At 39.1% G+C, this 242,326-nt stretch overlaps 40 protein-coding genes and 1 pseudogene across 50 annotated transcripts; all 41 read left to right on the forward strand.

Annotated features, from left to right (window-relative positions):
- The first annotated feature begins 2,981 nt into the window (after positions 1–2,981).
- On the forward strand, positions 2,982–5,591 carry si:ch73-233f7.1 (uncharacterized protein LOC100537710 homolog). The gene has a single exon (XM_067404642.1). The coding sequence runs from the start codon at positions 2,982–2,984 to the stop codon at positions 5,589–5,591; it is 2,610 nt and encodes an 869-aa protein (XP_067260743.1).
- A 14,627-nt stretch (positions 5,592–20,218) lies between these two features.
- On the forward strand, positions 20,219–22,606 carry pcdhb (protocadherin b). Its single transcript, XM_067404759.1, has one exon. It carries the CDS (start codon positions 20,219–20,221, stop codon positions 22,604–22,606), a length of 2,388 nt encoding a protein of 795 aa, XP_067260860.1.
- A 1,082-nt stretch (positions 22,607–23,688) lies between these two features.
- Positions 23,689–26,130, forward strand: si:ch73-233f7.3 (protocadherin alpha-C2). The gene has a single exon (XM_067404876.1). The coding sequence runs from the start codon at positions 23,689–23,691 to the stop codon at positions 26,128–26,130; it is 2,442 nt and encodes an 813-aa protein (XP_067260977.1).
- A 562-nt stretch (positions 26,131–26,692) lies between these two features.
- Positions 26,693–29,131, forward strand: LOC137032929 (protocadherin alpha-C2-like). Its single transcript, XM_067404996.1, has one exon. It carries the CDS (start codon positions 26,693–26,695, stop codon positions 29,129–29,131), a length of 2,439 nt encoding a protein of 812 aa, XP_067261097.1.
- A 548-nt stretch (positions 29,132–29,679) lies between these two features.
- On the forward strand, positions 29,680–32,569 carry LOC137033001 (protocadherin alpha-C2-like). Its single transcript, XM_067405090.1, has 2 exons — positions 29,680–32,076; positions 32,486–32,569. Exons 1-2 carry the CDS (start codon positions 29,680–29,682, stop codon positions 32,567–32,569), a joined length of 2,481 nt encoding a protein of 826 aa, XP_067261191.1.
- A 7-nt stretch (positions 32,570–32,576) lies between these two features.
- On the forward strand, positions 32,577–34,982 carry LOC137033075 (protocadherin alpha-C2-like). The gene has a single exon (XM_067405199.1). The coding sequence runs from the start codon at positions 32,577–32,579 to the stop codon at positions 34,980–34,982; it is 2,406 nt and encodes an 801-aa protein (XP_067261300.1).
- Positions 34,983–35,650: 668 nt separating this feature from the next.
- LOC137033132 (protocadherin alpha-C2-like) lies at positions 35,651–38,089 on the forward strand. The gene has a single exon (XM_067405311.1). The coding sequence runs from the start codon at positions 35,651–35,653 to the stop codon at positions 38,087–38,089; it is 2,439 nt and encodes an 812-aa protein (XP_067261412.1).
- A 517-nt stretch (positions 38,090–38,606) lies between these two features.
- Positions 38,607–41,015, forward strand: LOC137033194 (protocadherin alpha-C2-like). Its single transcript, XM_067405427.1, has one exon. It carries the CDS (start codon positions 38,607–38,609, stop codon positions 41,013–41,015), a length of 2,409 nt encoding a protein of 802 aa, XP_067261528.1.
- Positions 41,016–41,576: 561 nt separating this feature from the next.
- LOC137022821 (protocadherin alpha-C2-like) lies at positions 41,577–44,154 on the forward strand. The gene has a single exon (XM_067389327.1). The coding sequence runs from the start codon at positions 41,748–41,750 to the stop codon at positions 44,148–44,150; it is 2,403 nt and encodes an 800-aa protein (XP_067245428.1). The 5' UTR covers positions 41,577–41,747; the 3' UTR covers positions 44,151–44,154.
- Positions 44,155–44,612: 458 nt separating this feature from the next.
- LOC137022895 (protocadherin alpha-C2-like) lies at positions 44,613–53,626 on the forward strand. 2 transcript variants are annotated; one of them, XM_067389469.1, is made up of 3 exons: positions 44,613–46,973; positions 48,300–48,335; positions 50,496–53,626. In XM_067389469.1, the coding sequence occupies exons 1-2, from the start codon at positions 44,613–44,615 to the stop codon at positions 48,309–48,311; spliced, it is 2,373 nt and encodes a 790-aa protein (XP_067245570.1). In that variant the 3' UTR covers positions 48,312–48,335; positions 50,496–53,626. The 2 variants fall into 2 exon arrangements, with proteins under 2 accessions (XP_067245570.1, XP_067245495.1); XM_067389394.1 differs by lacking the exon at positions 48,300–48,335.
- A 2,986-nt stretch (positions 53,627–56,612) lies between these two features.
- pcdh2aa1 (protocadherin 2 alpha a 1) lies at positions 56,613–59,776 on the forward strand. Its single transcript, XM_067405441.1, has 2 exons — positions 56,613–58,964; positions 59,672–59,776. The coding sequence occupies exons 1-2, from the start codon at positions 56,613–56,615 to the stop codon at positions 59,774–59,776; spliced, it is 2,457 nt and encodes an 818-aa protein (XP_067261542.1).
- Positions 59,777–60,870: 1,094 nt separating this feature from the next.
- On the forward strand, positions 60,871–64,150 carry LOC137033482 (protocadherin alpha-7-like). The gene is made up of 2 exons (XM_067405455.1): positions 60,871–63,228; positions 64,064–64,150. Exons 1-2 carry the CDS (start codon positions 60,871–60,873, stop codon positions 64,148–64,150), a joined length of 2,445 nt encoding a protein of 814 aa, XP_067261556.1.
- Positions 64,151–64,310: 160 nt separating this feature from the next.
- On the forward strand, positions 64,311–66,770 carry LOC137033572 (protocadherin alpha-8-like). Its single transcript, XM_067405586.1, has one exon. The coding sequence runs from the start codon at positions 64,311–64,313 to the stop codon at positions 66,768–66,770; it is 2,460 nt and encodes an 819-aa protein (XP_067261687.1).
- A 2,241-nt stretch (positions 66,771–69,011) lies between these two features.
- Positions 69,012–71,384, forward strand: LOC137033613 (protocadherin gamma-A4-like). The gene has a single exon (XM_067405726.1). The coding sequence runs from the start codon at positions 69,012–69,014 to the stop codon at positions 71,382–71,384; it is 2,373 nt and encodes a 790-aa protein (XP_067261827.1).
- An 829-nt stretch (positions 71,385–72,213) lies between these two features.
- Positions 72,214–74,652, forward strand: LOC137033669 (protocadherin alpha-2-like). Its single transcript, XM_067405863.1, has one exon. It carries the CDS (start codon positions 72,214–72,216, stop codon positions 74,650–74,652), a length of 2,439 nt encoding a protein of 812 aa, XP_067261964.1.
- A 447-nt stretch (positions 74,653–75,099) lies between these two features.
- Positions 75,100–81,367, forward strand: LOC137033723 (uncharacterized). Its single transcript, XM_067405997.1, has 3 exons — positions 75,100–77,469; positions 78,196–80,568; positions 81,359–81,367. Exons 1-3 carry the CDS (start codon positions 75,100–75,102, stop codon positions 81,365–81,367), a joined length of 4,752 nt encoding a protein of 1,583 aa, XP_067262098.1.
- Positions 81,368–81,946: 579 nt separating this feature from the next.
- Positions 81,947–84,328, forward strand: LOC137033792 (protocadherin gamma-A11-like). Its single transcript, XM_067406127.1, has one exon. It carries the CDS (start codon positions 81,947–81,949, stop codon positions 84,326–84,328), a length of 2,382 nt encoding a protein of 793 aa, XP_067262228.1.
- A 718-nt stretch (positions 84,329–85,046) lies between these two features.
- Positions 85,047–87,428, forward strand: LOC137033839 (protocadherin alpha-3-like). The gene has a single exon (XM_067406266.1). It carries the CDS (start codon positions 85,047–85,049, stop codon positions 87,426–87,428), a length of 2,382 nt encoding a protein of 793 aa, XP_067262367.1.
- Positions 87,429–88,144: 716 nt separating this feature from the next.
- LOC137033898 (protocadherin alpha-3-like) lies at positions 88,145–91,206 on the forward strand. Its single transcript, XM_067406399.1, has 2 exons — positions 88,145–90,502; positions 91,168–91,206. Exons 1-2 carry the CDS (start codon positions 88,145–88,147, stop codon positions 91,204–91,206), a joined length of 2,397 nt encoding a protein of 798 aa, XP_067262500.1.
- A 51-nt stretch (positions 91,207–91,257) lies between these two features.
- LOC137033966 (protocadherin alpha-3-like) lies at positions 91,258–93,905 on the forward strand. Its single transcript, XM_067406526.1, has 2 exons — positions 91,258–93,618; positions 93,858–93,905. Exons 1-2 carry the CDS (start codon positions 91,258–91,260, stop codon positions 93,903–93,905), a joined length of 2,409 nt encoding a protein of 802 aa, XP_067262627.1.
- A 191-nt stretch (positions 93,906–94,096) lies between these two features.
- LOC137034035 (protocadherin alpha-7-like) lies at positions 94,097–96,475 on the forward strand. Its single transcript, XM_067406654.1, has one exon. The coding sequence runs from the start codon at positions 94,097–94,099 to the stop codon at positions 96,473–96,475; it is 2,379 nt and encodes a 792-aa protein (XP_067262755.1).
- Positions 96,476–97,136: 661 nt separating this feature from the next.
- LOC137034108 (protocadherin alpha-10-like) lies at positions 97,137–99,784 on the forward strand. Its single transcript, XM_067406771.1, has 2 exons — positions 97,137–99,497; positions 99,737–99,784. Exons 1-2 carry the CDS (start codon positions 97,137–97,139, stop codon positions 99,782–99,784), a joined length of 2,409 nt encoding a protein of 802 aa, XP_067262872.1.
- A 191-nt stretch (positions 99,785–99,975) lies between these two features.
- LOC137034180 (protocadherin gamma-A5-like) lies at positions 99,976–102,354 on the forward strand. The gene has a single exon (XM_067406899.1). The coding sequence runs from the start codon at positions 99,976–99,978 to the stop codon at positions 102,352–102,354; it is 2,379 nt and encodes a 792-aa protein (XP_067263000.1).
- Positions 102,355–103,015: 661 nt separating this feature from the next.
- On the forward strand, positions 103,016–105,712 carry LOC137034247 (protocadherin gamma-A11-like). Its single transcript, XM_067407023.1, has 2 exons — positions 103,016–105,376; positions 105,665–105,712. Exons 1-2 carry the CDS (start codon positions 103,016–103,018, stop codon positions 105,710–105,712), a joined length of 2,409 nt encoding a protein of 802 aa, XP_067263124.1.
- Positions 105,713–105,903: 191 nt separating this feature from the next.
- LOC137034309 (protocadherin gamma-A5-like) lies at positions 105,904–108,284 on the forward strand (annotated as a pseudogene).
- Positions 108,285–108,949: 665 nt separating this feature from the next.
- Positions 108,950–111,337, forward strand: LOC137034373 (protocadherin gamma-A11-like). Its single transcript, XM_067407274.1, has one exon. The coding sequence runs from the start codon at positions 108,950–108,952 to the stop codon at positions 111,335–111,337; it is 2,388 nt and encodes a 795-aa protein (XP_067263375.1).
- A 519-nt stretch (positions 111,338–111,856) lies between these two features.
- Positions 111,857–114,223, forward strand: LOC137034445 (protocadherin alpha-8-like). Its single transcript, XM_067407398.1, has one exon. It carries the CDS (start codon positions 111,857–111,859, stop codon positions 114,221–114,223), a length of 2,367 nt encoding a protein of 788 aa, XP_067263499.1.
- An 844-nt stretch (positions 114,224–115,067) lies between these two features.
- Positions 115,068–117,389, forward strand: LOC137034504 (protocadherin alpha-3-like). Its single transcript, XM_067407530.1, has one exon. The coding sequence runs from the start codon at positions 115,068–115,070 to the stop codon at positions 117,387–117,389; it is 2,322 nt and encodes a 773-aa protein (XP_067263631.1).
- Positions 117,390–119,057: 1,668 nt separating this feature from the next.
- On the forward strand, positions 119,058–121,430 carry LOC137034573 (protocadherin alpha-8-like). Its single transcript, XM_067407656.1, has one exon. It carries the CDS (start codon positions 119,058–119,060, stop codon positions 121,428–121,430), a length of 2,373 nt encoding a protein of 790 aa, XP_067263757.1.
- Positions 121,431–123,107: 1,677 nt separating this feature from the next.
- Positions 123,108–125,843, forward strand: LOC137034642 (protocadherin beta-15-like). The gene is made up of 2 exons (XM_067407779.1): positions 123,108–125,471; positions 125,763–125,843. The coding sequence occupies exons 1-2, from the start codon at positions 123,108–123,110 to the stop codon at positions 125,841–125,843; spliced, it is 2,445 nt and encodes an 814-aa protein (XP_067263880.1).
- Positions 125,844–126,065: 222 nt separating this feature from the next.
- LOC137034717 (protocadherin Fat 4-like) lies at positions 126,066–158,250 on the forward strand. Its single transcript, XM_067407902.1, has 5 exons — positions 126,066–128,426; positions 130,510–130,583; positions 130,794–133,137; positions 155,836–158,148; positions 158,215–158,250. Exons 1-5 carry the CDS (start codon positions 126,066–126,068, stop codon positions 158,248–158,250), a joined length of 7,128 nt encoding a protein of 2,375 aa, XP_067264003.1.
- Positions 158,251–159,221: 971 nt separating this feature from the next.
- On the forward strand, positions 159,222–161,669 carry LOC137034797 (protocadherin alpha-3-like). The gene has a single exon (XM_067408016.1). It carries the CDS (start codon positions 159,222–159,224, stop codon positions 161,667–161,669), a length of 2,448 nt encoding a protein of 815 aa, XP_067264117.1.
- Positions 161,670–162,860: 1,191 nt separating this feature from the next.
- LOC137034871 (protocadherin alpha-3-like) lies at positions 162,861–165,433 on the forward strand. Its single transcript, XM_067408127.1, has one exon. The coding sequence runs from the start codon at positions 162,983–162,985 to the stop codon at positions 165,431–165,433; it is 2,451 nt and encodes an 816-aa protein (XP_067264228.1). The 5' UTR covers positions 162,861–162,982.
- Positions 165,434–166,628: 1,195 nt separating this feature from the next.
- On the forward strand, positions 166,629–169,073 carry LOC137034949 (protocadherin alpha-3-like). The gene has a single exon (XM_067408222.1). The coding sequence runs from the start codon at positions 166,629–166,631 to the stop codon at positions 169,071–169,073; it is 2,445 nt and encodes an 814-aa protein (XP_067264323.1).
- Positions 169,074–170,247: 1,174 nt separating this feature from the next.
- Positions 170,248–172,856, forward strand: LOC137035043 (protocadherin alpha-3-like). The gene is made up of 2 exons (XM_067408325.1): positions 170,248–172,706; positions 172,842–172,856. The coding sequence occupies exons 1-2, from the start codon at positions 170,322–170,324 to the stop codon at positions 172,854–172,856; spliced, it is 2,400 nt and encodes a 799-aa protein (XP_067264426.1). The 5' UTR covers positions 170,248–170,321.
- Positions 172,857–173,620: 764 nt separating this feature from the next.
- Positions 173,621–180,513, forward strand: LOC137035110 (uncharacterized). The gene is made up of 3 exons (XM_067408452.1): positions 173,621–176,132; positions 177,907–180,177; positions 180,499–180,513. Exons 1-3 carry the CDS (start codon positions 173,751–173,753, stop codon positions 180,511–180,513), a joined length of 4,668 nt encoding a protein of 1,555 aa, XP_067264553.1. The 5' UTR covers positions 173,621–173,750.
- A 375-nt stretch (positions 180,514–180,888) lies between these two features.
- On the forward strand, positions 180,889–183,448 carry LOC137035222 (protocadherin alpha-3-like). Its single transcript, XM_067408473.1, has 2 exons — positions 180,889–183,258; positions 183,443–183,448. Exons 1-2 carry the CDS (start codon positions 180,889–180,891, stop codon positions 183,446–183,448), a joined length of 2,376 nt encoding a protein of 791 aa, XP_067264574.1.
- Positions 183,449–184,622: 1,174 nt separating this feature from the next.
- LOC137023027 (protocadherin alpha-3-like) lies at positions 184,623–238,733 on the forward strand. Of its 10 annotated transcripts, none has more exons than XM_067390018.1 (6): positions 193,733–196,111; positions 198,699–198,767; positions 215,768–215,826; positions 221,916–222,001; positions 234,684–234,718; positions 235,556–235,653. In XM_067390018.1, exons 1-5 carry the CDS (start codon positions 193,733–193,735, stop codon positions 234,710–234,712), a joined length of 2,622 nt encoding a protein of 873 aa, XP_067246119.1. In that variant the 3' UTR covers positions 234,713–234,718; positions 235,556–235,653. The 10 variants fall into 10 exon arrangements, with proteins under 10 accessions (XP_067245786.1, XP_067246119.1, XP_067246209.1 ...); XM_067390108.1 differs by lacking the exons at positions 234,684–234,718; positions 235,556–235,653 and adding exons at positions 224,196–224,230; positions 224,392–224,439; XM_067389685.1 differs by lacking the exons at positions 193,733–196,111; positions 234,684–234,718 and adding an exon at positions 184,623–187,062 and having other exon boundaries at positions 235,556–238,733.
- Positions 187,788–190,242, forward strand: LOC137022830 (protocadherin alpha-8-like). The gene has a single exon (XM_067389304.1). The coding sequence runs from the start codon at positions 187,846–187,848 to the stop codon at positions 190,240–190,242; it is 2,397 nt and encodes a 798-aa protein (XP_067245405.1). The 5' UTR covers positions 187,788–187,845.
- Positions 190,868–193,349, forward strand: LOC137022838 (protocadherin alpha-8-like). The gene has a single exon (XM_067389315.1). It carries the CDS (start codon positions 190,953–190,955, stop codon positions 193,347–193,349), a length of 2,397 nt encoding a protein of 798 aa, XP_067245416.1. The 5' UTR covers positions 190,868–190,952.
- LOC137023793 (protocadherin alpha-C2-like) lies at positions 209,101–214,324 on the forward strand. Its single transcript, XM_067390901.1, has one exon. The coding sequence runs from the start codon at positions 209,307–209,309 to the stop codon at positions 211,932–211,934; it is 2,628 nt and encodes an 875-aa protein (XP_067247002.1). The 5' UTR covers positions 209,101–209,306; the 3' UTR covers positions 211,935–214,324.
- Positions 238,734–242,326: the final 3,593 nt, after the last annotated feature.

Below are 242,326 nucleotides of genomic sequence, written 5' to 3' on the forward strand. Positions count from 1 at the left end.
AAACCTATGGGCCTATTCTTAGTTTTACCCGTCTTGCATATGAATACTTGTTATTTAGACAAACCAGTGTAGAAAATGCAAAAAACGATTTTAACAGCAGCAAAAAAAATGTAAAACGTTGGACAGAGCCCGTGGTTCGTTCTCCGGTCACCGGTTGCCCAGCAGCCGTGAGAGGGTAGATTGTCACATCTGAAGTAACCACTGAGCTAAACCAACGCGAAAGCGACACCTATCAAAACGGACTTTAACACAAGATCAACACAACACACAAACGCGCATGACTGTTTCACAGTCGAAAACGAAAGTAAACAGCGTTCATTCCGAACAGTGAAACTTATTAGGCTACTTCAAGACAGACAACAACAATTAAGACATCTTCTGCCATTCTTAAAAAGAAAACATTCATTAATCATCATTTTGCTGCCTGTTTTTGAATATTAATTTTGTGTGAAATATTAATAATTGTTTTTTCAGATCAACTGCTATAAAAGACCAACTAAAATCAGAGTACATGGACAAGCCAAGAAGAGAGTATCTTTTAATCTCATATCACCCATGTTGGACAGTGATTCAGTCAGTCTTGAAAGGAAAATGTTAGCAACATGTCCATGTTGCGACACCCCAATATGAACAGCTGAGGGCGCTCAAAGACCATTTTTGAATGAGACTCTCCAAAGATCCAAACAGCACACAGGTTTAATCATAGCTTTTCTTTCATTTCCCCAGTTTATTGGTAGCTTATGTATACCACCTCATTTGTAAATTATTTCTTCATTATTTATTTTGAATGTATTATTTGTGAACTGAGATTGGTGAAATCTCCCAATAGCATATCTTTGTATTCTCGCATGTGAGTCTAGACTTTACATTCTGGTGTCTTTTGTTAATGTGATCTCATCCTTTTCAGTCTCTGTGTTTTTTTATTCTCTTGAAATATATGAAAGGCCAATGTCACTTTCTCTCTCACCCTTTCTTTTCGTCTCTCTCTTTTCTTACTAAAGTATTCAACAGAGACAGACAGGGTTTTGCAAGGTTACCGTGAGTGAGTTTAAATGGAGCTTGTGGTGAAAGTAATGGCACTCTCGCGCCCTGTGGACAATAAGCCGGCGGATGAAACGGGGCTTAAGGGCTCGTGTAATGCATGTTAATGTGACGGGCACCGTGAAATGCGCCGGGGATTATTTATCCAAAAACATTTGTATTCTTCTGTTGAAGAACGGCTGATCCCGGATAGCCGAGCACTAATCCGTCTCTCCGTTAATTAAAAAGAAGTCGAGAGCGGAGGAACTCCTGTTTTTTCAAATGTAATCATTTCTGCTGGAGCTTTACCATCTGCTGGAGGTTAAGTCTGACAGCAGATTGTATTCTGCGGTTATTTAAACCTGGGTGGAGGATTTCACCTCCCTGCAGAGACAAGAGGGGTCAGAGGAGGCGGAAACATAAGAATATGCTTGATATAAAAACAGGTTGTTTGCTGGTCTCAACTAGTTTAAGATGGTAATTTGGCGTTCACCTAGTTGGTGGTTGACCCTGGTCAGCCAATCTGACTGTCTGACAAGGGTCCCAAACCCACTTGAACTTCAAATCAGAGTTGACCAGCTTGGTAAGAAAAGCACACCCACTTTTAATGTTTTTTCTTCTTCTCTGTTTTCCCCAGCAGGGTTCTTCCCTCACCCCTCAAGATGTGCCTACAATGATGAACTATAAACTCCAACAATGTGTGTGTGTGTGTGTGTGTGTGGGCCTACTGTGAGGAAGAGATTGTGTGTCTGACAGAGAGTCGTGCGCGTTCTTAATTAGAACATTCCTCTGAGGATGCTCGTGGGGAGCGCGCATCATCGACTGGTGCATAAAATGGTTTTAGAGTCATGAGGATTATCCATGAAAATTAAAGATTAGATTTGGGGGAACATGTGTCACTCCTTCAGAAGACACGATTTGGATTTGTCCCATCAAAACAATAACTTCTACAATCCATAATCTTATAAATCACGCGATCTGTTTTGTTGCGCAGGATCATATGCGCAAATATGTCAGTAATATTATAGCTTGTGCTTACAAGAACTTACAAGACCAGCGGGTCACGTAGGCTATACATCCATTCGCGTTCTTAAAGGAACGGAAAAGGGAGGGGAGTCATTTTTTGATAGGACTCCGGCGGCAGTCTAGACAATGAACAATCTGGTAATTTAATAAACATTTGTTTATTGATTGATTGATTGAGGTTGCTTGAAATCCACATGGCTCAAAATGAATGAATATCTATCTATCTATCTATCTATCTATCTATCTATCTATCTATCTATCTATCTATCTATCTATCTATCTATCTATCTATCTATCTATCTATCTATCTATCTATCTATCTATCTATCTATCTATCTATCTATCTATCTATCTATCACCCCACTAAACAAGGTCACTAGAGTATTAGAATTACAAACTACGGACTGATGCTTTTCAGAAACGGAAAGTTGCACTGCCCTATAAAACGAAGTATTAATTCATAGATTACTGTCTCACTTATTTCATGGTGATTATGCGCGCTCGGTAACTCTCGAGTTAAACGTGTCTGTACAGTGATTATGCTCCGTGCTCTCATGTCGCCGTCCGCCAATACGATCCCTCCCCACACACACACACACACACACGGACGCACGCACACACACACACCACCTCCCTCTCTCGTCTCACACACTCCTCAAAGCGTCTAACACACTGGAAAATCAAAGCGCTCGCCTCTCCTGCTCACACACTGCCTGCGCTGCGCGCAAAGCGCACAACCCAAGAGAGACTCCAAGTTTCCATTCTCTTTTAAAACGACTTGTGCACTTTTTAAAAGGATTTTTATCCCACTTTAGAAAATAATGTGAGTGCGTGTTGTGTACAGAAAATGTTTTTTCGTTTGTTTGTTTGAGTCTTTCACAGCTGAACATGAATCTTCTCTGTGAACGCAGCTGAGAATATCTGATTTTAGGAAGATGGACCGGAGGCTTCCGAGGAGGCGATGGACGTTGGCAGGGCAGGTTGTTTGTCTGCTCTTGTGTGCGTGCGCTCTGGACCGGGTTTTGGCGCAGATTCGCTATTCAATTCCAGAAGAGTTGGAGCACGGGGCTTTCGTTGGAAATATCGCAGAGGACTTGGGCTTGGACGTGGCCAAACTGTCTTCGCGGAGATTCCGGATTGTATCTGGCGCAAGAAAACAATATTTAGAGGTGAATTTGGAGAACGGGATTTTGTTTGTGAATGAGAAGATTGACCGCGAGGAGCTCTGTGAACAAAGTCCCGTTTGTTTCTTGCACTTGCAGGTGGTTATTGAGAACCCTTTGGAACTGTACAGGGTCGAGGTGGAGATCTTGGACGTGAACGATAACGCTCCCAGTTTCCCGTGGAGCGAGTTTAATCTGGAGATCACGGAATCTGCTGCGCCTGGCTCCCGGTTCCCGCTGGAGAGCGCGCAGGATCTTGACGTGGGCTCAAACTCTCTCCGCTCGTACTTGCTGAGCGCCAATCAACACTTCCTGCTAGACATTCAGACCCGTAACGATGGCAGCAAGTTCGCCGAACTCGTTCTTCAGTCGCCGTTGGACCGAGAGCAGCAGAAGACGCACGAGATGGTGCTCACGGCCGTGGACGGGGGTTCCCCGTTGCGCTCGGGCACGGCTCAGATCACGGTAACTGTGCTGGACGCGAATGACAACGTACCCGTGTTCGACCGCTCCGTATACCGGGTCAGCTTGGTGGAGAACGCGCCGAGAGGCACGCTCGTGCTCAAACTGAACGCCACGGACCTGGACGAAGGCGCGAACGGCGAGATCACCTATTCGTTCAGCGGGCACGCGCCCCTGAAGGTGCGGGAGCTGTTTAGCGTGGACTCTCACTCAGGTGAGATTCGGGTGAAGGGAATCGTTGACTATGAGAGGGCCAGCGTGTACGAGCTCTACGTGCAGGCGAAAGACAAGGGTCCCTCCGCCGTGGCCGTGCACTGTAAAGTGCTGGTTGATATTCTGGACGTGAACGACAATGCTCCCGAGGTCATATTAACCTCTGTCTCAACACCTGTTCAGGAGGACGCGCCGCCGGGCACAGTGATAGCCGTGATCAGTGTAATGGACCGCGACTCCGGAGAGAACGGAGCTGTGGATTGCCAGATCCCCGGAAACGTGCCGTTCCAGCTGCACTCCTCTTTTAAAAACTATTACACACTTGTGACCAGCGAGTTTCTCGACAGAGAGTCTGTCTCGGAGTACAACATCACCCTCACGGCGCGCGATCTGGGCTCGCCGCCGCTGTCCACCAGAAAGACGATTCTGGTTCAAGTGTCTGACATTAACGACAACCCGCCGCGCTTCATTCAGCCCTCGTACACTGTATATGTGACCGAGAATAACGCCCCGGGCGCTTCCATTTGCTCGGTGACCGCATTCGATCCTGACTCTAATCAGAACGCGTATTTGTCCTACTCCATCCTGGAGGGTCAGATTCAGGGCATGCCCGTGTCCACTTATGTCTCCATCAATTCCGACAACGGCAACATCTACGCGCTGCGCTCTTTCGATTACGAGCAGCTCCGGAACTTTCAGATCCGTGTGCAGGCGCAGGACGCCGGTTTCCCACCGCTCAGCAGCAACGTGACCGTCAATGTTTTTGTTTTGGATCAGAACGACAACGCGCCGGTCATCCTGTCACCACTGCCGAGAAACGGCACCGTGGCCACTGAGATGGTGCCCAGATCGGTGGACGCTGGATACCTTGTGGCTAAAATCACGGCACTCGACGCGGACGCGGGGCAAAACTCTCGCCTGTCATATCAGATGCTGCAGGCGACAGATCCCGGGCTGTTCAGCGTGGCTCTGTACACCGGGGAGATCAGGACGATCCGCCGCTTCGTGGACAAAGATGCTATTAGGCAAAGACTCGTCATACTGGTCAAGGACAACGGGCAGCCGCCGCTCTCGGCCACCGTGTCCATCATTCTCTCGGTGGTGGACAGCGTGCCGGAGTCGCTGTCCGATTTCGGTGACCTCTCGCTCAGCCCCCAGCCCCCGTCTAACCTCGCGCTCTATTTAATCGTGTCACTGAGCACCGTCTCTCTCATCTTCCTCGTGGCCATCATCGTTTTGGCGGCCGTGAAATGCTACAAGGACCACGACTCCCTCGGCGGCTACGCGCTCTCCTCGCTCGGTGCCGCGTGCTGCAGCTTCGAACCGGAGCCGCCCGCCGAGGTGTTCAAAAAGTCGAATCTCAACCTGCAGATCTCCACCGGCGCGAAAGTGCCCACGAACTGCGTGGAGGTAAACAGCAATCCTGGAAATCTCTCTCAAGCGTACTGTTACAAAGTGTGTTTGACGCCCGAATCTGCAAAGAGCGACTTTATGTTTCTCAAGCCTTGCAGTCCCGGCACACCGAGAAATAACGCGGCGAGAGGAGCGGATAACCTGGCGCTGAGCTCACAGAGCCGCTGCTCATCCGTGAACAACGGAGCGACTACACCGAACGAGGTAAAACTACATTCACCCTCTCTCTCTCTCCCCCTCTCTTTATTTAACATCCACATGTTCATCGAGTTGTCAGTTTCGTCACTTTCGTGAAGGGCATCATTTGTGCACAGAACAAAAGAAGTGTGAATTATGTATTTGTGAACGAGATTAATTGGCTATCGATTATCTATAAATACACAGAAGAAGAACTGGAGGGCGCTAATTATTTGATAAGAAATAGACCTCTAAAGTCGATCAATGACCTTGATTGACAGTGAACGAGCGTCTGTAGACAGCAGCATCTTCCAGAGAAACCTAGGACAACGCGCGTCTTTTAGCACTCTCTCCAGTTCTTTCTTTGTTTTCTGAGCTCTCTCTCTCTCTCTCTCTCTCTCTCTCTCTCTCTCTCTCTCTATATATATATATATATGTGTGTGTGTGTATATGTGTGTGTGTGTAAAAATCTTTTTAAAATGTTGTGTAACGGAATTGCTTTTAAAAATGTACAAAAAAGAACAATAAACGTTGTTTATTCTTTTTATGTTTTATTTGAATGCGGTCAGCTACTTGTTCTAAAATATAAATTTGGTCACCTAAATGTCAAGGGCGGGCGGGCACACACACACACACACACACTACAAGCTAATTATCCAGTACACAATGGCACACGGACGCGGACTGGTTTCTTCCATAATGGGGCTGGGAAATGAAAGCATTAGGGAGCGAGCAGGAGCCGATGGAGACGTGTGGCGCCTGTAGATTCTGCCACTTTGCCCTCATAGAATGAGAACCAGAGAGCGAGGAAGAAACTGTGTGCGTGTTCTGTTAATATCCACTAGGTGGAAACATCAGGCTGTAAAATACAAACGTGCTCACTTTAGTTGTTATTCAATTGTCAGGGTGACCTGTTGGAGAGATAGGTGTCACCTTGCCGTAGGTCAGTGAAGTTCATAAGTAACTCGTCCATTGAGAGAGTTACAATTTATGGCGTCCATTAAATCTGTGGACTTTATGTATCATATAGAATATAGAAGCATCTATTATACCCGAATTACTGGGCAGGTCACTGGACAACACATTTAGGACAATTCTGCCCTTGAGGGTATAAAAAAAGCTCAAACAGATTGTGTTCAGTCAGAGCTTTTGAGCAGATCTTAAACAGAATTTCATCTGGGAATATATTAAAGCTAGAAAATTCGTTATAAATTCACCAGAGCTCCAGCAGAAAATGCAAACGCACAAGAGTTTCTAAAATAAAGCAAGAAATTAAATTAAATTGAATTCGTCGGACAGTTAAATGCGTTTTCGAAATTAATTTCCTGCCCGCTGCGGTTTCCTTTGAAGATTAAAATCGTATGTCGGTGTTCTAATTATCTACGGAAGGTATTTTGAAGAACCGTTCTAATAATAAGCTTACATGGAGCTCTCCTTATGAAAGTCTCTAAGCGAATTAATAGAGCGTGGAATCCATACTTTCTCTCTCTCTCTCTTTGACATGGAATAAATAACACCCCCATTCTCCTCCTCCTCCTCCTCCTCCTCCTCTTCCACCCCCGCCGCGTCTCTGAGGATGAAAGAGAAGACCGTGACTCTACAGTCATTGCTCAAGGCACCACAGTTCTGAAAGAAATGACGCGCAATTCACACTTTTGGCCACAAGGAGGCATTCAATATCCCTTTAAAGCTTTAGGAATATCTTTAAAAGTGCCTACCTGAACATCTGTAGCAATTTTATACACTAAAAAAACTCCAATAATCTTTGCGTTATTTACAACTTCCACCTGTGTGTGTGGGTTATGAAAAGATGGTGGTTTATCTTACAAATTTGTTATACTGTATGCAATCATTCATTATTCTCAGTTATGATTGTTCTCTGTGTTGCAGCTGAAACAAGCAAACACTGACTGGGCCCTCACCAAAAATCAAACCTCCTCTCTGAAAAGGTAAGACACACATTTACTTGTCTATAAATGGGGATACACTAGAGACTTCTATTGTTATAAAGTTAATAATAGCACAATATAATACAAACAGATATACTAAGTGTTACTATAGCTCAAACAATAAAGCATGAGGATAGCAATGCCGAGGTCATGCATGAATGGATGAAATGTATACTTTAGATACAGTGTTTGTCAAAATGCATATTATGTAAACCCAAGCAGCCAAACAGTTGAAAATCTTTTTTTTTTTTTTTTTTTTTTTTGCATTTTAAAACATGTACATAAACATGTAATTGTTTTTGTCCTGTTAAAGACATACTCAGATGTTCCCAAAATGAGTTTTTGTCATTCAGAGAGTGGTAGCAAGCAGACAATGATCCTTTATGTGTGAATTTGTTCACATGTTCTGGAGTATCAAAATATCTCATTACCTCTCAGGTTGGCCTAATTTCTGATCATCTGTTTGCAGTTGTAACTCTGTGAACATGGATGGTACTCTGATGCGTAAAGCCATGCAGGCCGAACCAGAGAATTATGTGGGTCAAATGGCTGCCGGACAGTACTGGACCTGGGGAACCCGCTCGAAAGGTACAGCTTTCTACATCACATTATTTGATCCTGTTAATGAGTCAAATTGCAGACGTTAAAAAACACAGGTGACATTACAGAAAATTAGCTATTTTAGGTGATCCATGTTCAGATTCATGGTCCAAACTTTGAATCTTTTGTATTTCTGTGTAATAGTGAGGAATATATTACTCAGGGCTTTCTGCCTTTGTGGTTAAAAGGTCTGTGGTTAATATTACTTGAAGAGACTTGCCTTTTTTTTTAAAAAATTTATACAATAACTGTCATGCCACAGACCTTGATCCAGAGTCATTTATGCATTTAGCAGTTAAAATAAGACAGCAATTGAATGATCTGACATGAAACTGATTTTTCAAAGAGGAAAAAGTGTTGGTGCAGGAGCTACTAAAGGTATTGCTTTCATTAAAGCCAGTGAATTAGGTATAAACCAGTACTTTGCATTATGTCATTGGGCTCTGGTGTAGATGTTCAGAAATCTCTTGCATTCACACTACCGTTTTTTGTTTTTTTTGTTTTTTAATGTTTCTGAAAGTCTTTTCTGCTCACCAAGCCTGCATGTATTTTATCAGTATTATTACAATTACATTTTTTTTTTTTTACTTTAATCTATTTTAAAAGTAATTTATTCCTGTGATCAAAGCTGAATTTTCAGCATCATTACTCCAGTCTTCAGTGTCACATGATCCTTCAGAAATCATTCTAATATGCTGATTTGCTGCTTAATTATCGATTACTATTATTATGATCTCCACTTTTTAGGTCTAAGGGTTAAGGGAAAATGTAACAAAAATGAGAGAGACCATGGGGAACTGCCAACCAAAGATCAAACTAAAGCATAATTTATTAAGAAAAGAAAATAAAATAAATAGGAAACAAAAGCTTCAAGAGGGAGCAAGGCCAAAATAATAAACAAAAGATCCTAAATGCATTTTAATCTTCTAGATTACCCATAACGAAAAGAAAATGAAAAGAAAAACAGCAATACTTCCCTGTCTCACTCAGAAAAAACAGAAGAAAACAATGAATTACAAAGAAAATGACACCCACCTCCCTACAGGTTTCCAAATAACAGAAAAGTAGTAACATAATTGGCAGAAACAAACCAACATGTTCAATTAACACTTAAGATTACTCACTTAACACCAAAGGAAAACTAAAGAAAAACAACAATTGGCAACATGTCTGGGGTAGAAAAGAAGAAGTCCACATGGGGAGGAAAACCTCCAGATCTATCTGCTTGCTGTGTGTCTTTAGGCTGCTTTTATTGCTGGCCCTCTTCTTGCTTGAGCCAGTGAATGGAATAACGAGGTACAGGTGTTTCCAACCAGCACCTGAAGAGCATCAGATCAGCATAGAAAGAAAACAGAGAGGGAAATGTTTGAACTAAATTGTCTTATACAATATGCTAGTGCAAGTATATAACAATTACTTCAAACTTTGACCTGTGGAGGGCAGTAATACACTTAGTAGTATCTACACTGCCGGAATTCTAATAGAGAAGAAGAAGAAGAAGAGAGCTAGTTCAAGATGAGCATTTATGGTTAAAATTTATAAAATTTAATTTTTATTTTTTTAATTTATTTTTTTTTAGAAAATGAGCGATAGTTTCTCTTGATAAGACCCTTATTTCTCGTCTGGGATCGTGTAGAACGCTTTGAAGCTGCACTGAAACTGTAATTTTGACCTTCAACCATTTGGAGGCCATTGAAGTCCACTATATGGAGAATAATCCTGGAATGTTTTCATCAAAAACTTTAATTTCTTTTCGACTGAAGAAAGAAAGACATGGACTTCTTGGATGATATGGGGATGAGTAAATTATCAGAATTTTAATTTGAAAGTGAACTAATCCTTTAACTTCTTACCTCAAACATTTGAACGGTATTGTATCACGTTTTCCACAAAAATATTAAGCAGCAACATTGATAATATTAAGAAATGTTTCTTGAGAAGTAAATCAGCACATTAGAATGATTTCTGAAGGATCATGTGACACTGAAGACTGGAGTGCTGAAAATACAGCTTTGATCACTGGATATAAATTACATTTTATAATATTTTACAACAGAAAACAGTTATTTTAAATTGCAATAACAATTCACAATATTCACGTTTTTACTGTATTTTTTGATCAAATAAATGTAGCCTTGGTGAGCAGAAGAAACTTCTTTCAAAAACAGTAGCAAATACTCCAAACTTTTGACTGGTAATGTAAGTACTTCTCTTTTTCTTTTTAAACCATCCAGAGTACCGGATGCATTCTCCAGCAGGGGTTTCTCAGAGGGCGTGGACGCCTCACTACACACCCCAACACAACCCCACCCACCATCTGCAGCAGCAACAGCAGCCCACAGCGCAGACCCACCCACACCCTCCACCAGACTACCAGCACAACGTGTACATCCCCGGCACGCCCTCCGGCTTCTGCACCCTGCGGCCCAGCTACCGCAGCGAGCTTGACGTCCACAACTCTTTCTCCACCTTTGGCAAGAAACGTAGGTTCATCTCTCCCAGCAGCTATGACCCCCATGATGACACGGGGGCGGATGTCATCAACAATGACTTATATAATGAATAAAACAAGACAAAAGGACCTAATCAGTGATGATGAACAAAACGAGTGACTTGTTATTGTTGCCAAAGCATAGCACTCATCATGTAGTCTCAGCATCAGGTGGTTCGCTCAAAGACCGCCACAGTCTGATGCATATTGCACATGCAATGCAACTTCCATGATTTGGGGTGTACAGATTTGTATTAACCAAACTGGGGGGAAAAAAAATGATGCCAGTGTAAAATTATGATCACTGGATTTGCCATTTGACATCTTTGAAAGCTGTTAAGAGTTGTTCAGAAGTGGAACCGTATAGTCCACTTTGTTTTCTGTCTGTGAAAGTATTATTTTTACCAGAAAAGAAATCCTTGCCACAAAGTTTCAAAAACATCTCCCCTAGTTTCTTCTGTTTTCCATACAACCATTTGCAGAGATTTATAGAGTGCAACAGTGCTGCCCACTTTTTCAGTGGAGTTTGTTCCAGAAGTATTTTTCCCATAGGGATCTGAGAGAAAAGTCTTTGTTAAAAAGTTAGAAGCCATGAATAAAAACAACCAGCTACAGGGTGAATCACAACATTACAAACTTTGATTTGGAGCCAAAATGTATTTAAAAATTGGACAAAAAGACAAATGTACAAGACTGTGTACTTAACGTCTTTAAGGAGCGAAAGAACTACAATCCCATGAAGCATTGCGGATGACATAATTGAATTAAATCATTGAATTATATATTAAATTATATATATATATATATATATATATATATATATATATATATATATATATATATATATATATATATATATATATATATATATATATATTAGTGCTGTTAAATTGATTAATCACAATTAATCGCATGTAACAAAATTTTGTGTTTGTGTGTGTGTGTGTGTGTGTGTATATATACACACACACTATATACTACTATATATATATATATATATATATATATATATATATATATATATATATATATATATATATATATATATATACACATATATTATGTAAACAAGCTTATTAATGTTATTTTGCAATAAATGTGAAATATGAAATATATATATATTTCACATTTATTGCAAAATAACTTTTTATAGTTTGAGAGCATAGGGAGATTAACTTTATTATGCTATTTGCTATGCTTCATGGGAGTATGCAGTTGTGATTTTCTTGTTGCGATTCTCTGATTGGAGGAGTAATTGGAGAATCATGGGTAATGTAGTTTTTCACCAGGACTTCAGCTGTTGAACACAATTATTTCAAAAATAAGTTGAAATAATGTGTTATGATGGCTTTAACAATAACATATACCATTGATTAACAACCTAGTAGCTCACAGTCGGCCTGTCTTTAAAGGTTTATAAGTAATGTTTAAAAATGAGTTCCCCTATAGAGAACATGAATGGGATTTTTACTCCCAGAACCCGACTGTTACATTCTATTTCAGATGAACCCATCCTTAAATGGCACATAAAAACAAAACAGTTGTTAGTTGCTTTAGAGGTTGGCCAGTTCTTCCTGTCCATGCCAGACTACTTGTCATGTGACAGGCAGGGAATACTAAATCTCTATGATGTCACAGTGACGCTATGATGGTTCTGTGAGTCACCGCTGTGCTCACACTCACTTTTCACTCACATTGTGAACATTTTGTAAACATTACGGGAACTTTACCTTTAAATGTTCTCTGGACATTCTGAAACAAGTAGTAACATTTAAAAACATTAATGTCCAACTAAAAAAAAAAAAAAGTTCCATGAACAATGTATAAATAACTTTTTTGTGCTAACATTTTGAGAACATTGTTAAAGACCGGATAACTCTGAACAAACCTTCTATTAATGTTAGTGGAAGAACGTTTGTTCGTAACATGCCAGAACATTAGCCAAAGTACTGAGAACGTTCTCTATTAGCTGTTTAGGGCATATGTCCTGTCATATGGGCCCATTTTACTTTACTACAGAGGCTCTGTTCCTCAGGATAGGATTGTGACAATAATCAGATATTGAAAGGAACTTGAATATGACTGTACATGCTCACAGAGAGACGAGCAGCTGACTCTTATGATCCCACTGAAGCTAAGAAACTTGCTTGTCCTGTTATATGAGGGACAGAATAAAACTGTTTTTAAATATGTTATTATTATTATTATTACTTGTAATTGCATCTGCTTGGTTAGCTCAGTCACACTAGGCCTGAAGGTCAAAGGTCATTACCATTGAGAGGCCTAGCCTGAGATTTAATACAAGACTGAATATCATTATTATTTTTATATTTTCCTACTGTTATTACTTTGACAATCATTTCAGCCAAAATGTGATTATTACACGCCTTTTGCACACAGTGTGAGCGTATAAATCAACACAGTGGTCATGATGTGGCTGAATTATGGGCCGGGAGAAAGTGGATGCTCACCAAAATGAAAATGATCAATTCAACATGATTACTCATGTAGGAATGACTGGATCTGCATTTAGACACACATTACTGCCTCATACAAGAGAACAGGATGTGAAAGTCCATTCATTCCAAATATGTACATACAAATATGAGAATTAAATATTTTTTTCTGAAATAAAACTGCTGTGTTGTGATTCATATTTTATAACAAATATATACGACTACAGTATGTTAGAAATGGAATACTACCTAATGTTCACTAATACTGCGCAATATACATTGTGTACTACTGCATGTAAAATAGTAAGACAGTATGGAATATATATTAATAAATGTTTAAAATAAAAGGTAAGTTACAGTAGTATTCTACATTGTTGTCACATGGGAGTGGCATCCAGTTATCATATTTGAAATGTTATTTTACATTTTTAATCCAATTTAGTTTTACAGCCTGTTCACATTATAGATGTTAAAAATCACAAGTGACATCAGAAATTGTCCATGTTCAGATTCTTATTCTAAACTTTGGCTCTGTTTTAATTTTGTGCAATAATGAGGAATATATTTCTTTGTTTTTCGGCCTTTTTCAAAAGTTGTGGGTAAAAAAGGTCTGTGGTTAACATTAATACTTTCATGTATTGCAATCAATTTTTTTTTTCTCAGTTTAACGCGTTAAAAATATTTACCGCAATTAACACAGCATCTGTTTTTTCCGTCATATTTTGGCTAGCGTTACATTATATGAGCTTGCTCTTATTCACGCAAATAAACCATTCAAACACCAGAAGACAAACGAGAACGTGCTCTCTGTGAATGTCGTGTCATGAGACATACAAGACTTGTGCGCACAGAAAGACGCGCGCCAGTATTGAGTTCTCTTTCGCGCTTGAACAAACAATAACACACAGAATCGTGCCAAAATGCCGAGTATCCTCATAAGAGCAGTCTTAAATGAGTTAAACAACGCCTTAAAAGACACAGCAGCGGCCTAATAATCCAGCTGCTGTGATGTCTGTCATTAATCAACAAAGGTAACAAAGAAAATTGTAGCTTTAATAAGGATTAATCTATATTTCATTTATTATTTATGCAGTGAAGACTGTAAAGTGTTTGATAACTTTATTCAATTTCTGTATTTCCTACCTGTTAGACATGTATAGGAAGGCCACAGGTAAATATGATATTTATTATAATGGGTTTATGTGAAAATGATTTTAAGTTAAAAGTTTTTTTTAAAAGCCTAATAAATGTTGAAATTGATAGCTTTTTGATATTTAAAATATAATTGATATTTAAAATATACTGTCTTTAAGTTGTTTCTACATTATTTTGGAGAGTAACTGTGAAATTATTACAATATAATCAATTAATTACAGAAAACATGTGCAATTAATTAGTTCTTTTTTTTTTTTTTATCGATTAACAGCGCTACTTTCAAGTTTTGTTCTACAACATAAACTGATCAGGCATAACATTGTGACACTGACAGGTAAAGTGAATAACACTGATTATCTCTTCATCACGGCATCTGTTAGTGGGTGGATATATTAGGCAGCAAGTGAACATTTTGTCCTCAAAGTTGATGTGTTAGAAGCAGGAAAAATGGGCAAGCGTAAGGATATGAGCGAGTTTGACAAGGGCCAAATTGTGACGACTGGGTCAGAGCATCTCCAAAACTGCAGCTCTTGTGGGGTGTTCCCGGTCTGCAGTGGTCAGGATCTATCAAAAGTGCTCCAAGGAAGGAACAGTGGTGAACTGGCGACAGGGTCATGGGCGGCCAAGCCTCATTGATGCATGTGGGGAGCAAAGGCTGGCCTGTGTGGTCCAATCCAACAGACGAGCTCCTGTAGCTCAAATTGCTCCAGAAGTTAATGCTGGTTCTGATAGAAAGGTGTCAGAATACACAGTGCATCACAGTTTGTTGCGTATGGAGCAGCATAGCTGCAGACCAGTCAGGTCCATGCTGATCCCTGTCCACCGCCGAAAGAGACAACAGTGACACGTGAGCATCAGAACTGGACCACGGAGCAATGGAAGAAGGTGGCCTGGTCTGATGAATCACGTTTTCTTTTACATCACATCACTTACCTGGGAAACACATGGCACCAGGATGCACTATGGGAAGAAGGCAAGCCCACGGAGGCAGTGTGATGCTTTGAGCAATGTTCTGCTGGGAAATCTTGGGTCCTGCCATCCATGTGGATGTTACTTTGACACGTACCTTTCATGGAAATGGTATTCCCTGGTGGCTGTGGCCTCTTTCAGCAGGATAATGCTCCTGACACAAAGCAAAAATGGTTCAGGAATGGTTTGAGGAGCACAACAACGAGTTTGAGGAATTTGGCCTCCAAATTCCCCAGATCTCAATCCAATGGAGCATCTGTGGGATGTGCTGAACAAACAAGTCAGATCCATGGAGACTCCACCTCACAACTTACAGGACCTAAAGGATCTGCTGCTAACATCTTGGTGCCAGATACCACAGCACACCTTCAGGGGTCTAGAGGAGTCCATGCCTCAACGGGTCAGGGCTGTTTTGGCAGCAAAAGGGGGACCAACACAATATTAGGAAGGTGGTCATAATGTTATGCCTGATCGGTGTAAATTATGCATAGTCATTCCTTAGATCTGAATTTTGAAACTATTGTGTGTTTTTAAAAAGTGCTAACATAGTTGCATAGTTTTCTTCAGCAACTTATGTTTTTAAAGAAACAAGGTGCTTTAAAATTCACATTTGATGTATAGATCTTGTTTTTATTTTGCAGAACAAAACATGAAAGTAATGTTTACCACAGTCCTACAGGAAATTCCATAGGGAACCCAGTTAGTTCAAAAATGCCAATTCTCGTCCAGGTTTGAATAGCTTTATTGTCTTCATTAATTCTCAACACTTATCTTTACATAGTTGCATGAAAAGACATTTCTCAGCACAAAGAAAAGAAAAAAAAAATGACCCAGGCCGCTCTCTCATGCACCGAGTAAACAGCGCAAATGCTAACATATTCTAATGAGCTTTCTTATATTCCCTCTTTCCTCCCACAGAGAATAGACTTGGTTCATTAACTGAACAAACACAAAACTCCATCGTCTAAATATCATTTTAATTAAAGACGGGGAAACAGACGGGCCCACGGGGGGAATCAGGCTCCCCCTGAAAATGCCACACCTGGACGCAATCTCTCACGCGCCCTTTCCATTTTAATTTCCCGGGGAAATGAGTTCAGAATGTCAATAGATGAGTATCGCCCAGTTGAGAGGGGTAATTAGGTTTGCTGTGTGTCCTTTCAGATTACAAACGTTAATGAAGAAACGGTCTCCATGGCGCTAACACACTTCTCTAAATCGAAGTTCATCTCTCTGAGGGCCCGTGAACCGGAGGTGAGGAGATGAGCAATTTAGACATGTCCCTCTCTAGACTACAGATCAGGAATTAGAGGAGCACAGAGTCACATTCAAACACTGACATCCTTTTGAGAAGTAGGAGCAATCTAGGGAAAAAAAAAAAAACTTAAAAACTTTGCTCATGAATATTAATCAGGTGATTTGACAGTCACCCAGTAGTCCTAGCTGATTGGCTGAAAGGTGCTAAGAATATAATGTAGTTATGTTATTATTATTATAACTTGAAGGTGAGGTATATAATTTTGGAGCTGAAGCTGGGCATGTGACTAAATTTAGAATGTATACGGATCTATTTGAATGAGTCAACATTAATTTCACATTATGCTTTTTTAAATTTCAGGACCCAGAGTCTTGTGTATGCTTTATTCAAATGTACAAACTGAATTATGCAGATGAAGAGATAATAATTATAATATGTTCACCTTTCACCTTTGACTTCCAGCATAGTGCATCTACAGTTTGACCTTGTCCTTGTCCTAGACAGAATATTTGAGCTCTAGCTGTTACTATGACAACACCAGTCCAAACTCTCTCTCTTTGTTCCATCCAGTGGCAGAGCTGCTCTGTCAGATATTATGACATCATAGCCAGTCATTACACATGCTGCTGTGTTGGAGTTTTGGTGTTGCATTCTGTAGTTTAAAATTTTTTTTCCCTTCTATATATTATTTTTTTCCAGATTAGTATTTATGCTTACTTGCCATAAATTCCAGAGAATCTGTTATTTCACGTTCTGCTTTGTCTGCAACAACTGTCCAGAGAAAAGATTATTTTCTTCAAATATGCATATGAATAGTGTGTTGTATGCACACACATGTGTGTGTGTGTGTGTGTGTGTGAGAGAGAGAAAGAGAGACAGAGAGAGAGAGGTCAGAATAGCCTCATTTTCACCAGTCTCAGACTTTTAGACTTTGTTTTTTAATTATTGTTATTTGAAACATTCCATTTTCAAGTTATCTAAGAAACAGAGTAAAAATAATTATGACCTGATATTATCTGTATGAATGTGCAGCTGAGTAGTGCAAAATCAATCTCATAAAGCACCACTAGAGGTCGCCTGCATTACATTTCAACAAGCACATGGAGCAAAAGTGTCATTCCTAAACTCTCAGAAAATGTACAAAAGATAATGGGACAGTACCCTTTATATAAAAAAAGGTTCTAATATATACACTTTTGGTAACAGTATGTACCTTTGAGGATTTAATATGCACTCTTTAGGTACAAAGGTGTACCTTTTGAAAGGGTACTGCTCCGGTGACATCTTTTGTACCTTTTTTTTGCTGAGAGGCTATAGTTTGTTGTATTTTATGTCCCCATGAAACAATACAGCATATTTTATATGAAGTGTTAATCAACTTGTCACATTATTTTCTATGCATAGATGTACCCCATTAACAAAGAATCATGATGATTCAAGAATGATTAAAATATAATATTTTTTAAGCATTTGACATACAAAATTCCTATATCCCCAGTCATGTTTCCTCAACTCTTTGAAATAAAAGTTACATATATATTGCCAAATGAGCAATTTTGAGTAGGTTATTAGCATATACATTCACTTATTCTCTTTGACAAAAAAATGCTATTTATTTTGAGACATTATATATATATATATATATATATATATATATATATATATATATATATATATATATATATATATATATATATATATATATATATATATATATATATATATATATATATATTTTTTTTTTTTTAATAACCATTAAATCAGTTTATGTCTCTCTAATTCCAGTCCACCCTGTTACACTGGTGCTACTTACTATTTAAAATCTTCAGCATGTGCCCTAAATCACATGACTTCCTAGAGGTGACATCATTTTCTTGGAGGGAAAGAACAAAGTCATAAACTTTTCTCTCTTTTCCTCCTTTTAGAAGACTTATCTAATAGTGTAAAACATAACATGTTCACATGTTGAGCCAGTTTATACTGGACATGAAAATGTTAGGCTTTTCTTGAGTTTGAGGCCTGAGTTTGACCATGTGTTTTCTGATAGACAATTTTCACACCCTGATAAGACTAAATAATAATTAAATTTTTACATTTCTCAACAAGCCTGGTCAGTCCAAAATCCACCAAATTGTAGGAATGACCAACTTTAAAAAAAAAAAAAAAAAAAAAAAAAAAAGCTGGACCAAAACGTTTATTTGAGTATTACTAAGAGCTAACTTTGATTATTATTATTATTATCATTATTATCATTATCATTATTGTCATTATCATCATTATCATTGATATTATTATTATTTACTGCATTAAGATAAAATGAAAATGTATGCAGACAAAAACTAAAATGTCAACAAACTGAGTATTATATGTTATTAAATGTTTTATAAGGATTAAAATCCTTCTGCAGATCTCTTTTCAATATGTGAAAATATTCAAATCCTCAGGGACCCTCCATCTGACTGACATCCATTCCTGAGAGAGAGAGAGAGAGAGAGAGAGAGAGAGAGAGAGAGAGAGAGAGAGAGAGAGAGAGAAAAGAGAAAGTGTTATTTTTTAAACAACCAAAGTTCACAGAAAGTGAGGTGTCAAAAAGTGCTGTAAAGAGCTGTCTTTTGCCAAAGTGCATTTTATTACAGTATAAATTGGTTTGGTTACTGTAAGCATGACTATCTTAGTTTTGTCTTTTTTTTTTTTGACAGGAATGATGCAAAATAACATTATTACATCAGATTTCATGCAGCAGAGGCTCTGTATAGGCTTCTACCTAATTTTACAGTGATGCTATTTTATTAATTTTTGATCCAACAATGTAATTTAATATACAAATGTAATGAATTTGATCATTGATTGGAAAGCCTGGCTTCAGACAAAAACTAAGATAGTCATGCTTGCAGTAACAAATTAATCTAATTTAGACTGTAATAAAATGCACTTTGGCAAAAGAGAGCAGCTGGATGGTAGAAACCTATACACTATGCATTGTATATAATAATTTTATACAGTTAAAAAAGGGAGACTGATGAGAAGCTCTCTCTCTCTCTCTCTCTCTCTCTCTCTCTCTCTCTCTCTCTCTCTCAAGCAAAATTATCTATTTATCTAAGTAGAAAAAAGAAAGTGGATGAAAATGTGGAACAGAATATTGTTGTGCTGTTTTCAAACATGGTAAAGGCTAGAATATTGATTGATTTTAATTATTATATATTTATGGATGATCTTGTTACCTTTGAAGGTATTTGGTGTTGCAATGAAGCTTTGTGCTGTGTTTTTGAAGGAGATTTGTCTTTTATTCACTTTTTATAATATTGTAAATTAATTGGTTTGTGTTTCATTTTTGTAATAAAGGATTGTTAAAATTCAAAAAAATTCTCTCTTTCTCTCTCTCTCTCTCTCACACACACACACACACACACACACACACACACACACACACACACACACACACACACACACACACACACACACACACACACACACACACACACACACACACAGTGGGAGAGACAGGGAAAGTCGTGGTATATCTAATGTAGATCATTTTCGCTCATGAACAATATGAAAGCATCAAAAGATCATCAATAGCGTATTTGTTACTTTCATCCAGTAAATATGCAGTTCTTATCTCTGTCTCAGCGCGTCGCTGTTGGCCAGTAAATCACACATGGGCTTAATTTAAAGGGACTTTGTCATATGCCAGAATCCTGGGACTGAGAACACCATCCTTTTCAGCGGGACCGTTTTTAAATGATTATAGGAATATTTTTACAAAGCAGACTGAACACGAGGGGTATTTCAAGGAGAAACACGACTAGAAACTCCATCTGACTGATCTTTTCTGAGTTATTTTGTGTCTTCTGCAGGAATTGATAATGAAGCCTGTTAGACGGTGGGTTCAGTTTTTCTTTGTACTTTGGGCGACATGGGAAACGGCTTTGTCTGTGACGCGGTACTCTATACCGGAGGAGATGGAGCGCGGGTCTGTTGTGGCAAATCTAGCTGCTGATTTGGGGCTGGATGTTAGTGGACTGGCACAGCGAGAGGTAAAACTTGATATTTTCCAGAACAAAAAATATCTTGATGTTAATAAAAGGACTGGCGAGCTATTTATTGTTGAGAAAATGGACCGAGAATTTCTATGCAATACGAAAACCACTTGCTTCTTAAAATTAGACTTAATAATTGAAAGCCCTTTGCGTATTTTCAATATTGAATTGGGCATCACAGACATTAATGATAACGCTCCTCATTTCCGACGAGACAGGATTGAACTAGATGTCTCAGAGTCCGCATCACCAGGAGAAAAATTCTCTTTGCCCAATGCGTTTGACCCAGACGTTGGTGCCAATACAGTCAAAACCTATAAATTAAGTGAAAGTGAACATTTCACTGTTGATATACATTCTGGTAGCGATGGTACAAAATATGTCGATTTGGTCCTCACAAAGGCTCTAGACAGGGAAGAGAAGGCTGTTCATAATCTGATACTCACTGCAGTTGATGGCGGAGTCCCTGCGCGCTCTGGCACAGCTAATATTATTGTGCGCGTGCAAGATACAAATGACAACGCCCCTCAGTTTGACCAGGCAATTTACTCTCTGAATATGAGCGAAAATTCTCCAGCTGGTACTGTTGTTATTAAATTAAATGCTACTGATGAGGATGAAGGCCCAAACGCTGACCTTACATACTCATTTACGCTTTATACTTCTGAGAAAACGCAGGAGATGTTCTCGTTGAATTCAAATACTGGCGAAATAGCAGTTAAGGGCACAGTTGATTATGAAGATATGAAAATATTTGAGATGTTCGTTGAGGCTAAAGACAATGGCCCCGTTCCACTCTCCGGTCAATGCAGAGTGACTGTGTATGTTAAAGATATGAACGATAACTATCCCGAGATAACCATAAAATCCCTTAAGAACACCGTGGACGAAAACATCTCAGTCGGTACTGTTATAGCTCTGGTGGGTGTTAGTGACAGAGACACGGGGGATAACGGTAAGGTAAATCTTATAATGAACAAGTCCCTACCGTTTATTTTAAACAAGTCCTCTGATTACCTCTATGAGTTATTGGTGTCAGAACCGTTAGATCGTGAAAAGGTCCCTGAATATGAGATCATGCTGGTTGTGACCGATGAAGGGAATCCTTCCTTATCTGACAATGAAACTATAACAGTGCATTTACTAGATGTCAATGATAACGCACCGCAGTTCCCACAGACATTCTACACGATACCTGTTAAGGAGAATAACGCACCTGGAGCTTTATTGAGCTCATTAACTGCTATAGATCCAGATCTCAATGAAAATCAGTATCTAGTTTATTTCATAATAGAGAAGGAAATAGCGAACACCTCCATGTCCATGCTGTTCTCCATTAACCCGGAGAACGGCAATCTTTACGCGCTAAAGACGTTTGACTATGAGATAGAGAAGGAGTTTCTTTTCCACATCGAGGCCAGAGACTCTGGTGTTCCTCCGCTCAGCAGTAACGTGACCGTTCACATTATTATCATGGATCAGAACGACAACACACCGCTTATAGTGTCTCCGTGGCGCGCGCACGGCTCGGAGGTGAAGGAAAAGATCCCGAGATCCACCGATAAAGGAACTCTGATAGCCAAAGTCATCGCCATAGACTCTGATTCAGTGCACAACTCTCGAATCACGTACCAGTTCCTCCAGAACACGGACGCCACATTATTCAGCTTGGATCAATACAACGGAGAGATCCGGACCATGAGAATGTTCAGTTACAGAGACTCGCGAGACCAGCGGCTGGTGGTGATCGCCAAGGACAACGGAGAGCCCGCGCTCTCTGCTACAGTCACCATCAAACTGTCCACGGTGGAGACCGCCCTTAAAACCTACACTGAGGTGCCTCTGGAATATGACATCTTCTCCGATTTGAACCTGTATCTGGTGATCGGACTGGGCTCTGTGTCGTTTCTTTTACTCATCACTATCCTGGTCACCATCGTGCTGAAGTGTCAGAAAGCGAAGCCCAGCAAAGCGGCTCCTCCGTGCAGGAACAGTGTGATCAGCGAGAGGAACTCGACCATCGCGGATTCCACTCTGGTCTCCAACGATGCCTACTGGTACAGTTTATTTCTAGCAGAGACGAGGAAAGGGAAGCTGGTGGTCAGGCAGCCTGTGCCAAAGGGAGCGAGATACATCGTGTCCAGTATACCGAGGAGCACAGGACTGACCGAGACCAGCGACTCTGCTGCATCTACTCTACAGGTGAGAAAATAAACCATATTATAAAAATATAAATGAAAATATAATCATACATGGGTTATTATATAATTGCAGGTACATTTGATGTCCAAAAGTCATTTTTTTCTGCTTTTTAAAATTGTTATATTTTTTAATGATTTTACTAATTTGGTACTCATTGTTATGGATTACTTTTACAGGCCATACCAATGTAATATTTTTGTCTTTTATTTCTGTAAAAAGTGTCTTATATAGCTGAACACTCGCGTGCATATTATATATATATATATATATATATATATATATATATATATATATATATATATATATATATATATATATATATATATATATATATATATATATATATATATATATATATATATATATAAATACACCACTACCCCACACCACTAATCCTACCCATTGCACGTCGCAAAAAGTAATTTCAGCATATAATTAGCACATACAAACATAAACTCGTGCTATAGATATGTAATGCTAGGGGACCGTGTTGACCTTGGTAATTGAGTTTGACAGTAACAAAACTGACACTAATTCGGACAACAGGAAGTCAAGATTTCCAGCTATATAAGACACTTTTTTTTAAAAACAGAAAATATCATATTGTTATGGGCTGTAACATCTTGTGATCCATGACAATGAGTACCAAATTATTAAAATAATCAAAAAAACAACATTTGTACAATGTACCTGCAGTTATATAATATCCCACATGATATAGATGTATATGCTATTTAATTCAAGGTGACAAATGATGGCTCAAAAAAAAAAAAAAAAAAAAAAAAAAAGGTATGATTGAGACATTGTTTCCCACCAACAATATGTTCAATATTCGCTTTTTATTGTCTAATAATTCAACTGAGTTGGCTCTATATTGAACGTGATGTTTTTACATCGTGCACAAAGTGTCGCTGTTGTCTAGCAATACACAAGATGGAAATGACTTATTGGTCGCCATAACGTCACAGTCTACTGCTAGCAGTGGGTGATCATCTCTCCTTCCTCTCTTTGTATGTCTCTTTGTTCCTCTGCATCTTTCATTGACAATTTCGTTTGCGTGTTTGGATTATACTGGACTTGTATCTTAAATAAAAATGGCACCGTGTATGGACACACAAAAATTGAGAAGGTACGTTTTGTTACTCCTGATCATCTTTTCCGTATCAAACTCAGCATTTGCTGTTACTCATTACTCTATTCCTGAGGAAATGGAGGTAGGATCTGTTGTTGCAAATTTAGCCGCTGATCTTGGTTTGGATGTACAGAGTCTGACAAAACGCAAGATGCGCTTAGATGTGATAGCAAATAAAAAATATCTGGATATAAATAGAGAAACAGGAGAGCTGTTTATCGTCGAAAGAATAGACAGAGAATATCTCTGCCCATCCAAAACTACAAATTCTTGTTTTCTGAAGCTCGATGCAACAATCGAAAATCCAATTCGAATGTTTAATATTGAATTAGAAATATTGGATATCAATGACAATGCACCGCACTTTCGACGAGATGTCATGCATTTAGACATTTCAGAATCGACACCAGCCGGAGAGCGTTTCTCTCTCAACAATGCAGTGGACTCCGACATTGGGTCTAATTCAATTAAGACTTACTATCTTAGCGAAAGTGAGCATTTTACTATCGAAATACAGTCTGGCCGAGATGGATCTAAACTAGCTGATTTAGTACTGAAAAAGGCATTAGATCGCGAAGAGCAAGCAGTTCACAATCTGATCCTCACTGCTGTAGATGGCGGAGTACCTTCGCGCTCTGGTACAGCTAATATTATTGTCCAAGTGTTAGACACAAACGACAACGCCCCTCAGTTCGATAAAGAAAGCTATACTGTACATTTAAGTGAAAATTCTCCAATAGGAAGTCTTGTTGTTAAACTAAATGCGACAGATTTAGATGAAGGGCAAAATTCTGAAATAATATACACATTCAGTTTATATACATCTGAGAAAACGCAAGAGACGTTTAATTTGAATTCAGAAACTGGTGAAATTCGAGTTAAAGAGAGAATTAATTATGAAGATTTCAAAATCTATGATATGGAGATAATAGCCAGCGACAAAGGATCTAATAGTCTCTCTGGAAAATGTAAATTAACAGTTTTGATCACAGATATGAACGATAATCATCCTGAAATTTCAATCAAATCATTTTCTGGCCCAGTTAAAGAAGATGTAGCTGTAAATACAGTAATTGCAGTTGTTAGTGTGAGTGATAAAGACTCAGGAGAAAATGGACAGGTAGATATACATATTTCTAATGATTTACCTTTTGCGCTCAAAGAATCATCTGATAATTATTATGAATTATTAGTTTCAGAACCGTTAGACCGTGAAAGGGTTCCAGAATATGACATCACTATTACCGTGACTGACAGGGGCAACCCGCCGTTATCTGATAATGAAACTATAACTTTAGAGCTTCTGGACGTTAATGACAATGTTCCTCAGTTCCCACAGACATTCTACACGATACCTGTTATGGAGAATAACGCGCCTGGAGCTTCACTGAGCTCTTTAACTGCTATAGACCCAGATCTCCACGAAAATCAGTATCTAGTTTATTTCATAATAGAGAAGGAAATAGCGAACACCTCCATGTCCATGCTGTTCTCCATTAACCCGGAGAACGGCAATCTTTACGCGCTAAAGACGTTTGACTATGAGATAGAGAAGGAGTTTCTTTTCCACATCGAGGCCAGAGACTCTGGTGTTCCTCCGCTCAGCAGTAACGTGACCGTTCACATTATTATCATGGATCAGAACGACAACACACCGCTTATAGTGTCTCCGTGGCGCGCGCACGGCTCGGAGGTGAAGGAAAAGATCCCGAGATCCACCGATAAAGGAACTCTGATAGCCAAAGTCATCGCCATAGACTCTGATTCAGTGCACAACTCTCGAATCACGTACCAGTTCCTCCAGAACACGGACGCCACATTATTCAGCTTGGATCAATACAACGGAGAGATCCGGACCATGAGAATGTTCAGTTACAGAGACTCGCGAGACCAGCGGCTGGTGGTGATCGCCAAGGACAACGGAGAGCCCGCGCTCTCTGCTACAGTCACCATCAAACTGTCCACGGTGGAGACCGCCCTTAAAACCTACACTGAGGTGCCTCTGGAATATGACATCTTCTCCGATTTGAACCTGTATCTGGTGATCGGACTGGGCTCTGTGTCGTTTCTTTTACTCATCACTATACTGGTCACCATCGTGCTGAAGTGTCAGAAAGCGAAGCCCAGCAAAGCGGCTCCTCCGTGCCGGAACAGTGTGATCAGCGAGAGGAACTCGACCATCGCGGATTCCACTCTGGTCTCCAACGATGCCTACTGGTACAGTTTATTTCTAGCAGAGACGAGGAAAGGAAAACTGGTGGTCAGACAGCCTGTGCCAAAGGGAGCGAGATACATCGTGTCCAGTATACCGAGGAGCACAGGACTGACCGAGACCAGCGACTCTGCTGCATCTACTCTACAGGTGAGAAAATCCACATCAATAATCAAAAAGGCATTTACATGACGTTTCAGGCACAATTTCATTTTTAGATTTTTAGAGAAGAGGTGGAGCATGTGCCCTGCTAGACCATAATCCTTGTTTTTCAGGTTGAGAAAATATAAGAGGATTTTTTTTTTTTTTTTTTGCTCTCATATTTTAATCTTTTTAATTTCTTCTGTTATTAATTTTTTTTTACAAAGTCAATTTTTGTCCTTTGCGTTTGTTATTTTGAGGGTTATTATCACACATTTTTCTCGGGCATCTAATAAAACAGCAAATCAAACAAAAAAAACAAACAAACAAACAAAAAAACTACATAAAATATAATTAACGCGGAAAAAAGAAGAATACTTACTGAATGTAAGGCTGTTCTCTTTTTATTGTGTATGTTCAGTCCAAACTCACTGAGCGTCGCTGTTCTCTAAGAAAACGGTTTTGGTCATAATAATCACAGTCGTCATGACAGGTTTCTATAGGTGGAAAGCGCACAAAGGAGCGCGCCATGACAAGAGCTTCGTTGTGTGTCCCATTCCTTTCCCGATCATTTCACTATCGCGAGGAATACAAATATCTCAAACGTTGCAGAATGGAGGGATGGGTAAAGTCACAGTTTTGGAGGTATGTGATGGTCTTTCTGTTTTTCTCCATTATTTTGGACACCGCGTCTTGTGTTACGCACTATTCTATCCCAGAAGAAATGGAGGAAGGCTCTGTTGTCGCTAATTTAGCGTCAGATTTGGGACTGGATGTGAAAACACTGAGCAAACGAAAAATGCGTCTCGATATTAGATCTAACAAAAAATATTTGGATGTCAATAAAGAAACAGGAGAGCTCTATATATTAGAAAAGACGGATAGAGAACAACTCTGCAGTGTTAAAACAGCAACAACATGTTTTATCAAAATGGAAGTCACACTCGAGAATCCTGTGCGAATGTTTAACATTGAAATTGAAATTGTGGATATAAATGATAATGCTCCTCACTTTTGGAGAGATACGATCCGTCTGGATATATCAGAATCTACAGCAGCCGGAGAGAGATTCTCGCTCAGTAATGCAGTGGATCCTGATATTGGCTCGAATTCGATAAAAACTTATTATTTGAGTGAGAGTGAAAATTTCGACATTGAAATCCAAACAGGGAGGGATGGTTCAAAATTTGCTGATTTGATTCTGAAAAAGCCTTTAGACAGAGAAGAACAAGCTTCACATAATCTGATCCTCACTGCTGTGGATGGAGGAGTCCCCGCGCGCTCTGGCACGGCTAGCATTATTGTGCGCGTTCTGGACACGAATGACAACGCCCCTCAATTCGATAAAGACAGTTATACTATAAATCTAACAGAAAACTCGCCTATTGGAAGCCTTGTAGTAAAATTAAACGCCACAGATAAAGACGAGGGCTCAAATTCAGATTTACTTTACTCTTATAGTTTGTACACATCAGAGAAAACGCAGCAGACATTCAGTCTGAATCCTAACAATGGTGAAATCAGAGTGAAAGAAATGATTAATTATGAGGATTTCAGGATCTATGATATGGAAATTATAGCAACAGATAAAGGTGCTAATAGTCTTTCTGGAAAGTGCAAAGTAAAGATATTAATCACAGATATGAATGACAATCATCCTGAAATTTCCATCAAATCTTTCTCAAGTCCAGTTAAAGAAGATGTAGCTGTAAATACAGTAATTGCAGTTGTTAGTGTGAGTGATAAAGACTCAGGAGAAAATGGACAGGTAGATATTCATATTTCTGATGATTTACCTTTTGCGCTCAAAGAATCATCTGATAATTATTATGAATTATTAGTTTCAGAACCGTTAGACCGTGAAAGGGTTCCCGAATATGACATCACTATTACCGTGACTGACAGGGGCAACCCGCCGTTATCTGATAATGAAACTATAACTTTAGAGCTTCTGGACGTTAATGACAATGTTCCTCAGTTCCCACAGACATTCTACACGATACCTGTTATGGAGAATAACGCGCCTGGAGCTTCACTGAGCTCTTTAACTGCTATAGACCCAGATCTCCACGAAAATCAGTATCTAGTTTATTTCATAATAGAGAAGGAAATAGCGAACACCTCCATGTCCATGCTGTTCTCCATTAACCCGGAGAACGGCAATCTTTACGCGCTAAAGACGTTTGACTATGAGATAGAGAAGGAGTTTCTTTTCCACATCGAGGCCAGAGACTCTGGTGTTCCTCCGCTCAGCAGTAACGTGACCGTTCACATTATTATCATGGATCAGAACGACAACACACCGCTTATAGTGTCTCCGTGGCGCGCGCACGGCTCGGAGGTGAAGGAAAAGATCCCGAGATCCACCGATAAAGGAACTCTGATAGCCAAAGTCATCGCCATAGACTCTGATTCAGTGCACAACTCTCGAATCACGTACCAGTTCCTCCAGAACACGGACGCCACATTATTCAGCTTGGATCAATACAACGGAGAGATCCGGACCATGAGAATGTTCAGTTACAGAGACTCGCGAGACCAGCGGCTGGTGGTGATCGCCAAGGACAACGGAGAGCCCGCGCTCTCTGCTACAGTCACCATCAAACTGTCCACGGTGGAGACCGCCCTTAAAACCTACACTGAGGTGCCTCTGGAATATGACATCTTCTCCGATTTGAACCTGTATCTGGTGATCGGACTGGGCTCTGTGTCGTTTCTTTTACTCATCACTATCCTGGTCACCATCGTGCTGAAGTGTCAGAAAGCGAAGCCCAGCAAAGCGGCTCCTCCGTGCAGGAACAGTGTGATCAGCGAGAGGAACTCGACCATCGCGGATTCCACTCTGGTCTCCAACGATGCCTACTGGTACAGTTTATTTCTAGCAGAGACGAGGAAAGGGAAGCTGGTGGTCAGGCAGCCTGTGCCAAAGGGAGCGAGATACATCGTGTCCAGTATACCGAGGAGCACAGGACTGACCGAGACCAGCGACTCTGCTGCATCTACTCTACAGGTGAGAAAATCCACATCAATAATCAAAAAGGCATTTACATGACGTTTCAGGCACAATTTCATTTTTAGATTTTTAGAGAAGATGTGGCGCATGCGCACTGCTAGACCATAATCCTTGTTTGTCAGGTTGAGAAAATATAAGAGGATTTTTTTTTTTTTTTTTTTGCTCTCATATTTTAATCTTTTTAATTTCTTCTGTTATTAATTTTTTTACAAAGTCAATTTTTGTCCTTTGCATTTGTTATTTTGAGGGTTATTATCACACATTTTTCTCGGGCATCTAATAAAACAGCAAATCAAACAAACAAACAAACAAACTACATAAAATATAAATAACGCGGAAAAAAGAAGAATACTTATTGAATGCAAGGCTGTTCTCTTTTTATTGTGTATGTTCAGGCCAAACTCACTGAGCGTCGCTGTTCTCTAAGAAAACGGTTTTGGTCATATTAATCACAGTCGTCATGACAGGTTTCTATAGGTGGAAAGCGCACAAAGGAGCGCGCCATGACAAGAGCTTCGTTGTGTGTCCCATTCGTTTCCCGATCATTTCATTATCGCGAGGAATACAAATATCTCGAACGTTGCAGAATGGAGGGATGGGTAAAGTCACAGTTTTGGAGGTATGTGATGGTCCTTCTGTTTTTCTCCGTTATTTTGGACACCGCGTCCTGTGTTACGCACTATTCCATCCCAGAAGAAATGGAGGAAGGCTCTGTTGTGGCAAATTTAGCGTCAGATTTGGGACTGGATGTGAAAACACTGAGCAAACGAAAAATGCGTCTCGATATTAGATCTAACAAAAAATATCTTGATGTCAATAAAGAAACAGGAGAGCTCTATATATTAGAAAAGATGGATAGAGAATATCTCTGTACAACAAAAACAGCAACAACATGTTTTATCAAAATGGAAGTCACACTCGAAAATCCTGTGCGAATGTTTAACATTGAAATAGAAATTGTGGATATAAATGATAATGCTCCGCAGTTTTGGAGGGATACAATCCGTCTGGATATATCAGAATCTACAGCAGCCGGAGAGAGATTCTCGCTCAGTAATGCAGTGGATCCTGATATTGGCTCGAATTCGATAAAAACTTATTATTTGAGTGAGAGTGAAAATTTCGACATTGAAATCCAAACAGGGAGGGATGGTTCAAAATTTGCTGATTTGATTCTGAAAAAGCCTTTAGACAGAGAAGAACAAGCTTCACATAATCTGATCCTCACTGCTGTGGATGGAGGAGTCCCCGCGCGCTCTGGCACGGCTAGCATTATTGTGCGCGTTCTGGACACGAATGACAACGCCCCTCAATTCGATAAAGACAGTTATACTATAAATCTAACAGAAAACTCGCCTATTGGAAGCCTTGTAGTAAAATTAAACGCCACAGATAAAGACGAGGGCTCAAATTCAGATTTACTTTACTCTTATAGTTTGTACACATCAGAGAAAACGCAGCAGACATTCAGTCTGAATCCTAACAATGGTGAAATCAGAGTGAAAGAAATGATTAATTATGAGGATTTCAGGATCTATGATATGGAAATTATAGCAACAGATAAAGGTGCTAATAGTCTTTCTGGAAAGTGCAAAGTAAAGATATTAATCACAGATATGAATGACAATCATCCTGAAATTTCCATCAAATCTTTCTCAAGTCCAGTTAAAGAAGATGTAGCTGTAAATACAGTAATTGCAGTTGTTAGTGTGAGTGATAAAGACTCAGGAGAAAATGGACAGGTAGATATTCATATTTCTGATGATTTACCTTTTGCGCTCAAAGAATCATCTGATAATTATTATGAATTATTAGTTTCAGAACCGTTAGACCGTGAAAGGGTTCCCGAATATGACATCACTATTACCGTGACTGACAGGGGCAACCCGCCGTTATCTGATAATGAAACTATAACTTTAGAGCTTCTGGACGTTAATGACAATGTTCCTCAGTTCCCACAGACATTCTACACGATACCTGTTATGGAGAATAACGCGCCTGGAGCTTCACTGAGCTCTTTAACTGCTATAGACCCAGATCTCCACGAAAATCAGTATCTAGTTTATTTCATAATTGAGAAGGAAATAGCGAACACCTCCATGTCCATGCTGTTCTCCATTAACCCGGAGAACGGCAATCTTTACGCGCTAAAGACGTTTGACTATGAGATAGAGAAGGAGTTTCTTTTCCACATCGAGGCCAGAGACTCTGGTGTTCCTCCGCTCAGCAGTAACGTGACCGTTCACATTATTATCATGGATCAGAACGACAACACACCGCTTATAGTGTCTCCGTGGCGCGCGCACGGCTCGGAGGTGAAGGAAAAGATCCCGAGATCCACCGATAAAGGAACTCTGATAGCCAAAGTCATCGCCATAGACTCTGATTCAGTGCACAACTCTCGAATCACGTACCAGTTCCTCCAGAACACGGACGCCACATTATTCAGCTTGGATCAATACAACGGAGAGATCCGGACCATGAGAATGTTCAGTTACAGAGACTCGCGAGACCAGCGGCTGGTGGTGATCGCCAAGGACAACGGAGAGCCCGCGCTCTCTGCTACAGTCACCATCAAACTGTCCACGGTGGAGACCGCCCTTAAAACCTACACTGAGGTGCCTCTGGAATATGACATCTTCTCCGATTTGAACCTGTATCTGGTGATCGGACTGGGCTCTGTGTCGTTTCTTTTACTCATCACTATACTGGTCACCATCGTGCTGAAGTGTCAGAAAGCGAAGCCCAGCAAAGCGGCTCCTCCGTGCAGGAACAGTGTGATCAGCGAGAGGAACTCGACCATCGCGGATTCCACTCTGGTCTCCAACGATGCCTACTGGTACAGTTTATTTCTAGCAGAGACGAGGAAAGGAAAGCTGGTGGTCAGACAGCCTGTGCCAAAGGGAGCGAGATACATCGTGTCCAGTATACCGAGGAGCACAGGACTGACCGAGACCAGCGACTCTGCTGCATCTACTCTACAGGTGAGATCACATTTTAAAGCTTACGTTTTGAATAATTTTTGCACATGCATTATTTCTCATGAAACACACATTCTGTGGTAAGAATATTTAAATAATTTAACTTTTATTTTTAAACTATGCAAAAAAAAAATGTATTATAAAAAATATAGATAAATTAATAGGTTGTCAGTGTGTTTTAACATAACTTGTGCACAATTTTTGAGGCACCTCACTGTGTGTGCGCGAAGTGGCGCTGTAGTCTCACGAATTGTATCTCACAGTATAGGCTATCATTGCAAGCGTAATTTCAACGTCACAATCACAGTTGGACGTTTCGCGATGAACCCTTGTTTTGTGCGTCTCTGGTTTTAGACAAAATATTGCGGTGTACATCGAGGAAACTTTTCGTCTTTCATCCCTTCTTTAACAGTTCTCTCTGCATCTCATTTTTGGAGTCAGATCCAATGCTTTGTTGCTGTATGAACTGCTTCGTCCTTGCATCATAATCACTTGATCAGACAATGGATTCTGATTTGAACGCCTGGTCATGGAGGAGGTATGTCTCGCTGTTTTTTCTTTTATCAGCGGGTTTTCAGCTGGCTCTGGCTGTTACTCATTATTCTGTTCCAGAGGAGATGGAAGTAGGATCTGTGGTGGCAAATTTAGCCACTGATTTGGGGCTTGACGTGCAGACTTTGATTAAACGAAACGTCCGATTAGATGTGATTGCTAGTAAGAAATACCTCGCCATAAACAAAAACAGAGGTGAGCTGTACATACTAGAGAAGATTGATCGTGAATATCTGTGTCCTGCCAAAACGACTTGTTTTTTAAAAATGGAAGTTATTGTCGAGAACCCTGAGCGAATATTTTACATAGAGCTAGAAATCACTGACATAAATGATAATAATCCTCATTTTAGACGAGACACAATCAATTTAGATATCACTGAATCTACGCCAGCAGGTGAGAGATTTTCTGTCAGTAATGCGGTGGATTCTGATGTCGGTTCCAACTCGGTTAAAACGTATTATCTAAGCAAAAACGAGCACTTTGATATTGAAATTCAGTCTGGGAGGGACGGTTCTAAATTTGCAGACTTAATTTTAAAAAAGGCTCTAGATCGTGAAACCCAAGCTGTTCATAATCTGATACTGACCGCAGTGGATGGAGGAGTCCCTCCACGTTCAGGCACTGCCAGTATCATCGTTCGTGTGCTGGATGCAAATGACAACGCCCCTAAATTTGATCAAGAGAGCTACACCATCAATTTAACTGAAAACTCACCCATAGGCAGCCTGGTCGTTAAATTAAATGCAACAGATCTAGATGAGGGTTCTAATGCCGACCTTGTGTATTCATTTAGTCTCTATACATCAGAAAAGACACAGAAAGCCTTCGGTTTAAATCCTGAGAGTGGTGAAATTAGAGTGAAAGAGATGGTTAATTATGAAGACTTTCGAATTTATGATATGGAGGTTATAGCATCAGATAAAGGAACACATCCATTATCCGGCCAATGTAAATTATCCATTATAATTACCGACATGAATGACAATCACCCAGAAATTTCGATTAAGTCATTTCAGAGTCAGGTTAAAGAAGATGTAGCTGTAAATACAGTAATTGCAGTTGTTAGTGTGAGTGATAAAGACTCAGGAGAAAATGGACAGGTAGATATTCATATTTCTGATGATTTACCTTTTGCGCTCAAAGAATCCTCTGAAAATTATTATGAATTATTAGTTTCAGAACCGTTAGACCGTGAAAAAGTTCCAGAATATGACATCACTATTACCGTGACTGACAGGGGCAACCCGCCGTTATCTGATAATGAAACTATAACTTTAGAGCTTCTGGACGTTAATGACAATGTTCCTCAGTTCCCACAGACATTCTACACGATACCTGTTATGGAGAATAACGCGCCTGGAGCTTCACTGAGCTCTTTAACTGCTATAGACCCAGATCTCCACGAAAATCAGTATCTAGTTTATTTCATAATAGAGAAGGAAATAGCGAACACCTCCATGTCCATGCTGTTCTCCATTAACCCAGAGAACGGCAATCTTTACGCGCTAAAGACGTTTGACTATGAGATAGAGAAGGAGTTTCTTTTCCACATCGAGGCCAGAGACTCTGGTGTTCCTCCGCTCAGCAGTAACGTGACCGTTCACATTATTATCATGGATCAGAACGACAACACACCGCTTATAGTGTCTCCGTGGCGCGCGCACGGCTCGGAGGTGAAGGAGAAGATCCCGAGATCCACCGATAAAGGAACTCTGATAGCCAAAGTCATCGCCATAGACTCTGATTCAGTGCACAACTCTCGAATCACGTACCAGTTCCTCCAGAACACGGACGCCACATTATTCAGCTTGGATCAATACAACGGAGAGATCCGGACCATGAGAATGTTCAGTTACAGAGACTCGCGAGACCAGCGGCTGGTGGTGATCGCCAAGGACAACGGAGAGCCCGCGCTCTCTGCTACAGTCACCATCAAACTGTCCACGGTGGAGACCGCCCTTAAAACCTACACTGAGGTGCCTCTGGAATATGACATCTTCTCCGATTTGAACCTGTATCTGGTGATCGGACTGGGCTCTGTGTCGTTTCTTTTACTCATCACTATACTGGTCACCATCGTGCTGAAGTGTCAGAAAGCGAAGCCCAGCAAAGCGGCTCCTCCGTGCAGGAACAGTGTGATCAGCGAGAGGAACTCGACCATCGCGGATTCCACTCTGGTCTCCAACGATGCCTACTGGTACAGTTTATTTCTAGCAGAGACGAGGAAAGGGAAGCTGGTGGTCAGGCAGCCTGTGCCAAAGGGAGCGAGATACATCGTGTCCAGTATACCGAGGAGCACAGGACTGACCGAGACCAGCGACTCTGCTGCATCTACTCTACAGGTGAGAAAATAAAACCTTACTTTTTAAAGGTTACTGTAACAGGCCCTATCAAAATCACTTTGTACAGTACAGTTTTGAAACTTAGAAACTAACTAAACGTCCGATTGCTTCTGTGTGCGCTTTTGAGTAGACAAAGTGTTTATGTTGCCAAATGGATGTGTTTACACACACACACACACACACACACACACACACACACACACACACACACACACACATATATATATATATATATATATATATATATATACTTATTTATTTTCTCTTCAGTTTATTTTATTTCAGTTGAATGCCAATGAATATTGTACTTTGACAATGTTGTGACTTGATATAAAATCTATAGTCGTTTACCATCTCATGAAAACGGTTTTATTTTATATATTGCGTTTTTCAGAGTATTTAGTGGTTGTATTTTAATACTAAAATTCCTGTTCATATGTGCCACGCAAACCAATGCGCACAGCGTCGCTGTTCTCCATCAAAACGACTCCTCTGCGTTTATCTTTCATTACAGCCACTGCTGGTGACGTATCTGCTTTGTTGGCAGAAAGCTTTATGCTCTCTTCTTTCATGAACACCGAGAAACAGCTTGTTCTCCATCCTGATCATCAACATGTTACATTTGTAACCACATGCTATTTGTTTTACATTTCACGATCACTGGAATATAACTCGAAAAAATGGAATCTCGAAAGAAAAGCAAGGCACTGAAAAGGTACGTGTTCGTCATTATTGTAATCTCTCTGCTGAATGCAGCCTCTTCTGTTACCCATTATTCTATACCTGAAGAATTGGATGAGGGATCTATAGTGGCTAATTTGGCAACGGATCTGGGATTAGATGTTGGAACATTGAGCAGACGTAAGATTCGTCTCGATACTCTAGCAAATAAAAAATATCTGGATATTAACAAAGAAACGGGAGAGCTGTTCATTGTGGAGAGAATCGACCGCGAGTACATCTGCAACACTAAGGCAGCAGCAACGTGTGTTCTTAAACTGGATGCCACGATCGAAAACCCTGTGAGAATGTTTAATATTGAGTTAGAAATTGTTGATATTAACGACAATGCTCCACATTTTAGAAGAGACACAATGCATTTAGACATTTCAGAGTCAACGCATGTGGGAGAACGGTTCTCTTTGAACAATGCGGTGGATCCTGATATCGGCGTTAATTCCATTAAAACATACTATCTCAGTGAAAGCGATCATTTTTCGATCGAGATTCAGACCGGACGGGATGGATCGAAATTCACTGATTTGATTCTTAAAAAAGCGTTGGATAGAGAAGAACAAGCTTCACATAATCTGATCCTCACTGCTGTGGATGGAGGAGTCCCCGCGCGCTCTGGCACGGCTAGCATTATTGTGCGCGTTCTGGACACGAATGACAACGCCCCTCAATTCGATAAAGACAGTTATACTATAAATCTAACAGAAAACTCTCCTATTGGAAGCCTTGTAGTGAAATTAAACGCCACAGATAAAGACGAGGGCTCAAATTCAGATTTACTTTACTCTTATAGTTTGTACACATCAGAGAAAACGCAGCAGACATTCAGTCTGAATCCTAACAATGGTGAAATCAGAGTGAAAGAAATGATTAATTATGAGGATTTCAGGATCTATGATATGGAAATTATAGCAACAGATAAAGGAACTAATAGTCTTTCTGGAAAGTGTAAAGTAAAGATATTAATCACAGATATGAATGACAATCATCCTGAAATTTCCATCAAATCTTTCTCAAGTCCAGTTAAAGAAGATGTAGCTGTAAATACAGTAATTGCAGTTGTTAGTGTGAGTGATAAAGACTCAGGAGAAAATGGACAGGTAGATATTCATATTTCTGATGATTTACCTTTTGCGCTCAAAGAATCATCTGATAATTATTATGAATTATTAGTTTCAGAACCGTTAGACCGTGAAAGGGTTCCAGAATATGACATCACTATTACCGTGACTGACAGGGGCAACCCGCCATTATCTGATAATGAAACTATAACTTTAGAGCTTCTGGACGTTAATGACAATGTTCCTCAGTTCCCACAGACATTCTACACGATACCTGTTATGGAGAATAACGCGCCTGGAGCTTCACTGAGCTCTTTAACTGCTATAGACCCAGATCTCCACGAAAATCAGTATCTAGTTTATTTCATAATAGAGAAGGAAATAGCGAACACCTCCATGTCCATGCTGTTCTCCATTAACCCGGAGAACGGCAATCTTTACGCGCTAAAGACGTTTGACTATGAGATAGAGAAGGAGTTTCTTTTCCACATCGAGGCCAGAGACTCTGGTGTTCCTCCACTCAGCAGTAACGTGACCGTTCACATTATTATCATGGATCAGAACGACAACACACCGCTTATAGTGTCTCCGTGGCGCGCGCACGGCTCGGAGGTGAAGGAAAAGATCCCGAGATCCACCGATAAAGGAACTCTGATAGCCAAAGTCATCGCCATAGACTCTGATTCAGTGCACAACTCTCGAATCACGTACCAGTTCCTCCAGAACACGGACGCCACATTATTCAGCTTGGATCAATACAACGGAGAGATCCGGACCATGAGAATGTTCAGTTACAGAGACTCGCGAGACCAGCGGCTGGTGGTGATCGCCAAGGACAACGGAGAGCCCGCGCTCTCTGCTACAGTCACCATCAAACTGTCCACGGTGGAGACCGCCCTTAAAACCTACACTGAGGTGCCTCTGGAATATGACATCTTCTCCGATTTGAACCTGTATCTGGTGATCGGACTGGGCTCTGTGTCGTTTCTTTTACTCATCACTATACTGGTCACCATCGTGCTGAAGTGTCAGAAAGCGAAGCCCAGCAAAGCGGCTCCTCCGTGCAGGAACAGTGTGATCAGCGAGAGGAACTCGACCATCGCGGATTCCACTCTGGTCTCCAACGATGCCTACTGGTACAGTTTATTTCTAGCAGAGACGAGGAAAGGAAAGCTGGTGGTCAGACAGCCTGTGCCAAAGGGAGCGAGATACATCGTGTCCAGTATACCGAGGAGCACAGGACTGACCGAGACCAGCGACTCTGCTGCATCTACTCTACAGGTGAGAAAATCCACATCAATAATCAAAGAGAGATTTTCATGATGTTTCAGGCACAATTTCCTTTAAGATTTTTAGAGAAGAGGTGGAGCATGCGCACTGGTAGACCATAATCCTTGTTTGTCATATTGAAGAAATGTAAGAGCATTTTTCCTCCTTTCATGTTTTAATTATTTTAATTTATTCTCATTTTCCATATTTTACAGAGACTGTTTTTGTCTTTTGCATTCGTTATTTTGAGGCTTCATATCAGACATTTTCTCGGGCATCTACTAAAACAGAAAAAAGCATCATTAAACATAAATTACGCGTAAAATCGAAGAATACTTGTTGTACACAAAGCTGTGATCTTTTTATTGTGTATGTTCAGGCCAAACTCACTGAGCGTCGCTGTTCTCTAAGAAAACGGTTTTGGTCATATTAATCACAGTCGTCATGACAGATTTCTATAGGTGGAAAGCGCACAAAGGAGCGCGCCATGACAAGAGCTTCGTTGTGTGTCCCATTCCTTTCCCGATCATTTCACTATCGCGAGGAATACAAATATCTCGAACGTTGCAGAATGGAGGGATGGGTAAAGTCACAGTTTTGGAGGTATGTGATGGTCTTTCTGTTTTTCTCCGTTATTTTGGACACCGCGTCCTCTGTTACGCACTATTCTATCCCAGAAGAAATGGAGGAAGGCTCTGTTGTGGCAAATTTAGCGTCAGATTTGGGACTGGATGTGAAAACTCTGAGCAAACGAAAAATGCGGCTCGATATTATATCAAACAAAAAATATCTCGATGTCAATAAAGAAACAGGAGAGCTCTATATATTAGAAAAGATGGATCGAGAATATCTCTGTATATCAAAAACAGCAACAACATGTTTTATCAAAATGGAAGTTATACTCGAGAATCCTGTGCGCATATTTAACATTGAAATAGAAATTGTGGATATAAATGATAATGCTCCCCAGTTCCGGAGAGATACAATCCATCTGGATATATCAGAATCTACAGCAGCCGGAGAGAGATTCTCGCTCAGTAATGCAGTGGATCCTGATATTGGCTCGAATTCGATAAAAACTTATTATTTGAGTGAGAGTGAAAATTTCGACATTGAAATCCAAACAGGTAGGGACGGGTCAAAATTTGCTGATTTGATTCTGAAAAAGCCTTTAGACAGAGAAGAACAAGCTTCACATAATCTGATCCTCACTGCTGTGGATGGAGGAGTCCCCGCGCGCTCTGGCACGGCTAGCATTATTGTGCGCGTTCTGGACACGAATGACAACGCCCCTCAATTCGATAAAGACAGTTATACTATAAATCTAACAGAAAACTCTCCTATTGGAAGCCTTGTAGTGAAATTAAACGCAACAGATAAAGACGAGGGCTCAAATTCAGATTTACTTTACTCTTATAGTTTGTACACATCAGAGAAAACGCAGCAGACATTCAGTCTGAATCCTAACAATGGTGAAATCAGAGTGAAAGAAATGATTAATTATGAGGATTTCAGGATCTATGACATGGAAATTATAGCAACAGATAAAGGAACCAATAGTCTTTCTGGAAAGTGCAAAGTAAAGATATTAATCACAGATATGAATGACAATCATCCTGAAATTTCCATCAAATCTTTCTCAAGTCCAGTTAAAGAAGATGTAGCTGTAAATACAGTAATTGCAGTTGTTAGTGTGAGTGATAAAGACTCAGGAGAAAATGGACAGGTAGATATTCATATTTCTGATGATTTACCTTTTGCGCTCAAAGAATCATCTGATAATTATTATGAATTATTAGTTTCAGAACCGTTAGACCGTGAAAGGGTTCCCGAATATGACATCACTATTACCGTGACTGACAGGGGCAACCCGCCATTATCTGATAATGAAACTATAACTTTAGAGCTTCTGGACGTTAATGACAATGTTCCTCAGTTCCCACAGACATTCTACACGATACCTGTTATGGAGAATAACGCGCCTGGAGCTTCACTGAGCTCTTTAACTGCTATAGACCCAGATCTCCACGAAAATCAGTATCTAGTTTATTTCATAATAGAGAAGGAAATAGCGAACACCTCCATGTCCATGCTGTTCTCCATTAACCCGGAGAACGGTAACCTTTACGCGCTAAAGACGTTTGACTATGAGATAGAGAAGGAGTTTCTTTTCCACATCGAGGCCAGAGACTCTGGTGTTCCTCCGCTCAGCAGTAACGTGACCGTTCACATTATTATCATGGATCAGAACGACAACACACCGCTTATAGTGTCTCCGTGGCGCGCGCACGGCTCGGAGGTGAAGGAAAAGATCCCGAGATCCACCGATAAAGGAACTCTGATAGCCAAAGTCATCGCCATAGACTCTGATTCAGTGCACAACTCTCGAATCACGTACCAGTTCCTCCAGAACACGGACGCCACATTATTCAGCTTGGATCAATACAACGGAGAGATCCGGACCATGAGAATGTTCAGTTACAGAGACTCGCGAGACCAGCGGCTGGTGGTGATCGCCAAGGACAACGGAGAGCCCGCGCTCTCTGCTACAGTCACCATCAAACTGTCCACGGTGGAGACCGCCCTTAAAACCTACACTGAGGTGCCTCTGGAATATGACATCTTCTCCGATTTGAACCTGTATCTGGTGATCGGACTGGGCTCTGTGTCGTTTCTTTTACTCATCACTATACTGGTCACCATCGTGCTGAAGTGTCAGAAAGCGAAGCCCAGCAAAGCGGCTCCTCCGTGCAGGAACAGTGTGATCAGCGAGAGGAACTCGACCATCGCGGATTCCACTCTGGTCTCCAACGATGCCTACTGGTACAGTTTATTTCTAGCAGAGACGAGGAAAGGAAAGCTGGTGGTCAGGCAGCCTGTGCCAAAGGGAGCGAGATACATCGTGTCCAGTATACCGAGGAGCACAGGACTGACCGAGACCAGCGACTCTGCTGCATCTACTCTACAGGTAAGCACATAGTGGCACATAGTGAATTAAAAAGGTCAAATTAAAATGATGCAGTTTTCCCCAGTGAAGTAAGTTCAACTTTGCGCATGCGCGTTTGCTTCTATTTGCTTGTACTTGCCAGTAAATTTTTACTCAGCAGGTAGATAAGAAATATTTATCATCACTTTTACGTAGTGTGATGCAGTTATGTATTGTTCAACAATAATATAGCTGCATTAAACCTCTGAAAGTGTCGCGCATTCAATTAGAAAATTGTTACTTGCGTTAAACGTACTCTATTTTTATTGGCACACTCTTTCAAAAGTACCCTGACTGGCATTTACCATTTGCTTTTGTTTTCATATAGTATATGAAAAGCTTTATTATACAGGTATTCTGATTTTTTTTTTTTTTTTTTTTTGAACCTTTTTAAAATGTATATCCTTAATCAACGTAACATGATTTTAATACGCGTTTCTAATTGTACTCTTTGTGTTGCACTCCTCACTCCTGTGCGCATAGAGTCGCTGTCCACCAAGAAAATACATTTCTAGTCACACTGCCTTCATCACCATTGCTGGTTCCGTATTTCAGGACATCCTTACAGTCTTTCTTTCGGGCAGGACTATTCGCCCTCTGATATATTATACCAGTTGTGTTTTTCTTTTTATATGTTTTTGTCTGCATCATTTTCTCTAAACATATCCAGGATTTGGAACACTTTGGAACTACTTCCTGTGTGCATTTTCACGATAATTAAAAACAATGGAACCGAAAGCACGGCTTTGGTTAAGGTACGTCTCGATCTTCGTATTCCTTGCGGCTGTTTTTCAGACAGCATCTGCTGTTACGCACTACACAATTCCCGAGGAAATGGACGAGGGGTCTGTGGTTGCAAATCTCGCGTCTGATTTGGGATTGGATTTGAAAAGTCTTAGTAAACGTAAGATGCGGTTGGATGTTGTCGCTAGTAAAAAATATCTTGACGTTAACAAAGACACTGGGGAGCTGTACATTTTAGAAAGGATTGACAGAGAGAATCTGTGCACATCGAAATCAGCCACAACATGCGTCCTTAAAGTGGATGCCACATTAGAGAATCCTATTCGAATGTTTAATATTGAACTTGAAATAATGGACATAAATGATAATGCACCGCGTTTCCGACGAGATACGATGCATCTAGACATATCAGAGGCAACAGCAATAGGGGAGAGGTTTTCCCTCACTAATGCAGTAGACCCTGATACAGGTTCAAATTCTGTAAAGACATACTATCTCAGTGAAAGCGACCATTTTAGTATTGAGATTCAGACTGGACGAGACGGGTCAAAATTTGCTGATTTGATTCTGAAAAAGCCTTTAGACAGAGAAGAACAAGCTTCACATAATCTGATCCTCACTGCTGTGGATGGAGGAGTCCCCGCGCGCTCTGGCACGGCTAGCATTATTGTGCGCGTTCTGGACACGAATGACAACGCCCCTCAATTCGATAAAGACAGTTATACTATAAATCTAACAGAAAACTCGCCTATTGGAAGCCTTGTAGTGAAATTAAACGCCACAGATAAAGATGAAGGAACAAATTCGGATATATTTTACTCTTTTAGTCTATATACTTCAGAGAAAACGCAGCAGACATTCAGTCTGAATCCTAACAATGGTGAAATCAGAGTGAAAGAAATGATTAATTATGAGGATTTCAGGATCTATGATATGGAAATTATAGCAACAGATAAAGGAACTAATAGTCTTTCTGGAAAGTGCAAAGTAAAGATATTAATCACAGATATGAATGACAATCATCCTGAAATTTCCATCAAATCTTTCTCAAGTCCAGTTAAAGAAGATGTAGCTGTAAATACAGTAATTGCAGTTGTTAGTGTGAGTGATAAAGACTCAGGAGAAAATGGACAGGTAGATATTCATATTTCTGATGATTTACCTTTTGCGCTCAAAGAATCATCTGATAATTATTATGAATTATTAGTTTCAGAACCGTTAGACCGTGAAAGGGTTCCAGAATATGACATCACTATTACCGTGACTGACAGGGGCAACCCGCCGTTATCTGATAATGAAACTATAACTTTAGAGCTTCTGGACGTTAATGACAATGTTCCTCAGTTCCCACAGACATTCTACACGATACCTGTTATGGAGAATAACGCGCCTGGAGCTTCACTGAGCTCTCTAACTGCTATAGACCCAGATCTCCACGAAAATCAGTATCTAGTTTATTTCATAATAGAGAAGGAAATAGCGAACACCTCCATGTCCATGCTGTTCTCCATTAACCCAGAGAACGGCAATCTTTACGCGCTAAAGACTTTTGACTATGAGATGGAGAAGGAGTTTCTTTTCCACATCGAGGCCAGAGACTCTGGTGTTCCTCCACTCAGCAGTAACGTGACCGTTCACATTATTATCATGGATCAGAACGACAACACACCGCTTATAGTGTCTCCGTGGCGCGCGCACGGCTCGGAGGTGAAGGAAAAGATCCCGAGATCCACCGATAAAGGAACTCTGATAGCCAAAGTCATCGCCATAGACTCTGATTCAGTGCACAACTCTCGAATCACGTACCAGTTCCTCCAGAACACGGACGCCACATTATTCAGCTTGGATCAATACAACGGAGAGATCCGGACCATGAGAATGTTCAGTTACAGAGACTCGCGAGACCAGCGGCTGGTGGTGATCGCCAAGGACAACGGAGAGCCCGCGCTCTCTGCTACAGTCACCATCAAACTGTCCACGGTGGAGACCGCCCTTAAAACCTACACTGAGGTGCCTCTGGAATATGACATCTTCTCCGATTTGAACCTGTATCTGGTGATCGGACTGGGCTCTGTGTCGTTTCTTTTACTCATCACTATACTGGTCACCATCGTGCTGAAGTGTCAGAAAGCGAAGCCCAGCAAAGCGGCTCCTCCGTGCAGGAACAGTGTGATCAGCGAGAGGAACTCGACCATCGCGGATTCCACTCTGGTCTCCAACGATGCCTACTGGTACAGTTTATTTCTAGCAGAGACGAGGAAAGGAAAGCTGGTGGTCAGACAGCCTGTGCCAAAGGGAGCGAGATACATCGTGTCCAGTATACCGAGGAGCACAGGACTGACCGAGACCAGCGACTCTGCTGCATCTACTCTACAGGTAACTTGAGCTGCATTAAAAATACATTTGAATTTTAAGTTCAATATTTCTTTCAAATGACGCATGACTTTCATTCACATTTTTAATTCACACATTTCTGCTCTTGATCATGAAAATTAGTTTATTTATATGTAATCTTGAATTTTTTTATTTTGGTCGTAATTCTTCAAAACATACTCAACGTGTCGCTGTGCCCCAACAAAACCGACGTTTTTTCATTAATTTATTTATTTATTTTGTAGACGCCATGACAGTTCTTGCTCACCGGCGACGCGGCGAGTGTATATAAAAAGCGTGCGGGGATGCAAGTGCTTCTGACTTTCTCCATCGAATAACACTGATACTTCTGTAGAACGCACGTGAAAACTTAGTCAATATAGGAATACACCGAATGTCTTCCATTTGTGATCATCATTGTTAAGGACTGCTGTGTGTTTTGGGCTCGCAAAGACAACACGCTTCACTGACAGAATGGAGTACGGAACATTTATTCTGCTTTCCGCACTCGTTTACGCGGCGTCTTCTGTCACCCATTATTCTGTTCCGGAGGAGATGGAGGTAGGCTCTGTGGTTGCTAATTTGGCTGCAGATTTAGGAATCGATGTGCAAACGCTGGGAAGACGAAAAATCAGGTTAGATATCCTTGCAAATAAGAAATATCTGGACGTGAACAAAGACACCGGAGACCTGTTTATTTTGGAGCGCATTGACAGAGAGTATCTTTGCATATCAAAAACAGTATGTTACTTAAAAATGGAAGTCATACTGGAAAACCCAGTTCGTATATTTAACATTGAATTGGAAATAATGGATATTAATGACAATGCGCCTTACTTTCGTAGAGATACAATTAATTTGGACATCTCTGAATCTACAGCTGCTGGCGAGAGGTTTTCTCTTAGTAATGCGGTTGACCCTGATATTGGTTCAAATTCCATTAAAAGTTATCATTTGAGTGAGAGTGCAAATTTTGACATCGAAATACAGACAGGGAGGGATGGTTCAAAATTTGCTGATTTAATACTGAAAAAAGCCTTAGATCGCGAGGAGCAGGCCATACATAATCTGATCCTCACTGCTGTGGATGGAGGAGTCCCCGCGCGCTCTGGCACGGCTAGCATTATTGTGCGCGTTCTGGACACGAATGACAACGCCCCTCAATTCGATAAAGACAGTTATACTATAAATCTAACTGAAAACTCGCCTATTGGAAGCCTTGTAGTGAAATTAAACGCCACAGATAAAGACGAGGGCTCAAATTCAGATTTACTTTACTCTTATAGTTTGTACACATCAGAGAAAACGCAGCAGACATTCAGTCTGAATCCTAACAATGGTGAAATCAGAGTGAAAGAAATGATTAATTATGAGGATTTCAGGATCTATGATATGGAAATTATAGCAACAGATAAAGGAACTAATAGTCTTTCTGGAAAGTGTAAAGTAAAGATATTAATCACAGATATGAATGACAATCATCCTGAAATTTCCATCAAATCTTTCTCAAGTCCAGTTAAAGAAGATGTAGCTGTAAATACAGTAATTGCAGTTGTTAGTGTGAGTGATAAAGACTCAGGAGAAAATGGACAGGTAGATATTCATATTTCTGATGATTTACCTTTTGCGCTCAAAGAATCATCTGATAATTATTATGAATTATTAGTTTCAGAACCGTTAGACCGTGAAAGGGTTCCAGAATATGACATCACTATTACCGTGACTGACAGGGGCAACCCGCCGTTATCTGATAATGAAACTATAACTTTAGAGCTTCTGGACGTTAATGACAATGTTCCTCAGTTCCCACAGACATTCTACACGATACCTGTTATGGAGAATAACGCGCCTGGAGCTTCACTGAGCTCTTTAACTGCTATAGACCCAGATCTCCACGAAAATCAGTATCTAGTTTATTTCATAATAGAGAAGGAAATAGCGAACACCTCCATGTCCATGCTGTTCTCCATTAACCCAGAGAACGGCAATCTTTACGCGCTAAAGACGTTTGACTATGAGATAGAGAAGGAGTTTCTTTTCCACATCGAGGCCAGAGACTCTGGTGTTCCTCCGCTCAGCAGTAACGTGACCGTTCACATTATTATCATGGATCAGAACGACAACACACCGCTTATAGTGTCTCCGTGGCGCGCGCACGGCTCGGAGGTGAAGGAGAAGATCCCGAGATCCACCGATAAAGGAACTCTGATAGCCAAAGTCATCGCCATAGACTCTGATTCAGTGCACAACTCTCGAATCACGTACCAGTTCCTCCAGAACACGGACGCCACATTATTCAGCTTGGATCAATACAACGGAGAGATCCGGACCATGAGAATGTTCAGTTACAGAGACTCGCGAGACCAGCGGCTGGTGGTGATCGCCAAGGACAACGGAGAGCCCGCGCTCTCTGCTACAGTCACCATCAAACTGTCCACGGTGGAGACCGCCCTTAAAACCTACACTGAGGTGCCTCTGGAATATGACATCTTCTCCGATTTGAACCTGTATCTGGTGATCGGACTGGGCTCTGTGTCGTTTCTTTTACTCATCACTATACTGGTCACCATCGTGCTGAAGTGTCAGAAAGCGAAGCCCAGCAAAGCGGCTCCTCCGTGCAGGAACAGTGTGATCAGCGAGAGGAACTCGACCATCGCGGATTCCACTCTGGTCTCCAACGATGCCTACTGGTACAGTTTATTTCTAGCAGAGACGAGGAAAGGGAAGCTGGTGGTCAGACAGCCTGTGCCAAAGGGAGCGAGATACATCGTGTCCAGTATACCGAGGAGCACAGGACTGACCGAGACCAGCGACTCTGCTGCATCTACTCTACAGGTAGGCCCATGTAATGTTAACACGTTAACTAGCTCTTCAATGAAGCCAGACAACAGAGAATACAGTTTGACCTTTCAACCGTTGGCCAAACACTTTTTCATGCCTCCACTTTTTTCAGCTTCTGCCTTTCATGTGCACGTTCACAACTTCCCATCTTGTATGGGGTCAGTGAGGCTATGCTTGAGTTCATAAATTAGCTTTTCTTTGCATCACTTTCGAAGCGAGATGTTTCAATCGTTCTCTTTACACTACGGTTTGTGTATGTATGTAATGTTTTTTTTCTTTGTCTCTTTGGTACATTTCTGATACTGTTCTTTTCATTTTAAGTCAGTTACACTTCTTTTTTTTTTTTAGTAATCAAAGTTAATTTTCACTTTTAAAGTTAAAAATGTATGCTTATATCTGTTCAGAATAAATGAAAGTGATATGTGATGTGCATTTATGCTGTTTGTTCTGATTCTTAATTCCACAGTCCCATAATTTTTCTTTTACCTGTTGTACATATAGTCTCATCTTCCCTCTGGCTGAGCCAGCTGTCAAAGTCAAAGAGATTTTGAGTGTGTGAGTGCGTGTAAAATGTACATTTGTGCAAGCATGTTGCGTGACGTGTTGCTTCTCTCTCAGAGCAGGTTGACCTACTTTCCTGACCTGCTGCTGCTGTTTCACCTGCAGTTCTGATGTTCACAAACCTATGCTTTGATAAATGTCTGCTTAAATCTCTTTATATTCCAATGTCATGTTGGACTCCACATAGATTTATGAGCTTATTTAGACAAAAACAGTGGCCCCAAGAAGTATTTGGATAGTTAAGTATGCATCAAGCTTTGCTTATTTGCATGATTGTAGCATTTCATTAACTTGTTGTCATTTGTTAGAGAGTCACCTGAAGGACAGGTAAGTGATTGAAAAGCAGAATGAGAAAGTCTTTAACTTTAACTTTTCTATTCCTTTTTTATAAACAATGTCATCTTGTCTTATTCCTCTGCTTCTTTGTGAATTGCATAATGTAGATTGTTTTCTCGATTTGTCATGCTCTTTCATTATTCACATTGTGTCACAGGTTACCTGGAGTCCCTGAGAATTCAAACAATGACTGAGGAGAGGACAATATAACTTTTTATCTGTCTTTTGCTGATTTGATTTGTTAATGCACTGTAGAGCTTTTGAAACAATCTTAGACTACAGGACTGATGTAGATTCATTTTTTACAGAGTTTTTTGTTGTTGTTGTTGACAGACTACTCTGTTCAGTGAAATTCATCAAAAATGTTTGTGCCATAAGCTATATATTGAAATGTGTGTCTCTGTTTTTGTTTCCGTTTTAAAGTACTCAAAATGAACGAGGTCCCTTCTCCCGCTGGAGGTATGCAGCCCTGACTTCACCATTTCTCGATTTCTGGAGCACCTGATCCCAGGGCCCATTGATCTTTACTGAAATATGTGTTTCTCTCTGTTTCTCTTTGTGGTTGGTGTTTTTGTCAGTAGAGTTTGCCTTGTCCTGTTGTAGGAGGAGCCAATGAACAGATTTATACAACTGAATTCAAATCAGTTTTGTTTCCCGAGGCCTGTTCATAATCACAGTTTAGATGCAGATAAATGCTTCAACAGGTCAACATCAACACTCAGTTTGACACCTCACTTGGTCTTCTGAGCCTTTTAGATGTACAGGCTGCTAGGTTTAAACTTTGCAGTCTTTATTAACACAATGTGCGGATTTAATTGTTAGACTGGTGTTTTCTTCACTACAAATGATGTTATGCAGCCTCACAAACCCCACATTTATTGACACTTTTGACCAGCAGAAGCGCTCATAATAACAGTGGCTCTCTGTGGTTTGATTGACAGTGGCTGGGGGTGCAAAAGTTGCTCATATAAAAATGCAGTGCCAATATGTATTACTGAATCGGTTAAAGAAAGTTCACCTAGAAGTTAAAACTGATCATTTACACACCCCAAGTCAAATTATTTACTTTCTTTTGTGGAAGAATCTTTATGCTGCTCTTTCCTCTACAATGAAAGTGACAGGGAATGGAGGCTGTCAAGTCAAGTCGCCTTTATTTATATAGCTCTTTATACAATACAGATTGATTCAAAGCAGCTTCACTGTAATATACAGGAAAATAACAGAATCAATGCTGTAAAATTTATTAAATATGAGACAAATCCTGCTGTAATGAGGTTCCAAAAAGACAAAAGTGCCATTATTTAGCACAATTCGCTTAAAGTTTTTTCATCTGATAGTGTCAATGTAGTCAAATCGATACTTAATGTTAAATATCTTTTAACCCCCCTCCAAATGCTGCAAAGCTGTGTTTTCAGCATCATTACTCCAGTCTTCAGTGTCACATGATCCTTCAGAAATCATTGTGCTATGCTGATTTGCTGCTCAAGAAACATTTATTATTATTACCAATGTTGAAAACAGTTGTGTACTTTTTTCAGGATTCTTTAAAGAATAGTAAACAAACAAAAAAACAAAACAGCATTTATCTGAAATAGAAAGGTTTTGTAACTATAACTATACTACTGTTCAAATGTTTGGGGTTAGTAAGATTTGTTTTTCAAGTATGCATCTAAAATTGATCAAAAGTGACAGTAAAGACATTTATAATGTTCCAAAAGATTCTTTTTCCAATAAATGCTGTTCTTTTGAAGTTTCTATTCATCAAAGAATCCTGAAAAAAAAAACTATACACAACTGTTTTCAACATTGATAATAATAATTAGTGTTTCTTGAGCAGCAAATCAGCATATCAGAATGATTTCTGAAGGATCATGTGACACTGGAGAGTGGAGTAATGATGCAGAAAATTCAGCTTTGATCACAGAAATAAATTACATTTTTAAATATATTCAAATAGAAAATAGTTATTTTAAATTGTAATAATATTTCACAATATTACTGTTTTTTTATTTTTTTTTTCAAACTTTTGAATGGCAGTGTACAGTATATATAGGATTTTGTGTTAAAAAAATAAATAAATAAATAAATAAATAAATAAATAAAGTTGGTAAATGGCAGAATTACATTCATTTCAACAACGATTAGCAAGAGTGTTTTTAGCAAATATGGCTCTAGTGCATGATGTGGGTTTTAACAATATATGTACTGATTGTTCATCTATACTAAACATCATTATGAACTCCTCAGCCTGTGTGTTGGATGGTTTGTCTACTTGTGTGTTGGAATGGTTGGTGAATTGACTGGTAGATTTCAAGTTCACATACTGGTTCTGTTGAATTTCTCTTCACAAATGAATCAGAGTGATGGGAAACGTATTACAACAACCACCCACTTTTCAGCTCGCTGCCCTTCCATCATCCCAACCACCCTCACTTGATATCTGAGCATGGTTCTCATTGATCAACCCACCCCCCGTCACCTGTCAATCAAACCAAGGTTCCACCTTCTGTTTTGCCTGAAGCCTTTTATTTGAGTGACAGGCCTTGGTTGCATGAGACGTGTCACAATATGAATCTGAAGTCCAGCCTCTCATGTCCAGTTTTTCTTTCTCCTTTACAGGCATCCACCACCACCAGCAGCAGTTCCACCTGAGGACCATCCCTGGCGTTATTGCTGGAGAACAACATTCCATCAACCTGCATGTTTGTCCACCTGCATCAATTACATCCACCTGCACCATTCTACAGAGATGAAACGAACCCTGAATGATGCCTTCATCTTCACGTCAATGTTCGGAGACTTTTGCCCTCGCTTTTCCCAACAAGCCCATGGACGATCTGACCAGAGGAATTACAAAGATGAGATACTCTTACACCTGACCGGACTTGGACTGAGTCTGTGAGCGTACACACACACACATGCACACACACATGCATACCTTTGTCAAAGAAACTGCAAAACCAGTGTGCTTTTGTTTGCATGGTTAAAGCTCCATGTTAGACCTTCATTATGTATATAGCGACTATAGTGACAATGGAGAGAGAAATTATTACCAGAATATTCTCACATGGCCTGATGTGGACACTGAATTGCAGGAAATCCCATATTTAATCTGTAGATTTGTCTTTTTTTCTAGTAGAAATATCTAAACATCCTTGAAAAAAGATTAAGTTGCCTAATAAGCAAATCTTTTAAAGTGTATACTTCACTAAATTTACAAAACACAAGGGAAAACAAGACTGAAAATGACATATTTATATTGGACATACATGCTCTGAAGTGCAGTTACTCTCATGCATTTTGCTTCTCATGTAAATATATCTGGTTTCATGCATGTTTAGATATTTTTACTGAAAAAAAAACAAACAAACAAAAAAGATTTATGGGATGTTATTTTTGCAATGTGAGAGATATTGTACAAGCACAAAGAGGATTCAAATGATGCAGACCTGTGGAGAGATGGTGCTAGACTGAGTTTGGACATTGAAAGCTTCTCTTTCCCTACAACAGATGTATAAAGTATTTCTTATGTGTTTTCTTGGATCTCATAAAGACTTCAATCAGAATTATACAAGTGTATTCAGAACAGGTCACAGCAAAATTGATTTGTTGTGCCTTATAGTCTTTGCTCTTCTCTGTAGTGTTGTATTATGCCAGTGTTGCTGTTTGTGTCAGTATTTTGAGTTTCAGTTTGTACAGAATCAAGTTGAATCTAAGCACTGATCTGACACAGAAAGTGTAGAGAACGGAGTACCATTGTTATTATGATCTCTCCTGAATCTGATATTATTTTCTATGAGTGTAGTGAAGGCTGTAAAATAACCATGACTGCTTCCTCTGTGGTGAAGGATCTGTATGTGTGTAGCTTTAAGAGAGCAACCATACGTTTGTGTTGTTTTATTTGCTTCTTTTTGTTTTATTATCATGTATAACCATTAACCAAATTTATCATTTGATTATTTATGCCATTTATCATTTAATCATTTGTCAATTTTATTATATTTTTATATCATTATTTTCCTTGCTCTTGCAATGCTTGCTACTATTTTTAATCCTTTTGATTGTGGCATTTCACAAATAAGAGATAATTGCAATTTCAAGGTTTTATGGGATGATGTTGTGAAGCAGTTTGGTATAAAAAAAACCTGTTTTATTTGTGCTGGTCAGATAAAGATTATTCAATAAACCCTCCTCATTTCTGCTAATTCATGGCTTCCTCTGTCAACCCCTCAGACTTGGGTACCAGACAAAATACCGATTTTGTGAATCAGTCAAGACTCTGACTGGTTTTGGATACCAGACAAAAGAGACTTGATCCAGTATTCCTGGCATGGGGATCCGATGGTGTTTGGTGACATTCATAAATGCACAAACGCAGACACAGCACAGTGATGTCATAGTGCAGAGGCATTTGAAGGTCACAGTCGTTTCTTTAGTGATGAGACTCATTATAGCCATTCTCTGATGCCCAGGATCTCACTGAGATGTTAATTAGTCGGTTACTCCTTTTTGTCAAGTATAAAAACACCACACTATTTAAGAGATGGAGACATACAGTAAAGAGTTCAATCAGCCTTCACTAAATCTTTAAAATAAGGCTAAATGTAAAGAGCACTCAAGGTGGTGGATGACTTGCTTTAAAACAAGAAAAATGACAACTGTTATTGTTTACATTGCATATTCATAGGCTATATAATTATTATGATCTAATATTATGGAATGTGTTTAATACTCATGAAAATGCTTTGAAAAAAGGTAATTTAGCATTTTATTTTCTTTTTTTTCATTTTGTTCATTTTTATTTTCAATGTGAAGGTTATGTATTAATATTTATGTATTAATATAAACTTTCATTTTGCTGTTTTTTTGTTGTTGATGTTTTCTATTTGCTGTCTATATTGCAGAATATATGGACATCAGTATTTTATTTCAGTGAACAATATGGTGTTGTTTTTCTGATATTTTGCTGCCTTTCTGAAATGTCATTTATGATAAAATCATGGTATAATCATAACTTTCTGAGGGTATGGCAGCTTCAAGGCGGGTCAAGAGGTCAGCATGTCATGGGGTGAATTTAGTGACCAACTTGTCAAAGCAATGCAACATTACAAAATATATTCTCCTTTTTTTTTCTGTTCTAGAGGAACAAATGCTGGGTGTTTACATGTGATATTTTAATAAACAGGAAGTAATTCTAGCTGTCTCAGAAAATGTGGCTAATTCTCAGACATGAACATAGCATTATCTGAGATGATCAGAGAGATGCATTTTTGTGATGAAATATCATGTCTGTCAGTGTGAGCAGCTATTAGTAGGTCACCCATCTCTCACTGCCCAGAAAAGAGGCTAGAATTAATTTACCCAAAAGCCTCATTTTGTGATATAAAAATGGGCTGTCTATATAAAGCGATCATCTCTTATGCCTTCTACTCCCATACTATTCTTCATCATTCTCCCTCTGAGCCTTTATCCAGTTTTTAAACATGCATTTTCTACCAGCATTTGTGCTCTAAAGCAGACAAACGGCCTTCCTAAAGCTGAATGCATCCATGATCTGCCTTGGACAAACTCACCAGACCCTCATTGCTCATAAATATCTGCTGATATATTTGTACTGCATATTTACGATAGATAAAAACAGTATAGTATGTGATTTCTGTCATTCTCCATGTAATTCAGAACTACATAAAACATGATGGGACTTTGTTATGTTTTAGCTTTTAAATGACTTATCCTGTAGCTGAATTCAGATGCACTGGAGAATAAAAATAAAAACACATTGTTTGTATACAGTATATGATTATCTTTTAAATGGGGAAGAGAAAGATAGACCATGTCTTATCTTCTGATCACCAATGATAGAATCAAAGTGACTTTTGCGAATTGTTAATCTTTCTTTGCATGATTTTCGGTTGTTTTGGGGTTGTGCTTTTGTTTGATTGGGTGACAGGATAAAGATGAGGTCATCTATGATGTAATGCATGAATATAATCAGACAGACTGCCTCCGTTCATATCAGCTTTTTCATTTAGATGTAAAACACAATAAAAACACACTTGGATTACCATCATCATCACCCACTCTGATAGATAAATATGTTTCCTTTTTTTCTGTTAATTTCGACAGAAATAGTATAGCATTAAATACTGTCCTTTCTGGCTTACTGCCTGGTTCTGGTTCTGTGATGTGGGTCAGAACAAAGTAGGGAATAAATGTAACCGCTTTTTGCTTCTCTTTTCCTCATGACCCAGATTTCTCTGCGCCTGCCTTACAGCACAGAGTGAAACTGCAGCACCATTAAAAGCTGCTGCAGCAGACACACACACACACACACACACACACGCATTTGCCAATCACACTCTCCTCAGCATTTTACACAAAGATCCCTTTTGCCTGGTCAGCTATCAAAACCATGCTTTCCCAAAACACTGCCGAACAAAGGCCTCACTCAGAGAAATCAGGCTGACTGCTGGTTTCTAGGCAACGGGAGCCCGTCTCTTAGCGACGGAAAAAAGAGAGAATGGAACGTCTGTTAAAAGAAGAGAGAATCATTTTATGAGGAATGTATCATGAAATGTAAAATATGTTAAAACAATCAATAAAAAACTAGTGTTGTTACTTAAATTTCTTTTGTGAGCGGCGGATTTATTTGGTCTTCCCAAACCCCTCCCTGCATTCACGCTTTCCTCTGGAGACCGCAATGTTCAGCACCACAGACAGCGACTCGCCTATCCAAAGGTCCGTTGCCATGGTAACGGGCGGGGAGGGGGCGCATGATGCTGCATCCTGTAATTTGATGCACAGATCAGAGGCTCAACACGCCAAATCCGGGGAGCTCGTATATCTGTGCAGTCTATGTGAAATAAACATCATTATACACTGTATAACACAGATAATTCTAATAATCTATGATATGAAATATCATACTGGTGCACATATGTGTGATTGATATGTATATTTGATTTCCATACAGAGAGTATGTGTCACCTTGAGATGTGAATCACTTCGCTCTGCCCTCTGGTGTCTGATATAAATGGTTTGGATTTCACAGACCAGTGCAAGTCTGCTGCTCACACAAGATCAACTGTGGTGGGAGGGGGAACAGAACAAAAGGGGCGGGTGGGGCCGAGTTTGTCACGTGATCTGTGTAACTGAACCACAAGATGTCACTGCTCACCATGCAGTCAGAAACTGGAACACATATAAACATGGTACACATATAAATACTGGCTCCTTTATTCTCTTAAAACTCATAACACGTGCTTTAAATGCTGATTCCAATAAAGGAAAAATAACAAAATGTTAAACTAAATTAAATTTAAACTAAATTTCCGCTAAATTAATTAGATATATGTTTTTAGATTTTTAGTGTAGTACATTTGATATTGTGATGCGACAATGTTATAATTGTTAGCAATAATAATAATAATAATAATAATAATAATAATATGAACCTGGACCTACTAGTATAGCGGTTCATGTTTGGTTCTCATTAGCATCACCACACTCAAAAAAAAAAAAAAAAAAAAAAAAAAAAAAGAAAATAAAAAAAAAGCTGGGTTAAAAACAACTCAAGTTCGGTTGAAAATGGATAAACCCAGCATTTGGATTAAATGTTTGTCCAACCTGCTGGGTAAACTGTAAAAAGTAATAAGTTATATCTACTCCATAAAATTTTGGCAACAGATTACAAGCAATATTATTAATTAAATAAAAAAAAAATGGAATTGAGTTAGAATTAATAAAATTAATTCCTTAAATGTCAACCATTTAAAACGAGTAACATTTAAGTAAAACTTAAACAAAAATATCTGAATTAAGAACTCTTTATTTTTTATTGCCAACATTGAAGACACCTGATGATGACAAGTAGAATCACTGAAGGAAAGAGAAACACATTAATTAACAAAGGTTTGATGTTGATTTTATTAAAAAGGTTTCATTTAGTTGGTCAGTTTGACTCTTTGCTTTTTATGTCACTTTGTGGTTTTTGTAATGGTGTTTGTTAATGTATTTCAATTGGTTGATTTTTAAGGAATTAATTTGATTAATTCTAACTAAAATCTTATATGTTGAATTTAATAATATTGCTTGTTATCTGTTGCCACAATTTTATTGAGTAGATAGAGCGTATTACTTTTTACAATGTAACTGCAACTATTGTTTAAAAATTACTGTATTGCTTGCTTATAATGGACCCAAAGTATGTTGGAAATTAACATTTATTGATGTTTTTAATGAATAATATTTAAACAATAAACATTTATTAAATAGCTTATTAATAAATGTTCACCTTTTGATTATTATTGTTGCCTAATTATGTGTCTGATTTTTCTAACCTATTTTGGGTTCACATTAAGCCAGCCATATAGTTATTTTAAACAATAGCTGAGGTAAATAAAACTGCCCAGCATGTTGGGGTAACATTTAAACCCAGCCGCTGGGTTTGTCCATTTTCAACCCAAGTTGGGTTGTTTTTAACCCAGTATTTTTTAGAGTGTAGATAGATGTGTTGTGAAGGATGCAGTAATGCAAAATCACTGTGAGCGGCGCTGCAATACCATTCATTGCTAACAGTTGCTTTAACAGATTTCCTGGTTTGGTGTGTCAGACATCACTTTGGCTTTGAACAATGAACAACCACGACGATTCTAAATATGTCAGATAATTTGTGATTTTGAATAGCATAAATGAGTTGACCGCATCTGATATTTTCAGCGGTGTTCAGAGGAAACAATGGCGAGTGAAAATACAAGAACATGGATGAGCAAGATTTTTTATCTAACGTTTTTGCTGTTAAATCCCGGAGGAAATGCTGCACAGATAAACTACTCCCTCCAAGAAGAATCGAAAACTGGAATCACAGTGGGAAACATTGCAAAAGACTTAGGGATTGATCCGACTTTACTGGAGAACAGGAATTTACGCATCGTTGCGGGGACAAAGCAAGAGCTCTTTCGGGTAAATCATGAAGACGGCGCTTTGTTTGTGAACCAGAGAATAGACAGAGAAGAGCTGTGTGCTAAAAACAACCCGTGTCTAATTCATCTCAAAGCAGTGATAGAAAATCCACTCGAAATGCACCAGATATCAGTTGACATTCTCGATGTCAATGATAATCCACCTAGTTTTTTGGATGAAAACTATAAATTGGAAATACTTGAATCTGCAATGACAGGAGCACGATTTCAGTTAGAAACAGCTCATGATCCAGATATAGGCTCAAACGACTTGCAGGCATATAAACTGAGTCAAAATCATTACTTTCGTTTAGAAACGGAAGACATGGGAGATGAAGGTAAGATTCCTGTCCTCATTCTACAAAAACCTCTTGATAGAGAAAAAAGCGCGAGGCATAAGCTAATGTTAACTGCGACAGATGGCGGCAAGCCGCAGAAATCAACTACTGTAAATATTACTATTGTTGTGTCGGATATTAATGATAATACTCCCATTTGTGATAAACAAAAATACACAGTGACTGTGAAAGAAAACGCGTCTGAAGGAACATTTCTGCTCCGCGTAAATGCCTCAGATTCAGATGACGGAATAAATGGAGAAATTGAATACTCTTTAAGGAACAAGTTCAGGAACGGAGCATCGGAGGTGTTTGATTTAGATAGTTTAACGGGGGAATTAAGGATAAAAGGTGGGCTGAATTTTGAGGAAAGGCAAGTTTATGAGCTAAAGATAGTGGCTGCGGATAAGGGGGCCGTCTCCTTGTCTACACAGTGTAATGTGCTTGTTAATGTTGAGGATGTCAACGACAACCGGCCTGAGATTGACGTCACCTCAGTATCTAGTCACATTCCTGAGGATGCTCCTCCTGGGACCGTCGTGGCTCTGATGGGAGTTACTGACCTGGACTCAGGTATGAACGGAAAGATCGTTTGCTCTCTGCCCAAAAATATTCCTTTTGATCTCAAGCCATCGCCAGATGGGAACTTTTATTCTCTGATAACTAAAGAATACATTGACAAAGAATCTAAATCGTCTTATGATATCACAATAACAGCCAAAGATTTAGGAACACCATCGTTATCATCAACAAGGTCGATTCGCGTCGAGGTAACGGATGTTAACGACAACAGCCCTACATTTACCCAAAGCCCATATGCATTCTACGTGGTTGAAAACAACAAACCAGGAATTGCCGTTTTCTCATTAAGTGCAGCTGATATAGACGAAGGTGAAAACGCGCGTGTCTCCTATTCAATTGATCGAGTGAATTCAGACCAAAGCATGACATCTTTCCTGAGTATTAATGAGGCGAATGGCACCGTATACTCATTGAAGAGCTTTGACTTTGAGTCTTTAAAAACTTTTCAATTCTTTGTTGTGGCCAAAGACTCTGGAAGTCCGTCTCTGAGCAGTAACGTGACAGTGAACGTGTTTATTCTGGATCAGAACGACAACGTTCCAGTGATCTTATATCCAGTCAGCGCTAACGGTTCTGCTGAGGGTGTGGAAGAGATTCCCCGTAATGTGAACGCAGGTCATTTGGTGACTAAAGTCAGAGCCTATGACGCAGATATAGGATACAACGGCTGGTTATTGTTTTCACTGCAGGAAGTTAGTGAGCACAGTCTCTTTGGTTTGGACCGCTATACAGGACAGATAAGGACCCTTCGCTCATTCACAGAAACAGACGAGGCCCAGAATAAACTGCTCATACTGGTCAAAGACAATGGGAACGTTTCACTCTCAGCAACAGCGACTGTGATTGTCAAAGTTGTGGAGCCCAAAGAGGCTTTTGCAGCTTCTGATGTGAAAAACGCAGTAAAAGACGAGGAGGAAAACGACGTGACGTTTTATTTGATCATCACTTTGGGCTCGGTTTCAGTGCTTTTTGTCATCAGCATCATCGTGTTGATTGTAATGCAGTGCTCCAAATCTACAGACTATTCGTCCAAGTATTTGCAGGACACAAATTACGACGGGACTCTGTGTCACAGCATCCAGTACAGATCTGGAGACAAACGGTACATGTTAGTTGGACCCAGAATGAGCATCGGTTCTACAATTGCACCAGGCAGTAATATGAATACTCTAGTGATACCAGATCGCAGAAGAAGAGATTCTGGAGAGGTAAGATGCATCTTCTATAATAATAATAATAGTGATTATTATTAATTTTTTAAGTTTGCACGTGTGTGTAGTCTTTTTTGAAGAGCTGTCCATGGTGCTGAAATTCGAAACCATACATTCTCATAACATTTCTTCTCACATTAAAACGTTCTCAATGTTAATGTGCGGATGCCACACAATTATATTACTAAATTAAAAGTCGTCCACTAAAACATTAAAGTAAAAATACCTTATCAAAAGTATAAATGAATACTGCAAAGTGAAATGCACCTTAAATACGACCCACACGGTCACTTTAAAAACCACGTAAAGGATCCTCGGAGGAAATACAATAAACTACCACTTTATTTTTTCAATATATACTATATTAACATTATACCATTCACCTGGTTAAATAAAGGTTAATAATTCACTACAAAACTCTAAAAAAATATTTATAGTAAAATTACATTAATCCACTGGCGTAGGAACCGGGGGGGACGGGGGGGACGTGTCCCCCTCAATATTGGAAAATGCTGCATGTGTCCCACCCAAAAATTAGCCTATACACCGCAGGAACAAAAACTGTACATTTTGAACTTTTATTTTGAATACGCGACGAAGAAGATATTCGTTTTTGTCAGTCAAACCCAGAGTGATTTCATTCATGTTTGAATAATCACCATTCGCCAATCACCAGCTTCATATTCTTCACTTTTCACCTATAGTCGGACTCGGAGCATCTGATTGGTAGAGAGAAGTCAACATTACACTACGAACATTCAAATACGTTATTGGTGCGCACCAGCTTTGAACGACTCGACTTTGTATGAGGTAAATTAGTCTCAGTCAAGCGGTTTAAATTAACAAGCTTTTTAAAACTGAATTATGGATACGAGGCATGACATTATAAACTTTTTAATAGAAAAGTAAAATGTTATTGATATAGATAATAATGATAGTTCTAGTTCCAAGTGCCTATATCCAAAGCCGTATGTGACTGTTGTGTTTTTGTATTTTTTTGGGGTTACAAATCAAATATTTGCCTTGTAAAGTGCCCCTTTCCTTTCTGCCCGCAATTGCAGGGGGGCTTGTACACTTTTATGTTTCCCAACTTCAATATTTGTGTAATAATAAATAGATAAATTAAACAGATGAACAGATGATAAACAGATGATTTTGTTTATTTATTTTGCTGTTATTTCATATATGTCGTACCACGTGACGTCACCATACTGTATGTTACTATTATGGTGGCGAGATGGACGTTGATTCATAATGGCCAAAATGTCCCCCCCAATGTCAAAGTGGTTCCTACGCCCCTGCATTAATCTGAGTACAGATTCTTTTATCCATTGTTGTAAATATACCCATCTGAAGAAGACCTAAATAGACTGGATATAAAGCCAAAAAATGTCTATAATGCAAACCAAGAGTGGCAACAGATTAACACACACACACACACACACACACACACACACATATATATATCACCGTGTCTCTATATCAGTGGATTATTTTGAGTGAAATTTGTGCTATGGGTTGTCTGAATGAATAAAATCTTTATTATCTGGTTTGTAGGTCTGCTTTAAAGCGAGTGGAAGCCTGTTATCTGCATTGGCACTAATATATACAATGAAATTATTTATCATCCGCTATATTCTCAGTTAGCCTCATGGTGTCAGTATTACACAAGGAAACCTTTTGAAACACAGTCCCTCCTCTTCAAGACATTAGCGTCACACAGTTGTTCCTCTCCACCAAAATGCGCGATTCTGTGTTGTTGAAACATAGGCTACCTAGGCGGAGTGGATTATGGTGATTTGTTTGAAGATATTGCACATTTTATGACATCTCGGAGAATTCGCTCATTAAGAAATCAAGGGCAATATTAATTTGTTTTGTGATCTTAAGCGTTTGATTCATGATGGAACCTGAAGGACAAAAGCGCAGATGGGAGTGCTGGTGGATCTCTTTGTGTTTCTCTTTTCTGCTGTGTTTCGGACAGCAGGTTTCAGCGCAGATAAGATACTCTATTCCAGAGGAAGTAAAAGAGGGAACCGTCGTTGGAAATATTGCGAAGGATTTGGGGCTTGATGTCAGTGCTTTAGCGGACAGGCGGTTCCGTATTGTATCTGGATCCAATGACGATTTTTTTCAGGTAAATCAGAACGGCGTTTTACATGTTCATAAGAAAATCGACCGAGAATCGCTGTGTGATAGTCATCGCGCATGCATGATAAATCTGAAGATAGTTGTCGAAAATCCCCTTGAAATACATTATATTGGGGTGGAGGTGACCGATGTAAATGACAATTCGCCCACTTTTAGTGAACATGAGAAACGGTTGGAGATTTTAGAATCAACTGCTCGAGGGACGCGTTTTCAGCTTAAGGCGGCGCGTGATCCGGATGCAGGGGGAAATTCTGTGCGTACATACAAATTATCCCAAAATGAACACTTTGATCTAGAAGTCAGAGATCAGGGAGAAGATAAACTGCCATTTTTAGTCTTACAAAAAACTCTTGACCGTGAGATTAATGATGAATATAATTTAGTTTTAACAGCAATTGATGGAGGAAATCCACAAAGATCAGGAACTCTAAATATTACAATTAACGTCCTTGACATAAATGACAATAGACCGTTTTTTAGCCAAGATATGTATTCTACAACTCTAAAAGAAAATATACAAATCGGCACACTTGTCATTCAGGTTCAAGCAAGTGATGCAGATGATGGTTCAAATGGAGAAGTCACCTACGCATTTGGCAGCGATCAGAACCCAAAGGTGTATGAAATATTTAGTTTGGATAAACTGACAGGTGACATTCGTGTGAAAGGGGATATAGATTTTGAGGACAAATCTATTTACAAACTTGATGTTCAAGCATCTGATAATGGCCAGCCCCCTATGAAGACAGACTGTAGAGTTGTCATAAAAATATTAGACACAAACGATAATACACCTGAGATCGATGTAACGTCACTGTCAAAGATGGTGTCTGAAGATTCGAAGCCTGGCACTGTAATCTCACTCATTAGTGTTACTGACAGAGACACTGGTGTTAATGGAAAAGTTGTGTGCTCTCTCTCAGAAAATGTTCCGTTTGAATTAAAACCATCAGTTCAGGAAAACATGTTTTCGTTAGTCACTAAAAGAAACCTGGACCGTGAAATCATATCAAATTATGACATTACAATAACAGCGACTGACTTGGGTCAGCCTCCACTGTCCTCATATAAAACTCTGAGCGTGCAGGTGTCAGATGTTAATGATAACCCACCTGAATTTAGCCTGAATCCCATAGAATTATATATGATTGAAAACAATGCTGCAGGCGCGCCCATTCTCACGCTGAGTGCTTTTGACAAAGACCTAAATGAAAACTCTGTGATTTCATATCAGATTATTAAAGGGAATGGGACACAAAGTGACATGACATCGTTTCTGAATATTAATTCTGAGACAGGCGCAATTTATGCGCTTAAAAGTTTTGATTTTGAAACCACCAAAACGTTCCAGTTTCATGTACTCGCTTCAGACTCTGGAAGTCCGTCTCTGAGCAGTAACGTGACAGTGAACGTGTTTATTCTGGATCAGAACGACAACGTTCCAGTGATCTTATATCCAGTCAGCGCTAACGGTTCTGCTGAGGGTGTGGAAGAGATTCCCCGTAATGTGAACGCAGGTCATTTGGTGACTAAAGTCAGAGCCTATGACGCAGATATAGGATACAACGGCTGGTTATTGTTTTCACTGCAGGAAGTTAGTGAGCACAGTCTCTTTGGTTTGGACCGCTATACAGGACAGATAAGGACCCTTCGCTCATTCACAGAAACAGACGAGGCCCAGCATAAACTGCTCATACTGGTCAAAGACAATGGGAACGTTTCACTCTCAGCAACAGCGACTGTGATTGTCAAAGTTGTGGAGCCCAAAGAGGCTTTTGCAGCTTCTGATGTGAAAAACGCAGTAAAAGACGAGGAGGAAAACGACGTGACGTTTTATTTGATCATCACTTTGGGCTCGGTTTCAGTGCTTTTTGTCATCAGCATCATCGTGTTGATTGTAATGCAGTGCTCCAAATCTACAGACTATTCGTCCAAGTATTTGCAGGACACAAATTACGACGGGACTCTGTGTCACAGCATCCAGTACAGATCTGGAGACAAACGGTACATGTTAGTTGGACCCAGAATGAGTATCGGTTCTACAATTGCGCCAGGCAGTAATAGGAATACTCTAGTGATACCAGATCGCAGGAGGAGAGATTCTGGAGAGGTAAGACTGGCGGATTTATTATTTATGCACTCTTTGATTTAAATATATTTTTGCATCTGAAGCTCTTTTGCGTGTTCATTCACCCCTGACTCATGTTGACTTCTCAGGGTTTGTTTTGGCATGGCTGTTTTGATTGTTTATAAAATATTGAGATTTTTTATGTCAAGGTAGACTCGTAAAATATTTTGTATGTTGATGTATGAATCTCTGTAGTGGAACAGAACTATTTCCTCTTCTAATCATTGTTGGAATAAAACAATGCTATATTAAGAATATTACAATTATTTTATTGGACTCACATAAACTCTGTCACAGCAAACGGTATCTTCGGCTATATATCTTTGTACTGAATATCTATGCTCGGTAAGATCTGCCCTTTATTTATCGTCTATCTGCAGCATTTGTTTGTAATCTCTGAGGAATGGAATGCCATTTAATTCGGTTTTATGAAAAAAATGTTGCATTGCAGTTACATTATCATAATTTGTCTATTTTGTTTGACACTATTCCACTCTGTACTTAGTGAAGTGACACAAAATGAATAAAATGAGTTTATGGCAGTTGTATTAAAAAAAACAAACAAACAAACAAACAAACAAAAAAAAAAAAACAATTATTAATAATAACAGCTTGTCACAGCTATTGATTCGTGCGGAACTGTCCGTGGTACTGAAATTTTCTGTCCTTTTGATATTATATTTATATTTATATATCATATATGTAGTTTTTAGAAGTCAGGTATATGTATATATTAATATTAATTTAATAAAATCATATCTTCCAAATTTAGCAAACATTTGCTCTCTGCTGTGTTTAAAATATTGACATGTTGCAGTGGACCTCATGGTGTCAGTATAACACAAGGAAACGTTGTTTGGGTCAGGATCTGGTTTGCGTCACACTGGTTTTTACCCCAGTCTAGAGCGCACTGAAGCTCTTTTAGTCTGGACGTTTACATACAAGGGATTCCGCGATATTCGAGCAAAAGATGCTCTCAAATTCTTCCTCGAAGCATTTAAGACTTATGCGGTAATTGTAAGGAAAACAATTTTACACTTGTTCCTCAGACGACGGTTTTCAGCATGGATGTTGGAGAACAAAGGCGCAGATGGGAGTACTGGCGGATTTCTCTGTGTTTCTGTTTTCTACTATGCCTCGGACAGCAGGTTTCAGCGCAGATAAGATACAGTATTCCAGAAGAGGTAAAAGAAGGATCTGTTGTGGGAAATATTGCAAAGGATTTGGGTTTTGATGTCAGTCATTTGGTGGACAGGAGGCTCCGTATTGTCTCTGGATTAAATGACGCCCTTTTCCAGGTAAACCCGAATAATGGCATCCTGTATGTGGAAAAGCAAATCGACAGAGAGGCGCTGTGTGATGGAACTGATGCTTGCTTAATAAGTCTGAAAACAGTTGTTGAAAATCCTCTTGAAATCCATTATGTAGAAGTAGAAATTACCGATGTAAATGACCATGCACCCGCTTTTGCTGATAAAGACGTCCTTTTAGAAATAGCAGAATCAACCCTACCGGGTGAAGACATTCAGTTGCAGGAAGCACAGGACCCTGATTCAGGCGTGAATTCTGTTCGATTTTATAAACTAAGCCAAAATGAATATTTTGAACTTGAGCTTCGGGAAAATGGGGGAGAGAAAAAAATGCCAATCTTGAAATTACGTAAATTACTCGACAGGGAGCGTCAGGTCACTCACAGTCTTATACTAACTGCTGTTGACGGCGGGAATCCACCACGATCAGGGAGTATCGTTATTAATGTCACGGTGCTGGATGATAATGATAACAGGCCAAAATTCAGCCAAGAGCTTTATTCTGTCACATTGCAAGAAAACGCTCCTGTTGGTACTCTTGTCATTAAATTAAATGCCACTGATTTAGATGAAGGTCAGAATGCCGAAATAATCTATTCATTTATTAAAAATATTGAAAGACTAGTTTACAACACTTTTGATTTGAACAGCAATACAGGAGAAATTCGGGTGAAAAGCAATGTGGATTTTGAGAAAAACGATGTTTATAGAGTTGGTGTTATAGCTTCAGATAAAGGCCAGCCACCGAAGACAAGCAACTGTAGAATTATTATTAAAATGATTGACGAAAATGATAATGCACCAGAGATAGACGTAACCTCGCTGTCTGATGTAGTTCCCGAAGATTCCAAACCAGGAACGGTCATTTCACTTGTTAGTATTACTGATAAAGATTCAGGCGTCAATGGTAAAGTTGTTTGTAGAATATCTGACAATGTTCCTTTTGAACTGAAGCCATCATTCAAAGAAAACATGTACTCTCTTGTGACGAATGCAAAGTTAGATAGAGAGCTCGTTTCTCGATATGATGTCACAATAACAGCCACAGATCTTGGTCAGCCCCCTCTGTCCTCAATCAAAACACTGAAAGTGCAGATATCAGATGTGAACGACAACGTTCCAGAATTTCCTCATAATCCTTTAGAGCTGTATTTAATGGAAAATAACCCCCCAGGAGCATCCATATACTCTGTTAGCGCCTTCGATAGAGATATGAATGAAAATGCTGCAATAACCTATCAAATAATTAGAGAAGATGGAGCAAAAGGTCACATGTCGTCCTTCCTCAATGTGAATTCAGACAATGGACATATACATGCGCTTAAAAGTTTCGACTTTGAAACGACCAAAACGTTCCAGTTCCACATACTCGCTTCAGACTCTGGAAGTCCGTCTCTGAGCAGTAACGTGACTGTGAACGTGTTTATTCTGGATCAGAACGACAACGTTCCAGTGATCTTCTATCCAGTCAGCGCTAACGGTTCTGCTGAGGGTGTGGAAGAGATTCCCCGTAATGTGAACGCAGGTCATTTGGTGACTAAAGTCAGAGCCTATGACGCAGATATAGGATACAACGGCTGGTTATTGTTTTCACTGCAGGAAGTTAGTGAGCACAGTCTCTTTGGTTTGGACCGCTATACAGGACAGATAAGGACCCTTCGCTCATTCACAGAAACAGACGAGGCCCAGCATAAACTGCTCATACTGGTCAAAGACAATGGGAACGTTTCACTCTCAGCAACAGCGACTGTGATTGTCAAAGTTGTGGAGCCCAAAGAGGCTTTTGCAGCTTCTGATGTGAAAAACGCAGTAAAAGACGAGGAGGAAAACGACGTGACGTTTTATTTGATCATCACTTTGGGCTCGGTTTCAGTGCTTTTTGTCATCAGCATCATCGTGTTGATTGTAATGCAGTGCTCCAAATCTACAGACTATTCGTCCAAGTATTTGCAGGACACAAATTACGACGGGACTCTGTGTCACAGCATCCAGTACAGATCTGGAGACAAACGGTACATGTTAGTTGGACCCAGAATGAGTATCGGTTCTACAATTGCACCAGGCAGTAATAGGAATACTCTAGTGATACCAGATCGCAGGAGGAGAGATTCTGGAGAGGTAAGACTAGCGGTTTTTTACCCTTTAAAATTTTCAAGAAAAACACAGGAGCGCACTTATTGCTCTTTCAACATGACCACATATAAGTACATATAAATAAGGGATTAGTTCCATGATATTCAAGCAAATGTTCTCAATTTTTTTTCCACGAATTTTTTTTTTTTTTTTTTTTTTAGATCGATGCATTGTGTAATGGAATTGTTGCTTGTTTGATACTTCTAAAGTTAAGTTGCAAGAAGGAGATGACGACTGCTTGAATTCTGTTTGATTTCATAAATTGAGCCAAACTGATTATTTTGAAAATGAAGAAGAGACAAAATTGCCATCTTTAAATTAAGTAAATTGCTTGATAGAGAGCTTCAGAACACTCACAGTCTACTTTTTAGTTTCTTTTCTTTTTTTTTTCAAAGATACATATGCACATTCCAACTGTTGTCTCTTGTCATATCTTGGAATTAACCTAGCAGATTGAATGAATTCACTTTACGCGTTCTGAGCATCAAAACTTCTATAGTCTCGTTATATCATGTCATGTTATTTTAGTAGCCTAAGGACAGACCTGTTCATAAATATTTATTTTCTTGGCGAGAGGCGCTGTGCAACTTATTGGTTCTGAAATAATGAGTTATTGCATCTACTCCGTAATTCAGCAGCGTTATGAAGAAATTAGTGATCTGGGCTGGGTTTCCCGAAACCTTCTTAACTCTACGTCCCTCTTAAATTATACCTTAAGCTGTACCTTAACGTTAATACGTGTTTCCCGAAACGTTCTTAGTTAAGTATACCTTCTGTAAGTCATACTTTCGTAAGGTTGGTCTGGACCACTCTTAGCTATACCTTATCACTGTTTATAGTCAATACGAATATAAATCTGAAGCTGTAATACACCCAGTGTTCGATTAGGATTATGGCAAAGAATAAAATGCAAAAAAAATCACTGCTAAATTCAAATGTGCTTTAGCGCTGATCCAGAGACAGACGCGCGCTCTGCGCTTGTCACGTAACTTTATCACAACTATTCGGTGTTTTTAACCTCATCGCGCTTTATTTTAGGTTTCAGACATTTAAATACACATTTGAATTAAGTAGGCTACTGCCTAAAAAAGACATTTATAGTTTGTTAAATTCAAATTACACCGATGTCTACGGAAGCTGCAACAATAACCCTTTTTTATATTTGATATGTTTTATTCATATCAGATACACATTGTTTATGAAACAATAAAGTTTACTCCATTCTTCTCCCAGTTCACCGGCCACATACTTTTATGTATTTCGGGGAAGATTTCGTATAGGCTATCCGACAGCACTAACTGCCGTGCAAACTCATAGCGTGACAAAACACATTCACTTCCACATATTTTCCAATCGTAAATTCATGATATAGTTAACAAGTTTGTGAATATTAAAAAAAACAAAAACCAAAAAAAAACCCGATATAAACGAGATACCTACATGTCTGTCAGCTGCATGACGCGTCTCCAAGGAATTAAAACTTTATTCTAAATAAAGGTCGCCTTAAACTCACGCTGATGGGAGCTCCGCGCCCCCAGAATATAGATAAATTACAATATAGATTTAGTTTGCAATTTAGATTACTTTTATAACATATCATGAGTCCTGATAAATGCAATTTCTACTTCTGAAGTGCTTATTTTTATAAAGAACACTGATTTCTCACATAACGCACTGAAGCAGCGACTGTATAGAGTGAATTATCGATTCTCGAGCCATCGATATCAACCAATTCAGCACCGCCACCATGGACAGCACCTGGTAAAGTGGCACTTAAGAAGATATACCTTAAGCAACCTCCTAAGGGATAGTTCGGGGAACACGCCTAGAAACGGTACATCTTCAGTTAAGGTCTACCTTTAGAGTCTTCGTAGCGCGCTAAGAGACAACGTTATCGGGAAACCCAGCCCAGATAATTATGATGGTCGGTGTTGCTGTTGATTGTTTATAAAATACATCAACTCTACAGACAAAATACACAGATATAACCAAAATCGCTATAATCTATTTTAATAAGAGAGGGTAATACGTCTTTATTTGTTATTTCTGAGCGGTTTTGCTTATATGTGACATTCTTCACAAACCTCATGGTGTCATTGTTGTACAGGGAAAGCGTCTCTTCGCCCTGCCCCCATATTCTAGTTTGTATTATGCAGGATGTTTAACGCAAAGGGAGGATGATTTTTTGTTTGAAGACGGCCAAAGGCAGAACTGCGTAACGCCTTTTCGTGCTTCGCTTTTGTTTGTTCGGTTAAGATGAATATATATGTATAAATCTAACCAGGTAGTGGCATTTACATCTGGATTTCCCTATCGTTCGCAATGGAAGCTGGAAGACAAAGGCGCAAAAGGGAGCACTGGTGGATGATTATCTGTTTTCTTCTGTGCTTCGGGCAGCAGCTTTCAGCTCAAATAAGATACTCTATTCCAGAGGAGGTAAAAGAGGGATCTATTGTAGGAAATATCGCCAAGGATTTGGGACTTGATGCCAGTACTTTGGCGGACAGACGGTTCCGTATAGTGTCTGGATCAGACGAAGCGCTTTTCGTGGTAAATCAGAACAATGGTGTATTGTATGTTCAAAGAAAAATAGACAGAGAGGAGCTGTGTGATAGCACTGGAGCATGCTTGATTAACCTAAAAATAGTAGTGGAAAATCCACTCGAGATCCATTATATTGTCATTGAGATAACTGATGTAAATGATCACGCTCCTACATTCACAGAAAAAGAGAAGCGATTAGAAATTTCTGAAAACACCCTTCAAGGAACGCGTTTTCAGCTGCAAGCTGCGCGTGACCCTGATAGTGGAGTGAATTCTGTGCGCTTGTATAAATTAAGTCAAAATGAGCATTTTGATTTAGAAATAAGAGACAGGGCAGAGGACAAACTGCCTTTTCTGGTTTTGCAAAAGCCTCTTGACCGTGAACACAAAGCTGAACACAATTTAATATTAACAGCAATAGACGGTGGCAGTCCGCAAAGATCAGGTACATTAAACATAACAGTATTTGTTCTTGACGTCAATGACAACCGTCCTTTGTTTAGTCAAGATGTTTATTCTTCAACACTACATGAAAACGTGCAAATTGGAACTTTAGTATTAAAAGTTATGGCAAGTGATTCTGATTATGGTCCAAATGGTGAAGTGTCTTACTCCTTTGGAGAGGATAACAACGAAAACATATTTCAAATCTTTAGCCTGGATAGATTAACTGGGGAAATACGCGTTATAGGAGAGGTTGACTTTGAAAAGAACAGTGTTTACAAGCTGGATATACAAGCAATTGACAATGGACAGCCACCTTTGAACACTGACTGTAGAGTGATTATAAAAATACTTGACTTAAATGATAATAAGCCGACCATTGATGTGACGTCACTATCAAACGTTGTACCTGAAGATTCGAAGCCTGGCACTGTAATCTCACTCATTAGTGTTACTGACAGAGACACTGGTGTTAATGGAAAAGTTGTGTGCTCTCTCTCAGAAAATGTTCCGTTTGAATTAAAACCATCAGTTCAGGAAAACATGTTTTCGTTAGTCACTAAAAGAAACCTGGACCGTGAAATCATATCAAATTATGACATTACAATAACAGCGACTGACTTGGGTCAGCCTCCACTGTCCTCATATAAAACTCTGAGCGTGCAGGTGTCAGATGTTAATGATAACCCACCTGAATTTAGCCTAAATCCCATAGAATTATATATGATTGAAAACAATGCTGCAGGCGCGCCCATTCTCACGCTGAGTGCTTTTGACAAAGACCTAAATGAAAACTCTGTGATTGCATATCAGATTATTAAAGGGAATGGGACACAAAGTGACATGACATCGTTTCTGAATATTAATTCTGAGACAGGCGCAATTTATGCGCTTAAAAGTTTCGACTTTGAAACCACCAAAACGTTCCAGTTTCATGTACTCGCTTCAGACTCTGGAAGTCCGTCTCTGAGCAGTAACGTGACTGTGAACGTGTTTATTCTGGATCAGAACGACAACGTTCCAGTGATCTTATATCCAGTCAGCGCTAACGGTTCTGCTGAGGGTGTGGAAGAGATTCCCCGTAATGTGAACGCAGGTCATTTGGTGACTAAAGTCAGAGCCTATGACGCAGATATAGGATACAACGGCTGGTTATTGTTTTCACTGCAGGAAGTTAGTGAGCACAGTCTCTTTGGTTTGGACCGCTATACAGGACAGATAAGGACCCTTCGCTCATTCACAGAAACAGACGAGGCCCAGCATAAACTGCTCATACTGGTCAAAGACAATGGGAACGTTTCACTCTCAGCAACAGCGACTGTGATTGTCAAAGTTGTGGAGCCCAAAGAGGCTTTTGCAGCTTCTGATGTGAAAAACGCAGTGAAAGACGAGGAGGAAAACGACGTGACGTTTTATTTGATCATCACTTTGGGCTCGGTTTCAGTGCTTTTTGTCATCAGCATCATCGTGTTGATTGTGATGCAGTGCTCCAAATCTACAGACTATTCGTCCAAGTATTTGCAGGACACAAATTACGACGGGACTCTGTGTCACAGCATCCAGTACAGATCTGGAGACAAACGGTACATGTTAGTTGGACCCAGAATGAGTATCGGTTCTACAATTGCACCAGGCAGTAATAGGAATACTCTAGTGATACCAGATCACAGGAGGAGAGATTCTGGAGAGGTAAGACTGGCGGATTAATTTTCTATTTCTTGTGATTTATGTCTATTCTCTTTTTTGTATACAATTAATTATGATGAGCTAATTCTAAGTTAATAGTTTATTTTCATTGTTTTGAAAAAAAAGTATGTGCATAGTACTTATCCAAATGTCTAAACATTTACTGATATTCGAAGTAGTGACAGCGTAAAGGAAGCTGTCCGCTACCCTGGTGCTGAAATTAGTTGCGGTTCCCTTGGCATGACCTGGGTTTCAAATGCATTAAAAGTAGCTTTATAGTGCTCAAACATACATCTAAACAAGTTATTTTGTGTTATGCATGCAATTTATGAAACGACACAACATTTAGGTTTAATGTGCCACTAAATATAATTTTTAAGTTATATATAAATGTATGTATATAAATGTGCTTAAATGTTTTTGAGGACTATTCTTTCTGTAGAGCGCTCGATGTCACTGTTGCTCTAGCATTTGAGTAACACATTGAATTAAACTTGTATACATTTCTGAGTGAAAATTCTTTCTACACCAATTTTTACATTTTTTTTTTTCAAGTGTACACATCTGATTTTTTTTTTATTTTGTGCAAAAACAAATCCACTCCACATGGTGTCAGTGTTACTCTAAGTTACTGTATTATAGCAAACCCAACCCCATCAGGCGTCAGCTAATGAGAAACAGAACAGTGTTTTGTGCAGAGAGACGGGCAGTATAACTGTGCGTTTAAAGCAGTGGTAACTAGTAATTTCATCGCATGTCGTTTATCGATAATGCACACGATATCAGAGATTGGAATAGGAAAATATAGTGTTTCATGGGCAGAGCATTTGTAATTCGAAAATATTTTGCAATGGATGTCGGAGGACAATGGATCAGACGGCCGGGCTGGTGGATTACTCTGTCTTTGCTGTTGTGCTTCGGGAATCTGGGTACTGCACAGATAAAATACAATGTCCCGGAAGAAGTGAAAGAAGGATCTGTTGTGGGAAATATTGCTAAGGATTTAAACCTTGATGTCAGTAATTTGGCGCACCGACGGTTTCGTATTGTTTCTGGACCTGATGATGCGCTTTTCCAGGTAAATCAGAACAATGGGGAACTGTATGTCAATCAGAGAATCGACAGAGAGAAGCTGTGTGATGGAAACGCTGTTTGTTCGATAAGTTTGAAATGCGTTGTTGAAGACCCCTTAGAGGTGCATTACATAGAAGTTGAAATAACTGATGTAAACGATAATCCACCCATTTTCCCGAGATCTGAGCAGCAATTTGAAATAGCTGAGCATACGCTTTTGGGAACGCGTTTTCAAGTCCAGACGGCCAGAGATCCTGATCTGGGAATGAATACGGTTCGATATTATAAATTAAGTCAGAATGAGCTGTTTGATATCGACGTTCGGGAAAGGCATGAAACAAAAATACCATTTTTAGTTTTAAAGAAAGCGCTGGACAGAGAAAGGCAAGGCAAGCATAGACTCACACTGACAGCCACAGATGGTGGAAATCCACCGAAATCAGGGACTCTGAACATCACTGTTATTGTTCTAGATACAAATGATAATCGACCAGTCTTCAGCCGCGACTCATATTCTGCAACAATCCTGGAAAACGCACCTCTGGGCACTGTCGTGATTAAAATCAACGCAACTGATTTAGATGAAGGGATGAATGGCGAAATCGAGTACTCATTAGGCAAAAATTTGGATGGAAAAATCCACGACTTGTTTACGCTTGACAAGAACACGGGCGAATTACAAGTTAAAGGGAACATAGACTTTGAGGAAACTGGTGTATTTAAATTAGATGTGCAGGCATCTGATAAAGGCCAGCCTCCCCTGATAGCTGAAGCAGAACTCAGCATTAAAGTCACAGATGTTAATGATAACTCTCCTGAAATTGAGATAACATCACTTTCTAGTGTTATATCTGAAAATGCGAATCCTGGAACGGCCATAGCCTTAATAAGCGTTTCAGACAAGGACTCTGGTGTCAATGGCAGAGTCATTTGTACATTACCCGAAAACATGCCCTTTGAGCTGAAATCATCATTTAAAGAGAATATGTATTCATTAGTGACAAAGGGACGTTTAGATAGAGAAGTCACTTCAAGCTATGAAATCACTGTAACAGCCACTGACTTAGGACAGCCACCGCTGTCTTCTTTTAAAATATTAAATATACAGGTCTCTGATGTGAATGACAACTCCCCACAGTTTACCCAGAACACTTTTGAGCTTTATTTATATGAAAACAATGTCCCTGGTGCTTCTATATTCTCTGTTACTGCTTTTGATAAAGACTTAAACGAAAATGCCGCGATAGCATATAACCTAAATCAAGGTGATTTGACATCTTTTCTAAACATTAATTCAGAAACGGGAATTATTTATGCTCTAAAAAGTTTTGATTTTGAAACTACTAAAACGTTCCAGTTCCATGTGCTCGCTTCAGACTCTGGAAGTCCGTCTCTGAGCAGTAACGTGACAGTGAACGTGTTTATTCTGGATCAGAACGACAACGTTCCAGTGATCTTATATCCAGTCAGCGCTAACGGTTCTGCTGAGGGTGTGGAAGAGATTCCCCGTAATGTGAACGCAGGTCATTTGGTGACTAAAGTCAGAGCCTATGACGCAGATATAGGATACAACGGCTGGTTATTGTTTTCACTGCAGGAAGTTAGTGAGCACAGTCTCTTTGGTTTGGACCGCTATACAGGACAGATAAGGACCCTTCGCTCATTCACAGAAACAGACGAGGCCCAGCATAAACTGCTCATACTGGTCAAAGACAATGGGAACGTTTCACTCTCAGCAACAGCGACTGTGATTGTCAAAGTTGTGGAGCCCAAAGAGGCTTTTGCAGCTTCTGATGTGAAAAACGCAGTAAAAGACGAGGAGGAAAACGACGTGACGTTTTATTTGATCATCACTTTGGGCTCGGTTTCGGTGCTTTTTGTCATCAGCATCATCGTGTTGATTGTAATGCAGTGCTCCAAATCTACAGACTATTCGTCCAAGTATTTGCAGGACACAAATTACGACGGGACTCTGTGTCACAGCATCCAGTACAGATCTGGAGACAAACGGTACATGTTAGTTGGACCCAGAATGAGTATCGGCTCTACAATTGCACCAGGCAGTAATAGGAATACTCTAGTGATACCAGATCGCAGGAGGAGAGATTCTGGAGAGGTAAGGATATTTTTTATAGTATTTTTGAAGGTTTTAATTGGGATTTATGTAAATGTGAAAAAGGTGTTTTTCTGCACTCCACGAAACTCAATGTGTTGAGCATTATTAATGTATTTTTAAGTTTATTTTTATTTATTTTTTTTGAGAGAGAGGAGCTGTTTGTCGTGCAACGTGAAGCATATATATATATATATATATATATATATATATATATATATATATATATATATATATATATATATATATATATTCTGCAAATTGAAACTGGTAACGAGGTAACTTCTAATGCTCCACTCGGTGTCAGTGTTGCTCTAATTTTTGTTTTCCAGTTTTAAGTCCGGCCCTTAATGATGACACGCCGTCTTGTATTGTCCTTATCCGTAGGGATGGTACGATCTGAAAAGGCGTTCAAGTATGCGATCTGTCCTCCGTGTTTGTTAAGGTTTTCGCTTAAATATTTTGCATTACGCAGATCAATTATATGACATAGCGTTGTTTGTAATCGCCGAGGATATATTTCTGGCAGTGTCTCGGTAATCGTTCGCCATGGAAGCCAGAGAACAAAGGCGCAAATGGGAGTATTGGTGGATTGCTTTGTGTTTCTCCTTGCTTCTGTGTTTTGGACAGCAGGTTTCAGCGCAGATAAGATACTCTATTCCAGAAGAATTGAAAGAAGGATCCGTTGTAGGACATATTGCTAAGGATCTTGGCATTGATGTCAGCACTTTAGTTAACAGGAGATTTCGTATCGTGTCTGGATCAAAGGATGCTCTTTTTCAGGTAAATCAAAACAATGGCGTCTTATATGTGCATAAGAACATTGACAGAGAGGAACTGTGTGATGGAAATGGCGCATGCTTGATTAATCTAAAAATGGTAGTCGAAGATCCATTGGAAATACATTACGTTGGAGTACAGATAACCGATGTTAATGATAATTCACCCACATTTACAGAAGAGGAGCAGCATTTTGAGATTGCGGAACACACACCCACAGGGACACGTTTCCAAATACAGGCAGCACGAGATGCTGATACGACAGTAAATAATGTCCGATCGTATAAACTGAGTCAGAATGAGCATTTCGAAGTTGAGACAAAGGATAGAGATGAAGAAAAAATACCGCTTTTAGTTTTAAAGAAAGCTCTTGATCGGGAAAACGCAGCAGAGCATAGATTAATTCTAACTGCAATCGATGGTGGAAATCCACCACGGTCAGGTAATCTTAACATAATTGTTACTGTCCTTGATGTTAATGATAACCGTCCTGTGTTCAGTCAAGACTCATATTCTGTAACAGTAAAAGAAAATGCTGCAATCGGAACATTATTGATAAAACTGAACGCAACTGACTTAGATGAGGGTTCAAATGGTGTTGTAGAATACGCATTTGGAAGGAACTTGAAGCGCAAAGTATACGATCTATTTACACTGGATAGTGCAACAGGAGAAATTCAGATTAAAGGTGAACTGGACTTTGAGGAAACGGAGGTGTACAAATTAGACGTACAGGCATCAGATAAAGGCCAGCCTCCGTGGATAGTTGAATCTGTCGTTACTATAAAGATAATAGACATAAATGATAACGCTCCTGAAATAGATGTAACCTCACTTTCCAGTGTTGTTTCTGAGGATTCTAAACCTGGTACTGTAATTTCATTGATTAGCATCAGTGATAAAGACTCGGGTATAAATGGGAAGATTGTACCAAGTATTTCTGATAGTGTTCCTTTTGAGCTGAAACCATCATTTCAGGAGAATATTTATTCCCTTGTAACGAAGGGAAAACTAGATCGAGAACTGGTGTCACATTATGACATAACAATAACCGTCACTGATTTAGGACAGCCGCCTTTATCCTCCTTTAAATCTCTGAGCGTGCAGGTATCAGATGTTAATGATAACAGTCCTGAATTTTCTCAAAATCCGCTTGAATTGTATTTAGTAGAAAATAACGCAGCTGGTGCCTCCATACTGTCTGTGAGCGCATCCGATAAAGATTTAAATGAAAACGCAATGATTACTTACTATATAATTAGAGGGGATGCTGCACAAAATGATATGGCCTCATTCTTGAACATTAACTCTGAAACGGGGGTTATTTACGCCTTAAACCGTTTTGACTTTGAAGTAATTAGAACGTTTCAGTTCCAAGTTGTTGCAAAGGATTCAGGAACTCCTCAACTTAGCAGTAACGTGACAGTGAACGTGTTTATTCTGGATCAGAACGACAACGTTCCAGTGATCTTATATCCAGTCAGCGCTAACGGTTCTGCTGAGGGTGTGGAAGAGATTCCCCGTAATGTGAACGCAGGTCATTTGGTGATTAAAGTCAGAGCCTATGACGCAGATATAGGATACAACGGCTGGTTATTGTTTTCACTGCAGGAAGTTAGTGAGCACAGTCTCTTTGGTTTGGACCGCTATACAGGACAGATAAGGACCCTTCGCTCATTCACAGAAACAGACGAGGCCCAGCATAAACTGCTCATACTGGTCAAAGACAATGGGAACGTTTCACTCTCAGCAACAGCGACTGTGATTGTCAAAGTTGTGGAGCCCAAAGAGGCTTTTGCAGCTTCTGATGTGAAAAACGCAGTAAAAGACGAGGAGGAAAACGACGTGACGTTTTATTTGATCATCACTTTGGGCTCGGTTTCAGTGCTTTTTGTCATCAGCATCATCGTGTTGATTGTAATGCAGTGCTCCAAATCTACAGACTATTCGTCCAAGTATTTGCAGGACACAAATTACGACGGGACTCTGTGTCACAGCATCCAGTACAGATCTGGAGACAAACGGTACATGTTAGTTGGACCCAGAATGAGTATTGGTTCTACAATTGCACCAGGCAGTAATAGGAATACTCTAGTGATACCAGATCGCAGGAGGAGAGATTCTGGAGAGGTAAGACTGGCGATTAATTTTCTATTTCTTAAGACTTATACCTATTATTTTTGTTATATAATTGTTTAACTCGTATATGTTCACCTACAGGCTACAAAATATGTTATCATATAACTGATGAGCTAATTGCAAGTTAATAAGTTCTTTTGATTGTTTTGCTTTGCAAAAAAAAAGTACGTGCATAGTACTTATCCAAATGTCTAAACATTTATTGATATTCGAAGAAGTGACAGCGTAGAGGGAGCTGTCCGCTACCCTGGTGCTGAAATTAGTTGCAGTTCCCTTGGCATGGCCTGGGTTTCCAATGCATTAAAAGTGCCTTTATTGTGCTCACACATGCGTCTAGACTAGTTGTTTTTGGGTGTTATTTATGCATTTTATGAAACAATGCAACATGTAGATTTAGTGTGCCACTGAATGCAATTTTTTTAAGTTGTTTTGTACAACTGATGTTCTATGCATATTTTTGAGGGCTTTTCGTTCTGCAGACCGCTCGATGTCACTATTGCTCTAGTATTTGTGGAGCAGATTAAGACCTGCCCTTGATGATGACGTGAAACGGACTGTATTGTTCCTCACATTCGTGAGGAAACATTCACGAGCTGATGAATAGTATAAGGCTAATAGGCTGTGCTGACTGTATTCACAATGGATTTATTTTGTTTTGCGCGTTCTTTCTAACATTATATTGTGGCGTCTAATTATATATTGATCATTGGAATAACGGTGCAGTAAACACTCGCCATGAAAGCCGGAGGACAAAGGCGCGGATGGCAGTACTGCTGGATTTCTCTGTGCTTCTCTTTGCTTGTGTGCCTCGGACAGCAGGTTTCAGCGCAGATAAGATACTCTGTTCCAGAAGAGGTGAAAGAGGGATCTGTTGTCGGAAATTGTGCTAAGGATTTGGGTCTTGATGTCAGTACATTGGTGGACAGACGGTTCCGTATTGTGTCTGGATCAAATGACGGTCTTTTCCAGGTAAATCAGAACAATGGCATCTTGTATGTGGATAAACACATCGACAGAGAGGAGGTGTGTGATGGAAATAGCGCCTGCTTGATTAATCTAAAAATTGTTGTCGAAAAGCCTCTCGAGGTCCATTATGTGGAAGTTGAAATAACAGATGTGAATGATCACTCTCCTTCCTTCCACGATAAAGACTTCTATCTAGAGGTTGCGGAAAACACTGTGACTGGAACACGATTTGAACTTCAAACTGCTCGAGATCTGGATGTGGGAGTTAATTCAGTTCGGTTTTACCAGCTGAGTAAAAATGGGCATTTTGATCTGGAAATCAAAGATAGTGTATACGGAGATAAAATCCCGTTCTTAGTATTACAGAAACCATTAGACAGAGAAACCACTCAAATACACAGGTTATTACTAACTGCAGTAGATGGAGGAAGTCCACCAAAATCTGGCACTCTTAATATTACCGTCTTTGTTTTGGATGTAAACGATAACCGCCCCATATGCAGTAGTGATACATTAACGATAACATTAAGGGAAAATGCAATTATTGACACTGTAGTGACAATTATAAATGCAAGTGATGCAGATAGTGGTAAGAATGGTGAAGTAGAATATACATACGGTAGAAACATGAAGCCAAAAATACGTGAGATATTTCAATTAGACCAGGCGACTGGTGAAATACGAGTTAAAGGCTTGATTGACTTCGAAGAAAATGAAATCTACAGTTTGATAATAAGGGCATCAGACAAGGGTCTTCCTCCTTTGAACACTGATTGTCAGCTTATCATTAAAGTTGAAGATGTAAACGACAATAAACCAGAAATACAAGTAACATCTCTTTCAAATGTAATTTCGGAGGACGCAAAAATCGGAACAGTTATTTCTCTTATAAGTGTAAGTGATAAAGATTCTGGCATTAATGGAAAAGTCGTGTGTAGCTTGTCTGACAATGTGCCGTTTGAGTTAAAACCATCTGTTCAGGATAACATGTATTCCCTTGTAACGAAAGAACGCTTAGATCGAGAGCTGGTGTCCGAATATGATATAAAAATAACAGCAACAGATTTAGGTAACCCTTCTCTGTCAGCTTATAAAACTATGTTTGTACAGGTGTCAGATGTAAATGATAACATTCCAGAATTTTCTTCGAATCCTCTTGAGCTTTACTTAACTGAAAACAATCCTCCAGGCGCTTCTATATATTCTGTCAGTGCCTCAGACAAAGATATTAATGAAAATGCTGCTATAACTTATCATATCATTAGAGGTGGAGGGACACAGAACGACATGGCATCTGTCATGAATATTAATTCTGAGACTGGTGTTATTCACGCGCTAAAGAGCTTCGACTTTGAAACTACCAAAACGTTCCAGTTCCATGTACTCGCTTCAGACTCTGGAAGTCCGTCTCTGAGCAGTAACGTGACAGTGAACGTGTTTATTCTGGATCAGAACGACAACGTTCCAGTGATCTTATATCCAGTCAGCGCTAACGGTTCTGCTGAGGGTGTGGAAGAGATTCCCCGTAATGTGAACGCAGGTCATTTGGTGACTAAAGTCAGAGCCTATGACGCAGATATAGGATACAACGGCTGGTTATTGTTTTCACTGCAGGAAGTTAGTGAGCACAGTCTCTTTGGTTTGGACCGCTATACAGGACAGATAAGGACCCTTCGCTCATTCACAGAAACAGACGAGGCCCAGCATAAACTGCTCATACTGGTCAAAGACAATGGGAACGTTTCACTCTCAGCAACAGCGACTGTGATTGTCAAAGTTGTGGAGCCCAAAGAGGCTTTTGCAGCTTCTGATGTGAAAAACGCAGTAAAAGACGAGGAGGAAAACGACGTGACGTTTTATTTGATCATCACTTTGGGCTCGGTTTCAGTGCTTTTTGTCATCAGCATCATCGTGTTGATTGTAATGCAGTGCTCCAAATCTACAGACTATTCGTCCAAGTATTTGCAGGACACAAATTACGACGGGACTCTGTGTCACAGCATCCAGTACAGATCTGGAGACAAACGGTACATGTTAGTTGGACCCAGAATGAGTATCGGCTCTACTATAGTCCCGGGCAGTAATGGAAATACTCTAGTGATACCAGATCGCAGGAGGAGAGATTCTGGAGAGGTAAGTACAAACGATTAATTCTAATAACAGTCATCCTGTTTGTTTGATATTTTTGTACGCTTTAATTGCAAAATGGTATACTTTTACATATTCCCATAGCTCAGTCTCGTTAGTTGTCCTCTTTTGATTGGCAGCTTTTCTTTTCTGATTGTAATGCGAGTAACCTCAGCTCGCGGGGAGCTGTTCACTACGTTGGTGCTGAAATTAGATACAGTTCCTCCAGAATAAGTTTTACTGTCGAAGGCGTAAATTCTGACACATAAAAAAAAATCCTTGGTAACACGTTAGTTTAATGTCAAATTCTAACTATTAACCAGTTGCTTATTAGCATGCATATTACTAGGATATTGGTTGTTTATTAGTACTTATAAAGCACATATTAATGCTTTATTCTGCATGACCATATTCTACATGCCTTAATCCTACCCAATACCTAAACTTAACATCTACCTAACTTTTAATAAGTAAGTAATTAGGGGTTTATTGAGGCAAAAGTCGTAGTTAATAGTTAATAGTGAGATTTGGACCCTAATCTAAAGTATGACCAGATCCTTTTTTATTATTATTATTTGAATGCCTAAAAATGTCCAGTGTCAGTCGTCAAAAAATACTGAAAAGATGTGAACTTAAATTCATTATTTTTTAATGTTTGCTTTTTACACTTGTATTTCAAACTGTTGATTTTAGATCATTTTTGTTTGTCAAGTACTGGCATTATTAGACATAAATACTAACTTTTTTCCTCGCTATATAAAGTTTAATTTACATTTACATGTATTTGTGTCCATAGTGCGTTTAATCTCCTATATTTTAGCTATACACTGTAATAAATTCTCGAAGTTGTAAGTAAAACAAAGATTATTGGATTATGTTTTACAAGAAAGTACTATTCCAGTTTTTCTACTTCAAAAATTTCAAGTTTACTTCATTGTGTTGACCGTGCACTTTCTGAGTGAAAATGTATTCAAAGTAAATCCATTTTCTTTAGTTTAGTAACATTCAATTTTATAATGGCATTTTCACATTAAGTGACTTTTGTAATGGGCTCGACAGGGAATGTAACACTTTTAGCATTCATAAACTTCAAGAGATGTGTTTGAAATGAACAGTTGACCGCTCGGTGTCAGTATTACTCTATGATATGCTGTCGGGATTATGCCCTGCCCTAGATGGTGACATGCGCAGTGCTGTATCTGTACATTTTAGCAGCCAGTGTGAGGCGAAGAGAATTTTAATGGTTACGGTGGATTGACGGTACGACGCAGGACCTCATTTGAACTATTTACCTGAATTGTGACACTACACCGTTTATTCTGTTGTGAGTAATCACGGACAATACATGTCTGGTCCTGGAATATTTTTGCTGTAATCGCTCGCGATGGATACGGATGGACAAAGGCGCAGAAGTGGGTACTGGTGGATTGCTTTGTGTTTGATGCTACATTGTAAGCAGCCTGTTTCAGCACAGATCAGATATTCTATTCCAGAGGAGGCGAAAGAGGGAACACAAGTGGGAAATATTGCTAAGGATCTCGGCCTTGATGTCAGTTCGTTAGAGCACAGACGATTCCGTATTGTTTCTGGATCTAAGGACAGCTTTTTCCAGGTAAATCAGAACAATGGCATCTTGTATGTTGATAAGAAAATCGACCGAGAGGAGATTTGTGATGGCAATAGCGCATGTTTGCTAAACTTAAAGATTGCAGTTGAAAATCCACTCGAAGTTCATTATGTTGAGGTTGAAATAACAGATGTAAACGATCACTTCCCTTCTTTCCACGAAAAAGACGTACACGTAGAAATTGCAGAAAACACAGTAAAAGGCACTCGTTTCGATCTTCCAATGGCGAGAGATTTGGATGTTGGCATTAATTCCATTCGTTCATATCGGCTCGGACAGAATGATCATTTTGATATAGAGATAAGAGACAGTGAATATGGGGATAAAAATCCTTTTCTGCTCTTACAGAAACCATTAGATAGGGAAAGTCAAGAGAAGCACGTCTTAACTTTGACTGCTGTAGATGGTGGGAATCCACCAAAATCAGGCACTTTAAATATAACTGTCACGGTCCTCGATGTTAACGACAACCGACCAATATGCAACCGAGAGACTTACACTATTGCGTTAAATGAGAACGCCTCTCCCGGTTTTACGGTAACGTTTGTTAATGCAACTGACCCAGATGAGGGTGTTAATGGAGAAGTTGAATACACTTATGGTAGGAATGTGCAGCGAAAGGTACACGATGTTTTTGATTTGGACAAGGTGACAGGTGAAATACGTGTCAAAGGCACAATTGATTTTGAAGAGAACGAAATTTATAGTGTAAATATAAAAGCATCTGATAAGGGTCGCCCTCCACTGCATACTGACTGCAGAGTTATCATTAAGATTATAGATGTCAATGATAATGAACCTGAGCTTGAAGTCACGTCACTTTCTAATATTGTTTCTGAAGATGCAAAACCCGGCACAGTCATTTCTCTTATAAGCATAACGGACAGAGATTCTGGGATTAATGGTAAAGTAGTTTGTAGCTTGTCAAAGAATGTGCCGTTTGAGTTGAAACCATATGTTCAGCAGAACATGTATTCTCTAGTAACCAAAGAGAGTTTGGACCGGGAGGTTGCGTCCCATTATGACATTACAGTAACAGCTACTGATTTGGGCAGCCCAGCTCTTTCAGCCTCAAAATCTCTAAGCGTAGAGGTGTCCGATGTTAATGATAATGCACCGCAATTTCCCCACAGCCCTCTTGAGATTTACCTGTTTGAAAATAATCCACCTGGAGAGTCGATATTCTCTGTGAGCGCCACTGACAAAGACACAAATGAAAATGCCCATATTACGTATCATATTATAAGAGGCGATCAGACACAAAGCGATATGACTTCATTCCTCAATATCAATTCTGAAACGGGCGTAATTAGCGCTCTCAAATGTTTTGACTTTGAAACAGTAAAAAAGTTTCAGTTCCACATACTCGCTTCAGACTCTGGAAGTCCGTCTCTGAGTAGTAACGTGACTGTGAACGTGTTTATTCTGGATCAGAACGACAACGTTCCAGTGATCTTATATCCAGTCAGCGCTAACGGTTCTGCTGAGGGTGTGGAAGAGATTCCCCGTAATGTGAACGCAGGTCATTTGGTGACTAAAGTCAGAGCCTATGACGCAGATATAGGATACAACGGCTGGTTATTGTTTTCACTGCAGGAAGTTAGTGAGCACAGTCTCTTTGGTTTGGACCGCTATACAGGACAGATAAGGACCCTTCGCTCATTCACAGAAACAGACGAGGCCCAGCATAAACTGCTCATACTGGTCAAAGACAATGGGAACGTTTCACTCTCAGCAACAGCGACTGTGATTGTCAAAGTTGTGGAGCCCAAAGAGGCTTTTGCAGCTTCTGATGTGAAAAACGCAGTAAAAGACGAGGAGGAAAACGACGTGACGTTTTATTTGATCATCACTTTGGGCTCGGTTTCAGTGCTTTTTGTCATCAGCATCATCGTGTTGATTGTAATGCAGTGCTCCAAATCTACAGACTATTCGTCCAAGTATTTGCAGGACACAAATTACGACGGGACTCTGTGTCACAGCATCCAGTACAGATCTGGAGACAAACGGTACATGTTAGTTGGACCCAGAATGAGTATCGGTTCTACAATTGCGCCAGGCAGTAATAGGAATACTCTAGTGATACCAGATCGCAGGAGGAGAGATTCTGGAGAGGTAAGAATAACAGATTCATTATAATTACAGTCATCCGTTGATTTTTTTTTTTCTTTCTTATATTATTGCTTATATTTGTATTTTCTACAAAATGCGATGCTTTTACAGAGCTGTGATTTCATAGCGCAAAAACTTGTTCAGTACTTTTTTGACATCTTTATCTGATCGTATTGTAAGTAAAAGCTCGCAGGGAGCTGTTCGCTGCTCTGGTGCTGAAATAAGATGCAGTTCCTTGAAAATCTGTCAAATGCGTAATCTCTGTGACACTAAAAAATGTTTCATCTACTTGTTTTGGATGTCATGAAAACATTTTAAAAAAGCATCACTGTTAGTCGTCAAATATGACAAAGTTTGTAAACCGAAATCTACTTCATGTTGATTTTAATCTTCTTCTTATAGATTTAGCTTTACATCGTTTCAGTGTTATTTACGAATAAGAGTAATGGTTTTTAAAATGTTTTTAAGTATTTTGAACCACTTGGTGTCGGTGTTGCACTAGCATTTGTCCAGGATCTTGAGTCCTGCCCCTGATGATGACGCGAATAGGGCTGTATTGTTTCTTTCACACACTGAGAAGGCTCGGGATGCATGGACAGTAACAGCTATGTGCCATACTGACGCTACTTATAAAGACTGATTTCATATACATCATGATGCTCTTAGCATGAACTTTCTACTACGACCTCTATTCATTGAGATATATGCATTCGCTGTGATAGAAACCGTTTGCTAATCGCTCGTGATGGAAGCCGGAGGACAAAGGCGCAGATGGGAGTACTGCTGGATCGCTCTGTGTATTTCTTTTCTTCTTGACTCCGGACAGCAGGTTTCTGCTCAGATAAGATATTCCATTCCAGAAGAAGTGAAAGAAGGAACCACTGTGGGAAATATTGCTAAGGATTTGGGTCTTGAAGTAAGTAGCTTGGTGGATAGGCAGTTTCGAATCGTTTCTGGATCTAAAGAGGAGCTTTTTCAGATAAATCAGGAAAATGGCGTTTTGTACGTTCATAAGAAAATCGACAGAGAGTCTCTGTGTGCTGGTGGAGGCGTTTGTATGGTCAATTTAAAAACTGTTATTGAAAATCCTTTGGAAATGCATTATGTAGAAGTAGAAATATTAGATATAAACGATCATTCTCCTAGTTTTCCTGAAAAGGAGCAGCGTCTGAGAATTTATGAAAATACACTTCCTGGTGCTGATTATCAGTTACAAGCTGCCAGAGATCCCGATTCTGGGACTAATTCGATCCGGTTCTATAAATTAAGTCCTAATGATCATTTTGAAATTCGAGTTAGAGAAAGTGATGAGGATAAAATGCCATTTTTAGTACTGAAGAAGGCTGTTGATAGAGAAACTACAACCTCATACAAGCTGCTTTTAACAGCAGTTGATGGAGGGAATCCTCCGAAATCTGGGACCCTTAACATTAATATTACTGTTCTAGATATAAATGATAATCGCCCTGTATTTAGTCGTGAGACATATTCTGCGACTTTAGAAGAGAACTCTGTTATTGGCACTGTAGTTCTTCGAGTAAATGCAACTGATATGGATGAGGGCTCGAACAGTGACATTGAATACAGTTTTGCGGCGTTAAACAGTAAAGTGCATGAGGTTTTTGAGCTCGATCAGGTCACAGGTGAAATACGTGTAAAGGGAGAAGTTGATTTTGAAGACACAGAAGTTTATAAACTGGATATTCAAGCATCAGATAAGGGGCATCCACCAATGTCTGCAAAGTCTAGAATTGTCATTAAGATTATCGACGTGAATGACAACCGACCAGAGATTGAGATTACGTCACATTCTAAGAACATCCCTGAAGATTCCAAGCCTGGAACGGTGATTTCTCTCATCAGTGTGACTGATAGAGACGCCGGAATCAACGGTAAAGTGATTTGTCAGTTAAACAAAAATATCCCCTTTGAGCTAAAGCCTTCCTTCAAAGACAACATGTACTCTTTAGTGACAAAAGATCGCTTAGATAGAGAAACTGATTCACTCTATGAAATTACAATTACAGCCTCTGATTTAGGACAGCCGTCTTTGACTGCATCAACTACACTAAGCGTTCAGATTTCTGATGTGAATGATAATGCTCCAGAATTTTTAATAAATCCTCTTTATCTTTACTTAATGGAAAATAATGCTGCAGGTTCGTCTATAATATCAGTTAGTGCCTCTGATAGAGACACTGCTGAAAATGCCGTGATATCGTATCACATAATTAGAGGTGACGGAACACAGAATGATTTGTCATCTTTCTTGAATATAAATTCCGAGACAGGTGTTGTTTATTCGCTGAAGAGCTTTGATTTTGAAACGATGAAAACTGGACAGTTCCATGTGCTCGCTACAGACTCTGGAAGTCCGTCTCTGAGCAGTAACGTGACAGTGAACGTGTTTATTCTGGATCAGAACGACAACGTTCCAGTGATCTTATATCCAGTCAGCGCTAACGGTTCTGCTGAGGGTGTGGAAGAGATTCCCCGTAATGTGAACGCAGGTCATTTGGTGACTAAAGTCAGAGCCTATGACGCAGATATAGGATACAACGGCTGGTTATTGTTTTCACTGCAGGAAGTTAGTGAGCACAGTCTCTTTGGTTTGGACCGCTATACAGGACAGATAAGGACCCTTCGCTCATTCACAGAAACAGACGAGGCCCAGCATAAACTGCTCATACTGGTCAAAGACAATGGGAACGTTTCACTCTCAGCAACAGCGACTGTGATTGTCAAAGTTGTGGAGCCCAAAGAGGCTTTTGCAGCTTCTGATGTGAAAAACGCAGTAAAAGACGAGGAGGAAAACGACGTGACGTTTTATTTGATCATCACTTTGGGCTCGGTTTCAGTGCTTTTTGTCATCAGCATCATCGTGTTGATTGTAATGCAGTGCTCCAAATCTACAGACTATTCGTCCAAGTATTTGCAGGACACAAATTACGACGGGACTCTGTGTCACAGCATCCAGTACAGATCTGGAGACAAACGGTACATGTTAGTTGGACCCAGAATGAGTATCGGTTCTACAATTGCACCAGGCAGTAATAGGAATACTCTAGTGATACCAGATCGCAGGAGGAGAGATTCTGGAGAGGTAAGAATAACAGATTCATTATAATTACAGTCATCCGTTGATTTTTTTTTCTTTCTTATATTATTGCTTATATTTGTATTTTCTACAAAATGCGATGCTTTTACAGAGCTGTGATTTCATAGCGCAAAAACTTGTTCAGTACTTTTTTGACATCTTTATCTGATCGTATTGTAAGTAAAAGCTCGCAGGGAGCTGTTCGCTGCTCTGGTGCTGAAATAAGATGCAGTTCCTTGAAAATCTGTCAAATGCGTAATCTCTGTGACACTAAAAAATGTTTCATCTACTTGTTTTGGATGTCATGAAAACATTTTAAAAAAGCATCACTGTTAGTCGTCAAATATGACAAAGTTTGTAAACCGAAATCTACTTCATGTTGATTTTAATCTTCTTCTTATAGATTTAGGTTTACATCGTTTCAGTGTTATTTACGAATAAGAGTAATGGTTTTTAAAATGTTTTTAAGTATTTTGAACCACTTGGTGTCGGTGTTGCACTAGCATTTGTCCAGGATCTTGAGTCCTGCCCCTGATGATGACGCGAATAGGGCTGTATTGTTTCTTTCACACACTGAGAAGGCTCGGGATGCATGGACAGTAACAGCTATGTGCCATACTGACGCTACTTATAAAGACTGATTTCATATACATCATGATGCTCTTAGCATGAACTTTCTACTACGACCTCTATTCATTGAGATATATGCATTCGCTGTGATAGAAACCGTTTGCTAATCGCTCGTGATGGAAGCCGGAGGACAAAGGCGCAGATGGGAGTACTGCTGGATCGCTCTGTGTATTTCTTTTCTTCTTGACTCCGGACAGCAGGTTTCTGCTCAGATAAGATATTCCATTCCAGAAGAAGTGAAAGAAGGAACCACTGTGGGAAATATTGCTAAGGATTTGGGTCTTGAAGTAAGTAGCTTGGTGGATAGGCAGTTTCGAATCGTTTCTGGATCTAAAGAGGAGCTTTTTCAGATAAATCAGGAAAATGGCGTTTTGTACGTTCATAAGAAAATCGACAGAGAGTCTCTGTGTGCTGGTGGAGGCGTTTGTATGGTCAATTTAAAAACTGTTATTGAAAATCCTCTCGAGATTCATTATGTGGAGGTAGAAATAACAGATATAAACGATCATTCTCCTAGTTTTCCTGAAAAGGAGCAGCGTCTCCGAATATCTGAAAATACGCTTCCTGGTGCTGATTATCAGTTACAAGCTGCCAGAGATCCCGATTCTGGGACTAATTCGATCCGGTTCTATAAATTAAGTCCTAATGATCATTTTGAAATTCGAGTTAGAGAAAGTGATGAGGATAAAATGCCATTTTTAGTACTGAAGAAGGCTGTTGATAGAGAAACTACAACCTCATACAAGCTGCTTTTAACAGCAGTTGATGGAGGGAATCCTCCGAAATCTGGGACCCTTAACATTAATATTACTGTTCTAGATATAAATGATAATCGCCCTGTATTTAGTCGTGAGACATATTCTGCGACTTTAGAAGAGAACTCTGTTATTGGCACTGTAGTTCTTCGAGTAAATGCAACTGATATGGATGAGGGCTCGAACAGTGACATTGAATACAGTTTTGCGGCGTTAAACAGTAAAGTGCATGAGGTTTTTGAGCTCGATCAGGTCACAGGTGAAATACGTGTAAAGGGAGAAGTTGATTTTGAAGATACAGAAGTTTATAAACTGGATATTCAAGCATCAGATAAGGGGCATCCACCAACGTCTGCAAACTGTAGAGTTGTCATTAAAATTATTGATGTGAATGACAACCAACCAGAGATTGAGATTACGTCACTTTCTAAGAACATCCCTGAAGATTCCAAGCCTGGAACGGTGATTTCTCTCATCAGTGTGACTGATAGAGACGCCGGAATCAACGGTAAAGTGATTTGTCAGTTAAACAAAAATATTCCCTTTGAGCTAAAGCCTTCCTTCAAAGACAATATGTACTCTTTAGTAACAAAAGATCGCTTAGATAGAGAAACTGATTCACTCTATGAAATTACAATTACAGCCTCTGATTTAGGACAGCCGTCTTTGACTGCATCAACTACTCTAAGCGTTCAGATTTCTGATGTGAATGATAATGCTCCAGAATTTTTAATAAATCCTCTTTATCTTTACTTAATGGAAAATAATGCTGCAGGTTCGTCTATAATATCAGTTAGTGCCTCTGATAGAGACACTGCTGAAAATGCCGTGATATCGTATCACATAATTAGAGGTGACGGAACACAGAATGATTTGTCATCTTTCTTGAATATAAATTCCGAGACAGGTGTTGTTTATTCGCTGAAGAGCTTTGATTTTGAAACGATGAAAACTGGACAGTTCCACATACTCGCTTCAGACTCTGGAAGTCCGTCTCTGAGCAGTAACGTGACAGTGAACGTGTTTATTCTGGATCAGAACGACAACGTTCCAGTGATCTTATATCCAGTCAGCGCTAACGGTTCTGCTGAGGGTGTGGAAGAGATTCCCCGTAATGTGAACGCAGGTCATTTGGTGACTAAAGTCAGAGCCTATGACGCAGATATAGGATACAACGGCTGGTTATTGTTTTCACTGCAGGAAGTTAGTGAGCACAGTCTCTTTGGTTTGGACCGCTATACAGGACAGATAAGGACCCTTCGCTCATTCACAGAAACAGACGAGGCCCAGCATAAACTGCTCATACTGGTCAAAGACAATGGGAACGTTTCACTCTCAGCAACAGCGACTGTGATTGTCAAAGTTGTGGAGCCCAAAGAGGCTTTTGCAGCTTCTGATGTGAAAAACGCAGTAAAAGACGAGGAGGAAAACGACGTGACGTTTTATTTGATCATCACTTTGGGCTCGGTTTCAGTGCTTTTTGTCATCAGCATCATCGTGTTGATTGTAATGCAGTGCTCCAAATCTACAGACTATTCGTCCAAGTATTTGCAGGACACAAATTACGACGGGACTCTGTGTCACAGCATCCAGTACAGATCTGGAGACAAACGGTACATGTTAGTTGGACCCAGAATGAGTATCGGCTCTACAATTGCACCAGGCAGTAATAGGAATACTCTAGTGATACCAGATCGCAGGAGGAGAGATTCTGGAGAGGTAAGCGCCCTTTCACTTATATTAAGAAATTTTAATTTCAAGTCTGTTACAAGTGTTTTGTCGTTTTCGCTAGATATTATTTGGTTTCCAGTGGAATTAAATAAGACTGGTTATTATATATATATATATATATATATATATATATATATATATATATATATATATATATATATTTTTTTTTTTTTTTTTTTTTTTTTTTAGTATTTTAATAATTTTGTATTCCAGGCCAATAATCTATTGGCCTGGAGCGCGTGCGTGGTGCTGAAATCTCTCTTCCGTTTTCACGGTTACTGACTATTTATTTCTCATTTTTCAATATTTAGCATTTAAATATGTATCAGTAGAAGTTATGTTTAATATTTATTTCTCAAATTCGACATTGCTTACGTATACTTTGCATTATTCTAAATTGATGTAAGCCATTTGTTGTGGTTTGAAAGTATTTTGACATTGGTGAGTGAATCTAAAAAAATATAACAACTAGCCTATATCTGTGTTCACCAGACGGTGTCAGTGTAATATAGGTTGAGGGATGTTTCGTCCTTCCCATTGGTACACTATGCGCAGGTCTGTTTTTCTCTGGGCAGAGGATCACGAAACGGCTACCACGACGGTCTTCCGTCATAAAATAACCATAGCATCATTGTGTTTGTGTCGTTTATAAGAAATATTACAAGAAATGGACGTTTACGCTCGTACGCTGAAGTGATACTTGATATTCAGCAAGCAAGACTGCTTTAGTGAAATCGTTTAACATGGGATCCGGAGGACAAAGGCGCAGATTGGAGTACTGGTGGATTGCTCTGTGTTTCTCTTTACTGCTGTGTTTCAAGCAGCAGATTTCAGCTCAAGTAAGATATTCTATTTCAGAGGAGGTAAAAGTGGGATCTCTTGTGGGAAACATTGCTAAGGATTTGGGTCTTGAAATCAACGCTTTAGAGGACAGACGGTTTCGTATTGTTTCTGGGTCTGAGGAAGCGCTTTTCCAGGTAAATCAGAACAATGGCATTTTGTATGTGCATAAACGGATCGACAGAGAAGAGCTGTGTGACGGAAATACGGCCTGCATTTTGAACATCAAGACAGTAGTGGAAGATCCTTTAGAGGTCCATTATGTAGCAGTTGAGATCACGGACGTGAATGATCATTCGCCTAGTTTTCCAGAGAAAAAGCAGAGAATCGAAATTGCAGAAAGCACCCAGCCAGGAGCGCGCTTCCAGTTACAAGCTGCGCGTGATCCAGATGTTAGTGTAAATTCTGTGCGATCATACAAACTGAGCCAAAACGAACATTTTGACTTAGAGATACGGGACAGGGGCGATGAAAAAAATCCATTCCTGCTTTTACGCAGACCTCTGGATAGAGAAAACCAGGCTGAGCATAGTTTAATATTAACAGCTATTGACGGTGGAAGTCCGCCCAAATCAGGAGTATTAAATATTACTGTCACGGTTCTCGATATCAATGACAATCGCCCTGTATTTAGCCAAGAGGTTTACACTGTTAACTTACAAGAAAATGTGCCAGCTGATACCATAGTGATGAAAGTTAATGCTACTGATATTGATGAGGGGTTAAATGGTGAAGTGCGATATAGCCTTGGTAACAATCTAAACAGTAAAGTTAATAACACTTTTGTGTTGGACAGTGTCTCAGGGGAAATTCGAGTTAAGGATAATATAGATTTTGAAAACGTTGAGGTGTACAGACTAGATGTCTTTGCGTCTGATAAGGGGACACCGCCAATGACAGTAGACTGTAGAGTTATAGTGAAAATCTTAGATGTGAACGATAACACCCCTGAAATAGAGATTACGTCACTCTCTAATGTTATTCCGGAAGATTCAAAACCTGGAACTGTCATTTCGCTCATTAGTGTGTCAGATAAAGACTCTGGTGCAAACGGCAAAGTAGTATGCACTTTGTCTTCTAATGTGCCATTTGAGCTCAAACCGTCTGTTCAGCACAATATGTACTCCTTAGTATCCAAAACGTTTTTAGACAGAGAAGCGATGTCTCATTATGAGATCACAATAATTGCGACAGATCTAGGTCAACCCCCTCTGACCTCATTTAAAACATTAACCGTACAGGTGTCTGATGTGAACGACAACAGTCCAGAATTTATTCAAAATCCCCTCGAACTGTATTTAATGGAAAACAATGCGCCAGGTGCCTCTGTCTTCTCAGTAACCGCGTTTGATAAAGACTTGAATGATAATGCATTAATTTCATATCATCTAATTAGAGGTGACGGGAGGCAGAATGACATCGCTTCATTCCTCAGCATCAACTCAGAAACAGGAGTAATTCATGCGTTAAAAATTTTTGACTTTGAAACTGTTAAAACGTTCCAGTTCCATGTGCTCGCTTCAGACTCTGGAAGTCCGTCTCTGAGCAGTAACGTGACTGTGAACGTGTTTATTCTGGATCAGAACGACAACGTTCCAGTGATCTTATATCCAGTCAGCGCTAACGGTTCTGCTGAGGGTGTGGAAGAGATTCCCCGTAATGTGAACGCAGGTCATTTGGTGACTAAAGTCAGAGCCTATGACGCAGATATAGGATACAACGGCTGGTTATTGTTTTCACTGCAGGAAGTTAGTGAGCACAGTCTCTTTGGTTTGGACCGCTATACAGGACAGATAAGGACCCTTCGCTCATTCACAGAAACAGACGAGGCCCAGCATAAACTGCTCATACTGGTCAAAGACAATGGGAACGTTTCACTCTCAGCAACAGCGACTGTGATTGTCAAAGTTGTGGAGCCCAAAGAGGCTTTTGCAGCTTCTGATGTGAAAAACGCAGTAAAAGACGAGGAGGAAAACGACGTGACGTTTTATTTGATCATCACTTTGGGCTCGGTTTCAGTGCTTTTTGTCATCAGCATCATCGTGTTGATTGTAATGCAGTGCTCCAAATCTACAGACTATTCGTCCAAGTATTTGCAGGACACAAATTACGACGGGACTCTGTGTCACAGCATCCAGTACAGATCTGGAGACAAACGGTACATGTTAGTTGGACCCAGAATGAGTATCGGTTCTACAATTGCGCCAGGCAGTAATAGGAATACTCTAGTGATACCAGATCGCAGGAGGAGAGATTCTGGAGAGGTAAGATATCACAATATATCGAAATGTTTGAATTAATCAAAAAAAATGCAGTCTGTTTTGTAACTGTGTTTACACATTGAATATGCCTACTTCAAATATTGTATTCTGATATATAATTCCAATGAGATTAATGTTTTTTTCGCAATTAAGTCAATGAAAATTGTGTATTTTTTTATTCTGATAGCGCTCTGAATATTTCTTTAAGAATGTGCTATGCACTTAAATCCGCCTGGTGTCAGTGCTGCACTAATGTTGCGCAGAAAACAGGTCTGCTTGTGATGACGTGAAGGGCATTGTTCCTCATTTGGAGAGGTTTGTGTGAGCGAGCGGTTCAAAGGGAAGGTGCACGGACATAATTGCGCTGGCATTAAAGTGCATGACCATATTTTGGGGTGGATTTCCATTTCTATATGACACGTGAAATGCACGTCATTAAATGTACTGTTTAGCTACTGGACAAATCATTCCAACGTTCGCAATGGGAGACGGAAGACAACGGCGCAAACGCGAGTGCTGGTGGATTGTTTTGTGCTTCTTTTTTCCGTTTTGCTTCGAACAGCAGGTTTCAGCTCAGATAAAATACTCTGTTCCAGAGGAGGTAAAAGAGGGATTCGCTGTAGGAAATGTTGCGAAGGATTTGGGTATTGACGTCAGTACTTTGGTGGACAGGCGCTTTCGTATCGTTTCTGGATCTAAGGATGCTCCTTTTCAGGTAAATCTGAACAATGGCATGTTGTATGTTCAAAACAGAGTCGACAGAGAAGAGCTTTGTGTCGACAATGAAGTCTGCCATGTGAATCTCAAAATTGCTATCGAAAATCCTCTCGAAATTCATTATGTAGGCATTGAGGTTACGGACATCAACGATCATGCACCTGTTTTCCCCGAGAAAGAACAGAATTTGAAGATCGCAGAAAATACTTTAACTGGTGCTGATTTTCAGTTGCTCGCTGCTCGCGACCCAGATTCTGGAGGAAATTCTCTGCGCACATACAAACTGAGTCACAACGAACATTTTGAATTGGAAATCAGAGATGGCGGTGAGGACAACAAGATCCCTATTCTTAAGCTGCAGAGACCCCTTGATAGGGAGCGACATAGTAAGCACCATTTAGTGTTAACCGCTCTTGACGGTGGAAATCCAGCGAGATCAGGCGTTATGAACATTACTATAGTAGTGCTTGATAATAATGATAACAGACCGGTGTTCAGTAAAGATGCATACTCTGTGACAATTACTGAAAATCTTTCTTTAGGGAGTCTGATATTACAAGTGAATGCCACAGATGCAGATTTGGGCTTAAACGGTGACATACAATATTCTTTTGTGAGCAACTTAAAGAGAAAGGTGTATGACACATTTGAAATAGACAGGAACACAGGTGAAATTCGTGTTATTGGTGACGTTGATTATGAAGACACAGAAGTATACAGAGCTGACGTCACAGCCTCAGACAGCGCAGAGCCTCCCATGACGACAAACTGTAGAGTTATCATAAAAGTTACAGACATAAATGACAATAAACCAGAAATAGAAGTCACCTCGCTTTCTAATCTGATACCTGAGGATTCTAAACCAGGAACTGTTATTTCACTTATTAGTGTAACAGATAAAGACTCAGGTGCTAATGGAAAAATAGTCTGCAGTCTTCCTGATGGGGCTCCGTTTGAGTTAAAACCTTCTTTTCAAGAAAATATGTATTCGCTTGTGACGCAAAGGGCTTTAGATCGCGAGCTGGTTACTCATTATGAGATTTTATTAACAGTTACTGATTTAGGCCAGCCTCCTCTGTCCTCAGTGAAGACTTTAAGCATTGAGGTTTCAGATGTGAATGATAATAAGCCAGAGTTTCCACAAAATCCTCTCGAGATTTTCTTATTTGAAAATAATTCGCCCGGCGCATCTATTTTTTCCGTTAGCGCACTTGACAAAGACATAAACGACAATGCAGTTATTTCATACCAAATAATTCGAGATGATAGAACAAAGGGAGATTTGGCATCATTTCTGAATGTAAATTCTGAAACTGGAGCTATCTATGCGCTGAAAAGTTTTGATTTTGAAACTATGAAAACTGGACAGTTTCATGTACTCGCTTCAGACTCTGGAAGTCCGTCTCTGAGCAGTAACGTGACAGTGAACGTGTTTATTCTGGATCAGAACGACAACGTTCCAGTGATCTTATATCCAGTCAGCGCTAACGGTTCTGCTGAGGGTGTGGAAGAGATTCCCCGTAATGTGAACGCAGGTCATTTGGTGACTAAAGTCAGAGCCTATGACGCAGATATAGGATACAACGGCTGGTTATTGTTTTCACTGCAGGAAGTTAGTGAGCACAGTCTCTTTGGTTTGGACCGCTATACAGGACAGATAAGGACCCTTCGCTCATTCACAGAAACAGACGAGGCCCAGCATAAACTGCTCATACTGGTCAAAGACAATGGGAACGTTTCACTCTCAGCAACAGCGACTGTGATTGTCAAAGTTGTGGAGCCCAAAGAGGCTTTTGCAGCTTCTGATGTGAAAAACGCAGTAAAAGACGAGGAGGAAAACGACGTGACGTTTTATTTGATCATCACTTTGGGCTCGGTTTCAGTGCTTTTTGTCATTAGCATCATCGTGTTGATTGTAATGCAGTGCTCCAAATCTACAGACTATTCGTCCAAGTATTTGCAGGACACAAATTACGACGGGACTCTGTGTCACAGCATCCAGTACAGATCTGGAGACAAACGGTACATGTTAGTTGGACCCAGAATGAGTATCGGCTCTACAATTGCACCAGGCAGTAATAGGAATACTCTAGTGATACCAGATCGCAGAAGAAGAGATTCTGGAGAGGTAAGAGTTTTGTGAATATTAAATAATTTTCCCAGGCTTACTGTTAACAAATTGCACATTTTAATTTAAGTATCTCCTTCATTATGATAGATATATTTAATGTTCTGACTGATAAGATCACTATTTATTAAATTTATTTATTAAGATTTAAAAGTTTGAATATTCGCTATCCACGGTGCTGAAATGTATCACCTTTGTAGAGCAACAGTCCTTTCGTATCATAGTTTGGTCGAAAATTACTTATCTTCTTCTTTCGTTTTACACTTTGAAATCTCTATATAATAGGGGGGTGCGATGAGAATATTTACTTAATTTATTAAATTATTACTTTCATAAGTTTCAAACTTTGTGTTGGGTAGTCATTTTGCAGTCTCCTTAAGCTTCCATATATAACAATTCATGTTTACCTGTTTGTACCATTTGGTGTCAGTGTTACATAAGGATATGCTGGAGAGATTTTGCCCTACCCATTGATATGTGGTGCGCATGTCTGTTCTGTTCGTTTACACTGAGATGGGAGCTCGTCTATATCACGAGAAGCTGGATAAGAACATTTCCCTTTTTTATTTACAAGCGACAATATTTCAAATAATAGGCTACACGCCGTCATGAATGAGTAGACCACTCTTGCAAAAGATCTTAAATTTGATTTATTATTCAAAGGATTTTTTTAACAATGGAATCCGCAGGACAAAGACGAGAATGGCAGTGCTGGTGGATTGCTTTGTGTTTCTCTTTGCTGCTGAGCTTCGGGATGCAGGTTTCAACCCAAATACGATATTCTATACCAGAGGAGGTAATTGAGGGATATGTTGTTGGAAATATTGCAAAGGATCTAGGTCTTGATGCGAATACCTTGATGGACAGGCGTTTCCGTATCGTCTCCGGATCGAAAGATGCTCTTTTTGAGGTAAATCAAAACAATGGCGAATTATATGTTAGTAAGAAAATAGACAGAGAAGAGTTGTGTGATGGAAATAGCTTGTGCGTGATAAATCTGAAAATCGCCGTGGAAAATCCACTTGAAATACATTATGTTGGAGTAGAAATTACAGACGTTAATGATCACAGTCCTCATTTTCCCGAGAAAGAACAGCATTTTGAAATATCTGAAAGCGCCGTGGCAGGGGCACGCTTTGAATTACAAACTGCAAGAGATCCAGACTCTGGAAGCAATTCCATTCGACTTTATAAACTAGCAAAGAATAATTATTTTGAGCTGGAAATGAGAGGTGACGAAGAGGAAAAGAATCCCATTTTAGTCTTACTTAAACCTTTAGACAGAGAGCAAAATTCAGAGCACAGACTTGTGTTGACTGCAGTGGATGGAGGCATCCCTCCGAAGTCAGGTGCTTTAAATATTACTATTACTGTTCTCGATTCAAACGACAACCGCCCGGTATGTAGTAAAGATCTATATTCAGTAACTCTTCCAGAAAACACGCCTATAGGGACAGTAATAGCGCGAGTAAACGCTACTGATTCTGATGAGGGCTTAAATGGGGAGGTTATTTACACTCTGGGAAAAACTAGTAGACGGAAAGTACATGAAACATTTAGCCTTGATAGTGTAACTGGCGAAATTCAAATTAAAGAGCCAATTGATTTTGAGGAGAACGATATACACAGGTTGACCGTCCAGGTCACGGATAAAGGACAGCCGCCGATGACCACTGACTGCAGAGTCATTATAAAGATCACTGATGAGAATGATAATAATCCCGAGATAGATGTCACGTCCCTTTCCAACATAATTTCCGAGAATTCAAAACCTGGAACTGTAATATCTCTGATTAGTGTGTCAGATAAAGACTCTGGTGTCAATGGCAAGGTTGTTTGTAGTCTTTCAGACAATGTTCCGTTCGAATTAAAACCATCTGTTCAGGAAAATTTGTATTCTTTAATTACTAAAGAGTACTTGGACAGGGAACTTGTCGCAGATTATAAAATCACAATCAAAGCCAGTGATCTTGGCCAGCCGCCTCGTTCTTCTTTTAAAACTGTTACTGTGCAGGTGGCTGATGTTAATGATAACAAACCAGAGTTTGCCAAAAATCCCCTCGAGCTGTATTTAGTGGAAAATAACACGCCTGGTGCATCAGTATTCTCTGTGAGCGCGTCAGATAAAGATCTAAACGAAAATGCTGCTCTCTCATATCACATAGTTAGAGGGAATGGATCAGAGAGTGATATGTCTTCGTTCCTCAGTATTAACCATGAAACTGGCGTTATACATGCGCTAAAGAGTTTTGATTTTGAAGCTGTTAAAAAGTTCCAGTTCAACGTTGCTGCTACAGACTCTGGAAGTCCATCTCTGAGCAGTAACGTGACAGTGAACGTGTTTATTCTGGATCAGAACGACAACGTTCCAGTGATCTTATATCCAGTCAGCGCTAACGGTTCTGCTGAGGGTGTGGAAGAGATTCCCCGTAATGTGAACGCAGGTCATTTGGTGACTAAAGTCAGAGCCTATGACGCAGATATAGGATACAACGGCTGGTTATTGTTTTCACTGCAGGAAGTTAGTGAGCACAGTCTCTTTGGTTTGGACCGCTATACAGGACAGATAAGGACCCTTCGCTCATTCACAGAAACAGACGAGGCCCAGCATAAACTGCTCATACTGGTCAAAGACAATGGGAACGTTTCACTCTCAGCAACAGCGACTGTGATTGTCAAAGTTGTGGAGCCCAAAGAGGCTTTTGCAGCTTCTGATGTGAAAAACGCAGTAAAAGACGAGGAGGAAAACGACGTGACGTTTTATTTGATCATCACTTTGGGCTCGGTTTCAGTGCTTTTTGTCATCAGCATCATCGTGTTGATTGTAATGCAGTGCTCCAAATCTACAGACTATTCGTCCAAGTATTTGCAGGACACAAATTACGACGGGACTCTGTGTCACAGCATCCAGTACAGATCTGGAGACAAACGGTACATGTTAGTTGGACCCAGAATGAGTATCGGTTCTACAATTGCGCCAGGCAGTAATAGGAATACTCTAGTGATACCAGATCGCAGGAGGAGAGATTCTGGAGAGGTAAGATATCACAATATATCGAAATGTTTGAATTAATCAAAAAAAATGCAGTCTGTTTTGTAACTGTGTTTACACATTGAATATGCCTACTTCAAATATTGTATTCTGATATATAATTCCAATGAGATTAATGTTTTTTTCGCAATTAAGTCAATGAAAATTGTGTATTTTTTTATTCTGATAGCGCTCTGAATATTTCTTTAAGAATGTGCTATGCACTTAAATCCGCCTGGTGTCAGTGCTGCACTAATGTTGCGCAGAAAACAGGTCTGCTTGTGATGACGTGAAGGGCATTGTTCCTCATTTGGAGAGGTTTGTGTGAGCGAGCGGTTCAGAGGGAAGGTGCACGGACATAATTGCGCTGGCATTAAAGTGCATGACCATATTTTGGGGTGGATTTCCATTTCTATATGACACGTGAAATGCACGTCATTAAATGTACTGTTTAGCTACTGGACAAATCATTCCAACGTTCGCAATGGGAGACGGAAGACAACGGCGCAAACGCGAGTGCTGGTGGATTGTTTTGTGCTTCTTTTTTCCGTTTTGCTTCGAACAGCAGGTTTCAGCTCAGATAAAATACTCTGTTCCAGAGGAGGTCAAAGAGGGATTCGCTGTAGGAAATGTTGCGAAGGATTTGGGTATTGACGTCAGTACTTTGGTGGACAGGCGCTTTCGTATCGTTTCTGGATCTAAGGATGCTCCTTTTCAGGTAAATCTGAACAATGGCATGTTGTATGTTCAAAACAGAGTCGACAGAGAAGAGCTTTGTGTCGACAATGAAGTCTGCCATGTGAATCTCAAAATTGCTATCGAAAATCCTCTCGAAATTCATTATGTAGGCATTGAGGTTACGGACATCAACGATCATGCACCTGTTTTCCCCGAGAAAGAACAGAATTTGAAGATCGCAGAAAATACTTTAACTGGTGCTGATTTTCAGTTGCTCGCTGCTCGCGACCCAGATTCTGGAGGAAATTCTCTGCGCACATACAAACTGAGTCACAACGAACATTTTGAATTGGAAATCAGAGATGGCGGTGAGGACAACAAGATCCCTATTCTTAAGCTGCAGAGACCCCTTGATAGGGAGCGACATAGTAAGCACCATTTAGTGTTAACCGCTCTTGACGGTGGAAATCCAGCGAGATCAGGCATTATGAACATTACTATAGTAGTGCTTGATAATAATGATAACAGACCGGTGTTCAGTAAAGATGCGTACTCTGTGACAATTACTGAAAATCTTCCTTTAGGGAGTCTGATATTACAAGTGAATGCCACAGATGCAGATTTGGGCTTAAACGGTGACATACAATATTCTTTTGTGAGCAACTTAAAGAGAAAGGTGTATGACACATTTGAAATAGACAGGAACACAGGTGAAATTCGTGTTATTGGTGACGTTGATTATGAAGACACAGAAGTATACAGAGCTGACGTCACAGCCTCAGACAGCGCAGAGTCTCCTATGACGACAAACTGTAGAGTTATCATAAAAGTTACAGACATAAATGACAATAAACCAGAAATAGAGGTCACCTCGCTTTCTAATCTAATACCTGAGGATTCTAAACCAGGAACTGTTATTTCACTTATTAGTGTAACAGATAAAGACTCAGGTGCTAATGGAAAAATAGTCTGCAGTCTTCCTGATGGGGCTCCGTTTGAGTTAAAACCTTCTTTTCAAGAAAATATGTATTCGCTTGTGACGCAAAGGGCTTTAGATCGCGAGCTGGTTACTCATTATGAGATTTTATTAACAGTTACTGATTTAGGCCAGCCTCCTCTGTCCTCAGTGAAGACTTTAAGCATTGAGGTTTCAGATGTGAATGATAATAAGCCAGAGTTTCCACAAAATCCTCTCGAGATTTTCTTATTTGAAAATAATTCGCCCGGCGCATCTATTTTTTCCGTTAGCGCACTTGACAAAGACATAAACGACAATGCAGTTATTTCATACCAAATAATTCGAGATGATAGAACAAAGGGAGATTTGGCATCATTTCTGAATGTAAATTCTGAAACTGGAGCTATCTATGCGCTGAAAAGTTTTGATTTTGAAACTATGAAAACTGGACAGTTTCATGTACTCGCTTCAGACTCTGGAAGTCCGTCTCTGAGCAGTAACGTGACAGTGAACGTGTTTATTCTGGATCAGAACGACAACGTTCCAGTGATCTTATATCCAGTCAGCGCTAACGGTTCTGCTGAGGGTGTGGAAGAGATTCCCCGTAATGTGAACGCAGGTCATTTGGTGACTAAAGTCAGAGCCTATGACGCAGATATAGGATACAACGGCTGGTTATTGTTTTCACTGCAGGAAGTTAGTGAGCACAGTCTCTTTGGTTTGGACCGCTATACAGGACAGATAAGGACCCTTCGCTCATTCACAGAAACAGACGAGGCCCAGCATAAACTGCTCATACTGGTCAAAGACAATGGGAACGTTTCACTCTCAGCAACAGCGACTGTGATTGTCAAAGTTGTGGAGCCCAAAGAGGCTTTTGCAGCTTCTGATGTGAAAAACGCAGTAAAAGACGAGGAGGAAAACGACGTGACGTTTTATTTGATCATCACTTTGGGCTCGGTTTCAGTGCTTTTTGTCATCAGCATCATCGTGTTGATTGTAATGCAGTGCTCCAAATCTACAGACTATTCGTCCAAGTATTTGCAGGACACAAATTACGACGGGACTCTGTGTCACAGCATCCAGTACAGATCTGGAGACAAACGGTACATGTTAGTTGGACCCAGAATGAGTATCGGCTCTACAATTGCACCAGGCAGTAATAGGAATACTTTAGTGATACCAGATCGCAGGAGGAGAGATTCTGGAGAGGTAAGAGTTTTGTGAATATTAAATAATTTTCCCAGGCTTACTGTTAACAAATTGCACATTTTAATTTAAGTATCTCCTTCATTATGATAGATATATTTAATGTTCTGACTGATAAGATCACTATTTATTAAATTTATTTATTAAGATTTAAAAGTTTGAATATTCGCTATCCATGGTGCTGAAATGTATCACCTTTGTAGAGCAACAGTCCTTTCGTATCATAGTTTGGTCGAAAATTACTTATCTTCTTCTTTCGTTTTACACTTTGAAATCTCTATATAATAGGGGGGTGCGATGAGAATATTTACTTAATTTATTAAATTATTACTTTCATAAGTTTCAAACTTTGTGTTGGGTAGTCATTTTGCAGTCTCCTTAAGCTTCCATATATAACAATTCATGTTTACCTGTTTGTACCATTTGGTGTCAGTGTTACATAAGGATATGCTGGAGAGATTTTGCCCTACCCATTGATATGTGGTGCGCATGTCTGTTCTGTTCGTTTACACTGAGATGGGAGCTCGTCTATATCACGAGAAGCTGGATAAGAACATTTCCCTTTTTTATTTACAAGCGACAATATTTCAAATAATAGGCTACACGCCGTCATGAATGAGTAGACCACTCTTGCAAAAGATCTTAAATTTGATTTATTATTCAAAGGATTTTTTTAACAATGGAATCCGCAGGACAAAGACGAGAATGGCAGTGCTGGTGGATTGCTTTGTGTTTCTCTTTGCTGCTGAGCTTCGGGATGCAGGTTTCAACCCAAATACGATATTCTATACCAGAGGAGGTAATTGAGGGATATGTTGTTGGAAATATTGCAAAGGATCTAGGTCTTGATGCGAATACCTTGATGGACAGGCGTTTCCGTATCGTCTCCGGATCGAAAGATGCTCTTTTTGAGGTAAATCAAAACAATGGCGAATTATATGTTAGTAAGAAAATAGACAGAGAAGAGTTGTGTGATGGAAATAGCTTGTGCGTGATAAATCTGAAAATCGCCGTGGAAAATCCACTTGAAATACATTATGTTGGAGTAGAAATTACAGACGTTAATGATCACAGTCCTCATTTTCCCGAGAAAGAACAGCATTTTGAAATGGCTGAAAACACTATTGAAGGTGCACGTTTCGAGCTCCAAACTGCAAGAGATCCAGACTCTGGAAGCAATTCCATTCGACTTTATAAACTAGCAAAGAATAATTATTTTGAGCTGGAAATGAGAGGTGACGAAGAGGAAAAGAATCCCATTTTAGTCTTACTTAAACCTTTAGACAGAGAGAAAAATTCAGAGCACAGACTTGTGTTGACTGCAGTGGATGGAGGCATCCCTCCGAAGTCAGGTGCTTTAAATATTATTATTACTGTCCTTGATATCAACGATAACCGCCCTGTATGTAGTAAAGATCTATATTCAGTAACTATTCCAGAAAACACGCCTATAGGGACAGTAATAGCGCGAGTAAACGCTACTGATTCTGATGAGGGCTTAAATGGGGAGGTTATTTACACTCTGGGAAAAACTAGTAGACGGAAAGTACATGAAACATTTAGCCTTGATAGTGTAACTGGCGAAATTCAAATTAAAGAGCCAATTGATTTTGAGGAGAACGATATACACAGGTTGACCGTCCAGGTCACGGATAAAGGACAGCCGCCGATGACCACTGACTGCAGAGTCATTATAAAGATCACTGATGAGAATGATAATAATCCCGAGATAGATGTCACGTCCCTTTCCAACATAATTTCCGAGAATTCAAAACCTGGAACTGTAATATCTCTGATTAGTGTGTCAGATAAAGACTCTGGTGTCAATGGCAAGGTTGTTTGTAGTCTTTCAGACAATGTTCCGTTCGAATTAAAACCATCTGTTCAGGAAAATTTGTATTCTTTAATTACTAAAGAGTACTTGGACAGGGAACTTGTCGCAGATTATAAAATCACAATCAAAGCCAGTGATCTTGGCCAGCCGCCTCTTTCTTCTTTTAAAACTGTTACTGTGCAGGTGGCTGATGTTAATGATAACAAACCAGAGTTTGCCAAAAATCCCCTCGAGCTGTATTTAGTGGAAAATAACACGCCTGGTGCATCAGTATTCTCTGTGAGCGCGTCAGATAAAGATCTAAACGAAAATGCTGCTCTCTCATATCACATAGTTAGAGGGAATGGATCAGAGAGTGATATGTCTTCGTTCCTCAGTATTAACCATGAAACTGGCGTTATACATGCGCTAAAGAGTTTTGATTTTGAAGCTGTTAAAAAGTTCCAGTTCAACGTTGCTGCTACAGACTCTGGAAGTCCATCTCTGAGCAGTAACGTGACAGTGAACGTGTTTATTCTGGATCAGAACGACAACGTTCCAGTGATCTTATATCCAGTCAGCGCTAACGGTTCTGCTGAGGGTGTGGAAGAGATTCCCCGTAATGTGAACGCAGGTCATTTGGTGACTAAAGTCAGAGCCTATGACGCAGATATAGGATACAACGGCTGGTTATTGTTTTCACTGCAGGAAGTTAGTGAGCACAGTCTCTTTGGTTTGGACCGCTATACAGGACAGATAAGGACCCTTCGCTCATTCACAGAAACAGACGAGGCCCAGCATAAACTGCTCATACTGGTCAAAGACAATGGGAACGTTTCACTCTCAGCAACAGCGACTGTGATTGTCAAAGTTGTGGAGCCCAAAGAGGCTTTTGCAGCTTCTGATGTGAAAAACGCAGTAAAAGACGAGGAGGAAAACGACGTGACGTTTTATTTGATCATCACTTTGGGCTCGGTTTCAGTGCTTTTTGTCATCAGCATCATCGTGTTGATTGTAATGCAGTGCTCCAAATCTACAGACTATTCGTCCAAGTATTTGCAGGACACAAATTACGACGGGACTCTGTGTCACAGCATCCAGTACAGATCTGGAGACAAACGGTACATGTTAGTTGGACCCAGAATGAGTATCGGTTCTACAATTGCGCCAGGCAGTAATAGGAATACTCTAGTGATACCAGATCGCAGGAGGAGAGATTCTGGAGAGGTAAGATATCACAATATATCGAAATATGGTGACTGCTTTGGTTATTTGTTACTTTTTTATTGTTATTTTGCCCATTCAATTAATCAAAAAATGCAGTCTGTTTTGTAACTGTGTTTACACATTGAATATGCCTACTTCAAATATTGTATTCTGATATATAATTCCAATGAGATTAATGTTTTTTTCGCAATTAAGTCAATGTTAAAATTGTGTTGATTTTTTTATTCTGATAGCGCTCTGAATATTTCTTTAAGAATGTGCTATGCACTTAAATCCGCCTGGTGTCAGTGCTGCACTAATGTTGCGCAGAAAACAGGTCTGCTTGTGATGACGTGAAGGGCATTGTTCCTCATTATGAGAGGTTTGTGTGAGCGAGCGGTTCAGAGGGAAGGTGCACGGACATAATTGCGCTGGCATTAAAGTGCATGACCATATTTTGGGGTGGATTTCCATTTCTATATGACACGTGAAATGCACGTCATTAAATGTACTGTTTAGCTACTGGACAAATCATTCCAACGTTCGCAATGGGAGACGGAAGACAACGGCGCAAACGCGAGTGCTGGTGGATTGTTTTGTGCTTCTTTTTTCCGTTTTGCTTCGAACAGCAGGTTTCAGCTCAGATAAAATACTCTGTTCCAGAGGAGGTCAAAGAGGGATTCGCTGTAGGAAATGTTGCGAAGGATTTGGGTATTGACGTCAGTACTTTGGTGGACAGGCGCTTTCGTATCGTTTCTGGATCTAAGGATGCTCCTTTTCAGGTAAATCTGAACAATGGCATGTTGTATGTTCAAAACAGAGTCGACAGAGAAGAGCTTTGTGTCGACAATGAAGTCTGCCATGTGAATCTCAAAATTGCTATCGAAAATCCTCTCGAAATTCATTATGTAGGCATTGAGGTTACGGACATCAACGATCATGCACCTGTTTTCCCCGAGAAAGAACAGAATTTGAAGATCGCAGAAAATACTTTAACTGGTGCTGATTTTCAGTTGCTCGCTGCTCGCGACCCAGATTCTGGAGGAAATTCTCTGCGCACATACAAACTGAGTCACAACGAACATTTTGAATTGGAAATCAGAGATGGCGGTGAGGACAACAAGATCCCTATTCTTAAGCTGCAGAGACCCCTTGATAGGGAGCGACATAGTAAGCACCATTTAGTGTTAACCGCTCTTGACGGTGGAAATCCAGCGAGATCAGGCATTATGAACATTACTATAGTAGTGCTTGATAATAATGATAACAGACCGGTGTTCAGTAAAGATGCGTACTCTGTGACAATTACTGAAAATCTTCCTTTAGGGAGTCTGATATTACAAGTGAATGCCACAGATGCAGATTTGGGCTTAAACGGTGACATACAATATTCTTTTGTGAGCAACTTAAAGAGAAAGGTGTATGACACATTTGAAATAGACAGGAACACAGGTGAAATTCGTGTTATTGGTGACGTTGATTATGAAGACACAGAAGTATACAGAGCTGACGTCACAGCCTTCAGACAGCGCAGAGTCTCCTATGACGACAAACTGTAGAGTTATCATAAAAGTTACAAGACATAAATGACAATAAACCAGAAATAGAGGTCACCTCGCTTTCTAATCTAATACCTGAGGATTCTAAACCAGGAACTGTTATTTCACTTATTAGTGTAACAGATAAAGACTCAGGTGCTAATGGAAAAATAGTCTGCAGTCTTCCTGATGGGGCTCCGTTTGAGTTAAAACCTTCTTTTCAAGAAAATATGTATTCGCTTGTGACGCAAAGGGCTTTAGATCGCGAGCTGGTTACTCATTATGAGATTTTATTAACAGTTACTGATTTAGGCCAGCCTCCTCTGTCCTCAGTGAAGACTTTAAGCATTGAGGTTTCAGATGTGAATGATAATAAGCCAGAGTTTCCACAAAATCCTCTCGAGATTTTCTTATTTGAAAATAATTCGCCCGGCGCATCTATTTTTTCCGTTAGCGCACTTGACAAAGACATAAACGACAATGCAGTTATTTCATACCAAATAATTCGAGATGATAGAACAAAGGGAGATTTGGCATCATTTCTGAATGTAAATTCTGAAACTGGAGCTATCTATGCGCTGAAAAGTTTTGATTTTGAAACTATGAAAACTGGACAGTTTCATGTACTCGCTTCAGACTCTGGAAGTCCGTCTCTGAGCAGTAACGTGACAGTGAACGTGTTTATTCTGGATCAGAACGACAACGTTCCAGTGATCTTATATCCAGTCAGCGCTAACGGTTCTGCTGAGGGTGTGGAAGAGATTCCCCGTAATGTGAACGCAGGTCATTTGGTGACTAAAGTCAGAGCCTATGACGCAGATATAGGATACAACGGCTGGTTATTGTTTTCACTGCAGGAAGTTAGTGAGCACAGTCTCTTTGGTTTGGACCGCTATACAGGACAGATAAGGACCCTTCGCTCATTCACAGAAACAGACGAGGCCCAGCATAAACTGCTCATACTGGTCAAAGACAATGGGAACGTTTCACTCTCAGCAACAGCGACTGTGATTGTCAAAGTTGTGGAGCCCAAAGAGGCTTTTGCAGCTTCTGATGTGAAAAACGCAGTAAAAGACGAGGAGGAAAACGACGTGACGTTTTATTTGATCATCACTTTGGGCTCGGTTTCAGTGCTTTTTGTCATCAGCATCATCGTGTTGATTGTAATGCAGTGCTCCAAATCTACAGACTATTCGTCCAAGTATTTGCAGGACACAAATTACGACGGGACTCTGTGTCACAGCATCCAGTACAGATCTGGAGACAAACGGTACATGTTAGTTGGACCCAGAATGAGTATCGGTTCTACAATTGCACCAGGCAGTAATAGGAATACTCTAGTGATACCAGATCGCAGGAGGAGAGATTCTGGAGAGGTAAGAGCTTTGTGAATATATTAAATAATTTTCCCAGGCTTACTGTTAACAAATTGCACATTTTAATTTAAGTATCTCCTTCACTATGATAGATATATTTAATGTTCTGACTGATAAGATCACAGTTTATTCAATTTATTTATTAAGATTTAAAAGTTTGAATATTCGCTGTCCACGGTGCTGAAATGTTTCACCTTTGTAGAGCAACAGTCCTTTCGTATCATAGTTTGGTCGAAAATTACTTATCCTCTTCTTTCGTTTTACACTTTGAAATCTCTATATAATAGGGGGGTGCGATGAGAATATTTAATTAATATATTAAATTATTACTTTCATAAGTTTCAAACTTATTTGTGTTGGGCAGTCATTTTGCAGTCTCCTTAAGCTTCCATATATACTAATTCATGTTTACCTGTTTGTACCATTTGGTGTCAGTGTTACATAAGGATATGCAGGAGAGATTTTGCCCTACCCATTGATATGTGGTGCGCATGTCTGTTCTGTTCGTTTACACTGAGATGGGAGCTCGTCTATATCACGAGAAGCTGGATAAGAACATTTCCCTCTTTTATTTACAAGCGACAATATTTCAAATAATAGGCTACACGCCGTCATGAATGAGTAGACCACTCTTGCAAAAGATCTTAAATTTGATTTATTATTCAAAGATTTTTTTAACAATGGAATCCGCAGGACAAAGACGAGAATGGCAGTGCTGGTGGATTGCTTTGTGTTTCTCTTTGCTGCTGAGCTTCGGGATGCAGGTTTCAACCCAAATACGATATTCTATACCAGAGGAGGTAATTGAGGGATATGTTGTTGGAAATATTGCAAAGGATCTAGGTCTTGATGCGAATACCTTGATGGACAGGCGTTTCCGCATCGTCTCCGGATCGAAAGATGCTCTTTTTGAGGTAAATCAAAACAATGGCGAATTATATGTTAGTAAGAAAATAGACAGAGAAGAGTTGTGTGATGGAAATAGCTTGTGCGTGATAAATCTGAAAATCGCCGTGGAAAATCCACTTGAAATACATTATGTTGGAGTAGAAATTACAGACGTTAATGATCACAGTCCTCATTTTCCCGAGAAAGAACAGCATTTTGAAATGGCTGAAAACACTATTGAAGGTGCACGTTTCGAGCTCCAAACTGCAAGAGATCCAGACTCTGGAAGCAATTCCATTCGACTTTATAAATTAGCAAAGAATAATTTTTTTGAGCTGGAAATGAGAGGTGACGAAGAGGAAAAGAATCCTATTTTAGTCTTACTTAAACCTTTAGACAGAGAGAAAAATTCAGAGCACAGACTTGTGTTGACTGCAGTGGATGGAGGCATCCCTCCGAAGTCAGGTGCTTTAAATATTATTATTACTGTCCTTGATATCAACGATAACCGCCCTGTATGTAGTAAAGATCTATATTCAGTAACTATTCCAGAAAACACGCCTATAGGGACAGTAATAGCGCGAGTAAACGCTACTGATTCTGATGAGGGCTTAAATGGGGAGGTTATTTACACTCTGGGAAAAACTAGTAGACGGAAAGTACATGAAACATTTAGCCTTGATAGTGTAACTGGCGAAATTCAAATTAAAGAGCCAATTGATTTTGAGGAGAACGATATACACAGGTTGACCGTCCAGGTCACGGATAAAGGACAGCCGCCGATGACCACTGACTGCAGAGTCATTATAAAGATCACTGATGAGAATGATAATAATCCCGAGATAGATGTCACGTCCCTTTCCAACATAATTTCCGAGAATTCAAAACCTGGAACTGTAATATCTCTGATTAGTGTGTCAGATAAAGACTCTGGTATCAATGGCAAGGTTGTTTGTAGTCTTTCAGACAATGTTCCGTTCGAATTAAAACCATCTGTTCAGGAAAATTTGTATTCTTTAATTACTAAAGAGTACTTGGACAGGGAACTTGTCGCAGATTATAAAATCACAATCAAAGCCAGTGATCTTGGCCAGCCGCCTCGTTCTTCTTTTAAAACTGTTACTGTGCAGGTGGCTGATGTTAATGATAACAAACCAGAGTTTGCCAAAAATCCCCTCGAGCTGTATTTAGTGGAAAATAACACGCCTGGTGCATCAGTATTCTCTGTGAGCGCGTCAGATAAAGATCTAAACGAAAATGCTGCTCTCTCATATCACATAGTTAGAGGGAATGGATCAGAGAGTGATATGTCTTCGTTCCTCAGTATTAACCATGAAACTGGCGTTATACATGCGCTAAAGAGTTTTGATTTTGAAGCTGTTAAAAAGTTCCAGTTCAACGTTGCTGCTACAGACTCTGGAAGTCCATCTCTGAGCAGTAACGTGACAGTGAACGTGTTTATTCTGGATCAGAACGACAACGTTCCAGTGATCTTATATCCAGTCAGCGCTAACGGTTCTGCTGAGGGTGTGGAAGAGATTCCCCGTAATGTGAACGCAGGTCATTTGGTGACTAAAGTCAGAGCCTATGACGCAGATATAGGATACAACGGCTGGTTATTGTTTTCACTGCAGGAAGTTAGTGAGCACAGTCTCTTTGGTTTGGACCGCTATACAGGACAGATAAGGACCCTTCGCTCATTCACAGAAACAGACGAGGCCCAGCATAAACTGCTCATACTGGTCAAAGACAATGGGAACGTTTCACTCTCAGCAACAGCGACTGTGATTGTCAAAGTTGTGGAGCCCAAAGAGGCTTTTGCAGCTTCTGATGTGAAAAACGCAGTGAAAGACGAGGAGGAAAACGACGTGACGTTTTATTTGATCATCACTTTGGGCTCGGTTTCAGTGCTTTTTGTCATCAGCATCATCGTGTTGATTGTAATGCAGTGCTCCAAATCTACAGACTATTCGTCCAAGTATTTACAGGACACAAATTACGACGGGACTCTGTGTCACAGCATCCAGTACAGATCTGGAGACAAACGGTACATGTTAGTTGGACCCAGAATGAGTATCGGTTCTACAATTGCGCCAGGCAGTAATAGGAATACTCTAGTGATACCAGATCGCAGGAGGAGAGATTCTGGAGAGGTAAGCAAATTTAAAGAAATATGGTGACTGCTTTGGTTATTTGTTACTTTTTTATTGTTATTTTGCCCATTCAATTTTAAAGGTATAGCCTACGTGAGAAATGCGCTAAAGTTTTGTGTAGGTTGAAATGTCTTTTGGGGCATTGGTTGGTGTGAATATCTAAAAGCGTAAGTTGTCATCTTGCATTTCATTTGTTCGTTTTTATTAATTTCGTGCAAATGTTATAAATTGTCTTGAGTTGATAAGCATTTCATAGTTGCATTTTTGTTCTGGGAACGTTAGAGTTTATATTTACTTCTCCTTTTGTGCCATGTGGTGTCAGTGTTACATTAGGATATGAAGTGGAGATTTGACCCTGCCTGCTTTATGTGGTGCGCATGGCTGTTCGGTTCAGTTAAACTGTGATAGCAGCTGACGAGTGTAGCGCGAGAAGCGGAGCTATTGGATATATTCTAAAATTGTATCGATGTTTTTTACTGGGAATACACATTTCTAACTGAACACAATCGTGACTGGCTTTAAGCAGTTTTAAAGGAATCCTTAACGATGGATGAACAAAGGCGCAGATGGGAGTACTGGCGGATTTATCTGTGTTTCTCTTTTCTTCTCGGCGTTGGACAGCAGGTTTCAGCTCAAATAAGATACTCTATTCCAGAGGAAATGAAAGAGGGGTCCGTTGTGGGAAATATTGCTAAGGATCTGGGACTTGACGTGAGTACTTTGGCGGACAGACGGTTTCGTATAGTCTCTGGTTCTAAAGACGCGTTTTTCCAGTTAAATCAGAACAATGGCGAATTGTATATTCATAAAAGCGTAGACAGGGAGGCGCTTTGTGACGGAAATGGTGCGTGTGTAGTAAATCTAAAAACTGCGGTCGAAAATCCTTTAGAAATTCACTATGTTGCAATAGAAATAACAGACATAAATGACAACTGTCCTAGTTTTTCTGAACAGAATCAACATTTCGAGATTGCAGAACACACCCCTACGGGAACGAGCTTCCAGCTGCACGCAGCACGAGACCAGGATGCCGCACCATATTCTGTTCGTTTGTATAAATTAAGTCAGGATGAAAATTTCGAGATTGACATCAGAAACAGCGACGAGGAAAAAATCCCCTTTTTAGTGTTGAGAAAACCACTCGATCGCGAACATAAGGCAGAACATGTGCTGGTTTTGAAAGCCCTCGATGGTGGAAACCCTCCAAAATCAGGTACCCTTAACATCACCGTCACCGTATTGGATATTAATGATAATCGCCCAGTGTTCAGTCAAGACCCATATTCTGTCAGTTTACAGGAAAACTCCCCTATTGGAACAACTGTAATTAAAATAAAGGCAACTGACAGAGACGAGGGTTCAAACAGTGAAATTGAGTATTCACTTGGTAAAACTTTAAAGCGCAAAGTTTATGACGTATTTCAATTGGATCGCGTTACAGGCGAAATAAAGGTTAAAGGCAATGTAGACTTTGAAGACACAGACGTTTACAAACTGGATGTTCAGGCTTCAGATAAAGGTCAACCTCCTTTGTCTGCCCAAGTGCAAGTTATTATAAAGATACAAGATATAAACGATAATAAGCCTGAAATTGAGCTGACATCATTATCTAATGTTGTTGCTGAGGACTCTAAACCTGGCACAGTAATTGCTTTGATAAGTGTGTCAGATAAAGACTCCGGTATCAGTGGTAAAGTTGTGTGTAGTCTCTCAGAGAATGTTCCTTTTGAGTTGAAGCCCTCTTTCCAAGATAATATGTACTCGCTTGTGACAAAGGGGCGTTTGGATCGTGAACTTGAGCCCTATTATGACATCACAATTACAGCAACAGATCAAGGTCAACCCCCTTTGACATCCATTAAAACATTAAGCATCCAAGTAGCAGATGTGAATGACAACCAGCCTGAATTTTCTAGTAATTTCCTTGAACTTTACATATTTGAAAATAATGCTCCTGGCGCCTCCATATTCTCAGTGAGAGCATCTGATAAAGATGTGAATGAAAATGCTTTGATTTCGTATCAGATAAGTAGAGGTGGAGGAACACAGAACGACATGACATCATTCTTGAATATAAATTCTGAAACAGGGGTTATTCACTCGCTTAAAAGTTTTGATTTCGAAACAATTAAAACGTTTCAGTTTCATGTACTCGCTTCAGACTCTGGAAGTCCGTCTCTGAGCAGTAACGTGACAGTGAACGTGTTTATTCTGGATCAGAACGACAACGTTCCAGTGATCTTATATCCAGTCAGCGCTAACGGTTCTGCTGAGGGTGTGGAAGAGATTCCCCGTAATGTGAACGCAGGTCATTTGGTGACTAAAGTCAGAGCCTATGACGCAGATATAGGATACAACGGCTGGTTATTGTTTTCACTGCAGGAAGTTAGTGAGCACAGTCTCTTTGGTTTGGACCGCTATACAGGACAGATAAGGACCCTTCGCTCATTCACAGAAACAGACGAGGCCCAGCATAAACTGCTCATACTGGTCAAAGACAATGGGAACGTTTCACTCTCAGCAACAGCGACTGTGATTGTCAAAGTTGTGGAGCCCAAAGAGGCTTTTGCAGCTTCTGATGTGAAAAACGCAGTAAAAGACGAGGAGGAAAACGACGTGACGTTTTATTTGATCATCACTTTGGGCTCGGTTTCAGTGCTTTTTGTCATCAGCATCATGGTGTTGATTGTAATGCAGTGCTCCAAATCTACAGACTATTCGTCCAAGTATTTACAGGACACAAATTACGACGGGACTCTGTGTCACAGCATCCAGTACAGATCTGGAGACAAACGGTACATGTTAGTTGGACCCAGAATGAGTATCGGTTCTACAATTGCACCAGGCAGTAATAGGAATACTCTAGTGATACCAGATCGCAGGAGGAGAGATTCTGGAGAGGTAAGAGAATGACTCCTACATCTGTGTATTAGCTGTAGGAAACAGTTTTAAGACACATGTCAGTTGCTGTCCATGGTACTGAAGCTACTCAGGCTGTTGTTTCAAATGGAACATTCTTAGTGTCTTTCTCTTTTTCAGATTCAAATTTATTTAACTATTAAACTTAATTATTAGGTTAAAAAGAATGTTTTGCATTGCCAAATCATAGCAATATTAAATACGCAAATATATAACCGATGATAATAGACCCGAGCAGTAAGTGAAATACTTTTAGTGATACCAGATCGCAGGAGGAGATATTCTGGAGATGTAAGCGAATTTTAAGAAAATATTAGTTTTATTTTAGTTTTTCTCTGTATGATCTTGGGAAAGATATGGACGCTGGTGTAATGTAGGATTCTGTGTTTTTCCTTTTAATTATTTGGTTTGTATCGTTTTCTATACTGCTGCTGTATCTATATGTGTGTATCTATAGACATGCTGACTGATTCTCATATTTATTGTATTTTTGCTGTAGCCAATGTGCAAAAAATGCGATGCAATACAGCTGTGAGATCGCGAGGTGTCAGTGTAATCCTAGAATATGGCTCATGACATCAAATACTGTTTTTCCTCCCCTTCGCATTTAATGCTAGTGTGTCCTGCTCGTCAGGGGCTCTAGTGTATTCCTGCTTTTGCTTTTTAGCGATTCGAGTTTTTTCGGCAGTAAGTGTAAACTTTTAGAGGTAAAAACAATGCTTAATATAGTCTATCGAGAGTAGCAGAGGAATTGTCGTAGAACCTTGACTCTATTATCTTCAGAATGGAACAAAGAAGATACGCGCAATGGCTGAAGGAGCACGCAGAATTCACTCTAATGGCTGCATTGCTTGTGTTTGGTGCGGTGGCACGAGCGCAAATTCAGTACTCCATCTCTGAGGAACAGAAGGACGGCGCAGCTGTGGGAAATATCGCGAAGGATTTGGGTATTGATCACAGAACCTTAAAAGAGCGAGGATTTCGCATCGTCTCGACCTCAGGCGAGTCCATGTTTAGTGTGAATCAGAATGACGGCGTCTTGTATGTGAACGGTAAAATAGACAGAGAGGAGGTGTGCGAGAGAAGCACTCCGTGTTTAATCAATCTGAAAATAGCATTAGAAAATCCACTTGAAATCCACTATGTAACTGTTGAGATTTTGGATATAAACGACCACGCTCCGAGTTTTCAGGAGAGCGAGATGCATTTAGAGATTGGGGAATCTGCCCTACCGGGTGCGAGATTTCAGCTCGAGGCTGCGCGCGATTCTGACAGTGGCAGCAATTCGGTGCATCATTACAAACTGAGTCACAACGATAATTTCCGCCTTGAAGTTAAAGATCGTGGAGAAGACGGTAAAATTCCTATCCTAATTTTACAAAAGCCTTTAGACCGAGAGGTTATTCGAAACATTAACTTGCAATTAATTGCTGTAGATGGAGGAAAGCCTGCCAAGTCTGGGACAATGGAGATAACAATTAATGTTTTAGATATAAATGATAACTTTCCTGTGTTTACAAAAGATGTTTATTCGGTCATGCTGAGTGAAAATGCACCTATAGGGACAACCGTGATACAGGTCAACGCCACAGATTTGGATGAGGGCCCCAATGGTGAGATAGTTTATTCATTTGGTAAAAGTGTTAATAGTAAAGTCCGAAAGCTGTTTGATATTAACACCATCACTGGTGAAATAACTGTAAAGGGACTATTAGATTATGAGGACAAAGACAGCTATGAGATTGATATACAGGCATCTGACAAGGGTCTAATTCCCATGATTACTGATAAGAGTGTGACCATAAAGATAGTTGATGTAAATGATAATGCTCCTGAAATAGAGGTGACCTCATTTTCAAATGCCATTCCAGAGGATTCTAGACCTGGTACTACAGTAGCTTTGATTAGTGTATCTGATCTAGACTCTGGGCTCAATGGCAAAGTCTCTTGTTCTCTAGAAGATGACATGCCTTTTAAACTAATACCTTCTTCACAACATAGTATATACTCATTAGTTTCCACATCACCTTTAGACAGGGAAACTAAATTTCAGTATGACATCACACTAGTTGCAAAGGATGCAGGACAGCCATCATTGTCTTCTGTTAAAACTATAACTGTTCTGATATCAGATGTAAATGACAACAGTCCAGAATTCTCGTTCTCTCCATATGCGTTTTATGTGATGGAAAATAATGTCCCAGGCAAATTATTGTTTTCTGTGTCTGCTTCTGACAAAGACTCAAATGAAAATGCGATAATCAGCTATCATATATGGAGAGAAAATACAGAGGAAAACAAATATACATCTTTCATTAATATAAACTCTGAAAATGGGGAGATTTATGCGCTTAAGAGCTTCGATTTTGAAACTACCAAAACGTTCCAGTTCCATGTGCTCGCTTCAGACTCTGGAAGTCCGTCTCTGAGCAGTAACGTGACTGTGAACGTGTTTATTCTGGATCAGAACGACAACGTTCCAGTGATCTTATATCCAGTCAGCGCTAACGGTTCTGCTGAGGGTGTGGAAGAGATTCCCCGTAATGTGAACGCAGGTCATTTGGTGACTAAAGTCAGAGCCTATGACGCAGATATAGGATACAACGGCTGGTTATTGTTTTCACTGCAGGAAGTTAGTGAGCACAGTCTCTTTGGTTTGGACCGCTATACAGGACAGATAAGGACCCTTCGCTCATTCACAGAAACAGACGAGGCCCAGCATAAACTGCTCATACTGGTCAAAGACAATGGGAACGTTTCACTCTCAGCAACAGCGACTGTGATTGTCAAAGTTGTGGAGCCCAAAGAGGCTTTTGCGGCTTCTGATGTGAAAAACGCAGTAAAAGACGAGGAGGAAAACGACGTGACGTTTTATTTGATCATCACTTTGGGCTCGGTTTCAGTGCTTTTTGTCATCAGCATCATCGTGTTGATTGTAATGCAGTGCTCCAAATCTACAGACTATTCGTCCAAGTATTTACAGGACACAAATTACGACGGGACTCTGTGTCACAGCATCCAGTACAGATCTGGAGACAAACGGTACATGTTAGTTGGACCCAGAATGAGTATCGGTTCTACAATTGCACCAGGCAGTAATAGGAATACTCTAGTGATACCAGATCGCAGGAGGAGAGATTCTGGAGAGGTAAGAGAATGACTCCTACATCTGTGTATTAGCTGTAGGAAACAGTTTTAAGACACATGTCAGTTGCTGTCCATGGTACTGAAGCTACTCAGGCTGTTGTTTCAAATGGAACAGTGTCTTTCTCCTTCTCAGATTCTAATAAATAAATAAATAATACTGTACTAATAAAACATAATAGAGCTTGCTATGCTATGTTTTCATTTTATGCATGTTTTACAATATTCTAGCTCTTCGTCAGTCATGGTCCCATTCAACTCATTGTGCTTTTGTTGTGGCAGGACTTGCATATCTTGCAGATTTGTTTGAGCTTCTCCAAGTATAAATTAAATTTGTCCTTCTTTCTGTATCTGATTTTGGTGGGTTGTGAAGAAAAGAATAATGTTTTCCTAATACATGCGTAATTAAGGCATGTTGTTAAAAAAAGTGCAATTCTTTTCCACTTAGTTTTGATTAGAGTGCAATGTTTTGTTTGTCAGTTCTGATTGTGTTTGCCCACTTCTGTGGAGGTGTTTAGGGTCGGTCGTTATTCTGCCAATTTACTATTCTGATAACATTTCAGTTTCCTTTTAAGCTATTGCTTCTTTCCAATGTTTTAGATAGTTATGTTTTTGTTTTGATTTTTATTTTTGATTTGGTCTAGCTGGGTTTTGTGCTCTGTGGTTCATCTCGACATGTTTTTTTATGTAAAGTCAATTCTGAAACAAACTGGCTGAGAGGACGTCTCTCTGTGTTCAGCAATAGCTTTGTGATGGAGGATGTGTGTACTATTTAGGTGGGCATGGATTTGCAATGCTATTTTATTTTAATTTTTCTTGGATACTGTTCTAATTCTGCTCTGCATGCATTTGAGATTTACATTGTATTTTTGCATAATTCTTCTTACAGAGTCTCTAATAGGTGTTTGTCCTATTTAGTGAACTGTTGGTTTGTGAACAGACCCCAGACCGCATATCCAGTGTGACAGTTTCTGTAATGTATTTATTATTTTTAGCCAGATTCTGGTTGAACTGTAAATTGATATTCTTCTTAACAATAAAAAGCTCTTCATGCTTCATCCCTCAGGTTGTTCACAGCCTTGTTGAAGTTTCCTGTGTTGCTGATGTTTATGTCAAGATACAGTTCTCAGTTTGTTCTAAAGACATGTTGTTTCCTTTAAAGGTTATGATATTGGTCTTGGCATCTGGCAACTACTATGTCTTTTTCCGAATGTATCTGTCTCTCTTTCTCTTTTACTCATTCACTTGTTTTCATAAAACAATATGTTCAGTCTAATAAGAGAATATTGAATATTTAAGCATATAGCTTAACTCATAGTTTGGATTGTTTAGAAGTCAGTTGATAAAATTACATGCATTTGACAACATTAAAATGTTTTGGACGTTGCAATGCAACTAACGCTTCAGATCGCGAGATGTCAGTGTAAACCTAGAGAAAGGCTCATGACGTCAAACAGTTGCTCATGTTTTTTTTTTTTTTTGTGTTTGTTCCGCCCTCTCAGTTTATTCGTGTGTTTTCTCGATTTCACCACTGATGCCGTTTGATTTGTCTGTATTGGGTATCGCGTTTTGCATTGACCGACTCGTTTTCAGCTTAAACCAGAGCAACGATGGGACTACACCACAAATATTCTTAGTCTGATCGTGAAACTGCGTTTGAAGGAGATTCTTTAATCTCAGAAAAATGGAACAAAGACAACGCTTTCATCAGCTGGAGCTGAATGCGAAGCTCGCTTTCATCGCTGTATCTCTGTTGTTTGGAAGAGCAGTTTGGGCTCAAATTCGGTACTCGATCTCAGAGGAGCAGAAGGACGGAGCTGCGGTGGGAAATATAGCGAAGGATTTAGGCATTGATTACAGAACACTGAAGGAGCGAGGATTTCGCATCGTCTCGACCTCAGGCGAGTCAATGTTCAGTGTGAATCAGAATGACGGTGTCTTGTATGTGAACGGTAAGATAGACAGAGAGGAGGTTTGCGAGAGGAGCACTCCGTGTTTAATCAATCTGAAAATCGCTCTAGAAAACCCACTAGAAATCCATTATGTCGGTGTAGAGATATTGGATGTAAATGATCACAGTCCACGGTTTCCCGAGAATGAAAAGCGGCTGGAAATTGGGGAATCTGTTATGCCAGGTGCGCGATATCCGCTACAGGCTGCGCGCGACCCTGATAGTGGAACCAATTCAGTTCAAACATATAAACTCAGCCACAACGACCATTTCCGTCTTGAAGTTAAAGACCGAGAAGATGGTAAAATTCCCATTCTGATTTTACACAAGCCGCTTGACAGAGAAATGACGAAAAACATAAAATTATTATTAACTGCTTTAGATGGAGGGAAACCTCCTAAGTCTGGCTCAATAGAAATACTGATTGATGTACTGGATATCAACGATAATGCGCCTGTTTTTACAAAAGAAACATACACTGTTATACTGAATGAAAACGCAGATGTTGGCACAACAATTTTACAGATTAATGCCACTGATTCTGACGAGGGTCAAAACGGAGAGTTAATTTATGCATTGGGAAATAATGTTAATGACAATTTACGTGAACTTTTTGAAGTTAATTCAGTCACTGGAGAAATTATTGTGACTGGCCTTTTAGATTTTGAGGTAAAAGATATATATGAAATTGACATTCAGGCATCTGACAAAGGAATCGTTCCTCTTGCGACGGATAAAAGTGTAGTGATAAAAATCGTCGATGTAAATGATAATGCACCGGAAATGGAGGTGACATCATTATCAAGCGCCATTCCAGAGGATTCCAGACCAGGTACTACAGTAGCTTTGATAAGTGTTACTGATTTAGACTCTGGAGTCAATGGAAAAATCTCATGCTCACTGTCCGATGATATACCTTTTAAACTAATGCCGTTACCACAAGATAATATTTATTCTTTAGTTACATCTGCTTTACTTGACAGGGAAACTAAATTTCAGTATGATATCACAATAGTTGCAAAGGATGCAGGACAGCCATCATTGTCTTCTGTTAAAACTATAACTGTTCTGATATCAGATGTAAATGACAACAGTCCAGAATTCTCGTTCTCTCCATATGCGTTTTATGTGATGGAAAATAATGTCCCAGGCAAATTATTATTTTCTGTGTCTGCTTCTGACAAAGACTCAAATGAAAATGCGATAATCAGCTATCATATATGGAGAGAAAATACAGAGGAGAACAAATATGCATCTTTCATTAATATTAACTCTGAAAATGGGGAGATTTATGCGCTTAAGAGCTTCGATTTTGAAACAACCAAAACGTTCCAGTTTCATGTGCTCGCTTCAGACTCTGGAAGTCCGTCTCTGAGCAGTAACGTGACAGTGAACGTGTTTATTCTGGATCAGAACGACAACGTTCCAGTGATCTTATATCCAGTCAGCGCTAACGGTTCTGCTGAGGGTGTGGAAGAGATTCCCCGTAATGTGAACGCAGGTCATTTGGTGACTAAAGTCAGAGCCTATGACGCAGATATAGGATACAACGGCTGGTTATTGTTTTCACTGCAGGAAGTTAGTGAGCACAGTCTCTTTGGTTTGGACCGCTATACAGGACAGATAAGGACCCTTCGCTCATTCACAGAAACAGACGAGGCCCAGCATAAACTGCTCATACTGGTCAAAGACAATGGGAACGTTTCACTCTCAGCAACAGCGACTGTGATTGTCAAAGTTGTGGAGCCCAAAGAGGCTTTTGCAGCTTCTGATGTGAAAAACGCAGTAAAAGACGAGGAGGAAAACGACGTGACGTTTTATTTGATCATCACTTTGGGCTCGGTTTCAGTGCTTTTTGTCATCAGCATCATCGTGTTGATTGTAATGCAGTGCTCCAAATCTACAGACTATTCGTCCAAGTATTTGCAGGACACAAATTACGACGGGACTCTGTGTCACAGCATCCAGTACAGATCTGGAGACAAACGGTACATGTTAGTTGGACCCAGAATGAGTATCGGTTCTACAATTGCGCCAGGGAGTAATAGAAATACTCTAGTGATACCAGATCGCAGGAGGAGAGATTCTGGAGAGGTAAGAGAATGACTCCTACATCTGTGTATTAGCTGTAGGAAACAGTTTTAAGACACATGTCAGTTGCTGTCCATGGTACTGACGCTGCTCAGGCTGTTGTTTCAAATGGAACATTCTTAGTGTCTTTCTCTTTCTCAGATTCTAATAAATAAATAAATAATACTGTACTAATAAAACATAATAGAGCTTGCTATGCTATGTTTTCATTTTATGCATGTTTTACAATATTCTAGCTCTTCGTCAGTCATGGTCCCATTCAACTCATTGTGCTTTTGTTGTGGCAGGACTTGCATATCTTGCAGACTTGTTTGAGCTTCTCCAAGTATAAATTAAATTTGTCCTTCTTTCTGTATCTGATTTTGGTGGGTTGTGAAGAAAAGAATAATGTTTTCCTAATACATGCGTAATTAAGGCATGTTGTTAAAAAAAGTGCAATTCTTTTCCACTTAGTTTTGATTAGAGTGCAATGTTTTGTTTGTCAGTTCTGATTGTGTTTGCCCACTTCTGTGGAGGTGTTTAGGGTCGGTCGTTATTCTGCCAATTTACTATTCTGATAACATTTCAGTTTCCTTTTAAGCTATTGCTTCTTTCCAATGTTTTAGATAGTTATGTTTTTGTTTTGATTTTTATTTTTGATTTGGTCTAGCTGGGTTTTGTGCTCTGTGGTTCATCTCGACATGTTTTTTTATGTAAAGTTAATTCTGAAACAAACTGGCTGAGAGGACTTCTCTCTGTGTTCAGCAATAGCTTTGTGATGGAGGATGTGTGTACTATTTAGGTGGGCATGGATTTTCAATGCTATTTTATTTTAATTTTTCTTGGATACTGTTCTAATTCTGCTCTGCATGCATTATTTTTAGATTTACGTTGTATTTTTGCATATTTCTTCTTACAGAGTCTCTAATAGGTGTTTGTCCTATTTAGTGAACTGTTGGTTTGTGAACAGACCCCAGACCGCATATCCAGTGTGACAGTTTCTGTAATTTATTTATTATTTTTAGCCAGATTCTGGTTGAACTGTAAATTGATATTCTTCTTAACAATAAAAAGCTCTTCATGCTTCATCCCTCAGGTTGTTCACAGCCTTGTTGAAGTTTCCTGTGTTGCTGATGTTTATGTCAAGATACAGTTCTCAGTTTGTTCTAAAGACATGTTGTTTCCTTTAAAGATTATGATATTGGTCTTGGCATCTGGCAACTACTATGTCTTTTTCCGAATGTATCTGTCTCTCTTTCTCTTTTACTCATTCACTTGTTTTCATAAAACAATATGTTCAGTCTAATAAGAGAATATTGAATATTTAAGCATATAGCTTAACTCATAGTTTGGATTGTTTAGAAGTCAGTTGATAAAATTACATGCATTTGACAACATTAAAATGTTTTGGACGTTGCAATGCAACTAACGCTTCAGATCGCGAGATGTCAGTGTAAACCTAGAGAAAGGCTCATGACGTCAAACAGTTGCTCATGTTTTTTTTTTTTGTGTGTTTGTTCCGCCCTCTCAGTTTATTCGTGTGTTTTCTCGATTTCACCACTGATGCCGTTTGATTTGTCTGTATTGGGTATCGCGTTTTACATTGACCGACTCGTTTTCATCTTAAACCAGAGCAACGATGGGACTACACCACAAATATTCTTAGTCTGATCGTGAAACTGCGTTTGAAGGAGATTCTTTAATCTCAGAAAAATGGAACAAAGACAACGCTTTCATCAGCTGGAGCTGAATGCGAAGCTCGCTTTCATCGCTGTATCTCTGTTGTTTGGAAGAGCAGTTTGGGCTCAAATTCGGTACTCGATCTCAGAGGAGCAGAAGGACGGAGCTGCGGTGGGAAATATAGCGAAGGATTTAGGCATTGATTACAGAACACTGAAGGAGCGAGGATTTCGCATCGTCTCGACCTCAGGCGAGTCAATGTTCAGTGTGAATCAGAATGACGGTGTCTTGTATGTGAACGGTAAGATAGACAGAGAGGAGGTTTGCGAGAGGAGCACTCCGTGTTTAATCAATCTGAAAATCGCTCTAGAAAACCCACTAGAAATCCATTACGTCGCTGTAGAGATATTGGATGTAAATGATCACAGTCCACGGTTTCCCGAGAATGAAAAGCGGCTGGAAATTGGGGAATCTGTTATGCCAGGCGCGCGATATCCGCTACAGGCTGCGCGCGACCCTGATAGTGGAACCAATTCAGTTCAAACATATAAACTCAGCCACAACGACCATTTCCGTCTTGAAGTTAAAGACCGAGAAGAAGATGGTAAAATTCCCATTCTGATTTTACACAAACCGCTTGACAGAGAAATGACGAAAAACATAAAATTATTATTAACTGCTTTAGATGGAGGGAAACCTCCTAAGTCTGGCTCAATAGAAATACTGATTGATGTACTGGATATCAACGATAATGCGCCTGTTTTTACAAAAGAAACTTACACAGTTACATTAAATGAAAACGCACCTGTGGGCACAACAATTTTACAGATTAATGCCACTGATTCTGACGAGGGTCAAAACGGAGAGTTAATTTATGCATTGGGAAATAATGTCAACAATAATTTACGCAGACTTTTTGAAGTTAATTCAATCACTGGGGAAATTATTTTGACCGATAATTTAGATTTTGAGGTCAAGGATAAATATGAGATTGATATTCAGGCATCTGACAAAGGGACTGTTCCTCTTGCGACGGATAAAAGTGTAGTGATAAAAATCGTCGATGTAAATGATAATGCACCGGAAATAGAGGTGACATCATTATCAAGCGCCATTCCAGAGGATTCCAGACCAGGTACTACAGTAGCTTTGATAAGTGTTACTGATTTAGACTCTGGAGTCAATGGAAAAATCTCATGCTCACTGTCCGATGATATACCTTTTAAACTAATGCCGTTACCACAAGATAATATTTATTCTTTAGTTACATCTGCTTTACTTGACAGAGAAACTAAATTTCAGTATGATATCACAATAGTGGCAAAGGATGCAGGACAGCCATCATTGTCTTCTGTTAAAACTATAACTGTTCTGATATCAGATGTAAATGACAACAGTCCAGAATTCTCGTTCTCTCCATATGCGTTTTATGTGATGGAAAATAATGTCCCAGGCAAATTATTATTTTCTGTGTCTGCTTCTGACAAAGACTCAAATGAAAATGCGATAATCAGCTATCATATATGGAGAGAAAATACAGAGGAAAACAAATATACATCTTTCATTAATATTAACTCTGAAAATGGGGAGATTTATGCGCTTAAGAGCTTCGATTTTGAAACTACCAAAACGTTCCAGTTTCATGTACTCGCTTCAGACTCTGGAAGTCCGTCTCTGAGCAGTAACGTGACAGTGAACGTGTTTATTCTGGATCAGAACGACAACGTTCCAGTGATCTTATATCCAGTCAGCGCTAACGGTTCTGCTGAGGGTGTGGAAGAGATTCCCCGTAATGTGAACGCAGGTCATTTGGTGACTAAAGTCAGAGCCTATGACGCAGATATAGGATACAACGGCTGGTTATTGTTTTCACTGCAGGAAGTTAGTGAGCACAGTCTCTTTGGTTTGGACCGCTATACAGGACAGATAAGGACCCTTCGCTCATTCACAGAAACAGACGAGGCCCAGCATAAACTGCTCATACTGGTCAAAGACAATGGGAACGTTTCACTCTCAGCAACAGCGACTGTGATTGTCAAAGTTGTGGAGCCCAAAGAGGCTTTTGCAGCTTCTGATGTGAAAAACGCAGTAAAAGACGAGGAGGAAAACGACGTGACGTTTTATTTGATCATCACTTTGGGCTCGGTTTCAGTGCTTTTTGTCATCAGCATCATCGTGTTGATTGTAATGCAGTGCTCCAAATCTACAGACTATTCGTCCAAGTATTTGCAGGACACAAATTACGACGGGACTCTGTGTCACAGCATCCAGTACAGATCTGGAGACAAACGGTACATGTTAGTTGGACCCAGAATGAGTATCGGTTCTACAATTGCACCAGGCAGTAATAGGAATACTCTAGTGATACCAGATCGCAGGAGGAGAGATTCTGGAGAGGTAAGAAATGGACTTGCGTTATGCTGTATTGTATTCATAGTCAGCATTGTACTTTTATTTTTTTAATTAATACTGATCTGTCGTTATAATAACTTAACTATTCCAGCTCTGTATTTTTTATAGCTACATTTGTATGTGAATTCTATATTATTGGAATTTTTGATGTGCCCTAATGATTATGTAAATGAAACCCGCGACAGCGAATGGGTTACTGTCCTTGGTGCTGAATTCGTGTGGCCGCTTGCTATCCTGCATACTGAAATAGGACGTTGACTCTTTTTTTGTTTCTAGAGCTTCAAGAACTTTAACATGAATTACTCGCAGAGTTTAATGAATAGCAATGCAATGAAAGAGCGCGAGGTGTCAGTGTAAACCTAGAGTAAAACTCAAAACGCAAGAGTACCTCCCTGTTTTCTTTTTCGTCACACAGATTTGTACACGATCTCTTTTTCATCAGCGGTGCATCTTTCTCTGTGCTTTTGTCTTCGTGATATCTTTCGAGATCTAGAGCATTTCGGTCATCTGTCATGTCGCTACTGGACTAATATTTGGACAGCCGGTGTGCAATTGTTGTGGAACGAATACAGTGCAAAAATGGGACAAAGGAGACATGATCAATGGCTTGAGCGGCATGTGAAAATCCTCTTCGTTGTTGTATCGCTTGTTTTTGGCAGAACGGTTTGGGCACAAATACGCTACTCGATTTCTGAAGAGCAGAAGGACGGAGCTGCTGTTGGAAATGTCGCGAAGGATTTGGGTATTGATCACAGAACCTTAAAAGAGCGAGGATTTCGCATCGTCTCAACCTCAGGCGAGTCCATGTTCAGTGTGAATCAGAATGACGGCGTCTTGTATGTGAACGGTAAATTAGATAGAGAGGAGGTGTGCGAAAGATCCACCCCGTGTTTAATCAAGCTGAAAATCGCTTTAGAAAATCCTCTCGAGATTCATTACGTGACTGTTGATGTGATTGACGTGAATGACCACGCTCCGAGATTCCCAGACCAGGAAAAGCATTTAGAAATAAGCGAAACGGTGCTTCCCGGTGCGCGATTCCAGCTCCAGGCAGCGCGCGATCCAGACAGCGGCAGTAATTCAGTTCAGACTTATAGACTGAGCCACACCGATTACTTTCGCATTGAAATTATAGATCGTGATGAAGACGGCAAAGTTCCTGCGTTGATTTTACAAAAGCCTCTCGACCGAGAGATTACAAAAAGCATAAAATTGCAGTTAACCGCTTTAGATGGAGGCAGACCACCAAAGTCTGGAACTATGGAGATAACGATAGATGTGTTAGATATAAATGATAATGCGCCTGTTTTCACTAAAGATAAGTACACTGTAACGCTGAATGAAAATGCACCTGTAGGCACAACCATTTTAAGGGTGAACGCAACCGATCCGGACGAAGGCCAGAATGGCGAAATCGTTTATTCATTAGGACATAATGTTAATCACAAGTTGCGCAAACTTTTTAATGTTAATCCAATCACAGGGGAAATTGTTGTGACAGGTCTTTTGGATTATGAGATTAAAGATAAATATCAGATTGACATTCAAGCATCAGACAAAGGAATTGTTCCTCTAACAACAGATAAAAGTATAACTATAAAAATTGCTGATGTGAATGACAATGCACCTCAGATAGAAGTCACATCATTCTCGAGTGCCGTTCCTGAAGACTCTAAACCTGGCACAACGGTGGCTTTAATAAGTGTCTCTGATTTAGATTCTGACATAAATGGGAGAGTCACCTGTTCATTACCTGAGGACATACCTTTCAAACTAATGCCGTCCTCTCAAGAAAACACATACTCATTGGTGACAACATCATCTCTTGACAGAGAGACAATTTCTCGTTATGACATAACATTAGAAGCTAAAGACGCTGGTCAACCACCATTGTCTTCTGTTAAATCTATAACTGTCCAGGTATCAGATGTAAATGACAACAGTCCAGAGTTCTCCTTTTCTCCTTACGCATTTTATGTGATTGAGAATAATGTTCCAGGCAAATCTTTATTTTCTGTGTCTGCCTCTGATAAAGATATAGGTGAAAACAGCGTGGTCAGCTATCAAATATGGAGAGATGGTGTAGAAAACAAATACATGTCTTTCATTAACATTAACTCTGAAAATGGAGAGATTTATGCACTAAAGAGTTTTGATTTTGAAACTCTTAAAACGTTCCAGTTCCAAGTTGTTGCTTCAGACTCTGGAAGTCCGTCTCTGAGCAGTAACGTGACAGTGAACGTGTTTATTCTGGATCAGAACGACAACGTTCCAGTGATCTTATATCCAGTCAGCGCTAACGGTTCTGCTGAGGGTGTGGAAGAGATTCCCCGTAATGTGAACGCAGGTCATTTGGTGACTAAAGTCAGAGCCTATGACGCAGATATAGGATACAACGGCTGGTTATTGTTTTCACTGCAGGAAGTTAGTGAGCACAGTCTCTTTGGTTTGGACCGCTATACAGGACAGATAAGGACCCTTCGCTCATTCACAGAAACAGACGAGGCCCAGCATAAACTGCTCATACTGGTCAAAGACAATGGGAACGTTTCACTCTCAGCAACAGCGACTGTGATTGTCAAAGTTGTGGAGCCCAAAGAGGCTTTTGCAGCTTCTGATGTGAAAAACGCAGTAAAAGACGAGGAGGAAAACGACGTGACGTTTTATTTGATCATCACTTTGGGCTCGGTTTCAGTGCTTTTTGTCATCAGCATCATCGTGTTGATTGTAATGCAGTGCTCCAAATCTACAGACTATTCGTCCAAGTATTTGCAGGACACAAATTACGACGGGACTCTGTGTCACAGCATCCAGTACAGATCTGGAGACAAACGGTACATGTTAGTTGGACCCAGAATGAGTATCGGTTCTACAATTGCGCCAGGCAGTAATAGGAATACTCTAGTGATACCAGATCGCAGGAGGAGAGATTCTGGAGAGGTAAGAAACCTTAAGGTTTCACAGGATGGATCTATCTGTCTATCTTGCAGTGTTGTTAAGAATATATGTTTTTGATGCAAGTGCTTTTCTGTTGGACAGTAATACATCTAAACTTCTTGAGGATGATAGATATCAATCTGTTGAGACAAATAGAATATAACTTTTTGTCTCAACAGATTGATCTCTATCATCCTTTCATGTTGGTTCTACTTGAATCATTTTTGTTGACATTAAAACTGGACAGTGGATTTCTGAGTCTCAACATATTCTGCATGGGACAAGATCAGGGTTACTGAGTGAAGGCAATACATGCGAATGTTTAATGTTCAGTTATGTTGGAGATTTAGATGAGTTTCTTATAAAAATATTTAGTGTTCTTTTGGTCTTAACCATTTTAATCACAAATCACTTGTCAGGAAATTAGCAAGAATTGCACAAATACTGTAGATAAAGTAACTTAGCACCAAATAACCTTCACCTTTGTTTTCTTTAAATGTTTAAACTGTGTGCGGGTAAACTTGCAGACAGCTTTTTATAAGAAGAGTCAGTGTTGTTTCACTCAATGTAAATGGCTTCAAAACGTTCAAGAAAGTCGAAAAATGTCTCCCAGTTAGTTTGAGTTTAATGTGAGACCAAATATTCACTACAGAGTTGAAATCTGGATTCTGACCAAAACATGATAGACTTGTTCTCAAGCCACTTCTAGGTTGTCTTTGCAGTTTGGACAGGAGCATTGTCTTGTTGAAAAAAAAAAAAAAAAAATCTGATCATTCCTCTTTAGATAACTTTTCGTTTGAGGGAAGCAAGCATTTCTGGAATATTCTCATGTACTCTAAAGCATTAAATGATATTTCACAGTGAAGCAGCTCACCGATACCAACAGCTAAAAAGGCTCCACACACAATGACTCCTCCTCCATGCTTCACTGTGGTAGAGATGCATTTATCATTATATTTCTTAGCAGATTTTTAAAGACACCGCTCTGAAGCACCGCTATGTAACTTGTGTTTCATTGTGATTCATCACTTCACACACAACTTCCCATATTCTGCCCAAAACTTCATTCTGTCTTTGATGTTTTTCTGAGGCAGAAACAGCTTTTTAAGTACTGCATTTACTTACATTTTTCTAATTTTAATAATTTGTGGTTAGGACTATTAAAAGCTTTGTGTTTAGCCATTTTGGACTTGGCCACTTTTTATATTTGGGCCAGGAGTATATGTGTATATATAACTGAAGATTCATTTGATTATTTCTAAGTATCAAAGTAGTTTTTTAACCAGAGAAGGGTTGGTTATTGGTTTTACTTTGTAATGCCATTGATTGCTTATTTGTGACCCTGGACCACAAAACCAGTCAAAAGTCGCAGGGCTATATTTGTAGTAATAGTCAACAATACATTGCATGGGTCAAAATTATCGATTTTTCTTTTATGCTAAAAATCATTAAAGATCATGTTCCACAAAGATATTTTGTACATTCCCTACAGTATATATATATATATATATATATATATATATATATATATATATATATATATATAAAAAAAAAAAAAAAAATATATATTTTTGTAAGTAATATGCATTGCTAAGGACTTCACTTGGCCAACTTTAAAGGCGATTTTCTCAATATTTTGATTTTTTTTTTTGCACCTTCAGATTCCAGATCTTCAAGTAGTTGTATCTCGGCCAAATATAGTCCTATCCTAACAAACCATACATCAATGGAAAGCTTCAGATGATGTATAAATCTCAATTTCAAAATATGTACCCAAATGACTGGTTTTGTGGTTCAAGTTCACATTTAAATGATCTCAAGTTAACTTGAAGAGATTTTGCCCTTTAGGTCTATGCAAAAGTGAACTGTTTTGATTGGCATGAAATGCAAAACTAATTGTTTACATGCAGTAATTGTAATCAATTCTTGTACGCCATTTGGACATAAATCTGTTATGCTTTCAATAAATGTGTGTGTTTTTATTATTATTATTTCTATTATATGTTCTTTAAAAAAGTTAACCGTTTCGCCAGATAAACGTGTTTTCCGACTTAGCTGAACTCTCTTTTGATTTGTTATTTCTCAGTTCGTTTGCAGTAAAAAATACATTCGCACGGTGTCAGTGCACACCACAAATACAGACCTGACGTGGCATCGTCTGTTGGTCGTTTCATTCGCTCTCTCCATCAGTTCGTTATGATCGCTGTGGACATCTCCTTCACGCCCGCCAAGCGCTTCCTCATTTCTTAAGGATTCTCTGACACAAAAGAGGAGTTTTATGGTCAGTGCTTATCTTTGTTATGGGTCCAAATTTTATGCGAGTGGAACATCTTTAAACGGCGTTTTAATTTCCTGCAAAATGCAACAAAGGGTGCGTTCGTCATGGCGCCTCAGACTTACATTCATGGCATTGGGAATGCTGTTTTGGAGAGGAGTCTGCGCACAAATACGATATTCTCTTTCCGAGGAGCAAAAAGATGGTACTGTGATCGGAAACCTTGCGAAGGATTTAGGTCTCGATCCCAGAACGCTAAAGGAGAGAGGATTCCGAATCGTTTCAACCTCAGGCGACTCGCTGTTCACGGTAAATCAGAATGACGGGATTTTAAGCGTAAATGGAAAAATAGATCGCGAAGTGGTGTGCGAGAGAAGCAGCTCGTGCATCATCAATCTGAAAATTGCGCTAGAAAACCCGTTAGAGATTCACTACGTGTCGATTGAAATCGTGGACGTCAATGATCATGCCCCGACATTCCCAGAGAAAGAAAAGCGGTTGGAAATATCGGAATCTGCCCTACCTGGAGCTCGGTATCAGTTACAGGCGGCGCGGGATCCCGATGGCGGCATGAACTCTGTTCAACAATATAAACTCAGTCATAATGATAATTTCCGCATAGAGGTTAAAGATCGCGGAGAAGATCTAAAAATGCCCTTTTTAATTCTTCAAAAGCCTTTGGATAGAGAAACCAGCCGGAGACACAAGCTACATCTTACTGCGCTCGATGGAGGGCGACCCGCAAAGTCTGGAACAATGGAGATAATAGTTGACGTTTTGGATGTTAATGACAACATGCCTGTTTTCACACAGGAAGTGTACTCTGTAACGCTTAGAGAAAATGTCCCTGTAGGCACAACTGTAATACAGGTTAATGCTACTGACATGGATGATGGTCCAAATGGAGAAGTTTTTTATTCATTTGGAAAGGATATAGACAATAGGATAATACAACTTTTTGATTTAAACTCCAGTACTGGGGAAATGGTTGTGATTGGCTTGATAGATTTTGAAGAGATGAATAACTTTGAAATAGATATCCAGGCATCAGACAAAGGACCTGTTCCTCTCACATCAGATAAGAGTATAACCATAAAAATCATTGATGTAAATGACAATGTGCCTGAGATAGAAGTCACATCATTTTCAAGCGCAGTGCGTGAAGACTCTAAAATTGGAACCACTGTGGCCTTGATCAGCGTCAGTGATCTGGACTCTGGTGTAAATGGGAAAGTGTTGTGCTACATTACTGAAGACATACCTTTCAGGCTAACGGCATCATCTCAAGATAATATTTACGCGCTGGTTACAGCCTCAACTCTTGATAGAGAAACTGTACCTCACTATGACATCACGTTAGTAGCCAAAGATGCTGGGCAGCCACCTCTGTCTTCGGTTAAAACTATAACTGTGCAAGTATCAGATGTAAATGATAATAGTCCGCAATTTTCTCTTTCGCCCTATGCTTTTTATGTGATGGAAAACAATATTCCAGGGAAATCTTTGTTTTCTGTGTCTGCTTCTGATCGTGATTTAGATGAAAATGCTGTTGTGAACTACAACATTTGGAGAGACTCTGGAGATGAAAACAAATATGCATCTTTCATTAATATTAACTCTGAAAATGGAGAGATTTATGCACTAAAATGTTTTGACTTTGAAACTCTTAAAACGTTCCAGTTCCAAATTATCGCTTCAGACTCTGGAAGTCCGTCTCTGAGCAGTAACGTGACAGTGAACGTGTTTATTCTGGATCAGAACGACAACGTTCCAGTGATCTTATATCCAGTCAGCGCTAACGGTTCTGCTGAGGGTGTGGAAGAGATTCCCCGTAATGTGAACGCAGGTCATTTGGTGACTAAAGTCAGAGCCTATGACGCAGATATAGGATACAACGGCTGGTTATTGTTTTCACTGCAGGAAGTTAGTGAGCACAGTCTCTTTGGTTTGGACCGCTATACAGGACAGATAAGGACCCTTCGCTCATTCACAGAAACAGACGAGGCCCAGCATAAACTGCTCATACTGGTCAAAGACAATGGGAACGTTTCACTCTCAGCAACAGCGACTGTGATTGTCAAAGTTGTGGAGCCCAAAGAGGCTTTTGCAGCTTCTGATGTGAAAAACGCAGTAAAAGACGAGGAGGAAAACGACGTGACGTTTTATTTGATCATCACTTTGTGCTCGGTTTCAGTGCTTTTTGTCATCAGCATCATCGTGTTGATTGTAATGCAGTGCTCCAAATCTACAGACTATTCGTCCAAGTATTTGCAGGACACAAATTACGACGGGACTCTGTGTCACAGCATCCAGTACAGATCTGGAGACAAACGGTACATGTTAGTTGGACCCAGAATGAGTATCGGTTCTACAATTGCACCAGGCAGTAATAGGAATACTCTAGTGATACCAGATCGCAGGAGGAGAGATTCTGGAGAGGTAAAATAGAGATTATCTAAAAAATTATGATCTTTGATGGCTTTTGTGTTTATTTATTTTGTGTTTGGCCACTTTACTGTCCTCACATCATCCTGTTAGACACAGTCTGATCCATGCAAAAGAAACATCTGCTGTAGTGTTTCTTGTCCTTGAAAGGAATTCTGATCTCTAATATAAAAGGCTGAAGGTCTCTGAACCTAAATGATGAAATCATGAGAGCTTTAGAACCTGAGGACTGAACACACACACACACACACACACACACACACACACACACACACACACACACACACACACATGTTTGTTTTTGTGAATTGTGGGGACTTTCCATAGACTTCAATGCATTTTACACTGAACAAACTGTACATTCTGTCCCCCTACCCTGCCCCTACCCCTAAACCTAACCCTCACAGGAAACTGTGCAAACTTTTACTTTTTCACAAAAACTCATTCTATATGATTTATAAACCCATTTACATTGTGGGGACCGCTGGCTGGTCCCCACGATGTAGGTGAACTCAGGTTTATATTACATCATGGGGACATTTGGTCCCCACAATGTAATATAAACAAAAGCACACACACACACACACACACACACACACACACACACACACACACACACACACATATAGATGCAAGACTGCATTTGATTTTTTTTCTGACAATTTTGAGAATGTGGAGTCAAGAATGTTTTCCAAAGTATTTTATTTTATACGTATCTTATACAGTAAAGGACAAAGTCTCTCTCTCTCACACTGAACACTCTGTTTCCCATTCATTCTCTGTCGGGTATCCATAACAATACACCCATTACCCTGAGAAAAGGAGAGTAGAATAAACTGCACTGTGAGCTATGAAAAGGAAATGGAGTGAGAGAGATAAACATAGTATAGATTTGTTGGTCAGCTTGCTGGAGTTTATCAGATGAAATTGATTTAGATGTAGAAGTTGATGCTGTAATGCAGTCAGCAGATGGTGTCAACAGATTCAGTCCCCTGTGAAGAGGACACACAGAGTCATGTATTTGGTTGTGGGAGGCAGTCTCGGATGCGTGTTCTCTCGGTGTGGGTTGTGCTGTCGTGCTCGTCTGTGGTTTATCGGATTGCCTCTTTCTGTGTAAATAAATGTCATATTAATGAGATTGCTCTTATGATGGTAGCATTCAGATGACCGGGTTTTTTTGAGAGTGTGTGTGTTTATGTGCTGAGCACCTCAGGCTGTTACTCAAGCATATTTTAGTCCATCAGGCAGACAGGATTGGCCTTATTCCACGTTACTGAACACACACAGCGCTTCCCCACCCACAGTGCTTTCATCTCTCTTCTCAGCTATTTTTCCCTTTGCTATACTCCCTCAGTCACCTTATTTCTTGATTTTTTTGGGAAAAAATGTATTTGGAGTTTGTAGTCTATCTCTCTATCTATCTCTCTATCTATCTATATTAAAAAATATATATTTTTTTTTTCCCCTGTAATTTTTCAGTTGCACTTTTGCATCACTACTAATATTGTATTCTTTTGGATGAATTAGTCAAATGTTTTGCATGTGTAAGTCGCTTTGGAGAAAACATTTGGTAAATGATTAAATGGAAATATAATACAGTATATAGCGATTTGTCTAAGGTTTTTAGTTGCTGTCTGTGTGGATGATGAAATCCACAGTCCTGCAGAGAACACTGAACACAATCAGGTATTGTAGAGGTCAGCAGTATATTGAGCCTGTTCCAGCAAAAACACACACACACTGATCATAGACCAGGGTACTGCTCAGCATCTCATTAGATTTCTGCAGTTTTTGATTTTTTTTATGTTCAGTGTCTGAATAAAAACCTTGGATTTTATAACATTAAGTCTATTCAGTCGATCTTTGTGTTTCACACATTCAGTTCAGATTCCAAATAAATGCTGCTTTATGAATGGTTTGGCATCCAAGCTATACTATATGGAAATTATTTTCACAACATTAAATTTCATAAACATTTTAATTTTGTAAAATAATCTTTGTCAGACAGCTCTCTCTTTGCCCACCCCAGTTGCTATGGCAACAGCAGAGATAGAACACTTTCTTTGTTTACTGATTCCAGTTGCTTTGGAAACAGAAAGCCTTTTACAGATATTTGAGACTTTACACTTGTTTTTAAAGTGAACAGTTTATAGTTTGTTTATTTGTCTGTTTGCTGGACATTCTGTTTGGAGTGGTTTTAATTTGAATCTAGGGTTTGGTGTCATGAGTTCTGCTCTGCTCCCTGTTATTTTCTTCTTTATAGATATTCCTGGTTGTATTGTGAACAATTAATTGATTTTTTTTTTTTCTATAATATTTTCAAATGTAAAAAATTGCTTCGCCCTTTTTTTTTTTTTTTTTTTTTTTTATGGATTTGGTATATGCTTACATTGATCTTTTTTGCTTAGACAAAATTGTTGTCATAATCACATTTTTTATCCTATTAAATGTTTTATTCCTATATATATATATATATATATATATATATATATATATATATATATATATATATATATATATATAATTAATTTAATAAATTTAATTGCTTAATTATAATTAAGCACATATACAAAAGTGTTACCATATATATATAGCACTTTAGTATATGTGCTACATATATATATATATATATATATATATATATATATATATATATATATATATATATATATATATATATATATATATATATATATATGGTAACACTTTTGTATATGTGCTTGATGAGTACTAATAAACAGCCAATATCCTAGTAAAATTCATGGTAATAAGCAACTAGTTAAAAGAGCCTAAAATAAAGTGTTACCATATATATGGTGTGTGTGTGTAAATGAACAAGGCTATGTTGGAATAGATATTCAGGATAAAATTTATTTTATAAAATTAGAAGATAATGAACCAGCATTCCATGTTCACTGTTCAGATTTTAGGAGTTTTTAATGTAGAATGGTTATTACTTCAGAACCATGTTAATTTTGACATATCAAACAGAATTAAAATCAGCTGGCATTTTACTCTCAGTAGCAGAACTGAATGAGGAGTCATTTTAATCTGTTTAGTCGCAGGTCGGTCTATGCACTGATGTGTTTTGTTTTAGTTCTGACTGAAGAAAGCACCACAAATCCAAAGTTGTTTGCTGAACTTAAAAGAAAATGAATGGAAATGGTGTTTGTTGTCTGTGGACACTGCTGCTGCAATACAAGCTTCAAGATGGCAGAGACTGAGAATGAGTGTACTAGTGGTTTTTAACAGTTTCCCGGACATCAACTGGCTGGTGAATACAGATTTGCTTAGAGGCAACATACAAAGCCTGAGCAAAGAAAGCAAAACTGTGGCAACAAGGGCATAACATTACGTGCAGCCCGGGCAGTTCTCTGAATGCATGTATATGAGAGAAAGTCAGGTCCATTCTGCAGTGGTTCAGTACTTTAGTGGGTCACCTCAGTTCTGGTTCAAGCAGTTATAAGTAGCTCTGTCCTCTATATCTCAGACTGCAGCTGGCCTCAAGTGTATCTCTCTCACTCTCTCTCTCTCTTATATAATCTTTGACTTTAAGTCTGTGCTAATCTTCTAAACTCTCTCTCTCCTAATGGTCATAGAAACTGTCATGTCGGCTTTAGAAGTGTTCATTTTAAATGATGTTACTGTGAGTATTATTATTATTATGGGATGCTTTGGTTTATAATGATAATGTCTATAATATTAGGTTTTGTTCATTTACTATAGTATGTACTTCAGTACACTATTGTTTTCTTTGTTTTTTGTTTTTTTTCTGCATAGTGTTTGTTAATTGCTTTGTGTTACATTGTCACATGATCTTATCTTCTGGTATCACTGATATCAATTCTGGTTCATTCGTTAAGTGCATTGTATTGTGGGATACTTTTTTTTTTTTTTTTTTTTTGCATGCACTGTGCTCTCATGTTATACACATTATGAAAAATGTTGATACTGAATGCATATATAGAGAGAGCATAATCAAAATTACATCCTATTAACAATATAGGCTTACATACTATGTGCAGAAAGAGTATGCATGCTGTTCCAAATATAGCCTGATGATTGTAACATAGATGATTCTGACACAGTTTCAACGCTACAGTTTGTGATTGCTGGAGCGCTATAAAGCCCACGAGGAATCTCTTAGGTTGAAAGCAAAGCTGTGTGCGGGATGTGGGTGGAGTCAAGGATATGAGCTCTATTTTTAGAAGGTCTGTGTCTTATATTCCAGACATTTAATGTCGGATTTTATTTGTGCTCTGCAAAAAATTATTTGTTTTCCAGTAAAAATATCGAAACATTCTTAAATCAAGATACATTTACTTGAGAAGCAAAATTAAGATCTGGTTAACTAAAAAAGTGATCAGAATAAAATGAATATGTTTAAAACACACACACACACACACACACACACACACACACACACACACACACACACACACACACACACACACACACACACACACACACACACACACACACACACACACACACACACACACAAAAGAATATCCATCAGTGGGGTCAAATTAAACTTAATTCAAAGAGAAGACAAGATTATGTTTGCTACCCCATTGACATATTTTTATAAAAAACAATTTAAAGCATAAATTCACTTTGATAAATGAATAAACTATATATAAAACAAGACAAAAAATACTAAGAAAATCTTTTTTTTTTTTTTTTTTTTTGCAGTGTGTGTATTATAATGTGTAAAATAAAACCAAATTGAGGTAAAACCATGCTGCAGGGAACAGCGCGTCTCTTGTGCTATCCATATTTCTAGGCATATTTATAGACGGTCTCTGGAGTCTTTGGCTGTTAGGTCATATCTCCCCTGTGGTTTCTGCACTGCTTGGCATTCTGGGTGATATTTAGTCATGTGAGAAATGCATGTTTTGCAAGTCAGCATTTTGTTAGATTTCTAGCTTCTTCTGAAAACAGTTTTAGAGATCTGTTCTACATTATTTTAGGCACTTAGTTGTTAGGCACAAGACAAAGTGCACATTCTTATGGGGAAATGGTTCAGTGGGGTTCTACATAGAACTCTAGGGTTCATGACTCAATTTTAAAAAACTCTTAATGCCAAAAAGGTTCTATATGAGAAAAAGATGTCTTAAATCACTGCATAATACTTTCATTTTTAATGGGTTATTTATTTATTTATTTTTTCTAGTGATGACGAATGTTTATAAGCTGATTGTAATTAAATTAAAATTACCGTAAAACAAAATTAATTAAAACTGAATTCCATAAAATGCAAACCTAAAAGGATCTATATATGAAGCACCTGACAGAACACTTTAGGATTCTATATAGAACCTTTTCTTCTAAGAGTGTTGAGTTTAGTAGTTCATTATCGGTTGACATGCATTTTTGCAAATGTTCAGCAGTATTAGTTTTGTTTTCTTTGGCAACCAGAAAATGATGGAAAGTAATTAAAAATACATTTTAATGTTATCTTTTTAAAGCTCAGTGATACATTTTGATCTTTTCAGGATGATAGGAGAGGAAGGCTTGACGTAAAAGCATGGAGGAGGAGGAAGAACAGTGACTCATCTGTACTGTGTGTGTGTGTGTGTGTGTGTGTGTGTGTGTGTGTGTGTGTGTGTGTGTGTGTGTGTGTGTGTGTGTGTGTGTGTGTGTGTGTGTGTGTGTGTGTGTGTGTGTGCGTGTGTGTGAATTTAGACTAAGAGCAGGTTCATATATGTGAGTGTGCTGCAGAGACAGCAACCATTTTGAAAGTATTCATAGAACAATATAAGAGTTTATTTTATTAAAGGAGGAGATGTCAACCTCAGAGTCTGTATCATTGTCTATTTTTCTATAATAATAAACACCAGATATAGCTCACTGAGAATGCCATGCCAGACATGTTGAAGATTAGCGAGCAGGCAGTCAATTTGTTATGCACAAGCTGTTTCTGCACAAAAGCAGTTTATTTAGTATGTTGAACCATCTCCCACATTCACTTCCATTCAAACAGGATCCTGCTGTTACATTTTTTTAAACCTTGAATGATGCTCTGAAGGAGAGGCATTGGAGCGAATACCCCAAGAAACAACACTGAATCACTGCATGTTTTGTGTGATTTATCTGCTTGTGAACATGTACATGCATGAGTGCACACACCTAGATTTAGACTCCTACTGTAAATTCTTAAAGCACAAAGGAGGAAAACAAAGGAACAGAATGAAGGTGAAAAGAAAGTGAGAGTTTATTATTATCCCAATAAAATAACAAGCCAACTGACCAGCAATTACTTCCTCGCCAAAGTCATTTCACTCTCATTTGGTGCTTGTCCAGTGTTATACTTAGATGCTGAATGCAGCTGAAGAAAAATGGCAGCCAGTGCTGATCTTCAGAGTGCTGTTTGTGTGGTCATCTGGGTATACTAATGTGTGTATGTATGTTAGTGTGCTTTATGAGTGGCAAGGACATTTGGACAGTGACTCACTCTTGCATGTCAAATACAGGCCTGTGTGTGTGTGTGCATGTGTGTGTGTGTGTGTGTGTGTGTGTGTGTGTGTGTGTGTGTGTGTGTGTGTGTGTGTGTGTGTGTGTGTGTGTGTGCATGTGTGTGTGTGAGGGATTTTAGCAGCAGAGACATCAGGGCAGTGTCTCATCCATGTGACAAGCACACATAGATCATTGTGTTCATCTCACATTGTGTACATGAAAAATGCCTGCTGAATTGGGATTTATATATATGTGTGTGTGTGTGTGTGTGTGTGTATATATATATATATATATATATATATAAAAACATGTATAGCATTTATCTGTAGATTTTTTGGGATTCCTGTGGTTAAGCGATGCATTGAACAGAATGATTAAACCAGCATTGTTTCATTTATTAATGAACTACATGTTTGGTTATTTTAGGGAGGACACATGCATGCATGCACAATCTTCTGCTATTTGTTATTCATAACATCAAGTTGCACAAGCTCTGGTGTGTGTGTGGTCTTATTGGTAACGCTTGGGTCTTATTAAATAAGGACTTATTTGTTGACATTAGTTAATGCATTTACTAACATGGTCTAACAATAGCAATATACTTTTACAGCATTTATTGACCTTTTTTAATGTTAGTTACAGATAAAAAATGTATTAGTGAATGATGAGATTAACTAAGATTAATACATGCTATAGAAGTACTGTTCATTGAAAGTTTATGTTTACGAATATAAACATAATATTAACAAATGAAACAACAGAACTAATGTTAACAAATGAAATCTTAAAGTGTAACCATTTTATAAATCTAAAACTTTTGTTTATTCGGAATATGCCAAATCTTGTCTGAAGGCATAATTACAGGGTGAAATCTATGCAATGTTTTATACTCAGCCTTGGTGACTCATGTTTTCCCCAAAATGGGTTTACAATACAGATACATCTGACAATCTGCTCTGTAGTTTTCCAGCCAGTTTTTATTCTCTAGCAGAGCAACTTTTCCAGAGAGAGTTGTTCTCTTGGGGATCGTCACATCACAGTCCTTGGAAGCTTTTAATGTCGCTGTGAATTTGAGAGCGTGTTTGAGTCTGAACAGCATCCTTGCATCCCTCGCACATGAACACACACACACACACGCACACATACAGACATTTGCCTGGAAGAAGTAGGCCAGCGCGATGTGAATAATTTAGTCTGTTCACTGACTTCAGCTTAAATATGGCTAAATTCTTTCTCTCTTTCTCTCTCCCTCCTTATTTTTAGAAAAGAGGTTTTGTTTGGATAACCTTACAAGCTGCATTATGCATCTCTTTATTTATTTAGTAGCATTTCTTTATTTAAGTAATTGTTCTGTTTGTTTTTTATTTAATAGATATTCTAAATAAGGGGCTGAATACATATCCATAAGTCTGATTACAATGTATTTATGATGCAGCTAGATGTCTTTTTAGTACGTGCTAAAAATGATGTGTTAAAAACAACCCAAGTTGGGTTGAAAATGGACAAACCCAACAAGTGGGTTGTTTTAGTTTTCCTCAACACTACACACACAATTTTCAGATGCTAAACTTTAATATACCTGGAAAAAACATTCCTAGCTATTTTTTATTCGCTTTACACAAATCACAAACATTAATGTACCATTTGTCCAAACAAAACAAACAAAACTCTGGAATTTGTCAATTTATCAAATGCACATATGCTTTCAATTAGCTCCAAACTGATATCTGCTTGATTAATCATACACACAACACAGGAAATGCAGTTTTCCCAAATGTTTATGCATTTATCACAATTGCATTATGTAATATGAAAAATGTAAAAGGGAAAGTATACACAGAGCAAGAAAATATGCAAGAGAAATGGAAAATAAAGAGGTGTAAGTGTAAAGGTGGTGATGTGGCTATAGAGGAAGGGCTGTAATAAGAAGGAAAGGAAGAGAGGAGAAAGTAAAAAAAGGAGGATAGGAGAAAAGCTGAGTATAGTGGAGCGCATAGAAAGAGCAAGAGGAGAAATTGTAAGAAGACATGGACATAGTGAAAGTGGACATAAATTGTTTTATTTGTAAGAAATTCAAGATAACTTTGGCATAATGTTATGTTTGAATATACATATAAACAAATTTTATAAATATCTGTAGTTTTAAAGCTGTTGAGGTAATTGAAAAACTGCCAAGCAATTTGTATATTCTCAAATGTCATAGTGGCACATCTGCAAATATTTTATTATCAACTGACAAGGTAATAACGTTAAGCCTGATACTGTAATGCAACATCCAGAGGACCACAAAAGATCATTTAAAAGATTTTAAACACTTTGAGATGTTATGTAACAACTGAAACTTGTTTACATATTGTTCATGACTCAAAAATATGCATTACAACAGTTTTGAAAATATTTTTTTAAAAATATCTTTTTTGAAGCTTCATTTGCTCAATGACCCATGGACAAGCATTACAATAAACGTGTATTTTCATTAGTGTATTTGAACATCTACAGCTGAAAGTGTTCTAAAATCATGAGAGAAAATACTTGTAGTTTTGACTAGAAAAAAATGCAGTGCTTTATTTTGAGGTAAAGTTGAACTGTTAAAATATTAAATATTAAAGCTTATTAATAAACATTCACCTTTTGTCTATTATTGTTGCCTCTAATTGCATCTGGTTTTTAATTTCACAACAATTTTGGGTTCATTTTAAGCTAGCCATATAGCAATTTTTAAACAATAGTTGGTTTAAATAAAACTACCCAGCAGGTTGGGCAAACATTTAACCCAACCGCTGGGTTTGTCCATTCTCAACACAACTTGGGTTGTTTTTAACCCAGCATTTTTTAGAGTGTAGTTAGAGTTTTGCACATGTGACTCCAGTTGTGCCCACTGTCGTTTAGCAATCGAAAAAAAAAAAATATATATATATATAAATTGCTTTGGTTTAATTTAAGCAAGCAATAATTTTTAAACAATAGTTGAGTTAAATAAAACTACCCAGCACACTGGGAAAATATTTAACCCAACCGCTGGGTTAAAACAACCAAATAGCTTTGTCCATTTTCAACTCAACTTGGGTTGTTTGTAACCCAGCATTTTTTTAGATGTGTTCATTGACTGACTGTATTTCTGCATTTACTGTATTACATTTTAGTTTTGGTTAATGGAGTTTGATTCTAATATTGAATTTTAAAAGGCTGTCTGATATGCAGAATATTTGCACATGCAGTCATGACAATTTACTGGCTGTTTTTGTGATTTCTGCACTTATTATAGTGAGAATTCTTTGGAATTCTGCTGTATTAATTTAAACATGGTAAAATGGGTTAAACACAGCTTAGTGGTCGCTGAAGCTATCATCAGAATTAGCCAAAATATTTTATGAATGAACACTTAATGGATAACATACACAGCTTGCTATTATTGTTATACATTATACTTTTCATCATTGTAGCGCCAAATTTGCTGGTTGTTTCTAGTTTTGAGAATGATGGTGGTTGGCATGCAGGTGCAGGGAATTAGCATGGTTTTTCAGTGTGTCTTCTTCTCTGTAGACACGTGTGTGTGTGTGTGTGTGTGTGTGTGTGTGTGTGTGTGTGTGTGTGTGTTCATTAGACCTGATAGTGATTCTAGCCACATCCTTCTGCAGCTGCTCCCTCTGAAAGAGAGCTGTGTATGTGTGTGTGTGTGTGTGTGTGTGTGTGTGTGTGTGTGTGTGTGTGTGCTTTTGTTTATATTACATTGTGGGGACCAAATGTCCCCATGATGTAATATAAACCTGAGTTCACCTACATCGTGGGGACCAGCCAGCGGTCCCCACAATGTAAATGGGTTTATAAATCATATAGAATGAGTTTTTGTGAAAAAGTAAAAGTTTGCACAGTTTCCTGTGAGGGTTAGGTTTAGGGGTAGGGGCAGGGTAGGGGGATAGAATGTACAGTTTGTTCAGTGTAAAATGCATTGAAGTCTATGGAAAGTCCCCACAATTCACAAAAACAAACATGTGTGTGTGTGTGTGTGTGTCAGCCATGAAAGACATTCAGATTATCTTAGGTTTTATATCAGTGTCAGATTTGCATTTGTCAATTATCTTCATTCTTTTCCACTTTACTTCATTCCTTTCTCAGTTTATCTCTTTCTGCATTACTTTGTTTTTACTGTGAATCAATTAAAAGTCTAATTTCATTCTCATTTCTGCTGTTTACACCTTTTCAAATCATTCCTATTGATGAACCTGAACATAGTGTTTACATGAATGCCTAATAAAGTGATCAGGTTGATGTGTGTTTAAATGTCATAAGCTTCCAATCGGATTTGATCTTTTGACATGTGATCACTGCATGAATATTCCACAGAGTTTTCCACTGTTAAGATGCATGAGAGTCCAAAGCAAGGAATTGTGGAACAACATTGTCTTGCATCGCTTCACAGACCATGAGGGCAAGGAGAAGTTTAGAATCACACAACTGTCCTTTATGACACTATGACAACAACAATAACAAAAGCTCGTTCCATGTGTCATACGTCATGTGCAAATCTTTTCAGTTTCAGTTTTCAGATCAATCAAGTGTTTACATATCCTATTGAACAGATTACAGATGGATTATTTTGTTCTAAATGATGCCTCATACTTTTCTCTCTCTTTCTATTCCCTTATAATTATAATATAAATACAGATGATAAACATGTAATAGTTTATTATGTGTATCTCTGTGCATGATGGTACTTGCTTTGTCCTTACGAGTGAGTTTGATGGTCAGTGACCTTTACTGAAGGTAATCAGAGCGTTGGCTGTAATGTGGACTTGTAGCTGAGGTTGACAGTGAGGTTAAGTCATCGTCCTGCCTGTGGGTTCGGCATCAGTGATGAAACATTCTTTTCTATATATTCAGCCTTGAGTGCAAAGCTATGAAAGAGGTTTTATATACTCTGTGCATTCATTATATTTAAAGCTCACTGACCCTTGGAGATTCTGTGAAAATGAAAATGGATTATATTTTCAGGACATTTTGAGATATTATAAATGTACATTCACTGATTCTGTTAGATCTGTAAAGATTGAAAACGTCTGATCTAAAATGTCTCACAATGATTATAGTTTATGTGTGTTTTCTGTTAAATTCAGGTGAATTCAGGGTGATTAGGACACTTTTTGCCATTGAGATGACTGGGAAAACATGTCCTAATCAATTTGTATTCACTCTTCACTGTAGCAATGTTATTTTAAGCATCATCAAGAAGACAGAAAAGCATTTGATTCATTCTGTCAGTCTAATAATGAACACTGACAAATTGTGTTTAGAGTGCTCGATCTGTCATTAGGGAATGCGCAAGTTAGCTGTGACCTTGCGCCGTTCACAATCTCTCTGTCACATGTGGTGAGTGTCGATATTTTCATAATCGCTTTGAAGAGAGTCTTGTTGGCTGTTTGAATCATGCATTGTAGCTCAGGTGTTTTGAGGTTGATCTAGTCCAACACACTTGCCGTAGTCCCTGTGGTGTTGATGTGGGCTTTTGGATTAGGCCTGTCAGCATAACCAGAGAGACGGTAATCCAACTACGAGCTTTCTAATGGGATTACAGAGGGAAGTCATCAGCTTTACAGTGGTCTGAATGGGGAGAGAACTTTACCCAAGCGTGCAAAAAACCTGCCATTCACGTCGTACACACGTACATACAGTACACACACACACTTACAGAGTCCTTTGGGAGCCACTAAAAACTGTACAATTCATTCACTCACTCTGTTCCCACTGCCTAATTTGGTTCTCACACACTTATCTATTTTTCCTTCTCACTCTCTCTCCACCTTTTAATCCCTGTTTAATTTCCCTTTATCTTTCATTTTCACTCCTTCCCTAACCCCATTCTTTCACAGCACTGTTCTTTTTTCCTCCTCCTCAGTTTCTCTTCTCCTTTTTCTTTTTTTCCACCATTTTCATGGCTTACTTTGATCACACTGCTAATCGTGTGTATGCGTCTCACTGGCCTTGGATGTTCTGTTATCTTTATATTCATAGTTTGACTCAGAGAAGTCTCTGGTAAGGATTATTGTTAATGCATATTCTGTTTTGGGCTGAAATTTGGAAAATTGCACCAATGGGTTTAAGGTTGCAAATGTTTCACACTTTGACTTTCTTAAGCTTTTCAGCTGAAATGTATATGTTTGTCTCAAAGTATGTATCTGCTACTTCTGAGATAAAATACCAAAGGCATATTTAGAGACCCACGAATTTACTCTGTTGTGTCAATTACATAAAACATATAGAAGATTGACATTTGATCTAAAACCATGGTAAGTGGATAGTGAACCTGTTGTCTGACTGAATGTTTTTCATACCGAACTAGTAGCTGTCTTACATTTCAGAGTTTAAGTTGGTAGTTCTAATCCATATTTAGTAAAAATATGTATTGTTTAATTTCCTTAAACAATTGTCTTTTCAGGTCTCCTTTAAGGAAACTCCAAACGTCCATGTGTGTGTCTCAGCACAGCTGGGCCTCTGACCGGATCTCACATCTGTTTTTGATTTTGAAAATTTGTGCACTGCAAGATGTTGTTTTAGCAGAAGTGAAGTACTAATCTCCTCTTTTTTTCTCTTCTCTTTTTTTTATCACTCTCTCCCTGCATTTGCTGCATCCCCAGAGCACACTCAAGGTAAGATCAAGATGGTTTTAAAAGTTTCTTCCAAAACACCTCAGAAGAATTAGAATCTGAGGCCCTTGATAATGCATGAGACCAAGTGAAATGATTAAGTTTTGATGAGGAGAGTGAAAGATGGTGTTCCGCTTGTGTGTGAGAGAATTGAACTTTTGGAACACTGGGTTCTGTTTTTGTCCTCTTGAAATGTCTGGAGTGTTCTTGCTGATGTCATTCTGCAGTATCCCAGCACACACTCCTGCCGCACTGCTCTATGTATCCATTCTCTCACACACATTAACCTTTGGATAAAAACGTACACATCTGCATTTTACACACCATCCACAGTCACGCACAAAACATACACCACAGAGGGTACATAAATTATCATTCGAAGGTGTACAAAGCAGGTGGATTATATTCTCTTTGCGAGTTTTGCAGGTTAGTGGGTTATAAAGAAAATGGGGTCAAATAGGTTTGTTGCAACAGCAGCAACAATATATACAGCTATGGAAAAAAATAAGAGACCACTTAACATTGATTTCTGAACTTGGAGTGGTCTCTTAATTTTTTCATAGCTGTATATATACACCCTGGACCACAAAACATAACACTGACATAACATAACATAACATAACATAACACTGACATAACATAACATAACATAACATAACATAACATAACATAACATAACATAACACTGACATAACATAACACTGACATAACATAACACTGACATAACACTGACATAACATAACACTGACATAACACTGACATAACATAACATAACACTGACATAACATAACACTGACATAACACTGACATAACATAACATAACATAACATAACATAACATAACATAACATAACATAACACTGACATAACATAACATAACATAACATAACATAACATAACATAACATAACATAACACTGACATAACACTGACATAACATAACATAACACTGACATAACATAACATAACATAACATAACATAACATAACATAACACTGACATAACACTGACATAACACTGACATAACATAACATAACACTGACATAACATAACATAACATAACATAACATAACATAACATAACACTGACATAACATAACATAACATAACATAACATAACATAACACTGACATAACACTGACATAACATAACATAACACTGACATAACATAACATAACATAACATAACATAACATAACATAACATAACATAACATAACATAACATAACACTGACATAACATAACACTGACATAACACTGACATAACATAACATAACACTGACATAACATAACATAACATAACATAACATAACATAACACTGACATAACATAACATAACATAACACTGACATAACATAACACTGACATAACACTGACATAACATAACATAACACTGACATAACATAACATAACATAACATAACATAACATAACACTGACATAACATAACATAACATAACACTGACATAACATAACACTGACATAACACTGACATAACATAACATAACACTGACATAACATAACATAACATAACATAACATAACATAACATAACACACAAAACATTTTTGAGATTTATATATTTTTATATTATCTGAAAGCTGAATAAATGAGCTTTCCATTGATGTATGGTTTGTTAGGATAGGACAATATTTGAAAATCTGGAATCTGAGGGTGCAAAAAAATCTAAATATTGAGAAAATCGCCTTTAAAGTTGTCCAAATTAAGTCCTTAGCAATGCATATCCACTCACAAAAATATATTTTTGATATATTTATGGTAGTAAATTTACAAAATATCTTCATGGAACATGATCTTCACTTAATATCCTAATGATTTTTGGCATAAAAGAAAAAAAAAAAAACGATAAAATTTGACCCATACAATGTATTGTTGGCTATTGCTACAAATATACCCGTGCAACTTATGACTGGTTTTGTGGTCCAGGGCCACATATACATACTGTACATACACAATGTTGTCGCCAATATACATGCCTATATGTTATAGTTTGGTGACAAAATATATATAATGTTGCTAAACAATAACATACAACGAATATGGTAGTAATCTAGTGACCTGCTGTTTCAACTTTGTTGCACATAAATGCTATACATTTTCTTTTAAGGTTTTATAAAGTTAGATTATAGATTATAGTAAGATTAATAAAATAAAATAAAAAATAAAATCAACAGAAGTCTATTGTATGTTTTAGATGGTAAATATACATAAAATATGTGTGTGTGTGTGTGTGTGTGTGTGTGTGTGTGTGTGTGTGTGTGTGTGTGTGTGTGTGTGTGTGTGTGTGTGTGTGATTACAAATGGATTGTGTGAAATCATTCCTAAATCTGAAACTAATTTTATTAGAAAATGAATGAGTACAACAGACAACAGAATATAGACAGGTATGACACTGCAATGCTGTATAAAACATGTCCAGTACAATAGATATTACAGTCTACATCTGTGATGTGAGGTTCTTGTGTGTATGTGTGTGTGTATGTGTGTGTTATCAGATCTTCCTGCCTCTGCTGAGTGGATTCTCTCTTAACATTATACCAGCTGCATTTTCATTTCCTCTGACATGGAGTGTGAGAGGGAGCAATGTGTGTGAGAGAGATGCTTGGTTTCTTTGTTTCACAACTGACTCATAAATGAAAATCTCCACCTGGTGGCAGATCAGTGTAATGTTTTATTGTGTGTGTGTGTGTGTGTGTGTGTGTGTGTGTGATTTTTTTTTTTAAATGTGTGTGCATGCACTAGCTTTTTACACACAACATTTCCACCAGTTAACAGTGTTTGACAATAAGCGATTAATCTTTCTATTTCAATATGTGTTAGTGTGTCAGAATTGATTTGGTTTAATAGGTGATGACCTATTTACAGCAGCTAGCATGTGTGATTTATGCTTCATCTGTCCTTGTGAAACACCCTCTCCTCATTGCTGGTTTCTCTGAGGGTGTGGTCCTGTATCTGTGAACAAAACCAGGCAAATGTAAATCAATACTGTGACCTCATTGGACGATTATTCTCCTGAGAGTCTGATGGACATAAATCTGCTTCAATCACTGCACTCACCAGCAGAGCTGTGCACGGCAACACCTCGGCCAATCAAATGGCCAGGAGCATCAATCAGAGGTGCGCTTAGCCAATCAAGTGATGAAAGAGCTGTTGCAATATATGTCAGGAGCCAATCAGAACAATTGGTCAGTGTGAGCTGCCAGTGAATCTCTTTCATCACCATCTGCTTTAGCCTTATTACTTAAAAAGCCTATTTATGGGATTGAAATGGATTTCATTCCTTCATGCACATAATGACATTTTTCACAAACAAAAACACATTTTCTCTCTTAATTTTTTAAAAACGTTTTTGTTTCCAAACTCACAAACATTGAAGCACGCTGTTGCCGTTTATTCTTTAAAATTGTATGTGTGAAAATTAATAATTTAAATCACTTTTTACTGTGACACTGAGTGATGTAACAATAAAAAGGGTGTTTTGATTTGATAAATATGTCATTTAAAATACATTTGAAGCAGATATTAGAGTTGGTCAGTTCCATCCATTTATAGTATATTCTCTCTTTAGAGACTGATATCCTCTATTGATATATTCTGCTGATGTGTTTTAATAATTTGGTCTACATGTTGTGGATTATCACTGAGGTGTTGAGGAGCTCACTGTGAAAAGCTGTTGTACTGCAAGATTTGACAAAATGTCAAAATGTTTGTCAAATGTTTTTCTAAAGGGAAATTATCTCATTTGACTGTCTACCCTTTTTTCTCAGAATTCATTGGGATTTTGAGGGGAAAGTGAATTAGAGATTATTGCATTCGGGTGCAGCTGTCATCCAAATTAGAGTCTGAGCCATTCAGACTTTGAGCTGATTTTCAAACGTAGCATGTGCTGGCTGTAGCGTGCCACACATTTCTGATTAATATTGTTCATGGATGAAATTTCATTTCTGGCCATTCATAAAATATATCAGTGTTTGTTAAAGTGTAGTTTAGATTGTATACATGTGAAGTACTGTATGTGCCTGGCCTGGTTACTGTCCCTTTGACTGGCAGACATTCCCTGCCCTGTCCCATTTTTGTCAGGACAACTGTCAAAAGCATCCTCAGCTCAGATTTAGAAATAAATTTTAATTAATTATTTAAATAAATTTTCTCAGATTCATCTTTTGCATCTTTTGTGTGTGTGTGTGTGTGTGTGTGTGTGTGTGTGTGTGTGTGTGTGTGTGTGTGTGTGTCCTGTGCTATGGGGACCAAATGTCACCCAAATGTCAAATATAGTAATACCAGTAAATTTTGAGCTTTTGGGGACATTTTTTGTCCCCATGAGGAAACAAGCTTGTATCATACAGAATGAGTTATTTTGAAAATGTAAAAATGCAGAATGTTTTCTGTGATGGGTGGGTTTAGGGCTAGGTTTAGTGTAAGGGGATACAGTTTGTACAGTATAAAAATCATTACGAAAACCCAGCACAGCATGCCATCTGCTTAGGTTGTATTAGCACATGGCAAGATTAATTTTATTTTGAAATGATGAAATGATGGTTAAAAATAGATCAAAAAAAAAAAAAAAGAAAGAAACAGAACGGTAAACAGAGAAAAGAAAATGAAATGTCAGAAGATGTTTGTGGCCTGTGGGAAGGATGGATTTTAGAAATTAAATAAAACCTAAAATATAACTGCTTGTAGCTGTTTCATTAAGTGTTAGTCACAATTTCAACCATGCTTGTCAGCTTATTACTTTTACAGAAGACAGCCAAGGTGTGTTTCCCGTACAGTGACGTAACTTGCTGCTTAACTAACATAGTACGAAGAAATCAAGCTAGTCACGAATGTTTCCCAAAACCATATTGTCGCAAATTTGTCGTTCAAACACTTTGGATAATGATGTCATGCAGGTAGTGGAGTAATAGCTTATTTTAATTAATCTGTTTGAGGTCACATTAATGTCAGTCATTTTGCTTTATTTCCCGATTCAATCACATGCACATGCACACTCTTCAAAAACGGTGCTTTAAATCTCTTGACAAACTAGAAGATGTAAATGATTTTTTTCTACATATTCTAAATAAAAGATATAGATTGTACTGAATGTCAGCTTTTGGATTTAAGGATTAAGTTCACATGATGCTGTTTGTGAATGTTCGCTGGAACTATGGTTTTGGGAAACACAGACCAGGACTGGAGTTTTTCCTCCGGATTAATCTATGATATTAAGAGAAAGCAGTTGCATTTGTCTCTTTCTAAGACCTTAGTTGTATTTGGTGTGTCATTTCTAGTTTTTTAGGAAAGATTAGAATCCTTAAATCACTCTCTTAATCAGGAGAAGAACATAACATTGAAGCAGCTTCTCAACTAAGTATATACTGTAAGTGCCCTGAGGAAGTGTGTTCTCTTCTGTAGAAACATCTACATGAGGACTAGTACATTTTACATACACATCTTCTGTAATGTGACACATTTCCAAGTGATTTTGGATATTCATCAAAAACAAATGTAGGATTAGAAAACTAAAATTGCTTCATAGACAAAACAATTTACTACATTTTGATGAAAGATTACAGAGACATGCTTTTGGGCATTTGCTTAGGAATAATGTGAATTGGGTTGATTTTGATTCCACGCTGGGCCCTTAAAGGATTAGTTCACTTCAGAATGGAAATTTCCTGATAATTTACTCCACCCCCATGTCATCCAAGATATTGGTTATTTGACCTTAATTTCTTTTTGTCTGAAGAAAGAAAGACATACACATCTTGGATGACATAGGGGTGAGTAAATTGTCAGGAAATTTTAATTCTGAAGTGAACTAATCCTTCGATGCAGTTTATGCATCTACTGGAGTAAATAAGGTGTTGGTTTGATGTAATGTCTGGTGAGGTGTTGTAGTGCTGTAATCAGCGAATGTTTAATGCGCTGTAGGGTGTGTTTGCAGTGTTCTTTTGGCTCACAGCATAAGTGTGTTTGTGGGGGAGGTGACAGAAGTCAGCAGGACTGTGTCTATCTATCTGCTGCTGTAGCAACACGGCACCACTGCATGAGCTGACCTGTGTGTGTGTGTGTGTGTGTGTGAAAGGCAGGGAGACTCATTATAATTTCCTCATCCATTCTGTCATATGAATGGCTCCCTTTTAATGTTAATATTAATAAGATAGTGATGATTCATAGCTTATTTGATCAATTGTCCCTAGTAAAGTCTGCCTCACTCTCACTTGAAGCAGAAGGGGGTCTCAGAAAAAGACCCCTCCTGCTGTAATGCGGTTTCCGTGGCAACAGGCGTACTCTGCAGAGCAGGTTCTTCTGTTGCCTGACAACGTCACCCCTCCCCCTTTCCTCTCTCTTTCTCTCTCTTTCGCAGGCACATACATACATACATGCCTATATTACCACACCTGCCTTTTTCTCTTTAAAAAAATGCTGTTTTTCAGATAAATATGATGGTTTACACACCAAGTTCTCTCTGTTTTTTTTGTTTTTTTTAATTCATCAGATTACACTTTACCATGAAATGACCCTCCCACACAAACACTCACACACACATCTAGTCACAGCCCCACCCTTGATGATATCACACATGCTATCCAACCACCCCCTCTGGTGTTCACAATGCTTCCACACATCCTCAGGCATGTTCTTTTGGTCATGCATGTACACACACACACACACACACACACACAGAAAGGTCAAATTCAGCCTCTAGCTTATGCATGTGCCATAGTAAAACCGCATTCTGTATTATACTTTCAGTAAAAGTGCTTCATTTCACTGATGTTTCCACATGTGCAAGTGTCACAGTTTTAATGGTCTCTTATTGAACACTGAGAATCATTCTAGTGCAAATTAAACAGCAATTATTGGACCTATCAACCCAGTACTTATATATGCTGTGTTGCCTGAGTAATACAAAATATTTACCATAAGAAATAAATACTCTAAGCTTTCCTGTGTTCAATTTAATTGTCATGGTCATCATCATGATTTTTTTATTTTGGTCGTCATTCACAGTTTCACAATAATTATACAAAATTTTACATATTAACTGAAAAGGGTGTAGGGTAAAGCCTTATTTTGTTTTACCTTTATTTTATAATAAGTGTTCCACTACAAAATTTAAATACAAAAAACATTATTATACACAACTGAACATTACACCTTTCATAAATTAATGCAATTTCTCTACAAGTATTTTATATACAACTTATTAATTCTGAGTTATATATTTGTTTATCACATTTTTAAAACTTTTTTCTTTTTCAATTTGCAGCTTTCGCTACGAACAGACATATTCTATTTTTATGGAGGACAGTTCTCTTTGTTTTTGTTATTTTCAGGACTTAATTAAGAAAAGTGAATTTAGTTCTAAGGAATCCTGCATCATTTAGGAAAAGGTTCCACTGTTTATTTTCTGAGTTACTGTGTCCTATAAAAAGATTTGCTATTTCACTGCAGCCTAGTGTGGCGTGCCTTCATATTTGTGTCACCAATGCAGGAGATTATGATTATTAATATTTGAAATCATTTTGAGGAAATAGAAATAGGACATAGTAGGCTGCCAGCAGAACCTAATCCCTGGATTACACAGAATTTGAACGTAAACTCCATCTCTATTTATCTCTCTCCATCTCTTCCTCTTTCTCGCTCACACACATCTTCAGGAAACATGCAGTGAAATATTGAGCAGTGACGCTGCATCAGTGAGATCATCAGAGATAGTATGCCCCACTTTTATATTATCTGTCACTTTCACACGCACACTTGTTTATAAATTGATTCAGTCATGTAGAGTAACAAAGGTATTAGAGAAGATTATTTTTGTGTGAAATACAGAGATTATTCCACTAGTAATATAATATTTTATGTGTGTGAGTGTTTAAATAATGGAGGTAAAAGAAAAGCACATAAGAGAAAATAAACATTTGAGTTTGAGGTGGAGAGAGAGAGGGTGGATTTGGTGCAGGATTTCCTTTGAAAGAATTTTCATTTAGAAATTGCTAGTAAATTTCACAAATAATTACAGACACAGCAAGTAACACATTGAATTAAACGTGAAATTTCAGAAAGACTGAATAGTATTTTCTTGTACAACATATTCAAAACACACACACACACACACACACACAACAAATTTATTAGACCACCAACCAATGTATGGTTTGTGCCACAGCTGCCCATAATCATTTGGTTACCATAATCATTTATGTTTCTGTAACGGTTAATCCACATGAGTATTTGCAAGATACTATATATATATATATATATATATATATATAGGGGGGTTTGACAGTAAGAGCTAACTTTTTGTTTTTACTTTACCTTATTTACTGCAAAAGCAGGTGCTGTTTAAGACTGTGTCAGTCCTGATTTAGAAAAGTATTTTTTTCCTGTTGTTGTATTCATTATAGAGTTGTATGTTTAGCATATATTATTTATTTATAAAAAAATGTAACTATCTATATTGAGTTACTTCAAAAGTTACAGTCTCTAGCCAAAAACATATTTAGGAGAAAGTTTTGGCTTTTGATTGTATTTTAATTATTTAAACCTCAAAAGACAGCAGTGGTTTTCTCAAATGACAACTTTTCACAAATTACTTTTTTTCAAAGTTAGTAATAGGGTATGGACATATGTTAAATCAGATGTAAAAATGACCTGACATTAAACTTCAGATTTAACAGTAGCTGTTTTTATAGTTTTCAATTTAAATATCCTTGTTTATTGACTGACCATGTTCAGCAATGTTATAAATATTTGCTTTAGAGTGTTAAATGTTATATATATATATATATATATATATATATATATATATATATATATATATATATATATATATATATATATATATATATATATATATATTTATTTATTTTTTATTTATTTATTTTTTATTTTTTTTTGAGAGGTAGTAAAAAAATAATAATTTTTGTTACTATAAAAAAATAAATAAATAAAGAATGAGCAGTAGTACTCCAGTAAAGCACAAATTCCCCAAATGAATATTTAATATATCAATGCAATTAGTCATGTGTTTTACACTCCTGTAGCTTTTACACATTATATCTCAGTGCACTGCAGTTAATCTGGAGGCCACTATGTGTCACTATTGCTCTACCAGCTGTGTTAAAGTAAGGAGTGTCTCTCCTCCTCCTCCTCCTCCTCCTCGTCATCACCAGCCCACCCTCCCTCTCTCTTGGCTCTCCCTGTTTCTCTCTCCCTCTCTTACATATATCTCTTGTTGTATTGAACCTCTCCACTATAGAACGTCGAGGTTCAGTTGTCCAAAACCATCTAGTAGTTTGTAAATGTCAAATGCGCTTGTGGACTAATAGCTTGGAGGATTTTTGATGGATGCAAAACTTGGATTTACTTTCGCTGATGATAGAAAAGGGAGGTTTGGCTGATTCCTTTTGTCTCTCGTGGACAGAGACGGATCCTTTACTCAATTGGGATTAAACGATCTTTGTTGATATTTTTAATGGACATTTTCAGGATTATTGTGGAGAATAAATAAGCAAATATGTTTATATCTACGCAGGGGCATTTCATATTGTGCTTTTCATTTGCTTTGACCTGTCATCTCTTGGAGACTGTAACCGGACAGATCTCATACAGTGTGTCGGAGGAGGTGAAACAGGGAACCACAGTTGGTAATATAGCTAAAGACATTAACCTTTCAGTAAAAGATCTGCAATCGAGGGGTTTCCGTATCGTGTCAGGCTCTAAAAAGCAATATTTCAGTGTGAATACAGAGACGGGTGCTTTGCAGGTGAGCGAAAGGATTGATCGCGAGGAGCTTTGCGCAGGCGCAATCTCATGCTCCGTCAATCTGGAAGCTGTGGTGAACAGTCCACTGCAACTCTACCGGGTAAGAATAAACATTCTCGATATTAATGACAACTCTCCAGTGTTTCCTATGAGCTCCGTAGTGATTAATGTTAGTGAAAGCACCGCGCCCGGTGTGCGCTTTCCACTGGAGAGCGCGCATGACGCAGACATTGGAGTGAATTCAGTAAAAAACTATAAGCTTACCGCTAATGATTACTTCACCTTAGATGTACAAACTCATAGTGATAAGACGATCTCTGCTGAATTAGTGCTTCAGAAGGCTTTAGACAGAGAGAAGACTCCGCGGCTCGAGTTCACAGTGACTGCGGTTGATGGCGGATCGCCTGCCAGAACAGGAACCGTGATGGTCGAAGTTAATGTGTTAGATATCAATGATAACGCTCCAGTTTTCAGTAAGTCATTATATAAAGTCTCCATAGCCGAGCACGCGCCAATTGGCACCACAGTAACCAGACTTCAAGCTCGAGATTTGGATGAAGGGTTGAATGCGGAGATAGTTTACTCCTTTATCAGTCGAACATCCCAAAATATTCTAGAAAAGTTTTATATTGACGCGCAAAGTGGAGATGTTAAAATTATAGGTGATGTTGATTATGAGGAGAACGCTGCTTTTGAGATCAGAGTTCAAGCTACTGATAAAGGTCAGGTGACTATGTCAGGCCACACCAAGCTTTTAATAGAGGTTCTTGACATTAATGATAACCCCCCAGATGTGACTGTGACATCACTTCTTAGCCCGGTAGAGGAAAACGCGGGGAAGGGAACGGTAATTGCCCTAATGACCGTATCAGATCCAGACTCGGGTAAAAACGGAGCAGTGCGCGTTCGCCTTTTAGGTTCGAGTCCGTTTAAATTACAGTCGTCCTTTCAGAACTACTATTCGTTAATTTTAGATGGCGTGCTAGATCGGGAAAACGTAACGGAGTATAACATCTCAGTGATTGCTGAAGACGAAGGGTCACCGCCAATGTCCAGAGCTAAAGCAATACAAGTGCAGGTCTCTGATGTGAATGACAATGCACCTCGCTTCCCAAGTTCTGTAGTGTATGCGTATCTGCGTGAAAACAGCAAAGTGGGATCCATTATAGCCACAATAACTGCCTCTGATGCTGATATCATGGACAATGCGCATTTAACATACTCTTTACTGCAAAGCTCTGTCAATGGCACACCTGTTTCAGCGCTCCTCAGAGTCAACTCACTGACAGGAGAGATCGAGAGCATGCAGTCGTTTAACTTTGAGGAAATGAAAACGTTTGAGTTTAAAGTTCAGGCCACAGACTCTGGTGTTCCTCCTCTCAGCAGTAACGTGACTGTAAATGTTTTTATCCTGGATGAGAACGACAACAGTCCCGGGATTCTCGCGCCCTATTCCGAGCTCGGTTCCGTTAACACGGAGAACATTCCGTATTCTGCTGAGGCGGGCTACTTTGTGGCCAAGATCAGGGCTGTAGATGCAGATTCTGGTTACAACGCGCTGCTGTCTTACCACATCTCTGAACCCAAAGGAAACAATCTGTTCCGAATCGGAAGCAGCAGCGGGGAGATCAGGACTAAGAGGAGAATGAGTGACAATGACCTGAAAACTCACCCGCTGGTCATTTTGGTGTGTGATAACGGAGAGCCCTCACTGTCAGCGACTGTGTCTATTGATGTTGTGGTTGTTGAAAGCGCAGGTGACGTCAAGACTCCATTCAGACACGCGCCGATAAAGGAGGAGAGTTTCTCGGATTTAAATCTGTATTTGCTGATCGCCATTGTGTGTGTGTCCGTCATCTTTTTACTGAGCCTCATCAGTTTGATAGCTGTAAAATGCCACAGGACAGACGGCAGTTTGGGCAGGTACAGCGCCCCGATGATCACCACACACCCTGACGGGAGCTGGTCTTACTCCAAAGCTACTCAGCAGTATGACGTGTGTTTTAGCTCGGACACGCTGAAGAGTGACGTAGTGGTTTTCCCCGCGCAATTTCCGCCTGCAGATGCAGAACTGATCAGTATTAATGGAGGAGACACTTTTACCAGAACACAAACACTTCCTAATAAAGAGAAGGTAAGAGATTACAGGATTTTCATTGCAAATATTTGTTTTCGTTTTGTAAAATTTCTGGAATTTTAGTGTTTCCTCTTATCTATATGCGTTCTTTTTGACTAAGATAACACTACTAAATTTTGATACTTCTAATATTAAAAGTGCCTTAGTGTTCAATGGTATTTTGCTGTAATATACGCTTATAGGAATCGTTTAATAGATTATTATGTATTAAAAACAGAATTCTGCGCTTTGGTGGAGCTGTCCGTGGTTCTGAACTAGATTCTGTTCGCGGCTTGTTTGAAATAACTACTTCTGTTCCTCTTTTTACTAATATATATATATATATATATATATATATATATATATATATATATATATATATATATATATATTAGTGCTCACTCGCAATATTGCTTAAATTGTGAAAGGATAGCGATGCTGCACAAATAAACAACTGAAACACGGCTCATTTTAAATTTCATTTTATTTATGCTAATACATTTATTTAATTTTTTTATTTAGTTTTGTGAAGTCATCTTTGTAGTAATCTAAGAGAGTGATATAACAGTATGTTGTTTATAATGAAATCTGGTGAAGTCGTTTGAAAATGCATATCTTTCTCTTGATATGGAAAATGAATACAGAACATGCTGATAAAAAAAAAGTGTTGTGATGGCGAAAATGCTCTAAAACACTCTCATATGTTGGACACAAAGAAATCTCAAAATCTTTTCTCATATTATTAGTTTTAAAAAAAAATGACAGATAACTGCAATATGATATGATGATCCATATGTAATGTTTTTATTTGTTTATTTTTTGGTGGATATTTATTCATAAATCCGCTTGGTGTCACTCTAGACCGTTGAATCTCGAATCATCTCTCGTGTCTTGAAGCTCCTCCTGGTTTTAGTGGGGAGGAGATTTCACAGGGCTTTGTTTCAGAGAGACTGGAAGAGAATGTACGAAGGCTTCGTGTTTTCTCGTCGATCAAATGGAATATTGTCTAATTCTTCTTTATTCGCATTGATGAACTTGGAATACCGTCTTTTATTTCGTGGATTATTGCACGGGATTCACTGGATGTCGCAATGCTCTCGACGCATAGAAGGAAGTCTTTTGTGATCTGTGTTGTGCTCGTTGTTTTGGAGTGTTGTTGGGACGCGGTATCAGGGCAGCTCTCTTATTCCGTTTCAGAGGAGGTGAATCCGGGAACATCAGTGGGAAATATCGCGAAGGATCTAAACATTAATGTTCAGGAACTGGAGTCGCGCATGTTTCAGATTGTCACGGGATCCAAGAAAAAATATTTCGAGGTAAATCTAAAAACTGGATTTCTGTATGTAAATGAAAGGATAGACAGAGAGGAGCTTTGTGCCAAAGCACTTAAATGTTCAGTCAATGTAGAAGCTGTTATCAACAATCCACTGAAGCTTTATCAAATTGAAGTTAATATTGTGGATGTAAACGACAATTCTCCGACTTTTAGTGCCAAAACTCAATATTTAGACATCGCAGAGAACACGTTACCAGGCGTAAAATTCCCTCTTTCTTATGCGTCTGATGCGGATGTAGGAAAAAATACAGTGAGCACATATAAATTAAGCCAGAGTGAGTATTTTTCATTAGCTTTACACAAAGGAGGAGATCAGAGTGTGTCTGCCGAGCTAGTTCTACAAAAAGCTTTAGATCGAGAGAAACAGCCTGTGATTAAGCTTACTCTTACCGCTGCAGATGGAGGAAATCCACCGAGATCAGGCACATCTCAGATAATTATTAATATTTTAGATATTAATGATAATGCTCCTGAATTTAGTCGCCCCTTATATAAAGCAAGTCTTGTTGAAAACGTGCCTGTTGGTACCATTGTAGTAATTATAAACGCAACAGACAAAGATGAGGGCACCAATAGTGAGATCGTTTACTCGCTGAGAGAGACAGATCAAGATCATATTTTAGATATTTTTCACATCGATCCGAATACTGGCGCAATCACAGTCAAAGGAAATATAGATTTCGAGGAGAACAATGCGTTTGAGATCCGCGCACAGGCCAGTGACAAAGGGCAGCCTCCGATGTCCACTCACTGCAAAGTCCTGGTGGAGGTGCTGGATATTAACGACAACGAGCCAGAGATAACCGTGACGTCACTCCTCAGTACAGTGAAAGAGGACGTCAGTATCGGCACTGCTGTCGCTCTCGTGTCAGTGATTGACAGAGACGGCGGTAAAAACGGTATAGTTAATTGTGTTGTGTCCAACAATGTGCCTTTTAAACTTGAGACGAATTACAAAAATTATTATTCTCTAGTGGTAGATGGTCCTCTAGACAGAGAGCGCGCGTCCGAGTATAACGTGACCATCACAGCTACTGATGAAGGGACTCCGCCTCTCTCCAGCACCAGTGTCATTGCTGTACACGTTTCTGATGTGAATGACAACGCGCCGCGCTTTCCAGAGCCCGTCATTAATGTTTATGTGAAAGAGAACAGTCAGATTGGAGCTGTTATTCACACAGTTTCTGCTCTAGATCCTGACGTAGGTGATAATGCCCGGATAACATATTCTGTACTGGAAAGCTCTAAAAGCGGCCCGGTAACATCCATGATCAACATCAACTCTGACAGTGGAGATATTCACAGTTTACAGTCGTTTAACTTTGAGGAGATGAAAACTTTCCAGTTTAAAGTTCAGGCCACAGACTCTGGTGTTCCTCCTCTCAGCAGTAACGTGACTGTAAATGTTTTTATCCTGGATGAGAACGACAACAGTCCCGGGATTCTCGCGCCCTATTCCGAGCTCGGCTCCGTTAACACGGAGAACATTCCGTATTCTGCTGAGGCGGGCTACTTTGTGGCCAAGATCAGGGCTGTAGATGCAGATTCTGGTTACAACGCGCTGCTGTCTTACCACATCTCTGAACCCAAAGGAAACAATCTGTTCCGAATCGGAAGCAGCAGCGGGGAGATCAGGACTAAGAGGAGAATGAGTGACAATGACCTGAAAACTCACCCGCTGGTCATTTTGGTGTGTGATAACGGAGAGCCCTCACTGTCAGCGACTGTGTCTATTGATGTTGTGGTTGTTGAAAGCGCAGGTGACGTCAAGACTCCATTCAGACACGCGCCGATAAAGGAGGAGAGTTTCTCGGATTTAAATCTGTATTTGCTGATCGCCATTGTGTGTGTGTCCGTCATCTTTTTACTGAGCCTCATCAGTTTGATAGCTGTAAAATGCCACAGGACAGACGGCAGTTTGGGCAGGTACAGCGCCCCGATGATCACCACACACCCTGACGGGAGCTGGTCTTACTCCAAAGCTACTCAGCAGTATGACGTGTGTTTTAGCTCGGACACGCTGAAGAGTGACGTAGTGGTTTTCCCCGCGCAATTTCCGCCTGCAGATGCAGAACTGATCAGTATTAATGGAGGAGACACTTTTACCAGAACACAAACACTTCCTAATAAAGAGAAGGTAAGAGATTACAGGATTTTCATTGCAAATATTTGTTTTCGTTTTGTAAAATTTCTGGAATTTTAGTGTTTCCTCTTATCTATATGCGTTCTTTTTGACTAAAATAACACTACTAAATTTTGATACTTCTAATATTAAAAGTGCCTTAGTGTTCAATGGTATTTTGCTGTAATATACGCTTATAGGAATCGTTTAATACATTATTATGTATTAAAAACAGAATTCTGCGCTTTGGTGGAGCTGTCCGTGGTTCTGAACTAGATTCTGTTCGCGGCTTGTTTGAAATAACTACTTCTGTTCCTCTTTTTACTAATATATATATATATATATATATATATATATATATATATATATATATATATATATATATATATATATATATTTTTTTTTTTTTTTTTTTTTTTTTTTTTTGAGAGAGAGGTAGTAAAAAAATAATAATTTTTGTTACTATAAAAAAAATAAATAAAGAATGAGCAGTAGTACTCCAGTAAAGCACAAATTCCCCAAATGAATATTTAATATATATATATATATATATATATATATATATATATATATATATATATATATATATCAATATATATATATATATATATATATATATATATATATATATATATATATATATATATATATATATATATATATATATTTATTTATTTAGATTTATATAGTGCTCACTCACAATATTGCTTAAATTGTGAAAGGATAGCGATGCTGCACAAATAAACAACTGAAACACGGCTCATTTTAAATTTCATTTTATTTATGCTAATATATTTATTTATTTATTTTTTTTTTAATTTAGTTTTGTGAAGTCATCTTTGTAGTCATCTAAGAAAGTGATATAACAGTATGTTGTTTATAATGAAATCTGGTGAAGTCGTTTGAAAATGCATATCTTTCTCTTGATATGGAAAATGAATACAGAACATGCTGATAAAAAAAAAAAAAATGTGTTGTGATGGCGAAAATGTCCTAAAACACTCTCATGTTGGACACAAAGAAATCTCAAAATCTTTTCTCATATTATTAGTTTAAAAAAAATGAGAGATAACTGCAATATGATATGATGATCCATATGTAATGTTTTTATTTGTTTATTTTTTGGTGGATATTTATTCATAAATCCGCTTGGTGTCACTCTAGACCGTTGAATCTCGAATCATCTCTCGTGTTTTGAAGCTCCTCCTGGTTTTAGTGGGGAGGAGATTTCACAGGGCTTTGTTTCAGAGAGACTGGAAGAGAATGTACGAAGGCCTCGTGTTTTCTCGTCGATCAAATGGAATATTGTCTAATTCTTCTTTATTCGCATTGATGAACTTGGAATACCGTCTTTTATTTCGTGGATTATTGCACGGGATTCACTGGATGTCGCAATGCTCTCGACGCATAGAAGGAAGTCTTTTGTGATCTGTGTTGTGCTCGTTGTTTTGGAGTGTTGTTGGGACGCGGTATCAGGGCAGCTCTCTTATTCCGTTTCAGAGGAGGTGAATCCGGGAACATCAGTGGGAAATATCGCAAAGGATCTAAACATTAATGTTCAGGAACTGGAGTCGCGCATGTTTCAGATTGTCACGGGATCCAAGAAAAAATATTTCGAGGTAAATCTAAAAACTGGATTTCTGTATGTAAATGAAAGGATAGACAGAGAGGAGCTTTGTGCCAAAGCACTTAAATGTTCAGTCAATGTAGAAGCTGTTATCAACAATCCACTGAAGCTTTATCAAATTGAAGTTAATATTGTGGATGTAAACGACAATTCTCCGACTTTTAGTGCCAAAACTCAATATTTAGACATCGCAGAGAACACGTTACCAGGCGTAAAATTCCCTCTTTCTTATGCGTCTGATGCGGATGTAGGAAAAAATACAGTGAGCACATATAAATTAAGCCAGAGTGAGTATTTTTCATTAGCTTTACACAAAGGAGGAGATCAGAGTGTGTCTGCCGAGCTAGTTCTACAAAAAGCTTTAGACCGAGAGAAACAGCCTGTGATTAAGCTTACTCTTACCGCTGCAGATGGAGGAAATCCACCGAGATCAGGCACATCTCAGATAATTATTAATATTTTAGATAATAATGATAATGCTCCTGAATTTAGTCGCCCCTTATATAAAGCAAGTCTTGTTGAAAACGTGCCTGTTGGTACCATTGTAGTAATTATAAACGCAACAGACAAAGATGAGGGCACCAATAGTGAGATCGTTTACTCGCTGAGAGAGACAGATCAAGATCATATTTTAGATATTTTTCACATCGATCCGAATACTGGCGCAATCACAGTCAAAGGAAATATAGATTTCGAGGAGAACAATGCGTTTGAGATCCGCGCACAGGCCAGTGACAAAGGGCAGCCTCCGATGTCCACTCACTGCAAAGTCCTGGTGGAGGTGCTGGATATTAACGACAACGAGCCAGAGATAACCGTGACGTCACTCCTCAGTACAGTGAAAGAGGACGTCAGTATCGGCACTGCTGTCGCTCTCGTGTCAGTGATTGACAGAGACGGCGGTAAAAACGGTATAGTTAATTGTGTTGTGTCCAACAATGTGCCTTTTAAACTTGAGACGAATTACAAAAATTATTATTCTCTAGTTGTAGATGGTCCTCTAGACAGAGAGCGCGCGTCCGAGTATAACGTGACCATCACAGCTACTGATGAAGGGACTCCGCCTCTCTCCAGCACCAGTGTCATTGCTGTACACGTTTCTGATGTGAATGACAACGCGCCGCGCTTTCCAGAGCCCGTCATTAATGTTTATGTGAAAGAGAACAGTCAGATTGGAGCTGTTATTCACACAGTTTCTGCTTTAGATCCTGACGTAGGTGATAATGCCCGGATAACATATTCTGTACTGGAAAGCTCTAAAAGCGGCCCGGTAACATCCATGATCAACATCAACTCTGACAGTGGAGATATTCACAGTTTACAGTCGTTTAACTTTGAGGAGATGAAAACTTTCCAGTTTAAAGTTCAGGCCACAGACTCTGGTGTTCCTCCTCTCAGCAGTAACGTGACTGTGAATGTTTTTATCCTGGATGAGAATGACAACAGTCCCGGGATTCTCGCGCCCTATTCCGAGCTCGGTTCCGTTAACACGGAGAACATTCCGTATTCTGCTGAGGCGGGCTACTTTGTGGCCAAGATCAGGGCTGTAGATGCAGATTCTGGTTACAACGCGCTGCTGTCTTACCACATCTCTGAACCCAAAGGAAACAATCTGTTCCGAATCGGAAGCAGCAGCGGGGAGATCAGGACTAAGAGGAGAATGAGTGACAATGACCTGAAAACTCACCCGCTGGTCATTTTGGTGTGTGATAACGGAGAGCCCTCACTGTCAGCGACTGTGTCTATTGATGTTGTGGTTGTTGAAAGCGCAGGTGACGTCAAGACTCCATTCAGACACGCGCCGATAAAGGAGGAGAGTTTCTCGGATTTAAATCTGTATTTGCTGATCGCCATTGTGTGTGTGTCCGTCATCTTTTTACTGAGCCTCATCAGTTTGATAGCTGTAAAATGCCACAGGACAGACGGCAGTTTGGGCAGGTACAGCGCCCCGATGATCACCACACACCCTGACGGGAGCTGGTCTTACTCCAAAGCTACTCAGCAGTATGACGTGTGTTTTAGCTCGGACACGCTGAAGAGTGACGTAGTGGTTTTCCCCGCGCAATTTCCTCCTGCAGATGCAGAACTGATCAGTATTAATGGAGGAGACACTTTTACCAGAACGCAAACACTTCCTAATAAAGAGAAGGTAAGAAAATGCAGGATTTTCATTGTGATTGTGAATGTTACCCTTTGGTGGAGCTGTCCGTGGTTCTGAACTAGATTGTGGTAGTGACTTGTTTGAAATGCACATCGGTGCAACAATTTTCTCCTTTTTCTAAAACTAAATAAATAAATAAATCCTAATTTTTGTTTTTAACTGTTTACAAACTTGCTTAAATTGTGAAATGATAGAGATGCTGTACATAAGAACAACTAAAATACGGCCAATTTTAATTTATTTTGTATGCTATTATAACACAAAACACTTCATAATAAAGAAAATCTAAGACCCATTTCTTGAAGCGGAGATATTTAAATCTTGTGTTTATATAGAATTTATCAGTTGCTCAAGTTTTAGCTCGATTTAAGAACCAGTTTTATTATTATCTGGTCCTGGTATTCCCTACATTATCGGGACCAAATATCCTCAATCGTATAGTAATACAAGTACATTTTGACCTTGTATGGACACTTTTTTGGTCCCTATGAGGAAACAAGCTTATAAATCATGCAGAATTATCTTTTTTGAAATTTTAAAAATGCATTACATTTTCTGTGATGGGTAGGTTTAGGGGAATGGAATAGGCTATACAGATTGTAAAGTATGAAAACACTTACGTCTATGGAATGTTCCCATAAAACATGGTGTGTGTAAGTGGTTGGGTGGGTGATTGGGTTTTACGTGTGCATAATTTCGCAAAATGTGCGTTTTGATCTTCTTTTTTTTTTCACCTATAATCTGCTGAATCTGTTTATTTCGTGATGTTGAAAGTTATTTCAAGAGCGCTCTAATGGCTTACTATTTAACAACAACAACAATATTCATACTAAGATAAAAAAAAATTTGTTTCTATATGTCATTATTCAGATTTGATCCTTTGTACATGCCTAATATTATGTTTTCAAAGTATATAAGATTATGTGATGGCGATGAGCAGCTTCTGTTTTATTTATCAGTATCTGGGGGATTCTTTTCAACAGTATGTGATCAGAAAATGTTGCGTATTTTTACGTACTGAGCAAGTTTGTCCACACGGTGTCACTGGCAACCCATGTAAGTTTTTTAGTGTCTTTGTGAAGCTCCTCCTTTAGATGGGCAGGGATCCTCGCCTCGTCAGAGGTCTTTGTTCGAGAGCCCCGTCCGCCTCAGAGTTGCTATCTCGATGTCTTTGCAACAGCAGTAGCCTGTTATGGAATATACAAATGATATATTTATTGTTTAGCCGCCAGTCTTACTAACGGGAGGAAATATGGACATAACGGATGACCATTGGTGCTTTAAATGGATCTTTATTATGTTTTTCTTTAATAGCTGGAATTACGCGGACGCGCAGATTGTGTATTCTGTGTTGGAGGAGGTTAACACCGGGACCACGGTAGGACATTTAGCAAAGGATCTAAACCTAAATGTGCAAGACCTCGAGAGAAGAGGATTTCAAATCGTCACAGGGCCAAACAAAAGATATTTTGATCTAAATGCAAAGAATGGAATTCTCTTTGTTAGAGAAAAGATAGACAGAGAGGAGCTGTGTGGTCGGAGCTCTAAATGCGCTTTAGAGTTGGAGGCCATTGTTACTGCGCCAATGAACATATACAGATTTGAGGTAAATATTTTAGATGTTAACGACAATGCACCGGCATTTCGCACCTCAAAACTGTATCTTAATATTTCTGAACAGACATATCCTGGGCAGAGATTTTCATTACCAAGTGCATTCGATCTCGATGTTGGAGCAAATTCTGTAAAAAGCTACAAACTGAGTTCAAATGAACACTTTTCTCTGGATGTACAGAGCGGAGGAGATCAGACTGTGTCTGCTGAGTTAGTGCTGCAGAAAGCTTTAGATCGAGAGAAACAAGCGGTAATCCAGCTCACACTGACCGCTGTAGACGGAGGAAAACCTCCAAGATCTGGTACAACGCAGATAATAGTTAATGTAGTAGATGTGAACGATAATATTCCTGTGTTCGACAAGCCACTTTATAAAGCGCAGATAGCAGAGAATTCACTTACCGGTGCTTCTGTGATCACAGTGAATGCAAAAGATGCAGACGAGGGCCTTAATGGCGAAGTCATATACTCGTTCATAAATCATGATAATGATAACAGTGTAAACGCGTTTTCAATTAATCCAGTTACTGGTGAAATAACTGTCAAAGGCCCTATAGATTACGAAGAAACTCCTGCAGTTGAGATTCGCGTTCAGGCCGAGGATAAAGGGCAAAATCCAAGAGCATCATATTGTAAAGTCTTACTCGAAATAATTGATTTAAATGATAACATACCAGAAATAAGCATAATGTCTTTGCTTAATGAAGTGAGAGAGGATTCATCTCCAGGTACAATGGTGGGATTAATCACTGTGAAAGATGGCGACGCTGGTAAAAATGGTGTTGTGCAGCTTAAACTAAACGACTCGGTGAAATTTAAATTGGAAAATACTTATAAAAACAGATATTCCTTAGTGGTTAACGGTCCTCTAGACAGAGAGCGCGCGTCCGAGTATAACGTGACCATCACAGCTACTGATGAAGGGACTCCGCCTCTCTCCAGCACCAGTGTCATTGCTGTACACGTTTCTGATGTGAATGACAACGCGCCGCGCTTTCCAGAGCCCGTCATTAATGTTTATGTGAAAGAGAACAGTCAGATTGGAGCTGTTATTCACACAGTTTCTGCTTTAGATCCTGACGTAGGTGATAATGCCCGGATAACATATTCTGTACTGGAAAGCTCTAAAAGCGGCCCGGTAACATCCATGATCAACATCAACTCTGACAGTGGAGATATTCACAGTTTACAGTCGTTTAACTATGAGGAGATGAAAACTTTCCAGTTTAAAGTTCAGGCCACAGACTCTGGTGTTCCTCCTCTCAGCAGTAACGTGACTGTAAATGTTTTTATCCTGGATGAGAATGACAACAGTCCCGGGATTCTCGCGCCCTATTCCGAGCTCGGTTCCGTTAACACGGAGAACATTCCGTATTCTGCTGAGGCGGGCTACTTTGTGGCCAAGATCAGGGCTGTAGATGCAGATTCTGGTTACAACGCGCTGCTGTCTTACCACATCTCTGAACCCAAAGGAAACAATCTGTTCCGAATCGGAAGCAGCAGCGGGGAGATCAGGACTAAGAGGAGAATGAGTGACAATGACCTGAAAACTCACCCGCTGGTCATTTTGGTGTGTGATAACGGAGAGCCCTCACTGTCAGCGACTGTGTCTATTGATGTTGTGGTTGTTGAAAGCGCAGGTGACGTCAAGACTCCATTCAGACACGCGCCGATAAAGGAGGAGAGTTTCTCGGATTTAAATCTGTATTTGCTGATCGCCATTGTGTGTGTGTCCGTCATCTTTTTACTGAGCCTCATCAGTTTGATAGCTGTAAAATGCCACAGGACAGACGGCAGTTTGGGCAGGTACAGCGCCCCGATGATCACCACACACCCTGACGGGAGCTGGTCTTACTCCAAAGCTACTCAGCAGTATGACGTGTGTTTTAGCTCGGACACGCTGAAGAGTGACGTAGTGGTTTTCCCCGCGCAATTTCCGCCTGCAGATGCAGAACTGATCAGTATTAATGGAGGAGACACTTTTACCAGAACACAAACACTTCCTAATAAAGAAAAGGTAAGAGATTACAGGATTTTCATTGCGATTATTTGTTTTCGTTTTGTAAAATTTCTGGAATTTTAGTGTTTCCTCTTATCTATATGCGTTCTTTTTGACTAAGATAACACTACTAAATTTTGATACTTCTAATATTAAAAGTGTCTTAGTGTTCAATGGCATTTTACTTTAATATACGCTTATAGGAATCGTTTAATACATTATTATGTATTAAAAACAGAATTCTGCGCTTTGGTGGAGCTGTCCGTGGTTCTGAACTAGATTCTGTTCGCGGCTTGTTTGAAACACACATCGGTACAACAACTACTTCTGTTCCTCTTTTTACTAATATATATATATATATATATATATATATATATATATATATATATATATATATATATATATATATATATATATATTATTATTATTATTATTATTTTTTTTTTTGAGAGAGAGGTAGTAAAAAAATAATAATTTTTGTTACTATAAAAAAATAAAATAAAGAAAGAATGAGCAGTAGTACTCCAGTAAAGCACAATTTCCCCAAATGAATATTTAATATATCAATATATATATATATATATATATATATATATATATATATATATATATATATATATATAGATTTATATAGTGCTCACTCACAATATTGCTTAAATTGTGAAAGGATAGCGATGCTGCACAAATAAACAACTGAAACACGGCTCATTTTAAATTTCATTTTATTTATGCTAATATATTTATTTATTTATTTTTTAATTTAGTTTTGTGAAGTCATCTTTGTAGTCATCTAAGAAAGTGATATAACAGTATGTTGTTTATAATGAAATCTGGTGAAGTCGTTTGAAAATGCATATCTTTCTCTTGATATGGAAAATGAATACAGAACATGCTGATAAAAAAAATGTGTTGTGATGGCGAAAATGCTCTAAAACACTCTCATGTTGGACACAAAGAAATCTCAAAATCTTTTCTCATATTATTAGTTTTAAAAAAAAAATGACAGATAACTGCAATATGATATGATGATCCATATGTAATGTTTTTATTTGTTTATTTTTTGGTGGATATTTATTCATAAATCCGCTTGGTGTCTCTCTAGACCGTTGAATCTCGAATCATCTCTCGTGTCTTGAAGCTCCTCCTGGTTTTAGTGGGGAGGAGATTTCACAGGGCTTTGTTTCAGAGAGACTGGAAGAGAATGTACGAAGGCCTCGTGTTTTCTCGTCGATCAAATGGAATATTGTCTAATTCTTCTTTATTCGCATTGATGAACTTGGAATACCGTCTTTTATTTCGTGGATTATTGCACGGGATTCACTGGATGTCGCAATGCTCTCGACGCATAGAAGGAAGTCTTTTGTGATCTGTGTTGTGCTCGTTGTTTTGGGGTGTTGTTGGGACGCGGTATCAGGGCAGCTCTCTTATTCCGTTTCAGAGGAGGTGAATCCGGGAACATCAGTGGGAAATATCGCGAAGGATCTAAACATTAATGTTCAGGAACTGGAGACGCGCATGTTTCAGATTGTCACGGGATCCAAGAAAAAATATTTCGAGGTAAATCTAAAAACTGGATTTCTGTATGTAAATGAAAGGATAGACAGAGAGGAGCTTTGTGCCAAAGCACTTAAATGTTCAGTCAATGTAGAAGCTGTTATCAACAATCCACTGAAGCTTTATCAAGTAGAAATTAATATTGTGGATGTAAACGACAATTCTCCATCTTTCAGCGAAAAATCACAAACGATAGAAATCGCTGAAACCACCACCTTACCTGGTGTTAGATTTCCTCTCCATCACGCTACAGACGAAGATGTTGGAAAAAATTCTATAAATTCTTACAAGCTCAGCTCGAATGAGTATTTTTCTTTAGCTGTACACAAAGGAGGAGATCAGAGTGTATCTGCTGAATTAGTGCTGCAGAAAGCTTTAGATCGAGAGAAACAGCCTGTGATTCAGCTCACACTGACCGCTGTAGACGGAGGAACTCCCTCTAAAACAGGCACATCTCTTATAATTATTAAAGTTTTGGATATTAATGATAATGCTCCTGTTTTTAGTAAGCCTCTGTATAAAACAACCGTTTTTGAAAATGTGGCTATTGGAACGACGATCGTTGTGTTAAATGCGACAGACCTGGATGAAGGCAGCAATAGTGATATTGTTTATTCTATAATTAAAAGAGATCAGAGTAAAATCCTGCAGATCTTTGATATTGATCCGAATACTGGCGCAATCACAGTCAAAGGAAATATAGATTTCGAGGAGAACAATGCGTTTGAGATCCGCGCACAGGCCAGTGACAAAGGGCAGCCTCCGATGTCCACTCACTGCAAAGTCCTGGTGGAGGTGCTGGATATTAACGACAACGAGCCAGAGATAACCGTGACGTCACTCCTCAGTACAGTGAAAGAGGACGTCAGTATCGGCACTGCTGTCGCTTTCGTATCAGTGATTGACAGAGACGGCGGTAAAAACGGTATAGTTAATTGTGTTGTGTCCAACAATGTGCCTTTTAAACTTGAGACGAATTACAAGAATTATTATTCTCTAGTTGTAGATGGTCCTCTAGACAGAGAGCGCGCGTCCGAGTATAACGTGACCATCACAGCTACTGATGAAGGGACTCCGCCTCTCTCCAGCACCAGTGTCATTGCTGTACACGTTTCTGATGTGAATGACAACGCGCCGCGCTTTCCAGAGCCCGTCATTAATGTTTATGTGAAAGAGAACAGTCAGATTGGAGCTGTTATTCACACAGTTTCTGCTTTAGATCCTGACGTAGGTGATAATGCCCGGATAACATATTCTGTACTGGAAAGCTCTAAAAGCGGCCCGGTAACATCCATGATCAACATCAACTCTGACAGTGGAGATATTCACAGTTTACAGTCGTTTAACTATGAGGAGATGAAAACTTTCCAGTTTAAAGTTCAGGCCACAGACTCTGGTGTTCCTCCTCTCAGCAGTAACGTGACTGTAAATGTTTTTATCCTGGATGAGAACGACAACAGTCCCGGGATTCTCGCGCCCTATTCCGAGCTCGGTTCCGTTAACACGGAGAACATTCCGTATTCTGCTGAGGCGGGCTACTTTGTGGCCAAGATCAGGGCTGTAGATGCAGATTCTGGTTACAACGCGCTGCTGTCTTACCACATCTCTGAACCCAAAGGAAACAATCTGTTCCGAATCGGAAGCAGCAGCGGGGAGATCAGGACTAAGAGGAGAATGAGTGACAATGACCTGAAAACTCACCCGCTGGTCATTTTGGTGTGTGATAACGGAGAGCCCTCACTGTCAGCGACTGTGTCTATTGATGTTGTGGTTGTTGAAAGCGCAGGTGACGTCAAGACTCCATTCAGACACGCGCCGATAAAGGAGGAGAGTTTCTCGGATTTAAATCTGTATTTGCTGATCGCCATTGTGTGTGTGTCCGTCATCTTTTTACTGAGCCTCATCAGTTTGATAGCTGTAAAATGCCACAGGACAGACGGCAGTTTGGGCAGGTACAGCGCCCCGATGATCACCACACACCCTGACGGGAGCTGGTCTTACTCCAAAGCTACTCAGCAGTATGACGTGTGTTTTAGCTCGGACACGCTGAAGAGTGACGTAGTGGTTTTCCCCGCGCAATTTCCTCCTGCAGATGCAGAACTGATCAGTATTAATGGAGGAGACACTTTTACCAGAACACAAACACTTCCTAATAAAGAGAAGGTAAGAGATTACAGGATTTTAATCTACAATTACATTTTTTTTTTTTTTTTTTTGACTGGTGAAATGACTGGTATTTCTAGTGTTTGTTCTTATTGACTGAAATAACACTAAATTTTGATACTTAAATGTTAAAAGTGGCTTCATGGTTAATGGTGTTTTGCTGAATTATACAGACTAATAGTGATCGCTTAATATATTATTAAAAATCGAATTCTGCGCTTTGGTGGAGTTGTCCGTGGTTCTGAACTAGATTGTGTTCGCGGCTTGTTTGAAACACACATCGGTACAACAACTACTTCTGTTCCTCTTTTTACTAATACAAATATAATTCTTCATTAAAAAAATAAAAATTGTTTAGTGCTTACAAAATTGCTTAAATTGTGAAATGATAGTGATGCTGTACAAATAAACAACTGAAATATGGCTAATTTTAAATTACTTTTTACTTGTGGTAATATATTTATTTATTTATTTATTTACTTATGTGAACTCATCCTTGCAGTAATCTAAGAGAGTGATATAACAGCGTGTTGCTCAAAATGAAATCCGGTGAAGTCGTTCATAAAATTCATATATTTCTCTTGATATGAAACATTTATACAAAACATGCTAATAAAAAAAATGTGATGGCGAAAATGCCATAAAGCACTCTCATATGTTGGACACAAAGAAATCTCAAAATCTTTTCTTATATTATTAGTTTAAAAAAAAATGAGAGATAATTGCAATATGATATGATGATCCATATGTAATGTTTTTATTTGTTTATTTTTTGGTGGATATTTATTCATAAATCCGCTTGGTGTCACTCTAGACCGTTGAATCTCGAATCATCTCTCGTGTCTTGAAGCTCCTCCTGGTTTTAGTGGGGAGGAGATTTCACAGGGCTTTGTTTCAGAGAGACTGGAAGAGAATGTACGAAGGCCTCGTGTTTTCTCGTCGATCAAATGGAATATTGTCTAATTCTTCTTTATTCGCATTGATGAACTTGGAATACCGTCTTTTATTTCGTGGATTATTGCACGGGATTCACTGGATGTCGCAATGCTCTCGACGCATAGAAGGAAGTCTTTTGTGATCTGTGTTGTGCTCGTTGTTTTGGAGTGTTGTTGGGACGCGGTATCAGGGCAGCTCTCTTATTCCGTTTCAGAGGAGGTGAATCCGGGAACATCAGTGGGAAATATCGCAAAGGATCTAAACATTAATGTTCAGGAACTGGAGTCGCGCATGTTTCAGATTGTCACGGGATCCAAGAAAAAATATTTCGAGGTAAATCTAAAAACTGGATTTCTGTATGTAAATGAAAGGATAGATAGAGAGGAGCTTTGTGCCAAAGCACTTAAATGTTCAGTCAATGTAGAAGCTGTTATCAACAATCCACTGAAGCTTTATCAAATTGAAATTAATATTGTGGATGTAAACGACAATTCTCCTTCTTTCAGCGAGAAATCTCAAACGCTCGACATCGCGGAAAGCACCCTCCCCGGGGTTAGATTTCCTCTCCATCACGCTACAGACGCAGATGTTGGAAAAAATTCAATAAATTCTTACAAGCTCAGCTCGAATGAGTATTTTTCTTTAGCTGTACACAAAGGAGGAGATCAGAGTGTATCTGCTGAATTAGTGCTGCAGAAAGCTTTAGATCGAGAGAAACAGCCTGTGATTCAGCTCACACTGACCGCTGTAGACGGAGGAACTCCCTCTAAAACAGGCACATCTCTTATAATTATTAAAGTTTTGGATATTAATGATAATACTCCTATTTTTAGTAAGCCTCTGTATAAAACAACCGTTTTTGAAAATGTGGCTATTGGAACGACGATCGTTGTGTTAAATGCGACAGACCTGGATGAAGGCAGCAATAGTGATATTGTTTATTCTATAATTAAAAGAGATCAGAGTAAAATCCTGCAGATCTTTGATATTGATCCGAATACTGGCGCAATCACAGTCAAAGGAAATATAGATTTCGAGGAGAACAATGCGTTTGAGATCCGCGCACAGGCCAGTGACAAAGGGCAGCCTCCGATGTCCACTCACTGCAAAGTCCTGGTGGAGGTGCTGGATATTAACGACAACGAGCCAGAGATAACCGTGACGTCACTCCTCAGTACAGTGAAAGAGGACGTCAGTATCGGCACTGCTGTCGCTCTCGTGTCAGTGATTGACAGAGACGGCGGTAAAAACGGTGTAGTTAATTGTGTTGTGTCCAACAATGTGCCTTTTAAACTTGAGACGAATTACAAAAATTATTATTCTCTAGTGGTAGATGGTCCTCTAGACAGAGAGCGCGCGTCCGAGTATAACGTGACCATCACAGCTACTGATGAAGGGACTCCGCCTCTCTCCAGCACCAGTGTCATTGCTGTACACGTTTCTGATGTGAATGACAACGCGCCGCGCTTTCCAGAGCCCGTCATTAATGTTTATGTGAAAGAGAACAGTCAGATTGGAGCTGTTATTCACACAGTTTCTGCTTTAGATCCTGACGTAGGTGATAATGCCCGGATAACATATTCTGTACTGGAAAGCTCTAAAAGCGGCCCGGTAACATCCATGATCAACATCAACTCTGACAGTGGAGATATTCACAGTTTACAGTCGTTTAACTATGAGGAGATGAAAACTTTCCAGTTTAAAGTTCAGGCCACAGACTCTGGTGTTCCTCCTCTCAGCAGTAACGTGACTGTGAATGTTTTTATCCTGGATGAGAATGACAACAGTCCCGGGATTCTCGCGCCCTATTCCGAGCTCGGCTCCGTTAACACGGAGAACATTCCGTATTCTGCTGAGGCGGGCTACTTTGTGGCCAAGATCAGGGCTGTAGATGCAGATTCTGGTTACAACGCGCTGCTGTCTTACCACATCTCTGAACCCAAAGGAAACAATCTGTTCCGAATCGGAAGCAGCAGCGGGGAGATCAGGACTAAGAGGAGAATGAGTGACAATGACCTGAAAACTCACCCGCTGGTCATTTTGGTGTGTGATAACGGAGAGCCCTCACTGTCAGCGACTGTGTCTATTGATGTTGTGGTTGTTGAAAGCGCAGGTGACGTCAAGACTCCATTCAGACACGCGCCGATAAAGGAGGAGAGTTTCTCGGATTTAAATCTGTATTTGCTGATCGCCATTGTGTGTGTGTCCGTCATCTTTTTACTGAGCCTCATCAGTTTGATAGCTGTAAAATGCCACAGGACAGACGGCAGTTTGGGCAGGTACAGCGCCCCGATGATCACCACACACCCTGACGGGAGCTGGTCTTACTCCAAAGCTACTCAGCAGTATGACGTGTGTTTTAGCTCGGACACGCTGAAGAGTGACGTAGTGGTTTTCCCCGCGCAATTTCCTCCTGCAGATGCAGAACTGATCAGTATTAATGGAGGAGACACTTTTACCAGAACACAAACACTTCCTAATAAAGAAAAGGTAAGCGGTCCAGAATCCTTATTAAATTGTTGACTTTTCATTTAAATGCACATTCATTGCTTGAAATGGGCTGGTACGGACCGATACTCAGTACCTGCACTTCTATATTTTAATCAGTAGCGAACCCTCACTTTTTCTTGCGTACCGGCACTTCTCACATGTTGCAGGTACTCTGAGAGCTCACACCGAAACATAGAATCAGAAAATTAACTTTATACATCGCGCGTTTGGAGCTTTTATAAGCTGTACAAACTAATCAGGTCAGTTGTCTGCGCAACATGACTGTGGCTGAAGCCCAGTTGTTTAATTTTGCATGAGTGGCGCACCAATCACCGTTCACCAGTGCGCTCCAAAAGTGTTATTTGTTATTTTCTATTGAGATAATTGTAAAACGCTACGAGAAAGTCGAACATGATCTAAAACAGCCATTAAAATGACTGATGAAAAGAGGGAAAACATCATCCTGCAAACATTTTAAACTCATGACCACATTTACTAGAATTGATCACGTTCTGTTTTATTTATTGTGACAATTTTTGACTAGTTGTAGAATTTATAACAGATAATCCTTTAGCGGAATAGATTGAATGAAAGAAAATGAAATAAAAATAGTAATGATCCTTACTGTAACAAATTATATAGTTAAACAATCACACGAACTATGAACTAGTAGTTAGAAAGAGCTTTAAAATATGGACCTTATTGAATTATTGACTAAGCAATTGGTTTTCCCCAAGTGTAAAATGTTTTCTGCTAACAATGAAAGATATTAGGAAAAGCCTGGCTTTCAGGTATTACAATAGATGATGGGAAATGTTAAGTAAAGATAATTTGACTTCCCATGGCACTTTGTAAACAGGTGATTGTTAACTATAGGCTACTTTATGGCAGTTATGTTATCAACTAATTTGCATGTTTAGACCATTTTGCAAAAACAAACAAATAAATAAACCTCAGGAGGGAGCATATGCCCTGGGACCCTGTTAAACGGCTCACATTTCAACCCCCCAATGATCAAACCAAAACTACGCTTTTACAACCGAGGGAGACAACCAATCCCCCATAACCCCGCCCTCCAACAAAGCCCCGCCCCTTTGGTGAGTACGGGCACTTTATTTTTTCCACTTCAAGCACTGTGTACAATATAAGCTAAATCTTTTAGTGTTTATTTGCTCTGTGTCAGGACCTTTTCCTATCAACAGTTTGTGCTGTCCATGGTGCTGATAGCACTGACTGTCAATTTGGATTTATTTTTATCCAGTTTACCATTTCATTATCTTTGCATTTGGATGTTGGAGTATTTATTTATTTATTTAATTTTAAATTAAGGTTTGTCATGTGATTCATTTAGTTTTGTTCAGCTCATTTTCAGCAGAAAAGGTTCAGACAGACTTTGTCTATTGCACTTTAAAAAAATTCAGTTCCACACTAGCTATGTACATCCACAAGGTGTCATCAGCGACCTGCATTAAAATTATTTTTTATTCATTATTATTCTCGCAGAGACTCCTCCCTGTTTTGGGGCAGGGCGTTTGAGCTCGAGCAGTGCTTTGTTCGTGAGACGCCACAATAGAGGATTTCTGATTTGCAGCGCAGTATGGTTTATTTTATTATGAAACAGTGCGGATGTATTTAGTTTGTCCTGTGGATTTGGTGTTGACGGATCATGGCGAATTCACTAAAGGAGCGAAATATATTATGGATATATCTGACTGTATTTTATTTCCTTCCGAGGATGTCTTCTGGGCAAATTGTGTTTTCTGTGTCGGAGGAGGCCAGTCCGGGGACTGCTGTTGGAAATATAGTCAAAGATTTAAACCTTAATTTGCAAGAACTGGAACACCGTGGATTTCAGATCGCCTCTGGACCCAACAAGAGGTATTTCGATGTAAATATGAAAACGGGAATGCTTCAAATTAAAGAGAAAATAGACAGAGAAGAGCTATGTGGACGTAGCTTGAAATGTACTTTAGAGTTAGAGGCCATTGTTAATTCGCCATTGAACATGTACCGATTTGAAGTAAATGTCTTAGACATAAACGACAATTCTCCCTCATTTCACTCCTCCTCTTTACAATTAAATGTATCTGAGGCGGCATTTATAGGGGAAAGGTTTGCATTACCAAACGCTTTTGACGCGGATGTGGGCAGTAATTCAGTAAAGAGCTACAAACTGAGTCCAAATGAACACTTTTCTCTGGATGTACAGGGCGGAGGAGATCAGAGTGTATCTGCTGAGTTAGTGCTGCAGAAAGCTTTAGATCGAGAGAAACAGCCTGTGATCCAGCTCACACTGACCGCTGTAGACGGAGGAAAACCTCCCAGATCAGGAACAATAAACATAATTGCTAATATAATAGACGTAAACGATAATATTCCTTATTTCACAAAGTCACTTTACAAAGCGCGAATTCCAGAAAATGCTCCTATTGGAACCTCTGTTATCACAGTACATGCGAGTGATGCAGATGAAGGGATAAACGGAGAGGTGGTATATTCTTTTATAAAACATATTAATGATGAAAATATCGAATCTTTTGTGATTAATCAAGTGACTGGTGAAATAACAGTTCAGAGTAAATTAGACCACGAGTCCAACAATGCTGTTGAAATTCGTGTTCAAGCGAGAGACAAAGGCTCGACTCCAAGAGCAGCTCATTGTAAAGTTTTGGTCGAAATAATGGACGTAAACGACAATATTCCTGAAATATCTGTAACGTCTCTTGTTAATGTTGTGAAGGAAGGTTCAGCAAAAGGAACAATGGTCGGTCTGATTACAGTAAAAGATGATGATTCTGGGGAAAATGGATCTGTAAAACTGAAAATAATCGATTCCCTTCCGTTTGTATTACAGAACACCTATAAAAATAAATATTCTCTAGTGGTAGATGGTCCTCTAGACAGGGAGCGCGCGTCCGAGTATAACGTGACCATCACAGCTACTGATGAAGGGACTCCGCCTCTCTCCAGCACCAGTGTCATTGCTGTACACGTTTCTGATGTGAATGACAACGCGCCGCGCTTTCCAGAGCCCGTCATTAATGTTTATGTGAAAGAGAACAGTCAGATTGGAGCTGTTATTCACACAGTTTCTGCTTTAGATCCTGACGTAGGTGATAATGCCCGGATAACATATTCTGTACTGGAAAGCTCTAAAAGCGGCCCGGTAACATCCATGATCAACATCAACTCTGACAGTGGAGATATTCACAGTTTACAGTCGTTTAACTTTGAGGAGATGAAAACTTTCCAGTTTAAAGTTCAGGCCACAGACTCTGGTGTTCCTCCTCTCAGCAGTAACGTGACTGTGAATGTTTTTATCCTGGATGAGAACGACAACATTCCCGGGATTCTCGCGCCCTATTCCGAGCTCGGTTCCGTTAACACGGAGAACATTCCGTATTCTGCTGAGGCGGGCTACTTTGTGGCCAAGATCAGGGCTGTAGATGCAGATTCTGGTTACAACGCGCTGCTGTCTTACCACATCTCTGAACCCAAAGGAAACAATCTGTTCCGAATCGGAAGCAGCAGCGGGGAGATCAGGACTAAGAGGAGAATGAGTGACAATGACCTGAAAACTCACCCGCTGGTCATTTTGGTGTGTGATAACGGAGAGCCCTCACTGTCAGCGACTGTGTCTATTGATGTTGTGGTTGTTGAAAGCGCAGGTGACGTCAAGACTCCATTCAGACACGCGCCGATAAAGGAGGAGAGTTTCTCGGATTTAAATCTGTATTTGCTGATCGCCATTGTGTGTGTGTCCGTCATCTTTTTACTGAGCCTCATCAGTTTGATAGCTGTAAAATGCCACAGGACAGACGGCAGTTTGGGCAGGTACAGCGCCCCGATGATCACCACACACCCTGACGGGAGCTGGTCTTACTCCAAAGCTACTCAGCAGTATGACGTGTGTTTTAGCTCGGACACGCTGAAGAGTGACGTTGTGGTTTTCCCCGCGCAATTTCCTCCTGCAGATGCAGAACTGATCAGTATTAATGGAGGAGACACTTTTACCAGAACACAAACACTTCCTAATAAAGAAAAGGTAAGATAAGTTATTACTTGGTCTTTACTTTCTTTCTTTTTTTCGTGGCAAATTGAGTCTTTGTTGCGATTTCTCTCTTTTGCTTGTAGTTGCAAGATATTGTTTTTTCGTTTGGAGTGCACGGTTATATTTCTGCACAGTGAGTTAACATTGTGTTATTTGAACTGTTTATATTCTTATTATGTATTTGGAGCTGTTTGTGGTATTGAACACTTCGCGTCCGAACGTCAGATGCTCTATCAAGAGAAAGCAAAATGGCATGTATAGTACAGTATTTTAAAGTACTGAAACTTAATTTTCTCTATTTTGTTTTTATCTTAGTGCAGTATGCATTGACAAAACCTACAAACATAAAACAGTATAGTTTTGGTAGATTGTAATAATCACTTAATTTTAATCTTCAATAATATGACAAAAGTATTAATTCTGAAATGCATCTACGGCACTTTTAAAGACATTGGGTCTCTTTTCACTGAATTATCATCTACTTCGCCTCCATTTGTCCACGCGGTGTCGTTAGAGACCGAGATTTTCTCTTACCTCGGCTGCAAAGCTCCTCCTCAGTTAAGGGAGGGTACGGTTTATCACGTGGTGCTTTTGTTCGCGAAAGGCCACATTACTGTCTCCGTTTCTGCAGGAGCTGTGAAGAATTACGGTGTTGTGTGGCTATTACCGAATGGATGAAACGGATCTATTGAAGGAATTATGAAAATGTCAAAACAAGGATTTAAATCGTGGATGTATTTCATTGTAGCGTTTTCCATTTGGAATATTACCGATGGACAGATTGTGTATTCAATATCAGAGGAGGCTGATCCGGGAACCACAGTGGGAAATATAGCAAAGGATTTGAACCTAAATCTTCAAGAATTAGAGCTTCGTGGGTTTCAAATCGTTTCAGGCCCAAATAAGAGGTATTTCAATGTTAATTTGAAAGGTGGTGTTCTCCTCGTAAAGGAGAGAATAGACAGAGAACAGTTATGCGGAAGGAGCAGCAAATGCTCTTTGGAATTAGAAGCTATTGTTAACACTCCCGTAAACATGTATCGACTGGAAGTGAATGTTTTAGACATAAACGATAACACTCCTACTTTTAAGTCACCAAAGACAGAACTAAATATTGCGGAATCAGCTTTCCCCGGCGAGAGATTTACATTACCAAGTGCGTTAGACGCGGATGTAGGCAGTAATTCTGTGAAAAGCTACAAGCTCAGCCCGAACGAGCATTTCTCTCTGGATGTACAGAGCGGAGGAGATCAGAGTGTATCTGCTGAATTAGTGCTGCAGAAAGCTTTAGATCGAGAAAAACAGTCTGTGATTCAGCTCACACTGACCGCTGTAGACGGAGGAAAACCTCCAAGATCAGGAACATCACAAATTATTATTAATGTGGAGGATGCGAATGATAACATCCCTGTATTTAGTAAATCTCTTTACAAAACACGAATTATGGAAAATGCGCCCCCGGGCACCTCTGTTGTCACTGTCCATGCTAGCGACGCTGATGAGGGCTTGAACGGGGAAATTATTTATTCATTTATACGCAGTGATGATGACAATATTGCTAACGCTTTTACCATTGATTCTGTCAGTGGCCTCATCTCTGTTGTGGGGAACATTGATTACGAATCAAGCAATGCCGTAGAAATCCGTGTCCAAGCAAAAGACAAAGGTCAAAAACCAAGGGCTGCTCATTGTAAAGTTTTAATCGAAATTGTTGATGTTAACGATAATGTACCTGATATTTCAGTGACATCTCTCGCTGAAACGGTGAGAGAAGACGCTGCTGTTGGTACAATGGTGGGATTGATCACCGTTAAAGACGGAGACGGGGGGAAAAACGGTGCAGTTGTTCTTAAGATACGCGATTCTGCACCTTTTCGCATACAGAATACATACAAGAATAAATATTCTCTAGTGGTAGACGGTCCTCTAGACAGAGAGCGCGCGTCCGAGTATAACGTGACCATCACAGCTACTGATGAAGGGACTCCGCCTCTCTCCAGCACCAGTGTCATTGCTGTACACGTTTCTGATGTGAATGACAACGCGCCGCGCTTTCCAGAGCCCGTCATTAATGTTTATGTGAAAGAGAACAGTCAGATTGGAGCTGTTATTCACACAGTTTCTGCTTTAGATCCTGACGTAGGTGATAATGCCCGGATAACATATTCTGTACTGGAAAGCTCTAAAAGCGGCCCGGTAACATCCATGATCAACATCAACTCTGACAGTGGAGATATTCACAGTTTACAGTCGTTTAACTATGAGGAGATGAAAACTTTCCAGTTTAAAGTTCAGGCCACAGACTCTGGTGTTCCTCCTCTCAGCAGTAACGTGACTGTAAATGTTTTTATCCTGGATGAGAACGACAACAGTCCCGGGATTCTCGCGCCCTATTCCGAGCTCGGTTCCGTTAACACGGAGAACATTCCGTATTCTGCTGAGGCGGGCTACTTTGTGGCCAAGATCAGGGCTGTAGATGCAGATTCTGGTTACAACGCGCTGCTGTCTTACCACATCTCTGAACCCAAAGGAAACAATCTGTTCCGAATCGGAAGCAGCAGCGGGGAGATCAGGACTAAGAGGAGAATGAGTGACAATGACCTGAAAACTCACCCGCTGGTCATTTTGGTGTGTGATAACGGAGAGCCCTCACTGTCAGCGACTGTGTCTATTGATGTTGTGGTTGTTGAAAGCGCAGGTGACGTCAAGACTCCATTCAGACACGCGCCGATAAAGGAGGAGAGTTTCTCGGATTTAAATCTGTATTTGCTGATCGCCATTGTGTGTGTGTCCGTCATCTTTTTACTGAGCCTCATCAGTTTGATAGCTGTAAAATGCCACAGGACAGACGGCAGTTTGGGCAGGTACAGCGCCCCGATGATCACCACACACCCTGACGGGAGCTGGTCTTACTCCAAAGCTACTCAGCAGTATGACGTGTGTTTTAGCTCGGACACGCTGAAGAGTGACGTAGTGGTTTTCCCCGCGCAATTTCCTCCTGCAGATGCAGAACTGATCAGTATTAATGGAGGAGACACTTTTACCAGAACACAAACACTTCCTAATAAAGAAAAGGTAAGAAATTCGCATTTAATGACGCTTAGTTGCAAAATAATTACGCCTAAGCATATGAAAGATTGGCGTTTATACTGTTCAGAGCATTACTCTTCTTTGTGGCCTCATGTTGTTTTATAATTTCCTTTATATGCATTTGCCTGAGTAACTAATTGTATTGATTTTTGCTGATTGTTATTTTAAGATGTAAGCGTGCGCTCTCACAGTTTTCATAGGCACACTTGTTATTGTCCAAGATACTGAAGTCTATCTCATTTCCTGTTTGCGTGACGGGGGATGTCCCTTTTTGCAGTGTTTTTTTTTTCAAGTTGAAATCTTTATTCGTATGGGTTTTATTTTAGTCGAATTTCATGTTTACAGCTTGATGATTCTTGTTCATATGCCTATTTTTCGTCCCTTTAAGTTTATATATATATATATATATATATATATATATATATATATATATATATATATATATATATATATATATATATATATAATAAGTTTATATATGTAACATTTTTTATATATTTTTACTAGTGGGTGCAGGACACTATAGTTCATTTATGTACGCGAGGATAGCAAAATAAAGTAAACTGTGACATATTATACCCAAAAATTCTTTATACAGTGAACTACCAGTAAAATTGATAACAATTTGAAACCAAAAATTATTCAGACACTTTGACCTGACCATGTTTTGCATAAGTGTTATCTGACATAATTAAGATTATTTTTTCCTGACACAGTTTAACTCTAAAATCTTGTCATATTTTATTACTTTTATTTATTTATTTATTTATTTATTTATTTATTTAGTTATTTTTTTATTTTATTTTATTTTATTTTATTTTATTTTTATGATCATTATTGTAGTGAATAAAGTGTATTAATGAATTAAATGTTCAAGGTGTCTGAATACATTTTGGTTGACTAATATATATATATATATATATATATATATATATATATATATATATATATATATATATATAATCAGGTGAAATGAGAAATTTAATTGATTGCGTCAATTAAACATTTTTGGAAACAAACAAACAAAAAATATAAATCATTTAAAAATAAGACGTGCCCTAATCATAATTCATTTTCTGGCTGATTTGAAAAAAAAAAAAAAAAAAAAAAAAAAAGTCTCAGTTTATTATATTTTAAAATATCTCTATAACAGCATTTAAAAAAAAAAAAAAAATGAATCCGCTGTACAGCATGCGTATATTTTATTTTAACTTTTTCCACAAGATGTCACTATGAGACTACACATTTCACCGTTTATCAGTTTTGCAAAGCTCCTCCCTGTTTGGGGAGGGTTTTGTTTCTTGCGGAGCGCTTTGTTCTCCAGTCTTCGGTCTGTGTTTGCTAGAGATTCAGTTTTGTGCTTGCCTCTGAAAATACCTTTTTGTTCTCAAACGGCTATGGTCACGGAATATAGATACAATGGTGCGACAACGACAAAGGACGTCGATCTTTCTCATTGTATTCTTTTGCATTTGGAAATTCTGTAATGGGCAGATTGTTTATTCCGTGTCGGAGGAGGCAAAACCGGGGACAACTGTCGGGAATTTAGCAAAGGACTTCAACCTGAATTTAGACGATCTGGAGCTTCGGGGATTTCGTATCGTTTCAGGTCAGAATGAGAAATATTTCGACCTAAATCGAAAGACGGGAGCACTTCATATTAAAGACAGATTAGACAGAGAGGAGCTATGCGGACGGAGCTCAAAATGTGTGTTGGAACTGGAGGCCATTGTAAATTCTCCGTTGAATATGTACCGTTTTGAAGTAAACGTTTTAGATATAAATGATAATGCACCTGCATTTGCCTCTCAGAAAAAATATCTGAATGTTTCAGAGCTGGCTTTGCCAGGGGAGAGGTTTCCGATACAGAACGCGTTTGACGCTGATGTGGGCAGCAATTCTATAAAGAGCTATAAGCTGAGTCCAAATGAACACTTCTCTCTCGATGTACAGAGCGCAGGAGAGCAAAGTGTATCTGCTGAGTTAGTGCTGCAGAAAGCTTTAGATCGAGAAAAACAGGCTTTGATTCATCTCACATTGACTGCTGTAGATGGAGGAAAACCTCCAAGATCTGGAACAATGGAGATAATCGTAAATGTTGAGGATATAAATGATAACATTCCGGTGTTTAGTAAATCCCTTTATAAAGCTCGTGTGAGTGAGAATGCGCCACATGGTACATCAGTTATAACTGTTCATGCAAGGGATTTAGATGAGGGTCTGAATGGAGAAGTAGTTTATTCTCTTCTGAATCATGACTCTAACAAAAACATAATGCCATTCGCTATAGATTCCACTTCCGGTTTGATATCTGTCCAAGGCAATATAGACTACGAAGAATATGCTGCTATTGAAATACGCGTCCAGGCAAAAGATAAAGGCCAAAACGCACGAGTGGCTCACTGTAAAGTTTTAATTGAAATTCTCGATATTAACGATAATGTACCTGAAATATCAGTGACATCTCTCGCTGAAACTGTAAGAGAGGACGCTGGTGCTGGTACAATGGTGGGGTTGATAACTGTTAAAGACGGGGATGCGGCTAAAAACGGTGCTGTTATTCTTAAGATACGCGATTCTGTACCATTCAAAATACAAAATACTTACAAAAATAAATATTCTCTAGTGGTAGATGGTCCTCTAGACAGAGAGCGCGCGTCCGAGTATAACGTGACCATCACAGCTACTGATGAAGGGACTCCGCCTCTCTCCAGCACCAGTGTCATTGCTGTACACGTTTCTGATGTGAATGACAACGCGCCGCGCTTTCCAGAGCCCGTCATTAATGTTTATGTGAAAGAGAACAGTCAGATTGGAGCTGTTATTCACACAGTTTCTGCTCTAGATCCTGACGTAGGTGATAATGCCCGGATAACATATTCTGTACTGGAAAGCTCTAAAAGCGGCCCGGTAACATCCATGATCAACATCAACTCTGACAGTGGAGATATTCACAGTTTACAGTCGTTTAACTATGAGGAGATGAAAACTTTCCAGTTTAAAGTTCAGGCCACAGACTCTGGTGTTCCTCCTCTCAGCAGTAACGTGACTGTGAATGTTTTTATCCTGGATGAGAACGACAACAGTCCCGGGATTCTCGCGCCCTATTCCGAGCTCGGTTCCGTTAACACGGAGAACATTCCGTATTCTGCTGAGGCGGGCTACTTTGTGGCCAAGATCAGGGCTGTAGATGCAGATTCTGGTTACAACGCGCTGCTGTCTTACCACATCTCTGAACCCAAAGGAAACAATCTGTTCCGAATCGGAAGCAGCAGCGGGGAGATCAGGACTAAGAGGAGAATGAGTGACAATGACCTGAAAACTCACCCGCTGGTCATTTTGGTGTGTGATAACGGAGAGCCCTCACTGTCAGCGACTGTGTCTATTGATGTTGTGGTTGTTGAAAGCGCAGGTGACGTCAAGACTCCATTCAGACACGCGCCGATAAAGGAGGAGAGTTTCTCGGATTTAAATCTGTATTTGCTGATCGCCATTGTGTGTGTGTCCGTCATCTTTTTACTGAGCCTCATCAGTTTGATAGCTGTAAAATGCCACAGGACAGACGGCAGTTTGGGCAGGTACAGCGCCCCGATGATCACCACACACCCTGACGGGAGCTGGTCTTACTCCAAAGCTACTCAGCAGTATGACGTGTGTTTTAGCTCGGACACGCTGAAGAGTGACGTAGTGGTTTTCCCCGCGCAATTTCCGCCTGCAGATGCAGAACTGATCAGTATTAATGGAGGAGACACTTTTACCAGAACACAAACACTTCCTAATAAAGAAAAGGTAAGAAATGTTCATCAAAAGTGAAGTAAACACATTATTCTGTTCGATTTAGTCTAAAGTTGCATTTTTTTTTTATTCTTCGTGCTGTATATAGTTAATTCAGTATTTATTTTTATTTATTTATTTAGATTAAGACTGAGGGAAATTAAAGAACCATTGCCATTTTCTCCTGAAATGTTTATTCCTGTTTTGCACAGGTTTAGTTTTATCGTCTTTTTGCAGTAGCGCGCTCTGTCCGTGGTGCTGAAAACGCAAATGCTCTTAGAAATCCACTGCTATTTATCCGATATTGCCATAAACTTATGAACATATTTCTGTTCCAGGTCTTTTTGTCCCGTCTTTTAAGTTCACTTTTTTTTAAAGCTTTCATTTTGTAGTTATAAAATAGCCTTGTTCAGTATATGCATTTGATGACACTTTTATAACTAGACAGCCAGTATGTGGACACTTTGGCCAATTTAGACATTATCATTTATTATTATTATTATTATTATTATTTTATTATTTTACAACTAATAGATTAAACATATCAAAATGTTATTTAATAACTGTAGAGTTTGCAGTTGTCCGCACGATGTCACTAGCATTCCATTTTACAGGAGAATTTCCATAACTCCACTATAAGCTCCGCCTCATTTTGTAGCTTCCCGAGCAGAGAGGCTTTGTTCAGAATTCGCCATTGTGTCAGGAAGCTGCTGTAATGCGCGGTTTCGTGTGATATTTCCTCAGCGACTATGTTATCGGATTTTTACGATTTTGTCATATTCAGAAGATTTAGAGACAATGGAATCCAAAGACCAATCAAAATTTCGGCTTTGGCTTTGTGTTTACTTGCTGTGTCGGCTTTGGAATATAACGGGCGGACAGTTTGTCTATTCCGTGTCTGAGGAAGCGAATCCAGGAACTGCAGTTGGGAATTTGGTGAAGGATTTTAATCTGAATATTCAAGATCTAGAGGTACGAGGGTTTCATATAGTTCCGGGACCGAACAAAAGGTATTTTGATTTAAATACAAAAACTGGCATTCTCAGTGTCAGAGAAAGAATTGATCGAGAAGAGATCTGCGAGCAGAATGTCAAATGTTCGCTGCCTTTAGAAGCCATGATTAGCTCTCCGTTGAATATTTACAGATTTGAAATAAATGTTGTTGACATTAATGATAATGCACCCGTATTTCGGACATCAATAATACATCTAAATATTACTGAATCAGCCATTCCAGGGGAGAGATTTCCATTACAGAGAGCGTTAGATGCTGATGTTGGCGTTAATTCGGTTAAGAGCTACAAACTGAGTCCAAACGAGCATTTCTCTCTGGATGTACAGAGCGGAGGAGATCAGAGTGTATCTGCTGAATTAGTGCTGCAGAAAGCTTTAGATCGAGAGAAACAGTCTGTGATCCAGCTCACACTGACCTCTGTAGACGGAGGAAAACCTCCCAGATCAGGTACAACAGAGATTATTGTTAATGTTGTCGATGTTAATGATAATATTCCTGTCTTCAGTAAGTCTTTGTATAAAGCCAAAACCACTGAGAATGCGGCGCGTGGTACTCACGTGATCACCGTTCAAGCTGTTGATTTAGATGAGGGCGTAAACGGTGATATAATTTATGCAATTGTCAATCACGACAATGATAAAAATGTAAATGCGTTCTCGATAAACTCAGAAACAGGTGAAATTACGGTGCAAAAAGATGTAGATTATGAGCAGAGTAATGCAATAGAACTTCGAATACAAGCAAAAGACAGAGGTTATAATCCGAAAGCGGCTCACTGTAAAGTTTTAGTCGAAATCGTAGATGTGAATGACAACACACCGTTGATATCTGTGACGTCTTTAGTGAGCACTGTAAAAGAAGATGCTCCCATTGGCACGATGGTTGGAGTGATAACTGTAACTGATAATGATGCTGGTAAAAACGGACAGGTAACATTAAAGATTCAGGGCTCTGTTCCTTTTAAAGTTCAGAACTCCTATAAGAATTATTATACTTTAGTTGTAGATGGTCCTCTAGACAGAGAGCGCGCGTCCGAGTATAACGTGACCATCACAGCTACTGATGAAGGTACTCCGCCTCTCTCCAGCACCAGTGTCATTGCTGTACACGTTTCTGATGTGAATGACAACGCGCCGCGCTTTCCAGAGCCCGTCATTAATGTTTATGTGAAAGAGAACAGTCAGATTGGAGCTGTTATTCACACAGTTTCTGCTTTAGATCCTGACGTAGGTGATAATGCCCGGATAACATATTCTGTACTGGAAAGCTCTAAAAGCGGCCCGGTAACATCCATGATCAACATCAACTCTGACAGTGGAGATATTCACAGTTTACAGTCGTTTAACTATGAGGAGATGAAAACTTTCCAGTTTAAAGTTCAGGCCACAGACTCTGGTGTTCCTCCTCTCAGCAGTAACGTGACTGTGAATGTTTTTATCCTGGATGAGAACGACAACAGTCCCGGGATTCTCGCGCCCTATTCCGAGCTCGGTTCCGTTAACACGGAGAACATTCCGTATTCTGCTGAGGCGGGCTACTTTGTGGCCAAGATCAGGGCTGTAGATGCAGATTCTGGTTACAACGCGCTGCTGTCTTACCACATCTCTGAACCCAAAGGAAACAATCTGTTCCGAATCGGAAGCAGCAGCGGGGAGATCAGGACTAAGAGGAGAATGAGTGACAATGACCTGAAAACTCACCCGCTGGTCATTTTGGTGTGTGATAACGGAGAGCCCTCACTGTCAGCGACTGTGTCTATTGATGTTGTGGTTGTTGAAAGCGCAGGTGACGTCAAGACTCCATTCAGACACGCGCCGATAAAGGAGGAGAGTTTCTCGGAATTAAATCTGTATTTGCTGATCGCCATTGTGTGTGTGTCCGTCATCTTTTTACTGAGCCTCATCAGTTTGATAGCTGTAAAATGCCACAGGACAGACGGCAGTTTGGGCAGGTACAGCGCCCCGATGATCACCACACACCCTGACGGGAGCTGGTCTTACTCCAAAGCTACTCAGCAGTATGACGTGTGTTTTAGCTCGGACACGCTGAAGAGTGACGTAGTGGTTTTCCCCGCGCAATTTCCTCCTGCAGATGCAGAACTGATCAGTATTAATGGAGGAGACACTTTTACCAGAACACAAACACTTCCTAATAAAGAAAAGGTAAGAATGTTTTATTAAAAGTGAGGAAAACACGTTTTTCTGTCCAATTTGGTTTACAGCTACAATTTCTCCTTGAATTAGAAGTGCTATATAGTTAATTCAGTATTATTTTTTAGATTAAGACTGGGGGAAATTAATTATTAACCATTACCTACTTCTCCCAAGTCTATTTTATTCCGGTTTTGCACTAGCACGCTCTGTCCGTGGTGCTAAAAACACACATGCTCTTAATAATCCGCTATTTTATCCGATAGTGCCGTATGAATGTATTTCTGTTTCATGTCTTATCCTGTCTTGTAAGTTCACCCTATTTTTAAGACTTAATTTTGTAGTTATTATATAACCTTGTTCAGTATTTGCGTTCGATACCACTGTTATAATTAGACAGCCAGTATGATGTGGACACTTTTGCCATTTTAGACATTATCAAATTTGTTTTAATTTTATGCTTTTACAACTAATAGATTAAACATCAAAATATTTTATTTAGAAACTGTAGAGTTTGCAGTTGTCCGCACGATGTCACTATCCTTCCATTTTACAGGAGAATTTCCATAACTCCACTATAAGCTCCGCCTCATTTTGTAGCTTCCCGAGCAGAGAGGCTTTGTTCAGAATTCGCCATTGTGTCAGGAAGCTGCTGTAATGCGCGGTTTCGTGTGATATTTCCTCAGCGACTATGCTATCGGATTTTTACGATTTTGTCATATTCAGAAGATTTAGAGACAATGGAATTAAAAGGCAAATCAACATTTCGGCTTTGGCTTTGTGTGTACTTGCTGTGTCGGCTTTGGAATATAACGGGCGGACAGTTTGTCTATTCCGTGTCTGAGGAAGCGAACCCAGGAACTGCAGCTGGGAATTTGGTGAAGGATTTTAATCTGAATATTCAAGATCTTGAGGTACGAGGGTTTCATATAGTTCCGGGACCGAACAAGAGGTATTTCGATTTAAATACAAAAACTGGCATTCTCAGTGTCAGAGAAAGAATTGATCGAGAAGAGATCTGCGAGCAGAATGTTAAATGTTCGCTGCCTTTAGAAGCCATGATTAGCTCTCCGTTGAATATTTACAGATTTGAAATAAATGTTGTTGACATTAATGATAATGCACCCGTATTTCGGACATCAGTAGTATATCTAAACATTACTGAATCAGCCATTCCAGGGGAGAGATTTCCATTACAGAACGCGTTTGACGCAGATGTAGGCAGTAACTCATTAAAGAGCTACAAACTGAGTCCAAACGAACATTTCTCTCTGGATGTACAGGGCGGAGGAGATCAGAGTGTATCTGCTGAATTAGTGCTGCAGAAAGCTTTAGATCGAGAGAAACAGTCTGTGATTCAGCTCACACTGACCGCTGTAGACGGAGGAAAACCTCCCAAATCTGGTACAACAGAGATTATTGTTAATGTTGTCGATGTCAATGATAATATTCCTGTCTTCAGTAAGTCTTTGTATAAAGCCAAAACCACTGAGAATGCGGCACGTGGTACTCACTTAATTACTGTTCAAGCTGTTGATTTAGATGAGGGTGTGAACGGTGAAATTATTTATTCAATAGTTAATCACAACAATGACAAAAATGTCGATGCATTTTCGATAAACTCAGAAACAGGTGAAATTTTTGTACAAAAAGATGTTGATTACGAGCAGAGTAATGCAATCGAACTCCGAATACAAGCAAAAGACAGAGGTTATAATCCGAAAGCGGCTCACTGTAAAGTATTGGTCGAAGTTGTGGATGTGAATGACAACCCACCGGTGATATCTGTGACGTCTTTAGTGAGCACTGTTAAAGAAGATGCTCCCATTGGCACGATGGTTGGAATGATAACTGTAACTGATAATGATGCTGGTAAAAACGGACAGGTAACATTAAAGATTCAGGGCTCTGTTCCTTTTAAAGTTCAGAACTCCTATAAGAATTATTATACTTTAGTGGTAGATGGTCCTCTAGACAGAGAGCGCGCGTCCGAGTATAACGTGACCATCACAGCTACTGATGAAGGGACTCCGCCTCTCTCCAGCACCAGTGTCATTGCTGTACACGTTTCTGATGTGAATGACAACGCGCCGCGCTTTCCAGAGCCCGTCATTAATGTTTATGTGAAAGAGAACAGTCAGATTGGAGCTGTTATTCACACAGTTTCTGCTCTAGATCCTGACGTAGGTGATAATGCCCGGATAACATATTCTGTACTGGAAAGCTCTAAAAGCGGCCCGGTAACATCCATGATCAACATCAACTCTGACAGTGGAGATATTCACAGTTTACAGTCGTTTAACTTTGAGGAGATGAAAACTTTCCAGTTTAAAGTTCAGGCCACAGACTCTGGTGTTCCTCCTCTCAGCAGTAACGTGACTGTAAATGTTTTTATCCTGGATGAGAACGACAACAGTCCCGGGATTCTCGCGCCCTATTCCGAGCTCGGTTCCGTTAACACGGAGAACATTCCGTATTCTGCTGAGGCGGGCTACTTTGTGGCCAAGATCAGGGCTGTAGATGCAGATTCTGGTTACAACGCGCTGCTGTCTTACCACATCTCTGAACCCAAAGGAAACAATCTGTTCCGAATCGGAAGCAGCAGCGGGGAGATCAGGACTAAGAGGAGAATGAGTGACAATGACCTGAAAACTCACCCGCTGGTCATTTTGGTGTGTGATAACGGAGAGCCCTCACTGTCAGCGACTGTGTCTATTGATGTTGTGGTTGTTGAAAGCGCAGGTGACGTCAAGACTCCATTCAGACACGCGCCGATAAAGGAGGAGAGTTTCTCGGATTTAAATCTGTATTTGCTGATCGCCATTGTGTGTGTGTCCGTCATCTTTTTACTGAGCCTCATCAGTTTGATAGCTGTAAAATGCCACAGGACAGACGGCAGTTTGGGCAGGTACAGCGCCCCGATGATCACCACACACCCTGACGGGAGCTGGTCTTACTCCAAAGCTACTCAGCAGTATGACGTGTGTTTTAGCTCGGACACGCTGAAGAGTGACGTAGTGGTTTTCCCCGCGCAATTTCCGCCTGCAGATGCAGAACTGATCAGTATTAATGGAGGAGACACTTTTACCAGAACGCAAACACTTCCTAATAAAGAGAAGGTAAGAGATTCCGTATAGCCTACAGTATATTTTTTTCCCATTTCTTTTATAATATTTTTTTGAAAACAAATCTTTAAAATGCGTAAACCCAAAACAAACGGATTTGTATTGTTCTTAAAGCTTATACCAGGTTTTTTTTCTTTATTTTGCCATGTTATAGCATATTTATCTCTTTGAAGCCACTTGGTGTCAGTATTGAAGTGTTTTGTAACGTTCGTGCGCGCCCACACTGGCTCCTCCTAGTCCTTACTTGAGCGCGCACTCATGCGCTTTTGTTCTATTTCGCCTTCACGGCTGTATGCATAGAAACAAATTACATACAGTGGAATAAAACCAAAGAATGGAACCTGTTTTGTTAATATTATTGCAGCGATTTGTGGAGTTTACAAAATAGATGCGTAATGGCTCGAATAATTCCTCTCAGCGGGACTGCTATTTGTCTGGTTTTGCTGCGCTTGCTGTCTACGGCTTCAGCCCAGATCTCATACTCCATTTCAGAGGAGGTGAACACGGGAACATTTGTTGGAAATATCGCAAAGGATCTTAATTTGAATATTCAAGAACTGGAATCACGCGGATTTCACATCCCCGCAGTTTTGGGAAGGAAATATTTTGAGGTTAATTTGAGAACTGGCGTTCTGTTTGTCAGCGAAAGGATCGACAGGGAGGAATTTTGCCCTGCCTCACCGCAATGTTCAGTGAATTTAGAAGCCATTGTTAATAATCCATTAAACCTGTTTCGCATTGAGATAAATATTTTAGACATTAATGACAATGCTCCGTCGTTTCGTGTTAAGTCTAAGCAGTTTAACATATCAGAGAATGCGTTTGTTGGAGACAGATTTCAGTTGCCGAGAGCGTCGGATCCTGATGTTGGAGCGAACTCGGTAAAGAGCTACAAGCTGAGTCCGAACGAGCATTTCTCTCTGGATGTACAGAGCGGAAGAGATCAGAGTGTGTCTGCTGAGTTAGTGCTGCAGAAAGCTTTAGATCGAGAGAAACAAGCGGTAATCCAGCTCACACTGACCGCTGTAGACGGAGGAAAACCTCCAAAATCGGGTACAATGCAGATAATAATAAATGTACAAGATGTAAATGATAACGCACCCGTGTTTGGTAAAGCTCTTTATAAAGTGCGTCTCGTTGAGAATGCGCCAATGGGAACATTAGTCATAAATCTGAATGCCACTGATTTAGATGAGGGTGTGAATAGTGAAATTATTTATTCTTTAGTTCACCAAGACAGCGATGACAAAACAAACAACGTTTTTAAGATTGATTCCGCTACCGGTGTCATTTCAGTGCAGGGCAGTGTGGATTTTGAGCAACACAATGCTTATGAGATTCATGCTCAGGCTAAAGACAAAGGAGCGAGTCCGCGGTCCGCGCACTGTAAAATATTAGTAGAGGTTTTAGATATAAACGACAACGAGCCAGAAATATCATTAACGTCTCAAGTGAACACAGTAAGGGAGGATGCTAAAAAAGAAACAACGGTGGCTTTGATAACGATATCTGACAAAGACTCGGGGAAGAATGGGAATACGCATGGGAAAGTGGTAGGTGATGTTCCTTTTAAATTACAGTCATCGTACAAGAATTATTATTCTCTTGTAGTGGATGGGCCTTTGGATAGAGAGCGTGTTGATCGATATAATGTCACAATCATGGCGTCAGATGAAGGGACTCCGCCTCTTTCTTCCACACGCGTTTTCACGGTGTATGTATCTGATGTTAATGACAACCCCCCACGTTTTCCAAATCCTGTTATAAATATATTTGTAAAAGAAAATGGGCCTAAAGGTCAAATCATTTACACTATTTCGGCTGTTGATCCAGATTCAGATGAAAATTCCAAAATTACTTATGCATTACTGGAACCACTTCACAAATCTGGAACTGCATATTCTGTTGTTAGTATCAACTCTGACAGTGGAGATATTCACAGTTTACAGTCGTTTAACTATGAGGAGATGAAAACTTTCCAGTTTAAAGTTCAGGCCACAGACTCTGGTGTTCCTCCTCTCAGCAGTAACGTGACTGTAAATGTTTTTATCCTGGATGAGAACGACAACAGTCCCGGGATTCTCGCGCCCTATTCCGAGCTCGGTTCCGTTAACACGGAGAACATTCCGTATTCTGCTGAGGCGGGCTACTTTGTGGCCAAGATCAGGGCTGTAGATGCAGATTCTGGTTACAACGCGCTGCTGTCTTACCACATCTCTGAACCCAAAGGAAACAATCTGTTCCGAATCGGAAGCAGCAGCGGGGAGATCAGGACTAAGAGGAGAATGAGTGACAATGACCTGAAAACTCACCCGCTGGTCATTTTGGTGTGTGATAACGGAGAGCCCTCACTGTCAGCGACTGTGTCTATTGATGTTGTGGTTGTTGAAAGCGCAGGTGACGTCAAGACTCCATTCAGACACGCGCCGATAAAGGAGGAGAGTTTCTCGGATTTAAATCTGTATTTGCTGATCGCCATTGTGTGTGTGTCCGTCATCTTTTTACTGAGCCTCATCAGTTTGATAGCTGTAAAATGCCACAGGACAGACGGCAGTTTGGGCAGGTACAGCGCCCCGATGATCACCACACACCCTGACGGGAGCTGGTCTTACTCCAAAGCTACTCAGCAGTATGACGTGTGTTTTAGCTCGGACACGCTGAAGAGTGACGTAGTGGTTTTCCCCGCGCAATTTCCTCCTGCAGATGCAGAACTGATCAGTATTAATGGAGGAGACACTTTTACCAGAACACAAACACTTCCTAATAAAGAAAAGGTAAGACATTTTAGGGGGCCACTACTAGTTTAGTTAAATATACTGTATTTCCCTATGTATACACAAATCTGACATCTCCTGTTGAACCACGATCCGTTTTTAGATCGCCCGAGAGCTCTCCATGGTACTGAAACACACTGGGATTGAGCATATAGTTTGACTCTGTCAAGCAGCAACAGTGTGCTTAATGGTGCCTTATTGAATATCAATTTTAGTTTGGCCAAAGTAAACAGATAAAAAAAAAAAAAAAAAAAAAAAAATATATATATACATATATATATATATATATATATATATATATATATATATATATATATATATATATATATATATATATATATATATATATTATTATTATTATTATTATTATTACTGAAGGTTATTTATTATTATTACTTTTTTTTTTTTTACATGGTTTGACCTCTTTATTATGCAGAGATACCACGGCTGTTTCTAGGTCTGAGCAAGAGTCAGACGGCTGTCACGTGAAGCGGATTTGTTGCTGTCTGTGTCATGTTGGTTAAAGAGGCCATGCTCGGCTTTTGTGTTCCGCTTGGAAAATCTCTGACACATAAACAGGAAAAAAAGGATGCTGCTGCTGGGCTTGAATTTACCAATGCTATCTTACCGAACACATGCCTTTTCCCTATTATCTTCCTCATCTTTTTTCTTTTTCTTTTTCACTTACTGCAGACAGTACTGGTTAGTACTGGTGGTGCACCTCTTTAAAATGTTGTCTCTCTCATTCCAAACATTCAACCTCTCTCTCTTTCTCTTTCAATCCATTTACAAGCTATTTCCCAATGGAATTTTAATTTAGATTCAGTTTGTAAACAGGGTTCAGTAGCATAAAATCTTAACCACACACACACTCTCTCTCTTTCTTTCACCATGCAGCTGAGGTCTCTCAGTAGGGGAGAGCCTTAAGAATAATTTCTACAGCCTGTAATTTGGAGAAGGGCTATCTTATATCCCTATATATAGTTCTGTCTCCTTCGCAAATTAAACCTGTATTTTATTTCCCACATTGTTTGCTTTCTCTCTTTCATCTGTCTATGCTTTTAAGCCGATCTGGTTGTGTTTGTCTCCGCTGTAGTCTTTAAAGGATTGCATGAGCTTGCATTGCAAATATGAATTTCTTAGAATTTGACTGCAGCATTTGAGATGATGGCTCCAGAAAAAAACAAAAAACAAAACTGATGACCCATAAGCATGATTTGAGAACGTTCCAAAGATAATTATATTGTGTGCTTTGATTGAAGCGAGAACATCTGACCTTTTGTATAACAGAGTTAGCATTACTTGTGCACATTTCAATAATGTCCTGGTGCTCTCTTCTGTGCACAGCAACTGCTTATTTATAGCTTTTGTGTGCTTTAAATATGAGGATCTTACTTATTTATTTATTAAGCTTTACAGTAGACCTGCAAGTTTGTGCTTTTGCTGTGTTTGCTTTGTTGTGTTGAGCAGAACCACACAAAGCAGAATTCAGCTCTGTTATTGTCTCTGTGCCGGCTGAGATTTTCCTTCCAAGCTGATGCATGTTGCCTGTGTGGGAGAACGAGAGGGGGATGGGAGAGAGAAAAAAAAAGGGATAGAAAAAAGGAGGAGAGTGGGGGTGTTGAGAAAGGAGAGATGGGATAAAAGGTAGAGGGAGGAATACGCAGAGAGACAGAGAGTGAGAGAGAGAGAGAGAGAGAGAGAGAGGAAATGGAGTGGGGGAAGGGACTGTAATTTTCCGTTCTGCGCTGCAGGAGCCCTTGGTTTGCAGGCAGAGCTCATAGCTGTGACATCATCACTGTCAATCACACCAAAACCCCACCCTGTGCTCCAGTTCTGCTGAGGACAGAGTCACACTGACAACAACCGCAAACATAGCCATGCTGTTTATAGAGTGAGTGTATAGGTGCGTCTGTGTTGTGATACTTTGCTAATATGAGAAGAGGTTGCACAGTTGATATTTGTTGACCAGCAGTGTTCTGCAGCAGAGGTTTCATTACAGTCCTGCGATGACCCTGGTTTGTACAGAGCATTAAATCGATTTCATGAGCGCATTACTGAGATAGAAAGAAGAAGAGTTCAGCTAAATGTTTTACATTTCAGCAATTTCACTTAGTGCAAGAGACGTCCTGAACAGATAGAAACTGATTTAACATTAGTTGTGCAGCAGGATAGATTTATTTTAATGTATTTATTTTAGAAAATTGGCCATTAAGACCATGTCATTACAGCATTAGGTCTTTCCTTGTATCATGACTTGCAAGAATGAAAGCGTTAAAGCAAAGATTTTTTTTTTTTAAATTATTATTATTATTATTTTATTGCATCTTTGAATTAATTGTTATTTGATAAAATGGTATGCTTCAACTCTGTTCTTATCAATCAGTTCAACCTGTCCATTCAAATCAATCAATTTGAACTCTGAATTGTGGCATGATTATTTTAACACAATTTTTATTGTATTTAGCCTTAAACATTTTGAATATAATTGGCAATATTGACTGTTTGGCTAAAGTTTTAGAGCTAAATTAAATGCAAATTTAAATATTGAATGTTGTCATTTCTTTGCTCTATCGCCCTGTCCTAGTTTGTCCTACAGTTACCACATGACCCACAGTTCAGTGGGACAATTATCAACCAGTCACTCCATAAACAGGTTAGTGACATATGCTTCTTTTCTGTCTCCTTCAAATTCTATCTGAACACACACCACAATGATGTTACACTGCAATCTTAGCACTTAGTGTCTTTTCCTATCCCTCCATCTTCAGGTTGTCATGACGACCATGCTCTGTTTCTTTATAACTAGCCAATACTGCATTTTGCCACACCCACAGAGAGAGAGACAGAGGGGGGTGGGGGGAAATGGGAGAGAGCATACGGAGTCTGTGTGAGCAGAAAGGGTGTGGTGAGCTGGTAAATGAACAGAAAAGAACAACAGAATAGTGTCAGAGGATGTTCATGAAAACGAAGGAATAAATGGGGAAGCAGGTGGTATCAGGCAAACAAATGAGGGTGTCAGGGAGACAATAAAACAGATTCACTGAATTAATTCACTCTTGGGAGGGTGAGTGTAGAAACAGCAGCCGCTGGGAGTTTAGCCACTGATTAAACATGACAGAATTTATCATAGGCTTATTGAGAGACTGAGACAGAGGAAGAGAGAGAGAATGAGTATGAGAAGATGATGATTTTTTTTTTTTTAATCACCTTGTCTTTCCCACAAAGTTGGTATATTTTGTTTCTAACGGTAAAAAAGGTCTTAATTGTAGTATAGTGATATGTTCTCCAGGTGACACCGAAGGAATTAGCAGAAATTAGCAGAAACAATATTTGCAAAATTTAGTTTCGTGCCCTATACATGAAGATGTAATGAGTACTGGATATTAACAAAGCAGAGTGTACAATTGTGCAAGGAATTTGGGAACCAATAGGAAACACAAATCTGGACATTTGTCTTTGCAAAAATCTTTCAGTAGGTCATTATAAACCTGGCAAAGTTTGACAAACCTAAGCAGCTATTCATTTGTATAGAAACTTGTTTCCGTTATGAAAAAAGGTTGCAACTTTTTTTTTTTTTTTTTTTTTTTTTAATCTTAGAATTGTGATATAAAGTCAGAATTGTGAGTTATAAAGTCAAAATTGTGTGATATAAAATCAGAATTGGGAGTTGTAAAGTCAAAATTGTGAGATATAAAGTCAGAATTGTGAATTATAAAGTCAGAATTGTGAGTTATAAAGTCAGAATTGCATAATATAAAGTCAGAATTGTGTTATGAAGTCAAAATTGTGTGATATAAAATCAGAATTGTGAGTTAAAAAGTCAAAATTGTGAGATATAAAGTCAGAATTGTGAGTTATACAGTCAAAATTGTGAGATATAAACATGCAATTCTGAAAAAAAGTCAGAATTGTGAGATAAAAAGCCACAATTAGCTTTTTATGTTTTTATTTAGTGGCAGAAACAAGCTTCCATACTGATACATTGATTTATCAACCTATTCACTTAAAAAAAAAAAAAAAGAAAGAAAGAAATAATCATCTTATAGCTGTACTACAGTATGTGTTGTTAAAACTATTATGAACAATTCTGACTATGGAAAGCTGAAAGTGACAATACTTGTTTCAACTGCATTGGACAATAAGTTAAATTAGCACAGAGATTAATGGAACAATTCACATCTTCAACTGCTTCTGATTGTGGTACATTTTGCTTAGTTTTGTCTCGAGCTTTATTCAACATTTTACTTGGAAACAATGACTGATATAACATTTCAGCATTTATTCTGAAATATAATATATTTGTTTATTTTATAAATGGATGGCCTGATGTGCATTCACAGTTGTCTGGCCTCTATAACCAAGCAGCAAAAAGAAAAACAGAGAGAGAAGCTTGGGAAACTTGGCTGCTTGATATTCTGGTTTTCACACATTTACGGAGCCCTCAGTAGTGGCTTTGAGACTCTGTCTGTGCTGAGGACTACTGAGGCTTGTCTGCATTGCCTGATAGCTTTGTTTCACCTCCACAGGCGTCTGTTTTAGAATAAGGCTTCTGAAGGGCAACCGGTGCTGAGGCAGCAGGGTTTATCAGGGCCCCAGAGGTTGAATTGTTTTGTGTTCAGTAAAATCCTGGCCTGTTCTCTGGCGGAGAAATGTAATGGAGGAGAAATTACACACGCTTTGGGATCGCAGATCCGGGGATCACGTTGGCATACAGATATGAAGAGAGGTCTGGGTGCGTTTAGCTGTGCCTGCAGAGAATACAACAAAGAATTTTGAATGTTTTATTTATTCTGCAGTACCTAAAAGTCATTTTGAGAAAGTGCTAGAAGTCTTAATGCTTATCTAAAAATCTAGGCTATGATTAGGAACGCCTGTCTTGGGAGTTTTGTTTAATTATTAGAGAAATCTATAAATATATTTGGGTTGCACTTTATTTTAGAGTATGTGTACTTACATGTACTTACAGTGTACTTACCTAAGAAAATACTGAGTAATATAAGGTAACTACATGGGTTAAGTTTAGGTTTAGGTGTACGTTCAGGGTTAGTACCTAGTTATTACACAGTTATTATAATTACTGTAATAAGTACATGCATTGTAAAATAAAGTGCTACCAATATTTGTTTTGACAATGTTTCAATGTGATTATAGTACTTTTTCACTTTATTAAATTCTCATATGTTGATGATTGGTCAGGATGTGACAGTTTGTGCCAGAGAAGGAAAAAAAAAAAAGACGAAGAATAGATTGTCTTAAAAATAGTTTATACTGCAAGAGAAACAGAAGAGATGACATGCAGATATAAGTACTGAGGATAAGAGCAATGCCGTGTTTGGAGATGAGCTTTGAAAAGAGGATTTATTTGTTCTAATTCCATTGTTTCTTTGTGTCTCTTTTTAGGTTAAAAAAAGAGCAAGAGACAGGCTTAATGCATTCTGATATGTGAGATGTAAAGACCTGCAGTTCTTCTTTTGTACCCATAGAGGTCTGACTTTACCCATGCTCTGTTTGACAACATCCAGTACATACTGACACACCCAGTCATCTTCTTTTCTTCTTGGTATTTCACGATATATCAACATTCTGGTCTCCTAGAAAAAAAAAAAAAAAAAGTAAATGTATCATGAGGGGGGGGGGGGGGGGGAAATTTCAGTTCAGTCCAATTCAAATGTATTTGTATTGTGCTTTTCACAATGCATATTGTTTCAAAGTAGCTTTACAGAAAATGCATGTGTCTACATTACAATTTACAGTGATCTGATATCAGAGGTGATTGTGTAATGCATTTCAGAAATGTACATATATAAGTCACACAGCTCACTAACATAATATATTAGTTTTAGACAGAAACAATGAGCTTAAATGATTACAATATATAGAAAATTCAGCACTGGGTGCATGAACTTTATAAAAGGTGTAATTGGTGTTTGTATGTGTAGCTTATATGCCATTGCAAAGCTTTAATCAGTATAAATAGCAAAAGTTGTGTACATTCAATTGCACATACAAATTTTGAATTTAATTGGATTTAAAAAAACAGAATTATATATTATTTTCTATAGCAAATAAAATGTTAAGGAAATATATTTCTAAAACAAACATCTATGCAAAATCATCTAAAAACAAAAATCATTAAAAAAAAAGTTTTTTGAATAGAGCATGGTTGTTTTCTGATGATATCACCCTTTTGCTATGAATGATAGATGCGGTGAGGTCATCACTCGTGGCCCTGAGCAGAGTGACAATGAAGAGGGAAGTCCCAGTCAAACAGAAGCCATGAAACTGACTCACACACATTTTGTAGACAGACAACACTGACTCACACACTCTCATTAAGACATGTGAGGACAATTCAACACATGAATTATACAGAAGACACTCTCATAAACATGTTCGGACTCACCTCTAACAACTGTGCAAGAGTCTCAAAGCTGGTCCTGCAAAGCTCTGTGCTGCACAATTGCCATTATTGCAGTCTAATGAATGTCTTTTTAAAGGGGCAATAACTGCACTGTAATGATCCAGCGTTAATATTTTAGAGTCATTTATAATGAGTGAGTAGTGCTGGAAATTAATATCTAATAGTAGCACTCTGATGAGCGGTAGACTCTGATACAGAGAGGTGAGGAGATTACTGTTTTTCTGTCATGTTTTGCATTATGCTGTCAAGTGTACAAGAATTAAGAACAAATTTAGAGAAATCTATCTATCTATCTAGATTTTTTAATTTCCTTTTGTAATAGTCTTTAAATGGTCTCAGACATTTGTATGCCAGGATAAATAATGTGTGTATGTACTGCTTACATGTAGAAAGTCTGATAGTTGAAGATACGGCGCTTTAAATGACTTTTAATTTTAATAAGATGCATTTCAGAGCAAGGCAAATGAATGGGTGGTCGATGAGAATTGTTCGTTTTTGATTAAAAGGTTCCCATGACAGAAATATTCATCCATTGCATAACATTGATGATACTTGTTTGGGTGAGTTTCGGCTTCAGATGGAACAAAGAACTGTCTTTTTTGTTTGGTCTGACACGTGTCCGTTTGAGCAGAAAGTAGGAGAGATAACTTAATCTAAAACCCCGAGGGGGAAAACAATTAGCAGCAGACAGCAGATGGATGCGATTCTAACAGGTAAAGCAGGGAGATGTCAATGTTGTACAAATGCATCACAGCACAATGAGACACAGAAAACGACAGCGAGAGAATGTGTGTGCGCGTGTACATGCTAGACAGACCTCGAAGGAAAGGCCAGGTGTTTGAATCAGCTTGCGTGCATAATTGGCAAGATTACCGCTGATGTTTTTTGTCCCCCCTCTTTCAAATGGGCGTAAACAGCCGTGCGTGTCCCGCAGGGAGCGTCTGTGAAATGTCAGGGCAGCGCAGTCAGAGCTCACCTTTGCAGAATAAAATGGGAAAGAATAGATGTGAAGAATTTGGGTTTGAATGAGCAAAGAATGTTTGGTAACACTTTAGTATGGGGAACAATTCTCACTTTTAACTAGAAGCTTACTAGCATGAATATTACTAGAATATTATTTATTAGTATTGGCCATTTATTATTTTATGAGTTCAATCACTACCATTTTTGCACATGGAGCAACAGCAGTTTATTTTTTGTAGGAATGTATTACATGAAAACTTTACAGTTGCTTGTCATGGGAGAGCAATAGGACGATATGTAAGAATGTGTGGTGTTCGGGGAAGACATAGAGTGTGTAAAAATGAACAAGCAACTGTGAATCTTCAGTTTACAAAGACATTTCTATAAATATTAATGTGCTGTATAAATATAAATGTTCTGTCCCACTTTATATTATAGATGTCTTTGACTACTATGTACTAACATTCAAATTAATCATTGCACTTATTGTGTATATACATGTTTTATGTGGTACTTATATTTTAAAAATATCTGCATGTAATTGCAGCTGTAATTAAATCTATAATTACACTGCTGACCCTTCATTTAAACCACCAATTAATTGATTGATTAATTAGTCCTACCAAACCTGTCCCTAACCTTACCCTTATCCCTCCTCAGTAGCAGCACAAGCGTTTTGGATTGCACTTTATTTTACAGTACGCTTAGTACGGTTAGTGTAGTACTTACACTGTACTTATATAAGAAAGTACTGGTTAATATAAGGTAACTACATGGGTTAAGGTTAGGTTTATGGGTAGGATTAGGGTTAGTACATAGTTATTACCCAGCTATTGAATTACTATAATAAGTGCATAATGTACATGGGGAACAGGACTGTAAAATAAAGTATGGTTACCTTTATTTTAAGGTGTCATTGTTACAGAGTAATTATATATTTAAGTACAGAGTAATATTAATTAACAACATGTACTTACTATAGGGTTAGGATAGGATAAAGGTTTGGTTGAGGGTTAGAAGCATGTAATTATTACTATGGTAAGTACATGTAGCATATGTAACAAGGACAATAAAATAAAGTGTTACCTAAACAGTCCTTTTGCAGGACTTTTTACTGATTTTTGCGACCTAAAATGACTGAATTTGTGGCGGCTTTTCTAAAAATTTGCAGCAATATTTACAGTTTTCATGGTTTCACAGAGATTGAAACATTGAAATTTCGAAAAGTCAAGACGTTACGAACTTATGACGTAACGAAGCCTCATTTACTGAAATCACGTGACTTTGGCAGTTTGATACACACTTCGAACCACTGATTCGAAACAAAAGATTCGGGAAAGCTGTGAAGCTTCATGAAGCAGTGTTTTGAAATCCATCACTAGATATTGTTGAATAAAGTCATTATTATTTTTTTTATTTTTTTTTTGGTGCGCGAAAAGCATTTTCGTCGCTTCATAACATTAAGGTTGAACCACTATAGTCACATGAACAGTTTTTAATTATGTAAATATTTAGTAGCTTTCTGGGCACTGAACGTGTAAATTAACTTGCTGTCAATGGACGCCTCACTGAGCCATCGGATTTTATCAAAAATACCTTAATTTTTGTTCTGAAGGTGAATGAAGGTCTTACGGGTGTGGAACGACATGAGGGTGAGTAATTAATGACAGAATTTTCAGTTTTGGGTGAACTAACGCTTTTGGCAGTGCTGTGAGGACGGACAGAAAAGCACTGAGCTTGAGTTGAGATGCAGATAATATTAACTTTATTATTATTATTATTAATAAATATTAAAAATATATATTAGGGTGTGGAAATGGCTAATAAGCCAATAAGTGCTCCTTTGCAGCATCTACTACAGTGGTAATTTATTCTTTTTTTATTTCTAAATAAGTGTTTTCTTTCTTACATCGTGAAACTAGTTTTACAAATGGGGACAAACTATTAAGTATGAACAAATAATGTTTTGGACATCACATTAAAAATAACATTCAAACTGGGCAATATTTAAAGCTTTGAAGTGCTGGGAAAAGTTGTGTGAAGCACTCGAAAACATTAGACCATTTCTGCCACAAGTTATTTCTGTTAGTGTCACAATATTTCTCATGGTTTCCAGATTACACATGCTCTGGGAAGAAACCGCTTGAATTCACCGCTGAATTAATTTCATTGCTGTGAAATCTTGTGAGAAGCATTTAGGTTAAATTTGTCGCAGAATTCTCTGTTAAACCACAGATATCAGATCAAACGGTGTCCACAGCGCTGAGAAGAAACCGCTTGAATTCACAGCAGAATTCATTTTATTGCTGTGAAAACTTGTGAGAAGCGTTCACATTCGTCGCAGAATTCTCTGTTAAACTACAGATATCAGATCAAATATCAGATATCATATATTAATTCTGCAGTGAATCCAATCAGTTTCTTCTTAGCGCAGGTGTAGAAATGTTGTTGTGTGATCGAGATCGGCCCTCTGCTCTGAACTCCGAGTTGTGCAGCTCAAACATGCATGTTGCGATGACGTCACGGGACGTGTCTAAGCCCAAAATCTGCAGAAAATCTGCGACTATTAAGAAAAAATGCAAGATTCTCTGATTACTGCGGAGTTTACTTGATTTTGCGATAAATTCAGCGATCGCAGAATCACGAAATCCTGGAGGGACTGCCTAAAGTGCTACCATGTTTTGCAATACAATATGAACTCAATAAGTACACTGTAAGTACATGTTTTTGATGTAATTACGTAGTAGTTAAGGACACCTAATATATTTTTGTGTAATGACTTTTGTACCTACTGCTGAAATCTGTATCTAAAAAGCTCATTATGATAGACAAGAACATTCAGCTCTAGACAAAACTGACATTCTTGAAAACAGACAATGTCAAAAACACATGACATTTGTATATAAGAAATATTTCCATGGTGAAAAAACATCTAAACATTTTGACCAGTGTTGCTCACACAATGAAAAAACGCTTTTTATTTTGTTGCCATTGGCCAATTTATTAACACATTAACTAGGTTTTGAAGCACAAATTAAATGTTTTGGGTGAGTATACATTTTGCAGACATGCAATAGAGTTCTTATGTTCCAGAAAACAGTTGTGACACTTACAGTAAAAGGTGCTACAGAAGATGTTTTGTTTTATGCATTTTTGCAATATTACTTGAAACTGTCTTTACTAACTGATAAAAGACTATTTATTAGGTGCACTGAAAGTAATAATATTAATATGCATCATCTGTGCACGAGGTAGGGCCTTAAAAACATCAGCCAATCGTGTTTTCGTCGCATAAACGATTGGCCCTCTGGCTTGTCAATCACTGCCATGACGTTCCTTGTGAGAGACGAGCGCGGCTGCGCGCTCCAGTAACTTTCCACACTCCACAGGCGCCGCATGCAATGTTTTTGTCAGGAGACAGGAGTAACAACTGCAGATTATGAGTTACCTGCGGTGAGTCCGACATAATGAATCCACTTACACGACACAGCAAATGCCGGTGGTAAACACTCGAAATGGGCTGTGAAGGAGGGGGGTTGTTCTTACGCATGTGCTCATTTCAAAAACTCACTAACAGTCTTTGGTTTCTCAGTCGACGAAAAGATCCTCTGTAGCACCTTTAAGACTGTTTTCCAAAATCTGCCAAAGCGACTGTGAAAAACTGTAAAACCTCCAGTTTCTCCTTTTCTCTTTTTCTCCTCCCTCTTTCTCTCTTAAAAACTCTAGTGCTGTTCAGACCTAGTCTCTGCGTTCTCTTTTGTCGTGGGCACACAGATTCTTCAGTGGCAGAGAGGGAGGAAGGCGGGGGAGTGTTTACTGGCCCTGTGGCCTGATGATTCAAAGCACAGGGTTCTTTTAGGTCATTCGGCCTGAACATCAGCCTAAACAGCACTGCTATTTGTACAGCAAAGCCTGCCAGACATCACAGTCTCAACGCCCCTTGTTGTCACACATTTTATTACACTAAATATTTGTCAGGGTACGTTTATTTTTATGTAGTCGCATTCCTTAAAGTCTTGACTAGGTCAAGTCGACTGTGCATCTTAATTGGATCGGCATGGACCCAGGTCATCTTCGTTGCAAGTCATCATGCAAAGTTGATCATCCATAGTCTGGTCACTTCTGCCCAGAGACAGCGTGAGCTGGTGGCTCGGATGTGTGAGATGTGTGCTAATGTCTGACTGGAGAGAAAGCCAGATACACAGCCCAGAGTTTATAGCTTCCAATGGATATCTAATAGCCCCAGTGGACATTAATAGATATAGTGTCAGGACTGTTGGCGGCTGATGTAATTTCCCACCCTAGCCTTGATTAATTAAAGACTTGGATTGGTTCCTGTGAGGTAGCATTATTTCACTTGAAGCTCGGCATCGAACAGGCTGCAACAAGTGGACCCTTACAAACCGTATAAGGGATGTATTTCAGTTTTATCCATTAGTTTTTGTATGTATTGCATAATGTGTAAATAGTATGAATGATTATTTAGCTATATTTGAATAATCCTCTTCACTGGTGGAATGATCTTCCCAACCTCTGAAGAGCAAGATATAATATCTATTCTGGCCTGTACTAATCATGTAATTTTGTATTGCAGCACTTGCCTCTTTAGGATGAATTGCTTCGCATTTGTTATATTCCTTTGCTGGTTTGAGGTTGTTTATTAATTAGGAATTGCATTTGGCATGTGTGTACACATATACAAAGATTTTATTTTATTTATTTATTTATTTTTTTACAGACAGATAGGTATAGAGGAGGAAAGGAGCTTCATGTTGAATCGGAAGGTTCGTCCCTGCACCTGTTTTGTGCATTAAAAAAATGAACAAGTGGATGTGCACCATGATAACAGCAAAAGAGGGGCGAGAGATTAGAAGGAAGTGTGTGGGAGAGGCACAGCAGTCAGAGATGCTTCATTTGTAATCGGTGACAATTTAATCTGTCAGTTTTGGGGACAGTAGGAAGAGCGAGTGAGTGGCCAGCCAGTGAGTGCTGACGGCTAACTATAAGAGCTGTCAGCAGTATCGAATGCATAGACGCTGAGTAGTAGTGAGATGAAAGGCGAGAAAAAAAGAGTCAGGATACTGTCAATCAGTATTTTAAATGTTCATTAAAAGCCAAACATGTCGCTGTGATGATATAAAATGAACTGCTCTTATTAAGGTGAAATGTCATTTAATGAGAAATGAAAATGTGCGTATAGAATTCAATTTAGTCACCTCAGTTGTGCGCTGAGAAGAGGAGACAATGAAAAAAGGGCGGTGGCACTGTCTCTGTGATTGAATGCAGCCGTGTTTTCAATCGATATTAATGAGAATGTTTTGAAAACAAGACGAATGCTGTAAAGGCGAAGGAAAGCTATCTTTTCCTTAATATACTTTTGATTTTTAATTTTTCGTGGCGCATCTGGTTGTTAATAGGTTTGTCGGTGTTTTTGTTCGGAGGTGCTGAAATGCAGTGAGCTGCGCTGGTTAGAGCGCGTTGCTCCCATCCCCCGCCTGTTCAGCACAGGGTGAGGGAGGGAGGGGGACAGGAGAGAAAGAGAGAGAGAGGGAGCGATAGGCAGCACCCTTGTGAGGGGAAACAAGAGCCAGCTTCGCGGAGAGGAGAGAAGAAAAAGAGCTGAGGCGCAAACAAAAGAGAGAACATGGATGAAGCAGGAAAATGTCTGTTTGAAAAGGCAAGCGCAGCGGAGACTTTGGTCATCCTGCACACAGTCTGCCCGTTTTTTGGATGCCGTGGTTTGGAGCTGTTGCGCGGCGAGCTCTAAAAAGCGGTTTTTAATCCGTCTGTGGATGTTGCCAGCTTGCGATGGCTGTTGCAGGGCGATGTAGCTGCATAAAAGAGAACGTGCCTCTTTGTTTATGTTTCTTCATTGTTCTACTAAGTGTCCTTACAGATGCACAAATTCGCTACAGCATTCAGGAGGAGCTGGAGAGCGGCACTGTCGTTGGGGATCTTGTGCGGGATCTCGGGCTGGAGCTGCGAAAGCTTTCAGCGCGTCGGATCAGAATCAGCTCCGACAGTGCGAGGCGATACTTCAGCATCAACCACAAAACTGGTAAGCTTGTTATAAGCGACCGGATTGACCGCGAAACGCTCTGTGAATTCAGCGGGACCTGCACGCTTAGTCTCGACGTGGTGTTAGAAAGCCCATTTGAACAGCACAGCGTGGATGTTGAGATTCTGGATGCAAATGACAACTCGCCGCTTTTCCCTCGAGACGAGTACCAGTTGGAGATCTCCGAGGGCGCACAGCCAGGCGCGCGGTTTTCCATTGAGGGCGCGCAAGATTCTGACGACGCCTCAAATTCCGTGCGCCATTATCGCCTTACCTCAAACGAACACCTGGCGCTCGATTCAACCAAACCACCTGCAGATGGAAAACACGTAGAGCTCGTGCTGAAAAAACCTTTCGACCGCGAGCTTTTGCAGTCTCACCAGTTTCTTATCACTGCTACTGATGGTGGATCGCCTCCGCGCTCGGGCACAGCCAAAATCAACGTGCGCGTTTTGGATACCAATGACAACGTGCCAGTCTTCGACAGCTCCGTGTATAAAGTGAAACTGCGGGAAAACTCTCCCGTTGGCGCGCTGGTAATTAAACTAAACGCCACAGATAGAGATGAGAGCTCCAATGGGGAGGTGTATTACTCTTTTAGCTCGTACACGCCAGATCGAGTGAGGCAGATGTTTTCTGTAGACACAGACAGTGGGGAAATTAGAGTAATGAGCAATGTGGACTATGAAGAAACCAACAGCTACGAGATGTATATCCAGGCAGCTGATCGAGGCCAAGGTGCCGTGGCAGTGCACTGTAAAGTGGTGGTGGAGGTGCTGGATGTGAATGATAACCCTCCTGAGATTGTGCTCTCCTCCCTCTCCAGCCCAGTTCGAGAGGACGCTCGGGCAGACACTGTGGTGGGTTTAATAAGCATAAATGACAGAGACTCTGGACAAAACAAACAGGTCAGCTTGGATATCATTCCCCCTAACCTTCCCTTTAAAATCAAATCGTTCCGAAACCATTACACCATCGTTACCTCAGCCTTCCTGGACCGTGAGACTATATCATCATATAATGTCACAGTTACAGCCACGGATGGTGGGACGCCTCCTCTTTCATCCTCAATGACGGTTCGAGTGGAAGTGGCAGATGTGAACGACAATCCGCCACGTTTTAAACAGACTTCATACACTGTTTATGTGGCAGAAAACAATGCGGTCAGTGCACCTCTGTGCGTCGTAAAAGCAACGGACCCCGACGCCGGCGAGAACGCTCGCATCACATACACCGTCCTCAATGACAACAACCATGGTATTTCCGTGGCATCGTACGTTTCTGTCAAACCTGCCACGGGTGAGGTGTACGCACTACGGTCGTTTGACTTCGAGAAGTTGCGTGAGTTTCATTTCCAGGTTAAAGCTCAAGACAATGGTGTGCCACCTTTGAGCAGGGTGGCGACCGTCTATATTTACATCATGGACGCCAACGACCACAGCCCGCGGTTTGTTCGCCCAGCGTCGAACGGCTCACACTCCACAGAGACTATTTTACGAAACTCAGAGGCAGGCTTCCTAGTTTCACGAGTGCTGGCCTGGGATTTAGATGCTGGCGAAAACGCCTGGTTGCTCTACAGCCTCCATCACCCACCTGAACTGGACTTGTTTAAGGTGCACGAGCACACAGGTGAGATCCGCACGACACGGAGAGTAATCGAGGACAATTCCACTGTCTTTAGCCTGACGGTGCATGTGCGCGACCATGGTTCGCCTCCTCGCTCCGCGTCTACAACAATCACCGTCGGCGTCATGGAGCTCCCACCCAAAGTGGCCCCAGACCCAAAACGCATAATCAGACCACATGGCACAATGATGTTCTCCGAAGTGACCCTGTATCTTCTTATTGCCCTCTGTGCCACCACCTTTGTTTTCTTGCTCACTGTCTTCGTCCTAGCAATTGTTCGCTGCCATGCCTACTGCAGCCAACCAGATGCTTGCTCCTGCTCGCCTTGCTGTGGGTCCAAGAAGAAAAAGAAGGCGACGATGAAGAAGGCAGCCAAAGATGGTGGTGGTGGTGGAGGAGGTGGTGGTGGGGTTGGCGGTGGTGGAGCCACAGGTGGAGCTGGGGCCGCTGCTGGTGGGGTCACGGTCCAGCAACAGTCCGCGGTCCTACGGAGAGATCTGAAAGTGGAGCCACACTACATTGAGGTCCGAGGAAACGGCTCTCTAACTAAAACGTACTGCTATAAGACCTGCCTGACTGCCACCTCAGGAAGTGACACTTTTATGTTCTACAATACGGGCCGACCGCTGAGTGGGACTTGGGGTTCAGGGGCTGACCGTTTCTTCACGGGACAGAGCGGGCAGTTTGTGCGCAGACTGAGCATGCCCGACGCTACGGCAATACAGGTGTGTGCAGTGCCCACACTCTTATAGCATCCATCAAGTGACTCATCCATCTATGCATGAAGGGAGGAGAAATTCTGTTCTCTTTTGCTAATGTGGTGCCTTTTCACTCTCAGATATGATGAGAATGATTTAGGAGTCGATGATTTAGTGGCATTTGTTGTTGTTGCTTCCAAGTACACAGTCAAAAAAAAAATGTGTAGAGACAGTTTTCACTCAGAAATTGATAGTAAAATTCACAATTAAGTACAAAGAGACAGCAAGTAACGCAGTGAATTAAACGTAAAATTTTGAAGAAATACTAAAAAACGAGCTCCAGTCATCTTTGTTTTATTTAGAACTTTGAAAAGCCATTTTTTACTGTTGTATTGCTTACAGTTTGAAGTACAGCTAGTTTCAGCACTGGAAAGCTCAGGTGTATTGCTTAGTATATATCAGGCCTTGGTAATGGATGCCTGCTGTTGTATTGGAGCATTTTTACTTTTTTCTTCTTTTTGTGCCTCATTAATTCACAGCAGCAGTCTTTAGTGTGCACTGCAGAATGCATGTGTTTGTGTGTGTGTGGTTATGGTGATTTATGGTATCAGACTTTCTTTCCACTTGTTTACAGCTGTCATCAAATTGCATCTTCTCAGTTGTGGATTTAAAGAGAAGCACTCACTTTTTCTCCTCTCATCTCTCTCTCTCTCTCTCTCTGTCTCTCTCTCTCCTCAGCCTGTTCTGCAGTGCGCTGTTTCAGGACAGCTGGGTGTGTTTATATTTAGAGGTGTGAAGCTCAAACAACACTCCAGTTTCTCTGTACCCACAGTTTATTCTCTCAAGAGAGACTCTCCAGCCTATCTTCAGTTTAGTTACACAACTTCATATTGGACATCATCCACCAAAACCAATTGATAGGCCTTTAAGCTAAACACAGGTCAGCATGATTGATCCTCTGATGACAGCTTTATAAATAGATAGATAGATAGATAGATAGATAGATAGATAGATAGATAGATAGATAGATAGATAGATAGATAGATAGATAGATAGATAGATAGATAGATAGATAGATAGATAGATAGATAGATAGATAGATAGATAGATAGAAACTTGATTCAGTTTATAAAGAGAGTCACTATTCAGAATAATGGCAATTATAAGAAAAATTCAAAGGGAAGGATAATGTAATTAATTGTCATGAAAATTTTACAGTGTAAAAACTCTTAATGGTCCTATTTTTATTTTATTTTATTTTGAGATCAGGCTGCCCCAATGATTACACTTAATTTCTCAACAGATGAACTGATTTTCTCATCAGCAAATCTTTGAGTTTTGTCAGGTTGCTTAGCCTTAGTATGACCAACAATTTATTACAAATGAAGCTTTCTGTATCTGCTCTGTTCACCAGAGATCATCCTTACAAACTGAGTGCATTTATGTTGTGTTTTTGATCAAGTTGTGAGTGTTTCAGGGATTACTGGATGCGAAAACATTTCTCTGTGTGAGCGCCTCTTATTTGTGAAGTAATTACTGGCTCATTTCAGCTGTTCTCATTAAATGTCAGTCATGTTTGTTCTCCCAGTGTGTGATTAAGTGGCAGTGGAGTGCTTTCTGGTGGCTGATTGGGCGGTTTGGTTTGGAAAGAAAAGGAAGGAAGGATTGTGATTGGTTGGTGCAGAGGTGCGAATGCTGTATCTAGGCGAGGTGTGTCCACTCAGAAGGGAACTGAGAGAGAGAGAAAATGAGAAAAAGAGAGTAAGGAACTGCTGGTGAGACGAGATCAGACTGAACTCATTATCTGCCTCTCCTCACACCACACACACATAGTGAGTGATAAATCAAAGACCTGTGAGATGAATAAAAAACAGATCCCCAGTTTCTTGGCTCAGCAACTCGCTTGTTTTTCATATTCACTATATTTGAGTGTGTAAATTTGTAGTTCTGCATATGATTTAACAAGGGCTGTACAATATGTCGAAATGTTTGAAATATCGCAAATGTACATATCACAATGTGCACATCGCAACGGCTTGTATTAACTGCATGATTTTAATACTATAAGTTTTAGGTCGCAGCAGAGAGTAAACTGGACACATTACATATGTGTTACATCGCCAAATACACAGAAAATTATGTCAAAATGTGAGTATTCACATAAACACAGTCAGTTATGTCTTAAGTGGAGTAAACAGTTGAGAAGGAAATCATGTGTGTAACAATATATTGGATCCGTGCAGCTCTTAAAGTGACAGCAGCCTAATAAACCTGCTTCCATCTGTGTGCTTAAGAGAAAATCACTCACTGCTCTTGACTGAATAACCTTTGTAGCTTTAATAATCAATATGTATTTAATTCAAACAGTGAAGACTAAGCAGTGTTTTATCTTTACATTTGATTATTCAGTTTCTGTTGTTAAAAAAATCTAATGTATACCTGAAAGCCTAACACTTTTTTATGTAAAGCTAAAGTAAAACACTGCTGTTTACTTTCAGAAGTTGTAGGGATGCTTTCTTCTTCAACATGTATGTTGGTTATATCATTTTCAGTTTTTAAATATATTTAAATAAAATGTACATTTATTTTACACACTTACAAAGCATTATCTTATCGCATATTGAATATCGCATTATTTAACAAGTTATTTTATATCGCATTTTTCATCAATATTGTGCAGCCCTATATTTAACCCTTGTATTCTTCATCCAAAATCTTTCAAAACATCTTCCATCTGCATGTCCTCATTTACTCGTGTTGAAGGAGTCATTGTTCATTCACACCTGGGTTTGTTTAGAGAACGTTGCAAACACAATCGGTGCATCAGATGGTTTTGTTGTTTTTATTTACATGTTTTTCTCTTGGTATTATATGTTTGGCCCTTGAAATGTGGGCATTATGACGCTGGTACAAACTCTTGCAGGGGAGCTTGTAGCTGATTTATATTCAGTCTTTATATGGAAAAGGTTTTATTTGAGTGTTTGTACAGAATCTATGAAAGGTTCCAGCTAGATTGAACATTAGTGTTTGTACAGTATATGATGTTTTTGCTTGACCGGTAGCAGGCGTGTATTGTAGTTGTTTCTGTGATGGATGTGTGTGTTGTGGAGGAAAAGCAGGCCCTGTTGATTACACTGGAAATTGGATTTCACATTGATGAATGTCCAGCAGAAGATGAGTGTGTGAGAGAGAAAAATATAACTGACATAAGGATGATGAGGACAATGCCTGCCTTTTTAGTATCTAATAGTTGATAGTATAAGATCTGCAGGCTGAAATGTCCTCCTTTGTCATTTTAATGCAGGTGGATTTTACAGTTCATGATTGTAAAGTAGCAGATATCATACAACACCTTGGTGAACATAAAGATTCACCTCAAAATAGAATGTTATAAATTTATTTCTAATGTTCATAATCTTATTTGTTTTCTTTTGATTTTGGAGTGAATATAACCTAGACATGTTCTTGAACAGCTTCATGGCATTCACTCACCATGTGCATTTTGAGCAGATATGCCTCAGTTTCTCTCTCCCTGAGGAGACTCATTCAGATCGATCTCACCCCCCTGCTAATGCTCCTCCAGGCATTTGTATGACCTTGATTCATCTCTTTGTCGGTATGGTTGGTCTGGCTGGTTCAGATCTTTTGGTTGATGAGCATGTCAATTTATCATTAATGTTTGTGTGTCTGAGTGTATGTGTTTAAGACATGGATGAAATCTTGACCTAAATCTAACCCTTTCCTCCAAAGCCACAGTCTAGCAGCCATCATGACTTTATGACTACAGTCCAGCATGATTAATTAATGAGATAATATTGGTTTTTTGATCCGTCCCAGCGCTTAAAGTCATCTCTTTCTCTCTCTTTGTCTGTCTTTGTCTTTCTCAGCCTAAAGTTCCCAGTGCAGACTGGAGATATTCAGCATCTCTCAGAGCAGGAATGCAAAGGTATGACATGATTGGTTTTGTTGTCTTAATTTTTCGTTTTTGTTGCTTCTACTGAACATGCCACATTACTTTAAAGGGGGCATAAATAAATTGAATGGATGGATGGATGGATGGATGGATGGATGGATGGATGGATGGATGGATGGATGGATGGATAAAAGGACGGGTGGATAGAAGGATGGATGGACAGACGGATAGACAGATGGATGCTGGATGGTGACAGATGTTCGGACCTATGGATGGATGGTGAATGGATGGATGGTAGATGGATGGATGGATGGACAGACGGACGGACGGAAGGACGGATGGATGGATGGAAGGAAGGATGGATGGATGGATGGATGGATGGATTAAATGACAGATGGATGGATGGAAAGACAGATGGATGGATGTATGGATGGATTGAAGGATGGATGGATGGATGGATGGACTGAAGGACAGATGGACGGATGGATGGATGGATGGATGGATGGATGGATGGATGGATTGAAGGACAGATGGATGGATGGATGGATGGATGGATTGAAGGACAGATGGATGGATGGATGGATGGATGGATGGATGGATGGATTAAATGACAGATGGATGGATGGAAAGACAGATGGATGGATGTATGGATGGATTGAAGGATGGATGGATGGATGGATGGATGGATGGACTGAAGGACAGATGGATGGATGGATGGATGGATTGAAGGACAGATGGATGGATGGATGGATGGATGGATGGATGAAGGACGGATGGATGGAAGGACGGATGGATAGATGGATGGAAGGATGGATGGATGGATGGATGGATGGATGGATGGATGGAAGGACGGATGGATGGATGGATGGATGGATGGATGGATGGATGGATGGATGGATGGAAGGACGGATGGATGGACGGATGGATGGATGAATGGATGGATGGATGGATGGATGGATTGAAGGATAGATGGATGGATGGATGGAAGGAAGGACAATGGATGGATGGATGGATGGATGGATGGATGGATGGATGGAAGGACGGATGGATGGATGGATGGATGGATGGATGGATGGATGGATGGATGGATGGAAGGATGGATGGATGGATGGATGGATGGATGGATGGATGGAAGGACGGATGGATGGATGGATGGATGGATGGATGGATGGAAGGACGGATGGATGGACAGATGGATGGATGAATGGATGGATGGATGGATGGATGATGGATGGATGGATTGAAGGATAGATGGATGGATGGATGGATGGATGGATGGAAGGAAGGACAAATGGATGGATGGATGGATGGATGGATGGATGGATGGATGGATGGAAGGACGGACGGATGGATGGATGGATGGATGGATGGATGGATGGATGGATGGATGGATGGATGGACAGCCGGACATATGGACGGATGGATGGATGGATGGAAGGACGGATGGACAGATGGATGGATGATAAAAAATGAATTAAGATGAAATTTTCTTTGCCTTTTGTGATGTTTATTGTATCAAAGTAAGAATTAGAAAAAATATACTTTAAAAAAACTTACATTTGTACTGCTTAGTCACAAAAGAACTAAATGAAAATAATAATAATAATATTAATAATAATAAAGATTATAAGAGGACCACAGGTAAAATATTACATAAATGTATGATAATGACTCCTTTAAATGGCTGAATCTAGTGAAAGGAAGGTAAGAATAGAATATCATTATGAGATCATAATTTTCAGACATTACATATGGAAGAAGTTAGCTAAAAACAACTGATGCTGGTATGATTATGGAAACTGTGCACTGGCATTACATTACCCATAAATCACTGGACCAGTGGATGCAGTTATCCACCACTCGTTCTGAGTCAACCAAAGGTCTGATCTTACAGCAGCCGCTGAATGACCAGTACAGCTGTACAACGACAATTTCCGTGGAAGCAGAAGTAGGTCACATGTGGCGATTGAAGTAATGCCTACAGCCATGTCGGCAAAATGATGGCAACGAAGGACATTGCAGACAACATACTGGGCAGCACATTCACATATGTCAAAGCTGTGTGTGTGTGTGTGTGTGTGTGTGTGTGTGTGTGTGTGTGTGTGTGTGTGTGTGTGTGTGTGTGTGTGTGTGTGTGTGTGTGTGTGACTGAATGACCTCCGTTCTTCATTAGTGGTACACTGATTCCCTCCTAATTACAGCAGGGTTTAATGAGAGCTAATGTAGCCACGCAAATCATTCTCATGCATTAAATCAGATTCCTGTCTTACAATTTATGTGCTTGGAGAAACCAGAGCAAAATTAATTTTACATTAATGATGCTCTTGCTTTCTTTTGCTTGTTGAGTTTAAGGCAGATTTATAAGGTTTCATTGGTGGTTTCTTTGTAATGTCAGCAGATTTTTGTTTTATTAATATTCACTATTGCTCATATTTAGAGTTTAGAATTTTAACCTTAAAACTCAAGTATTTTGAAGTGCAACAGTTTGTGTCATGAACAATACCTTACTTTACTAAATGATCAGACTGGATTTTAACAACCTGTAGGGATCCAAGCCATATCCAGGAAATAGAATATCATAGAGATTTGAACCACAACACCCTAGCAACCACACAGCAATATGTTAAAGGGTTAGTTCACCCAAAAAGGAAAATTCTGTCATTTATTACTCACCCTCATGCCATTCCACACCCGTAAGACCTTCGTTAATCTTCGGAACACAAATTAAGATATTTTAGTTGAAATCCGTTGGCTCCGTGAGGCCTCCATAGGGAGCAATGACATTTCCTCTCTCAAGATCCATAAAGGTACTAAAAACATTTTTAAATCAGTTCATGTGCGTACAGTGGTTCAATATTAATATTATAAAGCGACAAGAATATTTTTGGAGCGCCAAAAAAACAAAATAACGACTTATTTAGTGATGGCCGATTTCAAAACACTGCTTCAGGAAGCATTGGAGCACAAATGAATCAGTGTATCAAATCATGATTCAGATCGCGTGTCAAATTGCCAACGGCTGAAATCACGTGACTTTGGCGCTCCGAACAGCAGATTCGATACACTGATTAATTTATGCTTCAATGCTTCATGAAGCAGTGTTTTGAAATCGAATAGTACCTTTATGGATCTTGAGAGAGGAAGTGTCATTGCTCCCTATGGAGGCCTCACTGAGCCATCGGATTTCAACTAAAATATCTTAATTTGTGTTCCGAAGATTAATGAAGGTCTTACGGGTGTGGAACGGCATGAGGGTGAGTAATAAATGACAGACATTTTTTGGTTAACTAACCCTTTAAAGCCAGTGAGAATACCTTAGCAATGGCCTGACAACCCGAGTGAGACTTGCAAGGGCAAACATTATTTATATTCTCTTCAGAAAATGTTCTGAAATATTCTCTCTTAAAAGTGGTGCTTTTTTACACCACAGACAAACAGATCTTAGTCCAAAGTATAGCTTTTGAGATTTTAAACAGAGAAATGATCAGTGGAGGATGCAATGACATTGATATGCAGGCAGAAATGGACAGAGGGAAGGAGAGGCAGACAGGAAGAAAGAGAGAGGGAGGATGTTTGAACATTAGCTGAGGATCATGTATTTAGTCCAATGTTTCTCATTAATAATGTATTAGCCTTACTGACTGCTGCTTCACAGCTCTTTAAAATGGCTTCCACACAGACACACACACACACACACACACACACACAGAGCATGTATTAGCAGCAGTAACCGCCTGACCTTGGACTGCAAACATTCGTCAGAGAAAGAGCGAGAGGGGGGCAAATAAAATGGTGGTTTTCCACCCCTCACTGTCTGTTCTGCATGCATTCTGTTTTAGGATGGGATTTTAACAGTTTAGTGGTTAATTGTCACAACGTATTAAAACTTCACATTTGAAAATACATGAACTATGCATACTATTTATCTATCCCTTGAAGAGTTAAATAAAGTAATGACTGGTATGCTTAAATAATCAAATAGAATTGAGGAGATTACCAATGCTATTTATCTTTTACTGTTCAAAAGTTTGAAATTGGTATGATTTATTTATTTATTGCTAGAACGAATGCCTTTATTTTGTGAGATTGATCAAAAGTGACAGATCTTTTGTAGCGTTATAAATTATAAATGTCCTTACTGTTTTAAATAAATGTTCTTTTGAACTTTCGAATATTATTTATATTCAGCAGAACAGTTTTTAACATTGATAATAATCATAAATGTTTCTTGAGCAGCAAATCAGCATATTAAAATGATTTCTGAAGGATCATGTGACACTGAAGACTGGAGTAATGATGCTGAAAATTCAGCTTTCATCACAGGAATAAATTGCATTTTAAAAAATAAATGTATACATTTTATACTATATATTAAAATATAAAACTACTTATTTTAGATAATATTTCACAGTATTATTGTTTTTTTAACTGTATTTTTGATCAAATAAATGCAGTCTAGCATAAAAGACTTATTTCAAAAAACAATTTAAAAATCTTCCCAAGCTTAGACTTTTTAATGGTATTGTTGTTTGCTCAAGTGACCAAATGCATAGTGATCATGTTTTATGTAATGCATAGTCAACCCGTTATCTTAAAAATAGAATAAAATTCTCTTCTTTGCTCTAATTTTCTGCATTTTTCATTTTCCCTCGTTTCTGCAATACTCTAGCTGAACATTATGATACTGCAAATACTCTTCACCCGTGTGTAATAAATTGCTTGTGATGTTCCTCAAGTGTAATTCACTTTAGATAAATGGTTCTCCTAAATGGTGTTTATTTTACGATAATGACCAGCTCACTGTATGTTACCCCACTTATTACATAGATACATTCCAAATAAATAAATAAATGGACATGAAATACTGATTTGAGATAAAGTCATTTTATTAAATGAGAAAGGGAGCACAGCTATGTATGAAATCAGTTTCTTGGGACAACAGTCAGTTATTATAAGTCTAGTAAAAATGATGTTGCCATGATTAGCGTATATATATAGACGTATAAGGTGCAAGAAAAGGGTATTGTGGTAGAGGCATTCAACAACAGCTACCATCTGAAATGCATTTTCCCCCATTCTTCTATGACGGTTGATTTTGTGATGGAACGACCTATCATGTTTTCAGCCACTCTGAACACAGCGAGCTAATCCTTTCTTAACACTCTTCCAGCTGCATACAGATCTACAGAGAGAACATGGAAAGTGATAACACCCCTTTTTAAGAGCAAAAGAAACCTCCCGCTTGGTTTGATTTTCTGCCATTGGCGATTTGTAAAGCTTTTTCCTGATGCAGACACACAAATGTGGGTGTATGTGGACTCAACATAAAATGCCATTTGCAGCACATTTTACTTTCATAACATGGCGTATTTCCAATTGAAACAGGATGATCAACTGATAACTGTGTGTTTGTGTCTGTGTGAGAGAGAAAAATTATTTGGTGTGAAATTTTGAGTGCACCGGAAGCTTTTAATCTCTGAGGTGATGTGACTGCAGAGAAGATCACGGTCTAATCCTTAATCTCTAATCCAAGCCTCTAGATTCCACTTCTCACTGAAGACCTACATATACCATTCTGCCCAGGTCAAGCACAAACCCTGCTCAGCTCAAATTTATATATTAAGTACTTTCAAAACCATAACAATGGACCAAAGTGCTGTACACCAAAAATCATAAAACTTAATCAGTAGGCCTACCTACAAGCATAAAATAACAACATAAACCACAAAAAAACACCCATATTATACGTCATGCTACATATCACTCACAATGATCAGATAAAGATCAGAAAGTCTTTAGATCTTTCAGGCCACACATTGTCTATAACAAAAAAGACAGAAAAAAAGTCTTTTCTCATAGATTTGGGTCTGAGACAATTTGAGTAAAATGTTGAATAGAAAAATTAGTTTAAGAGACCCTTTCTTCTTCTTCTTCTTCTTCTTCTCAGGGTGTTTTTGAGCACATTAAATTGTATATTACATATGACCATATGTATATGACCAAGAGTGTCAGGAAATTGCTTTTGTTAACCAACTAATTCAAATCAATATGTGTTAACTGATTTGTAAAAGTGATTGAATAGTCTTAATCTGAAAAAAAAATTCTCCTCTATTTGTGTGCAGTTCGGTCCATATGGAGGAGTCATCCGTGATGCAGGGTGCTCAAGGAGTTCTGGTCCAGAACTGGCCCACCGTCTCCAGTGCTCCCGGTAAGATATGGGAACTGAACTCTGAGCAGAAAGAAATCAAGAAATGAAAAACCACAAATGAGATTTCTTTCCTTCTTTAGTTGTTTTTCAAATTAAAATGAGATCAAAAATGCTGAAAAATATCAAAAATATGTTTTCTGCTTCTCAGATGTTTGTTCATTTCCTCCTCTTGAGTTTAACATTGTGAAGAAATTGAGCTCAATTGAAATGTCTGACTTCAAAGATCAAATGATCTGAGCTTTTTTCTACATTAATTTTATAGCTGTATACTCAACTATTGACTCATTTGTGTACAGAAATGTCTGTACAGAGCCCCTAAAGTGACAAAAATATGTCAATGCTTTTGTGTTCTTTCTCAAATGTTTTGCGTTCCCCCTGAGAAACTTTGCGTTTCTTTGCAAAATGTTTGTGTTCCCCAGAGAAACTTTGTGTTTGCTTGCAAACCTTTTGAGTTTTTTGCGAGTGAACGCGAAGTTTCTCAGGGGACCTTTCTGCGAGAGAATGCAAAAGCCTCAAATCTCAGATTTTTGTCCCTTTTGGGGCTCCATACATCTGAGAACGAATGAAATCTATCTGAAAATAGCTACGAAAGAGCAACCATTGAGCAATACAATTTTCCACTGTGTGGTCTGGCAGGACTATAACAATGTCTTTCATAGTCTCACTGGTATTACCCCTCAGGACCATCTATTGCTCTATCAGCTCCGGTCCCGATCTAGACTATGACTATCTCACATCATTCTTTCACTCGCTTGCTTCTTTCCCTGCAGTCTCCTCTGCGTTGGCCTCTTTTGGTGAGCTGAGCTGCTGCAGTCATGCAGGATATGAGGAATATGACCTACATGAGGCTTCCTTAGGAAACCCAGCTGAGTAGTTCAGGGAGCAACTCTATACAGCACAGAAACCACCGTAATACATTAGCGATACCGCAATCCACCTATTGTGCCACAATGAACAGTGATGCAAATATCACTTCACAATGGCAGCAACTCAGTAAAAAAATATGTTAATTTAATAGCTGACCCAAAATTAGAATTTGCTCACCCTCATGTTGGAAAGCGATTTGATCATTTTTCTGCCAAGCTCTACGAAGGACAAACAAACAAACAAACAAACAAAAACCTTTTTTTGCACTTGCAGTCTATGGAAGCCACGGAACAAAAGAATAATAAAAAAAGTTAATTTCGAGTTTATATCTCATAATTCTGACTCTTTTTTTTTCACAAATCCGAGTTTATACCTGGCAGTTCTTAAAAGGAAAAACATAATTGTGAGATATACTCGTTATTCTGTCTTTTTTCCTCAGAATTGCGAGTTTATATCCCACAATTCAGATTTTTTTTCCCCTTCAGAATTGTGATATAAACTCACAATTGCGAGTTATAAAGTACGAACTGGGAGATTTAAACTTGCAAATGCAAGAAAAAAGTTGTGAGATAAAAATGTTATAGGCTATGTTTAAAAGTTATCTATGTAAAATGTTATAGGTTTAAATATGATTTCATGCTGTAACTGCTATGTATGTATGTCCCCTATGAACTGCATATGTGAATATTATGTAGACTTACTGTTTACATCAAGTTCATGCTTTAATAGTAGACTCATCAGTCCAGTCTGTGACATAAATGTCCACATTTCTTCGACAAGACTATTTTATAAAAATGAAGACTGTATTTTTTGCAATCTGATTCTAACATTCAAAGGCACAACAAAAATTGTTTCTCTTATTCTGTGAATTTTGCCCATTTTCCTCCACACATTTTTCCGCCACTACTATGCACGCACAGCTGCAAGTGACGTAACTGTGATGTCTGCTCCAAATTGGTCTATAGTTTATAGGAATACAGGAATAAAACTTGCGTCTTCTGGGAATGTATAGTGCAGAGGTCTCCAAACTCGGTCCTGGAGGGCTGCTGTCCTGCAAAGTTTAGCTCCAACACCTGAACCAGCTAATCAAGGTCTCACTAGGCACACACGAAACTTTAAAGCAGGTGTGTTGGAGCTGGTTGGAGCTGAACTCTGCAGGACAGCGGCCCTCCAGGATGGAGTTAGGAGACCTCTGGTATGGTCGATAAGGTAGTTTTAATCACTCTCGACTTTCATTGTATACATTGAAAACAAGACCATTCACTTTTGTTGAATGGAAAAAATCAACTCAGATTCTGAGTTTGATGTCTCATTTTGTGTTTCACAGAATAAAGACAATAATACAGTTGAAACAACATGGGGGTGAGTAAATGATGCTAAATGTTTATTTTTGGGCGAACTATTCCTTTAAAACCTATTTAAAAAATATCAGGAAAATTCAGAGTAAATTGTAGCAGTTTGTTTCCCAACAGTCTGATAATAGCAGAATCCCCTGGTTTTAACATTGGATTATATGCATTTAGCTCATTCAGGTGACCTGTCAGAGCTATGTGATGAAGAAGAGAGTGACACCGATTTCCACAGCTCTGCCCAGATCAAGCATAAATCCAGTTTATCAGCTGAAAGAGGAAATGACACAGTCAGAGGGGATGCAGAGGTTATCTGCAGAAGCAAGAAAGAGAAGCTCAGTATAAAGCGGCGACCGAGAGAGCGTGGCTAAAGCACAGAGAGATGACTCGATTAGGAGATGAATATTAATAATGGTCAGCTCAGACTATTTCAACACAAACACGCACATTCTTCCTCGCTTGCTGTGGAGAAGTCCGTTCATGGTAATTAATCCACAGTATTAGATTCTATCTCCATTTTGCCTGGTCTCTCTTTCTCGCACTCCAAATAATTGAAGAATCACCTGTCTTTCTGTAGAGGACAGAGTCTCGGTTATTAATCAGAGATGTCTGCACACACTCATAAATGGATCACCACAAACATCAGGGCAAAATATATTAAGATAAAATACGTTTTTTATGACAGAATCAACAAGCACAGGCTTACAATAACAAATTGTGTCATGAAGAGTCGGCTCTAGGCTTGTGTTTGCAGCTATATAATATCGATGCGGTCTATTGTAGAACATTATGTTGACTAAATAAACATCCACTTACACAAAATGTGATTCATTTTAGTATTACAGCAATACCGACTTGCATTCATCTCATAGGCAGCAATAAACCTATCAACCGTTTTGTCTGGGATCACTTCCTGGGTCACAAGGTCATAGGTAAGAACCAGGATGCAATTAATGCATATTTAATTTCCTAATTAACTGCATGAGGGTTATGAATGTCTATGTTGAGGTCCGACCCTCTTGGATGGAATGATGATGTGACTTCTGGAGGTGTTCGGAATAATGAAAGTAATTTAGTTTCAATAAAATGAAAGCGAGAGGAGAGAGGGAGAGAGGACAAAACGGGCGCAATTACTCGGGTGATGAAAGAGCAATTTGTTCTAATTAAGTCTCTGATGATGACTGCAAAAGCAAAGGCTGGAAATGAAAGAAATAAGCCTCTTTAGATTTTACCCCCCCTTTTCTCCATCTCTATTTCTCTTTTTTCTCCTATTCAATGTTTATCTGTCTCATTTACAAATATTTTACTAGCTTCCACGTCGGAACTGCTGCTCAGCTGAAGTATTATCTCAGCCAAAAATTAAATGTCATTTACTAGGGGTGTGACAAGATCTTGTGCCACGAGATCTCTCGAGATTAAAATTTGATGAGATTTCTCCTTGAGGTGAAACGCTGTCTCGCAATATTGCCATGACGGAGTGTGAGGGTGAAATTAGGCTAGAATTTGCCACCGCTATGTTTACATTATGCCTCCACTGTCGTTTTGCTTTTTATAGAAATAAAAATCATTTAATTCAGTTGGATAATGGTCAGTTCAATCCCGTCCAGCTCATCCAACATGAGCACTGCAGCAGGAATCAGAGTTCACTGATCATGTGACAAAAGTAAGTAACGAGATGACTGACAAGACCATGGCAGAGGATTTGTTGCACAACAGAGCCTAAGCGTCTGACAAATGTCTTATCTTGTAGAATGCATGCTCAGGACCGCCGCTCCCTATTCACAGGGTACGCGTGATCACGAAATCAAATTCAAACGATATTTCAATAGTCAATATTTTGAAAGCGGCTCCGTGATGCATGCAAATATCTCCCAATATGAAAGCTATCTTAGGGCTGGGCTGTGTAACCATCTCTTAGCTCTTAGGTCTCCATTTGCACTTTTAATATTGAGAGAGTACTTTGATTATGGTTGCACTTATCGTTTGCACTTAAGACTAAGAGAAAACTGTTATTCATGTTTTATATATACTGTTTTTATTTCTATGACCAATTTGTTCAGTTAGTAGGTCAAAAGTTCTCATATGAAATCATACATTGAGTTTGTGGCAAAACCTTTTACAGTGCTTGAATATTGTTAATGTCTTTTACTGCATATGATAACTCATACTCAGAAAGTAGAACTGAAATGACATTCATTACAGGATGATTAGTTATAACATTTTAAATGCACCTGCAGAATATTTTTTTGTTCATGTATTTCATCATTGAGGATTTCTTAAAAATACTGTGTAAAAATCTCGTCTCTTGAAATCAATCTTGTGTCCCGTCTCATCTTGAGAGCTAACGGTCTTGTCACATCCCTGTCATTTACTCATCGTTCACTTATCTCAATTCTATCGGTCATTTAACATTTCTATTGTAAAACAGCTGTCAAATATACATTTTTTAGCTTCTTACATAAATCTTGTTTTTCACTCAGAATTAGAAATCAAGGTGAAAAGCTGTCTTGCGATAAAGTGTGAGGGTGAAATTAGGATAGAACACGCCAGCGCTACATTTGCATTACGCCTCCACTGTCTTGCTTTTTATAAAAATAAAGACCATTTAATTCAGTTGGATATCGGTTCCTTCAATCCCATCCAGCTCATCCAACATGAGCTGCTACACTGCACGTAGTGCAGCAGGAATCAGAGTTCACTGATCACGTGACAAGACCATGGCGGAGGATTCATTCAGAATCCGAATTCTGATTCTCAGCAGCCTCTGAGAACAATAAAGCCTGTCTACTTTGATTTGATTGGTCATCTCACACATTTTGACATTGACGAGCACTGTAGATGTAACAGCTCACGAGAAAGTCGGTTATCATGGTGTTGTGTGATATCCTTACAGCACAAAAGTAGGGTTAATATGCAATTATTTCACAACTTTTTTATTATATACACCTCAAAAAATAAAATATACAAAAAAAATATACAATGGTGGCCATGCATGTGACACATAAAAACCAGTGGTGTTTGGCATCAAACATGGCAAATACCTTTTCATAAATAAGATTTGAAGGCTACAAGATTTACAGAGAATAATTTCATACATTTGAATTAATCATAGAATGTAGTGCATGAATCGCACAGACCACCTTTATTGTGTTCAGCTTGATTGGTAAAGTATGACATTTTGATTTTTGGGTGAACTAACCCTTTAAGACAAAATGAGAACAGCTAGACATGAGGATAACACCATCACATCAGCAGGGGAATCGTCAGTTTAGGCATAATGTGAATGTTCAGTCAGTAGGTCTGTGGTGGTGTAAAGTAGTGATGGTTGGTTTTATGTGATGCTGGAGGTTTGTGGTGTATTAAAATATTGTTCTGCATTTTTATGAGCTTCATTTTGGCTCTGCTGTGCAAAACACTGGATAAGCCAACGCCCCTCTCTCTCGCTCCGTCTCTCTATGTTGTGTGTGAAACAGATGGGCAAAACTGCCAAAGCGTAGATCAGCAGAATTAAATGAATGAAAATGGACCATTTTGTCGCTCTCATTTTGAATTTTTTTTTTTTTATTATTGTTTTTTGCATCTATCACATTTTTTTTTTTTTTTTTTTTGTCTGTCTCGTTTCTCCGAAATGCAGTAAAATGTTAGTGATGGAGTATTTAAGAGAGAGAGAGAGAGAGGCAGAGGGCAGGTAGGCAGCCTAAGGGAAAGAGGGATAGAGAAAGTGACAATGAGAGAAAAAAAGGGTGACCGAGGGGGAGAGTGAAAGAGAAAACAGAGAGGTGCAGAGAGGAGGGGGCTGTTACTGCCTCTGTTGCTAGGGGAGAGAAGTATTTGACCATTAGAGAGAGAGAGAGAGAGAGAGAGAGAGAGAGAGAGCGTTCTGTATTACTTTCCATCAGTGTCTCAGCCACAGCCAGTTTTCACTGGAAAAGGCAGTTTCCACGGCAACCATTCATACCACGAACATGGTGCTGGAAGAGAGGGAGGGTGAAATGGGTGCAAAGGGAGAAATGCAAAATATAGAGAGAAAGAAAGAGGTGTGGCTGAACGAGAGACTTAACAGAATGTCATATAAAATGAAACAAATGGATATAACAGTGCATGTAAGAGGATAGAGGAAGATCAGATGGGGAAAGGTCGGGACAGATGGATGAGAATATACAGAATTATCAAGAGAGAGGGAGTTTTCAATGCTTTGACAATACAAAATGTACTTTTATCATGTCAGTTTTGAATTGAAAGATATTTGTATGCTGCTAATGCAGTTACTGGTTCATAGCAGGTTGGGTATAGATGGATGAATGGAGAGATAAATGGATGAGTGTGACCTATCCTGATCTGCCTGTTTAAAGATCATCTCTACAGGTGGGCCAACCTGCATAGCCCACAGGCTCTCGTTTCTGCTACAGCGCCATATGGCACACAGAAACACTTGTCCAAATGCAATGCACATTCACAATCCAACACAAATACAACATGCACATACATTTTATTGACAACGAGCTAATTCAACATATTTAACAGGGCTATCAAAATCAATAGTCAGTGGTATCAAGAGACCAAAAAGAAAAGAAACGTGTTAACTGGTCTGACTGACATCCAGTGATTTTATAGTCAGTTTATGATTTTGGATTTAGCATTCTCTTTAGTCCATCAGTGTCACAGAGGAAAGGCTGTGCAGAAGTTGTGAGTGTGTTTTGTATCTGTAGGTCTAGTGGAATTTTCCAGAACATGCCAGGGGCTTTAGTCAGCTCAAGAGGGTGAACTGAGGACAATCGCTCTGCTTTCTGTCTGTGTCAGTGTTTGCCTCTAAATCCAACTTTTCTGAGGTTTGGAGATATGAGAGTTTGTTTATTTTGCATGCTTTTGTGTGTGTGTGTGTGTGTGTGTGTGTGTGTGTGTGTGTGTGTGTGTGTGTGTGTGTGTGTGTGTGTGTGTGTGTGTGTGTGTGTGTGTGTGTGTGTGTGCACGTTTTTGTGATTTATGAGGACACAAATTTGTATAATGACATGGGTATTACACTGGCATTACGACATATACAACATATGAATCCTCATATTTAAAATAGCTTTAAAAACATACTAAACAATGTTTTACTAAAAATGTAAAAATGCAGAATGTTTTCTGTGATGGGTAGGTTTAGGGGTAGTGTTGGGGAAGAGAATGTTTGTACACTCTAAAAAATGCTGGGTTAAAAACAACCCAAGTTGGGTTGAAAATGGACAAACCCAGTGATTGGGTTGTTTTAACCCAGCGGTTGGGTTAAATGTTTGCCCAACCTGCTGGGTAGTTTTATGTAAACCAACTATTGTTTAAAAATTGCTATATGGCTAGCTTAAAATGAACCCAAAATAGTTGGGAAATTAAAAACCAGATGCAATTAGAGGCAACAATAATAGACAAAAGGTGAATGTTTATTAATAAGCTTTAATATTTTATTAATATAAATTTAATAGTTTAATAGTTTATTAATATAAATTTTATTAATAAGCAATTTAATACATGTTTATTGTTTAGTAATTATTCATTGAACATTAATAAATGTTCATTTCCAACATACTTTGGGTTAATTTTAATTAAGCAATACAGTAATTTTTAAACAATAGTTGAGTTAAATAAAACTTTTAACCCAAACATTTAACCCAACCGCTGGGTTAAAACAACCCAATCGCTGGGTTTGTCCATTTTCAACCCAACTTGGGTTGTTTTTAACCCAGCATTTTTTAGAGTGTACAGTATAAAAACCATTACACCTATGGAATGTCCTCACTTTGATAGCAAAATAAACCTGTTTGTGTGTGTGTGTGTGTGTGTGTGTGTGTGTGTGTGTGTGTGTGTGTGTGTGTGTGTGTGTGTGTGTGTGTGTGTGTGTGTGTGTGTGTGTGTGTGTGTGTGTGTGTGTGTGTGTGTGTGTGTGCCTACTTAACCATATTTTGTGAACAGATTTGTACCAAGTGAGCAAAATTGGAAAAAAAAAAAAGAAAAAAAAAAGGTGTGGTTAGGGTATGGTTTACAGTTAGGTTATGTTTGTGTGTTTTTATATTCATCCCTGCCCTTAAAGAATTAGTTCACTTCAGAATTAAAATTCCCTGATAATTTACTCACCCCCATGTCATCCAATATGTTTATGTTTTTCTTTCTTCAGTAGAAAAGAAATTAAGGCTTTTGAGGAAAACATTCCAGGATTTTTCTCCATATAGTGGACTTCACTGGGGTTCAACGGGTTGAAGGTCCAAATGTCAGTTTCAGTGCAGCTTCAAAGAGCTCTACATGATCCCAGACGAGGAATAAGGGTCTTATCTAGCGAAATGACCATTTTCTCAAAAAAAATAAAAAATAAAAATATTTTTTAATCACAAATGCTCGTCTTGCACTGCTCTGCGATACTCCATGAATTATGTAATCATGTTGGAAAGCTCACTTGTGACGTAGGTGGAAGTATCGCAGTAGGGCGAAAAGCTCCATCTCATTTTCTCCTTCAATTTCAAAATCATCCAACATCATTGTTTTACCTTTTTTTGTAAAGGCCGTTTGATGTAGTTTTTGCACGTTTACTTTGTAAACACTTGCTCGGTACTTCCACCTACATCACGAGTAACCTTTTCAACGTGATTATGTAATGTGTGGCGCATTATGTACTTGAACTTGAACAGTGCAAGATGAGCATTTGTGGTTAAAAAGTATATATCATGTAGAGCTCTTTGAAGCTGCACTGAAACTGACATTTGGACCTTCAACCCGTTGAGCCACAGTGAAGTCCACTATATGGAGAAAAATCCTGGACTGTTTTCCTCAAAAATTCTTTTCGACTGAATAAACAAATATATGAACATCTTGGATGACATGGGTGTGAGTAAATTATCAGGAAATTTTCATTCTGAAATGAACTAATCCTTTAATGAAAAACAGAAATACAGACATTATTACACAAAATTACAACATTTTTCTCACAACATGCAGTGATTTATAAGTTGGTTTCTTAATTGGGACCAAAAAAAAAAAAAATGTCCCCCCAAGGTCAAAATTTACTGGTATTACTATGAATTTGGTCCCCATAATGTATGACCAAATTACACACACACACACACACGCACACACTGCTGTCTTGGCAGGCTCATGAGAAAGCTTGTGTGTGCCATCTGGCATATTTAATCAGGATTACTAGAGCCTGACGTACCAAGGTGTGACACACACACAAACACACACACACACACACACACACACACACACACACACACACACACACACAGAAAAAGATGCACACAACAATCAGATATAGTCATTATCTACAGGCAATCAGTTCCACATGCACATAATATCAAATAAATATCGCATGCCCACACATTCTTTATTCGTCACACACACTGTAATTGAAAAGTAATCAAATTTTAGTTAATTATTTAACGTGAAAGCATGTAGTTTATATGCACAGACAGTAACAAATTGTAATTTTGAAATTTGACTAGCAAATGGATATATAGAAATATACTGAACATGTATTTTAATCTAAACATTTGTACATTTCATTAGATTAAAAGTTTGTATACATTATATGTGAGATCAGCCCATTTTCTGTGCTTCAAGCACAAGAGCGTGAGCACAAATCTGCTGTCATCTGCTCTTACACCCACATACACACACACACACACCGTTGTGAAAAGTGGTGTGGTTTCATCTAAACAGACCCATAATTCCTTGGCTCTGCAGTGTTGCTCAGAAATTTGCTCCTTCAGGAGTTTAGCGTTGGAGTTTGGCTCATATTTCATCCTCAGACTGCCCTTCCTCACCTCCTCTTCTGCATTATGTAAGATGGTTCTGCACTCCTCCATGAGAAAGAGAGATACAGAGATATATAGATGGGAGGGGGTCGGCAGACTCATGTTGTTTTCTTAATGATGAGATGATTTGATTTTCTCCCCATCATTGTTTTATGAGCTGGATATTTCACTGGCCATAATAATCATGCCCTTGTCATGCAGCTTATTAAACCTGTGCCATTATCTGCCCGCCAGACGTGTGTCTTTGTCGTAAGACTGCATTACATGAAAGGTCAAGTCAAGACAGAAATATGCAGAGGATGTTGCTGTCAATGTAGATGTGTTGCTATTCTGAAACTGTATTTTTCCAAGACACAAACTACTCATAATTTAAAGCATTTAAAGGAGTCTAAATCAGAAATAATGACAGTGTCGTGTACCAGCTGAGCTACTGTCATGCTACTGAAAAACGCATGGTTAACTTAATAGCATTGCTACTTTATTTAGTTACTCCCCAAAGCTGATGAATTTTGTGCCTAGCTATCATTCTGGCAGTATAAAGAAAGGCAGACAAACAAAATGGAAGGGCATGGAGAGAGGAAATTTAGACATGATGAAAGAGTACAAGCGAGAGGGAGAAGAGAGAAAACAAAGCCATTTGGGCGTTTAGTGTTACTGAGGGATTTGGAAGGGTAGTCAGTTCTCTGAGGACTCATAATGGATGCTGCCTGTTTCTCTCTCTCTCTCATTTCACACCCACAATCCTCAATATAGACCTTCTTTCACTCACTGATATTGTAGTCAGAATGTTTCTGAAGTTGTAATCCATCTTTATCTTCACTGCAACATAAGCTATAAACAAAAGGTGAGGTGCAGACAAAGACCTGCACACAGATACAATGACAAAAGATATTGTCTGTATTAAACTAAGTGATGTTGTGGGGATCCAGTGTCTTTATAAATGAGATGACTTGCTCACTAGACAGACTGAGAGTGTGTGAGAGAGATTTTTTTAACAGTGTGGTGTACAGGGACCTTCATACATAGATCAGACCACCATTTAAAGATGACATGATTACCTTAATTCAAAAAAGGGACAAAAGGTTGGTGGGAATGGATGGTGAATTTTGTTTTTATATGACAGGTGGTTGGAGGAGAAGTCTTGGGGAGGAACATATGTTAAGATTAATTTTGTTTTTCTTGAGTATAATACATCACAATTTTCAATACAAAAGCACATCTAAACTACCTGGAAATTAACATTTTATCTGTTCATTGTACTTTGAGAATTCAAATATCAGACTGAATCCTGAATCCTCATCAATTTCTTGTAAATGTTCTCTTGAAATAAATCAAAAGAAGGTCTGTTTTGTTCACATGCATTCAGTGGCAGTTTTATGGAGCATTTTAAAAGACTTTAAAAGTCCTAAAGACACTGCTATTTTCCATAACAATGAAGAGAGAAATACACATCTTAAGTGTGTGTATGTTAATTCTCGTGGTTTGCAGTGTATTGGATTGATTTGGTGTGTCTATGAGAGTGTTGATTTTGTTTAAAATGAACAGGTTTGGTTGATTATTTTTGCATCACTGCAAAGAGTTTTCCTTCTCTCAGGCTTAATGTAACTGATTCACTGTGTGTTCATATACTCTTAGATGAAAAGGTTCTCCATAGAAACTTAAAGGGATAGTTCACCCCCCCCCCCCCCCAAAAAAATTCTGTCATTAATTACTCACCCTCAAGTCGTTCCCCACCCGTAAGACCTTCATTCATCTTTGGAACACAAATTAAGATATTTTTGATGAAATCCGAGAGGTATATGACTCGTTCATAGACAGCAATATAATCAACACTTTCAAGTTCCAGAAAGGTACTAAAGACATTGATAAATCTGTCAATGTGACTGCAGTGGTTCAACCTTAATGTTGTGAAGTGACAAAAATACTTTTCGTGCGCAAAAACAAAACTTTAAATAATCACTTTATTCAACAATATCTTCTCTTATGTGTCATTCTCATGTTTTTTACGTCCAGCACTTCCAGGTTCTAGGTCAGAACTCCGACTCATTATTGGCTGGCTCCTGCGTCAGCGTCACACGCATGCGTCGTGCTGCTCATGTGATCAGCTTTGGCCAATACTTAGCCGGCATTCGGATGTCTGCGTTAACTGCTTAAGGATATTGACAGGGAAGAGAAGAGATTGATGAATAAAGTCGTTATTTTTGTTTTGTTTTTGCGTACAAAAAGTTTTCTCGTCACTTAATAACATTAAGGTTGAACCACTGTAGTCACGTCGACTTTTAACGATGTCTTTAGTACCTTTCTGGATCTTGAAAGTGGTGATTATATTGCTGTATATGGATATACCTCATGGGCCTGTGTTCTGAAGATGATTGAAGGTCTTATGGGTGTGGAACGACATGAGGGTGAGTAATTAATGACAAAATATTCATTTTTGGGTAAACTAACCCTTTAAAGGGTTCAGACAGGTGCTATAGACCTATATAGAACCTTTTAGGGGTTCACATCATAGGATCATTTGATGGATTTATGGATCATTTTATTATTTAACACATTTCTCCTTATATAAAACATTTTTTGGCATGAAGCTTTCTTTAAAACTGAGTCAAGAACGCTAGAGTTCTATATAGAACTTTTTTTTAAGAATGTAGAAGGAAAGTGTCTTTCAGCGTGTTTTTTTATTTTCAGGATCCAGGGGGGACATTCCTCACATCTGAAAAACAGTGAGGTCCTTCCTATTCCTTCTATTATTAGATGATGCTGTTATCTGGTTTTAAAGCTTTATCAATCAATCAATCAATCAATCGAAAACTTTATTAAGGACACACACGGTCAACAACAACAAAAAAAAAAAAGTCCACAATATATGTGATTTACACATACGCTAAAATGCCAATGGTTCCATAATGGAGCAGAACCTAACTGAACTAAGTGCCGGGTTCATCAGTGTTGAAATTATGCTATTTGCAGAGTCTGATAACCTTCACAAATATCAGCACAGCAGAGCAGGTGTTCAGTCTAACACTGACACACATTTGGCTTAAACTGCTCCATCGTGGCAACTTAAGCAGCAGCCTCATTCCATCATTATATGCTACATTGTGTTTTGAGTACAATACGCTCTAAAAAGTGTAGTCTTCACAGATCCTAAGCACATACTAAATTTGTGAATCAGCACATTGCATACATCTCATGCATACCTCATCCGACACTCTCTGTAAATATCTATGGAATTTAGCCTCATCACATACAACAATATCAGACAGAAAAAAGTCAGAAAATGTCAGTTTCCTGTCCTCCCTACTCCTAACAATCATCATATTACTCTTTTTTGTATTATATCTAATGTCAAAGTCTGAGCCATATTGAGTGATAGTGATAGTGTTACCAACCATACAACCTGTTCCACAGCCGTTTAGCAGCTTCGATAAATCATCCATATAAACAATAAAAAGAAAGGGAGACAAAAATGTCATATTTCTGTCCATTTCTATTTTTACTTGTCATATGATGTTATTGAAGATTGTAATAAATGGTCTCTTTTTCTCTTTGTTTCATAGACAATGAGGGTGGAGAGGTCTCTCCCCCCGTAGGCGCCGGAGTGGACAGCAACAGTTGGCATTTCCGATACGGACCGGGTCCGGGAGGACCTCCGCACCTGAAACCTGGTGAGGTTCCTCCTGAAGCCTTCATTATCCCTGGATCTCCAGCTATTATTTCCATCAGACAAGGACAAGACGGTGATGACAAGAGCGACTTTATCACGTTTGGAAAAAAGGAAGAGAAGAAGAAGAAGAAAAAGAAGAAGGAGAAGAAGGATAAGCGGGAGAAAGGAAAAGATGATGATGATTAAAGAGAGAGGATAAAGCTTAGGAAATTGTTTATTTTTAAGACAGAAGTCTCAACAAAAGTCTGTAGAACAAAATGTGTATTTATTAATCCTAAGATCCATTTTTGAGGCTCAAGCAGTTGACTCTTAATGAAAAATTTGGAGTGATTTTCTGTCACATCCAGTCTCATTTGGCATTCCCCTTTCCTTTTAATAAAGTAATTGATTAGTCTGGTCTTGAGGAGCTGATATATGATTGATTAATATTCACCCAAGCCACTATTCTGCATAAAATGTCCTTCAGACTCATGTTGGCATGTCTGTCTTATTCATCCTCTTGGTTTTTGTTTCCCAATCTTTTTGATAGGGAGACAAAATCTGATTTGAAACGCTTGTAAGCTGTGTGCCGCTTCAGGTGTGCTACTGTAGTGAAATGGAGGGGAAAAAATAAAGAAGGAATTCAAAATTGTGTAAAGTTAGAGATTATGGAAGTAGGACACACGCTTATGTAAATACACAGGTTGGGCACCGCTGTATGTAAAACAGTGAAGACGCTAAATTAACGCTTTTGCTCGTTCACTTCTCCTGGTGTGGGATGGACGAAACATCCTTAATACAACAGACATTGAAACATATTTTCACAAAGTCACATCCTGGACAAATGAAAAATGAAGAAAAAATCAACAACAGTGTTTTATCAAAAAGAAAATACAAAAAAAAAAAAAAAAAAAAAAATGTATACCGAATGATGGAATGCACTTTTGTTTTGTTGCTTTAATTTGGTTACCAGCAAATGTTCTCCAAGGCATAGTATATATGTGAGCAAATAGTCCCATATATACACACACATGCACATATATAGACACACATCTAGTAAACAGGGTCGAAAATCAGTGCATCTCTAGCAGCTCTCAAAACCTGGTAACCTGGTTGGGTTTTTGGCAGAGGTTAACCAGCAGCTGGAGAGGTTCACTCTTATTGAAGTTTAAAGATTCTAAGCTCACGAGTCGATATCAAGTGACGCTCATGAGAAATCAGCTCTTCGGGGCCCTGTTGTTTATCAAGATGGCTGAGAATGTTAATGCATTGTGAACAGTATTACTGTTGATTCACCAAACCTTAAACACCTTTGATCCCATAAACTATCCTTAAATATCCTCTGTAGAAAGGGTCATGCCGTGAATTTTTCTGTGGCATTGCCTCATACCTGTAGTTTACCCATTGACCTTGACCCCTTTCATCCCAACCCTAATTTTGTGCCTGCTTTCTCAGCTCAGTATGCCTAGTATCATACAACACAAAACCTATAGTCGGCTCCTTTCTGCTTGCTGTCTGGAGGACCAACACTCCCCAAGAGCAAAGAACACAACATATTAGCTAGGGGTTTTCAAATTTGGGCAAGGAAGGGCAGGGGTTTTCTTGTGCACCATTTTTATAAGCTTTAAGTGAACTTTATTGCTACTGTACAGAGCTTCTGTCTGTCTGTCTGTCTCTCTCTTGATCACTCTGCTGGGTAGGCTAGCTCTAGACATTGTGGTGTACTCATGTAGTATGGAGTAATGCAGACAACGCCTGTCAAATCCCCCCTGCAGAGGACAGAAGCCCCTCCCACAGCACTGTCATATGCAAATGATCCAGTGCTGTCCAATCAACCTCAGCTCTGTCTCTGTATAAGACATTGTATTTCCTGCTGGTCTCTCATCGGTTAATTCTCAGAAAGAGGAGGGAAGGGAGAAGACAGATGTGGGGATTGGGCAAGGGGTGGAGATTAGTAGAGAAAAATGTGTGGTGAAAACAGTGGCTTTTTGACAATTTGAACCGAAGTTAAAGATGATGTGTGTAATTTCTGTGCCATTAGCACAATTTCCTCCCATCTGCCTTGAATTGAACAAGCCACTGGTTATGAGCCAGTGTTGCTGTGTCAGGCTGATTGGGATGTTCAAACAAACAAAGCAATGATTTACCAGACAGATCCAGTGTTTACACACTTGAAACTAGTATTTAAACATTAAATAATACACACATTACCTTTACGTTGTTATAAAACCAATTGAAAGTAATTAATGAGAATTCAGCCTTTCATACTACAAAGTTCAGACTGTTGTCTCCACCCCATGCCCTTAAAACCCTGCTTTAGTGTCTGATTACAGCGGCAATGACATGTCTGTGCTCTGATGCTATTGGTTCCTTCACTTGCCTGTCTACCTTAATGCCACACACCCAAAAACACATCTCAAAACCGATGTCACAATTACTCAAACGTGACTGCTGCATGACCTTACCAGAAAGAAAACACTTACTATATAGAGATATATATGAATATAGATATAGATGGCTATGAGTTTACTATTTTTGTTTATAGTTTTTATTCATTATTCACACAAGAGATTTGTGTATGTACCGTCTCTGAGCCTTTTGCATACTGACACCTCTGCACCGACTTACAGTGGACAGTTATGACGTTACTAAACCTTGGTATTTGTAAATGCTCTATCGTGTGATGCCCTGAAGCTCTCGTTTTTATCCTATTCTTTTTGATTTTGATTTATGATAACAAAAAAGACAAAAAAAAAAAAAAAAAACTTTTGTGTTTGGCTTTGACATTTGATCAAACTAGCACTGTATATTGTAGCTAAATTATGTATGATGATTCTATCCCTACTCTTTCACTTCTTTGACAAAGAACTAAAAAAACAAAAAACTGAAAAAACAGGAAAAACATCCTGATGTAAAATACAATATATGTAGTGTATGCTTGTATCTAGTGAGCGTTCATGCTGTCATTCTTTCTTAATGTCTGGTGGTGGTCAGTAGGTGGCGCTGTGCTGTCCAACTGAATGGCGCTCATCTGTTGTAAAACCCTCTTCTTTTGTACACCTGCTCATCAATGTGATGGTGATTTAGTGACTTTCATTCCTTTCTTTTCTCTTCTTTATAATTTTTGTTTTTCATTATGATGGAAAAGTGGTCATGTGTTTTGTTTATAAATCACAAAATAAATAAACTTTTCTTTCTTAAGAATGTGAATATTGTCAGTGTTTCTGTGTCCGTGAGTCTATTGTTAAAATGATTTTGGATGATATGCTTTAATCTGAAACAATTCTTTGTAATTTGATATTCTGTTTAGTATGTCAGCAGCCAAAAATAAGTAGCTTTGGTGTACAAAATACAATCTACACTGTAAAAAAAAAAAAAAATATATATATATATATATATATATATATATATATATATATATATATATATATATATATATATATATATTCATGATTTGTGATCATAACATTTTTTCTTTTGTCAAATCAACTTAGATAATTAGTGTAGTTCAGATAACATAATATTTAGATTTTCTGTTGATTAAACCAATCGCCTTCATTGTATTAACTCAAATTTTTCAATTCAGTGAGTCAATTTTAAGGCAAATAGGTAACTTACTTTTTTAAGTTAAACCAATAATTATTTTTTACAGTGTAGAGCCAAATTGTAAAGCAGATATTTTACTGGATGGATAAGCTATATATCTCAGCTATATACAAGATATTTTTCTTTACTTTGTGAGGCAGTTTTAAGACGCCATAGACACACATTTCATCTATATTAGGTTTGACAAGCAGACAACCTAGTCAACAATCTAGACAAGTGTGAAGCTTCAGATTCCCCACACTTCACTTTGCTCATCTGCCTATTTGATGGCAAGATTACAATTCACTGAGAGATTTCCTAACACAGACATCTTGCTCTGAAACCATGCTCTCTGCTGTTCATGCTAATGATGTTACTGTTTTCAGCACCTCTGTGAGGTTAACGGAAGTTCACGTTAAAGACGGGTGTAACACTCATGCATTGCTTGTCTTTATTCTTTGATTTTATGCTACTTCCAGCTATTTCACATGTGACATCCCAGACAAAGTTACTAGTTTGTGCTGTCCCATCTTCAAAATCCTCTTTAATCTAACATCAAAGAAAGAGAGCGAGTGAGTGTCTGTGTTGGTGCATACGGTTCAAGAGTTCAGCTTAATCCTGTCTAGAGAAAAATATATATTCTCAGAACCCTCTCTTTTATTTGATCTTGGAGGCTGTTTCTATGGTTACTACAATGATGGGACGAATCTCCATGGCAACAATTCAATTCAGAATTGTGTGTCTGAACAGATATAAAGGTGACAATTTGGGGGGGAAGGTATGGGAACAGACTGTGCTACTGTTATTGACAGACAGTCTCATAACTTCATAGAGTACCCCACCCGTTTAACCTCATTAAACTGGAATTGTTTTCATGGGAGCTGTTTACCACACCCAGGAGCATCTCTTTATGGGTCATGACCAGTTTGTGTTTTAAATTTCCTCTAATTTATGCTGCTTGTGGTGAGAAACAAACAAACAACAGTATAATGAGATAGTTATGGCCAAAGGCAGTAGTTGCATTACAGCATAGTAGTCACACATACAGCAATGATAAAGAAATATAAATTAAACAGAAATTCAGAAAAAGACGATGCCAACATAGTGACGGAGAAACAAAAAGATAAAACAGATTTAATAAGTTTCCTTTCTGCTAGATTATGAGGACCATAGACTGGCATAAATTAATAAATATAAAACAATAAATCAAAATTACTGTCACACAGATGAATTCAGAAATGAGGAAGAGATGTGAATGCAATATAATAAAATAATATCAGAACACAATCAACTACAAAACAAATATGCAAGAAAACAGAACTGAAAGCTCCAACATAACTTTAGAAAGACAAGACCTGACAAACAACAAGAGAAACGCATGGGGCTATATATACAGACACACTACAAGATGACAAGGTAACAAGACACACCTGGATACAGTCAGTATTGTATATTGAATATCACTATTTTGGGGTACCAATGAAAAAAGGACTACAAATGTACTACAAAACTAGGAAACAGGAACAAGGGAAACACAGGACACAGGAAACTGAAATACAACATAACAGTCCAAACAAACAGACTACCAGTAAAACTGATAAAGATTTGGAACCAACAATTATTCAGACACTTTGACCTGACCATGTTTTGCTTAAGTGTTATCTGACATAATTAAGATCTGAGATCTTGTCATTGTCATTTATTTCCATTTTTTAACTATAACTATATAACTATAGTTAATAAACTATTGATTTATGAATTAAATAACATCACGGAGCTGCTGGATGTTAGACACATGGTGCTTCTCCACCTTCCACTTGATGATGCCCCACAGGTACTCAATAGGGTTCAGGTCTGGAGACATACTTGAACACTCTCTCACCTTCACCTTCAGCTTCAGTGGTCAGTATGAGAGAATTGTACTCAAAGCACCAAATTTTAACTGCTCTAATACAAGATACACAAATTCGTATGGTCCTATCAAGCAGACAAAAAGATGAACATGATTAGGACATGTAGCTGTGCATGGTTAAACGAAGTACAGCTGTTATCACTGAGGGTGTACTCACTTTTGTTGCCAGCTATTTTGACAATAATGGCTGTATATTGAGTTATTTTCAGAGGACAGTAAATCTATACTGCTATACAAGCAGCACATTGACTACTCTAAAATATATCCAAGTTTCATTTCTATAGTTTTGTCCCTTGAGAAGATATACTAAAATGGTTGCTGGGGCGTACTCACTTTTGTGAGATACTGTGTGTATATATACAGTACAGTCCAAAAGTTTGGAACCACCAAGATTTTTAATGTTTTTAAAAGAAGTTTCGTCTGCTCACCAAGGCTACATTTATTTAATTAAAAATACAGTAAAAACAGTGATATTGTGAAATATTATTACAATTTAAAATAACTGTGTACTATTTAAATATATTTGAGAAAGTAATTTATTCCTGTGATGCAAAGCTGAATTTTCAGCATCATTAATCCAGTCTTCAGTGTCACATGATCCTTCAGAAATCATTCTAATATGCTGATCTGCTGCTCAAGAAACATTTAATGTGTACAATTGTACAAAATATTTGTGTACAATATTTTTTTTCAGGATTATTTGATGAATAGAAAGTTCAAAAGAACAGTGTTTATCTGAAATCTAATCTTTTGTAACATTATAAATGTCTTTACTGTCACTTTCGATTGATTTAATGCATCCTTGCTGAATAAAAGTATTCATTTCTTTAATTTCTTTTAAAAAAAAATAAAAATAAAAATTCTTACTGACCCCAAACTTTTGAACGGTAGTGTATAATGCTACAGAAGCTTTGTATTTCAGATAAATACTGTTCTTTTGAACTTTCTATTCATCAAGGAATCCTGAAAAAAAAAAAAAGTACACAACTGTTTTCAACATTGAAAATAATCATAAATGTTTATTGAGCAGCAAATCAGCATATTAGAATGATTTCTGAAGGATCATGTGACACTGAAGACTGGAGTAACGATGCTGAAAATTCAGCTTTGCATCACAGGAATAAATTACTTTGTCAAATATATTTAAATAGTACACAGTTATTCTAAATTGGAATAATATTTCACAAT

This window comes from Chanodichthys erythropterus, chromosome 1 (genome assembly GCF_024489055.1).
Source record: "Chanodichthys erythropterus isolate Z2021 chromosome 1, ASM2448905v1, whole genome shotgun sequence".
Taxonomy (NCBI): Eukaryota; Metazoa; Chordata; class Actinopteri; order Cypriniformes; family Xenocyprididae; genus Chanodichthys; species Chanodichthys erythropterus.

Coding starts and splice junctions, on each gene's coding strand:
- LOC137022821 (XM_067389327.1), top strand. CDS start 41,748: ATGGAACCGAAAGCACGGCTTTGGTTAAGGTACGTCTCGATCTTCGTA.
- pcdh2aa1 (XM_067405441.1), top strand. CDS start 56,613: ATGGCGAGTGAAAATACAAGAACATGGATGAGCAAGATTTTTTATCTA. Junction 58,965..59,671: donor GAAGAAGAGATTCTGGAGAG/GTAAGATGCATC, acceptor TTTCACCTATAG/TCGGACTCGGAGCATCTGAT.
- si:ch73-233f7.3 (XM_067404876.1), top strand. CDS start 23,689: ATGGCACCGTGTATGGACACACAAAAATTGAGAAGGTACGTTTTGTTA.
- LOC137034642 (XM_067407779.1), top strand. CDS start 123,108: ATGGAACAAAGACAACGCTTTCATCAGCTGGAGCTGAATGCGAAGCTC. Junction 125,472..125,762: donor GGAGGAGAGATTCTGGAGAG/GTAAGAAATGGA, acceptor TTTTGTTTCTAG/AGCTTCAAGAACTTTAACAT.
- LOC137033482 (XM_067405455.1), top strand. CDS start 60,871: ATGGAACCTGAAGGACAAAAGCGCAGATGGGAGTGCTGGTGGATCTCT. Junction 63,229..64,063: donor GGAGGAGAGATTCTGGAGAG/GTAAGACTGGCG, acceptor GACATGTTGCAG/TGGACCTCATGGTGTCAGTA.
- LOC137034035 (XM_067406654.1), top strand. CDS start 94,097: ATGGGAGACGGAAGACAACGGCGCAAACGCGAGTGCTGGTGGATTGTT.
- si:ch73-233f7.1 (XM_067404642.1), top strand. CDS start 2,982: ATGGACCGGAGGCTTCCGAGGAGGCGATGGACGTTGGCAGGGCAGGTT.
- LOC137022895 (XM_067389394.1), top strand. CDS start 44,613: ATGGAGTACGGAACATTTATTCTGCTTTCCGCACTCGTTTACGCGGCG. Junction 46,974..50,495: donor CTGCTGCATCTACTCTACAG/GTAGGCCCATGT, acceptor TCTCCTTTACAG/GCATCCACCACCACCAGCAG.
- LOC137034247 (XM_067407023.1), top strand. CDS start 103,016: ATGGAATCCGCAGGACAAAGACGAGAATGGCAGTGCTGGTGGATTGCT. Junction 105,377..105,664: donor GGAGGAGAGATTCTGGAGAG/GTAAGATATCAC, acceptor GCCTGGTGTCAG/TGCTGCACTAATGTTGCGCA.
- pcdhb (XM_067404759.1), top strand. CDS start 20,219: ATGAAGCCTGTTAGACGGTGGGTTCAGTTTTTCTTTGTACTTTGGGCG.
- LOC137034717 (XM_067407902.1), top strand. CDS start 126,066: ATGGGACAAAGGAGACATGATCAATGGCTTGAGCGGCATGTGAAAATC. Junction 128,427..130,509: donor GGAGGAGAGATTCTGGAGAG/GTAAGAAACCTT, acceptor GTTATTTCTCAG/TTCGTTTGCAGTAAAAAATA. Junction 130,584..130,793: donor GACCTGACGTGGCATCGTCT/GTTGGTCGTTTC, acceptor AATGCAACAAAG/GGTGCGTTCGTCATGGCGCC.
- LOC137033132 (XM_067405311.1), top strand. CDS start 35,651: ATGGAATCTCGAAAGAAAAGCAAGGCACTGAAAAGGTACGTGTTCGTC.
- LOC137034108 (XM_067406771.1), top strand. CDS start 97,137: ATGGAATCCGCAGGACAAAGACGAGAATGGCAGTGCTGGTGGATTGCT. Junction 99,498..99,736: donor GGAGGAGAGATTCTGGAGAG/GTAAGATATCAC, acceptor GCCTGGTGTCAG/TGCTGCACTAATGTTGCGCA.
- LOC137034797 (XM_067408016.1), top strand. CDS start 159,222: ATGCTCTCGACGCATAGAAGGAAGTCTTTTGTGATCTGTGTTGTGCTC.
- LOC137023027 (XM_067389593.1), top strand. CDS start 193,733: ATGGCTCGAATAATTCCTCTCAGCGGGACTGCTATTTGTCTGGTTTTG. Junction 198,768..215,767: donor ACCAGTCACTCCATAAACAG/GTTAGTGACATA, acceptor TGTCTTTCTCAG/CCTAAAGTTCCCAGTGCAGA. Junction 215,827..221,915: donor CTCAGAGCAGGAATGCAAAG/GTATGACATGAT, acceptor ATTTGTGTGCAG/TTCGGTCCATATGGAGGAGT.
- LOC137033966 (XM_067406526.1), top strand. CDS start 91,258: ATGGGATCCGGAGGACAAAGGCGCAGATTGGAGTACTGGTGGATTGCT. Junction 93,619..93,857: donor GGAGGAGAGATTCTGGAGAG/GTAAGATATCAC, acceptor GCCTGGTGTCAG/TGCTGCACTAATGTTGCGCA.
- LOC137023793 (XM_067390901.1), top strand. CDS start 209,307: ATGGCTGTTGCAGGGCGATGTAGCTGCATAAAAGAGAACGTGCCTCTT.
- LOC137034445 (XM_067407398.1), top strand. CDS start 111,857: ATGGATGAACAAAGGCGCAGATGGGAGTACTGGCGGATTTATCTGTGT.
- LOC137034573 (XM_067407656.1), top strand. CDS start 119,058: ATGGAACAAAGACAACGCTTTCATCAGCTGGAGCTGAATGCGAAGCTC.
- LOC137034949 (XM_067408222.1), top strand. CDS start 166,629: ATGGACATAACGGATGACCATTGGTGCTTTAAATGGATCTTTATTATG.
- LOC137033723 (XM_067405997.1), top strand. CDS start 75,100: ATGGAAGCCAGAGAACAAAGGCGCAAATGGGAGTATTGGTGGATTGCT. Junction 77,470..78,195: donor ATTCTGGAGAGGTAAGACTG/GCGATTAATTTT, acceptor ACGGTGCAGTAA/ACACTCGCCATGAAAGCCGG.
- LOC137033669 (XM_067405863.1), top strand. CDS start 72,214: ATGGATGTCGGAGGACAATGGATCAGACGGCCGGGCTGGTGGATTACT.
- LOC137033075 (XM_067405199.1), top strand. CDS start 32,577: ATGGATTCTGATTTGAACGCCTGGTCATGGAGGAGGTATGTCTCGCTG.
- LOC137022838 (XM_067389315.1), top strand. CDS start 190,953: ATGGAATTAAAAGGCAAATCAACATTTCGGCTTTGGCTTTGTGTGTAC.
- LOC137033572 (XM_067405586.1), top strand. CDS start 64,311: ATGGATGTTGGAGAACAAAGGCGCAGATGGGAGTACTGGCGGATTTCT.
- LOC137034180 (XM_067406899.1), top strand. CDS start 99,976: ATGGGAGACGGAAGACAACGGCGCAAACGCGAGTGCTGGTGGATTGTT.
- LOC137032929 (XM_067404996.1), top strand. CDS start 26,693: ATGGAGGGATGGGTAAAGTCACAGTTTTGGAGGTATGTGATGGTCTTT.
- LOC137034871 (XM_067408127.1), top strand. CDS start 162,983: ATGCTCTCGACGCATAGAAGGAAGTCTTTTGTGATCTGTGTTGTGCTC.
- LOC137033194 (XM_067405427.1), top strand. CDS start 38,607: ATGGAGGGATGGGTAAAGTCACAGTTTTGGAGGTATGTGATGGTCTTT.
- LOC137033792 (XM_067406127.1), top strand. CDS start 81,947: ATGGATACGGATGGACAAAGGCGCAGAAGTGGGTACTGGTGGATTGCT.
- LOC137035110 (XM_067408452.1), top strand. CDS start 173,751: ATGCTCTCGACGCATAGAAGGAAGTCTTTTGTGATCTGTGTTGTGCTC. Junction 176,133..177,906: donor CACTTCCTAATAAAGAAAAG/GTAAGCGGTCCA, acceptor GTGTCGGAGGAG/GCCAGTCCGGGGACTGCTGT.
- LOC137033001 (XM_067405090.1), top strand. CDS start 29,680: ATGGAGGGATGGGTAAAGTCACAGTTTTGGAGGTATGTGATGGTCCTT. Junction 32,077..32,485: donor CTGCTGCATCTACTCTACAG/GTGAGATCACAT, acceptor CTTCTTTAACAG/TTCTCTCTGCATCTCATTTT.
- LOC137035222 (XM_067408473.1), top strand. CDS start 180,889: ATGTCAAAACAAGGATTTAAATCGTGGATGTATTTCATTGTAGCGTTT.
- LOC137034373 (XM_067407274.1), top strand. CDS start 108,950: ATGGAATCCGCAGGACAAAGACGAGAATGGCAGTGCTGGTGGATTGCT.
- LOC137033613 (XM_067405726.1), top strand. CDS start 69,012: ATGGAAGCTGGAAGACAAAGGCGCAAAAGGGAGCACTGGTGGATGATT.
- LOC137035043 (XM_067408325.1), top strand. CDS start 170,322: ATGCTCTCGACGCATAGAAGGAAGTCTTTTGTGATCTGTGTTGTGCTC.
- LOC137022830 (XM_067389304.1), top strand. CDS start 187,846: ATGGAATCCAAAGACCAATCAAAATTTCGGCTTTGGCTTTGTGTTTAC.
- LOC137034504 (XM_067407530.1), top strand. CDS start 115,068: ATGGCTGCATTGCTTGTGTTTGGTGCGGTGGCACGAGCGCAAATTCAG.
- LOC137033898 (XM_067406399.1), top strand. CDS start 88,145: ATGGAAGCCGGAGGACAAAGGCGCAGATGGGAGTACTGCTGGATCGCT. Junction 90,503..91,167: donor GGAGGAGAGATTCTGGAGAG/GTAAGCGCCCTT, acceptor GTCGTTTATAAG/AAATATTACAAGAAATGGAC.
- LOC137033839 (XM_067406266.1), top strand. CDS start 85,047: ATGGAAGCCGGAGGACAAAGGCGCAGATGGGAGTACTGCTGGATCGCT.